At 45.6% G+C, this 288,358-nt stretch overlaps 1 protein-coding gene across 1 annotated transcript; it reads left to right on the top strand.

Moving 5' to 3' along the window:
• Positions 1–18,295: 18,295 nt before the first annotated feature.
• JAKMIP2 (janus kinase and microtubule interacting protein 2) lies at positions 18,296–242,457 on the top strand. Its single transcript, XM_073575246.1, has 23 exons — positions 18,296–18,462; positions 121,518–121,567; positions 124,037–124,287; positions 138,431–138,928; positions 145,863–146,072; positions 175,723–175,821; positions 177,013–177,159; positions 177,404–177,544; positions 181,956–182,012; positions 183,245–183,364; positions 190,814–190,942; positions 195,504–195,587; positions 195,700–195,762; positions 198,241–198,339; positions 205,234–205,332; positions 205,447–205,500; positions 205,579–205,644; positions 217,391–217,459; positions 217,950–218,027; positions 220,544–220,747; positions 237,241–237,306; positions 238,942–239,015; positions 242,026–242,457. Exons 3-22 carry the CDS (start codon positions 124,159–124,161, stop codon positions 238,990–238,992), a joined length of 2,463 nt encoding a protein of 820 aa, XP_073431347.1. The 5' UTR covers positions 18,296–18,462; positions 121,518–121,567; positions 124,037–124,158; the 3' UTR covers positions 238,993–239,015; positions 242,026–242,457.
• Positions 242,458–288,358: the final 45,901 nt, after the last annotated feature.

Genomic DNA, 288,358 nt, shown 5'->3' on the forward strand with positions numbered 1-288,358 from the left:
TGCTGGTGACCTCTCTGAGGGATTCTAGGAGACCAGTCTGATTCCTGCTCCTCAAAAGCTAAGTTTTCTGCTCTACTTTTTGCATTTGAGTTTTGGTTTTGTTTTGAATTGTTTTCCTTGATTTCTGCCATTCCCTGCTGGGGTGAGCTGAATTCCTTTTTGCTCTGTCTTCAGAAAATACCTGAGTACTGATATAGTCTTTTTGAAGCCTAGCGTCTTCAGGGCTTTTTTCCCTATCAGCTGATGGCTCTTGTTTTGATAGGGTTTTGGCGGATTACAGACAGCAGCTTTTCTATCCTGTCCTATCTAGCTAGCTTGGGCCCTATCATTTGCTCAGCCTCTCTTTATATCTGTGTGAGTGTTTTTCATCTTGCTTCACCGTCATTATATGTTGGGGGCTGCCTATTGCTTTGGGGTCTGCTCTGGGGCAGTTTAGATTTCCCTTTCTGTCTTTAGGCTATGTAGTTCTCCGGCTGTGATCGAGGGGTCTAGGGCTCCCTAGGAACCCCCCACGGCTACTGCTAGTTGTTGTTGATAGGTTCAGGGGTCTGCAATCCGATAGCTGCCAACTTCTCTGGTTTTCTGGACTTAGCTAGTATTTCAGTTTTTGCCTCCTACGGTGACTCATTCATAACAGGCCCTGACCTGAAGAACACAGTGCAGAGGCAGGCCATTGTGTGAACTGCAAACAGTGAGTAAAGCTTTGGAACCACATACTCTGGTGGCCTCCAGTTATTCCAGCACCGCTACATTTGGGTAACAACATCTATACCATTCTGTGCCTCTCCTCATCCATTGCACCTACACTGCCCTGGGGAGCTACACCATCTTTGCTGCACCACACCATCAGTCCCAGTGGATCTGCATGCAGCGTTGGCTCAACATCTTACTTGCCAAACACCATGGGTGGCGTCATGAACTATTCCAATAAACTTTAACACCATTAACATCACCGCCATTGATATTGGGCACCCAGGGCCACGGGCCGGGTCACCGCTGCTGTGACACATTCCCCCTTGATGCCGGCCCGGTACCGAGTACCCCACAGCCCTGGGTGTGAGGGGCAACCCAATTTTGGCATCACGAACAGGATGACGAGACCCGATGCCATCAGGTTCTGTGTGCCTTGGATTTACAACTTTTGAAAATGTGCAAAAGACCAAATTTAATATACTGTGACATGAATCTCAAAGATGGCCGCTGGTGCGGGGAAGAAGGGCGTGAAGAGATGGGAGGTCCTAAGAAAAGACCGCGAAGAGTATTGGGCCTTTCCAGCCTGAATTACTATGTGACAGATGCATGGCCCAACCCCCGAGGGGTTCGTATACTGGCTTGGTATGGAGGCGCTGGAAGAAGACGCCGCCCCCGGAAGGAGGGGCAGAGGAAGCCAGTGGTGAGCAGAAGGGCGGAGCAGGAAGAAGAACGCCAGAACGCCATTTTGGAGAGTGAGGGAAGGAGGCCTGCAGAGCACGGGGAAACGGATCTCCCTGGCGCCATGGCTGAAGACTCCGACCTCGTCTCTGCGGGGAACCGCCAGCAGCTGGAGGATGGAATTGCCCAGCTGACATGCCGCCTGCGACTGAGGCAGAAGGCCTTATGGAGACTGAGCAGGCCGCACGCCCAGGTGGGGCCTACATCTGCGGTGACTGCTGCCGCTGCACCGGAGCAGAGAACACACCGCCGTCCCGACACCTGGGAAGGCCCTGGGGTGCACCACGGTCGTAGCGGCTGGCCAGGTCGTGCTAGATCTGGTCTGGGACTGAGACACCAACCCCAGGAGGGGACCAGCACTAGAAAATTTACAGTAACTCTCGTTACCCAGGAGGGTTTGTTTGCACCAGTTGTGCCTTGTTTTTGCTATCATGTTTTTTCAGTAGCACTTTTGTTGCCCTGCTTTTGATTGGCAGCGTTTTTCTACATTTGGAACTGAGGAGATCATGAACGCTGTATGATCCAAAACTTTTATTGTAAATAGTTTGCACCTTTTTAGGTGCCCTTTCTTGGTTTTACATATAGGACTCTTTTGTGAAGATAATGTTACACAAAGACACTTTGCGAAGATGATGTTTTTGAATGGACACTTTTCGAAGAATGATGTCTACCTCAAGGGACACTGCAAGAAATCCCAGCTGGGAGCAGTGTTCAGCACTTTGCAAGAATCTTTCAATGTTTTATGATGACGTATTTGATAATGTTGTGTCTTATGAAAAGTAAATGTCTTTTATAGCATGTTTGATACAGAAAATTAGAAAAGTTTTGAGATAGAATGTGAGAATTGAATAAAGAACAAAGAATTGAAAGTAGACAGGTGACAGACCAGGTATTTGCGGTCAGTGTCTTGCGTCTAGAAGAGACAGTGAAAGTAGAAAAAAATAAATATGTACTAGAGAGAGAGAAAAATGAAAGAATAATTGCACTTTGAACTAGGAATTGCACTTAAGGAAAATTTTTGATGCTAAGATAGGAAGTTAGCCTGTTTGTAACGTTTAAGAAATGTGCCTCCTACATTAGGAAGATTAGATAAGTATTGTTAAACAGCATTTAAAATTTTTGTGTGTTCCTGCATTGTACTTTTGCTGTCTTTCAGCCCGCAGATGTGCTGTGTTTAACGGGGGGTATGTGGCGCCCCTGAGGCTTCAGTCGCCACAGAGGTACTGCACCTTCTCCTAAGGTGTGGTACCCCACCATCCATGTAGGGCGGGAACTCCCTTTCACATTCCAACACCTGCACCCTACACACAGGATAGTTCAGCAGTGACCCATCCATGCTTTATGCTGGAAAGGTCATAGGGTGCCTTTTGTGGTCCCTGGCTTCGTAACACAAGAGGTGCTGGGGAGGTGGGTGGAGTTAGCTATAAAAGAGAGGGAAGGTGTAGGATTTGAGGTCAGTCTGACAGAAGGTCAATGGAGTAGGAAGTCAATCAGAAAGGAGTGAGGATCCCTGGAAGAGGGATGGAGGAAGGAGTGCTGCAGCTGCCTCAGTGACCTGAGCCAGCTAGCACGGGAAGGAAGAGAAGGAGAAAGAGACGTAGACGGGAGACTACAGATTCCATAAGAGAGATAGAACAGATCGGAACGAAGGAGAATAGAAGGACGGTGGGAAGCAGGTTGAGAAAGAGAGAGAACCCTTCCAGTCCAGAGCGCAAAGGCCGGGGCCTGGTCACCGAGGTTGATTGGATCTTTATGTCCGGCAACAGACACCGGAGGAGTAGTGAGCTGTGGTACTAGCAGGTATGGAGGATGCAGCGTCGAGTCACGAGGCAACTACGGTGCTTTTTAAAGATTCATTTATGGGACTTGAGGGGACTTCCCTCAGTCACGGCCTGATCACCAAAACAGGGGTAACTCAGGTTGCCCACGTAGGTGCTCTAAACAAGCAAACACGGTAATGTAGAACATGACTACTCCCGGCAACAGCCGGTCACTATAGGGCCGCGGTGTGGCCGACTACGGGTCCTTAAGTCTAAAGTCTACTTAGCTGTCCCGACGTCCCTCGCCGTTCTGCTGACCTTTTGACGGAAGAGTTGCTGGGCCCAGTTGTTGAGGTGTTGATGAAAGCTTCGCGCATTCTGGCGAGTTGATAACACGGGGGCCCCGCGGGCCTTGGCGGAGTCCTTGGCTGGATAGGCCGCAGTCCCCGGACTGGGGCAAGCGGCGGCGGTGAGGGGTGGCAAATGGCAGGCCACCTGCGCAGCTAACGGCTGCGACAGGGAGTTCGCGACCAGCAGAGGACCGACCCCTGGTGTGGATCGGGGTGGGGCAGTGGCCGCCAACAGCACTGTACCAGCTGCGGCCACTTGTGGGAGCGGGGCGGCTGCGGCGGGCTAGAGCGTGGAGGCAGTGGCCGCGGGTGACCGCGGGTAGGCTGCAGCCACTGGCTGAAGTGGGGAGGCGGCAGCGGCCATGGGCTGGAGCGTGGAGGCAGGTCTCGGCTGCTTGTCTTGGTGCCGCCCCCCTGAAGTCCTCGGTAAGCGTCTCATCTCACCCTGGTAATCTACACTTGCTGACAGTCGCTCCCACCGTCTCCAGCTGCCTCTGTGTCTGTCTGCTGACTCATTGTCCCGGGAATTCCCCTACTGGGTTCCTATCTCTAAGTTGCTGTTGAGTCCTGAACTACTCCCCCTGCCATCTTGTGGTTATTTCTAGGTACTGCATCCTCTTGTCTATCTTTCCCAGCTATTACCCTTCTGTCCCTGACAATCTCCATCCCTAGTGCACCAACCGCCGACCCGGACACTCGACGGGGACCCTCTCTCCCACACTCCCCCACCCTGTATGCTCGCCAGTCCTCGGGCGAGGGCTTTCGTAGACCCGAGTTAGTCTTTGGAGATGACAGTTCTTGTCGCCATATGAACTGGTCCTGTTGGTAATGTTCAGGGGTTTTGCCAGCTGTTGACCGCTCGGAGCGTCTAAGTTCGGCCGGGGTGGAGCTTTCTGGGGTGGTGGAGGGTGGTGGATGGGTCGATTCTGGCAGGGTGACTGGGTCTGCTATAATGTCACTACTTGGAGGGCCTGCGGATGTGGCTGGGAAGTCTTCTTTGTCGTCCAGGTCCCAGACCGTTGGCGGGGGGTCGGGGGCCTGAGTGATCGGCTCGGGTTGCATGGGATCAGTGGATGCACAGGGCCGCAACATATTTCGGTGCACAGTACGAGTTCGAGGTGTACCGTCTCTTTCCGATTGTATTTCGTACACAGGCCCGTCGGGGCTTATCCGGCGCAACACCTTGTATGGGGTCTAATCCCACCGTGATTCTAATTTGTTTTGGGGGCGCTGATCTAGTACGAGTACCCGATCTCCAGCACGAAAGTCAATCGGTGGGGGCAGTGCTGCCCCCGGGTGTTCTAGATCCTGGAGCTTTGTATGAACGATTCGGTGGAGGGTCTGCAGCCGGTGCCGGTGGTTTCGGACCCACGAGGATACTCCGGTCCAGGGTAGAGGTTCCTCCGGGTTTAACTCCACTTCTGTGATTCCTTTGCCTTCCCGTCCTAACAGCAATGAGTAGGGGGTGTAACCAGTCACTCGGTGCACCCGGTTATTATATACCCACACCAGCTCAGGGACATATTCAGACCAGCGGGCCTTCCGGTCGCTCTCCATGGTGCAAAGCATTTGGATTAGTGTTCGATTGAATCGTTTGCAGGCTCCGTTTCCATGCGGGTGGTATGGCGTAGTCCGTGATTTATCAATACCGTAAAGATGATGTAGTTCTTCCATGACTCTCCCTAGGAAGCACGCCCCTTGGTCCGAATGTATTCGTTGTGGACAACCATACACTTGAATAAAGTTCTTGCAAATCGCATAGGCGGCTGACTCTGCTGTTTGGTCTCGAGTGGGGGTCACTACGGCAAACTTGGTGAAGTGGTCCACCATAACAAGGCAATGTTCATACCCCTGAGAGGCAGGACCTATGGTCAGATAGTCCACCGTAAGAAGCTCCAGAGGGGCTGATGTTACAATAGTTTGCACCGGGGCCTGCTGTGCGGGGGGTTTAGAGAGCTCGCACGGGCGGGCGGTTCGACAAACTTCCTCTACCGCAGCGTGTAAGCGTGGGTGGTACACCATCTGCTGCAGCCATTGTTAAGTCTTTTGTGCACCAAAATGAGCCCCCTTCTCATGGGCTTCCCGGGCCAGTTGGTCGAGATGGGCCCCGGGGACGATCACCTGCCATATTGTAGCTGACGTGGTTCGCGACAAGGCTTTTCGATATAAGAGTCCCTTTTTGATGGTTAGCTTTTCCCACTGGCGTAACATTAGCAACATATCTTGGGTTAAAGTCTGCCTTTGTGAGCCCGTGGGCAATTTGCCGGTGGCCACCCATCGGCGCAGGAGTCCAATTTCCGTATCCTCCTGTTGCTGCTGGATCCAGTTGTCACAGGGCTGTTCCAGCATCCCTCTTAGGGGTCCTGGATGAGGCGCTTCTTGCGTGCGGACTGCCGGTGCGGTAGTGGGGAGGGCGAATGGCGTCTCATCTGCTTCCAACTCGTCGTCTCGACTTCTCCCTGGGATAGCGTGTCAGATTCTGGAGAGCGCGTCGGCGTGTACGTTTTCAGCTCCCCATTTGTAAATGATCTTATAATTGTATTTGGCAATCCGAGCTACCCACCGTTGCTCGAGGGCCCCCAGTTTGGCATTTTCCAGATGAGCTAGCGGGTTGTTATCGGTCCGCACTACCACCTCGGAGCCCGCCAGGTACTCTGCGAACCGCTCTGGCATTGCCCACACCACCTCGAGGAGCTCGAGCTTAAAGGAGCTGTAATTGTCCGGGTTGCGTTCTGAGTCGTGTAGCGACCGGCTACCGTAGGCGATCACTTTCTCGCGGCTGTTCTGCACGTGTGACAACACAGCTCCTAGTCCCTGGAGGCTCCCGTCGGTATGTAGGATGAACGGCAGCGATAAATCCACATATGCCAATACTGGGTGTCCGAGAGAGCAGCCTTGAGATCTTGAAATGCTTCCTCTTGCGGTTGCTGCCACTGGATTTTCCGTCCATTCGCCCCAGCGGGAGCCCCCTTCAACAGGTCTTGCAGGGCTCGAGCTCGGAGTGTAAAGTTCTTCATGAACCGACGGTAGTAGCCGGCCAACCCCAAGAAGGCCCGCACGTCCTTCACCGTCTCGGGGGTGGGCCACCCCTGGATGGCAGCAACCTTTCCCAGAGAGGGTCGGACGCCCTCCGCCGAGACGGTGTGCCCCAGGTATTCGATCTGGGTGCGGAACAGGTGGCACTTCTGGGGCTTCACCTTTAACCCATACTTTTGCAGCCGGCCGAGCACCTGTCCCAACCGCTTCAGGTGGTCCTCAAACGTGGCGGAATAGATGATAATATCGTCTAGGTAGATCAACGTGGCTTCAAAGTTGAGGTCTCCTAGACACCGCTCCATCAGCCGCTGGAAAGTTCCGGGGGCGTTGGCCAGCCCAAACGGCATTCGATTGAACTCGAACAGTCCCATGGGAAGGATGAATGCCGTCTTGGCCCAATCTTCTTCCGACATCGGCACCTGCCAGTACCCACTGGCCAGGTCAAAGGTTGAAAAGTACGCTGCATTCCCCAGAGCGGATAGAGACTCTTCGATGCGGGGCAGTGGATACGAATCCTTGATGGTGCAGGCGTTTAACTTCCGGTCGTCCACGCAAAAACACAGCGTGCCATCTTTCTTCCGAACCAAGACTATAGGAGCCGCCCAGGGGCTTTGGCTCTCCCGTATGACCCCCTTCCGGAGCATTTGGGCTAATAGAGTCTTTACTTCCTGATATAGCTGTGGTGGTATTTGCCGATACTGCTCCCGGATGGGGGCTGCTCCTGCCGTGGGGATCCCGTGCATGATGGCTGTGGTACATCCGAAGTCGTCCTCGTGGCTGGCGAAGACGCTGTGAAATTGCCCAATAAGCGTCTCTACTTGGAGAAGCTGGGCCGGCGCTAGGCCGGAGAGTTCGGCCCGCATTCTTTCCAGGATGACCCAACCTTTTTCTTGGGCCAAGGGTGTGGCAGCTTGTTGGATCCACACCGCTACTGTCCAGGGGTCTTCGGGTTGCGCCCTCAGCTGGACAGCAGGGTCCGGCAGCATCTCCTCCAATGGCCTCACCAGCTTGGCCATTTTGGCCCGGGGCTTCAGGGTGACATCTTGATCTTACAGGTTGACACAACGTACCAAGACAGTCCCTTCCTGCATGGTGGCCAGGGAGCGAGCCACCAGGATGCCAGGGTGTAGGCGCTCCGAGTAACATGGCTCCACCTGCACCTCCACGCCCTCCAGTGGTATCGGGGCACGGATCGGCAGAGCCACCACTGCCTGCCCCGGAGGGAGCAGAAGCGGAGGGGCCGCCGGTGCGATGACCTTGCCCTGCGCCTCACCCTCCTGACACTCCTGGAGCACTCGCGCCTCCCGCACCAACCGCTGGAAGACCTGCCCCTGGGCTGTGCGAGAACCCCACTGACTTAGGGTCTCCTGCGTGGAATCATTGAGGAGCAGATTGCCGAACTCCCGCAGTACGTTCATGCCCAAGATGACCGGATGACGGTCATTAGTCTCTCCTTGGGTCAGGACCACTCCCCGGTGGCCGAGGGGTTTACCGCATAAGGTAATTTGCAGCCACACCACTCCAACGACAGGTACCGGCAGTTGGTTTGCGGCCACTAGTCGTATCATGGGCCCCCACTGGGGCCTGGCCACTTCCGGGAAATGCTGCCGAAAGTACGCTGCCGGCATGGTCGTCACCTGCGACCCCGTGTCCACCAGGCATCGCACCGCACGACCCTCAACTTCGGCCCATACTATTGGGCACGTAGCGACAAGTTCTTTGGGACTTCCACCACCCCTTGTTGCGGCTTCTGGCTCCGAACAGCATCCCCCGTGCCCGAAGCCCTCTAGTTTAATGCCCGCCGAGGTGGGTATTTCCCTCGCTGCGGACACTCCCGGGCAAAGTGACCCAATTCCCCGCACTCATAGCACCGGGGCGGGGAGGCTCGGTCACCCCGGGTATTACGAGGCCCCCCGGGCCTGGGATTGTAGCTGGGCCGACCGGGTGCGGGCTCCGTTCTCTTCTTTACTTCGGCCAGCTCGCCCCGGATGCTTTTCAGCTCTTGTCTCATTTCCGCAATCCATTGGGGTTCTTCGACAACACTTACAGAAGACTCCATGCTCCGGACCTTTCCCACAGGTGCCGTCATCCCCTGCTCTTGTTCTCGCACCCGGGCCTGACTCCCCACCTCTGATTAGGCTAAACGTGGGTTCACTTGGATCTGCTCCCGCAATGCCTGCTTGATTAGAGGGTCCCAGAGTCCAGTCACTAGCAGGTCACGCAGGGTAATGTCGATGGGCCCCACCCCCATTCTGTCCTTCCTTTCTATGGCGGTGTGTAACTCCTGGAGGGCGTTCATATACTGGGTGATGGTCTCCCCCTCCCCCTGCATCCGACTAAACAACCGGGTCCTCAACTCCCCCACGTCTGTTGGGTCCCCGTGGGTCTCTTCCAGAATCTGCAAGACCCTGGCGAAGGTATTACGATGCCCCGGGGGTCTCAACATTACTGACTTCCGGGCTTCTCCATCCAGCATCATAAGGGCTACCTCAGCCTCTAAATCGGGGGTCATGGGGTGCATGCGGAAAAGGCCCCGCATCCGTTCTGTCCAGCTCCGCAACAGTGCATCGGTGCCAGAAAACCGGGGCAGGTTACTTAGCATGGCCCCCAGAGAGATACTGGAGCGGGGTCCCCAGCCATCGGCAGCGGCCGCAACCCCACTCTGATCAGGCGCACCGCCGTCTGCGCTCGGAGACTGCATCCTGCCGACTACGGTGCTTTTTAAAGATTCGTTTATGGGACTTGAGGGGACTTCCCTCAGTCACGGCCTGATCACCAAAACAGGGGTAACACAGGTTGCCCACGTAGGGGTGTTATGGAAATATATATGTATTTCATATAGATCTCACTTGCCTGCTATAGGCTATATACTCATGTACTCTTATATAGGCTATATACTGCTATATACTCATATATACTACACACAGGTACATATTCACAGTTTGAACCTTGTAACTAGTTGGTGGAAATGACCTACTGCCCCCCCATGAGAGAGTCTGGGGAGCAGATGGTATCTTATGATAGCATTGTCTTGTGATATTTGTCCCAGACATAGAAAGAGGAAGTTTAGGCCAGATGTGCCAGCCGATATCAGAACATTGCTGACATTGTAAGACAAAGAGCAGTATATCATCTGATGCTTAAGTCACCTTAGGTCGACGCCCATATATGTTTATGCATTAAAACTGACCAATTAGCTAAGAAGTAAAGCCTTTATGTTAATGAGTAACCACTCCTTTCTGTACAACTGATAAAACCAAGTATATTCAATAAACTTCCAGAGTTTTGCTGGGAGGTATTGCTGCCAACCAAGTCTGGCGTCTTTCCTTCCTTGAGCGCTCAATAAGACTCTGTCTAATTAGGACAGGCCACAGTATGCACAGGGGTAAATCTGCCCAAATCAAAAGTAAATCCATCCACAACAAGTGGCGCCCAACGTGGGGCCGTGGACGAAAACACACGGGGATCCTGCTGACCGGAGAGGACAGAGGTGCCGGCCAAGGTCTTGGCTCATGGGAACGGAGATTTGCGCAACTCCATAAGTAAGGTAAGAAAATCTCGTTATCTTACCTGAATGTTCCCTGTGCCCAGTCCGGGTCAGCAACTCTAGCCGGTCAGTGTGGTCACCAAACCCAGGTAGTGTTGAAAAGTCCACGAGGAAATCCAAACCCTGGGATAAGCTAAGTGTCTACTGTGGTCCTGAGTATCTAAGATCCGGGTGGGAGAGTTGGTGGGAAATTGTGACAGATTTGTGTTTATGGTTGATGGTAGACCGATAACGGGGGAGTTTGACCCACTCAGATAGGTCCTCACAAATACACCTGGACACAGGGGGAGGACAGGTGAAGCCTTGCCCAGGGACAGGTGGTGGGGGCCTTACGGAGATATCACAAGGCAAATCTCACATCAAGCTATCACAACAAACACCCGTGCACAGGAAGGGACAACAGCGCCCACGCCAGGCCACGTGCGAGCAGAGGCAGGCCATAATGCATTTGTGGGAGGATACACAGCCAGGCACTTTGAGAGCAGACATGGAGTTGACAGGTGTGCAGTGGTCGAAGCTGAAAGACCTTTGTAAAGTCCTTCAGTGTTTTGAGGAATGCACACGGCTGGTAAGCGCAGACGACGCCATCCTAAGCATGAGCATCCCACTTATGCGTCTGCTCATGCAAACTTTGACGCACCTTAAGGAGCAGGCGTCTGCAGCCAATGTTGATGAGGAGGAAGAGGAGGAGGGAATCCTTGATGACATTCAGCCATTGTCTGCTCAGGGACCTCTCCTGGACGAGGTGGAGGAAGAAGAGGAGGAGGAGGATGATGATGGGGATGATTACTTAGGGGAGGAGGATGCATCTCGTGGGGCAAGTGAAAATGTTGGCGTGGCAAGGTCTGGTACAGGGTTTGTGCGTGACTGGAGGGATGTGGATTTGCCAGAAAGTGCTCCTCCACCCAGCACTCGCAGTGCATCATTGACACCGGGAACATTGGCCCACATGTCAGATTATGCCTTGCGGATCCTAAAAAGGGACCCCCGCATTGCCAAAATGATGAACGATGACGACTACTGGTTGGCCAGCATCCTGGATCCACGCTATAAAGGCAAATTACAAAACATCATGCCACAGGAGAACCTTGACCTAATATTGGCTAATAAACAAGCAACTCTGGTAAATCGGTTGCTTGAGGCATTCCCAGCACACAGCAGCGGTGATGGTTCTCACACGAGCCGTACGGGCCGGGGGCAGCTTGGCAGAGGTGTTCGTGGTGCACACAGCAGAAGTGGCGTTGGAGACAGGGGTTTCATGACAATGTTGTGGACTGATTTTTCAAATACCGCTCACACAACTGGTAATACTGCATCGATGGAAAGTGACAGGAGACAGCAGTTGTCAACTATGGTAACAAACTACTTTTCCTCCCATATCGATGTTCTCCCACACAGGTCATTCCCCTTTGACTATTGGGCCGCTAAACTGGACACCTGGCCTGAATTGGCCCAATATGCCTTACAGGAGCTCGCTTGCCCAGCTGCGAGTGTGCTATCGGAAAGAGTCTTCAGTGCAGCTGGATCAATCCTGACAGAAAAAAGGACCCGTCTGTCAACCCAAAATGTGGATGATCTAACCTTCATTAAAATGAACCACGCATGGGTTTCCAAGGATTTTGTCCCACCTTCCCCTGATGACACATAGGGTGACAGAAAAATGGCTTGCTTTGGTCCACCTCTTCCTGGTACTTCACCTATTTCGCCTTTTGCATCAGCTGAATGTCCAACATCAACATATGCCACTTTCTAAAACTCCCTAACTGTGCTGCCTCCCCCCCCATGGCCGGGGTCACCACCTACCGCACGACACCGTGCGAGTGCCGTTGCCCTGGACAGGTGGGTAGGCCGACTCTTGGGCGCGGGCACTGGCACAGGGTCCCTCATAGTGCAATCAAGTGTCTCTGACGGTGGTGGTGCACACCCGCCGTCAGACACACCGCTGTACTATGAGGGGCCCAGTGCCAGTACCGACGCCCACGAGTGGGCCCCCCTTGCTTGGGCAGGGCCCCAGCATTTGCAATCTTTACCTCTCCCTGCTCCTCCGCTGTGTAATCTGGGCCGTCAAATCCATACTGTGCCTGACACCGTCTGAGCCTGCCTCCTGAGACATATATTTTGAATGTGTACTCTATCCATACATGTTATCCAGGGATACGGTACCCTTTCTAACCTTTGTGCAATCACGTGCAATCCATACTGGGCCTAACACCGTCTGAGCCTGCCTCATGCTGTATAGACATATATTTTGAATGTGTACGCTATCCATACATGTTATCCAGGGATACGGTACCCTTTCTAACCTTTGTGCAATCACGTGCAATCCATACTGGGCCTAACACCGTCTGAGCCTGCCTCATGCTGTATAGACATATATTTTGAATGTGTACGCTATCCATACATGTTATCCGGGGATACGGTACCCTTTCTAACCTTTGTGCAATCACGTGCAATCCATACTGGGCCTAACACCGTCTGAGCCTGCCTCCTGAGACATATATTTTGAATGTGTACGCTATCCATACATGTTATCTGGGGATACGGTACCCTTTCTCACCTTTGTGCAATCACGTGTAATCCATACTGGGCGTGAGAACGGCTGGCGAGCTGTTAAGCAAGCTACAGCACCTGTCCAGACAAGTACAGGGATTCCCTAGCGAGGAGACTTATTTGATTGTTTTCAATGTTGGGACAGCAATTTTTGGGGAGCACTATACTCTGGAGAATGATAGATGGGGCCCACCATACACTGGAACATTCCAAAGGTGGACATCAGACACTGGAGCAGCATTTACAGGGCCCATTATACACTAGAGCATTAGAAATGGGGCCCATTATGTTTGGAGCATTATTTGGGCCCATAAGACAGTGGAGCTTCATCCATGGGGACCAACATATACTGTAGCATTATGTGGAGCTCATCATATACTGTTTCAAACATTATATGGGACCAATGATTCTGTATGGAGAAATAGATGGGCCTCGTCATGAGATGTAAAAAGTGAGGTATTTTTCATTGTACTATACCGCTATTTCTCTGCCGTATCGGAGCATGATGAGTTGTGGTATGTGTTAAAGGGGCGCTCTTTCGCCCAGGGCACATGAAAGTTTGTAGCCAAATAACCCCCATTTTTCAGTGCGTAACTTGTATTATGAAGTTAATTAAGGTTGACAAGCTTAAGAAAGAAGAATTGATGCTTTTGGCATTCAAATGGGCACTGCAATAATAATAATAATAATCTTTATTTTTATATAGCGCTAACATATTCCGCAGCGCTTTACAGTTTGCACACATTATCATCACTGTCCCCGAAGAGGCTCACAATCTAAATTCCCTATCAGTATGTCTTTAGAGTGTGGGAGGAAACCGGAGCACCCGGAGGAAACCCACGCAAACACGGTGAGAACATACAAACTCTTTGCAGATGTTGTCCTTGGTGGGATTCGAACCCAGGACCCCAGCGCTGCAAGGCTGCAGCGCTAACCACTGAGCAACCGTGCTGCCCTGTAGGTGTGTTTCCTGTCCTCCTCTCACTGCCGACTTTTATTCCCCATTGACTTACATTGGGTTTCGTGTTTCGGGACGACCCCGACTTTTCCCTATAATCGGACGATCTTGCTCGACCCGACTTTTGGAAAAGTTGGGTTTCACGAAACGAAACGCGACCCTAAAAAACCAAAAGTCGCTCAACTCTACTGTTAACCTCTTAGAGAAAGATGACTGCTGAATAATACAGTGATCATGTGCTTGGAAATGGGGCAAGTTCATCTCCTGAACGTGCTCCATAAACCAACATATATCATTAAAGGGTTAAGCACAGTGGATAATGCAATAAAGCGAAAAAAAATCAAGTTAATTTTATATTTTGATGGATTGGTAACCTACAGAACTTGACAGCGTAATTTAACAGATTAACAGGATTGGGTGGAGCTCAGCTCCACTCAAGGCTATTAGAGGCAGATGATGGCTCAATAATACAGCCATCATCTGAACAGAAATGGGGCAGGTCCTGAACCCACTCCACCAACTCCCAACATGTACCATTAAAGGGTTAAGTGCAGCGGAGAACTCAATAAAGCTAAAAGAAATGTCACTTGGTATAACAATGATGCTGCAATTTGGCAGGACGAGGTATTCAGCAATGATGTCAAAGGTAACTGCATCAGTTACAGCCCTAAGACTATGAAACAGGCCAAAGTTATGATTTCCTTCAGGTACTTCAGTCATTTTACATTTTTTTTCTCCATCTAGTCCAGACCACCATAACGACTTCCTCCAAACATGTCTAATCTCTGCAGAATATTTTTCATAGACCTCTTTGGTTCATTGCTTTTCTAGCACATTGCACATTTTCCCCCAATTCTAAATAAACCACATAGTGATCTGACCATCCGAAGTGCTCCAGGCAGTAATAAAGCCTCTCCCTGGTTTCTTACAAGGTAATTGCTGCCTCCTTTTCTGCCCTGCAAAGTTATCATGCTCCCTACTGTAACAGTGCCCCTTTTGTGCCTTCACACAGTAATCTGTGCCCTATATGTTAATAATGCCTACTATGTGCCTCCACACGGTAATAGTGCTGTCTTTCTACCTCCACGCAGTAACTGTGCCCCTCTCATACTTTCACATAGTAATAGTGCACCTTTTGTGCCTCCAATCATGCCCCATACAGTAATAATCACTACAGTAGGGAAAAATAGTATTTAGTCAGCCACCAATTGTGCAAGTTCTCCCAATTAAAAAGATGAGAGAGGCCTGTAATTGACATCATAGGTAGACCACACCTATGAGAGCCAAAATGAGAAAACAAATCCAGAAAATCACCTTGTCTGATTTGGAAAGATTTATCTTGCAAAGTATGGTGGAAATAAGTATTTGGTCACCTAAAACATGCAAGACTCTGGGTCTCACAGACCTGTAACTTCATTGTTAAGAGGCTCCTCTGTCCTCTACACATTACATGTAGTAATGGCACCTGTTTTAACTTGTCAGTATAAAAGACACCTTTAGTGTCTCAAGCACAACCTCAAACAGTCACACTCTAAACTCCACTATGGTGAAGACCAAAGAGCTGTCGAAGGACACCAGAATGAAAATTATAGCCCTTCACCAGGCTGGGAAGACTGAATCTGCAATAGGCAAGCAGCTTGGTGTGATGAAATCAACTATGGGAGCAGTAATAAAAAAATGGAAGACATACCAGACCACTGATAATCTCCCTCGATCCAGGGCTCCACACAAGATCTCATCCTGTGGGGTCAAAATGATCACAAGAACGGTGATCAAAAGTCCCAGAACCACACGGGGGGACCTAGTGAATGACCTGCATAGAGCTAGGACCACCGTAACAAAGGCTACCATCAGTAACGCACTACGCCGCCAGGGACTCAGATCCTGCAGTGCCAGACATGTCCCCCTGCTTAAGCCAGTACATGTGCGGGCCTGTCTGCAGTTTGCTATGGAGCATTTGGATAATCCAGAAGAGTATTGGTAGAATGTCATATGGTTTGATGAAACCAAAGTAGAACTGTTTGGTAGAAACAAAACTTGTCATGTTTGGAGGAGACAGAATGCCGAGTTGCATCCAAAGAACACCATTCCTACTGTGAAGCATGGGGGTGCAACATCATGCTTTGGGGCTGTTTTTCTGCAAAAGGACCAGGACGACTGATCCGTTTACATGCAAGAATGAATGGAGCCATGTATCGTGAGATTTTGAGTGCAATCCTCCTTCCATTAACAAGGCATTGAAGATGAAACATGGATGGGTCTTTCATCATGATAATAATCCCAAGTACACCACCAGGGCAACAAAGTAGTTTCTTTGTAAGAAGCATATGAAGGTTCTGGAGAGGCCTAGCCAGTCTCCAGATCTCAACCCCGTAGAAAACCTTTTGAGGGATTTGAAAGTCCGTGTTGCCCAGCAACAGGCCCAAAACATCACTGCTCTAGAGGAGATTTGCATGGAGGAATGGGCCAACATACCACCAACAATGTGTGCAAACCTTGTGAAGACTTACAGAAAACGTTTGACCTCTGTCATTGCCAACAAAGGATATATAACAAAATATTGAGATGAACTTTTGTACTTTTATTAATGACCAAATACTTATTTTCCATTTTTGTCTCTTGTTTTTAAGTGGGAGAACTTGCACAATTGGTGGATGTCTAAATACTTTTTTGCCCCACTGTATGTGTGCCCTGTACTGTAATGCCCCCCAATTTTGCCTAAATGCAACAATAATGTCCCTCATTTGAGCCCCCCAAACAGTAACATGCCCTGCAAGTAAAAATGTCTCTATTTGTGCCCCTAGACACTATTGTCCCTTATTTTTGTCTCCTCATAGAACTGTCCCTGTTTCTGCCCCCCAAACAGTATTGTTTTCTATTCATGTACCTGAACAGTAATGCAGCCTCTGCCTTACCAGAGAGATGCCATGACTATCATTTTTAACTGCATCCCAGCCCATGAACACAGATAAAGTAAACTATGCTGAGATTTGTCAACTTCCCTACTTCTTCCCACAAATTACATAATGCTATAACCATCCGAATTCCTCTCTGGACATTTTCCAGCTACTTTGAGATTTGCCACTTCCCCACTTCATTACAATCAATCAATTAGTGCTAAAATCATCCAGGCATTTATTACAATGCCTCTCCCTGGTGCCCTACAAAATTATATCCTCATTGTACCCTCCTTTTGGGTTTTCCTACAGAAATAGCACCCTTTCTATGCCCCTATATAGTAATAGTGTCCCTTTTGTGCCTCCCCACTCTAGTAATGCTCTTTGTTCAGTAATAGTGTCCCCATACAGTAATGTTTCTCATTTATTCCCCACCCAGTAATGTCCCCTATACGTGTTCATATAGAACTGTGATGCCCCTATTTGTACCCTTGCAGAACAGTAGTGTCCCCCATTTGTGCACATAAACAGTAATGTCCACCTTATGTTTCCAAGAGAACAATAATGATCCCTATTTGTGCCCCCCCGCATTAACTCCATGTGTGTCCCCATATAACACTTATCTTTATGAAGCCATAAAACACTGTTTCCCAATGAACCCCAAATAGTAATGTGCCCCAATTACACCCCCCAACATAATGTCCCCTAATTTTGCCCTCACATAGGAATGTCCTTACTTGCCTCCATAAACAGTAGTGATGTCCCCATTCATGCCGCCCAACAGTGATGTCGCACATTTGTGCTCCCGGTTAATAATGCCCCCCATTTGTTCCATCACACAGTAATGTTCCCCAATTGAACCCCACAACAGTAATATCCCCCACTTGAACCCCCCATATAGTAAAATCCTTCATTTATCATGGTGTTTGTGTCAATAGAAAAAACTCATCTCACGCTGAACTTGTATCAGTGGCAGTATTTAGTGGCAGAGGGTTCACTGCTCCACCATAGTTTTCTACTATGGAAATTATCCAACTCCTTCAGTAGTCCAGGAGGCCTCCCTTTTTTCTAAGAGCCTTCTAGATGTACCGGGAGGGCTGACCATGTATATTTTTATCCTGATTTTAGGGGTAGTCTAGCATCACATACTACCTTATACTAAACATCTCTTAATTGAAAGTAATATCTCCTGGCAATGTCAGGATATATTATTTCTAATGCAATGGACACCTAGCTCTGTTCATTCTGGGTTATAAATTGAATATCAAAGATTTACACTGAAAATGTAGTAGGAGAGCGTGACGGGAAAGGGGCCAAGCAGAAGAGTGTAGGTCTAGAGGCCATGCAGGGTCTGCAGAAAGCTGGGTCACATTGATCTATTCCAAATGGAACACTATTTTCCCTTTGATGCCACCTTGGTTGACCTGATCATTTTTGATCCTTCTGTCTGCTGATAACATATCATTGAGAGCTTAGAATAGTCACCTGTGCGTTATACAGCGGTCACCTGAAGGTCAAGTAATTCTGTATTTTGTAGACCATCGTTTTGGGGATATTTTTCCGTCCTAGATGATGTGTGACCAATGACAATATACCAATCGCATGTGCGGTTATTTGAGCCACAATCACAACATGCAGCTTGAGCTGTGAATGAGACTGAGCGCCTACACAGCAGCAATCCTCCATTGTGATGGCAGCCTAGTTTCCATAGGAACTGAGGGAGGGAGATTGCAGTTCCAGGCTCCATGAGCTCATTCTCTGTCTGCCTCCCTAGAAGAAGGAGGGAGGGGCGGCTGCTTGCCTACCCATCCAGCCATCCTCAGCATCATCACAGCCCCAGCTGCTGATGTGTGGCTTATACTGTCAGCCGCAGGAGCAAAATGGATTCAGGACTGAGACAGCTCAGCTTTCCTCTCTGCCAGACCTCAACATGGTGAGTCCTGATATAGCTCATCATTCCATGTTTTCTTTTGGCTACGTTGTCATTGTCATCTCTGGGCATCGGTGTAGGTGCCATGTACAAGAATGACTGATCGAGGATGCTAGGCTAAAATGACAGCTTGCTGCAATCGGAGCATTTCTATAGAAGAATGACCCCCCCGTCATATATTATTTAGCACTGCAATGGTCACTTGAAGGGTAATGATGGCAATGATTGTTGTAGTCGGGCTGGGCCTCACCTTCATTTCCACCTGGAAGACGCAACATCCCAAGGGAGTTGCAATAAATTCATAATTCCGGCATGTGCCACAATTTTTCTCTATTTTCTCTCTTCTCCTCTGCTGTTGTAACAATACGACAAGCCCGATCCAACGTCACTGCTTAGATGGGTGTATAGGCTGGACTGTACAGTAATGTAATGCACAGAAATCCTATAGTAAGGTTAGTTGTTGAGGTTGTTCAATGGAATCGCTTGCGACAATGTCAATCATTTATTGTGACGAGAACCCAGTAGGCCATCAACGGACCTTCTGACATTTCACGTGATATTTTTATGTGTGAGATGCCATCAATTTACATGTTATCATTGGCCGTGATATCCTTGCATGGTGTCGCCCATAGCTTCCAATCAGATTTCCTTTTTGCATTTTGGGCAATCCTCTTCCCATTTGGCATGTGCCCCTATCTGTATCAGAGATGTTTGGTGGTATCCTGGTATTAATGTAGGCTATATTCCGATATACAGCGTAGATACAGTAGATCCAGATTTGCCGCACTAGTAAAAATATTAATGGTATGGTTTGTGATTGTAGGTTTATGCATCACGTGCCTCTTTTTTACTGTGGCCTATTGATTTTTGCTAATAATATTTTGTTGGCACTGTGCAGAGAATGTCGCGGAGAGCACACAAAGCCTCAGCAAATACCTCCTACATATTGAGTTGAGTTCAGTTTTTTCAGGCCTTGGTGCTTACTACTTGGCCTATTGAGTCGCAAGGGGAATAAATCTTACAATGGTTATCTTTATTATTCAAATTTCCTGGCCAGGATGTTCATTTTTTTTATTATGTTCACTTAATAGCATAAAATCCTGGATTTCTTCATTTTATCCTGTCCATAGACTGAAGGTCTATACAATTGAAGGATTGTTCACAGCTATACTTGTAATCTTATTGTTAGGGAATTTGCCCGTGCTTACTAAATATCTTTCAATGTGCACGGTTTTCCTATACATTTTGGTATTGGATCACTTGTATATTATGACTGACCTGTACAGGAATCCCCTTGGCTGAAGTACATATAATATGCTGTATAAAGTGTGTATTTTTGGTAGGTCAATTGTCTAACATACCATACGTCTGTTTTTCAGGGAATATTCATAAGTTACAAATTTATTTCATATCACTTGGTTGTCAGAACTGCCATCCCCAACAACAAGCATTTTTATAAATGGCAAATATACATAATATTTCAGTGAGATATAGAGAAAACACATCTACTGCCTTTTATCACAAGTGAAAATATCTCCACAATCTACTTAAAATCAGTCCACAATTGGCCCCACTGTGAGGTTAATGAGGTTATGCTTCATAAACTGGGCAAGGGTGTTTACACCATGCATTTATTTTGCATTTTTTGCCACAATTTTGGAAAATTGCTGCATTAACAAGAAGTTACAGGTTAACTTCCTTCCTGTGACAAAAAGGCAAAAGCAGGTTAAAAAATATTGTACTGCTTGTCCCTTTTTGGCCTGGATACTTGTATGAAGATGGCTAGTAAGGCACAGGTTTCACCGTAATTTGCTTGGTAAGACAGTAGGTAAAGGTTTTAAAAATCCAAAGCCAATCAAGACCCTAGTAATTGGCCAGATCAGTGTGCTACTATAAAGAGCCGTATTTGTCAAGGATAAGATAAATGTTTGAGGCGCAATACATGGTAATTCCCAACATAACCAGCAACAATCTCCTATTACAATCCACAGTGTAACTTACAAAAGGGGGTTGCAGAACTTATCAGTTAGTTTGGTCACTGTCTCAGGTCAGTCTTTTAAACTAGGTGCCCCCAATACAGACTGGGCACTAGAAATAGTGTGCAACTGCTTACATAATCAAGTGCCACGTCTATTCAGTGTTTGATCAAGTAAGACCCATCATAACAACAGCATTTCAGAGCAGGTCCATGGTGTAGGCTGTGGTCCAAAACCATCTATTCAAATGTCACAGTCACTGCTCCTCTGAAAGGTCAACTCCAACCACGCATCCTCTTCGCTACTAATGATCTAGGAGAGGTTTGCCTTGGCTCTGCGTCAATGTGCGTATACCAATGTCTTGTCTCTGAACAGTAGTACACCTTTCTTTATCCTCTAGTAAAGCGTAACTGTAAAAGTTGGTGCAGTAGACTCAAGTACTCATAAACATGTGATGTGGCTCTAAGCTGTGTGAATTGACAGAATATGAGTTGTTGTGCACTAGTATCTTGGGAAAAAAAAGGTCTTCTTTACTAGAGCAACTGCAACTTTGGAGCTTTCAGAGCAAACTACCCATGCCAGTGGCACCCCACTTTTGGTAAGCACCCACAAAGAGGAGGTAGCGACAAGCTTAGGAAGCTGACAGTCTATTGAGGTATGTGGCTAGGTGACTTGACTGTCCAAATGTGTCTTCTCCAAACATTTCCATGGGGCCAGGTGACCACATGGTCCCAACTTGGCTTCTCCAAACATCTCCATGGAGCGAGCGATGGTTAATGGATCAGATCTGTATTCCTTCAGCTGGTGCCATGGTTCCTTAAGCTGACTTCCTGTAGTGTCTCATATATGTATCCCTTCGGTTGAATTTATGGTGTACTGGCTGCTGTTCTGTAGAGTCATTCTTGGAACAGAGGCAGATCACCCTTTTATAGTTCACAACTGTCCTTCTGGCCAACATCCACAAGTCAGGGGTAAGAAGGGATGAGGTTAACTCTCATTTTTCAAGTATTCAATTTCCATAGTTTATCCTCTAATGTTTGCAGGTCAATAAACTGCATGGCCTGTTGCAATGGGTAATCAACATATTAGCAAACATCAATTGTTCAATTACGCATCATCCCTGTCCTCTATGTATAGCAACACAATAATCAAGTCAACGTTTAGGCTTATATGATCCATGGCTTATGTCTCTTGACCCACTAAAGAAAAACACATAAATTCAAGAGTCAACGTTCAGGCTCATATGAACAATGGCCTATATCTCTTGACCTACAGAAGAAAAATATGTCTGGCCTTAGTAAGAATGAATGCTGTGTTGCCACAGTGACACACATGAGCTCTGTAGATAGTGTAAGTGTACAGGTAATATAGTGGTCACTGTTGACATTATACGCAGGAGCTTTGTAGGTACTATATAGTTCAGTGTACAGGTAATACAGGGACTCAATGGCGAAATTATACACAGGAGCTCTGAAGATAGTATGTAGTGTATAGCTTAATTCGTATGTACACTATATAGACAAAAGACTGAATTATTGGGACACCTTCACATTTCACCTTATAGGAGCTTTTATGACATCAAATTCTAAATCTATAGGCATTAATATGGAGTTGATCCAATCATTTCAGTTATGATAGCTTTACTTGTTCTGGGAAAGTTTCCTACAAGATTTTGGAGTGTAGGAAACCTGGAGATACACCATGATATAATTAATGTAATAAATTAAGGTAAGTATTCACATGAATTACACAGGAAACTACATAAAAGAAAGGAGTGAATAACCACATGGAAAAATAAATACACCATAAAATATACAATTTTATTTGATACAAAAAGATATAAACATATATTAAAATTGTGGGGAGTAAAACAACAAAGAAGGTTCAAATGTGTCAGAAAAAGGGTGGAAAAGAACACAACACCATTATCAGAAAAATAATGGTGTTGTGTTCTCGATATAAATATTGTAAGGCATGGCAGACGCATGTATGATATATTAATAAGAACAAGTAGTGTAAAAAATACAAATTCTCTGCATACATTTAAAAGAGGAAAGTGCCATGAAAGAGAGGACAACAAGTAAATAAGGAGCCCAAGGCTCTGACGCAAATTTTGCCCTTGGCTTTTCCAAGTAGTGTTTTAGGTATGTCTGTGGGAATTGTTGCCCATATATGCAGAAGAGCATTTGTGAGGTCAGACACTGACATTGGATGAGAAAGTAGGACTCAAAAATACCATCCTTGTACATCCCAAAGGTGTTAAATGGAATTGATGTCAGGGCTTTGGGCAGGCCCATCAAGTTCCTTCACAGCAAACTCACCCAACCATGCCTTTGTGAACCTTGTTTTGTAAACTAAACTGGTGCCCAGGCATACTGGAAAATAAAAAGGACCATCCCCACAATGTTCCAGATGACATGAATTTTGCTTCTCAATATAACACTTTGCATTGTACTGACTTATGTAAGGATTGCATGAACCTGCTGAGCCCCATGTCATGAAGTTCTTGTTGCTCTAATTTGTGCTGATTTTAATACCAGAGGAGGTTTGGAGTTATTGAGACAACAGAGCTTGGAGACTTTTATGCACTATGCTCCTCCACTCTCAGTGACCTTTCTGTAGATTTGCACGATCTACCCAACTCATGGCCAAGTGTCATGCGTTTGGGTTTAAACCCTTGAGCCTGTGCTTTGTGGTCGGCTTCGCTGTCCACTGAGCCACAGGAGATACACATTTTTGTCTGGGTGTTTATTTTCTGTTATTCTTGCTTCAGTCTTTTTAGGGTAACAGGTGTTTCATTTACTCACTTGTCTGTTATAGCGGGCGATATACTTTCCTCCTGCTGGTATTTCCTGCTGGTGATGTCCAGCCATACTGCTGTAGCTTAAGCCAATCAGTGAAAGACCAGCTAGGGTTTATCTCACTGTTGTTTATGCTCTTTACCTTGCACCTATCTTCTGTTTCTTTATAGGAAGATCCTATACTCTGTATTTCAGCATACTTTCCTTTCTGTAGGAAATTTGCACTCTCAGCTGCCCTCTGTTTCTTTAGGAGGAATTTGAATCGCTTGACGGCCTTTCAGGCAGCATAGGTCCGAGTTGCCATTGTCTAGTCTGTGGTTAGGGCTACCTCAGCTCACGCATGAACCACTAGAGATTGTGAAGTCAGGATCTCTAGTCAGTACAGGAACCGGTAGGGTTAGTTGCAGTTTTTAGTGTTTTACCTATTTTTCCCCAGTGAATTGCTACACTATCATAACATTATCACCAGCCCACTTCATTTTTTTAGTGCTGAGAAGCCATCATGGACATGTTCACACCTTGATCATGCAATTGCCATGCTTGTCTTTTGAGATGCCAGACATAAAGCAGCAACAACAGCGTGCGTTATCCGCCACTATGCAGGCACCCAAAACAGTCTTCTGAGCCTAAGGTAACATTACCAGATTGTTTCAACAGGTACCGAAGTAAGTTTTCCATCGTTCTTGCTTTATGTAGGTTGTATTTTCGTCTCCGCCCTGTCTGATCCAGAGGAGAGAGTCAAAGCGTGGGTATTGTTTTGTCGTTGATTCATGGAGATCCTCAGGCTTGGGCATTTTCTCTGCCTGAGGATTGTCATGTGTTGTCCTCAGTTGATGCTTCTTTCTCTGCTCTGTGGCTCATTTATGACGACTCCAATAAAGTTGCTGTTGCTGAATCAATGATCTGAACATTGGTTCAGGGAAATCGTAAAGTGATGGACTACTGCTCTCAGTTAAGATGTTGGGCAGGGGAAACGTCCTGGAATGAACCAGCTCCCCACAGTCAATTCTGCCAGGGCATTTCTTGCTAGTTACAAGATATGATGGTTTATATTCCCTCACCGTTGTCCCTAGTAGAGGCCATGTCACTGGCAGTGCATTTGGACAGATATCTTAGGGATAAGAACACATTTGAGGGTTTTTCAGTGACTTCTCCCTCTCATCCTATTGAGGCAGGAGAACCTATGCAAATTGAGGCCTGCAGAGAGTCCAAAGAGGAAATTGAACTTGGAACACCTGCTCATTTCTGTCTAAACTGTCATTAAATGGGTCATGTAATGATTCAGAGTTAAACATAGAAAAGCACAGTAAAACAAATGTATAAAAATACTCTGTTGTAAAGAAGTAACAGTAAACAGCAAGTGCTAGTAAAAAGATGATAAAAAAACAGGGTATATGGTTGATACTTTTTTGCAAAAAATGTATACTAAGCCGCTCTACCAAATGTCAAGGTAACCCATATCAGAGCAGTCCCTAACTGATGTATTTAAAAACCTGGTCATGTGTATAGTACCTATATGAGCAGGATTCAGACAGGTAATGTCCGATATGGACACTCTGCAGAGGACGGCATTTAAGTGAATGGCCCACAAGGGAGAGGGTGGAAAACCTCCCTAACCTTGCAAAAACAAGAAACCAATTAAATACAAACACATGGGCAATGCACAAAGTGAACAAGTCTGTAGGACAGTGTTCACATCACCAAAAAACTGAAACATAGAAAAGCACAGTAAAACAAACGTATAAAAATACTCTGTTGTAAAGAAGTAACAGTAAACAGCAAGTACTAGTAAAAAGATGATGCAAAACAGGGTATTTGGTTGATACATTTTTTGCAAAAAATGTATACTAAGCCGCTCTACCAAATGTCAATGTAAGCCCATATCAGAGCAGTCAATATCTGATGTATTTAAAAACCTGGTCATGTGTACAGTCATGGCCAAAAGTATTGACACCCCTGCAATTCTGTCAGATAATATTCAGTTTCTTCCTGAAAATGATTGCAAACACAAATTCTTTGGTATTATTATCTTCATTTAATTTGTCTTAAATGAAAAAACACAAAAGAGAATGAAGCAAAAAGCAAAACATTGATCATTTCACACAAAACTCCAAAAATGGGCCGGACAAAAGTATTGGCACCCTCAGCCTAATACTTGGTTGCACAACCTTTAGCCAAAATAACTGCGACCAACCACTTCCGGTAACCATCAATGAGATTCTTACAATGCTCTGCTGGAATTTTAGTCCATTCTTCTTTGGCAAACTGCTCCAGGTCCCTGATATTTGAAGGGTGCCTTCTCCAAACTGCCATTTTTAGATCTCTCCACAGGTGTTCTATGGGATTCAGGTCTGGACTCATTGCTGGCCACCTTAGATGTCTCCAGTGCTTTCTCTCAAACCATTTTCTAGTGCTTTTTGAAGTGTGTTTTGGGTCATTGTCCTGCTGGAAGACCCATGACCTCTGAGGGAGACCCAGCTTTCTCACACTGGGCCCTACATTATGCTGCAAAATTTGTTGGTAGTCTTCAGACTTCATAATGCCATGCACACGGTCAAGCAGTCCAGTGCCAGAGGCAGCAAAGCAACCCCAAAACATCAGGGAACCTCCGCCATGTTTGACTGTAGGGACGTGTACTTTTCCTTGAATGTCTATTTTTTCTCCTGTAAACTCTATGTTGATGCTTTTGCCCTAAAAGCTCTACTTTTGTCTCATCTGACCAGAGAACATTCTTCCAAAATGTTTTAGGCTTTTTCAGGTAAGTTTTGGCAAACTCCAGCCTGGCTTTTTTATGTCTCGGGGTAAGAAGTGGAGTCTTCCTGGGTCTCCTACCATACAGTCCCTTTTCATTCAGACGCCGATGGATTGTACGGGTTGACACCGTTGTACCCTCGGACTGCAGGGCAGCTTGAACTTGTTTGGATGTTAGTGGAGGTTCTTTATCCAACATCCGCACAATCTTGCGTTGAAATCTCTTGTCAATTTTTCTTTTCTGGCCACATCTAGGGAGGTTAGCCACAGTGCCATGGGCTTTAAACTTCTTGATGACACTGTGCACGGTAGACACAGGAACATTCAGGTCTTTGGAGATGGACTTGTAGCCTTGAAATTGCTCATGCTTCCTCACAATTTGGTTTCTCAAGTCCACAGACAGTTCTTTGGTCTTCTTTCTTTTCTCCATGCTCAATGTGGTACACACAAGGACACAGGACAGAGGTTGAGTCAACTTTAATCCATGTTAACTGGCTGCAAGTGTGATTTAGTTATTGCCAACACCTGTTAGGTGCCACAGGTAAGTTACAGGTGCTGTTAATTACATAAATTAGAGAAGCATCACATGATTTTTCAAACAGTGCCAATACTTTTGTCCACCCTCTTTGTTATGTTTGGTGTGGAATTATATCCAATTTGGCTTTAGGACAATTCTTTTTGTGTTTTTTCATTTAAGACAAATTAAATGAAGATAATAATACCAAAGAATTTGTGTTTGCAATCATTTTCAGGAAGAAACTGAGTATTATCTGACAGAATTGCAGGGGTGTCAATACTTTTGGCCATGACTGTATAGTACCTATATGAGCAGGATTCAGGCAGGTAATGTCCGATATGGACACGCTGCAGAGGACAGCCTTTTAGTGATTTAGAGTTACAGATACAATAATTCATTTCTTAAAAGTAAAGAGAAAAAAATCATTAATACGGTTGTAAAAGTTTGAAGCTATCTCTTATGCATACTACTGGTTGTTTTTACAAGTGTATTTGGTTACCAAATCTGGAGTTATAGCTACCTCTACATTTATTGACTCAGGTTTCACCTTAGATCTCATTGACAGTGATTTTGCTATCGAGTGTGAATACACAGTTTCAACTTTTGGTCATCCTATTCAAGTGTATTAACAATTGATAATTCTCCTATTAACCAAAGTCATGCTACTTCTAAGATTGAGAATGTGTGCATGAGAATGTTAGTATTACACACAGAATCTATTTCATTCATGGTGTTTCCTTCCTTACCAGCTAAAGTTGTGTTGGGCATGCCGCCTGATAGGTGAAAAACAATCCTACTATCAGTAGGGAGACTCGCGATGATAAGTCTTGGGGGAATGTTTATTTCCAGTTGTTTAACTACGGTAAATACCTGACATCTATGAGATCTTTTCCTCCAGATTTTATTCAGGACTTTGAGGATTTTTTTTTTTTTAAAGTGAATGTAAAATTCTTCCCTGGCATAGCTCACATGATTGTGCTATCAAAATTATCCCAGGGGCCAAATTGCATAAATCTCATCTGTTTAACTTCTCTCTTCCTGACAGAAATGTCTTGAAAGAATACCCTCTCCAAGGGTCACATAACGCCTTGTACTTCAAGAGTCGGGAATTTTCTTTGAGATAGAGGTTTGCGTCCTTGCTTGGATTTTAGAGAGAATAATAAGATTTCTGTACATAATCCATGCCCATTAACTCTTATTCCTCATCTGTTTAATCATCTTGCAGGGGCCAAGTGGTTTTCTATACTAGATCTGATAGGTGCATATAGCAATATACGTGTTCGCCTATGATGAATGGATAAATACGCCCAATGGTCACTTTGAAAGTTTGTGATGCCGTTCGGTTTGACCAGTTCTCCAGTAGTGTTTCAAAACTTCATAAATTATATTTTTTCTTCTTTGATGGGTAGATTTGTGGTAATATACTTGGATGATGACTTGATTTACTCAGGTTCTCGTGAAGAGCATCAGGAGCATGTTCGACAGGTGCTTAAGGTTTTTTGCGACAGTTATTTGATTGTCAAGCCAGAGAAGTGCTAATTTGATTTGCAGAAGATTCAGTTTCTGAGTCATTTGGTTTCTGCTAAAGGTTTTCTGATGGATCCTGTTATAGGCAGTCCTTGATTGGGTATAACTTACTAATCTTAACCCCTTCTTGACATCCGACGTACTATCCCGTCCACGGTACCCGGGCCCGTATGACCGTGGACGGGATAGTACGTCTACCGCGATCAGCGGCGCCCACGTGGTGAGCGCCGCTGATCGCGGCCGGGTGACAGCTGATTATCACAGCTGACACCCGGCACAATGTGTCAGGGGCGGTCACGGACCGCCCCCGACACGTTAACCCCTTGCACACCGCGATCAAACATGATCGCGGTGTACCGGGAGTTAAAGAGAAGCATCGGCAGGGAGGGGGCTCCCTCCGTGCTTCCCTGAGCCCCCCACGGCAGCGCAATGTGCAGCCCTGCTGCGGGGGGCTCCTTTCCTCCAGGCCCCCGAATCCAAGATGGCGACGGGGGCCTTCGGGGGCCTGAGGAAGCTGGCTTCCTCAGTGCCTGCAAAGCGCAGGCATGAGGAAGCCTTCGGAACTGCCTGTGACAGATCGCTGATCTGTCACAGTGATCTGTGATGTGACAGATCAGCGATCTGTCACAGGACAGTGATGTCCCACCTGGGACTATGCAATAAAGTAAAAAAAAAATTAAAAAAAATGTAAAAATAAATAAAAAAAAAAAATCGCCAAATAAATTAGTAAAAAAAAAAAAAAAATATTCCCCAATAAATTCATTTTTTGAAAATAATAAAAAAAAAAAAACAATAAAAGTACACATATTAGGTATCGCCGCGTCCGTAACGACCTGCCCTATAAAACTGTCCCATTAGTTAACCCCTTTAGCGAACCACTTAAAAAATAAAATTAAAAAACAAAGCAGAAAATAATGATTTATTATCATACCGCCAAACAAAAAGTGTAATAACGCGCGATCAAAAAGACGCATATAAATATCCATGGTACCGCTGAAAACGTCATCTTGTCCCACAAAAAACGAGCCACCATACAGCATCATCAGCGAAAAAATAAAAAAGTTATAGCTCGCAGAATAAAGCGCTGCAAAAATAATTATTTTTTATATAAAATAGTTTTCATTGCATAAAACCGACAAAACATAAAAAAAGACCTAAATGAGGTATCGCTGTAACCGTACTGACCCAAAGAATAAAACCGCTTTATCAATTTTACCGCACGCGGAACGGTGTAAACGCACCCCCCCAAAAGAAATTCATGAAACGCTGGTTTTTGTTCATTCTGCGTCCCAAAAATCGGAATAAAAAGCGATCAAAAAATGTCACGTGCCCGAAAATGGTACCGATAAAAACGTCAACTCGTCTCGCAAAAAATAAGACCTCACATGACTCGGTGGGTCAAAATACGGAAAAATTATAGCTCTCAATATGTGGTGATGCAAAAACTATTTTTACAATAAAAAGCGTCTTTTAGCGTGCGACAGCTGCCAAACATAAAAACTGCCATAAATAGTAAATCAAATCCCCCGTTATCACCCCCTTAGTTAGGGAAAAATAATAAAATAAAAAAAAATGTATTTATTTCCATTTTTCCATTAGGGCTAGGGTTAGGGTTAGGGCTAGGGTTAGAACTAGGTTTAGGGTTAGGGTTAGGGCTAGGGTTAGGGCTTGGGTTAGGGCTAGGGTTAGGGTTAGGGCTGAGATTAGGGTTAGGGGTGTGTTGGGGTTCGGGTTGGAGTTAGAATTGGGGGTTTCCACTGTTTGGGCACATCAGGGGCTCTCCAAATGCAACATTGCGTCTGATCTCAATTTCAGCCAATTCTGAGTTGAAAAAGTCATATGGTGCTCCTTCCCTTCCAAGCTCTGCCATGCGCCCAAACAGTGTTTTACCCCCACATGTAGGGTATCAGCCTACTCAGGACAAATTGCAAAACAATTTTTGGGGTCCAATTTCTCCTGTTACCCTTAGGAAAATAAAAAATTGGGGGCAAAAATATCATTTTTGTGGAAAAAAATGATTTTTTTATTTTCACGTCCGAGCGTTATAAACTTCTGTGAAGCACTTGGGGGTTCAAAGTGCTCACCACACATCTAGATAAGTTCCGTGGGGGTCTAGTGTCCAAAATGGGGTCACTTGTGGGGAGTTTCAATAGTTTAGGTACATCAGGGGCTCCCCAAACGCACATGACACCCGCAGACTATTCCATCAAAGTCTGCATTCCAAAACGTCACTGCTTCCCTTCTGAGCCCCGACGTGTGTCCATACAGTAGTTTTCTCCCACATATGGGGTGTCAGCGTACTCATGACAAATTGGACAACAACTTTTGGGGTCCAATTTCTCCTGTTACCCTTGGGAAAATGAAAAAATTGGGGACTAATTGATCATGTTTGTGGAAAAAATACGATTTTTTTATTTTCATGCCCTGGCATTATAAACTTCTGTGAAGCCCTTGGGGGTTCAAAGTGCTCACCACAGATCTAGATAAGTTCCTTAGGGGTTCTCGTTTCCAAAATGGGGTCATTTGTGGGTGTTTCCACTGTTTAGGTACATTAGGGGCTCTCCAAAGGCAACATGACACCCGCAGACCATTCCATCAAAGTCTGCATTCCAAAACGTCACTACTTCCCTTCCGAGCCCTGACGTGTGTCCATACAGTAGTTTTCTCCCACATATGGGGTGTCAGCGTACTCAGGACAAATTGGACAACAACTTTTGGGGTTCAATTTCTCCTGTTACCCTTGGAAAAATAAAAAAATTGGGGACTAATTGATCATGTTTGTGGAAAAAATACGATTTTTTTATTTTCATGCCCTGGCATTATAAACTTCTGTGAAGCCCTTGGGGGTTCAAAGTGCTCACCTCACATCTAGATAAGTTCCTTAGGGGGTCTAGTTTCCAAAATGGGGTCATTTGTAGGGGGTTTCCACTGTTTAGGTACATTAGGGGCCCTCCAAAGGCAACATGACACCCGTAGACCATTCCATCAATGTCTGCATTCCAAAACGTCACTACTTCCCTTCCGAGCCCTGACGTGTGTCCATACAGTAGTTTTCTCCCACATATGGGGTGTCAGCGTACTCAGGACAAATTGGACAACAACTTTTGGGGTTCAATTTCTCCTGTTACCCTTGGGGAAATAAAAAAATTGGGGACTAATTGATCATGTTTGTGGAAAAAATACGATTTTTTTATTTTCACGCCCGGGCGTTATAAACTTCTGTGAAGCACTGGGGGGTTCAAAGTGCTCACCACACATCTAGATAAGTTCCTTGGGGGGTCTAGTTTACAAAATGGTGTCATTTGTGGGGGGTTTCCACTGTTTAGGTACATCAGGGGTTTTCCAATCGCGACATGGTGTCCGATCTCAATTCCAGCCAAAAACGTCAAATGGCGCTGCTTCCCTTCCGAGCTCTGCCATGCGCCCAAATAGTGGTTTACCCCCACATGTGGGGTATCAGCATACTCAGGACAAATTGCACAATAACTTTTAGGGTGCTGTTACCCTTGCAAAAATAAGAATTGAGGGTGAAAAGATCATTTTTGTGGAAAAAATATGATTTTTTAATTGTACGGCTTTATGTTATAAACTTCTGTGAAGCCCTTGGGGGGTTCAAAGTTCTCACCACACATCTAGATAAGTTCCTTAGGGGGTCTAGTTTCCAAAATGGTGTCATTTGTGGGGGGTTTCCACTGTTTTGGTACATCAGGGGTTTTCCAATCGCGACATGATGTCCGATCTCAATTCCAGCCAAAAACGTTAAATGGCGCTGCTTCCCTTCCGAGCTCTGCCATGCGCCCAAATAGTGGTTTACCCCCACATGTGGGGTATCAGCATACTCAGGACAAATTGCACAATAACTTTTAGGGTCCTGTTACCCTTGGGAAAATAAAAATTGGGGTGAAAAGATCATTTTTGTGGAAAAAATATGATTTTTTAATTGTACCGCTGTACGTTATAAACTTCTGTAAAGCCCTTTTCTTAAGCTCCTGTCAACCTGATGTTGATTTGCCTTTTGTGGTTGAGGTAGACCATTCTTCTGTGGAGATGGGTGCTGTTCTTTCACAGAAGAACGGTTACTTTCACCCTTGTGCTTTTTTTTCTTAGAAATTCTCACAAGCAGAGTCCAACTATGACATAGGCGATTGGTAATTATTGGCTGTTAAGAGAGGTTTCAAGTAATGGAGGCATTGGTTAGAAGAGGCAAGGCATAGAATAACTGTCTTTACTGATTTACTGGGTTAGGGGAAAATGTATGTAGATGGGTAGGTAGCTGGCTTAGTGATAGAAAACAAAGAGTGGTTATTAATGGTGCATACTCAGATTGGGCCAGGGTTACTAGTGGGGTACCACAGGGTTCTGTATTGGGCCCCCTACTATTTAATATATTTATTAATGATCTAGTGGATGGCTTACACAGTAAAATATCAGTATTTGCCGATGTTACAAAACTATGTAAGGTAATTAACACAAAGGAGGACAGTTTGCAACTACAGACAGATTTGAGTAAATTGGAGAATTGGGCTGAAAAATGGCAAATGAGGTTTAACACAGATAAGTGTAAGGTTATGCACATGGGAAGGAGAAACAGATGCTACAATTACTTACTAAATGGGAAACTGCTTGGGAAATCAGACATGGAAAAAGACTTAGGCATCTTAGTCAATAAGAAGCTAAATTGGAGTGCCCAGTGTCAGGCAGCTGCCACCAAAGCAAATAGGGTCATGGGATGCATTAGAAGAGGTCTGGGGACACGAGATGAAAACATAATTCTCCCTCTGTACAAATCACTCGTCAGACCACACTTGACTTAATATATATGTGCAAGTATATCAGAGGGCAATACAGAGATATCTCCAATGAACTGTTTGTACCAAGGACTGTGACAAGAACAAGGGGGCATTCTCTTCGTTTGGAGGAAAGACAATTTCTGCACCAGCATAGAAGAGGGTTCTTCATGGTAAGAGCAGTGAGGCTCTGGAATTCTCTTCCTGAGGAAGTAGTGATGGCCAACTCACTGAATGAATTTAAGAAAGGAATGGATGCTTTTCTTGTGACTAACAGTATAGAAGGTTACAAATAACAGAATATTATAGGTAGATGGTTGACCCAGCTTAGGGGAAGGAATTTTTTTCCCTATGGAGAAAATTGGCTTCTACTCTGTGGGTTTTTTGCCTTCCCCAGGATCAACAATGCAGAACAGCTGCACTAAAAATAGGCTGAACTAGATGGACATAAGGTCTTCCTTCAGCCTTCAAAACTATATTACTATGTTACAAAAATGTACTATATGTTGATGCCGCTAAGTGAATACTAGACAGGCCAGTAGGAACCTAATTTTTGTTCAGTTTGATTTCTCTGTGACATATCTCCATGTACTAAAAATGTTAAGGCTGATACGTTATCACATAGTTTTCTTCCAGAGTTGAGGAATGAAAATTCAGTCAAAATTCTTAGTGAAGTTGTGGTGATGGGTGCTCTGGGCATTGATCTCAGATAGCGCATTGTCTGAGAAGCACAGGTTGGTGCTCCGGAAGGCTTACCACTCGGAAAGCTTTTGTGACACTCTCGCTTCGCACTGATTTTGTTAAGGGAAGTGCATGACTCAGTATTGGCCGGACATCCTGGTTCCACTGCCACCTGAAGAGCTGTCCTTTTGGTGTCAGAGTGCTCAAAAGGATGTTCATGAGTATGCCTGTAAGTGCAGAGTTTACGCCAGGCCTAAAGCCTCTCGACAGGCTCTGGCAGGATTTCTTTGCCTAATAAGGTTCTGTCTCAACCTTGGACTCATTTGTTCATGGATTTCATCACAGACTTCCTATTTCTGTTAGTAAGACTATACAGTATGTGGCGTGGCTAAGGGTTGTATAGTGGATGGGAGATATGTGTCTCAGAGATGGCTTGTCTCCGTAATGTAAGGCATAATGATATTACTATACCTCTAATGTTCTGCAAGGACCTGTGGTGAGGTCACAATCATGTGACCAGTCAGCTGCTGGGTTCGTGGGTGGGGCTATACCCTTATAACGTGAAAAAAACCCGAAAAAATGGACAAAGGAGCGTAGGTGAAAACTATAACGAATTTTATTGTAGTCAAAATAGAATAATAAAATTGACAAAAAAGACTAAAATACACAAGGGAATCAGCAACACCCAGTACCACACTAGAATAGGTTGGTATAGTGATGGAGACGATGATAGAAATATAAGTCAATACCCGAGGAAGCAAGAACGCGAAACGCGCGTTGGGGTCTCCTAGCCCACACTTTCTGATAAGGTTGGTTCCTGGCACCGCCCGACTTTGACTATTTTTGGCCAATTATTATTTGCTTTATTTTTCTATTTGCCTTATTTGGCTGCTATCCTGCATCCCTCCATGTATATATAGGTTCTTTGGTCTCCTTCTGCTGATATAACCTTTTTAATATAGATTGATTGCACTACTTAAGGGATAATATTGAACACTGTTTCCTATGGCCCTGATATTTTGCAGTGTGACTTCTATGGGTATTTAATCTTATAGATTAGTATTTTTTGCACTTATGCTATAAAAAATCTTCTTGTGACCATGAATCATTGTCTATGACTGTTTTGGATACTTGATGCATATTTCTATCATCATCTCCATCACTATACCAACATATTCTAATGTGGTACTGTTGCTGATTCCCTTGTGTATTTTAGTATTTTTTGTTAATTTTATTATTCTATTTTGACTACAATAAAATTCGTTATAATTTTCACCTATGCTCCTTTGTCCATTTTTTCTTTTTTGTGTTTTTGTGCATATCATGGATGAGCTTTTTTTTGTATTTGATCCTTTTTTGGGAGTACCCTTATAACGTGGACTGCTCCTGAAACACAGGGCTGTATGTGGGGAGGACTAAGCCTCCCGTGTGTGCTGAGGCTCCAGGACTGAGTCTGAAGTAACAGACTTTTGTGTTCTCTTTTTGCCTAAGCTAGAGGCTATCTCTTTTGTTATGTGCTGCTTTATGGGTTTATGATGCAATAAACCCCATGACCTTTAAAGAAACCTGCCTCCTGATTGTCTCCAGTTGCACCTGAGCGAGTAGAATCCCTACAAGTAGTATGGATGGTGGTGGACTGTTTCAGCAAGATCGTTCACTTGCTTCTTCTACTAAAATTGCCTACAGCTAAGAGTTTAGCTACATTGTTTATCTCTCAGATCGTTAAGTTACATGGTGTTCCTAAAAACATTATTTCTGATAGAAGGGTTCAGTTTATGGCTAGCTTTTGGCATAGCTTTTGCTCTAGATTAGGAATTAAGGTTTCATTCTTTTCTGGTTATCATCCTAAGACTAATGGTTTGAAGGAGAGACTGAAACAAGAATGAGAACAATATTTAAGATGATTTGTTTAATTTAATAAGGATTAGGTGGATTTTCTTCCTCTGGCTGTGTTCGCTCTCAATAATCACACTTCTACTACTTAGCAGTACCCCACTTTTTTGTTGTTGTGAGGTTTTATATCCAGTTTTTGGAATTTTTTCCGGCTTGCAGTCTATGGTCCCAAAGGAGGAAGTATATTCTCATTTTATTAAGGTCTGGAGAGAACTTGAAAAAGGTCTTTTGATAACTTGTGATCGGACCAAGAGAACTGTGAACTGCAGACATAGGATGGCCCTTGTGTTTCAGGTGTGGGATTTTGTTTGGCTATCATCAAAAACTATTTGTCTTAAAGTTCCATCAAGGAAATTTGCTCTTAAATTTGTTGGTCCGTTTTAGGTAATTAAGATAATTATCACTGTTATAGTCAAGCTCCAACTCCTGGTTGCATGAAGGATTAATAATTTCTTCCATTCCTCTCTACTTAAAAAATTTGATGGGATGACTGGTCCTCAAGACATCATTGAGGTTAACTTGAAGGAGGACAAGGAGCATGAGGCGGAATGTGTCCAGACGTGTCAGACATCAATATCTCGTTAAATGGAGGAGTTTCGGTATGAAGTATAAATCTTAAGTTGATGCATAAGACTTGCATGCAGATCACCTAGTGAGGTAGTTCTGTCAGTAGCTGGGGATCTCAATGGGTCCAATGGCCCACTATAGAATGGATCTAGGTTTGAACCCTTGAGCCTGTGCTTTGTGGGGTCGGCTCCCCTGTACCCACCGAGCCACAGCAGATACACCTTTTTTACAGGTGTTTAATTTGTTAACCTTGCTTTAGTATTTTTATGGTAGCAGAGGTTTTTATTTACTAATTTCACTGCCTTATCATCTGTTGGGTACGGCTTTATATACTCCCTGCCAGGGCCGGACGGGGACTAAAATTCAGCCCTGGCATTTGAAGTTACACAGGCCACTAGTCACATGGTGACTATATAATATCTTTGTACACTTGTAGGTTACAAGAAGCGAGAGGAGATTAACACGACTATATAACATGTAGTCACAGCTGTGCCCAGTAGTATTTCAACTCAGTCCTATTTATTGCTTTTAGTTGCAGTACTCCTCCCAAAGCTCTGTCCCCTTTTGTACGCACGGTGACAGAATTCCTGGCAGAACTGCTATCCATTGGGCAACCAGACCCCCCTGGTCATAGCTGCCCCTATCATACCTCCCAACTTTTGAAGAAGGGAAAGAAGGACAAAGACTGCAGTGCGCGCAGCGCGTCGCTGCAAATTTTAGGCCACGCCCCGGCCACATCCATTTCGCAACTAGTCACACCCATTTCCATGCCCAACCGCACCCATTTAGCACTGCTGATCACACTGACTTGTACTGAGGGCACAGTGGCTGGCATTATGGGCACATTTGCTGGTACTGTGGGCACACTGACTGGTACTAAGGAAGAGAGAAAACAGAGAGAGAGAGAAAAGAAAACAGAGAGAGAGAGAAATAAAGAAAGGAGAGCGAGAGAGAAAGAAAGAACAGAGAGAGAAAGAAGAAAGAATAGAGAGAAAGAAAGAGGAAAGAAAAAGAACGAAAGAGGGGGAAAGACAGAACAGAGAGAGAGAAAGAAAATGAGGGACAGAACAGAGAATGAGAAAGAAAGATTCTATAAAGATACTATAGCAGCCCAGCTCCCATTGTAGTGCCCACCTGAGCCTCCCGATGCAGGACATATCATGATCCGCTCACATGGCCGGCATCCCCGATTCCAAGGTGATCCTGCTGTCTGTGCTGACGGAGGAGGACATGGTGATGGATCTGAAGCATTCCTAGTTCCATCACAATTTCCTCATGAAATTATCTCCTTTCCGATCAGCTTCCAGCACATCACTTCCGGTGGAACGTCATGTGTGAGTTTTAAAATGCTCCCTGGGGCTCCGCTCCGTACATCCCGTACACATGTGGCTCCACTCTGTACACACGGCTCCTCTCGGTACACCTCGTACACACACAGCTCCGCTCCGTACACCTCGTACACACACGGCTCCTCTCCGTACACCTCGTACACACACCGCTCCGCACACCTCGTACACGCGGCTCCGTTCCGCACACCTCGTACACACACGACTCCTCTCCGTACACCTCATACACATCCGGCTCCGCTCCGTACACCTCGTACACGCACCTCCGCTCCGTACACCTCATACACACACGGCTCCTCTCTGTACACCTCGTACACATCCGGCTCCGCTCCATACACCTCGTACACACACGGCTCTGCTCCGTACACCTCGTACACACATGGCTCTGCTCCGTACACCTCGTACACACATGGCTCCTCTCTGTACACCTCGTACACATCTGGCTCCTCTCCGTACACCTCGTACACATCCGACTCCGCTCCGTATACCTCGTCCACACACGGCTCCGCTCCGTACACCCCGTACATTCGCGGCACCGCTCCGTACACCTCGTACACACGGCTCCGCTCCGTACACCTCATACACACGCGGCTCCTCTCCGTACATCTCGTACACATCCGGCTCCGCTCCGTACACCTCGTACACACACGTCTCCGCTCTGTACACCTCGTACACACACAGCTCTACTACATATACTCTGTAAACCCCTCCTGACCCCAAACATACTTCCCTCATCCAGCACCATGACAACCAGCACAGCAGAGTCCTGCAGACACCAAGAGGCAGTGCTGTGCGCACAGGACCTGTGATGAGGTCACAGGAGGGGTGGAGTTAGGGGTCTGGACAAAGACTCCTGATCATGTGACCCCCTGACTCCTCCCCTCCTGTGACCTCATCACAGGTCCTGTGTACAGAGAAGAGAGCAGGCAAGCGATGCTGTGAGTGGCTGCGGGCTGGGGGTCTCATGCTAGGGCGAGGATGGGGTGCGTTGGGGGGGAGTGGCGGCTTATCTCCCTGCAGTGAGGGATAGAAAAATCCCAGGAGGGTTGGAAACTATAACTGCCGTGCCCGCAGAGAGGGCCGGCGGCAGGAACAACAGCCAGGCCAGTGGCCGCATCAGCTGGCAAGCGGCCAGATGAGCGGGCGCTGCCGCCCGCGGCCCACATGACAGCGGCCCAGCGGGAAAATGCCCGATTGGGCATATTAACAATCCGGGCCTGCTCCCTGCTTGTATAAGGGCAATAAGCTTAGTAGATACTGTTATGAGAGAGTAACTATAGGGTAAGCATTATAGGTGTAATATATTTAGTGTATAACATTTGGGGAAGTTCTGCCAGCTACATACTGTAGGGACAAACATGGTTAACCCTGAGGGTGGTTTGCACGTTAATGACCGGGACAATTTTTACAATTCTGACCACTGTCCATTTATGAGGTAATAACTCTGGAATGCTTCCATGGATCCCGGTGATTCTGAGTCTGTTTTCTCATGACATATTGTACTTCATGGTAGTGGTAAAATTTATTTGATATGACTTGTGTTTATTTGTGAAAAAAACGGATATTTGGCAAAAATGTTGAAAATTTCACAATTTTCCAACAGTGAATTTTCATGCCCTTAAATCACAGAGATATGTCACACAAAATACTTAATAAGAACATTTCCCACATGTCTCCTTTACATCAGCACAATTTTGGAACCAAAATTTTTTTTTTGTTAGGAAGTTATAAGGGTTAAAAGTTGAACAGCGATTTCTCATTTTTACAACGCCATTTATTTTTAGGGACCACATCACATTTGAAGTCGCTTTGAGGGGTCTATATGATAGAAGATACCTAAAAGTCACACCATTCTAAAAACTGCACCCCTGAAGGTGCTCAAAACCACATTCAAGAAGCTTATTAACCTTTCAGGTGCTTCACAGGAATTTTTGGAATGTTTAAAAAAAAAATGAACATTTAACGTTTTTTCACAAAAAATTTACTTCAGATTCATTTTTTTAAATTTTCCCATGGGTAACAGTAGAAATTGGACCCCAATAGTTGTTGTGAAATTTGTCCTGAGTACGATAATACCCCATATGTGGGGGTAAACCACTGTTTGGGCGCAAGGCAGAGCTCAGAAGGGAAGGAGCGCCGTTTGACTTTTTCAACGCAAAATTAGCTGGAATTGAGATTGGACACCATGTCATGCTTGGAGAGTCCCTGATGTGCCTAAACAGTGGAATGTTGTGAGTTCATTTTCCCCTTCACCATTGAGGTCTGATGAACTCCCTCTTCTGGTGAAGGAAGGTAGTGAGGCTGATTACCAAGCACCTGAGCAGAATGATGATGACTGGGTGACTGGAATTGCTGACTGGATATAAGGCAGCCGACGCCCTTCTGCCCTGCGGGTGATTTCTCTGAGGGATTCTAGGAGACCAGTCTGATTCCTGCTCCTCAAAAGCTAAGTTTTCCGCTCTGCTTTTTGCATCTGTGTTTTGGTTTTGTTTTTCCTTGTTTTTCTGGATTTCTGCCATTCCCTGCTGGGGTGAGCTGAATTCCTTTTTTTGCTCTGTCTTCAGAAAATACCTGAGTACTGATATAGTCTTTTTGAAGCCTAGCGTCTTCAAGGCTTTTTTCCCTATCAGTCTGTTGGCTCTTGTTTTGTTTTGGTTTTTGGCGGATTGCTGACAGCAGCTTTTCTATCCTGTCCTATTTAGTTAGCTTGGGCCCCATCATTTGCTCAGCCTCTCTTTCTATCTGTGTGAGTGTTTTTTCATCTTGCTTCACTGTCATTATATGTTGGGGGCTGTCTATTGCTTTGGGGTCTGCTCTAGGGCAGTTTAGATTTCCCTTTCTGTCTTTAGGCTATTTAGTTCTCCAGCTGTGATCGAGGGGTCTAGGGCACCGTAGGAACCCCCCACGGCTACTGCTAGTTGTTGTTGATAGGTTCAGGGGTCTGCAATCCGATAGATACCAACTTCTCTGGTTTTCTGGACTTGGTTAGTATTTATGTTTTTGCCTCCTACGGTGACTCATTCATAACAATGGAAGCCCCCATACGTAACCCCATTTTGGAAACTAGACCCCCCAAGGAACTTATCTAGATGTGTGGTGAGCACTTTGAACCCCCAAGTGCTTCACAGAAGTTTATAACGTAGACTCATGAAAATTAAAAATCATATTTTTTTAAAAGCAAATGATCTTTTCACCCTCAATTTTTTATTTTCCCAAGGGTAACAGGAGAAATTGGACCCCAAGAGTTGTTGTGTAATTTGTCCTGAGTATGCTAGTACCCCATATGTGTGGGTAAACCACTGTTTGGGCGCATGGCACAGCTCGTAAGGGAAGGAGCGCCGCTTGACTTTTTCAACATAGAATTGGCTGGAATTGGGATCGGACGCCATGTCGTGTTTGGAGAGCCCTAGATGTGCCTAAACAGTGGAAACCCCCATAAATGACCCCATTTTGACATCTAGACCCCCCAAGGAACTTATCTATATGTGTGGTGAGCACTTTGAAACCCCAAGTGCTTCACAGAAGTTTATAATGTAGAGTTGCGAAAATAAAAAATCATATTTTTTACACAAAAATGATCTTTTCGCCCCAAAGTTTTTATTTTACATTTGAAATTGGACCCCAAAAGTTGTTGTGCCATTTTTCCTGAGTATGCTGATACCCCATATGTTTGGGTAAACCACTGTTTGGGAGCATGGCAGAGCTCAGAAGGGAAGGAGCGCCATTAGACTTTTTCAATGCAAAATTGGCTGGAATTGAGATGGGACGCCATGTTGCGCTTGAAGAGCCCCTGAGGTGCCTAGACAGTGGAAACCCCTATAAGTAACCCCATTTTGGAAACTAGACCCCCCAATGAACTTATCTAGATGTGTGATGAGCACTTTGAACCCCCCAAGTGCTTCACAGAAGTTTATAACGTAGGCCCTTGAAAATAAAAAATCATTTTTTTCACAAAAATTATCTTTTCGTCCCCAATTTTTTGTTTTCCCAAGGGTAACAGGGAAAAAGCACCCCAAATGTTGTTGTGCAATATGTCCTCAGTACGCAGATACCCCATATGTGGGGGTAAACCACTGTTTAGGTGCATGGCAGAGCTCGGAAGGGAAGGAGTGCCAGATTTTACTGACATGGTTTACAGGTGCCATGACCCACTGGGAGAGCCCATGAGGTGCCAGAACATAAAAAAACATAAGTGAACCCATTTTATGAACTACACCTCTCAATGAATTCATCATACCAAAGAGACAGTAGGCGGTGGCTGATGGGACTATTACTCCCATCAGCCTACCCCTGCTGCCATTAATAAAAGTGACAGCAGTAGCCACTGATGGGGGTATTCATCAGCCACTGCCTGTGCTATAAATAAATAAATGAAAAAAAACGGCCTGTGTTCCCCTGTATTTTCTATGACCAGCCAGGCAAAACTCACAGCTGGGGGCTGAAACCCTCACCTGTCAGTTTCAGAAAGGTTGGCTATAAAAAATAGAGGGGTCCCCATGCCGTTTTCTTTTTAAAAAAATAATTAAATAATTAATTTAAAAAACGGCATGTGGTCCCCGCATTTTTGACAGACAGCCTTGCTAAAGCTCACAGCTGGGGACTCGTATTCTCAGGCGTCATGGATACTGACCTCCCAGCTCATAAATAGCAGCCAGCAGCCGCCCACATCTATTAGATGTGCCAATTCTGTCGCTTTTCCCGTTCCAGTTCAAACTACTAACACTGACCTACAAAGCCATCCACAACTTTTCCCCTCCCTATATCTCTGAACTAATCTCCCAATATCTTCCCTCACGTTATCTTCAATCCTCCCAAGACCTCCTTCTCTCCTCCACACTTATTCGTTCCTCACACAACCGCCTCCAAGATTTCTCCCGAATATCCCCTATCCTCTGGAATTCCATGCCTCAACACGTCTGATTATCCACCACCCTCGGATCCTTCAAACGGAACCTGAAAACCCATCTTTTTAGGAAAGCTTACAGCCTGCAATGACCATTCTGCCACCTCACCACCGCCTGAGCTGCCGCCTCATCACCACCAGAGCTGCTGCACCCCCGACCTTCTGTCTCTTCCCCACTATCCCGTAGAATGTAACTCCGCAAGGACAGGGTCCCCTCCCCTCTGTACCAGTCTGTCATTGTAAATTTGTTTACTGTTAACGATATCTATAACTTTTTATGTAACCCCCTTCTCATGTACAGCACCATGGAATTAATGGTGCTATATAAATAAATAAATATAATAATAATAATAATAATAATAATAATAATAATAATAATAAAGTCTTTTATTATAAAAAAATAAAAACACACTTTGCCATTTTTATTTAAAAATAACAAACACAGTTATACTCACCTAACACCTATTCCACTGAAGCCCTCATTCTCCTGTAATTAAACAAAAATAAAAAACAACCATATCGCTCACCTATCGTTTGTTCTGTCCCATGCCGTAATCCATGTCTGGGAGGGGGGGGGGGTACAGTTTCCAACCTGGACGGTGCCAAGATACGACCATCCAGGTTGAGAACCAATGGTGAATGAGCTTCTGCTGCATCAGTGACCGGCGGTGACGTCATACAGGTTACCCTCGGTCACTGAGGCTCCTTTCCCAGCTGGGCTGAGCTGTGGAGAAATTCAGTAAGATCCCCGCTAGCTCACGGTGCTCTGTAAGCTGGTGTACTGGGGACGATGTACATGGAACCACGAGAAGGGAAGGTAAGGGATCCCAGGTGGACTGTGGCACTGGGCCGGAAATTCCAGGGGCTGAGAAAGCCAGCGAATGTGGTGATAGTCCAGGAGGAATGGAGAGCGATGCAGAGGGCGTGCTGTGTTAAGGAAACAAGGAACAGGAAGAGTAGTGTGCAATACTGTGTTTTGCAATCTGATAAACTTGAACTGTCCAGTAAACTTTTGGTTGTTGAAACAAACCTGACATCCCTTGATCTACATGTGGCAGCTCATGAAGAAGGATGCCTGAAGACTGTGAATGTTTTCAGGATACAAGAGAGCGTTTTCCACCCCACACATGACAGCACATTGGGACTGGGACACGATTTTTCTTTAAAGTGCCATGGCTAACACCTGGGGTCACTTTACATAGGTCCAAACCCTCATTCAGTGTACAGACCATGAGATTTGTATCAGTATATCTGCCACACGAGCACTGTGAGATCTTTACCATATGAACATATAACAAAGGGACATTTATTACAGATTCTTCTTTGTTAGCTATTGTAATTAATGTCTTATTATTTTCACTTTGATAAATTCTATTTGCTTTTGGATACAGACCTAAAATAATCTGCATGTTTCCTATGAACTTTCCTAGTTGAATACTTATTAAATCATTATGACCTTCAAGGTGCATTGATCTTTTACAAGGTCTTGCTTTACAGACAAAAATTATCTGTCTAAATAATTGCCATATATACTATGTAAAAATGAATTCTCCCTCTTTTCCTGGCAATCATGAAAACAGATATGTCTTTCTTCTATTTCACATATCACTTCTTAAAGATAATCTCAGACACCCTACAGATACCCTAAGCTTTTTTATTGTCTAGCCGAGGCTAATAAGCCATTACATGATAAATGCTGCTGTTTCGCAGCCTGTGGTATAAGTAGCCCCTGGTAGGTAGAAGGCTCTTTGAGATCTTAAACCAAATTAACTACTGAATAATGCAAGATGATAAGTTAAATCTATCCCCACTGAGTTTTTCTTCATGATTGTAAATATCAGGGCAGCACGGTGGCTCAGTGGTTAGCGCTGCAGCCTTGCAGCGCTGGAGTCCTGGGTTCGAATCCCACCAAGGACAACATCTGCAAGGAGTTTGTATGTTCTCCCCATGTTTGCATGGGTTTCCTCCGGGCACTCCAGTTTCCTCCCACACTCCAAAGACATACTGATAGGGAATTTAGATTGTGAGCCCCATCAGGGACAGTGATGATAATATGTTCAAACTGTAAAGCGCTGCGGAATATGTTAGCGCTATATAAAAATAAAGATTATTAAATATTAGCAGATACGCTCTTCTATTGCCCTAAATACAAGTGAGTTTTCCTGTCTGATTTTAAATGAGCCTAAGGGGCGACAATTAATCGCCTATATTTTCCCCACAGCGACATTGATACTTATGGTATTCATAATACAGATGCATAGTTACAGTAGGATGCTACACGATGCCTCGGTGGTGGTTTACACTGTTGCTTTGCATCTCTGGGGTCCTGTGCTGAATCTCACCAAGAACAACATCTGCCAAGAGTTTGTATGTTCTCTCCGTGTTTGCCTGGATTTCCTCCGCGTTCTCCAGTTTCCTCCCACATTCCAAAGACATACTGATAGGGACATTGTGAGCTCCAATGGGGACAGCAATAGCACTAACTGTAAAGTACTGCGGAACACGATGGCGGTATATAAGTAAGCATAATAAATAGGGGGGAAGTTACAACTGATATGTATATAGGGTCATTTATAGTTTTATATGTAAGTGACAAGGCGACCATAGTGCTAACTTTAAGTCAAGCCTTGATCATTTGTAATATTTGTCACATTCTAGGACCACTTACCCAGTTCTCTCCATGAGGCTCACTCTCACACTGCTATTTGAATTTCTCTTCACGAGTCTTAGTATCAAATCGTTTTTTGTGACTGCTCTTTGCTTCTGTCGCTTTTTGCTCTCCAGGTTTTTATCCTCACAGTGTCCACTTGCACAACTGAATAGTCTTCTCATAAATGTGCACTCCAATCAATCTCACAACACCATTAGCACAATTGGATGGTCTTCCTGAAGGTGCACTCCAGACCCTAATACTCACAACAGCTCTTGCACAAGTGGATGGCGCTCCTGAATGTGCACTTCAGACCCTCATACTACTCACAACACCACTTGCACAAGTGGATGGTGCTCCTGAATGTGCACTCTAGACCCTCATACTCACAACACCACTTGCACAAGTGGCTGGTGCTCCTGAATGTGCACTCTAGACCCTCATACTACTCACAACACCACTTGCACAAGTGGATGGTGCTCCTGAATGTGCACTCTAGATCCTCATACTCACAACACCACTTGCACAAGTGGATGGTGCTCCTGAATGTGCACTCTAGACCCTCATACTCACAACACCACTTGCACAAGTGGCTGGTGCTCTTGAATGTGCACTCTAGACCCTCATACTACTCACAACACCACTTGCACAAGTGGATGGTGCTCCTGAATGTGCACTCTAGACCCTCATACTCACAACACCACTTGCACAAGTGGATGGTGCTCCTGAATGTGCACTCTAGACCCTCATACTACTCACAACACCACTTGCACAAGTGGATGGTGCTCCTGAATGTGCACTCTAGACCCTCATACTCACAACACCACTTGCACAACTGGGCAGTAGTCTCCTGGATCACTAGGCTCTTACACCTGGCTACTTCGAGTAAAACTATCTGTTCCTCTTTTGCTTTCTGGATGTGCTCACATGGCTTTGGCTATTATAGCTAGTTCAGGTGGCACATAGAATCATACAGTGAAAAAGAAAAATGCAAAGTCATAGGGACAACGTGTCTGACATAGCAATAGCAGTCTACCTGGTTAGAGGTGGCTATAGTCCACCTTCATTTTCTTACACCAGAACCCGCCCAGGATGAATTTATATAAAATAATGCTGACTACTTATGATTCAGACATAGTGCTCCTACCATTAGGGTATTATAAATGAAAGATCACTACAGTCACATGAAAAGAATACATTGTACCAGGATTTATAAATTATTTCCGCTGTTCCAACTTCCGATTTTCCTTTCTGTGTAACATCCCTCCTTCTTCACCACCTGCTGGCTTAGTTAAACCATATTCGCAGAATAAGGTCACTGTTAAGCGATCTTTTTGAACTTCAAGGCACAGCTTATGTCGAAGATGAATAGAGCACACCGCTCCAGGAAGATTTCTAATTGTTAATATGGTAATTGAAACTGTAAAGTGGAAAGCTGATATCTCTAGAGAGTTTCATGAACAGGGGTAGCTTTGTTTTCATAATGCTGACAACCATCTTGTAAGAAGTACTGGAGACTGCAATGTCACGGATTTCTACCCTCCTTGTTTATTGTTTGCTGACTGTAAATAATTTACATTTCTGGAGGACCTAAAATGTGACATGGTGGCTAGGGTCTACACAGTCTGACATTTCTAGGCCTATGTAAATTGTCCATACGTAGAGGTGAACAATTTATCCTTGACTTGCAGTATACTGTTACTAATACTGGTTTTCTTGCATTATAATTGGGTTGTTTTGTGTATGTCGGTTGTCCAGACCTTTGTAACTTGAAGGCCACATTCACATGTTCGGTATTTGGTGAGTTTTTTACCTCAGTATTTGTAAACCAAAACCAGGAGTGGGTGATAAATAGAGAAGTGGTGACGTGTTTCTATTACACTTTTCCTCTGATAGTTACCACGCCTGGTTTGGCTTACGCATACTGAGGTAAAATACTGACCAAATGCTGAACGATCTTATACTCAGCAGCCACCATCTTCTATCGGACCTGCTCCGGTCATCTTCTGCAGGTTTTGACCTGCTGGATCGCTCCAGTGATTGATAGGCGATTCGGAAACCACTGCTCAATGTAAGTCTATAAGAGCCAGAACCAGGCCAGAAAGAGGCTCCCATACACTTACATTGAGATCTTGTAACCGCTACCTTTAACTTCCAGTCTGTTAGAAGTTGCGATCACAAGATGGCGGATTGGGACCTGAGCAGCGCCAGGAAGAACTGAAGACAGCGGGTTGTGAGAATAATATTAGGGGCATGGAACATGGATTAGTGACACCACTCTAGCAGTGAAATAAAAAAAAAAACACTGGAGTGGTGCTTTAAAAAAAAAAAGAAGCAGAATACTCACCTACTGGACCTTTGCTCTTCTTCAGTACTGCTGCCTGTATGCCCCACTGGTCTCATGCTTTTTCTTCTGGTAGGGATGTGTAACTTGACCGCTGCAGCCTTTTAGCACTACCTTCCTCTGGGGTTGCCCCAATTATGCTTTGGGAATGAGGCGTAGCTAGGGGTTCAGCTTGGGGGGGGGGGGGGCAAAAAATTTGAGAGGGCCCCTAGCCGGTAACCCTGATTACAACTCAGGTTGGCACACTCTAGTACAGGCAGATGACCGCTCTATACAAGAGTTTACTATACAGTTACAGATGATAACTTACAGGTAACGTTCTTTCTGATAATCGTTCACTTTTACATCTTACTCAGACCGACATGACGACTTCTTCCAGCCAGGACTCATCTGCAGAGATTACAACAAAGACATATCTGACTTCTCACTTTTTCAGCCCAGTACCCTTCCATTCCCAACCTGCACAAACTTCTCACCCCAATACTGAGCTGCTGCCATATGTGTCCCTACTATTGTACCTGCTGTGTGGTACAAAAGCAGAGATCCTCTAACTGCCTCACATAATAATGCCACCATTGTGCCCTTTACATAGCAGAATGTCTCTTTTGTGCCCACACAATAGCTCCCACACTGTATATAACCCCCAGTTTATGACACCCCACAGTAGCTCTCACACTGTATATAGGCCCCCATACTGTATGATGGGCCCCACAGTAGACTTTAAACTGTACTGTATAATGGCCCCCACATTAGCTCCTATACTGTATAATGAACCCTACATTTGCTCCCATGCTGTACAACGACTCCCACATTAGCTCATCCGCTGTATAATTGTAATAAACATTCAGGTGCTGGTATGTCACCACGGAACCGAGACAGATCAAAAGTTAAAGGGTTTTATTTACAGGGATATGATACTCTTCGCAGGGAGAAAGCAGTGGGAGTTAAACTGGTTTTAAAGCAGTATATCAAACAGTCAAAAAGAATAACAGTTAGAAACAGGTGTTCTTGGAACTTATCAGTCTGCTGAGTACTTGCTTGTAGGGCAAAGCTCCCAACCGTCCCGAATTTGGCGGGACAGTCCCGTTTTTGTCCCTCCCTCCCGCTGTCCCGCCTGGGACTCTATATGTCCCGCACTGCAGGGAGATAAGCCGCATGCTCCCCCATGCACGCCATCCTCGCCCTCCCCCACCGCAGCCTCACAGCCTTGCAGTGACGTCGCTACACGGTTCTTCTCTTCTGTGCACGCAGGACCTGTGATGAGGTCACAGGAGGGGAAGAGTCAGGAGTCACATGATCATCATGTGACTCTTGTTTCCTTCCCTCCTGTGACCTCATCACAGGTCCTGTGTGTACAGAAGAGATGAACAGTGTAGCGAGTAACGACTGCAAGGCTGCGGTGATCAGGAGCCTCAGTGTCTGCAGGACTCTGCCGTGCTGGTTGGCATGGTGCTAGAGAGGGGAAGTTTATGTGTGGGGTCAGGAGGGGTTTACAGGATGGATGTAGCAGAGCCGTGTGTATCGAGCGGAGTGTGTGTGTGCAGAGCTGAGCCGTGTATGAACGGTGTGTGCTGAGCGCAGCCGTGTGTGTATGGTGTGTGCTGAGCTGAGCCATGTGTTTACGGAGCAGAGCAGAGCCGCGTGTGTACGGGGTGTACGGAGTGGAGCTGCGTGTGTATGGAGCGGAGCCGCATGTGTACGAGTTGTACGGAGTGGAACCGCGTGTGTATGAGGTGTATGGAGCAAAGCTGCATGTGTACAAGGTTTACGGAGTGGAGCCATGTGTGTGCAAGGTTTACGGAGTGGAGCCATGTGTGTACAAGGTGTACGGAGCAGAGCCTCATGTGTACAAGGTTTACAGAGCAGAGCAGTGTGTGTACGAGGCATACAAAGCGGAACCGTGTGTGTATGAGGTGTGCAGAGCCATGCGTGTACAAGGTGTATGGTGGGGAGCATTCATACCTCCCAACCGAGCCGGATCCAGCAGGACAGTCCCAATTTTGAGTCTGTCCCACTGCCTCAGCCGGGAGGTTACTTTTCCCGCAGACACAGGAGTACACGGAGGAGCACTTTAAAATTCGCCCGTGACGTTCCACCGGAAATGACGTGCTGGAAGCTGACCGGAAATGAGGTAATTTTTGGAGGAGATTGTGAGGGAACCATGGAGGCACTTCAGGGAATGCTTCAGATACATCATGTGTCCTCCTCCAACATTGGGATCGCCTTGGACTCGGGGATGTATGTCCATGTGAGTGGATCATGATATGTCCTGCATCAGGAGCCTCAGGTGGGCGCTACAATGTGAGCTGGGCTGCTATAGAATCTTTATTTCTGTCTCTCTCTTCTTTCCCCTATTCCTTTCTTGCTCTGTTCTTTCTTTCTTTCTTTCCCCTTTCTTTTACTCTCTAATCTTTCTTTCTCACTCTCTCTGTTCTTCCTTTCTCTCTCTGTTCTTTCTTTCCCCTCTTTCTTTCTCTCTCTGTTCTTTTTTCTTTCCTCTCTCTCTCTGTTCTTTCTTTCTCTCTGTTTTTTCTCTCTTTCTCTGTTCTTTCTTTCCCCTCTTTCTTTCTCTCTGTTCTTTTTTTCTTTCCCCTCTTTCTTTCTCTCTGTTCTTTATTTCTTTCCCCTCTTTCTTTCTCTCTCTGTTCTTTCCTTCTTCCCCTCGTTCTTTCTCTCTTTCTTTCTTTTTCTCTCTCTGTCCTTTCTTTCCCATCCTTCTTTCTCTAATCTTTCTCTCTTTCATTCTCTGTTCTTTTTCTCTCTCTGTTCTCTTTCTTTCTGTCAGAGACACCGCACTGCATTTGCTCATAGAGCCAGTGCATGTGTCCTGAGTACAGAAGCAGTGCTAAGAGTTACCTGGGGAGCGGGCAGCAGAGGTGACCATGCGTGCTTCAGGCTAATAGTGTCAGGGTCCAGTCAGCGCTGGAAGGTAAAGAAGCATAGGACCTGCGGACACTGAAACTGAATAGTCTGCACGGGACCTATGGTCATGTGACTGCAAGGGGGCGGGGCTTAGCGTCCTGTATTCAGATAGGACAGGACACCATACAACAACTCAGAGTCAGGCAAAACAGTGGTCACAGCAGTACGGGCAAATGAGGCACAGGAGCGACAAACAGACGGGTAGTCAGACAGAGCCAAAGGTCATACACAAGAGGGTGACGTGGTACCAAGGGGACGAGCAGAGAGGAGTCGGGTCACAAGCAGAGAGTCATACACGAGAGGTAGCGCAGTACAAGAGGGTCAGGCAGAACTCGTAACAGGAACAGAACCAGATCACAACCGAACAAGCAAGCAAGATATCAGGCACAAGGCACACGTATACAAGAGGTCACTTAACTCAGCCGAGGGCAGGAGTATAACTGACACCGGACCCAGGTCCAGTGAGCACTAAATAGCCTCCTGCTGCCAGAGAGAGGCAGCACAATTAACCCATTTTCTAACCAGGACGGGTCAAAGCGAAATCCCGTCCTGGATCATGACAGTACCCTCCTCTCAATGGGGGGCCACCGGACCCCCAGGTCTCTCAGGGTACTTGGCGTGAAAGGCTCGGGTCAACCGATCCGCATGAACTGATCGAGCAGGAACCCACGAGCGTTCCTCAGGACCATAGCCCTTCCAATGTATCAGATACTGAAGGGCGCGACGGACCAACCTGGAGTCGACAATTCGTTCCACCTCGTACTCAGCCTGCCCATCTACCAGAACCAGTGTTGGGGAAGATGATGATCCCTCCCCACTGGACCTCACAGGTTTCAAAAGGGCCTTATGGAAAACATTAGGGATCCTTAGAGATGGCGTAAGACTCAACCGAAAAGCCACTGGGTTAACTGCTTCGGTAATTACATAGGGACCTATAAACTTGGGTCCAAGCTTCGCAGAGGGGACCTTGAGCCTTATATTTTTGGTGGATAACCATACCTTATCTCCGACCTGAAACACTGGACCCACGGATCGTTTTTTGTCCGCAAAAAATTTAAATTTGTCCTGGGCCTTCGTAATATTATTCTGGACCTCCCGCCATACCTCCCCCAACCGCTGGATCGTCTCGTCCGCCCCAGGACACCCAGAATTCAAGCGGGAGAATTCTCCAAAATGAGGATGAAACCCATAATTGCAAAAAAAAGGAGATGTACCCGTAGACTGGTTAGTGCGGTTGTTAAATGCAAACTCAGCCAATGGTAACACAGAACACCAATCATCCTGTCGGGCTGAGGTCAAACAACGCAGAATTTGCTCCAGAGACTGATTGGTCCGCTCAGTCTGCCCATTAGTCTCTGGATGGTAGGCGGATGAAAAGGACAGACCAATACCCAACCTCCTACAAAAAGCTCTCCAAAATCTGGACACAAATTGCACTCCCCTATCAGACACCACATTCAGGGGTACCCCATGCAACCGCACCACATGCTCCACAAACAATCTGGACAATGTTTCCGCATTAGGTAGAGCTGCCAAAGGTACAAAATGTGCCTGCTTACTAAACCTGTCCACTACGACCCAGACCACGGTATTACCCTTGGAAGGGGGAAGGTTGGTGATGAAATCCACGGACAGATGAGTCCATGGTCTCTCAGGAATTGGCAGTGGTAACAATTCCCCGGCCGGCCGGTTATGGGGAGTTTTCACACGGGCACAAACCTCACACGCAGACACATACTCCCCAACATCAGAGGCTAAAGAAGACCACCAGAATATTCTAGCAATGGCCTTCCGGGTCGCTGAGATCCCTGGATGTCCACCCAGAACTGAGTCATGGAACTCCTGGAGGACCTTGAGACGAAACTGAGCTGGCACAAAAAGTTTATCCAATGGCTTAGCTGGAGGTGCCAGAGCCTGGGCTTCTCGAATCTCCCGTTCCAACACATTAGAAACCTCTGCCACCACCACCCCAGGCTGAAGAATGGAGGATGGAGGTTCCGGGGGGGACACCGGATCAAGACTGCGTGACAATTCATCCGCTCTGATATTCTTGGATCCTGGTCGAAAAGTGATCGAGAAGTTGAATCGGGAAAAAAAAAAAGTGACCATCTAGCCTGTCTGGGAGTCAACCTTTTAGCTGACTCAATGTAAGCTAGGTTTTTGTGGTCCGTGATTACCGTTATAGGATGAACAGCCCCCTCCAAAAAATGCCTCCATTCTGCAAAAGCCAATTTTACGGCCAGAAGTTCCCGATTCCCCACATCATAGTTTCTCTCCGCAGGGGAGAACTTCTTTGAGAAAAAGGCGCAAGGTCTTAAATTGGTCAAAGTGGCCGGTCCCTGGGACAATACCGCCCCCACCCCCACCTCTGAGGCATCTACCTCAACAATAAATGGTTCAGAGGGGTCCGGTTGGATAAGAACCGGGGCCGACATGAAACATTTTTTCAAAAACTGAAATGCCGCTACCGCTGCGGTTGACCAATTCTTGATATCGGCCCCCTTTTGAGTCATGTCTGTGAGGGGTTTAACCACCTGTGAGAACCCCCTTATAAATTTCCGATAATAATTAGCGAACCCTAGGAAACATTGCAGACCCTTCAAATCACACGGTTGAACCCACTCGAGAATGGCCTGCACCTTATTAGGATCCATGCGATACCCTTAAGCAGACACGATGAACCCCAGAAAGGACAGTTCCTGAACAAAAAATAAACATTTTTCAAGTTTAGCAAACAGACAGTTCTCCCTGAGCCTTTGGAGAACCGCCCGAACATGACCAATGTGAGTCTGTTTATCAGGCGAGTAGATTAAAATGTCATCCAAATACACCACCATAAAACGTCCAATCAAATCGGAGAACACATGATTTATGAAATTTTGGAAGACCGCTGGAGCATTGGTCAGGCTGAAGGCCATGACCAAATTTTCAAACAATCCTTCAGTAGTGAGAAAAGCGGTCTTCCATTCATCTCCGTCCCGGACTCGGATAAGGTTATACGCTCCCCGTAGATCTAATTTCGAAAACCACTTAGCTCCGGACAACTGATTGTATAAATCAGGAATAAGTGGAAGGGGATAAGTATTCCTCACAGTTATTTTATTTAACTCACGAAAATCGAGGCATGGGAGCAAACCACCGTCTTTTTTTTTTTTTACAAAAAAGAACCCTGCCGCCACAGGAGAAACAGAAGGACGAATATGTCCCTTACGGAGGCTCTCGGAAATATATTCCTTCATCGCAGCCCGTTCCGGACCCGAGAGGTTATACAGGCGGGCTTTGGGCAATTTAGCACCTGGAACCAGGTCAATGGCACAATCAAATGGGCGGTGTGGTGGTAAAACCTCAGCCTCTTTTTCGGAGAAAACGTCAGTATAATCTATCAGGCACTCCGGAATGCCTTCTAGACCCACGGACGACACAGACACAGAAACAAGACATTTCTCAGAGCAATAGGGACCCCATTTAACAATGTCCCGAGATTCCCATTTAATCACAGGATTATGCAGCTGTAACCAGGGGAACCCCAACACCAGTCCCGCAGGCAGGTTGTTCATTACAAAACATGAAATATGTTCCTGGTGTAAGGAACTCACTTTAAGGAGAAACTCTTCAGTACAAAACACAATATCATTCTTAACCAGTGGTGTTTTGTCAATAGCAACAAGGTGAATCGGAGTTTCCAACCTAACTGTCCCTAACTTACACCTGGCCACCAAGTCAGAGTCAATAAAGTTCAATGATGAACCGCAATCCACAAAGGCAGAAGTGGATGTGGAGACACCCCCACAACAAAGTTCCACTTGAAATGACATTTTAGAAAATGCAGAAAAGGGTACCTGAGAGCCTGGGTGACCTCCACGATAATCACCCGGGCTCAGTCGCTTGCTGGTTAGTGGCCGGGAGGGGCAATCCTTTTTCCAATGTCCAGACTCGCCACTGTGAACACAGCATTTTCTCACGTGCCGTTGTCTCCTTTCTTCCTCCTTAAGGTTGATGGTTCCCATCACCGTGATTTTCAGTGAAGAACTGGCTCCCCTTCCTTGGGAGAATAATGATGTCTCGGTTTGTATCACTCCCCTTGCCCGTAACCTGCGATCCATTCGGACGGCCAGTGTCATAGCTTCCTCCAGGGCATCAGGTAGGGGGTGGAGAGCCAAGGCGTCTTTCAGATGCTCAGACAAGCCTCTACGGAACAACCCCCGGAGAGCGGCGTCGTTCCAGCAGACCTCAGCAGCCCAGCGTCTGAACTCTGAGCAAAACCACTCGGCTGAGTGTTTCCCCTGACAAACATTCATCAGCCTGTCCTCAGCCATACGCACCCGATCAGGCTCATCACAAATATGCCCCAGGGCCTCAAAAAATGCATCCACAGTCAAACGCTCAGGGGCCGTGGTAGGAAGGGAGAAAGCCCAAGCTTGGGGGGCTCCCCTTAACAGAGACATAATGACCCCCACTCTCTGACTTTCATCCCCAGAAGAGTGTGGTCTTAAGGAAAAAAAAAAGCTTACAGCCCTCCTTGAAAACTCTGAAGTCATTTTTAACTCCAGAAAAGGTATCTGGTAACTTCACTGGAGACTCAGGGGAAATTAATGTAACATCCCGAGCCCCCAATGAAAGAACCCCCTGCACAGTGTCAGCGATCAGCTGCTGAGACTGAGCCAGGACTCTTTGATCTCCAAAGAGTTTCTGAGACATCTGCGTCAGATGCTTAACCTGCTCAGAAAGAGTGCGCACAGGATCCATCACACACACAGGTGAATGGGAGCAGAGAAAAAAAAATGGTATGGGTCAGTTATAATGTCATAGACACCGCACTGCACTTGCTCATAGAGACAGTGCACGTGTCCTGAGTACAGAAGCAGTGCTAAAAGATACCTGTAGAGATTGGCAGCAGAGGTGACCATGCGTGCTTCAGGCTAATAGTGTCAGGGTCCAGTCAGTGCTGAAAAGTAAAGAGGCATAGGACCTGCGGACACTGAAAATGAATACTCTGCACGGGACCTATGGTCATGTGACTGCAAGGGGGCGGGGCTTAGCGTCCTGTATTCAGATAGGACAGGACACCATACAACAACTCAGAATCAGGCAAAACAGTGGTCACAGCAGTACGGGCAAACGAGGCACAGGAGCGACAAACAGACGGGTAGTCAGACAAAGCCAAAGGTCATACACAAGAGGGCGACGTGGTACCAAGGGGACGAGCAGAAAGGAGTCGGGTCACAAGCAGAGAGTCATACACGAGAGGTAGCGCAGTACAAGAGGGTCAGGCAGAACTCATAACAGGGACAGAACCGAATCACAACCGAACAAGCAAGAAAGATATCAGGCACAAGGCACACGTATACAAGAGGTCACTTAACTCAGCCGAGGGCAGGAGTATAACTGACACCGGACCCAGGTCCAGTGAGCACTAAATAGCCTCCTGCTGCCAGAGAGAGGCAGCACAATTAACTCATAGTCTAACCAGGACGGGTCAAAGCGAAATCCCGTCCTGGATCATGACACTTTCTCTCTCTGTTCTTTCTTTTCCCTCTTTGTTTCTCTCTCCCTCTGTTCTATTTTTCTGTCCCCTCTTTCTTTCTTTCTCTCTTTCTTTCTTTCCTCTTTCTCTCTGTTCTTTCCCCTCTTTATTTCTCTCTCTGGTCTTCCTTTCTCTCTGTTTTCTCTTTCTTTCTCTCTGTTTTTTCCCATCTTTCTTTCTCTCTATCTCTCTGTTCTTTCTTCCCCTCTTTCTTTCTGTTTTTCTCTCGCTGTTTCTTTCTTTCCCCTCTTTATTTCTCTCTGTTCTTTCGCTCTGTTCCTTCTTTCTCTTTCTTTCCCTTCTTTCTCCGTCTAACATTTCTCTCTCTCTGTTCTTCATTTCTTTCTGCTCTCTTTCTTTCTCTGTTCTCTTTCTTTCTTTCTTTCTCTCTGTTCGTTTTCTCTCTCTGTTCTTTCTTTCCCATCTTTCTATCTCTCTGTTCTTTTTTTCCTCTCTTTTTTTTCTCTCTCTGTTCTTTTTTTGTTCTTTCTGTTTCTTTCTTTCCCCTCTTTCTTGATTTATCTCAGTTCTTTCTTCCCCTCTTTCTTTCTCTCTCCCTCTCCTTTCTTTCTTTTTTTTCTCTCACTCTCTGTTCTTCTTTTCTATCCCCTCTTTCTTTCTCTCTGTTCTTTCTTTCTTTCTCTTTCTGTTTTCTTTTTTCTCTCTGTTCTTTCTTTTCCTCAGTACCAGTCAGTGTGCCAACAGTACCAGCCACTGTGCCCATAATGCTAGCCACTGTGCCCTCAGTACCATTCAGTGTGATCAGCATTGCTAAATGGGTGCGGTTGGGCGTGGACATGGGTGCGACTAGTTGTGAAATGGGTGTGGTCTAAAATTTGCTGTGACGCCCTTCGCACGCCGCAGCCTTTGTCCCTCTTTCCCTTCTTCAAAAGTTGGGAGGTATGTTGTAGGGTCGTCTTCTCCCGCTTCGGCGCCATCAGCAGCAGCACTTGTCATCTCTCTAGTCGCTGTAGGCTCTGCAGTCTCTAAGGACCCACAACAGGCAGGGCAGGGGGAACACAAGGCATTCCGGGTCCCCCTGCGCTGAGTCTATGCTTCAAAACTAGCAGTCTCTCAGCAGGTACGGTACTCTGTGTCTCTATAAGTCTCTCAACAGGAGTCAGGGGCTCTGCACCAACACTGCAGGTACTGGGGGTATGCACGGGGGTCACTGTCTCTGCCCGGGGGTCAGAGCGCACCTCTCCAATCACTGCAGGCTCTGGTCTTACATACTCACAAAATGCAGTCTCTGCACAGTCCCCCCTGGATTTGTCCTCTGAACGAGAGTTCTCTCTTCTCCCCTGCGTGCAGCTGCAACCTGCCCTGTCCCCTGCACACGCTGCTCTGAGCTTCTCGCGCTCTCAGGCTGCCCTCCTTCCTCTTCCTCTCTCATCCCAGTAGTCACATGACCCAGCATGTCCAGGTCACAAAGTCTTCCCCCTAGCAAGCCTGCTATCTGGCCAAGTGGTTCCAGATCAGGAGCGGAGAAGGTAACCCCCCTCTGAGTCTTCTTGTGCTTCTCCCCCTTACATAATGACCCCCAAATTAGCTCTAACAGTGTATAATGTCCCTGCTGTAGCTCCCATGCCTTTGATTCTGGTCTCTGTCGGTCCCTATCTGTGGGCTGTTACTTCCACAGCTCTGATATATAAGACAAAGAACGAAATAGAAGAAAATAGAAACAGCCAGTGGGTGCGTATAGAGGCCAGCGTATGGGAACAGCTCCCTTAATGTACCCAAGTGACCCTAAAAGAAACATTCTTGTCTGGACAAGACCCCAAAAAGGGAACTGGAAAGAAAGAGGGAATTAGAAGAGAGGGAAGTAAAATATGACTCATGTAAAGAAGAAACTGCGCCTCCTGCTACATGTTCTCTTTAATTCCCTTTTCTTCCTTTGGGGGGACTTGTCCAGACTGAGTATACGTTCAGGGGTCTATATGTGATCATCTATACGCACTTGCTGGCTGTTTGTATTTTCTTCTATTCGGCTCTTTATCATATCTATAATAATAAATGCCCTAAGCAGCTTCCGGTTGTAACAACTTCCGTCCAGTTGTAACCGGTGACGTCACCGCACACCTCTTTCCATGTTAACCCTCAACACACCACTCCTCCTCAACACACACACTACTCAACACACACTCCTCTCACCTTTCACCATCTCCACTCACTCTTTCACTCCACATACAACCCCTTCTCTCACTCCGTCTCTCATACTCACGCCGTCATCGCCGCTGATCCACGATCCCCGACATCTTCCGCCGGCGCCATCCTGGATCCAGACGTCCTCCACGCCGGTGACATGTTCTTGCGGCGACGCCATCTTGAGTATCGTGAAATCCCGCGATACTCAAGATGGCGTCGCCGCAAGAGCATGTCGCCAGCGTGGATGCCGTCGGGATCCAAAATGGCGTTGGGGAAATCTTGCGAGATTTCGCCGACGCCATTTTGGATCCCGATGTCGTCCACGCCGGCGACATGTTCTTCCGGCGACGCCATCTTGAGTATCGCAGGATTTCACGATGCGATAGCATCGGGCCATAATCTAGTACTGTATATTCATCCTCAACTTTGTGGGGATTATTTTTTTTAATAAAAAGTTATATACCATAATTGGGTTTTCATGCTTGCCACCCTGGATTTACAACATGAGATGATAGGACCCTCACCCCGGCTACAGGACCAAGTCACAAGGTGTGTGTATGTGTATATATATATATATATATATATATATATATATATATATATATATATATATATATATGTGTGTGTGTGTATATATATATGTAGAGAGGTATTTGAAATATACGGCTGCCAAACATTCCAGGCATTTACTGATCTTCAATATAGCAGCAAAAAAATGAAGGCGGCACACCATTGAGACAAAATGAAAAAAAAAGGGTTTTGTTTCTCCTGGAAAAAGGTTCTCAGTAGAACCGAAACGTTGCTGAGCCTCAATGGGCTATTAAAACACTTTTTTTAATTTTGTCAATGGTGCTTTGCCTTCATTTTTTTGCTACTATATATTTTTACATTTATATACGTGTATATATATATATATATATATATATATATATACACGGTGGCACATGTTAAGAAGCTGAAACTCCTACACCCTTCATCCAATTTTAATGTGGATACCCTCAAATGAAAGCTGAAAGTCTGAACTTCAACTGCATCTGAATTGTTTTGTTTAAAATTCATTGTGGTAATGTCTAGAACCAAAATTAGAAAAATGTCTCTGTCCAAATATGTATGGACCTAACTGTATATATATATTGTGAGGTAGCGCTGTAATTGAAATAGGGGATACTCGCTTGCAGCCACAAAAATCACATCCGGCACAGGTTTTCCATAAAACCAAAACAGTCCATGCGGTTTATTCACGCCTCATAAACCACAGCAGCAACAGAAAATTCATTTCACCAGCATTACCAGCATAACGTCCATTACAGAGTTTCCCTCTGTTAGCAATGTTCAACATACACAGGCTCTTCAGCCTCATCATTATCTCACCCACGTCAGGGTTTCCTCATGGCTGTTGCTCCACGCTGCAGACATCCACTCTCTCCTCTGGGACTCTCAGACGCTGGCAGCCATTGCACACAGCCACACACAGGCTGTTAGCCAGGAGACAACTTTCCTCACAGGACCTTCCGCTCTGGACCTACCAGGTCCCTGCATTCACTCCTTGTGACTCACCCTAGCCACATTATATTGTTCATAGCCACGCCCACGGGGTCACATGACTCTGACCTCATCACAGGTCCTTCAGGCATTTTCACACTCTTTTACAATAGTGCTTTAAACAGACCCCCTGGGTCGGTTTGTAGGTAACCAGGCCCTCCCAACTCTCTAGTTACCTGGAGACTTCTCCCTAACACGTAGAACCGACACCTCAGCAGTATCACAGCTGGTCAATACACGCATCAGTCTCGATCTCAAGGCCACCCACCTTGAGATACATAACGGTCCTTCATGGTTCTGCCATTCATCCGTTCTCTTTGGACATCCACACAGCGCCCCCTAGTGGACACAGTGGTTACTACACCACATACCTCCCCCTCTGTTCAAACTTGTGGGGTTGAACACACAACATTATATCAGGCTCTCGAGACCGGGCACTCATTACACCTTGCCCCACAGGTCGAGAGAACCGTCTCCATCTATAATACGGCCTTATCTCTACGTTAGGCCTCCCCCGCCCCCAGCAGTCAGAATATCGGTCATTGGCTTTGACCCTCCAGTCACGGCCTGTCTGCGTCGTCAGACACTGTCTAGTTACCACATTCCTCTCTCTCTTTGTTCCGTTCCCCGACCAGCTCCCCCGGTTGGTACGGTCATCAGTCTTACTCGGACCTACTGTCTGGCCTGAGTCTGACCCACTCAGCGTCTCACAGGAACTAATGTCTCTCAGCCTCATACGGCCCGTTGAACTGCCACTCGCTGACATTCTTTGGCCATCTGCCCTGTCACTTCTTGGCGGAACCCTTCGGGTCCTTACATCTTGTTGGGTTGGAGGCGGCCGCCACTTGGTATTCTGTACTTCTCTATTAATTCGCCGGCGGTCCAGCCTCAACTGCTCAATTTCTTGCAGGTACCCCACTCGATACTCCACGAGCATTCGAAAATCTCTCAGGCTTTCCACGGAACCAACCACCATGATGGGATTCCTACCCTCCTCACTGGATACCTGGTCTTCCTCATCAGGAGGGATCCTCACCCTCACCACACCGGAGATATTCACAAGGTCTTCTATTACCTTCACGGATCTTCCAATAAGAGCTTTGGGTACCGGAACTACCTCTTTCCACAAACCCAACCGATCCATAGCCTCTCTTGCTAACTCTAGGCGTCGAGCAGCTTTCATATTACTCCGCCTAACCAACTGTTTGACATGGAGACACTGCAGATGCATGTTTTTAAGGACAGCCACCCGCTTTGCTGTGTCTTCCCGGGCTGACATTATCACCGACTGCCGAGTCTCAGGTGCCCAGTGCACCTTATACGCTTTGACCGCATCTTTGAAAGCCTCATGCACACCTTCTTCAGCACAGGCTTCTTGCATGTCTTCTGGTACCTCAATCACAGACTGGAAGGTCGTGGTCTTGCTCTCTTCCTGACCAGGAGGCTCTGGCTTTACCACGGACACTTCCCTCACTACAGTTGCCCCTACCGGGTGACTGTCTTCTTTAGTTCTCCGTTCCCCAACTTCACGAGATCTCATCTCCTCCCGTCCGTCTGCCAAGATGGGCACCGGCAGCTCCGTTCCACCACCAGTCAGACCCGGCCGCGGTTAATCACTGTCCAAGTTCTCCCACAGAAGACCACTTACAGTTTCTTTGAGCTCTAAGACCTCTTTCTCGAGCTCCTCAACCCTGTGCTCGGCCCGTTGTCTCAGGAATCTTTCTCGTTTCACATGTTCTTCCATCTCTTCCCTGAGCATCTTGTTCACGTTTTGCCACGTTGACAGGTGACCTCTGAGCTCAGAGACTTCCTTCTCTAGCCCTTCTATTCTGTGCTCTCTTTCTCTCTCAGAGCCACAGTCACCCCCAGAGTCTGAGTCACGCCGATCATCCGAGTCAACCCTCCAGTTACCCTCTGACAGTGTGTCCACTCCAGTCACCTCATCTCCCAGCCCACCATCTGTCTTGTCATGAGACGTCAGGTCCGTGAGTTGGGCAGATGCATTTCTTCTTCTGGACAGTTCTACCTCTGACCTGTCCACGTCAGGAGCAGTCACCATCTCAATATCTGTTAACCCAAGAGTAGAAACGTCTCCAACCTCCTGCCATATGTCATCAAATGCGACAAAATCCCGGCCCCTCTCCAAGGCATAGACTAAGTCCCATGGTATCCCGCCCCCTTGGCACACACCATCCACGGGCCCCTCAAATATTACCCTGTCTACGGCATAGCTCACCATGACCCCGTGTTTACAGCAAATCCTGACGTTTTTCTCGGTCAGAGAGAAAACGAGAGGAGTTCCTGTCTGAGTCACCTGACTCTTTGAGCCCAGCCGACCCGAGACTCCTTCTCGGTGCAGCATTACAGTACACACCTGTGGCCCATCATTATCTGGAAAGAATATTCCACACTCCTCAAAACTCATGCAGACACACTGCGGTTTCCCAGACATACCCACTGAGCCAACCAGTGCTGCCATTTTTCCAAACTCGGCCCCTTTCTGGACCACCACCCCGATTTGGGTCACCACCCCCCTCTGGGACTCCACCCCTTTTTGGGCTACCACCCCAATTTGGGTCACCACCCCCTTCCAGGACTCCACCCCTTTTGGGCTACCGCCCCGATTTGGGCCACCGCCCCCTTTCGGGACTTTCCCATGTCCGTTATACTGGTCTTGTCAGACCACAGTTCATACCACACAGTTTATGTCTTTATAATGATACCACACAAGTCCTTGCTGGCACCACCACAGCTCCTGCTGTCACCGATCACCGCCACCACCGGCTGCTGTTCACACACAGCGGCTGGTGTCACTGCAGCTCCTGCTGCGCCGTCTTCGTGGACCCGCCGATCCACCGGAAGCCGCTTGTCCCCTTCGTAACCCCGCCGAGTTACCAGAAACCGCTTGTCACCTTCTTGACTCGCACTGAGCCACCGCAGGCTGAGTTGAGAAAAGAAGAAAAAAAAATACCACAAAAAAAATCTCACGTGTCCTGTCTGTGTGCTATTCAGGACTTACCGTCTCCGCCTGAGACCGTCCAACACACAGGGTGCATCGGTTGCTATTCAGGGAGCCGACCCTCCTCCCAGGGTTTCCCAACACACCGGCCTCACCAGGTGCAGGGGCTTAGCGGGTGCTATTCAGGACATCAGTCTCTGCCTGAGACTGCCCAACACTTACGCCTCACCAGGTCCAAGGTCATACCACGTGCTCCAGGGATCTTCCCAACACTGACCCTCCAGGACCTTGCTCACTGAACCCTCCAGGAACACAGTCTTTCCCACTGACCCAGGTCAGTACAACACGAACACCTGTCCATTACCTGTGTCAGCCACACAGGTCCTCGGATACTTCTTCTCCACAGAGGCACCCTATAGCAATCACCAGTCTCTTTCTCACTGACCCCGGTCAGTACAACATGGTTTTCACGACCGTCAGCTGCTGGCCGCGCAGGTTCTCGGACCCCTCTACCGTAGATGTATCCTATAAGTCTTTTCCACTGACTCCAGTCAGCATATCACACGGCTTTCCAGACCGTCAGCCCTCCTGGCTCAGCATTGCCCTTAGGAACCGACTACGCAGTCCTTTTCCGTTGCCCCTAGCAACAAGGCTACAATATTGCCCGCATTCTCCTCCAAATGTGATGTAGCGCTGTCTTTGAAGTAGGGGATACTCGCTTGCAGCCACAAAAATCACATCCGGCACAGGTTTTCCATAAAACCAAAACAGTCCATGCGGTTTATTCACCCCTCATAAACCACAGCAGCAACAGAAAGTTCACTTCACCAGCATTACCAGCATAGCGTCCATTACAGAGTTTCCCTCTGTTAGCAATGTCCAGCATACACAGGCTCTTCAGCCTCATCATTATCTCACCCATGTCAGTGTTTCCTCATGGCTGTTGCTCCATGCTGCAAACATCCACTCTCTCCTCTGGGACTCTCAGCAGCCATTACACACAGCCACACACAGGCTGTTAGCCAGGAGACAACTCTCCTCACGGGACCTTCCGCTCTGGACCAACCAGGTCCCTGCATTCACTCCTTATGACTCACCCTGGCCACATTATATCGTTCATAGCCACGCCCATGGGGTCACATGACTCTGACCTCATCACAGGTCCTTCAGGCATTTTCACACTCTTTTACAATAGTGCTTTAAACAGACCCCCTGGGTGGGTTTGTAGGCAACCAGGCCCTGCCAACTCTCTAGTTACCTGGAGACTTCTCCCTAAAACTTAGAAACGACACCTCAGCAGAATCACTGCTGGTCAATACACGCATCAGTCTCCATCTCTAGGCCACCCACCTTGAGATACATAACTGTCCTTCATGGTTCTGCCATTCATCCGTTCTCTTGGGACATCTACACAGCGCCCCCTAGTGGACACAGTGGTTACTACACCACTATATATATATATATATATATATATATATATATAAATATAAAAGAGGGAAAGACACATATCTGTGCTGTCCTGCAGCCAAGGTGACGTTTGTCAGGGCAGTGCATGATACAGGCTACTCGTGTCAGTTGCTCTATCTGTGGCACAAGGAGATTTATGACAGCTGATTTGCATTGACAGAGACACCTTCTCTAATCTGAGCTGCTGTTAACCTGCGATTTCTGAGGCTGCTGACTCGGATGAACTTATCCTCCGCAGCAGAAGTGACTCTTGGCCTTCCTTTCCTGGGGCAGTCTTCACATGAGCCAGTTTCTTTGTAGCGCTTGATGGTTTTTGCCACTGCACTTGGGGACACTTTCAAAGTTTCCCAATTTTTTGGACTGACTGACCTTCATTTCTTAAAGTAATGATGGCCACTCATTTTTCTTTACTTAGCTGTTTTTTTCTTGCCATAATACAAATTCTAACAGTCTATTCAGTAGGACTATCACCTGTGTATCCACCAGACTTCTGCACAACACAACTGATGGTCCCAACCCCATTTATAAGGCAAGAAATCCCACTTATTAAATCTGACATGGCACACCTGTGAATTGAAAACCTTTTACTGTGACTACCTCTTGAAGCTCATCAAGAGAATGTCAAGAGTGTGCAAAGCAGTAATCAAAGCAAAAGGTGGCTACTTTGAAGAACCTAGAATATAAGACATATTTTCAGTTGATTCACACTTTTTTGTTAATTATATAATTCCACATGTGTTAATTCATAGTTTTGATGCCTTCAGAGTGAATCTACAATTTTCAGAATCATGAAAATAAAGAAAACTCTTTGAATGAGAAGGAGTGTCCAAACTTTTGGTCTGTACTGTGTATATATATATATATATATATATATACTGTATACTTTGCTAAAGAATGTAGAGTGGAGATGGAGTATACATCATATATGGGGCTGTGACTGTGGTATATAAATTGTGAAGCGTAAGGCTATGTGCACACGTTGCGGATTCTGCTGCGTTTCCGCAGTGTTTTTGGCCCTGCGGAAATGCAGCAGTTCCGCAGACATGGTACAGTACCATGTTAGCCCATGGCATTTCAAATCCGCTGTGCTCACGCTGCATTTTTTTCCGCGCGGTTTTGCTGCGGTTTACAAACCGCAGCATGTCAATTGTTTGGGCGGTTTCCGCAGCGGTTTCACACCTTTAATATAGTAGAGGTGTGAAACCGCAGGGCAAAACCGCAGGCTAATCCGCAGGAAAACCGCAGGTCACTTTACCTGCGGTTTTACCTGCGGATCCGCACGGAAAAACCCGCAGGTGAATCCGCAGCGTGTGCACATAGCCTTAAGGAAAATGCGGTCAAAGAACTTGTGAGTTTAAAAATAATAAGGTTTTATTTAATGTACTAAAAGTTAATCTGAGATAGGGGATAGGAAATGGACAAGCAAAATTACCAAAAAGTGGCAGTTCGGCAGGCATGTCTTTTTCTCCACAGAAGAAGGCACGCAGACCGAAACGCGCATCGGAGTGGTGGCACAACTACAAAGCTTAAGTATTCTGACTTAAGGCGGCTGCATGCTGGGGACACTGGGGATGGAATAGAGCGCAAATTGCACCCACAGAGCAACGTCCTGATGTTGATACTGGCCAGAATCAGACTTGGTGTTAATCCTAAGTGTGTAGAGTGTGAGTATGTTGGTGTGCACGCACACTGCCTGCATGATGGGGTCTTAAAGAGCCAGCACCAAAATTTAAAGGGCCTGTGGCCGAAAAATGGGGCAGGTGGCCCACTTTGCAGTTCAATGTTGCAGTCCAGTGGGCATTTGCATGCTTTGACAGATTCCCAGTCCTAGTTTGTGTGACACATATTCTCATGTAGAACCCTCTTCTTTCTGTAGATATTGTCCAATCATCTATTGTGCTACTTATTTTAAAATATATGTAGTATATATACTAACAAAGACTTCTGAATGTAATACACATAGCTCATAATCATAACGTGTTTTGTTTAGTACAAAAAAGGAAGCCAACTCCCTTTACAAATAAATTATTGGAACATCCATTGAAGGAGAATAAATCAATGGTCTGTCTAAAGTAGTCTTCTCTTTTAGAAAGAAAACCTGTGAGCAAACTACTGTAGCGGAAAAATAGTAAAAGCAATATTGCTCAATGTTAAACTTAAGGTTTTCCTGATGTATTATATTTATTACCAATTCTAATTATAAAGTGGTTTCCAAAAGTATTCAACCCTGTGGCTTTTTACCCATTTTGTAACATTACAACCTGTTTAAATATTTTTGTAATCTGATTTGTGTGTGATGCATCAGCACTAAATAGTCTAAGTTGGTGAAGTGAAAAAATATATAGGCATAAATTAAATTTATAGGATCAAATAACTAAAAATTGTCCTGTGCATATACAGTATATTCACCCCTTTTGCTATGAAGCCCTTAAAAATTTCTGGTGCAAGCAGTTACCGTCATAAGTCACATGCTTAGTGAAAGGAAGTCCACCTGTGCCTAATCTAAGGGTCACATGGGCTGTCAGTATATACACACATTATCTGAAAGACCACAGAGGCTGCAACACCAATAATCAAGAAGCAGTACTTAGCAAACACTATGAAGACCAAGGAGATCTCCAAACACATCAGGGACAAAGTTATTTAGAAGTACAAGTCAGGGTTAGGTTATCCAAAGACTCCCAATCTCTGATGATCCCCAGAGCACCATCAAATCCATTATCATCAAATGGAAAGAACATGGCACCACAATAAACTTGCCAAGAGAGGACCACCCACCAAAACTCTCAGCCCGGGCAAGGAGGGCATTAATCAGAAAGGCAGCAGAGAGACCAAAGGTAACCTGAAAGTAGCTGGAGAGTTGAATATCGACTCGAATATCTGTCCACAAGACCACAACAAGCCATACACTCCATAGCGGAGGCCTATATGGAAGAGTGGGCAGAAAAAAGTCTTTACTTACAAAAAATGTAAGGCTTATTTTGAGTTTGCCAAAAAACATGTGAGAGACTCGCCAAATGTATGCAGGAAGGTGCTGTGGTCAGATGAGACCAAAATTGAACTTTTAGGGCACCGAGCTAAACCCTATGTCTGGCGCAAACATGCACAGCTCATCACCCCAAGAACACCACACCCACGGTGAAACATGGTGGTGACAGCATCATGCTGTGGAGATGTTTTTTCCATTAGCGACAGGTAAAATGGTCTGAGTAGAGGGGAAGATGGATGGTGCAAAATATAGAGATAGTCTTGAGCAAAACCTGCTTCAGCCTGTCAGTTATTTGAGACTGAGAAGAAGGTTCACCTTCCAACAAGACAATGACCCAAAGTATATTGCTAAAGCAACACTATAATAATATCAGGTGAAAACTGTAAATGTTTTGGCGTGGCCTAGTCAAAGACAAGCCCTTAATCCACCTAGAATCTGTGGTCAGAATTGAAGATTGCTGTTCACCAGAGGAAACCATCTAACTTGAAGGCCTTGAAAAATGGGCCAAAATCCCGGTGGCAAGATGTGGAAAGCTCATAGAGACGTATCCAAAGCGACTTGCAGCTGTAATAGCCACAAAAAGAGGCTCTACAAAGTACTGACTTTAGAGGGGTGAATAGTTATGCACACTGACGTTTTCAATTATTTTATCCTATTTGTTGCTTGCTTCACAATAAAAAGAAAACTAAATGTTCATAGTTGCAGGCATGTTCTTTACATGAACTGTTGTAAACCCTCAAAAAAAACTGTGATATTCCAGGTTGTACTGCAGCAAAACATGAAAAAATGCCAAGGGGGTGAATACTTTCACAAACCACTGTATACTGCCTATATTAGACAGTATACAAACTACATTCCATACACTTAGCCTTTCAACTGAATTAATTCTTGAAAACCATTACCGTATATGCACTCATAACGCTTTTCTGCATTAAAATTCATTACCCAAGGCAGCCTATGTAATAGCTTTACTGATAATTAATTATTTGGGAATGGGAATGGGATCTGAGTTGTATTCCAATTCTCCCAGTCATGTTCTTTGTGTTTCTCTGTCTAGTGTTGTAATTAATGCTAATAAGAATTTTCAGGTCAGCGATATGCTGAAGCACTGAACAGGCAATTTTTTTTTTCTCATTGGTTAGTTTTCCATCAGGACTGCCATTAAGTAGGTTGTCTTGTCTGGCTAAGTCTATAATAATCTTTTATTCTTATTCTAAGAGCAACATTTAAAAAGACCTAAATACAAAATGTGTGTCCTAATTGCCTATATATTGTATGTAGAGAAAAACTCCTCATGACATTCGACCGTACTAAATTTTGTCGAGTTTCTAGCAATTCCATTTTATGTGCTTATCATGCAATTTTTCATATGATATTTTAAAACCTAACCTAAAATACAGGCATGTTTTCATGAATCATATATAACCAAGCAGGATAATCATTAGCATCGTAGATTAGGGCATCCTACATATATTAGACTAAAGTGGGCTAAAACTGACCATTTTGGCAGACCCATCTGACCATGTAATATGTGTCATGTCCTCCTTACACGTCCCTGACAGAAGGATTCATACGAGATAAGATTCGGGCAATTTGAATTCAAACATCCAATCTTTTAGCTGTCCTGAGATATTAGGCACTGCCAGATCTGTCCAACATCAACTTAAAGGGGTGTTCCCATCTCCAAAATCCTATCCCAATATGTAGAAGGTGTAATAATAATATTAGCAAATACCTATGATTACAAATGTAGTATAGCTTTTTAGATTTGCTATATTTCCTCATGTGCAGGCATTGCAAGACCTTAGGTATCTGTAATGACACCAATGGTGTCACTGGCACAGCCTAGGGGCGCTATCGGGGGCACGTGAAAGAGCACAGGGAGAGCAGGAACAAGGCACACAGTGCGCAAGGACCTGAGACTAAGCAATGACCACAGGACTTGGAACTAAGCGATCAAGTGACCGGTGGGCGGAGTCAATGCGCATGAGGACAGGGAAGGCAACTTAACTGTGCGGAGTACAGGGCACAGAAAGTAAATGTAGTCACAGGAGAGCTGAGGGTCAAAAGCCAGAAGAGAGCGTGGTACCTAGAGATAAGACAGAGAGTAAACGGAAACAAGTTAAGTGGTCAGATAACCAGGAAGGACAGGGCAGAATACAGAGGCACAAGTCAGGGGATAAACCGGGTCATACACAGCAAAGCACACAAGCACAGAGGCACAAAGTTTACTGACAAGTAACCTGGGTCAGCAACCACAAACAGAGTATATGGAAGTATCAACAAATCCAGGAACTGCCAACATTAAATAGCCACCCCAGAACCAAAGAGAGGCGGACTGAATTAACCCTGACCCGACCAGGATGGAGGCGGAGCCATCCTGTCCAGAGACATGACAGTATCCATAGTTATGTCCACTGATAAAGTGACAGTTAGCTAGTGACAGTGGCTTATTTTTGGGAGAGCAAAGCAATCAGCAGACCAATATTGGACATGACCAATGGACAATTAGATTGCCGATATGTGCAGAATCGGCTGACATTAGTCTATTGTGTATGGGGGGCTTAATTCTACTCTCATGATTGAAAACACATAACCAATCTAAATGTTCATGTAGATACGGAAACTAGAGAAGATAGCTGTCGCCAGATAACTATCTGAGGTTATAAGGGCACTTTTATTAATCAGTGAATTATCACCATGAAGTACAAGAACTAGAGGAGTGAAGAGATCAACCTTACTAATTTTGTCTATTTCTTTAATATCCTTAATGCAATAATCCTTCATTTTGACACACTGCCAAATTATATATAGTCATCCAGCTTCTAGACTGCTGGAATCTCAATCATCTACAGTACTTCTATATTTTATGTAAAATCCTAGTGACAGTAGTACAACCTATTTCTAAAGTTACATTGTATCGATTGGTTTATCATATTCAGCTTGTATCGTTTTATAGAAATTGACTGATTTTCTATTTTTATATTTTAGCTGTGAAGTATATCAAAATACAGGTAAGGCTAGTTTCACATTTGCGCTTTATAGCGCAGCGACGGCCTGCGCACGGCCGCCGCTAAGCCCCGCCCCCTCCGGGCTCCCTGCCCGCCTCATCCGGTCATCGCCTCCTGCTAGCGCACATGGGCGCTTGCGATCTGCGCACCCTATCTTTAGCATAAGGTGCGCAGATCGTGTGCTGGCCGTGCGCTAGCAGGATTTTGGTGTGCGCTGCGCACTTTTGAAGGTGCGCCCATGTGCGCCGAACGCAGCATCCACGCCGAACGCAGCATCCACTCCGTACAACCCTTACACACGCAATCCCGCTCCGTACACCCGATACACACATGGCTCCGCTGCGTACACCCCGTACACATGCGGCTCCGCACACACGCGGCTCTGATCCGTACACACACGGCTCCGCTCCGTACACCCGTACACACGCTGCTTCGCTCCTTACACCTCGTACACACGCGGCTCCACTCTGTACACCTCACACACACACGGCTCCACTCAGTACACACATGGCTCCACTCCGTACACATCGTACACATGGCGGCTCTGCTCTGTACAGCTTTTAACACCAGAAGCAACAACAATCCCTAAAATATAGCTTTTAATTCAATCACTAAAAACATTAGTAGTCATTTCTACTAATGTGTTTAGTGATTGAATTAAAAGCTATATTTTAGGGATTGTTGATGCTTCTGGTGTTACAATTTATTCTATAATCCCATCTATTATTTTTGAGGTCTGTTTCTGTACAGCTTTTACACACGTGGCCACTCTCTGTACTCCTTGTACACACATGGCTCCGCTCCGTAAACCTTGTACACATGCGGCTTTGCTCCGCACACCTCGCACACACGCGGCTCGGCTCCATACACACGCGACTCCAGTCCGTACACACATGGTTCAGCTCCGTAAACTTCGTACACACAGGGCTCCATTTTGTACACCCCATACACACACACAGCTCCACTCTGTACAACCAGCACACGCTCGGCTCCGCTCCGTACACCTCGCACACGCATGGCTCCGCTCCGTACACCTCGCACACGCCCGGCTCCGCTCCGTACACCTCGCACACGCCCGGCTCCGCTCCGTACACCTCCCACACGCACGGCTCCACTCCGTACACCTCGCACATGTGCGGCTCCGCTCCGTACACCTCACACACGCGGGGCTCTGCTCCGTACACCTCATACACGTGGCTCCGCTCCGTACACCTCACACACACATGGCTCTGCTCCATACACCTCGCACATGTATGGCTCTGCTACATCCACCCTGCAAACCCCCCTGACCCCACATATAAACTTCCCTCATTCAGCACTATAACAGCCAGCACAGCAGAGTCTTGCATACACTGAGGCCCCTGATCATGTGACCTAGACTCCTCCCCTCCTGTGACCTCATCACAGGTCCTGTGGCAGAGAAGAGAAGAAGCAGAGCAGGGATGGAGATGATCGATAGACCGAGGGCTGATAAGCAGCGGACCTGTGATGAGGTCACAGGAGGGGAGGAGTCAGGGGTCACATGATCAGGGAGCCCTGACTCCTACCTTCCTGTGACCCCAATCAATTACAAGCCTCTGCACACTATCAGCAGCATCAGCATGCAGGCTAAATTGTAGATGCTGGCTGCAAGGTACGTTAGCTGACTGACTGCAGGGGGCGGCACCGCGCTGCCGCCCCCCTCTCTTCAGGGACTTGATGCCGCCTGAGTCGACGGCTCAAATTGCCTCATTATAGATGCGGCCCTGCTGGCTGCTCTTAATAGGACATTGTACAAGTCACTCCATTCAGCAAATCCCAGGGAAACCCTGACCTTCACCCTTTAACACCTATACAGAGATCTGGACTTACACAAGTCCCCCTCAGTTACATCTATGGAGTTTCTGCTGGATGGTGGAGCTGGCTGGTAGAGATAAAGGTCATCAAGTCAAGACATTATCCGAACATTAAAGTCAGAGACTGAATCAGGAAACGAGTCAAGTTTGGGAAATAAACACCATGAAAAACAGAATACAAGGGAAAGACAAAGCAACAGACCATGTCAGTAACAAATTTTAACTGGCAGGAGGGGTTTTAAACAGGCAGTGACCCGCCCAAGGTTCACAGCAGGGAGCTGATTACAGCACATAATCAGAGCCTTATAGCAAGACAAAATTACTGTGTCTGGATGGGACCACAAATCTCAGCTAGACTAATGTAAATCAGGACCGCGCCTGCATACCCCAATGTTGTTGGCAGCAAAAACATGGCTGTTCCTAGTGGAAAAGATCATAGAAGAAGGTTTAGACCAAGCCGCCCATAACACAATCAAACTTTATGGCATGTCTTGTGGAATAACAGTGTTACGTTTGTCCAAGGCCACAGGCTTACAAGGCTACCTTGGACAGACTTGGCACAAACCACTCCATATGGCAGATTCTAGAGAAACATCCTTTAAGCCCTATACAGGGATCTGGTTTTACAACAGGATCCAGTGGATAGCTACCATGGAAGGGTTGCCATCCAGAGGCCAGGATGGTCGCCAAGTAGTGTCAAAGACGCGTCAAGGACTAAAAATCAGAAAAAAAGCAAGTCGTCAAAATTCAAGCTGGAGTTAGAACATGGGAAAAATGGATCACAAGAGCAAGGTCAGAGAGCGCTTAGTGCTAGCTAAACACGCTAATAATTGGTAGCTAGTGTCAGTCTACTGGAGTTTATATTGAACATAGCCCCACCCATGGCTCTCAGCAGCTAGCTAATTACCTACTAGCTCACTGCAGCAAAACACAAGTGAATACCAAAGGGGAAACTATCCAACAGTTAGGCTGAGTTCACACGTTGCATTTTTTTTGCGTTTCCGCGGCGGTTTTAACCGCGCGATTTTGCCGCGAAAACACGAAAAATAAGCATCCCATGCATTCCTATGGGATTCCGCAATGCTGTGCTAATGCTGCGGTTTTTACCGCGGCGGAATCGCTTCGCGGTAAAAACCGCAGCATGCTCATTAATTTGCGGAATCGCGGCGATCCCGCACCCATAGGAATGCATTGTTCCGCTTACTTCCCGCATGTGGCTGTGCACACCATGCGGAAAGTAAGCAGAACATTTGTGGATGGTACCCATGGTCCGGAGGAGAGGAGACTGTCCTCCGGGCTTTGGGTACCATATCCCTGTAAAAAATAGAATTTAAAATAAAAAATATTGCTATTCTCACCCTCCGACGTCCCGCGCAGCCTTCCCGCTTCTCTTCACGCTCCGGTCCCAGTAGTCCTTTGCGAAAATGCTCGCGATGACGTCCGTTCTCGCGGGATCGCGAAGTCTTGCGGTCATTCGCGCGACGTCATCGCGAATTACCGCGAGACGTCGCGATCCCGCGAGAACTGACGTCATCGCGGGCATTTTCGCAAAGGATTACTGGGAACGGATGCGCGGGACGTCGGAAGGTAAGAATAACACCATTTTTTTTTTTTTTTTTTTTTTTTTTTTTTACATTCTATCTTTTACTACTGATGCTGCATAGGCGGCCTCAGTAGTAAAAAGTTGGTCACACTCGTCAAACACTATGTTTGACGAGTGTGACCAACCTGTCAATCAGTTCTCCAAGCAATGCTACAGATCGCTTGGAAAACGCTAGCATTTTGCAAGCTAATTACGCTTGCAAAATGCTAGTTTTTCCGCGGGAAAATCGCGGGAATTTAAAATGCGATTTTCCCGCGGACTGGAATTCCGGAATTCTCGCGGTAATTTCCGCGAGAGTTCCGGTACGTGTGCACTTAGCCTAAACATAGTGTTAATGCAGCACTACCTAGCTACCATGGCAGTAGTTACAGCAGCATGTTCAGACACGTATGTGACAAATGTCTAAAATGGGATAGCCCTGTAAGACTTCTGCCAACTTTACAAATGAACTTGAACAGTATTACACTGTCACACATAGTGTAGGACAGACTAAGTGCAACACAAAGTGATGAGGAGAAAGGGAACCAAACACTAGGGAAGGGGGAAGTGGAGACCCCTGGACACATCTAACATCACCCTGTCTGTCATACCATCTCTATATAGGTTCCGCACCTATCACCAAGCAGGATACCTAATCCCTGTGTGACCCTGGCGATAAGCCCTGCATCGGGAAGGACATGATGATGCTAGTCAATCCCACTAATACTAAAGACAGCAAGGATAAATGAAACAAGGGGGACACTTAGCTTGAGTAGACTCAGAGAGAAATGCCGACGCCCTCCAAACTCCAAGATCCTGCTAGCAGACTGCTACAGCTTCAAGCCTCAACAGAAAAGTGCAAATAGGAAATATCACCCGAAACTCCCAACAGGAAGTTATAAACACCCAGGTTCAGGTGTGGCCATTAGCATCGGGGGAGGTGGCCACTAGTCTGCAAAGCAAACAACTGAGCTTCTGCAGGCAGATGCAGTGTAATGGTCTGCACCCTCTGACACATCCGTGACATACACATTGTGCGTTGCATTATTCTGCCGAACCAGCAACATGAAAGTCCTGTACTGTTCCCCAGCCATTGAGAATATTATATTATATTATTTCAATATCCTTCTTACATGTGCCTGAAGGTGACATGGTTCTTTATATATACTGTACATAGTATATAGTGTCAATGGAAATATAAGCATGTGTCATATGGAATTTCTGTGTCCCCTTCTTAGAATATTTGAAAGTGTGACAATGAATTTACTGTATCAATCCCTAGCAATAGCAGAGCGGGAGCTGCGCACTACTAGCGCCATATCCCTAGGCAGTACATGCAGATTGTCTTTTTCAATTCCATCTCATATTAATGGACTAGGCACATTCTGGACTTATCTCATCTTCTCAGTACTTCCCTGGTGGGTCTAAACTATGGAAATCCTCAGCCACTTGATAGTAAGTAGATTTTAAGAAGTATTGTACAATAAGGAAAGCCATGGGGCCTTATCCACAGATCATATACTTCCTAGAAACACACTTAAGGTTCCAATTTATGCATTTTTGAATGTTTCTCTCTTTCTTCCTTTTCTTCTTATACTACGTAAATGTTATAGCCAAAAGATGCAGGATTTTCATTATGCAGAGTTACCATAAAGGAAATCTGTCACTGGACTTTTTCCACCTAATCTGAGAGCAGCATAATGTAGAGACAAAGACCCTGATTCCAGCAATGTGTCACTTACTGGGCTGCTTGCTGTAGTTTTGATAAAGGGTCAAAATGATGATATGGTCAAAACACTCACTTGACTAATAGTTGTGCCCGCAGTGTATGCTTGCACTTTTTATTGTATGCTGGTATGCTCCATAGTATGTGGACTGCATCATATTAATGATGAGAGGGTACAGGTATTCTTCTTACACCCACAGTCAGGGTCGGTCTGGCCTGGCGGGGTATTGGGGAAATCCCCGGTGGGCCCTTGGCTGAGGGAAGGAGAGGAGGAGAAGAAAAAAAGAATCTGCGGTTTTAAGTGGCGCGGGCCCTTTAAAATAGCAGGCTGCGTATGTGCAGGGGCGCGTGCACGCAGTGGTCATTACATGAACCGCCGCATTGCCGTTCTGATCTATACTGGCAAGAGTGCGCCCGTCACCACTGGTGTATGACGTTATTGTCATGCGCCGCCTGCGATGGGCGCACACATTCACCTCCGGCTTCCGCTATGTCGCCGGCCATTTTACCATGTGTGCGCCGGACTTGCAGAGGAGGAGGACATCGCAGAACGCTGGGAGCGCAGGAAGGTAAAAGGAATCTTTTTTTTTCTCCTCTCTCTATGTGTGTGTGTGCATAGGGCCAGGCTGGAGACACATGGGGGGGCCAGGCGGGATACACATGGGGGGGGCAGGATGGAGACACATGTGGGGGACCAGGATGGAAACACATGTGGGGGACCAGGCTGGAGACACATGGGGGGCCTGAATGGAAACACAGGGGGGGACCAGGCTGGAGACACATGGGGGGACCTGGATGGAGACATATGGGGGGACCAGGCTGGAGACACATGAGGGGGGACCAGGCTAGAGACACATGGGGGACCAGGCTGGAGACAAATGGGGGGACCAGGCTGGAGACTCATGGGGGGACCAGGCTGGAGACACATGGGGAGCCTGGATGTAGTCACATGGGGGGCCAAGGTGGAAGCACAAGGGACCAGGATGGCTATATGGAGGACAGCAACCCAAGGGACCAGAATGGATATATGGGGGGAGCAGCACAAGGGGCCAGGATGAATATCTGGGAGGAGCAGCACAAGGGGCCATGATGGATATATGGGGGGATGGTAGCATAAAGGACCAGGATGGATATATGGGGGGAGCAGCACATGGGCACATGATTGATAAATGGGGGGGGAGCAGCACAAGGGACCAGGATGGATATATGGGGGGTGGCAGCACAAAGGACTAGGATGGATATATGGGGGGAGCAGCACATGGGCTGATGATTGTTACATGGGGGAGCAGCCTATGGGCCCATGATTGTTACATGGGGGGAGCACCACAAGGGACCAGGATGGATATATAAGAGGAGCAGCACATGGGTCCATGATTGATATATGGGGGGAGCAGCACAAGGGACGAATATATACGGGCCTGTATGGGTAGCTGATGGGCAGGATGGATATCTGGGGTTCAGGCTGCAGATATTGGGGCCAGGCTAAACAAGGGACATGGGGGAACCAGGATGGGGCGAATTATAAAATAAAGGGTGCTAGGCTGGGGGCGAGATTATTAAATAAAGAGGGCCAGGGGGAGGGACTTAATTAATATTTGGGGGCCAGAATGAGGAACATGCTGTATTAGTTTGTGGTGACAAGTGGGGAACATAATTTCTTTGGGATTCAATTAAGGATATTATTGCTACTGTCATATAATTGACTTTTTGGGAAACTGTTTTCCATGGAGGGAGCAAAATGGTGGTCCTGCTACTGTACAGTGCAGCACTATGTTGTTTTTTTTTCATCTAACATAGTATTGAAGTCAGGGAAAAAAGTGGGGAAAGTGCTCTAGAAGCGATCAGCTTTTGCATAGACGAGCCCTGACTGCAAGGCGTGATGGTGTTAAGGGCTGGCGGAACACATCAAATAATAAAGGTGGTATGAGGTGCATTCGCAGCCTGGGGTCCACCGTGCTGAGATGGAAACCTGCTGCTCAGTAATGGCGGAGACTATACGACAAATAATAAAGGAACACATGTGGGTTAGCGTCACCCGGTACGTATGGGAGCGAGTTCTGTTGATTCACAGAACCGCCGTGCCGCACAATGTAAATGCCAAAGCCTGTTAAACTCACAGGGCTCGGCCAGATGAGTGCTAGTATACAGACACAGGACTCCGCCCCAAGGACACGGGGTTAGAGTCCCTCTAGTCCACTAGCGATCGGCACCGCTGCAGCGGAGCCAGCAAGAGACCAACAGAGAAATAACGCACCAGTGTTCACTGCACCGCTCTGGCGGATGCCACTAACCACCCAGAGTGGGGAGGAAAGTGCTGGAGTTGTGCATGGCGTCGCTCTGGCAGCTACTGCTACCTGGCGTGGTACGACATTGCCCTGAGCCGAGAGGCACAATCGGACGCTAGCAAGTGCAGAGGACTGGAATGCACTGTGGCATATTGCCTAGCCACTGATATGCGCTGACTCTAACCACTAGACCCTAACAATATACACAACCAAGGGTAGGGGTTTCATAATGAGTCTGTCGCAGTATCAAGCATCCGTCATCATACACACCATAAGCCACAAGAGTCTATACTAGCGCATGGCCGAGCGGCCATGCAACTCTTTTACAGCAGCGTCCTTCTGGGACCTTCCCAGTGGACCAATTCGAGCAGGAACGGGACCTGCGCATGTGACCTTTGACCTCCAATGAGAGGTCGTCCCACGGGCATGCTCAGTAGGGGAAAAACAAGACTTAGTCCCAGGAGCGTCTGCTTGCTGCTGACTCATGCATGATACAATAGCAGAGCCAGGAAGGAGCAACCAGACGCCTAGCATTAGCCTGGGCAAGGCATTGGGGTTTCATAATGAGTCAGTCGAAGTATCAAGCATCCGTCATCATACACACCATAAGCCACAATAGTCTATACTAGCGCATGGCCGAGCGGCCATGCAACTCTTTTACAGCAGCGTCCTTCTGGGACCTTCCCAGTGGACCAATTCGAGCAGGAACGGGACCTGCGCATGTGACCTTTGACCTCCAATGAGAGGTCGTCCCACGGGCATGCTCAGTAGGGGAAAAACAAGACTTAGTCCCAGGAGCGTCTGCTTGCTGCTGACTCATGCATGATACAATAGCAGAGCCAGGAGGAGCAACCAGACGCCTAGCATTATCCTGGGCAAGGCGTTGGGACTGACATTTCTGCTGAGCAGCCTCCTCTCCGGCTGGAGAGGAATGGGAGACCGCAGAAGGCAAGGCTCGAGTTCCCTCCTGTGCAGAGGCAGGAACTCGATGCCTAACAGATGGTCTGTGCTGGATGAGGAAGAAAAGTGAAGACAAAGGACTTGAACTACAGACGTCATTTTTGAGTCAGTGTATTACATGTACACACACACTATACATTATATACAGAGCTCCTGGGTACAATGTCACCTGTGATCACTGTATTACCTGTGCACTAAAACTATATACAGAGTTCCTGTGTATAATGTCATTGGTGTTAACTGTATTAACTGTACACTGACAGTATACACAGAGCTCCTGTGTATAATGTCATTGGTGATCACTGTATTACCTGAACACTGACACTATATACAGAGCTCCTGTGTGTAATGTCACCAATGATCACTGTATTACCTGTACATTATATACAGCGCTCCTGTGTATAATGTCACCTGGGATCACTGTATTAACAGTACAATATATTTTATTAAGAGCTCCTGTGTATAATGTCACTGGTGATCCCTGTATTACCTGTACACTATGCACTATATACAGAGCTCCTGTGTATAATGTCACTGGTGATCACTGTAATACCTGTACATTCACACTATATACAGAGCGCCTTTGTATAATGTCACTGGTGCTCACTGTATTACCTATACACTATATGCAGAGCTTCTGTGTATAATGGCACTGATGGTAGACAGTGTTGTTACTATTGTGGTTTGTAATCATGATCAGTATTGTAGTATTCACTGTGTGGTCTTAATTTGTGGTCTGGTCACGGTGTGGCGGTATTTATCCCCTGTATGTGGTATTATTCAGTCACTATGTGGTGGTAATTTGTGGTCTGGTCATGGTGTGGCGGTATTTGCCCCTATTATGTTTTATTATTTGGTCACTATGAGGTGGAATATGTAGTCTAGTTATGATGTGGAAGTATTTCTCCTAGTATGTGGTATTATTTGGTCATTATGTGATCTGTTCATGGTGTGGTGGTATTTCTGTATGTGGTATTATTGGTCTCGGTATAGTGAATTGTGTTGTATATGGCGGGCGTTTGTTCTCTCTGATAATAATTAGGAGATGATTCTTTATTTCCATTAGAAATTAGATACTTGGAACACAGCGGCAGAGATGCACTTACAGGGGTTCTCCTGTGGAAAAAAGTAATCACCTTTCCACAGGATAAGTGATAACGCATTGATTGGTGGGGGTCTGACTGCTGGGACCCAATGAGCAGAATGTGGAACTTTTCATCCTTAGTAGACTGGAGTGGCATGTACAACTCGACCACTGATCCATTCATTCCAAAAGTGGCTGCACTTGTTTTTTTATGGAAGCCCCTAATAGGGTGAATGCAGCTGCGGTCAGACATCGCACCTGCCACTCCATTTTAAAATGGGGCTAAGTGTCCTATCAATGATAAAACTTCCTCATTCTTCCGATCGGTGCAGTTTCTAATAGCTGGACCTAAGTGATCACCTATCCTGTGGAGCTGTCAGAGACACCGCACTGCACTTGCTCATAGAGCCAGTGCGCGTGTCCTGAGAACAGAAGCAGTGCTAAAAGTTACCTGTGGAGTGGGCAGCAGAGGTGACCATGCGTGCTTCAGGCTAATAGTGTCAGGGTCCAGTCAGCGCTGGGAAGTAAAGAGGCATAGGACCTGCGGACACTGAAAATGAATAATCTGCACGGGACCTATGGTCATGTGACTGCAAGGGGGCAGGGCTTAGCGTCCTGTATTCAGATAGGACAGGACACCATACAACAACTCAGAGTCAGGCAAAACAGAGGTCACAGCAGTACGGGCAAACGAGATACAGGAGGGACAAACAGACGGGTAGTCAGACAGAGCCAAAGGTCATACACAAGAGGACGACGTGGTACCAAGGGGACAAGCAGAGAGAAGTCGGGTCACAAGCAGAGAGTCATACACGAGAAGTAGCGCAGTACAAGAGGGTCAGGCAGAACTCGTAACAGGGACAGAACCAGATCACAACCGAACAAGCAAGCAAGATATCAGGCACAAGGCACACGTATACAAGAGGTCACTTAACTCAGCCGAGGGCAGGAGTATAACTGACACCGGACCCAGGTCCAGTGAGCACTAAATAGCCTCCTGCTGCCAGAGAGAGGCAGCACAATTAACCCATAGTCTAACCAGGACGGGTCAAAGCGAAATCCCGTCCTGGATCATGACAGTACCCTCCTCTCAATGGGGGGCCACCGGACCCCCAGGTCTCTCAGGGTACTTGGCGTGAAAGGCTCGGATCAACCGATCCGCATGAACTGATCGAGCAGGAACCCACGAGCGTTCCTCAGGACCGTAGCCCTTCCAATGTATCAGATACTGAAGGGCGCGACAGACCAACCTGGAGTCGACAATTCGTTCCACCTCGTACTCAGCCTGCCCATCTACCTGAACCGGTGTCGGGGAAGATGATGATCCCTCCCCACTGGACCTCACAGGTTTCAAAAGGGCCTTATGGAAAACATTAGGGATCCTTAGAGATGGCGGAAGACTCAACCGAAAAGCCACCAGGTTAACTGCTTCGGTAATTACATAGGACCTATAAACTTGGGTCCAAGCTTCGCAGAGGGGACCTTGAGCCTTATATTTTTGGTGGATAACCATACCTTATCTCCGACCTGAAACACTGGACCCACAGATCGTTTTTTGTCCGCAAAAAATTTAAATTTGTCCTGGGCCTTCGTAATGTTATTCTGGACCTCCCGCCATACCTCCCCCAACCGCTGGATCGTCTCGTCCGCCCCAGGACACCCAGAATTCAAGCGGGAAAATTCTCCAAAATGAGGATGAAACCCATAATTGCAAAAAAAAGGAGATGTACCCGTAGACTGGTTAGCGTGGTTGTTAAAAGCAAACTCAGCCAATGGTAACACAGAACACCAATCATCCTGTCGGGCTGAGGTCAAACAACGTAGAATTTGCTCCAGAGACTGATTGGTCCGCTCAGTCTGCCCATTAGTCTCTGGATGGTAGGCGGATGAAAAGGACAGACCAATACCCAACCTCCTACAAAAAGCTCTCCAAAATCTGGACACAAATTGCACTCCCCTATCAGACACCACATTCATGGGTACCCCATGCAACCGCACCACATGCTCCACAAACAATCTGGACAATGTTTCCGCATTAGGTAGAGCTGCCAAAGGTACAAAATGTGCCTGCTTACTAAACCTGTCCACTACTACCCAGACCACGGTATTACCCTTGGAAGGGGGAAGGTTGGTGATGAAATCCATGGACAGATGAGTCCATGGTCTCTCAGGAATTGGCAGTGGTACCAATTCACCCGGCCGGCCGGTTATGGGGAGTTTTCGCACGGGCACAAACCTCACACGCAGACACATACTCCCCAACATCAGAGGCTAAAGAAGACCACCAGAATATTCTGGCAATGGCCTTCCGGGTCGCTGAGATCCCTGGATGTCCACCCAGAACTGAGTCATGGAACTCCTGGAGGACCTTGAGACGAAACTGAGCCAGCACAAAAAGTTTATCCACCGGCTTAGCTGGAGGTGCAAGAGCCTGGGCTTCTCGAATCTCCCGTTCCAACACATTAGAAACCTCTGCCACCACCACCCCAGGCTGAAGAATGGAGGATGGAGGTTCCGGGGGGGACACCGGATCAAGACTGCGTGACAACGCATCCGCTCTGATATTCTTGGATCCTGGTCGAAAAGTGATCGAGAAGTTGAATCGGGAAAAAAAAAGAGACCATCTAGCCTGTCTGGGAGTCAACCTTTTAGCTGACTCAATGTAAGCTAGGTTTTTGTGGTCCGTGATTACCGTTATAGGATGAACAGCCCCCTCCAAAAAATGCCTCCATTCTGCAAAAGCCAATTTTACGGCCAGAAGTTCCCGATTCCCCACATCATAGTTTCTCTCCGCAGGGGAGAACTTCTTTGAGAAAAAGGCGCAAGGTCTTAAATTGGTCAAAGTGGCCGGTCCCTGGGACAATACCGCCCCCACCCCCACCTCTGAGGCGTCTACCTCAACAATAAATGGTTCAGAGGGGTCCGGTTGGATAAGAACCGGGGCCGACATGAAACATTTTTTCAAAAACTGAAATGCCGCTACCGCTGCGGTTGACCAATTCTTGATATCGGCCCCCTTTTGAGTCATGTCTGTGAGGGGTTTAACCACCTGTGAGAACCCCCTTATAAATTTCCGATAATAATTAGCGAACCCTAGGAAACGTTGCAGACCCTTCAAATCACACGGTTGAACCCACTCGAGAATGGCCTGCACCTTATTAGGATCCATGCGATACCCTTCAGCAGACACGATGAACCCCAGAAAGGACAGTTCCTGAACAAAAAATAAACATTTTTCAAGTTTAGCAAACAGACAGTTCTCCCTGAGCCTTTGGAGAACCGCCCGAACATGACCAATGTGAGTCTGTTTATCAGGCGAGTAGATTAAAATGTCATCCAAATACACCACCATAAAACGTCCAATCAAATCGGAGAACACATGATTTATGAAATTTTGGAAGACCGCTGGAGCGTTGGTCAGGCCGAAGGGCATGACCAAATTTTCAAACAACCCTTCAGTAGTGAGAAAAGCGGTCTTCCATTCATCTTCGTCCCGGACTCGGATAAGATTATACGCTCCCCGTAGATCTAATTTCGAAAACCACTTAGCTCCGGACAACTGATTGTATAAATCAGGAATAAGTGGAAGGGGATAAGTATTCCTCACAGTTATTTTATTTAACTCACGAAAATCGAGGCATGGGCGCAAACCACCGTCTTTTTTTTTTACAAAAAAGAACCCTGCCGCCACAGGAGAAACAGAAGGACGAATAAGTCCCTTACGGAGGCTCTCGGAAATATATTCCTTCATCGCAGCCCGTTCCGGACCCGAGAGGTTATACAGGCGGGCTTTGGGCAATTTAGCACCTGGAACTAGGTCAATGGCACAATCAAATGGGCGGTGTGGTGGTAAAACCTCAGCCTCTTTTTCGGAGAAAACGTCAGTATAATCTATCAGGCACTCCGGAATGCCTTCTAGACCCACGGACGACACAGACACAGAAACAAGACATTTCTCAGAGCAATAGGGACCCCATTTAACAATATCCCGAGATTCCCAATTAATCACAGGATTATGCAGCTGTAACCAGGGGAACCCCAACACCAGTCCCGCAGGCAGGTTGTTCATTACAAAACATGAAATACGTTCCTGGTGTAAGGAACTCACTTTAAGGAGAAACTCTTCAGTACAAAACACAATGTCATTCTTAACCAGTGGTGTTTTGTCAATAGCAACAAGGTGAATCGGAGTCTCCAACCTAACTGTCCCTAACTTACACCTGGCCACCAAGTCAGAGTCAATAAAGTTCAATGATGAACCACTATCCACGAAGGCGGAAGTGGATGTGGACACACCCCCACAACAAAGTTCCACTTGAAATGACATTTTAGAAAATGCAGAAAAGGGTACCTGAGAGCCTGGGTGACCTCCACGATAATCACCCGGGCTCAGTCGCTTGTTGGTTAGTGGCCGGGAGGGGCAATCCTCTTTCCAATGTCCAGACTCGCCACTGTGAACACAGCATTTTCTCACGTGCCGTTGTCTCCTTTCTTCCTCCTTAAGGTTGATGGTTCCCATCGCCGTGATTTTCAATGAAGATCTGGCTCCCCTTCCTTGGGAGAATAATGATGTCTCGGTTTGTATCACTCCCCTTGCCCGTAACCTGCGATCCATTCGGACGGCCTGTGTCATAGCTTCCTCCAGGGCATCAGGTGGGGGGTGGAGAGCCAAGGCGTCTTTCAGATGCTCAGACAAGCCTCTACGGAACAACCCCCGGAGAGCGGCGTCGTTCCAGCAGACCTCAGCAACCCAGCGTCTGAACTCTGAGCAAAACCACTCGGCTGACTGTTTTCCCTGGCAAACATTCATCAGCCTGTCCTCAGCCATACGCACCCGATCAAGCTCATCATAAATATGCCCCAGGGCCTCAAAAAATGCATCCACAGTCATACGCTCAGGGGCCGTGGTAGGAAGGGAGAAAGCCCAAGCTTGGGGGGCTCCCCTTAACAGAGACATAATGACCCCCACTCTCTGACTTTCATCCCCAGAAGAGTGTAGTCTTAAGGAAAAAAAAAGCTTACAACCCTCCTTGAAAACTCTGAAGTCATTTTTATCTCCAGAAAAGGTATCTGGCAACTTCACTGCACTGGAGACTAAGGGGAAATTAATGTAACATCCCGAGCCCCCAATGAAAGAACCCCCTGCACAGTGTCAGCGATCAGCTGCTGAGACTGAGCCAGGACTCTTTGATCTCCAAAGAGTTTCTGAGACATCTGAGTCAGCTGCTTTACCTGCTCAGAAAGAGTGTGCATAGGATCCATCACACACACAGGTGAATGGGAGCAGAGAAAAAAAAATTGTATGGGTCAGTTATAATGTCAGAGACACCGCACTGCACTTGCTCATAGAGCCAGTGCGTGTGTCCTGAGTACAGAAGCAGTGCTAAAAGTTACCTGTAGAGACGGGCAGCAGAGGTGACCATGCGTGATTCAGGCTAATAGGGTCAGGGTCCAGTCAGCGCTGGAAGGTAAAGAGGCATAGGACCTGCGGACACTGAAAATGAATACTCTGCATGGGACCTATGGTCATGTGACTGCAAGGGGGCGGGGCTTAGCATCCTGTATTCAGATAGGACAGGACACCATACAACAACTCAGAGTCAGGCAAAACAGAGGTCACAGCAGTACGGGCAAACGAGATACAGGAGGGACAAACAGACGGGTAGTCAGACAGAGCCAAAGGTCATACACAAGAGGACGACGTGGTACCAAGGGGACAAGCAGAGAGAAGTCGGGTCACAAGCAGAGAGTCATACACGAGAGGTTGTGCAGTACAAGAGGGTCAGGCAGAACTCGTAACAGGGACAGAACTGGATCAAAACCAAACAAGCAAGCAAAATATCAGGCTCAAGGCACACGTATACAAGAGGTCACTTAACTCAGCCGAAGGCAGGAGTATAACTGACACCGGACCCAGGTCCAGTGAGCACTAAATAGCCTCCTGCTGTCAGAGAGAGGCAGCACAATTAACTCATAGTCTAACCAGGACGGGTCAAAGCGAAATCCCGTCCTGGATCATGACAGGAGCCCATGAATCGGTGATAACTTGTTTTAACCAAAGAACCCCATTAATGTAAACTACTGTAATTATACATCCTAGTTATGGGGGTGCACAGTAGATGTGCAGGAGCCGCCTGTGTTTTACAGCCAATGTTCCACTATAATGGGGATAACGACTGACAAATATTTGCATATAGCTGTAGGGTGGGCCCCTAGAGGCCATTCCCCTGGTGGGCCCCAGACACCCTAGTCCGACCCTACCCGCAGTTCTGTGTAAAGTACAACATATGCCTAATGCAGATCAATCTGAGTATCCATCAGATGCTTATGTCAGCAGTTAGCTCCAATCAAACAAAGTGGCGTCATTTCTGGCATTCCTGTTCTGAGTCTTCTGAGATGCCATGTAAATGTTTGCTTCTCATTCTGTATATGGCTTTTCCTTGCAGAATTGCTTATCCTTCCTGACTGATGATTTGCACTTGCAGTGGTGCCACATTTATTGACTTACCATTATCATTGTGTCCTGTGTCCTTTCATAACCCTAATGAATTATGCCATTATGTTTCAGCTAAGCTTAAAGATACCAAGCTTCTTTGTTTCTATAGTTACTATATTGTGAGTGTTTTAGTTTTTTTTGTGATTTCCAAGGATAATGTGGCGTAAAGATCCAGCATTAAGATCTTTACGCTTATAAGGCCATATTTTCGGTCCGATTGTTGTCCATGAAAAAAACTTCAGTACGGCTGTTCATATGGGCTTATTTTTCACATAAGAAAATTGTAGCATGCACTATTCTGTCCTTTATAATAGATGAGACTCGCCTATTCAATTCTATGAGTGCGCCAAGAAAATCAGATCTCATTGCTATTATTAACCCAGGAAACTGTATTTGGTTCTTAGCTTCTAATTTACAAAAACAGATATAAAAAAAAGACATATGGATATCATACGGAAAGCAAACTTATGAAAATAAAGATGACAAATCATCCATTTTATTCTGGATTAAGATAGGATGATTTCTTTTTTAATATGCTTGTGTGAAATTTGCCTAATTGTGTAGGGCAAATGAAAATGACAGTAAGACTGAGTTCACATGACTGCGTTTACCGTCCGAAACCTGAAAAAAAAAATAACAGCACTTGAACCACTGTTATTCAATAAGGCTGTACTAAAGACCATTTTTTCCACAAAATGAAAATTTGTGTAAAAAAAAAAATCGTTGCATGCTTTAGTTTTCTGTATACAGGGTGGGCCATTCATATGGATACACCTAAGTAAAATGGGAATGGTTGGTGATATCAACTTCCTGTTTGTGGCACATTAGTATATGGGAGGGAAAAACTTTTCAAGATGGGTGGTGACCATGGTGACCATTTTGAAGTCGGTCATTTTGGATCCAACTTTATTTTTTTCAATGGGAAGAGGGTCATGTGACACATCAAACCTATTGAAAATTTCACAAGAAAAACAATGGTGTGCTTGGTTTTAACGTAACTTTATTCTTACATGAGTCATTTACAAGTTTATGACCACTTACAAAATGTGTTCAAAGTGCTGCCCATTGTGTTGGATTGTCATTGCAACCCTCTTCTCCCACTCTTGACACACTGATAGCAACACAGCAGAAGAAATGCTATCACAGGCTTCAAGTATCCGTTGTTTCAGATGCTGCACATCTCATATCTTCACAGCATAGACAATTGCCTTCAGATGACCCCAAAGATAAAAGTCTAAGGGGGTCAGATCGGGAGACCTTGGTGGCCATTCAACTGGCCCACGACGACCAATCCACTTTCCAGGAAACTGTTCATGTAGGAATGCTCGGCAAGATGGTGCACCACCACATTATGGGTGTCAGGTCCAAGCATTCCTACATGAACAGTTTCCTGTAAAGTGGATTTGTCATCGTGGGCCAGTTGAATGGCCACCAAGGTCTCCTGATCTGGGCACGATGGTCATCAGCAGACCCCTGGCTGTCATCACAATTCATCGGCGCATTGCAATCACGTCTTGGGCGCACCAATGGGCATGTGGAGTGACGTGCTCCCTGCCAGCGCATGTTAAGTGCTGTTGTTAGAGACTGACAGCGTCATTTAACAGGCTAACAGTCACCCGCGGCTGTTGAAATCACATGATGGCTGATTAAATCATGCTATACTAAAAGTCATATAGTATAAATGAAACCATATAACAAAAATGTATCAGTTAAGCAGGTGAATAGTGCACTCACTTGTTCTAGTTGTGCAGGAAGAATAACCTTAAAATGTAGATCCTAATGACTGGTGCTTCACATTCTAAACAAGAAACTCCCGCTCTACGGCAGGTGTGGGGAATCTTTTTCTGCCAATGGCCTTTTGAATATTTATACCATTCTTCAAGGGCGGTACAAAATTATCAACTTGAAAATGACCCTGCTAAATTTGGTCAAACATTTAATTAACTCACCCCTAACGTGGTGGATAAGCTGCTTCTCGTTGATGTGGTTGTGATGCTAGGTGGGATGGATGATGTTGCTACTCATAACTTCTTTTCCAGATTTGGGTTGGTTTGGAGCACAGGCAACTCTTTGCAATGATAAGTTTTGTAAAGAACTCGCAGCAGTAAGTTGTGTGGAACACAGATGCATATTACACTGCAGGTCTCCTCACAGTGGAAAATCTATCACTGCTAATGTTACATTGATAGAACTCAAGAAGTTGGAGGTCTGAAGTGTTCATCAGATAAGAGACACTGAGACTGATGTATATACATCATACAGGAGACACAAGACTGTTGTATACATATCACATAGGAGACATCGAGACTGCTGTATACACATCACATAGGAGAAACAGAAAGACATGTGTACAGTTGTGGCCAAAAGTATTGACACCCCTGCAATTCTGTCAGATAATACTCAGTTTCTTCCTGAAAATGATTGCAAACACAAATTCTTTGGTATTATTATCTTCATTTAATTTGTCTTAAATTAAAAAACACAAAAAGAATTGTCCTAAAGCCAAATTGGATATAATTCCACACCAAACATAAAAAAGAGGGTGGACAAAAGTATTGGCACTGTTCGAAAAATCATGTGATGCTTCTCTAATTTGTGTAACTAACAGCACCTGTAACTTACCTGTGGCACCTAACAGGTGTTGGCAATAACTAAATCACACTTGCAGCCAGTTGACATGGATTAAAGTTGACTCAACCTCTGTCCTGTGTCCTTGTGTGTACCACATTGAGCATGGAGAAAAGAAAGAAGACCAAAGAACTGTCTGAGGACTTGAGAAACCAAATTGTGAGGAAGCATGAGCAATCTCAAGACTACAAGTCCATCTCCAAAGACCTGAATGTTCCTGTGTCTACCATGCGCAGTGTCATCAAGAAGTTTAAAGCCCATGGCACTGTGGCTAACCTTCCTAGATGTGGATGGTAAAGAAAAATTGACAAGAGATTTCAACACAAGATTGTGCGGATGTTGGATAAAGAACCTCGACTAACATCCAAACAAGTTCAAGCTGCCCTGCTGTCCGAGGGTACAACAGTGTCAACCCATACTATCCGTCGGCATCTGAATGAAAAGGGACTGTATGGTAGGAGACCCAGGAAGACCCCACTTCTTACCCCGAGACATAAAAAAGCCAGGCTGGAGTTTGCCAAAACTTATCTGAAAAAGCCTAAAACGTTTTGGAAGAATGTTCTGTGGTCAGATGAGACAAAAGTAGAGCTTTTGGGCAAAGGCATCAACATAGAGTTTACAGGAGAAAAAAAGAGGCATTCAAAGAAAAGAACACGGTCCCTACAGTCACACATGGCGGAGGTTCCCTGATGTTTTGGGGTTGCTTTGCTGCCTCTGGCACTGGACTGCTTGACGGGGGGATGGCATTATGAAGTCAGAAGACTACCAACAAATTTTGCAGCATAATGTAGGGCCCAGTGTGAGAAAGATAGGTCTCCCTCAAGGGTCATGGGTCTTCCAGCAGGACAATGATCCAAAACACACTTCAAAAAGCACTTGAAAATTGAGAGAAAGCACTGGAGACTTCTAAGGTGGCCAGCAATGAGTCCAGACCTGAATCCCATAGAACACCTGTGGAGAGATCTAAAAATGGCAGTATGGAGAAGGCACCCTTCAAATATCAGGGACCTGGAGCAGTTTGCCAAAGAAGAATGGTCTAAAATTCCAGCAGAGCATTGTAAGAAACTCATTGATGGTTACCGGAAGCGGTTGGTCGCAGTTATTTTGGCTAAAGGTTGTGCAACCAAGTATTAGGCTGAGGGTGCCAATACTTTTGTCTGGCCCATTTTTGGAGTTTTGTGTGAAATGATCAATGTTTTGCTTTTTGCTTCATTCTCTTTTGTATTTTTTCATTAAAGACAAATTAAATGAAGATAATAATACCAAAGAATTTGTGCCTGCAATCATTTTCAGGAAGAAACTGAGTATTATCTGACAGAATTGCAGGGGTGTCAATACTTTTGGCCACAACTGTACATCACATAGGAGACACCGAGACTGCTGTATATACATTACATGGGAGACACAGAGACTCCTGTATATATGTAGGGAAGGTGACCTGACGGACGGACGGACTAGTCAGAGTGAAGAAAGATAGGTTTGCACAGTGTAGGTAGGAGTCAGTGATTACAGTGGGGAAACAACTAGGAAAGTGTAGTGGACGTGCAGTACCTTGGGATGACCATTAGATGGCAGGGTGGAGTGTGAGCAAAGGACTCTACAGCAGCTTAGGGCTTTAGAAACCGTTGGTCATGGGGGGCGTGGTGACAGTTAGAGTGACAGTTTCAAGGAACCGGGGGAGTTATAAATACTGAGGGAGGGTTCCAGAAAGTTCCAGTCCCCAGGGGGAGCTCAGGTGACAGGAGGACTACGACAGTCTGTGCACTCTGAGGAGAATCCAGACCAGGGGGACTGAGGAGAGAGGACGTCAGGGGGGTGGTCCTGACAGGAAAGGACCGCAGTTGAGACGAGGTAGTGGGTGTAAGACACCGTATGTGACACGACGACTGAGCAGTAGAAGCGCTGTTGGTTAATGGGCCTAAGGCGGCCACAGTGACGGAACTGTCAGGAGCGTCGACAGTAAAGGAGGGGACGGTGTGTGCAGACACGTCTCCAGTGTACGGTGTGAGAAGCGGCTCTGGAAACGGAGGGCAGCGAGGTGTGCCATCAGTCGGACGGCAAGTGAAGAAATAAACTTGGACCTGTTGCACCCAGAATCTGCCTCCATCGTGTCTCTGTTGTCATCTCTGCGCGGTATAAAAGTAGGACCACCCCCCCCAGCTCGGCACCCCACCACCGACACTACATTTGGCGTAGTCGGCAGGATCGCCGCCGCTAATACGCTATCTTCTGCGGCAGGCCTGCAACTGAAGGACTGAGGAAAACTTGGACTGCTCTATTTCGGATTATAAACACCTGTGGACTAAAAATTACTGACCTGTGGATTACAAATTGGGACGCTGTGTCGGATCTGTGTTGCTTGCAGAGGATCCAAGGCAGTAGCTGATTCTGCCCAAGATGGCGGTATTACTTCAGCGCAGAGGAGAGGTCCGGGTGTTTGCAGTTGTTCAGAATGGACTGGGACCCCCTCCAACGTACCCCAAAAGGAAGCAGTATATGCCCGGAGACCGACGTTTCCATATATTGGACCCTGGCAGATGGATGGAAAGGTCTGCCAACGCCCCACCCAGCAGGAGGAGTGGCACAGAAGAAAAACTTGGCTGCGGCTGTCTGACGCCATTCGAGTGCTGCCCAACGGACGGTATGAGATGCTGCGGGTGTCGGGGCATCGGCCGCCTAGAGTGGCAATGGCGGCGAGAGATGGAGCTGCACCAGAAGTCATCTTCAGATTTACGGGCAGGCAGCGGGATGCTGAGCCGGGGAGCGGAGCCTGAGGGGAGTCAGCGAGAACGGCTGCCACCAATACCAGCAGAGGACTTCTCAGCGGAGCCCCCGAGTCCGGAGGGAAGGCCCGCAGGACAGTGGAGCAAGGAACGGAGGCTGCGGGGGAAACTGCGTGATGATGGAACGGAGGCCGCAGCGCCAGGGAAGGTGAGAGTACCCCCGGCCCTACCAGTGCCTCCGCAAGCGGCCCCCACCATTCTGCTGCAGCACGCGGCCCCCTGCGCACCGGAAGGCCTAGTTACCACGGGCCCCGTGGTGTATGCAGAGCTGAGCGAGGTCCCCGCTCATGTCCCCGAACTACCCCGCCCGGAGTCACCAGTGCAGAGCTCACCCAAAGAAGATGCTGCTGCGCTTTCCCTGCTAATAGCAGCTGCATTGTTGAAATCGGCCGTTACTCCGACTCCGTTGGAAGTAGTGGATGCGGCCTGTCCTGAGGCCGCGGTTATGCCGCTGCTGGAGTCGGCTGCGACCGATTTAGCGGGCCCTGTGATTCCAGCCCCCGAGGACCCGGTTCTCCCCATTTGCCACCTGACCCCAGCGGCTGCTGGGCCGCAGAAATCTTCGGCCGTTTCTGTCTTGCGGTCTTTTTCAGCGGAGTCCCGCCCACCGGACTCCAGGGCCCGTGCTGTTCCCTCCGTGTGGGAAGCGGAGGTGATCAGGAAGAAAAAGGCCCGGGAGCAGGAAGTGTGGAACCTGCTCCACACTCAAGGAGAGGCCGTCATGGAAAAGAAGAGGACTTGAATGGACACCCTCAGTATCCCCGTGGAGCCCTCACCTCTGTCCATTGAGAGTGGTATAGACTGTCAGGAGTTCGATGCACCGTTGTGCAGATTATAAGGACAGTTGCATTTAGAAAAAAAGTTTTGTTGTTGTTTAACTGATGCAACTATTTTCTCTCTCTCTTTCTTTCTTCTTTCTATGTTCTTTATATACGAAAATATGTTTACCTGACAGAACGGGGATACGGAAAAGTGGAGGAGTGTCCAGGTCCAAGGAAGGGGGTGGAGGAAGAAAGAGGAAATGCAATGTTATGTTATATTTTGGTTTTAAAAGCAAGAGAAAATGAAAAAAAAAAAATTATAAAAAATGGGGTACTTGTGCTATTATAAAGTTGTATGATGTATAATATGCAAAGTAAAATGCAACAGGTCCGGGGTAAGGGAAGGTCTGCGGGACCAAAGGAAAGTGTGAGATCCGGTAGGGATCTAAGAGTTGAGGAGGTCTGGGAGACCGGGACGCCGACCATGACATGTAATTGAAAGAAGGAAAATGAGTTGGAAGACGTGAGAAAGACAGCCGTCCTAGGTCAGGTCCCCAACACCACGGACACCCCTGAAGAAGGAAAGGCGGGCGCCGGCAATGATCTGGTAGGTGAGTGGCCTCGATCATGGCGTACCGGATAGTGAAAGGTAACAGTAGGGGAGAGTAGGGGAAAGATACACGCCGTAGAGAGAATACGGGTGTACCTTGCCCAATTTGAAAGACGTTGTCATGTGGCGTGCGCGCTGGTGAGTAGCAGTAGGCTGCTCAGAGCATAGTGCTCCCAGTATGGTTCGGCCCCCGCAGATAGTGGGTTTGGCTCAACTTCTGGTCCGACAACAGAATGTAGGTGTAGATTCAGAACGACGAAGGCAGGGATGACGATTGTCGAGGACGACAATGGACAAAGGAAGGGGGAGTGTAGGGAAGGTGACCTGACGGACGGACGGACTAGTCAGAGTGAAGAAAGATAGGTTTGCACAGTGTAGGTAGGAGTCAGTGATTACAGTGGGGAAACAACTAGGAAAGTGTAGTGGACGTGCAGTACCTTGGGATGACCATTAGATGGCAGGGTGGAGTGTGAGCAAAGGACTCTACAGCAGCTTAGGGCTTTAGAAACCGTTGGTCATGGGGGGCGTGGTGACAGTTAGAGTGACAGTTTCAAGGAACCGGGGGAGTTATAAATACTGAGGGAGGGTTCCAGAAAGTTCCAGTCCCCAGGGGGAGCTCAGGTGACAGGAGGACTACGACAGTCTGTGCACTCTGAGGAGAATCCAGACCAGGGGGACTGAGGAGAGAGGACGTCAGGGGGGTGGTCCTGACAGGAAAGGACCGCAGTTGAGACGAGGTACTGGGTGTAAGACACCGTATGTGACACGACGACTGAGCAGTAGAAGCGCTGTTGGTTAATGGGCCTAAGGCGGCCACAGTGACGGAACTGTCAGGAGCGTCGACAGTAAAGGAGGGGACGGTGTGTGCAGACACGTCTCCAGTGTACGGTGTGAGAAGCGGCTCTGGAAACGGAGGGCCGCGAGGTGTGCCATCAGTCGGACGGCAAGTGAAGAAATAAACTTGGACCTGTTGCACCCAGAATCTGCCTCCATCGTGTCTCTGTTGTCATCTCTGCGCGGTATAAAAGTAGGACCACCCCCCCCAGCTCGGCACCCCACCACCGACACTACATATAGATCACATGGGACACACCAAGATTCTTGAATATATATCACATAGGAGACACCAAGGCTGGAGTGTTTACATCACATAGGATACAGTGGGGCTGGAATACATACAACACAGGAGATATGGGGTATGCGACATATATATCAAAGCAGACGTGGGTCTGCGGCATAGACATCACAGGAGATGCTGAGGCTGAAGCATAGATGTTACAGGAGACTCTGGGGCAGTGGCACAGGTGTCAAAGGAGACTCTAGGGCAGTGGCATAGAAAGAAGCATGCCAAAGAAGGGATCACCTTCAAAATTACAATTTGCTTTAGTATTGACTTAGGTTGGCATGCTTTAGGCTGCTCCCTCATATATATTTGATGATGCCCTCTGTGTTTCCCCTCATATAGACATCACAGAAGACACTGGGGTTCCGGTATACATTTCACAGGAGACATTAGGGCTGTAGCATGGACATCACAGGAGATGCTAAAACTGCGACAAGAGATTTTGGGGCTGCGGCATAGACGTCACAGGAGAAACTGGTGCTGTGGAATAGACATCACAGGAGACACTGGGGCTGCGGCATAGACGTCACAGGAGAAACTGGTGCTGTGGAATAGACATCACAGGAGACACTGGGGCTGTGGCATAGATGTCAGAGGAGACTTGGGGCTGCGACTTTCTGTCTTCAGTATGCCTCGCAAACTAACTGTGCCCACAGAGTACATCTTGAAGCTAGCACTGGCTAGTAGTGTCCAGACATAATGTTTAATTGCATGTACACATAGCGCTTAGTAGTGAATGCTGCATGCATGTGCTCCAAGAAAAAGAAGAAATTAAATGGCCGGGACTTGTCAAAAAGTGGCTGGTGGCTCAAGCACTGCAATTCCCAGGAATCTGCCCTGGGTGTGTAAAAAAAAGTTGTGCCACGGGCCTTAAATAGCACAAGGACTTGAGATTCCCCACCCTTGGTGTACAGGAATGAATATACAAATATGCAAAAATTTAAAAAAGAAAAGCGTTTTAAAGCTGTTGCATAAAAATAAAATTCCGTGGGGATAATAAAAAACTGATTGCAAATGTTTTTATACACATATTTATTTCCTTTGTGTGTATTAGAATAACACAAAAGAACAGAAGAAAAAAGGCAAATTGGACATAATTTCACACAAGACCCCAAAAATGTGCCTTGCAAAATTTTTGTCACCTTTAAAAAATTGTGGGTAAACAACTTTGTTTCAAGCATGTGATACTTGTTCAAACACACCTGTGGCAAGTAACAGGTGTGGGAAATATGAAAATCACACCTGAAACCAGATAAAAATGGGAAAAGTTGACTCAGTCTTTGACTTGTGTGTCTTTGTGTGCCACACTAAGCATGGAAAACAGAAAGAGAAGAGAACTGTCTGTGAAATTGAGAACCAAGATTTTTGAAAAATATCCACAATCTCAAGGTTACAACTCCATAACCCAAGATCTTGATGCTCCTTTGTCCAAGGTGCAGAAGATAATCAAGAAGTTTACAACTCATGGCACTGCAGTTAATCTCCCTCGACGTGTACGGCAGAGAAAAATTGATGAAAGTAGACATAAAAAAGCTAGACTGCAGTTTTCCAAAATGTACGTAAGCCAAATTCATTCTGGGAAAGCATCTTGTGGACAGAAGAGACAAGATACAGCTGTTTTGTAAAGCACTTTATTTTACTGTTTACCGGAAATGGAATGAAGCCTACAAAGAAAAGGATAAAGTACCTGCAATCAAGTATGGTGGAGGTTCAAAGATGTTTTAGGGATTTTTTTTGCCTCTGGCACTGGATGCCTTGACTGTGTGCAAGGCATCATGAAATTTGAAGATTACCAAATGGTTTTGGGTCGCAATGTAGTGACCAGTGTCAGAAAGCTGGGTTTGCTTCCTAGGTCATGAGTCTTCCAGCAGAACAATGACCCCAAACATACTTCAAGAAGCACCCAGAAATGGATGAACAAAAGTGCTGGAGAGTTCTGAAGTAGCCAGCAATGAGTCCGGATATATATTCCATTGAACACCTGTGGAGAGATCTTAAAATTGCTGTTGAGAGAAGGCACCCTTCAAATATGAGCGAACTGGAGCAGTTTGCGAAAGAAAATTGGTCCAAAATTCCAGCTGAGAGGTGAAAGAAACTTGTTGATGGTTATAGGAAGCGATTTATAGCAGTTTTGTGTGAAATTATGTCCAGTTTGCCTTTTTTATGTTCTTTTTTGGGGGTTTTCCAATACACACAAAGGAAATAAACATGTGCATAACAAAACATGTGTAATTGCAATAAATTTCTGGGAGAAAGCCAAAAGAGCGTTATAAAAAATAAAAAATTTGCAGATAATACACAAAGAGCTGGCATATAATTATACGTAAAATTATATATATGTAAAACTAGAGATGTACTATTAGGCTACGTGCCCACGTAGTGATTCTGAAGCAGAATAAACCTGAGCAGAATCGCACACCCTGCTCCCAGGAAAATGCATGCGTTTTTTGACGCGCTTTTGTAAGCGTTTGTCAAGCGTTTTTGCATGAGTTTTCCTATGCGTTTTTACCCATATAATTGATGGTATGCGGAATCGCATGCGATTCCGCAAAATTAATGAACATGCTGCGTTTTTAATCGCTAAGCATTTCCGAAGCGGTTAAAAACGCACCATTGGCACAACATGTGCGTTTTTCATTAAAAATCAATTGGATGCTTTTCTTAAGCGCTTCTGCAGCAGAATCGCTTGTCAAAAAGCGCTGCAGAAACGCTTAAAAAACGCTGCGTGGGCACACAGCCTGAATATCAAAATGTGTTCTCTGCTATCTCATTTACCCTTCCAGAACTAAGGTGCATAATTTGCATATCCAATAGGAATCTCTATTAATTAGTTTGGTTTGGACAAGATTTAAGGTTTTGTTCCAATACTTTTAGCCCAATACAACATGGATCTTTATTGTGCTCTAGAAAGAAATGTTGGAAAGACTATAATTGAGTATCCTATACATTCCTAAATTTATGCCTATGTTTATTCATTCTGTTTCTTCCTTTCGACATATTGTAATTTACACCTCCACTACACCAATAAATTACAAAAGTTTTACCCCAATAATTAATGAATTTTAGCAGTTAGCATTTTTATTAGGTACCTAATGAAGGAAAATGATTTTTCCCATGTGCAATCATAGTATAACAATGACTTTTTGTCACACCACATCTAAAACAACCTCTTAAATCAGTAGACAAGGATAGAATAACTATATTTTTCTTCTATATTTCTTTCTCAAACTTAATACATTGAGGTGCTGATTGATTTTTCAAATTCATATTTTGCCTATAAGTATGGATAAGTGGACCCCAACTTAAAAGTTTGGTGTTCTTACCGGACAGTTGCTATATGGTGCTAAATGCCAAACATGGACTTTCCCCAGAAGTTCGTTGCAGCGTTCGAGGTTCCGGGAGAAGTCCATTGCAGAGAGAGATTTTCCCATTCAGAAGATTGGGTCCTCATTGTTTTCAATGAGTACAGTTCTGGTACCCGAACTGCACTTTTGAATAAAGTTCTGGTCTGTTACCAAAATCCAAACTTCCACTGGTCTGCTCATCCCTATCTATAACTTGTATTAGGTTTATCAGTAATAATATCTGCTAAGACTGAATCATTTCAAAGTAATGGACCAATACTTGGGTAAAATGTTCCTTACAGTGCTGTGTGCCTCATTAAAAGTACTGTCCAGAACATTAGTATTGTGATTTCTTTTTTCCCTTTTCATCTTGTCTCTAGAGAATAAATCCATCTAGGATAGTAATTTGGTTCTCTTGTACGAATCGGTAAGGATGCCCCTAGGGTAATCCTTGTCTGGAAACCTTTTTCTGCAATACATGTGACTTTTGAAGGAAATTCTCATATTAGGTACAGTTCTTACGTATTCATTAATATTGACCATATGGAATATTTTTTAACCGTTTGGCAAAATGGCCATTTCCGAAGTCAAGATAGCTGTTTACATCCACATTTTAAAGTGTGTTTATGTTTCTATGTAACAATTTTCCCATTCCGACCTAGAGGTATCACCAGATCCAAATACTCAATATGTAATTAAGAGGAATTTAAAATTAAGACCATAAGTATTGGAATTCAGTGACTATACAAACGAATGTGGTTTGCTCTTAGTGTCGGACCACATAAAAAAACAAATTGTCAACGAACCGCCTATTTTATATTTTATAAATCTGTTCCTGATTTAAGAGGTTGTTTTAAATGTGATGCTGCAAAATGTCGCAGTTGTAAATTACAGTGCGTTACTAAAAGTGATTATGCAAATCCTCGAATCTTCCCAAACCATTTATGAAGATGAAATAATAGAGCAACCTTTTGTATATTGAAATAATGCACATTAGTTCCTGAGAGTTTAAATGAGATACTAAAGAACACGCTTTGATATCAATAATATATCTCTATGTATAGAGATAGTTTTACTTTTAAATATATGCCTGCTCTTTTTTAGATTTTCTCTGTAGGTTTGTATGTTTCAGTGTACTGAATTAGTGGGATTACACTTATTTTTCTTTTGCATTTTTATTTGATATATATTTAAATGTAATTATATATACACACAGTGTGGAATATAAGTATTTGATACACTGCCGATTTTGCAAGTTTTCCCACCTACAAAAAATTGAGAGGTCTATAGGTACACTTCAACTGTGAGAGACAGAATCTAAAAAGAAAATCCAGAAAATCACATTGTATGATTTTTACATAATTAATTAGCATTTTAATGCATGAAATTATTATTTGATTCAATTGAAAAAGAGCAATTTAATATTTGGTACAAAAACCTTTGTCTGCAATTAGAGAGGTCAGACGTTTCCTGTAGTTCTTGACCGACTTTGCGCACACAGCAGCAGGGATTTTGGCCCACTCCTCCGTTCAGATCTTCTTCAGATCTTTCAGGTTTTGGAGCTGTTGCCGGGCAACATTTAATTTCAGTTCCCTCCAAAGATTTTCTATTGGGTTCACGTCTTGAGACTGACTAGGCCACTCCAGGACCTTGAAATACTTTTTATGGAGCCTCTCCTTAGTTGCTGTGTGTTTCGGATCATTGTCATGGTGGAAGACCTATTTTAGTTGCTACCAAAAAGTTCCATTTTATTCTCATCTGACCACATGACCTTCTCCCATGCTTCCTCTGGATCATCCAGATGGTCACTGGTGAGCTGCAAACGGGCCTGTACATTTGTTGCCGTGAGCAGGGGGACCTTGCTTGCCCCGCAGGATTTTGATCCATGACAGCGTAGTGTGTTAGTAATGGTAATGCTTGAGACTGTAGTCCCAGCTCTCTTCAGGTCATTGACCAAGTCCTACCTTGTAGTTCTGGGCTGATTACTGACCTTTCTCAGAATCATTGAGGCGAGATCTTGCATGGAGCCCCAGACCGAGGAAGATTGACTGTCATCTTGTGTTTCTTCTATTTTCTTATAATTTTCCCAACAATTGTTGCCTTCCACTAAGCTGATTGCCTATTGTCCTGTAGCAGGTCTACAATTTTGTCCTTGGTGTCCTTAGACTGCTCTTTGGTCTTGAACATGGTGGAGAGGCTGGAGTGTGATTGATTGAGTGTGTGGACAGATGTCTTATATACAGGTAATGACTTCAAACAGGTGCAATTAATACAGGTAATGAGTACAGAGTAGGAGGGCTTCTTAAAGAAAAAGTAACAAGTCTGTGAGAGCAAGAATTCTTGCTGGTTGGTAGGTGATCAAATACTTATTTCATGCAATAAAATTCAATTTAATTACTTAAAAATCATACAATGTGATTTTCTGGATTTTTTTTAGATTCTGTCCTCTCACAGTTGAAGTGTACATACAATAACAATTACAGACCACTCCATTCTTTGTAGGTGGGAAAACTTGCAAAATCTGCAGTGTATCAATTACTTATTTTCCCCACTGTACATATGGGTGAGTGTGTTTGGTTTAATACTAATAATCGAGTATATTTACAATTAGTGTTTTATTCATTTTATATCTTTGTGTGTCTTTTTAAAAAAATCATTTGACCATTATGTCATCATTACGTGCTTTATTAGCTTGAGATTTTCTCTTTTCAACTATATCCGATGGAGTCAAATCGACTTCAAAATGCTTTCTACGGAATAAAGATGCGCCTGTTTTTTCTTATCCACACGGCATTTAATCATTTTTATGCAACATTTCCTATTTCTATGTTAATGTTATATTAGAAAGATTGGAAAGAAAGATGGCTCGGGTACTTCTTGTTCTCGGATGGGTGGTCACCTGGATCGAGACCTTGTATTGATTTCATCAATAGGTACCTTGCTTTATTTTCTGAAGGGGCTGTCCAGGATTATTTTATTCCTCTATTTCCAAATAGCATCACACCGGTGTACAGGTTGTGTGTGGTATTGTAGCTCATTTCCTATGAATGGGGCTGAGAGTCAATACATTATACAACTTCATGTTTTTCTCATCTTCGATAACCCCTTTAACGTGTAAAGATAATTTAACAGATTAGTATCACATAAAGATCTCGACCGTCAATAGCTTAAACAGGATCTGAATCCTATAAAAGAAGCTGAGGACAATGAAACCTTCTGAAACACTCAGCCTTATAAAAAAGGACCTCTAAGAAGCAGAACAATACCCTTCATATGAAAGCTTTTATATGAACCCGGGAGAGCACTGGAGCATTATCCCAATATTCTCCACCACATTCAGCCTCATGTCTAGCACTCCATGCATTATACAGCCAGCGGCAACGATAAAAATAAACCTGCCCTGGGTCGTTATGCTATGCTATATAGATTGATCCAGGGAAAGTGCTTTGCATGCTTCCTCTATCATCAGGAAACAACAATTAGCTCATAATGCTGGCAACTTATACTACCACACATTAATGGATCCAATGAAGATAACCTGTACTTCAAAGTGAATCTCCATCTTTTATCATCATGTCATTTTCAGGTCAAGCATTCTGTGCTGATTATTTTCTTAGTATATCTCCTTTCTTTCCGATCTACAACAGCTGTTCTTTACTCCATTGTCTGATGTAAATTATATAAAAGGAGATCTCACCTCCATGGTGGAATGAACGACCAAAAAAATGATCAAAAAAATTGAATTACTGTCAGAAAAATAGCATACAACTCTCCGGGGTCTACTTGCATCTAGAATCCCCAACCTACAGTGACTACTGGGCCGGAGATGCGACATGATGGAGGAGTGGAGAACCGGACAGGTGGCAGGAAGCTGAGGGAGCTTCTGGAGAGTTGAGCGGAGTGTGAGAACAAGCATCATATAGGATATTAAATTTGTTGAGAATAACTTCTCTGTGAATCGAATTTCCCAATAAATGCCAGATGAACGGGCAAATTGGAATTTTGTCTGATAATGATATACTCATCTGTAAACACTCAAACATCACATTGGTTCAAGATTGACATACATGATGTAAAAGACATGTAGTGCTGTGTTATGAAGCATGATGCAGCACTTGTTGGCATGTGCTGGATTGTACCACACTGGCTTACATCATTGTATGTGATTGCTGCATACCAGGAGGTTGTCAGTACAATTGGCAAATCTGCAAAAAGGCCAAATCCCACCATCTGTCAGAAACAAGACGCCAGATGTACAGTATGTGAGAAGTACACTAGAAAGTAGTGCATATTCTTGACGTATGTTGCATAATGGCCAAGCTGGGAATTGTAAAAAAGAAAATGTACTATTTCAAATGATTTCAAAATGGATATTATTAAAAGGAACCGGCTATGCAAAGAAACACTATGAACCTGCAGATATGGGGTTATTGTGGGAGGTTCTGAACCTGACCGGTTCCCGCACTCTGAACTCCGCTGCCGGGAGGAAATTAATTTTATTCATCTCGTCAGCATTCGGCATTCAATCACGGGGGTGTGTATAATTTAAATTTTTTTTACATCCTACATTTATTAAGTTCTGGGGCCTGCAGAGACCCCACAACCTAATAAGGAACATTCAGTTCCCTGTTAAATTTGCATGATTTGCTGAAATCAAATATTTGTAGATTTGATCATCTCTATTAGTATTTTGTTTAATTTAGGTAAGGAGCATTATAAGAAGGCTGATTATATACCTCAGTAACAATGCTCCTTAAAATGCTTTCACTTTTTATTGTTTTGAGATTTATCATTCATGTCACGAACAGTGTAGGAAAGACTAATTGCAACACGAAGGGATAAGGGGAAGGGAACCCAACACTAGGGAAGGGGGGAATGGAAACCCCTAGGTAGATCTAGCGTCACCTTGTCTGCCCTTGTGTCCCTATATAGGTTCTCACCTATCGCCGAACAGGATACCTAACCCCTGCCTGACCCTGGCAGTCAGCCCTGCATAGAGGACAGGATGAGCACTAGTCAATAACCCACTATCACTATTGACAGATGAGATACACAAACAAGAGGAACACTTATCTAGAGTAGACAGAGAAACACAGATGTCCTCCAAATACCAAGTGTAAGATAGCCAACTGCTATAGCTCCAAATCTCAACAATGGGAAATGGAAATATCACCGGCCACTCCCTGCAACAAGCTGGGAGTTGTAAACACCCAGGTCCAGGTGTGTCCACTAGAGTTGGGGGAAGGTTGCCATTTGGTCATAGAGTCAGAAGGACCAAGAAGAAGTCTGCAAAACAAACTGCTGAGACCTTCTGCAGCCAGACGCAGTGCAATAGTCTGCAGCCTTTGACACATCCGTGACAAATCACTATTGATAAATACTCATCCATTAAATTGAGGAATCCAGTAATGCAGTAAATTGAGCAAATTACAACTTCTTTAATTCATAATTAAAATATTGTTAAAACATACCTGTCAGCAGGATTTTGCTAAGTAAACTACAGGAATTGTCAGGTTGGCACTGTTACACTGATTAAAATTATATCTGGGATGAAGAAATCCATCTTGTGGTTCTTGAGTAATCAGTGTTAGACGTTTTCAGTTAATGAGATGTCCGTGCTCTAGGTGGGACTGTAGGCAGAGTCTTGTCTTGGTGCTCTAGATCAGAGAAACCAAGGAAAGACCTGATCATAGGCCTCCCCGAAGCACAAACATGTTCCTCAGCATAGAGATATATAGAGAGACAGACTGTGCTTCAGGGTGGCCTATGGGCAGGTCTTTCCTTGGTTTCACTGGCTTAAAGCAGGCAAAGAAGGCTCTGCATACAGTCCCACCCCAGAGCACGAGCAGCTCATTAACTGAAAACTTCTAACACTGATTACACAAGAACCACAAGATGGATTTCTTCACCCCAGGTATCATTTTAATCAGATTAACACTGCCAACCTGACAATGCCTGTAGATTATTTAGCAAATTCTTGCAGACAGGTTAGTTTTAAACTATATATATGTACAGCAAGAGCCTGAAATCTACATGTAAAGTAATATAAAGACTTGATTTTCATTCTGTCAAAGAGAATAAGGAACACTAAGGGTGTGTGCTCTGCTGATTTTTCCACGCGGATTTGAGAAAAACCGCAGTATCTGCAGTTTTTCTGCGGTTTTGCCTGCGGATATCCCCTGCGGTTTGACGCCTGTCATTTAGCAGGTGCCAAACCGCAGCGGAATCCGCACAAAGAATTGACATTCTGCGGTTTTGAAACCGTAGCAAATCCCCGCAGAAAAATCTGCAGCATGTGCACTGCGGTTTTCATTTTACATTGATTTTAATGGTACTGTACACCACAGCAGAAACTGCTGTGGATCCGCAGGACCAAAACGCTGCGGATCCGCAGCAGAATCCGCAGCGTCTGCACACACCCTAACTGATTTACAAGTGTAAGGCATTTTTCACAAAGCCATAGTATGGGCAGATTTTAGCTTATTTAGTTTGGCTGTACATCCATGCTGTGCAAGTGTTTCTTTCCTGGCCAAGTAAAGTCTCAGTCCCTGGTCAGCATGATAGCCCCTCATTATTTAACACTACACTGTGTTCCAAATTATTATGCAAAAAATATTTCCTCATATTTTCTCTAAATTACCTATATGAATTGCAGTCATTGTTATTTTCCAGTCATCTAATATTCTAGTATAATTGCAATGTTTTTGAACAAACTGCCTATGAAAACACTATATTTTTAAAAATAAGAAACACTCAAAATATATGTTCCAAATTATTATGCACAGCAGAGTTTTCAACCTTTTTATTTTTATTTTGAACAAAAAAATGGTCAATTGTGAAATTATAAGCATTATCAGCTTATTACAAAATGAAATCAAACAGTTTTCAAGTCAAAACTTTATTCTAGGTGATGTTACATTTGCACATAGGACCCCTTGTTCGAAAGAAGCTTCTGAACTCTCTCGTCCATTGAATTTGTCAGTTTTTGGATGGTTTGTGCTTCAATTGTTTTGCATGTGGACAGAATACCCTCCCAGAGCTGTTGCTTAGATGTGAACTGCCTCCCGCCATCATAGACACTCCTTTTGATGATGCTCCAGAGGTTCTCAATGGGGTTGAGGTCAGGGGAAGATGGTGGCCACACCATATGTTTGTCCTCTTTTATGCCCATAGCAGCCAGAGATGCAGATGTGTTATTTGCAGCATGAGACGGTGCATTGTCATGCATGAAATTCATCTTGCTGCGGTAATCACGGTTCTTCCTCTTGAACCATGGCAGGAAGTGCTGTTTTAGAAACATCACATAGATTATGGAGTTCATCTTTACCCCTTCAGGGATCCTAAAGGGGCCGACAATCTCTCTCCCCATGATTCCAGCCCAAAACATTACTCCACCTCCTCCTTGTTGGCGCCTTAGCCGTGTTTTCATGGGGTGTCCATCAACCAGCCATCCTCCACTCCATCCATCGGTGAACAAAACAGTTTGGAAGTCAGACTTCATGTATCGTTTGGCCCACTGGAGCCGTTTCTGCTTGTGTGCAGTGGATAGAGGTGGTTGACAGGATGGCTTACGCACAGCTGCAAACCTCTGAAGTACCCTGCATCTTGTTGTTCGGGGAACATTGGAGGCACCAGCAGCTTCAAAAACTTGTCTGCTGCTATGACAAGGCATTTTTGCAGCTGCTCTTTTAACCTGACGCAATTGCTTGTTGGAAAGAGTCCTCAATTTTTCCTTATCAGCACACACATGTGTGTGCTGGGAATCAGCTACATACTTCTTGATTGTGCGATGATCACGATGAAGTGTCTTGGCAATGTTGATTGTAGTCATGCCTTGACCTAAATCCTCCACAATTTGTTGCTTCTCAGCAGCCGACACATCCTTTTTCTTTCCCATTTTGGCAAAAAAATGTAGGCTGCTTAATAATGTAGAACAGCCTTCTTAAGTAGTCTTGCCTTTATTTGGACACACCTGCCAAACTAATTTGCACAGGTATCTGCAATTGCTTTCAGTGATATAAAGAGCCCTGACACACATCACTATCAATGAGTTTAAATGACAAACAAAAAAATTCTAACCTTATCACTCCTCCTAAACTCTTTTTGCATAATAATTTGGAACACAGTTTAAGCTATAGTAGTTAAATCCTTTTATTTCACCTTTTGTAGCAAAGACATTGAATAGAATGTACAGATTAGGGAGGCATGCGGGGAGAGAAAAAGTGAACAAAATAAAAGGACTTTGATATTTACTTCAACGTGGTGAGTGTCGCAATTTTTTCCTCTTCCCTTGGTTGAATATGGAATTGTTTTATTCATGCTGATCACCGAATACCCAATGAAAGCACTATTGTACATCAGAAATTGCAAGGATTGTTCATCAATAAGTGCGAGATAAATACCCCACTGGTGCAGTTCACCATTTTTCTGCTAAAAAACTGATAATGTCTTGCGGAGACTTACATACTCACAAGAAATAAACCTTATCCTACAAGGAATGACTCCCTGAATACCAATATTGGCATTCCCCACTATTCTGGCCACAATGTATTTTTGGAGATGTGGGAGCGTGACTCTAGAAATGTTACATTTGTACGAACCCTTTTTAGAGGCAGTGGTTTTAAGATGTTTATATGATCTCATGTGCAATATTTTTGTAACTATAATATAAAATGTACTGGTTCAATAAAACAATCCTCACAATGTGACCAAAAACTAGTCAAAACATAGTACAGTATACCATTATAGCACTTCATATATGCTTTATATTTTTTTTTCATACATTGTGTCTGTTATGCCACCATCAATATATATACAACTGAATGTATGTATGTATGTATCACCAACCAATCACAAAGCATCTTTCATTTCACCAGAGCTGTTCAAAAGAAGCTAAGCTGTGATTGGTTGCTGTGAGCAACAGTTTTCCTTGCAACCAATCACTAAGCATCTCTCATTTCACCAGAGCTGGTTAAAAGAAGGTGAGCTGTGATTGGTTGCTATGAGCAAGTTTTCCCATTTGACAACACCTCAGCAGACACTGACATGGTGGGAGAAATCTAGCATCCCTGGGAACATAAGCTCCCAGCCATTGTCTGCCCCCCAGATAGCAGCAGAGAGCACATGACAGAAATGAATCACCCCTCCCGTGCCCATATACACATCACATATCCTCCATCCTATAGGCACATCTTTCCCCTTAAAGGGATCATTGGTATGGAAGTCAGAGCAAATCCATCCAGCACTTTGGTTTTGACCCCAGGCCTCTCTTAAAGGGATCCCCAGTATGGAAGTTAGAACCGTTCCACTCAGCTCTGTTGTTCTGACCCCAGGGTCTCTTAAAGGGATCATTGGTACGGAAGTTAGGGCAAATCCACTCTGCGCTTTGGTACTGACCCCAGGCTCTCTTAAAGGGATCTCCTGCATGGAAGTTAGGGCAAATTCTTCAGAGCTTTGATTCTGACCCCAGGGTTCTATTAAAGGGATCATTAGTATGCAAGTCAGGGCAAATCCACTCAGTGCTCTGGCTCTGACCCAAGGCCCCTCTTAAAGGGATCATTGGTATGGAAGTGAGGGCAAATCCACTCTGCGCTTTGGTACTGACCCCAGGCTCTCTTAAAGGGATCTCCTGCATGGAAGTTAGGGTAAATCCCTCAGCACTCTCATTCTCACCCCAGGCTTCTATTAAAGGGATCATTGGTATGGAAGTCAGGGCAAATCCGCTCAGCTCTCTGGTTCTGATGCCAGGGTCTCTTAAAGGGATCATTGGTACGGAAGTTAGGGCAAATCCACTCTGCGCTTTGGTACTGACCCCAGGCTCTCTTAAAGGGATCTCCTGCATGGAAGTTAGGGCAAATTCTTCAGAGCTTTGATTCTGACCCCAGGGTTCTATTAAAGGGATCATTAGTATGCAAGTCAGGGCAAATCCACTCAGCGCTCTGGCTCTGACCCAAGGCCCCTCTTAAAGGGATCATTGGTATGGAAGTGAGGGCAAATCCACTCTGCGCTTTGGTACTGACCCCAGGCTCTCTTAAAGGGATCTCCTGCATGGAAGTTAGGGTAAATCCCTCAGCACTCTCATTCTCACCCCAGGCTTCTATTAAAGGGATCATTGGTATGGAAGTCAGGGCAAATCCGCTCAGCTCTCTGGTTCTGATGCCAGGCCTCTCTTAAAGTGATCCCCGGTATGGAAGTTAGGACCGTTCCACTCAGCACTCTGGTTCTGACCCCAGGCTGACGGGAATGATGTGTGATATTAGGGGTAGTAGTCCGGTGGCTCTGGCTGACGGAATGATGTGGGATATTAGGGGTAGTAGCCTGGCGGCTGTGACGGGATGATGTGGGATATTAGTGATAGTTGTCTGGTGGCTCTGGCTGACGGGATGATGTGGGATATTAGGGGTACTAGTTCAGTTGCTTTGACAGGCTGATGTGGGATATTAGGGGTAGTAGTCCAGTGGCTCTGGCTTATGGGACGATGTGGGATATTAGGGGTAGTAGTCCGGTAGCTCTGGCTGACGGGATGATGTGGGATATTATAGTGAATGTGGCTATGTGGAGTGGGCGGGGCTCTACACTCAGCTTTATATATCTAGATATAATTATTATAATTTGTTATAACTAACCTTAGTTAGTTACTAAGCCCGGGCAGCGCCGGGCTCTTCGGCTAGTTTCTTTTATAAATCAGAGATTTTATACGGCAATTTATCTCACTGCAATGAACTCTTTGTCTTTTTACATAAAATATGCATAAAATCTTGTACATTTTTCTAATGTCTTTAGAAGTTTTACTCAAGCTACAGTATTTATCAAAAATCTATCACAAAATCTCTATAAAGCCAAATCCACATCACATGATTGGGTTGCGGATCACCTATTCGACGTCCAGACGAGGCGGATGTCTTTTCAATGGCTGGGAATACCGTAAACCCTGTTCACAGTGCACCAATGTGTGTCATTTTTCTCAATTCAAATCAAAACAGGGCACCATTTACATGGGTTAGCCTTTATCCTTTTGTAAGTAAGGCATCTAAGGAGAAACATTTCTCCTTGTGGAGAAGGTTATTTTTGACATGCCAGTGTATGGAGACTTATAGGCCATGCAATTCTTGTTAAAGGGTCGTCATTGACTTTTAAGATTGCTCCTTTCAATAAGTGACACTAGAGTGCAAGTCCTTTTCATCTCTGAAGAGGCAATCTGCATATTTATACAGAAGAAAACTACGAGCTACACTATATACCTCTAATTCCTGTGTATTCCAGTATTCTAGACTTTTTCATTTATTGCTTTCATCGGTCCCCTCCTGGAACTTCCTAGGATAAGTGACAACAACAGGCTTACAAGGTTTAAAAAGAACATCCTAAAATGAGTTGTCTACATTTGTGCTTCTTCTTAATCTCTCTAGACATTCGTTACAGTGTCTTTTGACTTTCTCAACAAGGATGAGTGGTTCTCGGAAGCATTACTAAACCCACTTGAGATTTTTCTCTTCAAGTTGACCAATAATTCCTAAGCATTTACTTTAATTTTACTGAACAGCTATTTAAAATTCCATCTGACCTTGTGGATATATGCTTACTGGTTTATTGAGTGGGATGACAGGAATTTTTATCACATACTGTAGTACTCAAATTTCCTAAGGCAATGTATTTCAGTGTTTATACGGCAAACACCCCATATATATATATACAGTATATATATATATATATATATATATATATATATATATATAACATGTGAATACTCTTAAAGTCTATGATTATGCAACGTGTTGTTCATAAAAAGCACAAAATGAGAATGATAAAAGTATCCCTAGCGTCCTGAAGTGTAACTCTTGCTGTGCCACAGGTTGACACCCTGGGTACTAGAATATATTTGATCAGTGAATGTACTGCCTGAGTTCTTATAATAATCACTTTGATGATATATAGTGTTTGACTGGGGTGATAAGGGCCCATCATTCAGCTACTGTTGTGTGAAAATGTGTTTGCCCCCTTTCTGATTCCCTCTTCTTTTGCATGTTTGTCACAATTAAATGTTTCAGAATACAAAACAAATTTAAATATTAGACAAAGATAACACAAGTAAACACAAAATTCAGTTTTTAAATGAAGATCTTTATTGAAGGAAAAAGAAATCCAAACCTGCAGGGCCCTATGTGAAAAAGTGATTGCCATGTAAACCTAATGACTTGTTGAGCCAACCTTAGGAGCAATAACTGCAACTGCAATAAAGAGTTTGCAATAACTTGCAATGAGTCTTTTACAATTCTCTGGAGGAATTTTGACCCACTCATCTTTGCAGAATTGTTGTAATTCAGACGCATTGGAGGGTTTCCGAGCATGAACCGCATTTTAAGGCCATGACACAGCATCTCAATCGGATTAAGATCAGGACTTTGACTAGGCCATTCCAAAGTCTTAATTTTGTTCTCCTTAAGCCATTCAGAGGTGTACTTTCTGGTGTGCTTTGTATCATTGTCCTGCTACATAACCCAAGTGCGCTTCAGCTTGAGGTCACGAACAGATAGTCAGACATTCTGTTTCAGGATTTTTTTGGTAGACAGCAGAAATAATGGTTCCATGTACCACAACAAGTCTTCCATGTCCTGAAGCAGCAAAGCAACTCCAGACAATCACACTACCACCACTATATTTTACTGTTGATATGATGTTCCTTTCTGAAATGCTGTGATATTTCTTCTCCAGATGTAATGGGACATACACATTGAAAAAAGTTCCACTTTTGTCTAGTCACTCCATAGAGTATTCTCCCAGAAGTCTTTGGGATCATCAAGATGTTTTCTTGCAAAACTGAGATGAACCATTATGTTCTTATTGCTCATCAGTGGTTTCATCTTGGAACTCTGCCATGCAGGCAATTTTTGCCAGTCTCTTATGGTGAAGTCATGACCTTAACTGAGGCAAGTTGAGCCTGCAGTTCTTTGGATGTTGGACCTTTTGCGACCTCTTGGATGATTCATCGCTGCGCTGTTGGGGTAATTTTGGTCAGCTGGCCACTCCTGTGAAGGTTCACCCCTGTTCCATGTTTTCGCCATGTGTGGATAATGGCTCTTACTGTAGTTCGTTGTAGTTCCAAGGGTTTAGAGATGGCTTTATAACCTTTTCCAGACTGATAGATCTCAATTCTTTGTTTCTCATTTGTTCCAGAATTTCTTTGGATCGCATCATGATGTCTAGCTGTGAGGAACTTTTGGTCTACTTCACTTTGTCAGGCAGGTCCTATTTAAGTGACTTCTTGATTGAGAGCAGGTGTGGCAGTAATCAGGCCTGGGTGTGGCTAGGGAATTTGAACTTAGCTTCTCAAAGATGTGATAAGCCACAGTCAATTTATGTTTTAAGGGGGCAATCACTTTTTCACACAGGGCCCTGTAGGTTTGAAATTCTTATTCCCTTAATAATAAAGACGTTCATTTAAAAACTGCATTTTGTGTTTATCTTTGTCTGATATTTAAATTTGTTTGGTGATCTGAAGCATTTAAATGTGATAAACATTCAAAAGAATAGAAAATCAGGAACACTTTTATATACAACTGCATACACAAATATTATAATCCCTTCAATCACAAATTTACCTCTGCTTCTACATAATAATAAGCTAGGTAATTTATTACGTGAACAATAAGATGCCATCTTTGTACATAGTGAATCAAATGTATTTTGCTAAACACTGCTCATATATTGGGGTGGGAGAAACCCTTTCTGCACAGGGGGCGGGGAATACACCTGTTCACATTTAGGCTAATTTTGAATATATTTTATAGAGACATTTTCCATTAGCATCTCTTCACACATATAGTCAGTTGCTTACTTGTCTAGGTAGGCTCACATATCACTTTGGTCTGTTTAGTGAGACCCAGGTATTACTTTGATCTGTTTATTGAGGCCCAGTTATCACTTTGGTCTGTCTTTTGAGGCCCAGGTATCAGTTTTGTCTCTCTAGTGAGAATCAAGTATCACTTTGGTCTGTCTAGTGAGGTTCAGGTATCAATTTGGCCTGATTATTGAGGCCCATGTATCACTTTAGTCTGTCTTTTGAGGCACGGGTATCAGTTTTGTCTGCCTAGACAAAGGTGTCACTTTGGTCTGTCTAGTGTGATCCAGATATCACTTTGATCTATCTATTGAAGACAATATATCACTTTGGTCTGTCTAGTGAGGCCAAGGTATCACTTGGTCTGTTTATTGAGGCCCAATTATCACTTTGGTCTGTCTACTGTGATCCAGGAATCACTTTGGTCTGCCTAGTGAGGCCCAGGTATCACTGTGGTCTGCCTACTGAGGCTCAGGTATCACTTTGGTCTGCCTACTGACGCCCAGGTATCACTTTGGTCTGCCTACTGAGGCCCAGGTATCACTTTGGTCTGCCTACTGAGGCCCAGGTATCACTTTGGTCTGGCTAGTGAGGCCCAGGTATCACTTTGGTCTGCCTAGTGAGGTCCAGGTATCACTTTGGTCTGCCTAGTGAGGTCCAGGTATCACTTTGGTCTGCCTACTGAGGCCCAGGTATCACTTTGGTCTGGCTAGTGAGGCCCATGTAGCACTTTGGTCTGCCTAGTGAGGCCCAGGTATCACTTTGGTCTGCCTAGTGAGGTCCAGGTATCACTTAGGTCTGCCTAGTGAGGTCCAGGTATCACTTTGGTCTGCCTAGTGAGGCCCAGGTGTCACCTTGGTCTGTCTTTCGAGGCCTGAGTATCTGTTGGGTCTGTCTATTGAGGTCCAGTTATATTATTTTGACATTTCAGTGAGGTCCAGGATTAGAAAAATAGGGATACTGAACTGTATGTCTGAGGAGAAGACAGAGACTCAAATGCGTTCTGCTGAATCCTGCTTTGAGCAGGGGGTTGGACCAGATGGCCCAGGAGGTCCCTTCCAACTCTACGATTCTATGATTCTATGACTATGAGAGAAAAATGCAAATTGCTTGAATGTTGAAAAATGATCACTGACCCATTTATGCTTATGACACAACTACGACAGTGGGAGAATATCAGTCTATACATCTACATAGAATACACAGGTGCAAGGCAAAAGTTCCCTCTGCCAAATCACTCATTCATTCCACCAGTTATCTTTTGGTTAGTTTCAATCACTCACTTTGACCCAAAGAGTTTTAATTGAACTTATCTTGGGTAAAGCTTTGCATTTCATTATATCCATTATAAATTGTCCCTTTGTATAACTGTCTAAAAAAAATATTGTTTCTCACCACAATTTTGGATAGTTCTTGGATAATTCTCTAAAAGTTTTCCTATAGAATAAAAGGTACTTGAAAACGTATAAAATTTGCATAGCAAGATTTAGGATATATCTGCAACCCTATTGCTGTGCCTATGCTATGTATATAAAAATGTATACAATTCTGTTTTGATCTTTTTCCCAGCAATATCAGAGAGTTCATACTATAGCTGGTTTATGTATGTGAACCATGTAGGGATTATAGCGGCGGGTCCGTTTTATTGGGCTGATTATACACATTTGCTGCTTCATTATAACTATGATATGTACTCCTGAGGGGTTGTACTGCCTTGTTTTATATTTCCTATTGATATGTATTAGAAAATGGTTATTCATCACCTATAGATAAGGGAGTCTATCTCTGAAGTGTACCCGAAGTTGCCGTTTCTATTCTATGACTTTATTTTATCAGCAATGTGATATTTGGAAGCCCTGATTGTGGATGCAGGAGCTAGCTGTCTATGTAAATGGAGCATTAGAAATCTGTTATTATGTGGCACGCCGATACTCCTTTCCTTGGTACCCCGGATGACAGCTGTGTTAGTTTTGCGCCCAGCTATGACTACCTCATTTAAATTCTGCACTGCAGTTGTACCAAGAAGAAGCAGCACAAAGGAGAGCTGGCAGGATGCCGCAGTGTGAGCAGCCCGGCTCTCCCTCTCTGAACACGGATATTTTTCATCACCTGATCCACCCATTCAGTAGATATTTTTTTTTATTCCGATGGATGGGCTCCAAACTAATATTTTTGGGCAGCCTAAATGCAGAATAAATACCTAAATAATAATTACCACGGGAATTTTTAATTGACATGTGGTTTTCACAGAACATTTATCCAGTATTTAGTGATGAGCGAGTATACTCGTTGCTCGGGTTGTGATCTCCGAGTATTTTGGCGTGCTCGGAGATTTCGTTTCTGTCGCCGTAGCTGCATGATTTGCAGCTACATAACAGCCTGAATACATGTGGGGATTGCCTGTTTGTTAGGGAATTCCACTCATGTATTCAGGCTGTCAAGTAGCCGCAAATTATGCAGCAGCGGCGACAGAAACTAAATCTCCGAGCACGCCAAAATACTCGGAGATCACCTTAGCATGCTCGGGAAAACACGAGCAACGAGTGAATATCATGGAGAGGAGATGGAAGGGCTCAGCGTACAATCCATGTATTGTCCATGATTAACATTGTAATGGATAAGTAGGAGCTTTGGAATTTGTTTATTTTTTAATACAAGAAAATCACTGAGGACGCACTAATGGTAAAATCTGACACACTAACCACACTGACAGCCGGATCCAAACACTGATAATACTTGGGGTCGGTGTCAATCGAATGTATGAAAAATCATCCAGTTTTCATCCAGAAAGCTCAGACGATTTTCATCTGTATTGTCATCCGTATGCCATTCATGTACTGTCCGTGTGCCGTATTTTACATCCGTGTAACATCCACGTGATATCCGTATTTATACATCAACAGTTTAAAATGTACATAATCAAGTTTCCTAGGTTAATAATGGCAATGTGTCGGTAAAAAACTAATGCATTATGGATGTTCCGTACCAGAGCTGATTTTTTCTGTGCACCCATACACTTGAACAGGTGAGTTTCATCCACAATGTGGAGAAGACTAGTGCACGCTACAATTTTTTGTACATGGATACTCGGGCTAAGTGAACAAACTATCATCTGAACAGCTCTATGAGGTACATTAGTCTGTCGCAAGTGCGAGTCCTGAAGTTAGGAAGTGCCCAAGAAAAGTCCTGTGTGAGATGGTGTCATGGGCACAAGCTCGCCCAGGGTGTTTGGAGGATGAAATCAATTTCTGACGTGATACTGAAATAGGCAATGTTTGACGTACACCAAGCAATGAATGATGTACTGATCTGGAGAGTCTTATTAGTGCCTTTCTTTTGGAAGGTTCCACTGCACATGACTGCGGTGGCTCCTTCTACTATTTCTATAGAAATAAAGTTATGTCTAACTGATATAGCCTTATCATCTTATAGTATTTACCATTCTTCTAATGCAACAATGAAGCTGTAGTAGCTCTGAAAAGAAAAAATATATCTATCAAAGCAGATTCTATATACTGTAGCTGTGACGGACTCCTGCTGAGCCCATTTTTTTGAGTGGACCCTCTGGGTCGTGGCACCCACCCACCGAGGGCGAGCTGACCTTGTGAGAATCCACCCCCTATACAGGGAGTGTCAGGGGCAAGACCAAGGGGGTGAGCCACCACGACTGCTGGGACCAGACGGCCGGCTCAGGGGACACTAGACGAGTGTCTGACGACAAGGACGAGCAGGAAGCAAGACGAGGCTAGACGTAGGTGCAAGGTATCTTCATTAGAATAACACAAGATCACATACAGAGAAAACAAGCAAAACGTGCAAGGTGCGCGCGTGGGCACGCCAAGGTCCATAACATGGTACGTGCCAGATGGCACGCCTAGGCAAACCGACAGGGTCCAGGGATCAGGCTGCGGACGTCAGCTCCGGACATCAGGCCGTAGTCATCTGGTTCCGGACCTCTGGCAACAGTCGGCAGGTTCCGGGCATCCGGCAGGCAAACCAGGGTTCAGGCAAGGAGGCACGACAGATATCCAAGCAGGGTGCGTGTTTAGGGAACACGCCAAGGTCCAAGGCTAGGTGCGTGTGTAGGGGACACGCCAGGGTCCAAGGCTAGGTGCGTGTGTAGGGGACACACCAGAGTTCAAGACTAGGTGCGTGTGTAGGGGACACGCCAGGGTTCAAAGCGAGGTGCGTGTGTAGGGGACACGCCAAGGTTCGCAAACGAGACAGGGTGCGTGTGTAGCCACGCCAAAGCATAGAATAAGACAGTGCGTGTAGAGACACGCCAAGGTACAAGGTATAAGACAGAGTGCGTGTAGAGACACGCCAAGGTTCAAGGTACAAGACAGAGTGCGTGTAGAGACACGCCAAGGTACAAGACAGAGTGCGTGTAGAGACACGCCAAGGTACAAGACAGAGTGCGTGTAGAGACACGCCAAGGCACAAGACAGAGTGCGTGTAGAGACACGCCAAGGCACAAGACAGAGTGCGTGTAGAGACACGCCAAGGCACAAGACAGAGTGCGTGTAGAGACACGCCAAGGCACAAGACAGAGTGCGTGTAGAGACACGCCAGGGTTCAGAGCAGGGCTGCGTGCTAGGAGCTACGCAGGGACGCACACCTCACTGGCCAATGCATACGGCTGTAACGCCAGCACGAGGCACGACTAAGGCACAGGAGGGGGCAAAGGAACCTTCGTGCTAGGAGCCACGCCAGGTTCAGGGCAGGGTGCGTGCTAGGAGCCACGCCAGGGTTCAAGGCAGGGTGCGTGCTAGGAGCCACGCCAGGGTTCAAGGCAGGGTGCGTGCTAGGAGCCACGCCAGGGCACAAGGAAGGGCTGCGTGCTAGGAGCCACGCAGGGGGCACGCCACACTGGCCAGTACACACGGCTGTACACAAACACGTGGCACTTACCACGGCACAGGAGACGGCCAAGGGGAACCCACGCCGGGGTTCAAAGCAAGGACAAGGCAGGGAACAAGGCAAGGAACACAAGCAGAAACAGAGCCAGGTCAGAGCGAGGACAGAGTCTAGCAGCGGAGCGTAGGCAGAAGCCCAGAGCCGGGCCAAGGGAAGACCTTGGGACTAGACAAAGAAACGAGCACTAAGGAGAGGAGAAATGGTGCGTGTGCCAGGGAGCACTACAGAGCACCATAGGAGAGAGCGAGGCAGAGCAAGCAAAGACTGAGACCATAGGGAGGAACACAAAGCAAGGAAGAGCAAGGCAGAGAACACAGGGAGGACTACAAGTCAAAGCATAGCAAAAGCAAGACATGGCAAAACAGGCGAGGCAGAGAACACAGGAAGGACTACAAGTCAAGGCATAGCTAAGGCGAGACATAGCAAAACAGACTAAGACAAAGAACAGCAGAAGGACTACAAGGCAAAGACAAACATGGCACGAGAGACAACACAAGACATGGCACAAGACAAGAGGCGGAATACGAGCACGGAGCGTGTGCAGAGACGCACTACAGAGCAAAGTGCAAGGGCACAGAATAGAGGGAGCAACCCCACAGACCCAGAGCCTTGCTGGGAAGCAACACAATAATCAGGCCCTGAGCATAGGAAGAGGCGGCCTGATATAGGGCATAGCACCTCCTCCTCCAGGTCAGGACCAGGGGAGAACTTCCGGGATTCTAGACATGACGAGATGATAGCAGAACCAGACAGTGCAGGATCTTAGGAAACATCACATGATCAGGGTTTCAGACATGACGAGATGATCACCGAACCAACCAGTGCAGGATCCTAGGAAAAACACATGATCCGGGATTCTAGACATGACGAGATGATTGCAGAACCAGACAGTGCAGGATCTTAAGAAACATCACATGATCAAGGACTCCAGACATGACGAGAAGATCACAGAAGGCAGAGCAGAAACGCAGGGATCCTGCAGCTCAGACATGAGGTGAGTCTGCACACAGCTCTAGCGAACATGCAGGACAGCAGACAAAACATGAGCATGCACATCGCTCAAGGAGTTCTTGAGACAAACAGACATGGCAGACATGGCGGACGTGACAGTAGCTCTGCATAGTCATATATAATATTATAGAGACTGCTATGCCACAATCAACAACCAAAAATATAGTGTTGAAACCTGTAGGTATATATCCTGAGCATATTTTCTCATATATTCATTGATTTCCAACCTAAAGGTTTTTTTCAGGACTATTTCATTTTTTTACTATGCGCCCAAGAACTGATAGGCAGGGAGGACTGTTCTACCTGGCGTCAGCTCAGACCGGTCATGGATTGCTCCTGCCCATAATTCTGCTGCTTCAAGTCCACAGAGCAGCTCTTCTTCTTCCGGGTTGCTCTGTTGATGGGGCGTGACTGCTGATGTCATGCTGACTGACAGTGAGGCAGTGGGGAGCCAGATGTCAATCAGTTCGACATCGGTAGAAACGCCCCTGTCAACAGAGAAGAGAAGCAGATGCTCTGTCGATTTGTTGCCATCAGATGCCCAGAATTGCCAGCAAGAGTGGCTGTGAGCACTCTGAGCTGTCAGTGATCGGCGGCACACAGAACAGACAAATAGTTAGCAAATACCTGCCTGTTAGTTCTTAGACCCATAGTAAAAAAATAAATAGTCTCGGATAACCCCTTTAACTGAAAACAATTTGTTTTTATCCAAATTAAAACAAAGTGAGTTGCCAGCCCTGCCTGACTAGTTTGGTGTGGCCCCTCGCTGGTTTCTCCCCATGCCAATCCAGTTGATTGAGAGGTTTCTCTCTCTGCATACACGTGCAAGGGACCTGTCAAGGGGGCGTAGGGAAGACCGCCAGGGACTGCACCGGACTAGTCAGGTCTCGCTCTATAGTCTCCAGCCAGCTATTCAAACTGTCTCTGAAATGCCTCAGCGTTCTGCCACCCTGAATAGAGGGACAGGATAACTAACCTTTAATCATGGAAAAAATGTTAAAATATCTCCTCTCCATGAGGCATATGACTAAACAGCTACAAATAAATTCAAGCCTTTCCGGCTTGCCACTTGTCCCTGCCATTCTGTGCAATATACAGGATACCCTCACAATACACTGCAATGGTGCCCCTGCGTTGGCTGTGAAACACAGTCATGTATTCCTTAGGAGTAAGGGGGTTTAAATAAAATAATCAAAACCCAAAGAATAGATAATATTAAGTCTATATAAAAAAACCCTTTAGGCTGGTTTCACATTTGCGTTTTTTTGCGCTGTAAAAAAACGCATACGTGCGCATGCGTTTTTCCCCTATATTTAACATGGGTGCGCATACCTGCGCGCTGGTAAGCGCACGTATGCGATTTTCATGCGCTGCGTTTTTTTGGGGTGTGCGTTTGTATTTTCCAGACGCAGCATGTTGCATTTTTTGGCCCTGCAAAAAAGCGCATGCGCACGTATGCGCACGTTTTGCGCTAAAAATGGCCATTATAGCCTATGGATGCGCATACGTGCGCACTGGCATGCTCATGTATGCGTTTTTTTGCACATGCGGTTTTTTTTGTTAACCATAGAATTTAGGGGTTTGGGTAAGAGTTAGGGTTAGTTAAGGGGGTTTAGGGTTAGGGTTAGGGTCAGGGTCAGGGTTAGGGTTGGGGTTAGGGTCAGGGTTAGGGTTAAGTATGGTTTGGTTAAGGGTTAGGGTCAGGGTTAGGGTTAAGTATGGTTTGGTTAAGGGTTAGGGTCAGGGTTAGGGTTAGGGTTAGGGTTAAGGTTAGTTAGGGTTTGGGTTAGGGTTAAGTATGGTTTGGTTAAGGGTTAGGGTCAGGGTTAGGGTTAGGGTCAGGGTTAGGGTTAGGGTTAGGGTCAGGGTTAGGGTTAGTAAAGTCATGGTTTGGGTTAGTGTGAGGGGCCACCTAATGTTGGAAAAAAACGCAAACGCGGTAAAAACGAACTAAAAACGCATACAAACGCATAAAAACGCTGCGTTTTTTTCATGCATGCTCATAAAAATGCTTGAAAAAAACGCAGCAGTTGTATGCTTTTGTATGCGTTTTTTCAATGCGTTTTTTTGCGGGAAAAACGCGCTGCAAAAAAAAGCAAGTGTGAAACTAGCCTTACATCTGTAAAGCAGTGTGCTTGAATGGTTTTTCCTATTATCCAGCAGCTATCTAATGATTTTTGTAAGAAGCAATATACTATATAACACATTGATATTTCCAGGCCCAGGGATTAAGTGGAAGGAGTGTTTGTAGTGGCTAAGAATATGAGATATCATAGATTTCTGCCATATCCTTTACTCCTTTTCTAGATAACGCACATGCTCCCAGCCGGTCCTTCCGCGAGCTGTATTGCAGTGTCAGCATCTGCTCAATGGACCTATGCGCGGTACATGCATCCGCTCGCCCTCCCTCTCTCTCGTCTCTTCTGCTTCCGGACGTATTTTACCCTTTTGTTTCTGGCTGCATAAATAAACCATTTCCCAATTATAACTGACTTGCCCATGTTTTATTATAATACAATGTAATGTATGCAGTTGAAGAATGTTCTCCACCCTCCTGCTAAGGGATCAGCGACAAGCCTTTTTTTCTGTAATCCTGAAAAATTGATTGTGGGAACTTAACCTACAGTGGGGAAAAAAAGTATTTAGTCAGTCAGCAATAGTGCAAGTTCCACCACTTAAAAAGATGAGAGGCGTCTGTAATTTACATCATAGCTTGACCTCAACTATGGGAGACAAACTGAGAAAAAAAAATCCAGAAAATCACATTGTCTGTTTTTTTTCATTTTATTTGCATATTATGGTGGAAAATAAGTATTTGGTCAGAAACAAGCAATCAAGATTTCTGGCTCTCACAGACCTGTAACTTCTTCTTTAAGAGTCTCCTCTTTCCTCCACTCATTACCTGTAGTAATGGCACCTGTTTAAACTTGTTATCAGTATAAAAAGACACCTGTGCACACCCTCAAACAGTCTGACTCCAAACTTCACTATGGTGAAGACCAAAGAGCTGTCAAAGGACACCAGAAACAAAATTGTAGCCCTGCACCAGGCTGGGAAGACTGAATCTGCAATAGCCAACCAGCTTGGAGTGAAGAAATCAACTGTGGGAGCAATAATTAGAAAATGGAAGACATACAAGACCACTGATAATCTCCCTCGATCTGGTGCTCCACGCAAAATCCCACCCCGTGGGGTCAGAATGATCACAAGAACGGTGAGCAAAAATCCCAGAACCACGCGGGGGGACCTAGTGAATGAACTGCAGAGAGCTGGGACCAATGTAACAAGGCCTACCATAAGTAACACACTACGCCACCATGGACTCAGATCCTGCAGTGCCAGACGTGTCCCACTGCTTAAGCCTGTACATGTCCAGGCCCGTCTGAAGTTTGCTAGAGAGCATTTGGATGATCCAGAGGAGTTTTGGGAGAATGTCCTATGGTCTGATGAAACCAAACTGGAACTGTTTGGTAGAAACACAACTTGTCGTGTTTGGAGGAAAAAGAATACTGAGTTGCATCCATCAAACACCATACCTACTGTAAAGCATGGTGGTGGAAACATCATGCTTTGGGGCTGTTTCTCTGCAAAGGGGCCAGGACGACTGATCCGGGTACATGAAAGAATGAATGGGGCCATGTATCGTGAGATTTTGAGTGCAAACCTCCTTCCATCAGCAAGGGCATTGAAGATGAAACGTGGCTGGGTCTTTCAACATGACAATGATCCAAAGCACACCGCCAGGGCAATGAAGGAGTGGCTTCGTAAGAAGCATTTCAAGGTCCTGGAGTGGCCTAGCCAGTCTCCAGATCTCAACCCTATAGAAAACCTTTGGAGGGAGTTGAAAGTCCGTGTTGCCAAGCGAAAAGCCAAAAACATCACTGCTCTAGAGGAGATCTGCATGGAGGAATGGGCCAACATACCAACAACAGTGTGTGGCAACCTTGTGAAGACGTACAGAAAACGTTTGATTTCTGTCATTGCCAACAAAGGATATATCACAAAGTATTGAGATGAAATTTTGTTTCTGACCAAATACTTATTTTCCACCATAATATGCAAATAAAATGAAAAAAAAAACAGACAATGTGATTTTCTGGATTTTTTTTTCTCAGTTTGTCTCCCATAGTTGAGGTCTACCTATGATGTAAATTACAGACGCCTCTCATCTTTTTAAGTGGTGGAACTTGCACTATTGCTGACTGACTAAATACTTTTTTCCCCACTGTAAATCATAGTAACATAGTAACATAGTTAGTAAGGCCGAAAAAAGACAATAGTCCATCCAGTTCAGCCTATAAAATTCTGTCAGAATAAATCCCCAGATCCTTCTAAAGAACCTAACAATAACTGTAAGATACAATATTGTTACGCTCCAGGAAGACATCCAGGCCTCTCTTGAACCCTTCGACTGAGTTCACTATCACCACCTCCTCAGGCAGGGAATTCCAGATTCTCACTGCCCTAACTGTAAAGAATCCTCTTCTATGTTGGTGGAAAAACCTTTTCTCCTCCAGACACAGAGAATGCCCCCTTGTGACCGTCACTTTCCTTGGTATAAACAGATCCTCGGAGGGATATTTGTATTGTCCCCTTATATACTTATACATGGTTATTAGATCGCCCCTCAGTCGTCTTTTTTCTGTATCTGTGTATGATTACTAAAGAGTCAGATCATGCTAATTATTCTTCATGTTGTTATTATTCTACATTGTGATATAAATGTTTCCTTCATGGGACTTATTTACCAGACATGTTATCTTTCTCTTCTAAACAGATATGGACCGGAGAGCTGGAGACAATGGATGTAGATGGTTGAAGTCAAAGGTGAGATTTTCATACTTTTGCACATTCACTTGTAGATCGGTTTATCAATACACAAACTTGTCATATTGGGGCATAATAATCAATGCTAACTCTTGGATAAAGCAAACTTAGATTAGACAGACTTAAAATACGTTAAATTTATCAAAGTGGTTCATGCTGTTTGATAATTGGCATATTTTAAGTTTATTACATCTATAAGTTGGCTGCCTATGTGCCAAAAAGGTGCGGCAAAATGTTGGCACATGTTTTGGTGCAAGGTGGTGTCTTAAGGGCATGTCACACTAAGAGATATCGCTAGCAATATCGCTATAACTAGTGACGTTATAGCGATATTGCTAGCGATATCTCTGTGTCTGATACTTACCAGCGACCCGCTCCCCCGCTGGTTATCGCTGATCGCGTGAGAACGTCCTGGACTGTTTCTCGTCGTCAGCTTCCTGTGGCGCTTCCTTCTGTGAAGACGAGCGACTCGTGGAGCCGGGTGGGAGGACGCAGGATCGCCTGGTGTGACAGGTAAGTAGCGACCCCCGTCCCCAGCGATGTCGCTGGTGAGATCTGCCTGTGTGGCAACTCACTAGCGACCACTTAGCGATGTACCAGCGATCCTGACTGCGTCATATCGCTGGTCGGGATCGCTGGTACATCGCTAAGTGTGACAGTACCTTTACAATACACCGCACTCAATTTCTGAGAAATCAGTGTCCTTTCTTAGCATGGTTACACCCACTTATTGAGCAAGAAAAGTATCTAAAAGACATAATAAATATAATGCAAGTCATGAAGGACAATTTTCAGAGAATACATACTTTGAAAAGCTGACTGAGGACGTTGCGTCTCGATTGAATTTGTCTGAGTCTTTTCCATGCCTCACTTACGTAGACTGATGTCTCCTCCTATGTGTCTGATTCATGCCGTCCGTGATTCAGAATCTCCTGTCAGGTTCTCTATAAGTATAGACCCTGCTTCAGCATGTGTTGTGTCACTTATCTTCTTGAAATCATTTCTACTGTATTATCCAGACTTTTCTCTCTTTGTCTCCTCAGACAATGACAGGAATCACAATTTAGCTTTCTTCATATTTCAAAACTGATAAACTCATAGCAATAAATAAGTTTCCATTTTCATTGAAGGGGTTGACCCCTGCTTTATTTGATCAGCACCATCACAAATCAGTTGTTACCGGGGCCGGCGGTGGCTGGAAGTTCTCGGAAGCTCCATCAAAATTTTAGTAGCCACAGCTGAGTACTACAGATCCACCCCATATTCATTTGAATAAGTAGTGATCTGCAATACTTGGCCTCGGCCACTATAGATATGACAGAGGTTATGTGTTCTTTCGTCATCCGAAAACTTGCGCCCACCGCCGGTAACAGCTGGTCAACCGAGGTGCTGGGTTTCTTAATTCCACTGATCATATATTCATCCTAAGGCCAGAACAATCCCTGGAGAAGGAAGAATAGAAGGGACAAGACGAAGAGGAGGACCGATGTCTTGATACTATAAAGATAACGGCGGAGAAGACCAGGGGATCTATCTAGGCTTGCACAACATCGATCTTCCAACTGATCATTCATCCATCGAGTCGTCATGGCTCAAGATCAAGCTTAAGGCCTTAAAAAAAATTCCTAAGACCAGTAAAAAAAGTAGTTGCCAACTCCTTTAAATACATAATAGATATGGATTACATAACCTGTTTACTATGCTGTTTTATGAAATATAATGTAAAGTGTCTAAAAAATTCATGTTTTGTTAATAGGGGAGAAAGTCACAGATATATATCTCCAGTGGTGGCTTATCTCCAGTGGAAAAAAAAGATTAAGGCTAGTTTCACACTAGCATTCGTGGGTGCAGTGCAGGGCCGCCACTAAGCCCGGCCCCAGCCACGCCCCCTCCGGTCAGTTCCTCCTCTGATCGCACGAGGCTGCATGCGATCAGCGTATCCTATATTTAGCGTTGGATACGCTGTTCATGTGCTGACCATGCGCTGGTCTGATTTTGCTGGCACTGCGCCCTTTTGGCGCTACGCCCAGAGAACAAAAATGCAACACAGCGCATTTTTGTGCACTGGGCGCAGCGCCAAAAGGGCGCAGCACCAGCAAAATCAGAACAGCACATGGTCAGTGCACGATCAGCGTATCTAACGCTAAATATAGGATACACTGATTGCATGCAGCCTCATGCGATCAGAGGAGGAACTGACCGGAGGGGGCGTGGCTGGGGTGGGGCATAGCGGCGGCCCTGCGCTGCGCCCACGAACGCTAGTGTGAAACTAGCCTTTGAGCTACACACTGCCCCACTCTTATCTCCTAAGACAACATCTGTCAAGGGAGAGTCGGTCACCCTCAAACACATTAGTTGGATGACTTACGGTAAATGTGATGTGTACGGGGGCTTTTACTCTTTGATGCACTCATGGTGATATCTTAATTTTCATGAATGATTTAATTAAAATGTATTTTCTTTCTAAAGGGCTTCCATAAAAGAAGAATTATTTTACTTCCTGGATTCCTAACAAACCAGGAGCTCCAGCATCCACTGGGGATGGCTTGCTGAGGGAAGTGAAGTCATAGCCACTTACAGCAAGACACAACATGTCGAAAAAGGGGCGTAACAAGGGCGAGAAGCCCGAAGCTCTTATACTTGCTTTACAAGCTGCAAATGAAGACCTCAGGACTAAATTAACAGACATTCAAATTGAGCTTCACCAGGAAAAGTCAAAGGTATGATAACATAGCAACCAGGAGGGGGACCTAACTTCTATGATCAAAATGTCCATGATTAAAGGGGTTGTCCACCTCTGTGGACATTTTTTTTTTTAATTTAAATATATGTATCTTGGGCTAAATATAATTTTTCCAATCCACTTTCATGATTGAAAAATGTTGCACAAAAATAAAACAAAACAGATACACAGAGTTAGAAACTCTTCCATTGAACCATCAGAATTAGCTCAGTGATGGATTCTCAGTTAACCCATTTTGAAGCCAGCAATGGACTGTGCAGCACAAAGTCTATAAAAGGCAAACAATTCATAATTTTTAAAGAAACTGATTTAGACAATTTATTTTTTGCTCAAAATACACACATTTAAGTAAGAAAAAAATCTTGACTGTAGCATCCTAATTAATATAATTGTGACATCCGTCCGCGAATCTGGGCTGCAATAGGGACAGCACCCCGAGAAACCCCGATACCCTTAACCTCTATACAGGGATCTGGAATTGTAGCAAGGCCCAGGGGGTGGCTGTCTAGAGGAGCAGTTGGCCAGAGCAGGACGGTCACCAAGGGAAAAAGGCAGGGAATAAAAAACGTAGACAGAAATCGGGAGAACAGCGGAGGTACCGAATCGGCAGGCAGTGGCAGAGTAAGCAGTCCAGGCCAAGGTCACAAAAACGGGAGAGTGGCAACAGTACAAAAATGGCAGGCAGTAGCAGAGTCGAATATCCAGGCCAAGGTCACAAATCAGGAGAGCAGCAGAGGTACAAAATCGTCAGGCAGTAGAAGGATCAGAAATCCAGGCTGAGGTCAGAGTCAAACAATAGCAAATTACACCGTAGCACACAGGGGAACCAAGAATATATCCGGCAGCTTGCAAGACCAGTCCCAAGGTATTTGAGGGATCAGGTCATCCCTCACAGGTTCCCGGACTGATGATGTCATCAGGACCACCCCCAGGACCAGGCCAGATGGTGATGCACCAACCCCTTCATGACTGACAGAGGAGCGGAGCCTACGTCCACCAGATGCTTGCGCAGGAGCCCCTTCTCTGTCGCCGCCATCACTCGGGGGCGAACCACGGCGCCTCCCAGTGGCCGAGGTAGGAACAGCAGGCCCCGAGTCAGACGGCGACGTGACAGTCCGGCGCCTCCTGGTGGCCGAGGTCGGGACAGCAGGCCCCAAGTCCGACGGCGAAATGACTGTCCGGCGCCTCCTAGTGGCCGAGGCCGGGACAGCAGGCCCCGAGTCTGACGGCGACGTGACAATAATGTTGCTAATATTAACTATCAATTGTTAGGCAATCTTAACTTTGGTTGACTAAGGTTACATTTTTTTTCACATAATATGGAATTAACAGGGACATATTTTCCATTAGGCGCTGGAGTGGCCATGCCTAGGTTGCCCAATTGTGATGGGTGGCACCCAGCTTGAACATTTTTTTTTTAAAATAATATATAGGAGAACAAAAAGGAAATCCAGCAAGAACTCAGCAAACCAGGATTGGAGTAAAATGGTGCTTTTCTTTATTTCTTCAATAAGGTTAAAAAACGACCCACAAGGATCAGGAACCAGAGTACATGGCAGAAATAAACGCAAATGGGACAACGCGTTTTGGCGACCTAACCGCCTTCTTCACGGTCCAAACCTAATCTGCTCCTTGTATGTGGAGCCATATAAAAGGCAATCCTGAATAAAATTAGTACAAATGATTACAAACATATTTGCAGAAAAAGGGTTTAACCAATGCGCTACTGAGGAATGACTAACAGCCTTGCTACAAAATAGACAACTTTTTCTTATATAATAAAACATACAAATAAACGTCCTAAATAATGACATAATAATATATAATAGGATGATAAAGAGAATGAACAATGCGGAGAAGTTGTCCAAAAAAAAAAAAAAAAAATTTAAAAAAAAATAAAAAAAATAATTATGCTCCACTGAAACCTCAATAATGTAGAATAATATCTGTATGGCTATTAATCCTAAAGGAGTTCTTGTACCCATTTCAAAAATCCATTTGCTTTCTCTAGCTAGAACCTTCCTGCGTAAGTCCCCCCCTCTAAGAGGTTTTTTACTTGTTCAATTCCCATGAAGGAAAAACTAGATAAATTACCACTATGCACTTTGGAGAAATGGCGTAAAACAACTGAAGCTCCAACCAAAGGTAAATTTTTAGCATCGGATATGTGTTTTCTCATCCTGGTTTTCAATGAATTCATAGTACAACCAATATACTGAAGTCTACACGAGCTGCAGCTGATCAAATAGATCACATTTTCAGTGTTGCAGTTTATGAAAGATGTAACACTAAACTCCTTATTATTAGAAAATGAAGAAAAAACTTTTGATTTATTAGCAAAGCCACAGCAGATGCAGACATTAGCTCCACATTTAAAGAAACCCACAGTTTGTATAGTTTTTAACCAATTATTGGACTACTTGTTCTGATCAATAAACATGCTAGGAGACAATAAAGAGGCTAAGGTAGGTGCCCGTCTAGCTACAAACGCCACATTGTGATTGTTTACAATATTTTTTAAAACATCATCCTGCGTTAAGAGTGGCAAGTACCGTTTTATAATGCTAACTATGGTATTATATTGTGGGCTGTAATTAGTACTAAATACCACCTTCGAATCAAATGAGTTCATTCAACGCAGGATGATGTTTTAAAAAATATTGTAAACAATCACAATGTGGCGTTTGTAGCTAGACGGGCACCTACCTTAGCGTCTTTATTGTCTCTCACTGGGAGAGCAACGACCAGTGATCAGCGCACTGGTAACCACGGTAAACGTCGGGTTTCTAAGCAGCGTGTGGTGCTTAGATACCCGATGTGTACCTTAGTTACCAGCGCGCTGATGCAGGGAGCTGGTAACCAAGGTACACATCTGGTTTCTAAGTGACACGCGCCGCTTAGAAACCCGATGTGTAACTTAGCTACCAGCTCCCTGCATCAGCGCGCTGGTAACTAACGTACACAGCGACACCGGGCGCTCGGCTTCTCTGGTGCTGATCTCTGGTGAAGCTGCCTATTTGACAGCTCACCAACTATCATGTAGCGACACACCAGCGATCCTGACAAGTTGATATCGTTGTCGGGATCACTGGTGAGTCGCTATGTGTGACGGGCCCTAAGAGTTCACTACTCAACAATGAGGGAGAAGGAAACCTTGCTTAGGTGTAGTCTCTAAGCGATAGGTCAAGATGAGCAGCCCACAAATGATGCAGCGGAGCATGTCTTGCTACATGGAATATACAGTAGATCAACAAGGACCAGGCAGTGGGGTTTGCAGAATGGCAAACAGACAAGTGAAGCAGGAAGCAACACATAAAGCAGGCCCTTGTGTGCAGATGCACAGAAGATGTTAAGTTAATCTGATAACTTGCTTGCATAGTTGCTGTTACATCCAGTAATAATAGATCTATAGGCACTTTGATAACTTGCTTGCAGAGATGTGCTTACACACAGGAATAAATGTGCTGCAAGGATAGGCAACATAGGAAAGGCGAAAACAAATAATAATCACGTAGCTTCCTTGCAGAGACCAAGGTGTGAACAGCACCAATACTAGCAGAGATGAGTTCGATATAAGGAAGCTTGTACCAGCAGAGTTGAAAGTGTGTAAGGGTCGGCCAGGACCGTAATCATAGCCGAGAACACCTGAGCTTTAGTGTCCTGGCCTCCCCTCACAGAAAAATAATGTCCACTGGTCAGCAGACCTGTGACTCCAGGTCTGGCTCCTTCAGGATCTTCCCTACGTCACGGGGGACCCTCTCCAGGCGTATTTACATTAACTGAGACACAGTCCATTTCAACTTTAACAAGAACATCTTTACTGGGTTCGTTACACAGCACATCCAAAGTCTTCACAGCTTTTAGAACAAGTTTCGTAAAACAATATTCCTTTTCTTTCCCTGCACTAGTCTCGTGGTCACAAGGCGCGGGCCCAGATTGCACCGTCCCTGACGATTCCTCAGTATCCTCTCTACACAGCTCTGCTACAGATATGTATCCCTTTGTCTGTTTTGCCCCTGATGCAAGATCATTATTTCCTGGAGTCAGTAGTCACTGGGAGAGCGACCTGCCCTTCTGTGCTGTTCCCTGCACTTGCACCACGTCCTTTCTGTTCAGACTCACTGCACCTGTAGGTTCCTCTTGCTGTTTTGCTCCAGCCCTCAGAGTATCTGCCCATGCGATGAGTTGCCACATAATGGAACCACTATTGGCTCTCCAACTGTATCTGCCCGTTGCTGAGATGTCTTGATACTGTGGATGACTGGGCTTTACTCTTTCAACTTTGCGTAGCTGCTGTGGTGTCCGGGGCCTATAGCCCATGTGGACAGTTCTGGCGTCCCTCGCCCTCTTCTGTACTGCTGTGACTTCCACTGTAGCTCCAGCTTCTACTACCACTGTCACCGCTTGTCACTGCATCGCCCCAGGGCACTAGGCCCTTCAGGCTCTAAGGCCTCCCTGGCCCTAACTGACCAGAATCTAGGAAATGTTCCTCTTACCTCACAGCAAGCTCCTCCTAAATTAACTATTTCCTATACTATATTGCTAAATCTCTATCTTACACTACACATCTAACTGGGAACTACATATCCTATAATGCCCCCATCTAGTGGCCAATAATAGTAACTACACTTACCCTATTGTAACGGGGTCTACCCAAGCTGGGGTACCTCTTTCAGTACCACCCCGTGTTTTCGGAGGTCCGCTCTGCGTTGGCTGGAGTCTGAGTGAATGACGCTGGCTGGAATTCCTTGGTTACATGGGCGCATATAAAAGATCACTGCTTCTCCACGTATTTCCAGTCTGACAACACTTTACTCACAGGACACAGAATATATCACACAGATACAGAGGGCAGGCCAAAAGAAAAGCGGCAGGCCAGACATGCATTACAAAAGCCGCAGGTGGCCGGAGCCTGCCGATGTTTACTGTGGGAATTACAAGGGTGGGGGGAGGGCGGACAAAAGGAGAATATCGTGTCCCCTCTGCCCAGGGGCGCAGCCTGTGGGCTGATGCATTAGGGACATGCATCTCACATCGAACCTATTATACATACATATAACTGCACAACATATTCTGGGTGCTGAGTGGTTCTGTAACACGTAACATGGCTCCCCTTTTCAGCGACGCGATCGGCATACACAGTCTGATCCTCAACGGATCGGTTTGGGGATGACCGAAGTTTATGGGGTTGGTACAAGTTCCATTTGTCGACTTAGTCCATCGGCGTTACCATTTTGTTTGCCGGTTCTGTGGTGGATGGTGAAGTCCAGAGGTTGTAGGGCTAAACTCCACCGCAGCAATCTGGTGTTGTCTCCGGAGACCCGATTAAGCCAGACTAGGGGATTATGGTCCGTTAGGAGGGAAAACTGTCGTCCATACAAATATGGTTGCAACTTCTTGAGTGCCCATACTACCGCCAGGCACTCCTTCTCGATGGCCGCATAGCTTACTTCACGGGGCAGTAGTTTCCGACTCGGGTAAGCTACCCGGTGTTCTTGGCCGTCCGGCCCGACTTGGCTCAGTACTGCCCCCAATCCAAACATAGAAGCGTCTGTGTGAACAAGGAAACGTTTAGTTGGATCGGGTGCGGCCAATACAGGGGTATTGGTGAGGGCGTCCTTTAGTTGGCGGAAGGCTTCCTCACACCCTGAGGTCCAGGTTACCTGGCGGGGTTGGTTTTTATGGGTCAAATCAGTGAGGGGCTTGGCTATGCTGCTGTAATTGGGAACAAATTTTCTGTAATACCCCGCTGTCCCTAGAAACGCCATGACCTGGGTTTTAGTGCGTGGGAAGGGCCATTTGGCTATGGCCTCAATCTTGGCTGGTTCTGGTCGCTGTTTCCCACTTCCCACCCAATGCCCTAAATACTGCCCAGGTGACACTTGTTTGGGTTCAGGGTGATTCCGGCCTGGTGGATCCTGTCCAATACTGTCTTTAGGTGATTTAGATGCTCTTCCCTTGTCGCACTGTAGATGGCGATGTCGTCCAGGTAGGCACAACCATAGTCCTGGACACCATCCAGAAGCTGGTCAGCCAGCCTTTGGAAGGTCGCCGGGGCATTCTTCATCCCGAATGGCATAACTCGAAACTGGAATAAGCCGAACAGGTTGACAAATGCCAACTTGGGAATAGCGTCAGGACTAAGGGGAATCTGCCAGTAGCCTTTGCATAGATCGATGGTGGTCAAATACTTTGCCCCCGCCAGCCAGTCTAACAACTCATCCACACGCGGCATGGGGTATGCATCCGTCACTGTTTTCTCATTGAGCTTACGATAGTCTACACAAAACAGTGTAGTCCCATCCTTCTTGGGCACTAACACTACGGGGGATGCCCAGGGACTATCTGACTCTTCAATGACCCCTAAACGCAATATCTCTTGTATCTCTTGTCGCATCTCATCTCGTACAGACTCAGGGACGCGGAAGGGGTTTTGTCGCAGGTGGGTATGATTCGGGGTCTCAACCTTGTGTTGTGCCAGGCGAGTGTACCCCGGTCTCTGAAAACATCCTCTGTTGCAGCCTCAACAACGCCTCCGCCTGCTGTCTCTCCCGGGGGCCTAGGTCTTCACCCAAGTGTACCTGGTCCCATGTTTTAGACTGAGTCCTTTACCCTAAGACATCCGGCAAGGGAAGTCCGGCTAAATCCTCTGCTTCAGGTGCACAGATGGCCACTACCTCTTCAGGGCGCTCCCGGTAGGGCTTCAGCATATTCACGTGGAACATGCGGATAACCCTGGGGTCGTCACAATCGGCGACATTATAGGTTGTGTCGGCTATTTTCCCCACTACCTGGTGGGGCCCCTGCCATGCAGCTTGAAACTTATTCTGCTTAGTGGGCTCTAACACCAGGACCTTCTGTCCTATTTCCAAAGTGCGCTCTCTGGCCCTCCGATCGTTCCATACGCGCTGGCGCCGCTGTGTCGCCTGCAGGTTCTCACGTACAACCTGGGTCAGCTCCTGTAGGTGGTGCCAGAATTCCAGCACATAGGGTACAATAGGTACCCCTTCTATGAGGCCCTCCCCTTCTCAGTGTTCCAGCACTAAGTCTAGGGGTCCCCTTACCCGTCTCCCGTATACCAGCTCGAACGGGGAGAACCCCGTGGATTCTTGGGGCACCTCCCGATAGGCAAACAGGAGGTGTGGCAAGAATTTCTCCCAGTCCCTGTAGGTCCTGGTAAAAGTCCCAATGAGCTGTTTTAATGTTCCGTTAAAGCGTTCACACAACCCATTGGTTTGCAGGTGGTATGGGGCGCTTCTAATCGACTTTACGCCGCACAGCTTCCACGGTTGGTCACCTCTGCTGTAAACTGGGTACCCTAGTCCGAGATAATCTCCCTGGGAAATCCAACCCTTGAGAAAACCTGGATCAGGGCGGCTGCCACCGTCTCTGCCAGTATGTTAGTAACGCAACCGCCTCTGGATACCGTGTGGCATAATCTACCACTGTCAATATATACTTTTTCCAGGACGGACTGGGTTTGGCTAATGGCCCTATCAGATCGACCGCTACTCGGCTAAATGGTTCCTCCACAAAGGGGAGGGGACGTAATTTGGCCTTGCATCGATCCCCCCCTCTTGCCAATGCGCTGACAACTGTCACAGGTCTGGCAGTACTGACGAACATCATAGGTTACCCCCGGCCAAAAGAAGTTTTGTGTCAGACGATGCCTGGTGCGACTGACGCCGAAGTGCCCGGCCAAGGGTATATCATGAGAGATTTGCAGTAACTCCTGCCTATACTTCTTGGGAACTACCAGCTGTTGTTTTATAGTGGGGTTCGTCCCTGATTGGTGCTGCTCTGTGATCCGGTAGAGGAGTCCCTGCTTCCATACAAACTGTTCCCCTTCCAGTACTCCTCTCTCCTCCTGTGCCTTCCCACGATATCCCTCTAATGAAGGATCCTTAAGTAACTCCCTCTTAAATTCAACTGGGGTGGCCCAAGAAATGTGTCTGGCTATGGGAATACGTGCAGAGCTGGGATGTCTTACCTGGGCCTCCTCTGAGTGTGATTCCGCCTCCGCAGCTCGAGCTTGTCTCCGGGTGGTCACAGGATAGGTCTCAGCCAGAGGGGCTACCGAGAATGCAGACAACATGGGCCCCAAGTCATTTCCCAGCAAGACGTCTGCAGGCAAATCCTCCATCAAGCCGACCTCCACAAGGCCATCCCCGACTCCCCAGTTCAGGTGAATCCTGACAGTGGGTAGTCGATGTATAGCTCCCCCTGCTACACGGACTGCCACTGTCCGGTCCGTCTTCTCTTGGTCCCGGACGAGATGAGGCTTCACAAGGGTCAAAGTTGCCCCGGAATCTCTTAGTCCCTGCATACGTTTCCCATTAACCCACACGACCTGTCGATGCTGTTGTCGATTATCTGCCCGGGCTGCCTGCACGGGGTCTACTTCATGCAGCACTTCCTCCATCTCTTCCACCCCTTGGTTAATCGTAGCCCCCAATGCCGGGTCAGCTTCGCCTTGGTAGCAGTGTACAGCAGCCCGGCTGAAGGTAGCTGTTCCCGCCTTTGGCCACTGGGTATGCTGAGTCCGGTTGGGGCATTGTCTTTGCAGGTGGCCCAGCTGACGACAGGTGTGGCATCGCACCCCAGGGGGACTGTGGTAGGCCGGGTTTCTAGCTGGTCCCCCTACACTCTTCGGTGGTTTGGGGACCTCCAGGTCCATGGGCGGGCCCCTAGTGACCACCTTTGATCCGGACAACTGCAGCCTCCTGGCATCATGATGTTCATCGGCCAGACGAGCGGCTTCCTCAAGAGTCATTGGCCGCCTGTCCCGAAGGCATACTGTGTCTCGGAGTTTAGTCCATTAAAGAATCGTTCTAACAGTAAGAGCTGGAGGACGTCCTCCTTAGTGGTTGCTTGGCTCCCTTGTACCCACTGTAGCAGTGACCGTCGTAATTTACAGGCCCATTCAGCGTGGGTATCGGTTACGCATTTTATAAGTCCGCGGAACTTTTGGCGTTAGGTCTCTGGTGTCACCGCATACCGGGCCAAGATCACTTCTTTGATCCGCTCATAGTCCATACAGTCCTCATCAGGTACTGTGCGATAGGCGTCTGCTGCCCGGCCTGTCAGCTTGCTGGCCAGAATCTGAACCCGTTCCTCCGGCTTCACTTGATGAAGGGCACACTGCCGCTCAAAGTCCTGCAGAAAGCCATCAATGTCTTCCTCTGCCTCCCCCAACTGTCAGAAGGCATTATACTGGATCTTTTTGTGGCTTACTGTTGAAGGTACCTGGTCGAAGGCCAGAGCTCCCCCTGCTCACTGACTCTCCTCTCCGCTCTGCCATCTCCATCTTGGCCAGCTCCACTTTGGTCTGCTCTGCCATCTCCATCTTGGCTAGCTCTATCCTGTTCCGCTCGGCCATCTTTTCCTTCAGATCAGTACGCACATCAGCCATCACCTCTCGTATGATCTCTACTGCAGGGTTTAGGCCATAGAACGCCAGTCTGTTCTTTACCTCCCTCTGGAATTCGGTCTCCTCCATATTCACATTGGGGTGCGCTGCACTGTTGTGTTCCATGATGGCTGCTATCAAATCCGCTTTTGTTTAGTTGCTGGTGATCAACCCTAGGGCTTCCACCAGATCTTTTAATGTAGTCCTCTTTAACTTCTGGTAGTTATTTTCCATTCATTCCTTTCCTCCTGTAGAAGGGGTATCAAATCCCGCTGTCTGCCATCAGTGTAACGGGGTCTACCCAAGCTGGGGTACCTCTTTCAGTACCACCCCGTGTTTTCGGAGGTCCGCTCTGCGTTGGCTGGAGTCTGAATGAATTACGCTGGCTGGAATTCCTTGGTTACATGGGCGCATATAAAAGATCACTGCTTCTCCACGTATTTCCAGTCTGACAACACTTTACTCACAGGACACAGAATATATCACACAGATACAGGGGGCAGGCCAATAGAAAAGCGGCAGGCCAGACATGCATTACAAAAGCCGCAGGTGGCCGGAGCCTGCCGATGTTTACTATGGGAATTACAAGGGTGGGGGGAGGGCGAACAAAAGGAGAATATCGTGTCCCCTCTGCCCAGGGGCGCAGCCTGTGGGCTGATGCATTAGGGACATGCATCTCACATAGATCCTATTATACATACATATAACTGCACAACATATTCTGGGTGCTGAGTGGTTCTGTAACACGTAACACCTATCATATGAATACAACAGCACACAAATGTACATTATATACAGTTAGTAATATGGTAATAAACTTGACTGTATAGCAGTACCAATAAAGCAACTAATGGTAATACACCTAATGGTGTAGCAATACCAATACATATTTTAATAACGTATTTTTCATCCCCATACATTTGTAATAGCCCCAAGATTCACAGGGCAGAAAGAAGTTGCAGATTGCTGTATGACATAAAGTATAGGAGTTTGTTGCTGAGATCATAAGACACATGGCTGGAGTTGAGAGAAGTAGATGATAAAACAAACTCCTGCAAAATACTCAGGCCACATGGGTGCCTCACCTGGCCTTAAAAGACCTTGGATGATTACCTCAGAGATACTTGCCAGGTTACCAGAGGAAACCGGTAAAGACAGTACAGAGGGAGCTGGCCATAAGAGAAGTGAGTAAGGTTTTACACTTGAGCTGGATAAATAAGTAACAATAGCATTGCCATCTTCTACAAATGGAGCTTACAATTACATATAGGGAGAGGGCTGACTAGACTGCAAGACCAATTATTTTAGGGATCTCAGTAAGTTTTAGATTTATGTTTGCAGTGTGAATGAGAGGTATGTTCACTGTATGCAACGTGTGTCTGGTGTGTTAGTGAGGTATGCATCATGGGTTCTGTGTGTTATTGATGTGTGCAACTTGTGTCTGGTGTTTTTGTGAGCTATGCATCATGTGTCCTGTGTGTTATTGATGTGTTCATCATGTGTCTGGTATATCAGTGAGGTATGCATCATGTGTCCTGTGTGTTATTGATGTGTGCAATGTGTGTCTAATGTGTTTAAAAAGGTTTACATCATGTGTCCAGTGTGTTATTGAAGTGTACAGAGTGTGTCTGGTGAGTCCAGTGTGTTATTGATGTGTGCAATGTGTGTCTGGTATGCTAGTAAGGTATGCATCATGTGTCCGGTGCAGTAGTGATGTGTGCATCATGTGTCTGGTGAGTTAGTGAGGTATGTGGGTCACCCCCCAGGGCTGTGGGGTACTCGGTACCGGGCCGGTATCGGTGGGTTGTGTCACAGCGGCGGTGACCCGGACCGTGGCCCTGGGCGCCCAAGTAATAGGAAGATGTATTGTTGAATGTAGTTAAATGAATAGTTCGTGACGCCACCTGTGGTGTTCGGCAAGGGAGGTGTTAAGCCGACGCTGCAGACAGATCCTCTGGGACAGATGGTGTGGTACAGCAAGGATGGTATAGCCCTCCACAGGCAGGGCTGTTGTCCCAGGGCAGTGTAGATGTGGAGACACTTAGATGGTGTAGTGTCCGGCGCAGGGGATGTAGCAGTGCCAGGCGGACGGACGCAGGAAGGAATGGAGGACGCCAGGGCATGTAGTTCCAAAGCTTTACTCACAGTCTGTAGTGCCCGCTTCTGTGCCGTGTCCTCCGGGTCAGGGACTCAGTCAACCTCCAGGCAAGATGGAATGCTCCCTTCCACACTCCGTCAACTTATGTGCCTTTCCTGAACGTCTCCTCTATAGCTCCTTAAGTGTGAAGATCTCCTAGTACTGTGTTACACTGGAGTTCCTCCTGACAGATGTTCCCAAGAACTCTACTGGACCGGCAGACAGCTGTAGCCTGCTTCGGGGACTCTCTACTCCTAAGTCCCGGCTCTCTATCCGTCTTGCTGTTGTGCCCTCAAGTCTTAGATGGGAGTAATGCATTTACAGCCCACTACTCCACTGGTGTCTGCTGCAGAACCATTAGTGTCCATACAACCTCGGGGACCGGGCCCCGGCCTTGCGCTTAGAACTTCTAGGCAGGGTTCTTCCTCTAACCCACGTCCTCTGTGTTCCCTTTTACTCCTACGTTCCGTACTTGTCTTTTCCCTTCTATGGAAGCTCAGGCTTCAGCGCAATGTCCTTCTCCTTCTTTCCTTTCCCGTGCCAGCTGGCTCAGGTCACTGAGGCAGCTGCAGCACTCCTTCTTCCATCCCTCTTCCAGGGATCCCCACTCCTCCCGAGTGGCTTCCTCTCCTACTCCACCTCTGGACTCAACTGAACTTCAATCCTGGAACTGTCCCACTCTTTTATATGTATCCTAAACTCCACCCACCTCCCAGCACGTCTAGTGTTCCAAGCAGGGAACCCCCACAGGTGCTCTGCTTCTCTCTAAGCAAGGAGACGCAATGTGGCTTTGCTGAACTACTCTATTGTGTGGGGTGCGAGTATTAGAGCATGGTCAGGAGCCTCCAACTTACCTGGATGGTGGGGCACCACACCTTGGGAGAAGGTGCAGTACCTCTGTGGCGACTGAGCCTCAGGGGCGCAACATATGCATCATGTGTCCTGTGCATTAGTGATGTGAGCAATATGTATCTGGTGTGGTGTGCTAGCGATGTGTGCATGGTGTGTCTATTGTGTGAGTGAAATGTGCAGCATGAGTGTAAAGTGTTAGTGGCATAAGTGTAGTGTGTTAGTGGAAGGTGTGGCATGTGTCCAATGATAGTTTTGTGTGCTGTTTTTGATGTGAAGGACAGGGAATCAGTAGAATCTCCTTCCTGTCACGAGTATGTCACATTCTCCTGGGAGATTCCAGTTTAGGCGATCAATATGTATTGTGAATCGCAGACCTTCCATTTAGCATTTGTGTTTTGTTCCTCATATAAAATGGACTTTGTTTCCTTTGGCGCTGAAGAGAGTAACAACTCTTTGAATGTCGGTTAGTGACATGCCGCTCCATCTCACAGCTGCTCCTGACCTGCTCATTTTCTCTCTCTTAAAACCTGGCCAGACCTTTTCATCCCTGCCTGTGAAAGCTTTACTTCCTGGCTTGCTGGAGTTGGTGTGCTGAAGCTGTAGTTTGTAGTTGCTGCTGGAGATTGTTGCTTGCTTTTTTGGGTGTATACTGTCTCCATTATCCTATTCCCATTTGGTTTGAACCTTCCTATCCTTCTCTTTAATCCTCTCTACCCTTGGTGAATGGTTTTGCATGTAAGTTGATATCCCTGTTTGTCTTACATGTATATACACTAACTTATCTGTACAAGGCCTCCTGGGGGAGGTGACAACTTAGGATATTAACAGGAGCATAGTAAGCTCAGAGACTCGGGCCACTCTACTTTAAAAAGTACTCCCTGGGACAGTGATAGTTAGGGTCCCCGTTCCAGGGTTAGTTTGAGGCCCCCCTTTCTTACCGAAGACCGTCACAACATGACACTTCCCCTAGAAACCCTTTAGTGTCAGCATCTGTCCATGGTTTCAGAGTTCTGTGTCAAATCTGTTCAGTCTGTGAATGGTTAAATAAAATAATTACATGGTTACGGTTTAAAGGGTATCTATCATTTAAAATTAAAAAACACTTCTGACATTTCATAGAGAGCTCAGAAGTTTTGATCAGTGAGAGTCTGGGTTAAAAGCCCCCACTAATTACTAAGAAAGATAAAGATTAGATCAGTGCTGCTTGACACCCCTTTCAGATTGGTGCAAGTAGTTAAAGGGAATCTGTCAGCAGGTTGTCGCTATGTAATCTAACAGCAGAATGATTTAGAGGCTGAGCTATGTGTCTGTCGCTTGCTGATCTGCATGCTGTCATTTTCATGCAATCACAGTTTTCTCTACTACAAATCTAGCAATGCTCAGAATGTTGAGCCATGTATAACCACTGATTGGCGGCTCTCTGTGTATACTGCTCGTGTACAGAAAGCTGCTAATCAGTGGTGGGGGTGGGATTACACAGAGCAGGAGGACTACATGGCAGCAGGAGATGTAATCAGAATAATAATTGGGAATCTTGAAATCAGAATAATTGTTTAAGTTTATTGCCTGAGTGTTCACTTGAATGCATGAATGAATGAATGAATGAATGAATGAATGAATGAAAGTGCTTAATAGATGATAGAACTGTTTTTTTGGATAAGTGGCTTGGTGTCACCACTATTTCATTCTAAAACATTGTTGTTTGCTTTCTGTAATATTCAGGTGACAAGGCTTGAGAGGGAGAAGAACCAGGACAGCAAGAGAATAAAGGAACAAGAGCAGCACAGACACACGGCTGCTGTTTCGGAGCTCAAGGCCAAGCTGCACGAGGACAAGATGAAGGAGCTTCAGGCAGTAAGGGAGAACCTTATTAAACAGCACGAGCAGGAGATGTCTCGAATGGTTAAACTAAAGGAGGCTGAGATCCTGCGACTTAAGTCTGCTGTGAATGCTCTACGAGATGGCAGCAGCGACAAAGTAAGGACAGCCCTGACCACAGAGGCGCGTGAAGAGGCCAGGAAAGTGTTTGACTCAGAGCGCCTTAAGCTCCTACAGGAGATCACAGAGCTGAAGTCAGCTAAGAAACAGGTGGATGAGGCCCTCAACAATATGATTCAAGCTGACAAAATCAAAGCTGGAGATCTGAGAAGTGAACACCACTCCCACCAGGAGGCCATTGCAAAATTTAAGTGGGAAAGTGAGAGAGACATCCGTAGACTGGTAAGAATCACAGAACGTGACAACATCATTGCAAATAAAAATAGTCAAGTTCTCTAAGTGGGTCAATCAGATTACAGATCCAAGTTTTCTAAATCATTGAAAAAATGATTGACCAATTGTGGCAACTCGTTAACCTATTCCTTACTCCAATTCTCCCTCAATAAGTATCATAACTACATATAATTTAATATGTAATCAAGGATTTTACTATTTAGCACTGAAACAGCAAGTCAGTAGGGAAGAAAAATGCTTATTGCAACCTATTAGAGGTGGCAATATTATAGGTGAACTTTGGAACTCTAAACCAAAGTATTTGCCTAAATTGAAGTCTCCTCCAAAAGTGGAAGACTATTATATTGCTCCTCATCAATACAAAGCACGGTACTGATTGGCTGGGTTAATGACTTTTTACATAGCTCTCAGGAGGTATTGTCTCATCTTACATAGTACTAAAGATGGATGTTTGTAAGAGAACGGGACTTTTAACAAACATTGCATAAATCAATAGCACAGGCAAAATAAAAGAAACTTTGCAAAGTATTTTATCAAAGAAATTTATTTCCTTCTCCACCTATCAGCCACTTCTTCCACTCCCTCCGATTCATAAACTTATCATCCATTCTGGAAAAACAGCTCAACTCTATTTTGCTAAGAGAATCCATACTACCATCTCACTGTGATTTCATGTGATACAGTCAATCATTACACTGTAAAATGAAGTAGATGGGGACGGGAGAAGTTAGGACCAGAAAAAGGAAATAAGCAGAGGGAGACACAGTAAGATTGTGCTGAGGTCCTAATAAGTTTTTTACCTCACTCCAGAGCTAGCTTGATTCACATGCAGACAGCTCAGGATTGCTGAATAAACTCCAATATGCTTCTGTTTTTCTCTGTGTGTTTAAAACTGAATCAAGAGTAGGAATCTATCTCTGTGTGTTTTCTGTGGAGGCGATCATAGCAACTAGTCTCCTTCCAACAGCTAAGAGTTAAGTGTAAGTTGAAGGGGTGGTCCAAAGTCAAACTAAATTTCATTCTAAATTGCTTTGTCACGGGTTTACCGAGACAGACATGAGCCATAAGACTGTAGCATCTGATTAAACGTACTCCTGCACTGATTACAAACACATCTCATTCTGATTTAATGGTGCAGGTTTCTGATAGCAGTGCAGGGGTTAAACTGTTCCACTTAGAGTCTCTCAAGCCTCCCTGCTTGATCTCAGCTGTGCAGTATTGGTCACTCCCCTCTGCTATATATACATGCCTCTGACAATCTGGGTTGCTGGTGTTAAGTCCTCCTGATGAGGAGTGGAGAAGTCAGTAGTTGGTAGAGGCGTTTGGAGTTTTGTTCTGTGTGCAAATGCTCTTCCTCTCCTATTTTGGTTTTCATTCCTTTTCTCGCCGGTGTTCCCCTCTATTGTCTGTGATTGCATATTTGTATGATTGGTATTGTTCCTTTATCCTTATATGAACTTCCTTGTTTGTCTGGTTTGCGTATATACATTCAATTTTACTTCCCACTTCCCAGGGTGGGCGAGGGGGACAGATATAGGGCTGATTTAAGAGTTCAGGAAAGTATGTGGCCCCGGTGTCTCCACAATAAGAAGTAATTCAGGGAGCAGGGATAGCTAGGTTGCCCCTTGTGTTAGGGACAGTAAAGGAGCCCAGGGTAATCCAACAACAAAGTTGTGACAGCCTATCTACAGTATTTAGTGCCATAATATAGACTATTTTCTAACATACTTGTATTAAAAATTTCCTATCCTTCCCTAACTATACTATCTAACAGCTGTTCTATTTTTTCGTTATTTCCTGTGTGATGACGATTCGTTTGAATATCCCAGGGCATGCCAGGATACTCAAACAAAGCGTAATCAAAGCAGGGGGCAGATGCTGCAGTCACTGTCACAGCACCTTCCTCCTCTTCGAAGCAAAGCGTCATCAGCATGAGGAGAACAAGGGCTTAGTTCCATTCTTAATAGCATTATAACCCACAGGGTAGACATTACTTAACTCTGTGAGTTCAAATTATCACCTGTGCACTACTGTTCCAGCAAAAATTGTTAGGCACTTGCACTTTTCGTATGTGTATATCAACTGCACATAAACAATTGTTATTGCTGGTCACATCGACTCCCGCATCATCATGAGAACAATCTAGGTGACACTATTGTCATGAGGCAGGCAATTGGTCCCAACGTCAACTCTGGACTGTTTATTTTTTTTTATTTTTTTTTTTAAATCAGATTCTTTTTAATAAACATTTTTCAAATGATTACAACCACATGAAACATCTCCCTGAATATATCACAAATAAAAACGGAAAAGATGATAACCCCCTCCCTTCCGAAACACAAGTCCTGGAACTATTTTTATATAGGAAGATTAAAGAGTATCTTCCGTAAACCATATTTTGCCATTTCCATATATGCAAATAAGACTAAGCGCAATTCCTGATTCAACGGGTAAACAAAAGTTATCTGTCCAGCCAGTGTCCATTTACACTGTTTATTACCAGCCTAGAAAGGGAAAGTTAGTTTAGTTAAGAGAGTCAAAAATATTTTTTCACATTAGGATTCTCGATGATAAGCCAGCGGTGTTATCCAAGGACCCCAAACTTTATCACATTTTTTAATTACATTTATTTTTTTTTATAAATTCCTTTTTCTAAACCTATAAACCCAGTTATTCTATTAATAAATTAACAAGTGGATGGTAGAGTAGGTTGTATACCGTGAGAAACAATAGTTTTTCTTGAAATATTCTGTATTCTGGCCATAATAATTGCCACCGGATCCTCCTCAGGGAGATCAGGTATGACTACCAATATACATATTCTGGGTTCATTACTTTACCATAAATCTAGAACATCATTCCAGAATGATCCAATATTATTGCATTCCCACATCATATGCTTGAGGTTGGCATTAGGCAAAGAACATCTCTGGCACTTAAAATTTTGCCTCATGCCAAACCGATGTAGAAATTTTGGAGTTCTACATTTTCTGTCGATTAAATAGAATTGTGACAACCTTTGAACCTCATAAAGGAAAAGGTGTTAAGCCTAATATGGTGTCCCACTGATTCTCCAGTATCACTGCCGTATCGGCTTCTCTTTGAGTGTTAATAGTAAGACGGAACTTATTTAGGTCTGCAGTAAGCAGAAGTTTATACAGGTTAGGAATAAGGCTTCTTGTTGTTCCTTACTCCCGACACCCAGTGGCAGAAATCTATAGAACTGACAATAAAGTATATTAAACTCACTCTGCAACTGCTCAAAATTCTTAAAAATTGTTGGCAGCGGGTTGCTCACGATACTCTCCAAGCCTGTGAATGGAGAGTAGTTTCCATAACCAGAGACCCTTATCCATGACAGGTAACACTTGGCTTTCTCTATATTTCTGGTGCCGACTCTCTGGACACACTTCATTTATACTCCTTATCTGATCCCCCTCATGGGTCCAATGCTATCTGATTTTCACTGCTAATGCTTACGCATCTGCACTGTTGTATTTTATAACCGTGTCACTGATGTTACTGTTATTATTATTATTACTATTATTTCTATTATTTGGACTGTTGGTGACGTCTATACTCCTGTTCATTATTTTCAGCATTATCTTTTGTTGACTATGACTTTTTTTTGTTGCCAATATGTATAACTTGTTGTGTACCAACTCAGATCTTAATTTTATTTGTATATATTTCCATACAGATTTGGCTTGAAAAAGGCATGTTTATGCCGAAACGTTGCAGAAGTACATCTGTTTTTCACTAGGGTCATTTTTTGATTTTTTTGTATGGTGGTGGTTCTTGCCTTATTTTTCATATTGGATAATAAACCTATCATTTGAGTGCCAAAGTTTTTGTTATTTTGTTACTACTTGGTTCTTCAGAGCACCCCTTATATTCCATATAACAGAACTTGTTTATTCAGGAACAATCAAGAACAATATATGATAACCTTAATAGATCAGGAATAAATCATTTGTGTGTCTCTATCTGTACAGCATCTACAGCAGGCTGCTTCTCTCATACACAGACACAGGAAAATAGGAAATACAGCCACATGCTCTCCCTGTGTGAGCCTCTGGGAGTTTTTGTTTAACTTTATAAACAATATACAAATCTAGCAACTTAACACTCATAGACAGGAATGGAGTTGTTGCACCAAATATATTCCAACAAAAATATTCCCGGTTTGGATTAGAGCCAGAGTATGAATACCACTCTTTTCCCGTTCGGAACAACCCCCCAGATTCATGAACTCTGTGCTACACTTTATAGATCATCGACAATGTTGGTAAATGGTATGTTGTTTTCCAGCTTCTACTCGCCTCTAAATAGGTATATGCCAAGAAGTTATCTGTTTGCTTAAATGACAACTTTGTCTGGTAATTTCCCTCATCTCATAATTTCAAGTGTTGGATTTGTGCAGCTAAATAATAAATCCAAGCATTCGTAATAGCTACCCCCCATCTGTTTTGTCCCTTTGAAAACAAACTCTGGACTGATAAACCCTCCAGATACTATTAATCACTTCATGAGTTTCACCTAGAAAATAAAAGTCCCCTATTCAATAGGTGTACAAATTTGCTGTCCAATATGTCTCCCTTTATCTTATTGTAATTGCACAGACCCCCTAATTAGTATTTTATTTCTCTTCCAATGGACCTAAATATATTTAATAATATTCTTCTTCATTTCAAATTCAATGAGTCACTGTGCTTACACCTCGTGGAGACACGGGGGGTCAGCGGCCGCCCCGGTCCGCTAGCTGAAACCACATGGAACAGGGATCGTCCCACCGAACACCCTCTCTCTTTTTACAGTGGAGGTAACACAATTCAGACATCACAGGGTGAAGGTAAAACAGCGTGGCCATACTTGATTGAACCACAAAACAGGCAGATAGTACATAGAACAGTCCCAGCACATTAGAGTCTCACCCATCCACTGACTCACCGGTATAACAGCAGCTGTGACTTCAGGGCTTTCAGGGTCGACTACCCCACCTGTGGCATGCACGCAGAGAAGAGGTAACGATAAGCTTAGGAAGCTGACAGGTCAGGTGACCTGAGGGTTACAAGCTAGCTGCTCCAAATATCTCCATGGAGCAAGGCGACAGGTAGGTCTCATTCCTGGCTTTCTCCAAACGAATCCATGGATTCACAATGGTAAATGGAGCAGATCTGTATTCTTCTAGCCAGGACCTTGGTCCCCTAAGATGGCATTCTGTAGTATGACAAATCTGTGTTCCTCGTGATGGAGCCATCATGTCTTGGCTGCTGTCCTTTAGAGAGTCTCTGGACATTTGTATGTTTGGATGTCTGGATGTCTTGGCTGAATGTCTGGCTGTTTCTTACAGAGGCATATAACCTCTTTTCGTAGTTACAAAGTGGCCTTCATTCAATATTCACAGATAAGAGGATGAATGGTGACAAGGCCAAGTCGTATTATTTGATTATATAGTCTTTTTACATAGATTTTCTGCCTCTGTTTTAAAAGTCAACAAACTAGCTGACCTGGACAATCTGTAATCAGCATATCAGCAAACATCACTAGTCATCCAGGATAACAGCACAGTATGTTACAGCAAATGTCAACTTACAAGACAGTATTACAGGCTTGTAGGAATAAAAGTCTGTGTTTTCTTGGCCAAGATATAGATAGCAGTCTATTCTTACTGGCTTGCTAAAAATAAACATTTGGTTAATTAAGATACAATGCTGAGTCTCCACACACCTCAACACCAATTTTATTAATAGGGAATTCAGGATCCCTGGCCATTCATTTCTATCATGCTCAAATATTGTTGACAGTGGTTTTGCGTGCAAATGTACCATAATGGTATGTTAAGATGTCAGCTTACTCTGTTCTTGCAAAATTAAAAAATACATTGATCTATGAGGCTTATACAGATACTATGGCAATATGGTAGTGTAGTTCAAATGTTAAAAGGAGAGCTAATTTTCCCAATCTACAGTGGTGCTTGAAAGTTTGTAAACACTTCTGAATTTTCCATATTTCTGCATACCAGTAGATAAGGAGAACCAAATCAAACAAATGAGTGAAAAATAATAGACCTTGCCATTTTCAAATGAGGAAAATATCAATATCACATCCCTGTGAGTGGCAAAAGTATGTGAATCTTTGCTTTTAGTATTTGGTGTGACCCCCTTGGGCAGCAATAATTATATTTAAATGTTTCCAGCACTTGTTGAGAAGTTCTGATATGGGCTCAGAGGAATTTTATCCTATTCGTTCCTACAAACCTGTTTCATCTCTGTTAAATTGGTTGATTTTCTCCAATAAACTGATCACTTTGGCTGCCTCCACAACAATTAACAGTTGAACCATTCTTTTGTAGAGCAACTTATGTGCCTTGAGTTGTTGTCTTGCTGCATGACACCCATTCTCCTGAGATTGACTGTGGATTGGTGGAGTCAAAACTATTTAGAGATAGTTTTGAAACCTTTTCCAGCGTAATAAGCAATAACAACTCATCTTCTGGGGTCCTCAGAAATTATACAGTCTCACAAAGCTCATATATTAATAGATTTGTGCTCTTTAAATAAAGCAGGTTGTCCACTTGCACATGATTTTCATGCCATTGATTGAAAATGCAATTCTCTATATGTGGCAAAAGTATGATAACCATTAGGATTACCAGATAACATGAAGGATAAATTAGACATGTAGCGTTGGATAATTTTCCTCTTTTAAAAATGACAAAGTGTAATACTCAAGCATCACTGTAGCTTGTATATTTGATATTGCAAGTATTGGCTAAATTCCACATACATTCTATTGTGAGATATTGAATACTACAATATGTTGTATAAGTCACTAAAACAACAAGTGGTACAATTATAATAATAGTAGGTAAGTTATTACTGAAGACCACATCAATTATTTTCTTCATATTATTCTTCAGATGGACGAAATCAAAGCGAAAGACAGGATTATATTTTCCTTAGAAAAAGAACTGGAGACACAAACCTTTTTTCTTCAGAAACTCCAGTTACAGAAAGAAGCTTTGGATGAGCAATTATTTCTGGTGAAAGAAGCGGAGTGTAACATAGGAAGTCCCAAGCGAGAAATCCCAGGGAGGGCAGGAGATGGATCAGAGCACTGTGGAAGTCCGGTAAGATTGACAACTGATTTTCTCTATCCACATTTAAGCCTAATGCAAGATATCTCAATTTTTTAACTGAGATAGTCAAAGAAGGCAATAGTTCTAATTATTTACAATCATCTTTTCAAGTATTTAAAAAAATGTTATTGTTTGTGTATTGTTCTATGATGTCCTATGGAATCCTACTTGGGTCCTCAACAGTACTTAGGCTGGGTTCACACTTGTGTTTGGCTGGTCTGCGTATGGCTGCGTACTTCCTCCCTTAAGCTCCGCCTACTTCCGCATGCATCCTGCTTCGTCCTGTGTACCTATGTTTAACATTGGATATGCAGGGACATGCGTTGTATGCGGATGCGTCCACATGCGCATATCTGCAAAAGATAACGAAAGGGATAGGATTGTGTTTGATGATAGGGCTAAGGCAGAGGTAAATGTCTGTTTTACCAGTTTTCATCTTGTGGTGGGGGGATCACATGGACCGGCCTGCTGCTTTAAGAAAGGAAAAAATAGGAATGGAGGGATATTACAAAAGGGGGAGAGTCCAGTGAGACTTCTTGAAATGGCCCCTTATCTAAGGTAAGTAGAGGAACGTTTACGTTACGGGTTCAAGATTCTGACATCAGCACACAAGGTCCCATTTACTTTAAAAGGAACCTTTCAGGTCATCCATGCCCTCCAACCCAGCAGCATTTACCTATGTATGATTAAACTCCCTGCCTAACCTGCCCTGTATAACATAATTCAGTTAAATAAATGCTTTAAAAAAGCATTTATAATGTCCCCGTTTAGTATGCTAATGAGGGCTTTGACAAGTCGATGGGGCATTAGTTGCCCCAGTCTAATCAGCCCTGGCTCCTAATTATCACGCCCCTGTTGGCGTGATAACATAATGTCATGATCTCAGTGCGGGTTTGACTCGCACACGTGGGGTTAATGTCTGGAACCAGTGCTGATGACTGGCATTTCTGGGGTTAAAGGTTGTGATCCCAGTGAAGGCTTACCTGCACACCTGGGGCTATGATTGTGGCCACTCCCTGGTTCTGGGAGAGGCTTCTTATAGCCTCAGGACGCTCCCATCCCCATCAGTTATACTTTTGCCCTTGGCATAGTGTGGTGACTAGAGTTGAGCGACTTTTGGTTTTTTAGGGTCGCGTTTCGTTTCGTGAAACCCAACTTTTCCAAAAGTCGGGTCGAGCAAGATCGTCCGATTATAGGGAAAAGTTGGGGTCGTCCCGAAACACGAAACCCAATGTAAGTCAATGGGGAATAAAAGTCGGCAGTGAGAGGAGGACAGGAAACACACCTACAGTGCCCATTTGAATGCCAAAAGCATCAATTCTTCTTACTTAAGCTTGTCAACCTTAATTAACTTCATAATACAAGTGTGACATCGGCGGCTGTGTCCGCCGATGCCCCTCCTGTAGCAGCGCGCGCCGCAGCGTTTCCTCACCTGCGCGCTCCCGTCCGGGCGCGCGCCCGTCGTCCACTCTCCCTCACGGCGGCTCCTGTCTCCCGTCCCCTGTCTCGTGCACGCCTCCTCCCGCTCTCTCTCTCCAGCGGTGGGCGGCGCTGAGGGGCTGGACTGGGGGACGCACTTCCGGGGGTTGGTCTATTTCAGGCGTCCTCGCTGTTAGGAGGACGCCTGATGATTGTGTAGTTCTCTGCACCCTCTGGCCGCCACTGCTCTCCTGTACCTTACCTTTCTCTGCCTTATCTCCCTGCCATCCTCAGTGTCATTCCCTTGCTCTCCTCAGTCTGCCCAGGCGCTGCTTCCTTTCCATTCCTTTGGCCGTCCTCTGTCTCCAGTTCGCCCTGGTCCTTTCCCTTGCCATTTCCATATTGTGTCTTTCCTGTACTCCCCGTCCCTGCTTGTATATCAGTCCGCTGCCTCTCCAGGCCTTTTGTCCGTGGAGCCGTCCCTCTTGGTTCCGGCTGTCGCGCCTCCGTCCTCTGTGGTCCTGCCCCAAACGGTCCCTGTATAGGGGTCGGTCTTCACCTGGCGTGCTCGGCCCAGGGGCTCCGGATCCGCGATCCAGAGGGTCCACTCTCTGACTTAGTTTCTCGTCAGCATTACAGTATCATCAGGCCATGGACCCCGCCGGTGCCGCGGCTGCCACTCAAAAGGAACTGCTTTTCCTAAGAGAGAATCAGACCCGTATCATGTCATTCATGAAGTCCATGGACACCCGGCTCTCCGCCCTGCAAACCGCTGACCCAGCGCATGCACCTCTCTTAGTCAGTCTCCAGCAGGAGCTTGCGCAGCAGCGCGATGCTCAATCTCACATTTTGGGGTATATGGCGTCCGTGGATGATCGGCTGCTGTCTTTGCAGTCCTCTGCGGCCGCTTCTACCCAAGCCCGGGACGCTGTCTCTTTTCCTCCTCCCCGTCTTGGTAAGCCGCCTAGGTACTCTGGGGACCCAAAATTGTGTAGGGGATTTTTAAACCAGTGCAGGTTGCACTTTGATCTTCTGCCACAACAATACCCCACGGATCGTGCTAAGGTGGCCTTTATAATCTCCCATCTAGAGGGGGAGGCGTTGGCTTGGGTGAATCCGTTGTGGGAGAGGGATGACCCGGTGGTGACTAACATCCAGAGTTTTTTGGAAACATTCCGTAAGGTTTTTGATGAACCCGGATGCCTTGCTTCCTCTACTGAGGCCCTTTTTAACCTCTGCCAGGGGTCTCTAACTGTAGGGCAATACGCCATCCGTTTCCGGACCTTGTCCTCGGAGCTGGGCTGGAATAACGAAGCCCTGGTTGGTGCCTTTTGGAGAGGTCTTTCTAGTAAAATCAAAGACGAGTTGGCCGGGCGTGACCTTCCTACCACCCTGGAGGATCTCATCTCCCTGGCTGCTCGTATTGACCTGCGTTTTCAGGAACGCGCTAGGGAATCGGCCAGGGAGAGGAGGTCCTTTAGGTTATACCAAGCCCCCATTCCGCGCACTGTTGCTCTCCCTAGTAACACTGCACCCGAGCCTATGCAGGTGGATCGCATCAAGCTGTCCGAACAACGGCGTAAGGAGAGGATGACTAAGGGACTCTGTCTATATTGTGGAGGGGCCAATCACTTCGTACGCACTTGTCCTGAGAGACCGGGAAACGCATCCGCCTAGGCCAGGTAGGTGAGGGCCCCCTAGGTGATCAGACCCCCTCTCTCCCACTTACTCTTTCAGCTCTGCTTATTACAGGTCGGGGGCGTAGCTCTGTGGAGGCGTATGTGGACTCGGGCGCTGCAGGCAACTTCATCCGCCAGGAGGAGGCTGACAAACTCCAGATTCCCGTGATCGTCTTAAGTAACCCTCGAGCAATCACCTCCGTGGATGGCAAACCTCTTCCTGGGCTCATCACCACGGTTACCATTGAAGTAAAGCTACAAATTGGCGCACTTCATTCTGAGAAGATTGCCTTCTATGTCCTGCCTCAATTATCCCATGCCATTCTCTTGGGACTACCTTGGCTTAGGCGGCATGAGCCAGTCATCAACTGGCGCTCCGGAGAGATCCTGCGCTGGGGGCATACCTGCCATGCAACCTGTTTACGTACCCTGGTTCATTCCCATCCTCAGCTTAGACCAACGGACCTCCCCGGCCTTCCTGTTCCATACCACGCCTACGCTGATGTTTTCTGCAAGAAGGAGGCGGACTCCCTGCCCCCACACCGGTCCTATGACTGCCCCATCGACCTGATTCCTGGAGCGGTTCCTCCCAGAGGTAGAACTTACCCTCTTTCTCCTGCCGAGACCTCTGCCATGACGGAATATATCCATGAAAATCTGTCCAAGGGGTTTATCCGGAAGTCCTCCTCTCCTGCGGGCGCGGGCTTCTTCTTCGTCCGGAAGAAAGACGGATCACTGCGGCCTTGCATTGATTACCGGGGTCTAAACAAAATCACCGTTAAAAATCGTTACCCCCTTCCATTGATTCCGGAGCTCTTCGACCGGCTGAGAGGAGCCCGGATCTTCACGAAGTTAGATCTGCGGGGAGCCTACAATTTGGTCTGGATCCGTGCTGGGGATGAGTGGAAAACGGCCTTCAATACCCGTGACGGGCATTATGAATACCTAGTCATGCCATTCGGTCTTTGCAATGCCCCCGCTGTGTTTCAAGAATTTATCAACGAGGTATTCCGGGATCTACTCTATTCCTGTGTGGTCATCTATCTAGACGACATTCTCGTTTTCTCGCCCGACTTGTCCTCCCATCGCAAGAGCGTACGCTTGGTCTTGCACCGCCTTCGAGAGAACCAACTCTACGCCAAGATTGAGAAATGCCTTTTTGAGCAGTCGTCTCTGCCCTTCTTGGGATATGTCGTCACCGATTCCGGTCTAAAGATGGATCCCGAAAAACTCAGTGCTGTACTCAAGTGGCCCCGTCCAGTGGGGATTAAGGCCATCCAGCGGTTTCTTGGGTTCGCAAATTATTACCGTCAGTTTGTGCCTCATTTTTCTACGGTTACCAAACCCATCACGGTCTTGACCCGCAAGGGAACGAAGCCCAACAGCTGGTCCCCTGAAGCTGAAGACGCTTTCCAAGCTCTGAAACGTTCTTTTGCGTCAGCACCCATTTTGCATCGGCCTGTGACCAGCAGGCCCTTCGTCCTGGAAGTGGATGCCTCCTCCACTGGAGCTGGAGCGGTCCTGTCCCAGCAGGCTTCATCCGGACGGCTGGTTCCTTGCGGCTTCTTTTCTAAAGTCTTTTCACCTGCGGAGTGCAACTACTCCATTGGAGACCGAGAATTACTGGCCATTAAGATGGCCTTGGCTGAATGGCGGTATTTACTTGAGGGGGCTGTACATCCCTTTACCATCCTCACGGACCATAAGAACCTGGCTTACCTGCAGTCTGCCCAAAGACTCAATGCCCGGCAAGCCAGGTGGGCCCTGTATTTCTCCCGCTTTGACTTCCAACTTCACTTTCGACCTGGTAATAGGAACATCAAGGCCGATGCCCTTTCCAGGTCGTTACAGTCATCGGAGAGGGATGAAGCTCCATCCTATATTATTGAGCCTACTAAAATGATCACTGTGGCCCCTGTGAATTTTGCTACTCCTCCGCCCGGCAAGACTTTCGTCCCTCAAGGCAGACGTACTGAGGTGTTGGACTGGGGGCATTCCTCCAAAATTGCTGGACACGTTGGGACTAAAAAGACTCTCTTGCTGCTGTCCCGGTATTACTGGTGGCCCACGCTTCGCCAGGATGTGATGGACTATGTTGCCTCGTGCACAATCTGTGCCCAGAACAAGGTGGCTAGGACTTTGCCCGCCGGTATTCTTCACCCATTGCCAGTTCCTGAGGTTCCCTGGCAGCAGATCGCCATGGATTTCGTAACTGATTTACCCCGCTCAGCCGGATGTACCACCATCTTAGTCGTAGCAGATCGTTTTTCAAAAATGGCCCACTTCATTCCCTTACCGGGACTACCGTCCGCTCCGAAGTTGGCCGAGATCTTCATCCACCAGGTCTTCAGGCTGCATGGTCTTCCTCAGCGGATTCTGTCGGATCGGGGGGTCCAGTTCACCTCCCGCTTCTGGAGGGCTCTCTGCCGGCTTATGGGTACATCTCTCGACTTCTCTTCCGCATACCATCCTCAGACCAACGGGCAAGTAGAGCGAATTAATCAAGTGTTAACCACCTACCTACGTCACTTCACCAACGCCCATCAGGACAATTGGGTCGCGCTCTTACCTTGGGCTGAATTCTCGCACAATAATCATCCCAGCGAATCTACCACCAAGTCACCTTTTTTTGTGGTAACCGGTCAAAACCCAGGTATTCCATTACCTTTCTCTACGGCTACAGGAGTACCCGCAGCTGATTCTCTTGCTAAAGAATTCTCGCAGATTTGGAGAGAGACCAGGGATGCGCTCAAGGGTGCCAACAACCGAATCAAAAAACATGCAGACAAAAGACGGAAGGACGTGCCTCCGTACCATCCAGGTGACAAAGTCTGGCTTTCAACTCGACATATCCGTCTGAGAGTTCCCTCTTATAAGCTGAGTCCTCGGTACATTGGGCCGTTTGAAGTGATTGGACGTATTAATGAAGTGGCTTACAAATTGAGGTTGCCTGCTTCGCTCCGGGTTCCCAACGCTTTCCATGTCTCGCTCTTGAAACCCGTAGTCCTGAATCGGTTCCAACCAGCTTCCATCGTCCCTCCTTCACCTGTTATCTCGGATAACGTCTTCGAGGTCAAGGACATCTTGGCTATAAAAAGAGTCCGGGGTAAGACCTTTTTTCTTATCGATTGGGTGGGTTTTGGTCCCGAGGAAAGGTCCTGGGAGCCGCGGGAGAATATCAACGCTCCCCGGATTCTGAAAAAGTTTTTGGCCAATCTCAGTAAGGGAGGACTTAAGGAGAGGGGTACTGTGACATCGGCGGCTATGTCCGCCGATGCCCCTCCTGTAGCAGCGCGCGCCGCAGCGTTTCCTCACCTGCGTGCTCCCGTCCGGGCGCGCGCCCGTCGTCCACTCTCCCTCACGGCGGCTCCTGTCTCCCGTCCCCTGTCTCGTGCACGCCTCCTCCCGCTCTCTCTCTCCAGCGGTGGGCGGCGCTGAGGGGCTGGACTGGGGGACGCACTTCCGGGGGTTGGTCTATTTCAGGCGTCCTCGCTGTTAGGAGGACGCCTGATGATTGTGTAGTTCTCTGCACCCTCTGGCCGCCACTGCTCTCCTGTACCTTACCTTTCTCTGCCTTATCTCCCTGCCGTCCTCAGTGTCGTTCCCTTGCTCTCCTCAGTCTGCCCAGGCGCTGCTTCCTTTCCATTTCTTTGCCCGTCCTCTGTCTCCAGTTCGCCCTGGTCCTTTCCCTTGCCATTTCCATATTGTGTCTTTCCTGTACTCCCCGTCCCTGCTTGTATATCAGTCCGCTGCCTCTCCAGGCCTTTTGTCCGTGGAGCCGTCCCTCTTGGTTCCGGCTGTCGCGCCTCCGTCCTCTGTGGTCCTGCCCCAAACAGTCCCTGTATAGGGGTCGGTCTTCACCTGGCGTGCTCGGCCCAGGGGCTCCGGATCCGCGATCCAGAGGGTCCACTCTCTGACTTAGTTTCTCGTCAGCATTACAACAAGTTACGCACTGAAAAATGGGGGTTATTTGGCTAAAGTTGTGGGTGGGGAGGGCTGGCTGCAGGTTTTCATGTGCCCTGGGCGAAAGAGCGCCCCTTTAACACATACCACAACTCATCATGCTCCGATACGGCAGAGAAATAGCGGTATAGTACAATGAAAAATACCTCACTTTTTACATCTCATGACGAGGCCCATCTATTTCTCCATACAGAATCATTGGTCCCATATAATGTTTGAAACAGTATATGATGAGCTCCACATAATGCTACAGTATATGTTGGTCCCCATGGATGAAGCTCCACTGTCTTATGGGCCCAAATAATGCTCCAAACATAATGGGCCCCATTTCTAATGCTCTAGTGTATAATGGGCCCTGTAAATGCTGCTCCAGTGTCTGATGTCCACCTTTGGAATGTTCCAGTGTATGGTGGGCCCCATCTATCATTCTCCAGAGTATAGTGCTCCCCAAAAATTGCTGTCCCAACATTGAAAACAATCAAATAAGTCTCCTCGCTAGGGAATCCCTGTACTTGTCTGGATTCCTCGTCGTCCCCATCTTCCATCTCACTGCACAGTATTTCAACTTTGCAAGTGCTGTGATCCTGGGCAAGCAGGGGGGGCCCACTCGTTGGCGATGGCACTGGCACAGGGCCCCTGATAGTACGGTGGTGTGTCTGATGGCGGGTGGGCCGAACCTGCACTTTCATCTGCAGCTTCCTCTTTGTCACCGTGTAAGATGGAACTGTATATGGGAAGGGTAACCTGAGTTTCATCAGGGTCAGATTCAGGTCGTGTAGCGTGCGAGGGGAATGTAGTGGTCTGGGTCAATGTACCAGCAGATTAATCGAGCAGTGGCTGGGCATCAGTGCACTTGTGTCGCCCCCAGGAGTACGGTCGCCACAGTGGCATTACCTTCTTCCTAGGGAGTGTGATGTCATGCTTGGGAGCAACGAAGGATCTCTCTAGCAGGTTAACTGATTGGGCGGCGTTATTCCCACGAATCATGACCCTCCAAACAGCGTTCATGAAGGCAAAGTGTTTGTTTTACGTGGGCAGTATGGTTGCAAAGCTGAACCTTAAAGGAATGTCCAGAAGGGCACCACCAGGAGTGGAGCCTACGGTTAAATTCGACTCCACCTGGGAAACCTCAACCATGCCAGCTACAGAACAGATGCACACATTGCAAGCTTAATTCCGTTAACGAACGAGACTCCGTCATGCCCCGCGGTCCGAGTCCGGCTTACTAGAGGGACACGTGAGGCTCTGGCACATGAGATTGGCCAATAACTGGTGTGTCATGCCCTTACATGTCCGTGGCTGCATGTGCGCTACACTGAAAAGGCCAGCGTTTGTCGCTTACAGGTGCAGATAACCCGCTGAACAACGTTAGTAATGGGGATCACTGATTACAATTATTACTCGCGAACAATGATTTCCCAGTAAGTGCAGGTCAACCGCAGTTCCGGAATTAGGCCTAACCGTCATTCCTGAAAAAATGAAAAACTTACGTGTGCAAACCACAGGTGCTGTAGCTTGCTTAACAGCTCGCCAGCCGTTCTCACGCCCAGTATGGATTACACGTGATTGCACAAAGGTGAGAAAGGGTACCGTATCCCCAGATAACATGTATGGATAGCGTACACATTCAAAATATATGTCTATACATCAGGAGGCAGGCTCAGACGGTGTTAGGCCCAGTATGGATTGCACGTGATTGCACAAAGGTTAGAAAGGGTACCGTATCCCCGGATAACATGTATGGATAGCGTACACATTCAAAATATATGTCTCAGGAGGCAGGCTCAGACGGTGTTAGGCCCAGTATGGATTGCACGTGATTGCACAAAGGTTAGAAAGGGTACCGTTTCCCCGGATAACATGTATGGATAGCGTACACATTCAAAATATATGTCTCAGGAGGCAGGCTCAGACGGTGTTAGGCCCAGTATGGATTGCACGTGATTGCACAAAGGTTAGAAAGGGTACCGTTTCCCCAGATAACATGTATGGATAGCGTACACATTCAAAATATATGTCTCAGGAGGCAGGCTCAGACGGTGTTAGGCCCAGTATGGATTGCACGTGATTGCACAAAGGTTAGAAAGGGTACCGTATCCCCAGATAACATGTATGGATAGCGTACACATTCAAAATATATGTCTCAGGAGGCAGGCTCAGACGGTGTTAGGCCCAGTATGGATTGCACGTGATTGCACAAAGGTTAGAAAGGGTACCGTATCCCCGGATAACATGTATGGATAGCGTACACATTCAAAATATATGTCTCAGGAGGCAGGCTCAGACGGTGTTAGGCCCAGTATGGATTGCACGTGATTGCACAAAGGTTAGAAAGGGTACCGTTTCCCTGGATAACATGTATGGATAGCGTACACATTCAAAATATATGTCTCAGGAGGCAGGCTCAGACGGTGTTAGGCAGTGGCGGATTAAGTGGACTATGGGCCCGGGGCTGTTCATAAAACCTGGGCCCCTGTACCCCCCTTCCCACCTGAGCGCTGCGGTCCCCGTGCGGGAATTGACAGCCGTACGGACCGCAGCACTTGGTTTGCTGCGGGTCCATACGGAAAACCCGCCACCATTCCACCACGTGTGGACATGGCCTAAAAAGACGTTGCACATAAGCTGTAGGCCTACGGCCAATACGCACAAAATCACGCTCCATCACCCCATCATTGCCTGCTCCATCACCCCATCACTGCCTGCTCCATCACCCCCATCATTGTCTGCTCCATCACCCCATAATTGCCTGCTCCATCACCCCCATCACTCCCATCATTGCCTGCTCCATCACCCCATCACTGCCTGCTCCATCACCCCCATCATTGCCTGCTCCATCACCCCATCACTCCCATCATTGTCTGCTCCATCACCCCATCACTGCCTGCTCCATCACCCCCATCATTGCCTGCTCCATCACCCCATCATTGCCTGCTCCATCACCCCATCACTGCCTGCTCCATCACCCCCATCATTGCCTGCTCCATCACCCCATCATTGTCTGCTCCTTCACCCCATCACTGCCTTCTAGACCATCACTCCCATCATTGCCTGCTCCATCATACACACAGACACACACACACACACACACACACAGACATACATACATACACACAAGACACCACCTCTCTCCTCTCACCTGTCCGCAGCATCGCCCGAGCTTCCTCCCTCACACAGCAGCGGCCGCTGAATGATGACGTCATTCAGCGGCGCTCCTCTTTGTGAAACAGGAAGCGCGGCCTCCGGGCAGGAAGCAGGACGGACCCTTGCCGCTCCGCTCCTGCTATTCACTCTTGCAGGCAGCGGAGCTGCCGTGATCGCATCGCTCCCTGACCGCCGCTGCACTGCACTGCAGGGTGGAATTGCTGCTGCCGCGCCGCCCCCACACACATGCCGCCTGGGGCGGACCGCCCCCCCCACCACGCTACGCCAGTGCCCTGGGCCCCCAAAAAACCTTGGGCCCGGGGCGACCGCCCCATCCGCCCCTATTAAGATCCGCCATTGGTGTTAGGCCCAGTATGGATTGCACGTGATTGCACAAAGGTTAGAAAGGGTACCGTATCCCCAGATAACATGTATGGATAGCGTACACATTCAAAATATATGTCTCAGGAGGCAGGCTCAGACGGTGTTAGGCCCAGTATGGATTGCACGTGATTGCACAAAGGTTAGAAAGGGTACCGTATCCCCAGATAACATGTATGGATAGCGTACACATTCAAAATATATGTCTCAGGAGGCAGGCTCAGACGGTGTTAGGCCCAGTATGGATTGCACGTGATTGCACAAAGGTTAGAAAGGGTACCGTATCCCCAGATAACATGTATGGATAGCGTACACATTCAAAATATATGTCTATACATCAGGAGACAGGCTCAGACGGTGTTAGGCCCAGTATGGATTGCACGTGATTGCACAAAGGTTAGAAAGGGTACCGTATCCCCGGATAACATGTATGGATAGCGTACACATTCAAAATATATGTCTATACATCAGGAGGCAGGCTCAGACAGTGTTAGGCCCAGTATGGATTGCACGTGATTGCACAAAGGTTAGAAAGGGTACCGTATCCCCGGATAACATGTATGGATAGCGTACACATTCAAAATATATGTCACAGGAGGCAGGCTCAGACGGTGTTAGGCCCAGTATGGATTGCACGTGATTGCACAAAGGTTAGAAAGGGTACCGTTTCCCCGGATAACATGTATGGATAGCGTACACATTCAAAATATATGTCTCAGGAGGCAGGCTCAGACGGTGTTAGGCCCAGTATGGATTGCACGTGATTGCACAAAGGTTAGAAAGGGTACCGTATCCCCAGATAACATGTATGGATAGCGTACACATTCAAAATATATGTCTCAGGAGGCAGACTCAGACGGTGTTAGGCCCAGTATGGATTGCACGTGATTGCACAAAGGTTAGAAAGGGTACCGTATCCCCAGAAAACATGTATGGATAGCGTACACATTCAAAATATATGTCTATACATCAGGAGGCAGGCTCAGACGGTGTTAGGCCCTGTATGGATTGCACGTGATTGCACAAAGGTTAGAAAGGGTACCGTATCCCCGGATTACATGTATGGATAGCGTACACATTCAAAATATATGTCTCAGGAGGCAGGCTCAGACAGTGTTAGGCCCAGTATGGATTGCACGTGAATGCACAAAGGTTAGAAAGGGTACCGTATCCCCAGATAACATGTATGGATAGCGTACACATTCAAAATATATGTCTATACATCAGGAGGCAGGCTCAGACGGTGTCAGGCACAGTATGGATTTGACGGCCCAGATTACACAGCGGAGGAGCAGGGAGAGGTAAAGATTGCAAATGCTGGGGCCCTGACCAAGCAAGGGGGGCCCACTCGTGGGCGTCGGTACTGGCACTGGGCCCCTCATAGTACAGCGGTGTGTCTGACGGCGGGTGTGCACCACCACCGTCAGAGACACTTGATTGCACTATGAGGGACCCTGTGCCAGTGCCCGCGCCCAAGAGTCGGCCTACCCACCTGTCCAGGGCAACGGCACTCGCACGGTGTCATGCGCTAGGTGGTGACCCCGGCCATGGGGGGGGAGGCAGCACAGTTAGGGAGTTTTAGAAAGTGGCATATGTTGATGTTGGACATTCAGCTGATGCAAAAGGCGAAATAGGTGAAGTCCCAGGAAAAGGTGGACCAAAGCAAGCCATTTTTCTGTCACCCTATGTGTCATCAGGGGAAGGTGGGACAAAATCCTTGGAAACCCATGCATGGTTCATTTTAATGAAGGTTAGATCATCCACATTTTGGGTTGACAGACGGGTCCTTTTTTCTGTCAGGATTGATCCAGCTGCACTGAAGACTCTTTCCGATAGCACACTTGCAGCTGGGCAAGCGAGCTCCTGTAAGGCATATTGGGCCAATTCAGGGCAGGTGTCCAGTTTAGCGGCCCAATAGTCAAAGGGGAATGACCTGTGTGGGAGAACATCGATATGGGAGGAAAAGTAGTTTGTAACCATAGTTGACAACTGCTGTCTCCTGTCACTTTCCATCGATGCAGTATTACTAGTTGTGTGAGCGGTATTTGAAAAATCAGTCCACAACATTGTCATGAAACCCCTGTCTCCAACGCCACTTCTGCTGTGTGCACCACGAACACCTCTGCCAAGCTGCCCCCGGCCCGTACGGCTCGTGTGAGAACCATCACAGCTGCTGTGTGCTGGGAATGCCTCAAGCAACCGATTTACCAGAGTTGCTTGTTTATTAGCCAATATTAGGTCAAGGTTCTCCTGTGGCATGATGTTTTGTAATTTGCCTTTATAGCGTGGATCCAGGATGCTGGCCAACCAGTAGTCGTCATCGTTCATCATTTTGGCAATGCGGGGGTCCCTTTTTAGGATCCGCAAAGCATAATCTGACATGTGGGCCAATGTTCCCGGTGTCAATGATGCACTGCGAGTGCTGGTTGGAGGAGCACTTTCTGGCAAATCCACATCCCTCCAGTCACGCACAAACCCTGTACCAGACCTTGCCACGCCAACATTTTCACTTGCCCCACGAGATGCATCCTCCTCCCCTAAGTAATCATCCCCATCATCATCCTCCTCCTCCTCTTCTTCCTCCACCTCGTCCAGGAGAGGTCCCTGAGCAGACAATGGCTGAATGTCATCAAGGATTCCCTCCTCCTCTTCCTCCTCATCAACATTGGCTGCAGACGCCTGCTCCTTAAGGTGCGTCAAAGTTTGCATGAGCAGGCGCATAAGTGGGATGCTCATGCTTAGGATGGCGTCATCTGCACTTACCAGCTGTGTGCATTCCTCAAAACACTGAAGGACTTTACAGAGGTCTTTCAGCTTCGACCACTGCACACCTGTCAACTCCATGTCTGCTCTCAAAGTGCCTGGCCGTGTATCCTCCCACAAATGCATTATGGCCTGCCTCTGCTCGCACAGCCGCTCCACCATGTGCAGGGTGGAGTTCCACCTTGTTGCAATGTCGATAATGAGGCGGTGGTTGGGAAGGTGGAGCAATCGCTGCAGCTTCTGCATACGAACGGAGTGTACAGGCGACCGGCGGATGTGCGCGCACAGTCTTCTCACCTTCTGGAGCAGGGCTGTTAACTCCGGATAATTTTTGAGGAAGCACTGCACCACCAGGTTCAAGGTGTGAGCTAAGCAAGGTATGTGGCTGAGTTTTGAAAGGGCTATGGCTGCCACAAAATTACGGCCGTTATCACTAACTACCTTGCCTGCCTCAAGATGTACACTGCCCAGCCATGACACAGTTTGTCGCTTCAAGTACTCGGCCAGTACCTCGGCAGTGTGTCTGTCGCCCAAACACATCATCTGCAACACAGCCTGCTGACGCTTTCCACTAGCTGCTCGATAGGGGGACACCTCGTGTGCAACAGTGGCAGCTGCAGATGGAGTGCTCGTACGACTGCGCTCTGTGGACGAGCTTTCGCTTCTGGAGGAGGAGGGTCGAACGCCTACAGCCAACTGTTTCCTATACCGTGGGCTAGGCAGCACTGTCCCACCACCGCTGTCCCCTGTGGACCCTGCATCCACCACATTAACCCAGTGTGCAGTGATGGACACGTAACGGCCCTGGCCATGCCGACTGGACCATGCATCAGTTGTGAGGTGCACCTTTCCGCTCACTGACTGCTTGAGTGCATGGACAATGCGGTCTTTCACATGATGGTGGAGGGCTGGGATGGCTTTGCGAGAGAAGAAGTGGCGACTGGGTAGGTCATAGCGTGGTACTGCATAGGCCATGAGTTCGCGGAAAGCTGTGCTTTCCACCAACCGAAAGGGCATCATCTCAAACGAGATTAGTTTGACAATGTGGGCGTTCAAACCCAGTGTACGCGGATGAGAGACTGAGTACTTTCTTGACCTACTCATAGTGTCTGGGAGGGTGAGCTGGACTTGAGAGCTGCATATGGTGGAAGTAGCGGTGGACAGGGCGGACTGAGAGAGGGTTGATGATGGTGATGGAGTTGTTGTTCTTTCTGATGGCCTAGAATCAGTCTTTCGTTGATATAACAGTGGGATTCCCTGACTGCTGTGGCATTGCAACGACACCTCAACATTTGCTGCTGTGCTAACCGGTGGGCTTACAGTGGGGGAAACAATGTAGCGTTGCTGACTACCTTCGTTGTGATCAGTTGCACATGTGGCACTTGAGGTTTGGTGTTGTGTCCACGCTTGCAAGTGCATGCTGGTTAAATGTCTAAGCATGCAACTGGTATTCAAATTTTTCAGATTTTTCCCTCGGCTAAAGGTCTTTCCGCACTTCTTACAGATAACCTTGGCCTGATCATGAGGATTTTGTTCAAAAAAGTGCCACACTGCACTCTTCCTACTTTGGCAGACATTTTGCGGCCTAGCACGCTGTGATCATTTGACCCTCTGGACAAGCTGTCCAGCAACTCTTTTGATGTTTGGAACCTGTCTTTGGAGTGCTCTGGGCCTGCCAGATAACAGCTGTTGCGATGTCGATGTCTGCTGTGGATGCTCCTCATCTGAGCTATTGGAAGCAGCACCCTCTTCCCCCAACGGATGCCAATCTGGGTCAACAACTGGGTCATCCATCACCTCCTCTTCTATGTCATGTGCACCTTCCTCTGTGTATGGTGGTATATGTGCGGGAAGGGGCACTTGAGTCTCATCAGGGTCAGAATCTGGCTCTGTACACTGCGAGGACAATGTAGTGCTCTGAGTGAATGTACCAGCAGAATCATCCATCAGCGGCTGTGCATCAGTGCACTCCATGTCAGATTCATCTTGGCCTGGGTAATTCACCATTTCACTTGATAATCCAGGCATGGTATGTGAAAACAGCTCCATGGAGTAATCAGTAGTATGGCCTGCGTCATCCTTCAATCTTGGTTGGGGTGAAGGACACAAGGAAAGGTGTGGTTCATGAACATGAGCCTCCAATGACAACTCAGTGCTTTTACTTTTTACAACTGAAGAAGAGGAGGCGATAGAGCTGGAGGCTGAGTCAGCAATGTAAGACAAAACTTTTTCCTGATGCTCTGGCTTTAAAAGCGGTTTGCCAACTCCTAGAAAACTAAGCGTTCGAGGCCTTATGTAGCCAGACGATGACGCAGGCTCAACACCTCCTGCATTCGGTCCTATTTTGCTCTTGCCACTACCATCAGATCCACCACCAACACCATCATTACCAGCTGCCAACCCCCGCCCAATTCCACGGCCTCTTCCACCAGCCTTCCTCATTTTTGGTAGAAATGTAGACAAAATCCAACAAACTATATAGTAATGTAAAACAAGGTACAAGGTGTCTATAGGACAGGGGAGATTTTGAATTTCTGCAGACACTTGTGGACACTGGACACTTTTGGATTGTGTGAGGCCCAATGAATATCTGAGCGCTATGTGACGGGCTCGATGGCACAGCTGTGACCAAAGTGACTAGAGGATAAGGGAGATTTTGAATCTCTGCACACACTTTTGGACACTGGACACTTTTGGATTGTGTGAGGCCCAATGAATATCTGAGCGCTATGTGACAGGCTCGATGGCACAGCTGTGACCAAAGTGACTAGAGGATAAGGGAGATTTTGAATTTCTGCAGACACTTGTGGACACTGGACACTTTTGGATTGTGTGAGGCCCAATGAATATCTGAGCGCTATGTGACAGGCTCGATGGCACAGCTGTGACCAAAGTGACTAGAGGATAAGGGAGATTTTGAATCTCTGCACACACTTTTGGACACTGGACACTTTTGGATTGTGTGAGGCCCAATGAATATCTGAGCGCTATGTGACAGGCTCGATGGCACAGCTGTGACCAAAGTGACTAGAGGATAAGGGAGATTTTGAATCTCTGCACACACTTTTGGACACTGGACACTTTTGGATTGTGTGAGGCCCAATGAATATCTGAGCGCTATGTGACAGGCTCGATGGCACAGCTGTGACCAAAGTGACTAGAGGATAAGGGAGATTTTGAATCTCTGCACACACTTTTGGACACTGGACACTTTTAGATTGTGTGAGGCCCAATGAATATCTGAGCGCTATGTGACAGGCTCGATGGCACAGCTGTGACCAAAGTGACTAGAGGATAAGGGAGATTTTGAATCTCTGCACACACTTTTGGACACTGGACACTTTTGGATTGTGTGAGGCCCAATGAATATCTGAGCGCTATGTGACAGGCTCGATGGCACAGCTGTGACCAAAGTGACTAGAGGATAAGGGAGATTTTGAATCTCTGCACACACTTTTGGACACTGGACACTTTTGGATTGTGTGAGGCCCAATGAATATCTGAGCGCTATGTGTCAGGCTCGATGGCACAGCTGTGACCAAAGTGACTAGAGGATAAGGGAGATTTTGAATCTCTGCACACACTTTTGGACACTGGACACTTTTGGATTGTGTGAGGCCCAATGAATATCTGAGCGCTATGTGACAGGCTCGATGGCACAGCTGTGACCAAAGTGACTAGAGGATAAGGGAGATTTTGAATCTCTGCACACACTTTTGGACACTGGACACTTTTGGATTGTGTGAGGCCCAATGAATATCTGAGCGCTATGTGACAGGCTCGATGGCACAGCTGTGACCAAAGTGACTAGAGGATAAGGGAGATTTTGAATCTCTGCACACACTTTTGGACACTGGACACTTTTGGATTGTGTGAGGCCCAATGAATATCTGAGCGCTATGTGACAGGCTCGATGGCACAGCTGTGACCAAAGTGACTAGAGGATAAGGGAGATTTTGAATTTCTGCAGACACTTGTGGACACTGGACACTTTTGGATTGTGTGAGGCCCAATGAATATCTGAGCGCTATGTGACAGGCTCGATGGCACAGCTGTGACCAAAGTGACTAGAGGATAAGGGAGATTTTGAATCTCTGCACACACTTTTGGACACTGGACACTTTTGGATTGTGTGAGGCCCAATGAATATCTGAGCGCTATGTGACAGGCTCGATGGCACAGCTGTGACCAAAGTGACTAGAGGATAAGGGAGATTTTGAATCTCTGCACACACTTTTGGACACTGGACACTTTTGGATTGTGTGAGGCCCAATGAATATCTGAGCGCTATGTGACAGGCTCGATGGCACAGCTGTGACCAAAGTGACTAGAGGATAAGGGAGATTTTGAATTTCTGCAGACACTTGTGGACACTTTACACTTTTGGATTGTGTGAGGCCCAATGAATATCTGAGCGCTATGTGACAGGCTCGATGGCACAGCTGTGACCAAAGTGACTAGAGGATAAGGGAGATTTTGAATCTCTGCACACACTTTTGGACACTGGACACTTTTGGATTGTGTGAGGCCCAATGAATATCTGAGCGCTATGTGACAGGCTCGATGGCACAGCTGTGACCAAAGTGACTAGAGGATAAGGGAGATTGGATTGCTTTTAAAAAAAGCAGTTTGCAGAGCAGTGGGTAAACAGCAATGCCAGCCTGTCAGGATGCCTTAAAAGGCAGCCCAACAACCAACACCACTGATACACCACAATATAGCCTCCCCTTGCACTGCACACACAGTGACTGGTGTGTTGTGCAGGCCAAATTGCTAGCAGCAGAAGCAGTTTTTTTTTCTTCTCAGCAGGACAAAGAAAAAAAAATTGGGATTGCTTTTAAAAAAGCAGTTTGCGGAGCAGTGGGTAAACAGCAATGCAGGAATGTCAGGAAGCCTTAGAAGGCAGCCCAACAACCAACACCACTGATACACCACTATATAGCCTCCCCTTGCACTGCACACACAGTGACTGGTGTGTTGTGCAGGCCAAATCGCTAGCAGCAGAAGCAGTTTTTTTGTCTTCTTCCCTGCCTAACGCTCTCCCTACAGAATCAGCAGCAACCTCTCCCTATACTGAGATCGGCAGAAGTAAGATGGCGGTCGGCGTGCACGCCCTTTTATACCCCCTGTGACGCCCACCAAAGCAAGCCAATCACTTGCATGCCCTTCTGAAAGATGGTGGTGACCCCTGCCTATGTCATCACGTTGCCCACAGTGTCTGTGGATCCTGATTGGCTGAAAAAGAGCGCAAAACAAACTTTTGAAACGCGACTTTGGCGCGTAAGTCGCCGACCTCGTGGCCGACCTCATCCTAGGGTCGGGTTTCGTTTCATGAAACCTGACTTTGCCAAAAGTCGGCGACTTTTGAAATTTTTCGACCCGTTTCGCTCAACTCTAGTGGTGACCCCTGAGTGTATTTGTGCTGTGTTCTTGGTTATCTGATATTCTGTGTATGACTCGGTCTGTTCTCTGGATACTGCTTGTTGGATTCTGCTTGTTACCTTCTATAAAGAAAGGGGGGAGTGGAAAACCACTCAGAAACGACCACAGATCCGATATAAGAAAATTTATATATCTTTATTGGGACATACAAACAGATCCTAGACAAAACAGTGCTAGAGTGCACAGAATAATCCACGCACCATGGAAAACACGGCAGACCTCCCTAGAGCATGAAGATGATGTAGTCCAACAAGGACATAAAACTCTCCTCACCAAGATAAATGTACCATAGGGTCCTTCGAATGACGAGCTTCCGAAACGCGCGTCGGGGTACACGCGCGGTCTCCCCTGAGACTCCTCACCTACCATCGTTCATTCTGGTAATAATTACCGATTTCTTTGCTGCCTTTCATTTTGAGTATAAGGAGGATGTTACACCACCATTTGGTGCTATATGTTGATAGTGATATCCTTTAGCCACTATTATAGCGGCCTTCTTGATAACATGTTCATGTTACACCATTGCCTTATTCAGCGTTTATGTATATACACATATATATTTGTTTACATCTATTTATTGACTTTATATAGATATGTGTATATATTATGTTATTAGGACTGGCTGATTAATGAATCAGTTATAGGGAGTATAGTGTCCCTATGGTACATTTATCTTGGTGAGGAGAGTTTTATGTCCTTGTTGGACTACATCATCTTCATGCTCTAGGGAGGTCTGCCGTGTTTTCCATGGTGCGTGGATTATTCTGTGCACTCTAGCACTGTTTTGTCTAGGATCTGTTTGTATGTCCCAATAAAGATATATAAATTTTCTTATATCGGATCTGTGGTCGTTTCTGAGTGGTTTTCCACTCCCCCCTTTCTTTATAGTTGCTGTTAGCGACTGATCTATATTTAGGTCCAACACTTCAGTGGAGGCATCTAGGTGTAATTTATTATGCCAGGAATATGTTCTCCTGTCTGAGTGTGTTTATGAGTACTTTATTTTTTGTTACCTTCTATGTCTGTTTGGTTTTGATCTTTGCTTGGCCCCGACTCTCCGTTCTGTCTCATCCCTGGTACTTTACTGTTATCTTTGTGTATGACCCAGTTTGTCTGACTTTGAGAATTCCTGTATTAGTGTTCTGCCTATCTCTGACAGCAGGATGCTAAGCCCCGCCCCCTGGTGGTCACATGACCGTAGGTCCTTCACTGCTCACTGACTTTAGCTTCTCCAGGTCCTGTTTGCTTGAACTATCCGGCCGTGTCTGACTCCGGGCCCCTCTTCAGTGTGGGTGAGTCCTTGCTCAGCGGTGGCTGCACGCCGACCTTAACAGGACCGTGACATTATAACTGACCATTAAGTTGTTTGGGGTTTTTTTTTTTTCTCTCTCTCTGCTGAGAAATATGGATCCCATACAATCTCTGGCTGAACAAATGAAAAATCTTAGTCAGATGTTTCAGGGTTTATCTCTGGAGCAGCAAGCTCTGGCTCGTTCTCAGCAGCAGATTTCTGAGAAAGTGCGAGGGGCTTTAGCTGCTGGGTCTCTGGGGACTGGGGCAAGTGATGTTGTTTTGGTGTCCCCAGAACCACCTGCTAAACTGCCTGATTTCGTTTCTGGGAACAAAAAGGAGTTCAGGGTCTTCATGGAGGGTTGCAAACTCTTCTTTAGCTTGAGGCAACGTTCCTCTGGGGATGAAAGTCAGAAGGTTGGGGTCATTATGTCTTTATTAAGAGGGTCCCCACAAGCTTGGGCTTTCTCCTTTCTTCCCACTGCCCCTGAGAGAGTGTCTGTGAATGCGTTTTTGGAGGCCCTCGAGCACATATATGATGAGCCGGACCGAGTGCGATTGGCAGAGGACATGGTGATGAGTGTCTGTCAGGGGAAACACTCGGCTGAGTGGTTTTGTACAGAATTCCGCCACTGGGCCGCAGAGGTCTCTTGGGACGACACCGCACTTCGAGGACTCTTTCGCAGAGGCTTGTCCGAGCGATTACAGGATGCCTTGGCATTACATCCCCACCTAACTCACTCGAGGACGCCATGACCCAGGCCGTCCAGATGGACTGCAGGCTGCGGGCCAGGGGAGTGATGCAGGCGGAGTCTCCATTGTTCCCTAGTGGAAAAGAGACTGTTTCTGTGCCCATGGACGTAGGGGCTCTCTCCCTGAAGGAAAAGGAGAGACAACGCCGGAGAGAAAAGCAGTTATGCTTCTACTGTGGTAAAGCGGAACATTGGAAAAGGGAGTGTCCTGTCCATCCTCAACCCGGTCGACGGGAAACGACTAGGTCTGGGAAGTCAGCGGGGAGACTACTCAGACCCTCAGGTACCCTTTTCCTCGTTTTCTAAGGTGTTGCTTCATGTGGAACTGTTAGTGGACGGTTGTTGTTTTCCCTCTACAGCTTTCGTGGACTGCGGATCATCCATCAATCTGATTGACTCCCAACTGGTCACACGCTGTAAGATAGGGACAGTTAGACTTAAGGTTCCGATCAAAGTGGTGGCCATTGACTCCTCCCCCCTCACTAAAGAGGGAATTCTCTTTATGTCTGACTTGTTTTCGCTCAAAGTGGGCGCTACCCATGTGGAAAACTTAAGTTGTTTGGTTCTGGACAATCTACCTGCAGGATTGGTGTTGGGCATGCCCTGGTTACAACGCCATAACCAAGTCATTAACTGGAAAACGGGGGAGATTGTTCAGTGGGGGTTTAATGATTCGATGTTATGTGATAAGTCTGCACTATTGGTTGAACCTGTTAAATCTGTATCTGTGTCATCTGTCGAGCTGGAAGGTATTCCGGAGTACCTGAAAGAATTCGAAGATGTCTTCTCTGAAAGCGAGGCCGAGACGTTGCCGCCACGTAGACCCTTTGACTGCACTATCGAGTTAGTCTCGGGGGCTAAATTACCTAAAGCCCGTCTGTTTAATTTGTCTGGCCCTGAGCGCTTGGCCATGAAAGATTACATTGCTGAGAGTCTTTGCAAAGGACACATACGTCCCTCAGTCTCACCTGTGGCGGCAGGGGTTTTTTTTGTAAAGAAAAAAGATGGTGGTTTATGTCCCTGCCTCGATTTTCGTGAGCTCAACAAGATTACTGTACGAAATAAGTACCCCCTTCCGTTGATTCCCGATTTGTGTAACCAACTTTCAGGGGCAAAATGGTTCTCCAAACTGGATCTTCGGGGGGCATATAATTTGATAAGGGTCCGGGAGGGGGATGAATGGAAAACCGCGTTCCTCACGACCGAGGGACTGTTTGAAAATTTAGTCATGCTGTTTGGTCTTATCAATGCCCCAGCCATATTTCAGAATTTCATCAACGTCGTATTCTCGGATCTCATTGGTCGTTTTGTTGTCATTTACTTAGACGATATTCTGATATACTCTCTCGACAGTCAATCTCATCTGAATCATGTACGAACTGTTCTCCAAAGACTGAGGGAAAATCATCTGTATGCCAAATTGGAGAAATGTGTGTTTTTTGTTCAAGAATTGTCTTTTTTGGGATTAATTGTGTCCTGTGAGGGTTTTCGCATGGACCCCAAGAAGGTGCAACCCCAAGACCTTAAGGGGCTTCAGCGCTTCTTGGGGTTCACCAATTATTACCGCAAATATATTCGGGGGTTTTCACAGGTGGTCAAACCACTCACAGATCTTACATGTAAAGGTGCGGATGTGAGAACCTGGTCCTCGCTCGCAAAAGAGGCCTTTGCGACCCTGAAAAGAAGCTTTATGTCTGCTCCCGTGTTAGTACAGCCAGATCCGTCCAAACCATTCGTCGTGGAAGTGAACGCCTCTGAGGTGGGGGTGGGGGCGGTGTTGTCCCAAGGGCCAGCCACTGTAACCAACCTCAGGCCATGTGCTTTCTTTTCCAAGAAGTTCTCTGCTGCAGAAAGAAATTACAACGTAGGCAATAGAGAGCTTCTTGTGGTCAAATTGGCGTTTGAAGAATGGAGGCACTTTTTGGAGGGGGCCAGTCACCCGGTTACGGTGATCACGGATCACAAAAATTTGTCATACATTGAGTCTGCTGTTGTGAGTTCATTTTTCCCTTCACCATTGAGGTCTGATGAACTCCCTCCTCTAGTGAAAGAAGGTAGTGAGACTGATTACCAAACACCTGGGCAGCTGGATGATGACTGGGTGGCTGGAATTGAGGACTGGATATAAGGCTGCCGACGCCCTTCTTCCTGGCTGGTGATTTTCCTGCTGGATTCTTGGAGACCAGTCTGATTCCTGCATCTCAAAGCTAAGTTTTTCTGCTCTGCTTTGTACTCTTCAGTTTTGTTTCTGTTTTGCCTTGTTTTTTGGGAGTTCTGCCATCCCCGGCCGGGGGTGAGCTGGATTCCATTTTTGTCTCTGATCTGTTGATATTTTGCTCTGTCTTCAGAATATACCTGAGTGCTGATATAGTCTTTTGAAGCCTAGCGACTTCAGGGCCTGGTTTTCCTATCAGTCGGTTGGCTCATTTTGATAGGGTTTTTGCGGATGGCAGACAGCAGCTTTCCTATCCTGTCCTATGTAGTTAGCTTGGGCCCCATCATTTGCTCAACCTATCTTTCTATCTGTGTTAGTGTTTTCATCATGCTTCACCGTCATTATATGTTGGGGGCTGCCTATTGCTTTGGGGTCTGCTCTGGGGCAGTTTAGTTTTTCCCCTTTCTGTCTTTAGGCTATATAGTTCTCCGGCTGTGATCAAGGGGTCTAGAGCACCGTAGGAACCCCCCACGGCTACTGCTAGTTGTTGTGGGTAGGTTCAGGGGTCTGCAATCCGTTAGCTGCCAACCTCTTTGGTTTTTCTGGACTTAGCTGGTATTTTGTTTTTTCCTCCTTCGGTGACTCATCATAACAGTCTGCTAAAAGACTAACGCCCAGACAGGCCCATTGGTCACTTTTTTTTCCCGTCTTCAGTTTACGATTACATTTCGTCCAGGGTCTAAGAATGTCAAGGCTGACGCCTTATCGCACAGTTTTCAGCCGGTGTCGCCCCCTGAGCCACTGTCCTCCATTCTTCACCCTGGGGTTGTGATAGCAGAGGTCTCGTCTGAATTGGAACGGGAGATTCAGGGGGCCCAGTCACGGGCCCCGGCAGCCAAGCCGGAGGGGAAGTTGTTTGTCCCAGAGCAACTTCGCCTGAAACTCTTGCAGGAGTTCCATGAATCCAAGCTGAGTGCTCACCCTGGTATTTCAGCCACGCGTCTGGCAGTGGCTAGGATCTTTTGGTGGCCTACCCTTGGTTCGGACATAAAAAAATTCATTGCTGGTTGTGGGGTCTGCGCTCGTTCTAAAAGCTCTCATAGCCGGCCGGCAGGAGAGCTGATGCCCTTGGCAGTGCCCGAAAGACCATGGACTCACTTAGCCATGGATTTTGTTACCAATCTCCCTCCATCTAAGGGTAATACAGTGGTATGGGTAGTGGTGGACAGGTTTTCTAAGCAGGCTCATTTTGTACCCCTGTCCGCACTACCGTCAGCTGAGACGTTGTCCAGGTTGTTTGTGCAGCATGTGAGCATGTGATCCGGTTGCATGGGGTACCCCTGAATGTGGTGTCTGATCATGGTGTGCAGTTTGTGGCCAAATTTTGGCGTGCTTTCTGCAAAAAATTAGGGATGTCTCTGTCCTTTTCGTCTGCATACCATCCTGAGAGCAATGATCAGACGAAGCGCACTAACCAGTCCTTGGACCAGATCCTCAGTTGTCTAACCTCTGCTAGACAGAATGACTGGTGCGATGCAATGCCGTTGGCTGAATTTGCCTTCAATAGTCGGGTGAGTCAATCCACGGGTATGACTCCTTTTTTGATCAATTACGGGTTCAGTCCTCATTTTGATGAGTTTTCTCGTCTGGACTCGCGGTGTCCCGGGGCTGAGGGCTCTGTTCAGTGATTACAGAATATGTGGGCAGAAGTTCAGCGGAGTTTATCTAGGTCTCAGGGCAGGTATAAGTTTTTCGTGGACAGGAAACTAACACCAGGGCCCACGTTTCAGGTTGGAGACAAGGTTTGGCTCTCCACGCGAAACATTAAGTTGAAGGTTCCTTCAGCCAAGTTGGGGCCCAAATTCATTGGCCCATTCAAGATTGTGGAAAAAAACAATCCAGTGGCGTATAGGCTGTGCCTTCCACCCTCTTTCAAGATCCCTAATGTCTTCCACAAATCTCTACTCAAACCTTTTGAAGCAGTCCGGGGAGACTCCGAGTCCGCTGCTCCTCCTGTTTTGGTTGAGGGGCAGGTGGAGTACGAGGTTGGTCATATCGTAGACTCCAGGTTGGTACGGCGGTCGGTACAGTACCTGGTTCATTGGAAGGGGTATGGACCGGAAGACAGGTCCTGGGTACCGGCCCGGTTGATGCATGCTGATCGCCTGGTGCGGGCTTTCCATGCTAAGTACCCGGGCAAGCCTGGGGGTCCAGAGGCCCCCTGTTGAGAGGGGGGACTGTCATGATCTCAGTGCTGGTTTGACTCGCACACGTGGGGTTAATGTCTGGAACCAGTGCTGATGACTGGCATTTCTGGGGTTAAAGGTTGTGATCCCAGTGAAGGCTTACCTGCACACCTGGGGCTATGATTGTGGCCTCTCCCTGGTTCTGGGAGAGGCTTCTTATAGCCTCAGGATGCTCCCATCCCCATCAGTTATACTTTCGCCCTTGGCATAGTGTGGTGACCCCTGAGTTTATTTGTGCTGTGTTCTTGGTTTTATGATATTGGTATGACTCGGTCTGTTCTCTGGATACTGCTTGTTGGATTCTGCTTGTTACCTTCTATGTCTGTTTGGTTCTGATCTCTGCTTGGCCCCGACTCTCCGTTCTCTCTCATCCCTGGTACTTTACTGTTATCTCTGTGTATGACCCGGTTTGTCTGACTTTGAGAATTCCTGTATTATTGTTCTGCCTATCTCTGACAGCAGGACGCCAAACCCCGCCCCCTGGTGGTCAAATGACCGTAGGTCCTTCTCTGCTCACTGACTTTAGCTTCTCCAGGTCCTGTTTGATTGAACTATCCGGCCGTGTCTGACTCCGGGCCCCTCTTCAGTGTGGGTGAGTCCTTGCTCAGCGGTGGCTGCACGCCGACCTTAACAGGACCGTGACACATAATTTGCACAAGCCGGCATCATTTCCAGCTCATCCAAATCTAGCGCATGTGCATCACTCATTTCAGCAGCTTCAATGTATCTCTGAAGCCAGGTGTATGCTTCCCAGCTTCAGATACGCATTGCGCATGAAAGGAAGTCCAGAAGATGGTCGAATCAACAGATAGGGGTTTCTGGGTCAGATGAGAATTACATAGGCGCTTTGCTGAGTTGAATGGGAAAAGTGACAAACAAGGGGTGGTCTGCGTCAAGAGTTTCAGGTTTTGCTTATGTTATTGATTGAATTGGGAAGGAAGCTGGGTCAAGTTTGTAGTTAGCCTTTTGAAGAGGCATTGTTTAAACTGGTTTTCTTGTGGGCTTTCTTTGGGGCCAAGAAAATAGGAAAATTCGTTCAGGGAGGGGGCATATTGAATCAAGATCCCGCAGCAGCAGGGGCGGCAATGGAATTTTGGGTCCGCTGCTCAAAAAAACGAACAGATGGGTAAAGGAAGAAGAGTCGTTTTAAGGGCATTATAAGGATCCAGTAAATGCCCAGTAATGTAATTATCGTTTTTCAGGCAGGAGCAAGGCAGGCCCATTATTAAGACATAAGGATCGGTCTTTCTTATCGTGATATCAGTTTGGGGCTCTGTCTAAAAAGTGTTTGACAGTTTTGGCTTTAGAGGCCAATAGGTTGTCACCGCAGTCATTTAAGAAATGATGCTACAACATAGGCAGAGTTGGGGCCCTACCTTCATGATCAGTTCAGAAGATTGGCAGGTGGGAATCTTGTGAATATCCACTCTATGTGCGCCCACGTTTGATGTAAAAAAAAAGAGGGTTAGTAGTTGTTCTTATGCGCTGCTCTTCTTTTTTTCCCTTTCTTTTTTCACCATGGGTGTTGCATGGCTAGTGTGGTTATTAAGCCACTCGTTCGTTTATTGGAGAGCGTTGAGGGACGACGTCCAAAAAAACAGGCATTAGTTGGGGTTTTCCAAGAATAACCTAATTATGTGGATAGGAATTCGTGGTATGAGTTGGCATCAGGTACTGCTGGATTTTCACCGTTTCAGAAGTACTGGTGTTACTTGTCGGCAGGAACAATTTGGGAGTTCGCCACTGCAGAGAATTAATAAGGGATATCTGCCATGATTTGTTGCATTTGTGGGTGTCATTTCTGACCATGAAGATAGCTTGGTCTGGTATTGTGCCCAAAAGAGTATGGGGTGCCGCTCGATCAGTGGAAAAAAATAACAAAGCTAGGATAAAAGTGAACAGAGGTATGTGGAGTTTTGTAGTCAGGAATGGGAGTGTCATAGTTAGGCATGAAGGCTTGGAGTCCAGGGAAGGGAATTTGTGATGGATCCATGGGGTTCATTTGAACTCAATAGGTATTGTGACAACGACGGCCGTGGCCGCCGCCGTCCCACGGGCACCGACTCCCTCCGCAGCTCTCACTCACCCGGCGGCGTGCGCGCTCCCTCCTTTCTCCTGCTCACATGCTTCCCCTCTTCCTGGTCGCCGGGCAGCTCCCCGCCCTCACATGCACACTAGGGCGCGGGCGCGCGCCCGTTCTGATTGTTAACCCTGCGGTGGGTGGCGGCCGATTAGCAGTTAGCCAATCACCTGCCAGCAGGGGATATATCAGATGTCTCCCATAAGGGGATGACGCCTGGTTATTGTGTGAAGTCATACTTTGATTTGGCCGCCTATAGGGTCCCTATAGGTTTTCCTCCTGTCCTATACTCTTCCTAGTCCTTTCCTCTGTGCCTCTCCTGGTTACCCTGTCCGCCCTTCGCCCTGCTGGTCCTTGTCTCCTAGTCTTCCGTTCTGTCCCACTCCCTGTGTCTGGTTCCGTTCCTGTCCAGTCTCCTAGCCTGTGGTTCCCCTGTCTTCTCTATCGCGGTTACTGTTGCTTTGTCCATCTCCTCGTCTCACACCTTGGTCACGGTGCGGTCTCCCAGTCCTGCCTGTGGTCACTCCGGTCCCTTGAGCCGCCCCTCTTGGTTTCAGCTGTCGCGGTGTCTGATCCCCCACGGGCCTGCCCCAAACGGTCCCTGTATAGGGGTCGGTTCCACCTGGTGCGCTCGCCCCGAGGACCTCAGTTCCGCGACCCAGAGGGTCCACTCTCGGACGCTGCCAAAACTCCCGAAGCGTCACAGGTATTGATCCATGAGTGCTCAAGTTTCAAGAAGGGATGGAAAATGCACATTTCTTGTTGGAGGGACTCGCATTACTAGATGTTCAGGTAATGTTCGTTGTGTCAAGGAAGTGGGTTCTTGGAGTTGGTGTCAAAGTATTGGTGGGGGTTTTACATATTGGAGATGGGAACCTCCTATTGGTTTTGAAATTATGGTAATTGTATGGAGGATTTTTGGGCTCTCAGGGTGGGGTCCTTTGGAGTCGGTGGATGAAAAATGTTTTTCGGCCATGAGGTGCCCCCAAGCCTGTGGTTGCAGCTGGGGATAAGGTTGGATGGTTATATATATATATATTTTGGTTTCCACCTGGTTTTGGAGATCTAAGAACCTCCTCACCCCAAGTAAAGAAGGGGAACTTCTAAGGAAGGGGAGCCTCTGCAATACTGCAGTCATTCAAAATGCATTGGAACGGTGAGTGCTTGCATAGAAAGGGTGGACATTTTCAACACCTGCCTTTAAACATTACTTTTTCAAGAACCAATGTAATTACAGTCCAAATTTCATTATAGTCAACTGTCTCTTAGAAGTTACAGCAATTTTTCCGGATAAAGTAGAGAGTGATTCACCCTGTATTTTTCCTTTGATTGTAACACTCCTGATTTTTGCTTATAAATACTGATGTAAAATACGGACCAAATACTGAACATGTGAACATGTCATTAAACGAGGTTTGAACGTTGACTTAGGTCTAATTCTGACATCACGGACTGAGTTTCATTAGTGATTTTTCATCAAAATGTCATCAGAATGTCATCAGAATTTAGATAAAGTTTCATCAGCTTTTTTACTGTTGAAAGAAAAAGTTTATCCACTTTCTCCTATCAGTCAATGAAAAACATACAGCACACGGATGGCATTCGAGTGATGTGCAATATTTTTTCACTGACTCGCAGACTTCCGTTGCCGAGTTTGATTCAACACTCATAACAATATCGGACATGTCTCCGCGATTTTGCATTGACCACTCGGTTTGCAAAAAATCACGGACATGTGAACAGCCCATATACTTGGGTACGAGTGCTAGCCATGAAAATAATGGCTAGCACTCATAGGTGAAAAACTGTCATGTGAATAAGACCTGACTGCCAATTTCTACAGGTCTGCTTACATGGCGAAACCCAAGTTATTGCATTTTAGGGCATTTCCAACTATTTCCTCAAATTAATGCCGGTTCCTAGGAAAGAGGAGATCTGCAGATGACAAGTGTTTATGACACCCTTTGATCACCTTATGTTTTCTGTACCCATGATCTGTTTATCTTCTGACCAAATCAAGTATCAAAATGAAGAGTGAATTACGGGGAAAGAATAACATATTCAATCACAAACCTTCCATTTATGATGAGCGAGCCATTATCATTGCAGTGCAATCTAGGATAATGCAGGAAAAAAGTGGCCTCCAGCGCTCAGGAGTAGCCCAAAGATTGTCACTGGCAGCTGAAATTCTGACAATGGCAATGCAGACTGATTTTTTTTTTTCAGTACAGCATTATTTACTGAATTGCTCCTTTCAATTAAGTCCACCCATATCCTTGTAAAATAGATAAAAATGAGTAATTCACAATGGAACGTTTGGTTTGCAGGACTTGCGAAGGAATCAAAAAAGAATGGCTGAGTTAAATGCCACAATTCGAAAACTGGAGGACAGAAATACATTGCTTGTGGATGAGAGAAATGAACTGGTAATGTATCTCTTCGTACATTATTGTTTAACTATTGATGAAACTACTACTAGATTGTAAGACCCTTTTAATATTGCCGATGTATCCTTAGAGGTTTTTTACATACATTCTGCTTGATGTAGCAAGTTGGTTCGGCACGGTGGCACGGCGGCACGGTGGACAACATCTGCAAGGAGTTTGTCTGTTCTCCCCATGTTTGCGTGGGTTTCCTTCGGGTACTCCGGTTTCCTCCCACATTCAAAAGACATACTAATAGGGAATTTAGATTGTGAGCCCCATCGGGGACAGTGATGATAATGTGTGCAAACTGTAAAGCGCTGCGGAATATGTTAGCGCTATATAAAAATAAAGATTATTATTATTATTGGTTGGCAAACTGGGGAGACTAGAATGTCCAGATAGTGATACTTTACATTTGTCCTCCTGTTCCTAAACTGAAAATTCTGTAAATATATTATGTGGTTTCTAAGCCAGTGACAGAATAAAGAACAAAACAGTTTATCACGTGGTATCATTAAACATTTAGGATGCAACTGTAGAAGAATACCACCTCCCATAGACCAAAGGGGCGAAAAAGGAACACATAGGGAATCCTTCACCTAATTTTTGTTATGTAGTCTGAGAGCAACATGGGAGCATGTAGGGAGAAAGACCCTGATTCCAGCCATGTAACATTTATTTTACTGGTTACCCCGCCCATTCTTCTGATTGGCAGCTTTCTGTGTACACTATACATAAGTAGAAAGCTGTGGTTGGTTCAGGGTTACACAGAGCAGGAGGACTACATGGCAGAAGACAACTAGGCCTCTAGTGATAATCTCCTGCTGATAAAACACTGATTTTGTTGAAACAACAACACAGCCCAGTAAGTGTCAGATCACTGGAATAAAAGTTGGTTTATAATGACAGTCACAAAGTACAAGCTGAAAAATAGCAGTAAGAAATAAGGTGATGTACAGGTGTAACAAGAGGACCTGAAATGATTACACCTGGTGCCTGAGTGACCTATCAGCAACATAAGAAGATGGCATATTATGATTTAGGGTCCGTTTTTAGATTCTTTTTAGGGGCCAGAAACTGTAACTTATTGTTATGATAAATATTTTATAAGGAGTCATTTTTATGAGCAATCTAGATCTGATACAATGCAGTGGGATTGCAACATAATTTACGGTATTTGCTATCTTTTAGCTACGGAGAGTCCGAGAATCAGAAAAACAATGCAAACCTCTCCTGGAAAAGAACAAGTGCCTCACTAAAAGAAATGATGAATTAATGCAATCGCTGCAACGCATGGAAGAGAAGCTGAAAACCCTTTCTAAGGAGAATGCAGAGATGGTATGTATTGCGTAACGGATTACAAGTAGAGCATGTTCACACACAGTGAAGAGTTTACACTGTGGAAACAGCCCTTTAAATCCATGGATTTTGTGGCAGATTTTACCATTTGCATTTCAGACCCTCTTTAATAGGGGACTGTCCCATCTGGAACTCATCTCCAGATGTCTCCAAAGCCTACCCATATACCCCATGAAAGTGTTCTTCTAACCTGTCTCTGATAATCCATCACTTTTATCCACAGAAAGAGAAAATCGTATCTCACCCACCATTGAAGAAGTTGAGATCCCTAAATGATCTTGATCAAGCCGGAGAGGAGCAAGAGATTGAGTTCCTGAAGTTACAAGTGGTAGAACAACAGAACATCATTGATGATTTAACAAGAGTGAGTAGAATGTAATTGTAAAGCTCTAGAGATAAGAAATGACACTGAGAGATTTCTTTCCCCATTGGTGCAAATATATTTCAGAAATCTATGTTCAAAATGTAATCACCTTATGTTAGGCCCACTTTGTAATATCACAGGAAGAATTAAACTTCAAAGGCATAGTGAAAGTGGACCTGGACAGATTAGTCTATCTATAGGCATCCTGTCATTTGTGAGGGGCCAATAGGCTATAGAATATATGTGGACAACATGACAAATACATATACAAATGTTAGTGCACTGACTAGTGATGAGCGACTATACTCGTTGCTCAGGTTTTCCCGAGCATGCTCGGGTGTCCTCCGAATATTTAGGCGTCCTTGGAGATTTAGTTTGTGTTGACGCAGCTGCATAATTTGCGACTGCTAGACAGGCTGAATACACGTGAGGGTTGCCTGTTTGTTAGGGATCAACGAGTATACTCGCTCATCACTAGCACTGACCACATAAGACAATTTTCAAATATTCATTTTGTCTGATTTTTCTCTTTATAGGTATATTTTTGAGTAAAATTTAAATTGTTCTTTTACTCTATAAACTTCTGACAACATGTCTCCGAATTTCCAAGCAATAAATTTTGTATTTTTTTTCTGACAAAGAAAAATGGTCAAAATTAAAGAAAAACAAAACAGTGCTTTCAGACCTTAAATAATGCAAAGAAAATAAGTTCATAATCATTTAGAAACAACAATATTATTATTATTATTGTGCATTTGTATAGCGCCATTTATTCCATGGCGCTTTACATGTGAAAAAGGGAAATATAGACAAGTATAATAAACAAGTGTAAGACAAGGGACACACAAGTACATAAGGAGAGGGGACCCTGCCCGCGAGGGCTCACAGTCTACAGGGATGGGTGAGGATACAGTAGGAGAGGGTAGAGCTGGTCATGCGGTGGTTCAGTAGACTGAGGATCATTGCAGGCTGTACTAATGTTTTAACTCAGGAAGAGTTCAGAAATCAATATGTCGTGGAATAACCATGTTTTTTAAAAACAGCTTTCATGCGCCTTGGAATGTTTACCACTAGATTTTCACATTGCTTCTGGAGCAAAAATTTATGCAGTTCTTCTTTGTTTGATGGCTTGTGACTATCCATCATCCTCTTGATTACATTCCAGAGGTTTTCAATGGGGTTCAGATCTGGAGATTGGGCTGGCCATGACAGGGATTTGATGTGGTGGTCTCTTAATTTTTTCCATATATTATATATATATATATATATATATATATATATATATATATATATATAATATTATAATATATTAGATATTATTTATATATTTACTTATCCACACAGATATGTTGAAAATATAAATCCTCTACAGCTCTGGCAAAAATTAAGAGACCACTGCAAAATTTTCAGTTTGTCTGATTTTTCTCTTTATAGGTATATTTTTTGAGTAAATTGTAAATTGCTCTTTTATTCTATAAACTACTGACAACATGTCCTCAAATTTCCAAGCACTAAATTTTGTATTGATTTTCAGAAAATGAGAAATGGTCAAAATAACAAAAAAATGCAGCGCTTGCAGACCTCAAATAATGCTAAGAAAACAAGTTCATAATCATTTAGAAACAACAATACTAATGTTTTAACTCAGGAAGAGTTCAGAAATCAATATTTTGTGGAATAACCATGATTTTTAATCACAGCTTTCATGCGTCTTGGCATGCTTTCCACCAGTCTTTCACACTGCTTTTGGGTGACTTTATGCCACTCCTGGTACAAAAATGTAAGCAGTTCTTCTTTGTTTGATGGCTTGTGACTATCCATCTTCCTCTTTATTATATTACAGAGGTTTTCAATGGGGTTCAGGTCTGGAGATTGGGCTGGCCATGACAGGGATTTGATGTGGTGGTCCTTCATCCACACATTGATTGACCGAGCTATGTGGTATAGCGCATTGTCCTGCTTGATAAACCAGTCCTCAGAGTTGGGGAACATTGCCTGAGCAGGAAGAATCAACTGTTTCTCAAGGATAACCTTGTACGCGGCTTGATTCATACATCCTTCGCAAAGATTAACCTGCCCAATTCCATCCTTGCTGAAGCATCCCCAGATCATCATCGATCCTCCACCAAATTTCACAGTGGGTGTAAGACACTGTGGCTTGTACGTCTCTCAAGGTCTCCGTTTAACCATTCGACGACCAGATGTTGGGCAAAGCTGAAAATTAGACTCATCAGAGAAGATTACCTTACTCCAGTCCTCTATGGTCCAATCCTTATGGTCCTTGGCAAACTTCAGCCTGGCTCTCCTTTGCTTCTCATTGATGAAAGGCTTTTTTCTACCTTTACATGGCATGAACCCTGCCTCTAGGAGCCTGTTACGAACTGTTCTTGCCGTGCACTTCACCCCAGCTGCCATTTGCCATTCCTTTTGTTGGTCACTTGATGTCATCCTGTGTAAGACGACCAGTGTGGTAGTCGTGGTGATGGTTAGAACTGTTCCCACACCCTGATGTATCATAGGAATAACGATAAGTCTTTTTAATGCAGTATGCAATAATGTACTCACTTCAGTCACTGGAATTTCCACTATCACTGCTGTTTCAGTCTCTGACAATTGACAGTGTTGCTCCTGTCCCAGTCCTAGACCCCGGATCCTTAATAAGAGGTTCCTAACAAGCTGATCCCCTCTTCACTATTTCTCCACACATCTTTCTCTTCCCAGCTTGAGGCTGTTCCATAAGCAATATGCTTCTTGCCCTTTGGGCAGGATGCCCCAGGTCGCAACTGGTTCTAACCAGGAAGTCCCTTTCCTGTATCCCCTGCTTTGTGCTGCTCTGCTCTGCCGCCCCTCCCATCTACTTAACTCCTTTGCTGCCTGAATCTTCTTCCTACTCTTACATCTATCCTATATTCTAACTCTAATGTGCCACCTTTATTCTAGGCCCCCTACAGTCCTGCACTACTTCCTAACCTATCCCTTTCTCTTATGCAGAACACATTACATAACAAATATGTCACATTACAATATACACCATAGTAAAACATTAACAAATCATCAGGATACCGCAGGTGTCTCATATGCACAGCAATCAAAGGAGGAGCGCCTTACACCTGCGTATGCTGAGTGACATTCAAATAAGATCATGGTCATCCCGGTCATTGGAGAGTCTTTTTCTCCCTCTGCCAGTCTGTAGCTTTGTTGTCCCTAATGTCTGCTGCTTGAACTTGTTGTAAAGAACTTCAGTCTTAGAAACTTTAAAGATGGAGGCAACATGCCGCTCACTGTATCCCTCTGCTAGTGAAGCCAGAATTGAGCCCTACTTTTCCTCACTCAAGACTTTTCTCTTCAACGCCTTTGGCATGGCTAAAAGTTATTTTTTCATTCCTATTACTTTTGGGATATTACTAACACTTGTTTTGCCATGCAGCTTGTCCTATTGCAAGAGGATTGTGAACACCACAGCAGGGTTTTTTATACTTTCCTTCGTTAAATAAGATTTGGTTCAGGTGATCACCTAATCAGAAGCACATTAAGTAGAATGAGGTGTACTCTGGTTGGAATTCAACTGACACTGGAGTGGAATGGCTGTCAGACATGGAGAGAAGCTGATTTTTATAACATTGTGCAGTGGTCTCTTAATTTTTGCGATATATGTGTATACAGTACTGTGCAACAGTTTTAGGCAGGTATGAAAATAATGCTGCAAGGTAAGAATGACTTGAGAAATAGAAGTGTAAGGTCAAATCAGTATTTGATGTGATCACCCGTTGCCTTCAAAATGGCATCAATTTTTCTAGGTACACTTGCTCATAGATTTTAAAAGAACTCAGCAGGGAGGTTGTTGTTCATATGGGTCAAGAGTCCAAATAAGGTTTCTTACTTGCTTTAAATAGGACCTTTCTCACCAGGACAAAAGTAGGCAGTTTTCGCTCTTATATTATTTCCGCTGCTCAGTTTATTTATTTATTTTTCATTCTGCTCTTCAGTTCCAGAGATACGGGCTTTTCAATGTTATGGTCATTACAAGGGGGTGTTGCTCACAGGATTCTCTGGGGTTGTCTTTAGGCTGCACTGCATAATTACCCTGTGAGCCATGCCCCGTGATAAAGGTCATAAAGGATCCTCTTTAAGGAAAATGTATTTTGTAGTATATTGTAGAAAGACATTCACAACGTTAAATGTATACAGCATTCACATTTTTGTTGAGATGTCAGTTGACCACTTGCATATTGCACCCACTGGTCATCTTACCCACAGACATCCAGTACCTTTTATTTGACAATATTACTGGTTAGTCACTATGCACCATAAAAATGTTGAACATGAAGGATATTTAAAAAAAAATATTGTTTTTTTCTATGTGTGCTTATATTAATTTAGTGTTTCCACATAAATGTGCACTTTTTTACAGGATAGAGAAAAACTTATTAGGCGAAAAAAGCATAAAAGAAGTTCGAAGCCTATAAAGGTAAACACTATGACAGTCTCTAATTAAATATATATGGAATTCTAACAAACATAACTACTAGAATGGGCAGGTCGTCTTTAAAATATATGTGCCCCATACACTCAAATAGTGGGAGACTCTTGACTATCATCATTCCTCTCTCATCATCCATCATGTGCTTCACAGTGTACGTTTGAAGAATTTAAAAGGGTATTCTCAAGTCCTTAAATCTTAAATTGCTTTTATTAGTTAGACAGCATGAAAACAAGCAAGTTTGCTAATTATTTGCTTTTTTATATTTGCTTTCATTCTCCTGATCTTATATGGTGTACAGTTTGTTTCCATGGAGCTGGGTCTCCAGATCCTGACTGAGAGTGAGCAGTAGTTACATTCCAGGATAGGAGTTAACTCTTAACATCCCAGTCAGCTCTCTCCAGTCCATTGATTTCTGAACAGCTGTTAGCTGCTCACATCCCTCAGATCTTCTGAAGAGATGCAGTTATAAAGCCCACAGCTTTCACCGCTGGTCTCCTAATTTCTGCTCTTACCTCTTGATGAAAGGGACTTGTGTGCTTTTTCAATTAACTGATAACACTGTGTGTAACTATAGTAATGGTAGTATAGATTCTAGAACAAACCACTGATATCTGAATATGTTCTAGCAGAACTTATGCTGGGCTTTATAGTTCTACTAATATAACAGTTTTATTCACCAAGGCTCTCACTCGAGGAGAACCCATCCTGCCAGAAACCAGGATGGGAGGAAACTAAGGCAAGTGCATTCCTTTGAGCTGCTCAAGAGACAACATGAGAATACCCTTTCAGAGGTTGTGATATAACCTTTGTATACAAGTAGGGTCCTCTTAAACAGGACAGTGAATAGTGAGAGATGGTTGGCCTTATCCCATGGCAACTATACCACCCATGGTGCCCTGCTAGTGAATCCAAGTGTGGGAATAACTGTGGAAATTAAGGAGGTTGTTCTGTTAGGACTAGTAGAGAGGGAGTCTCCTGAATATGAATATCATAAAGAGGATTTCAGCAAAATGAACCTCCTCTATCTGCTGGAGGATAGAGCTATGCAAAGAGAGGCTCCTGCTCTGGAGGACTCAGCACCATGTGTATCATGGTCTCCCACTGATTTGTGGCCACCCACATTTTTTCCATATATGTACTGATCACGATGAGTATTCTTCCTTACAATGAATAGTACTTTCCAATGTGATAAACTGAATATATTTCCATACTTACAGAGACACCTTGTAGATACTGTATTTGGATATGATGATGACTCCATGGATTCTGAAACATCATCAGTAGCTTCCTATCGAACTGACAGGACGCCAGCCACGCCAGATGATGATTTAGATGAAGTAAGTCATACTGCATACTAAAGTTCTTTACAATGTCCCCAGGTAAGCTTACTATAACCCATTTAGTATTTGCTGTGGATTCGCTTTGTGTGTTCTTCCACCCAAATCTGCAGTGCAAATTTACATTGCAATACAAGTGAATATGGTTTTGAAAATTTCATTCATAAAAATCTGCACATAAATGAGAGCATACTGCTGATTTTCAGATCTTCTTATGTAGATTTTCACTGTGGATTTTATTACAGTCATGGCCAAAAGTATTGACACCCCTGCAATTCTGTCAGATAATACTCAGTTTCTTCCTGAAAATGATTGCAAACACAAATTCTTTGGTATTATTATCTTCATTTAATTTGTCTTAAATGAAAAAACACAAAAAGAATTGTCCTAAAGCCAAATTGGATATAATTCCACACCAAACATAACAAAGAGGGTGGACAAAAGTATTGGCACTGTTTGAAAAATCATGTGATGCTTCTCTAATTTGTGTAATTAACAGCACCTGTAACTTACCTGTGGCACCTAGCAGGTGTCGGCAATAACTAAATCACACTTGCAGCCAGTTGACATGGATTAAAGTTGACTCAAGTCTGTCCTGTGTCCTTGTGTGTACCACATTGAGCATGGAGAAAAGAAAGAAGACCAAAGAACTGTCTGAGGACTTGAGAAACCAAATTGTGAGGAAGCATGAGCAATTTCAAGGCTACAAGTCCATCTCCAAAGACCTGAATGTTCCTGTGTCTACCGTGCACAGTGTCATCAAGAAGTTTAAAGCCCATGGCACTGTGGCTAACCTCCCTAGATGTGGCCGGAAAAGAAAAATTGACAAGAGATTTCAACGCAAGATTGTGCGGATGTTGGATAAAGAACCTCGACTAACATCCAAACAAGTTCAAGCTGCCCTGCAGTCCGAGGGTACAACGGTGTCAACCCGTACAATCCATCGGCGTCTGAATGAAAAGGGACTGTATGGTAGGAGACCCAGGAAGACTCCACTTCTTACCCCGAGACATAAAAAAGCCAGGCTGGAGTTTGCCAAAACTTACCTGAAAAAGCCTAAAACATTTTGGAAGAATGTTCTCTGGTCAGATGAGACAAAAGTAGAGCTTTTAGGGCAAAAGCATCAACATAGAGTTTACAGGAGAAAAAATAGGCATTCAAAGAAAAGTACACGGTCCCTACAGTCAAACATGGCGGAGGTTCCCTGATGTTTTGGGGTTGCTTTGCTGCCTCTGGCACTGGACTGCTTGACCGTGTGCATGGCATTATGAAGTCTGAAGACTACCAACAAATTTTGCATCATAATGTAGGGCCCAGTGTGAGAAAGCTGGGTCTCCCTCAGAGGTCATGGGTCTTCCAGCAGGACAATGACCCAAAACACACTTCAAAAAGCACTAGAAAATGGTTTGAGAGAAAGCACTGGAGACATCTAAAGTGGCCAGCAATGAGTCCAGACCTGAATCCCATAGAACACCTGTGAAGTTATCTAAAAATGGCAGTTTGGAGAAGGCACCCTTCAAATATCAGGGACCTGGAGTAGTTTGCCAAAGAAGAATGGACTAAAATTCCAGCAGAGCATTGTAAGAATCTCATTGATGGTTACCGGAAGCGGTTGGTCGCAGTTATTTTGGCTAAAGGTTGTGCAACCAAGTATTAGGCTGAGGGTGCCAATACTTTTGTCCGGCCCATTTTTGGAGTTTTGTGTGAAATGATCAATGTTTTGCTTTTTGCTTCATTCTCTTTTGTGTTTTTTCATTTAAGACAAATTAAATGAAGATAATAATACCAAAGAATTTGTGTTTGCAATCATTTTCAGGAAGAAACTGAATATTATCTGACAGAATTGTCAATACTTTTGGCCATGACTGTATATAAAATGATTTGTAGCAAAATACAATTTCACAGCAAAATACAAAAATAACAGATGGAGATTTGTTGTGAAATCGACACAGATTTGGGAATATATTTGCAGCTGAAACTTGGAGCAATTAGTTTCTTTCCTGCGTACGATTTGCAAAATATATATAATTGGTGTTATAGAGCTCATATAGGCAGTTATATCCAAATACTGTAACTACATATATACAATAGCACATGCAATAAAAGCTCTCCAAAAGACCATCTCTGTGAGAAGATCACCCCAGACCAGATCAAATTACTGGTGACAGATTTTCAGTTTCACCATGTATTATAGATACTAGCCTTTCGGAAGACAACCCAGCTAGGTGATCACTTTTAAATGCACAGAGATTACACTGAATATAAACAGAGCTGCCAACAGGAATTTCAGGGCCCCATACTGGAAACATTTTTCAGACCCCTTTGAGAAACTGCCCAGGCTTTACCCCAGCTCTGCCTCCACTCCACGAACCTTCCACAGTCCCACCGCCCACTCGGAATAACTCCACTTCTGCACCACGTTCTCACCAATCACACATTAACAGTTTTCATTGAACACCAGGTCCCAAATATAGTCATCAGCTTTTGTTTTGACCAAAAGATTTTTTAAGCCTGCCATCACGACAAGGTAGACTCTTTTGGCCAAGCTCTACTCTACTCTAAGCTATTATACATTTGTTAAAATACCCAATACTCTTTTTAGGTATATTTTTATTTGGTATTCTTTAACCCCTTTCTGCCATTAGACGTACTATCCCGTCCATGTGCCCTGGGACTTAATTCCCAAGGATGGGATACTACGTCTAATGCGATCAGCGGCGCCCACGTGGTGAGCGCCGCTGATCGCGGCCGGGTGTCAGCTGATTATCACAGCTGACACCTGGCACAATGTGTCAGGGGCAGTCACGGACCACCCCCGACACGTTAACCCCTTGTACACCGCGATCAAACACGATCGCGGTGTACCGGGGGTTAAAGGGAAGCATCGGCAGGGAGGGGGCTCCCTCCGTGCTTCCCTGAGCCCCCTACGGCAGCGCAATGTGCAGCGCTGCTGCGGGGGACTCCTTCCCTGCAGGCCCCCGGATCAAAGATGGCGACGGGGGCCTTCGGGGGCCTGTAGGGAGCTGACTTCCTCACTGCCTGCAAAGCGCAGGCATGAGGAAGTCTGCAGAACTGCCTGTGACAGATTGCTGATCTGTCACAGTGATCTGTGATGTGACAGATCAGCAATCTGTCACAGGACAGTTATGTCCCACCTGGGACTATGTAATAAAGTAAAAAGAAAAAAAAAAAAGTGTAAAAATAATTTTTAAAAAATCGCTAAATAAATTAGTAAAAAAAAAAAATATTCCCCAATAAATTCATTTTTTGAAAATAAAGAAAAACAAAACAATAAAAGTACACATATTTGGTATCACCGCGTCCGTAGCGACCCGCCCTTTAAAACTGTCCCTAAACCTGTCCCATTAGTTAACCCCTTTAGCGAACCCCTTAAAAAATAAAAATAAAAAACGAAGCAAAAAATAATGGTTTATTATCATACCGCCGAACAAAAAGTGCAATAACGCGCGATCAAAAAGACGCATATAAATAAGCATGGTACCGCTGAAAACGTCATCTTGTCCCGCAAAAACGAGCCGCCATACAGCATCATCCGCAAAAAAATAAAAAAGTTATAGCTCGCAGAATAAAGCGATGCAAAAATAATTATTTTTTTATATAAAATTGTTTTCATTGCAAAAAAACGAGAAAACATAAAAAAACAACCTAAATGAGGTATCGCTGTAACCGTACTGACCCGAATAATAAAACCGCTTTATCAATTTTACCGCACGCGGAACGGTGTTAACGCACCCCCCCAAAAGAAATTCATGAAACGCTGGGTTTTGTTCATTCTGCGTCCCAAAAATCGGAATAAAAAGCGATCAAAAAATGTCATGTGCCCGAAAATGGTATCAATAAAAACGTCAACTCATCCCACAAAGAATAAGACCTCACATGACTCGGTGGGTCAAAATACAGAAAAATTATAGCTCTCAATATGTGGTGATGCAAAAACTATTTTTACAATAAAAAGCGTCTTTTAGCGTGCGACAACCGCCAAACATAAAAACCGCCATAAATAGTAAATCAAACCCCCGTTATCACCCCCTTAGTTAGGGAAAAATAATAAAACTAAAAGAAAATGTATTTATTTCCATTTTCCCATTAGGGTTAGGGCTAGGGTTAGGGCTAGGGCTAGGGTTAGGGCTAGGGTTAGGGCTAGGGGTGTGTTGGGGTTAGGGTTGGAGTTATAATTGGGGGGTTTCCACTGTTTGGGCACATCAGGGGCTCTCCAAATGCAACATGGCGTCTGATCTCAATTCCAGCCAATTCTGCGTTGAAAAAGTCAAATGGTGCTCCTTCCCTTCCAAGCTCTGCCATGCGCCCAAACAGTGTTTTATCCCCACATATAGGGTATCAGCATACTCAGGACAAATTGCAAAACAACTTTTGGGGTCCAATTTCTCCTGTTACCCTTAGGAAAATAAAAAATTGGGGGCAAAAATATCATTTTTGTGGAAAAAAATGATTTTTTTATTTTCACGCCCAGGCGTTATAAACTTCTGTGAAGCACTTGGGAGTTCAAAGTGCTCACCACACATCTAGATAAGTTCCGTGGGGGGTCTAGTTTCCAAAATGGGTTCACTTGTGGGGAGTTTCAATAGTTTAGGTACATCAGGGGCTCTCCAAACGCACATGACACCCGCAGACCAATCCATCAAAGTCTGCATTCCAAAACGTCACTACTTCCCTTCCGAGCCCCGACGTGTGCCCATACAGTAGTTTTCTCCCACATATGAGGTATCAGCATACTCAGGACAAATTGGACAACTTTTGGGGTCCAATTTCTCCTTGTACCCTTGGGAAAATGAAAAAATTGGTGACTAAAAGATCATGTTTGTGGAAAAAATACAATTTTTTTATTTTCACGCCCGGGCATTAGAATCTTCTGTGAAGCACTGGGGGGTTCAAAGTGCTCACCACACTAGATAAGTTCCTTGGGGGGTCAAGTTTCCAAAATGGTGTCATTTGTGGGGGGTATCTACTGTTTTGGTACATCAGGGGCTTTCCAAACGTGACATGGTGTCCGATCTCAATTCCAGCCCAAAACGTCAAATGGCGCTGCTTCCCTTCCGAGCTTTGCAATGCGCCCAAATAGTCATTTACACCCACATATGGGGTATCCGCGTACTCAGGACAAATTGCTCAATAACTTTTAGGGTCCTGTTACCCTTGGAAAAATAAAAATTGGGGGTGAAAAGATCATTTTTGTGGAAAAAATATGATTTTTTAATTGTACCGCTGTACGTTATAAACTTCTGTGAAGCCCTTGTGGGTTCAAAGTTCTCACCACATATCTAGATAAGTTCCTTGGGGGGTCTAGTTTCCAAAATGGGGTCACTTGGGGGGGTTTCCACTGTTTAGGTACATCAGGGGCTCTCCAAACGCGACATGGCGTCCGATCTGAATTCCAGCCAATTTTGCATTGAAAAAGTCTAACGGCGCTCCTTCCCTGCTGAGCTCAGCCATGCGCCGAAAAAGTGGTTCCCCCCACATATCAGGTATCAGCATACTCAGGACAGATTGCACAATAACTTTTGCAGTCCAATTTCTCCTGTTACCCTTGGTAAAATAAAAAAAATTGAACCTGAAGTATTTTTTTAGTGAAAAAAAGTTAAATGTTCATTTTTTTTTAAATATTCAAAAAATTCCTGTGACGCACCTAAAGGGTAAATAAACTTCTTGAATGTGGTTTTGAGCACCTTAAGGGGTGCAGTTTTAAGAATGGTGTCACTTTTGGGTATTTTCTATCATATAGACCCCTCAAAGTGGCTTCAAATGTGATGTGGTCCGTAAAAATAAAATGGTGTTGCAAAAATGAGAAATCGCTGGTCAATTTTTAACCCTTATAACTTCCTAACAAAAAAAAATTTTGGTTCCAAAATTGTGCTGATGTAAAGTAAACATGTGGAAAATGTTACTTATCAAGTTTTTTGTGTGCCGTATCTCTGTGATTTAAGGGCATAAAAATTCAAAGTTGGAAAATTGCGAAATTTTCAAAATTTTTGACAAATTTCTGTTTTTTTCACAAATAAACGCAAGTTATTTGAATGAAATTTTACCACTAACATGAAGTACAATATGTCACGAGAAAACAATGTCAGAATCACCGGGATCCATGAAAGCGTTTCAGAGTTATTACCTCATAAAGGGACAGTGGTCAGAATTGTAAAAATTGGTCTGGTCATTAACGTGCAAACCACCCTTGGGGCTTAAGGGGTTAAGGGAATGTGTCACATACATTTATTAAAACAACCAATAATACCACATACAAGGGACAAATACTGTCACAGAATAGCAGGACCACATATTACCATCGCATAGTAACCGAATAATACCACATACAAGGAACAAATACTACTAAATCTGAGATGCGCTCACCAGAATTATCAAAGAATGTTCAACAATGTAGGATAGGATAGGATAGCCTAAGAGGCTTTCCATCCTGTTTCCGTTTTGCTTATTTACATTTTTTCATTGGCCATTCTACCGTGTGCACCAGGGCAGCTATAAAAGAAGCGGGTATATATTAGTGCTAGTGCTCTTTTTTTTTCTTCATTTTTTATGATATAAGAAACAAATACTGTCACACCATGACCATATCACACATTACCACCACATAGTGATGAAATAATACCACATACAGGGACAAATACCTCAACACCTTGGCCATACTACATATTACCACCACATAGTGTCCGAATAATGTCTCATGCAGGGACAAATACCACCACACTGCAACCAGACTACATATTGAAACCACATAGTGACCAAACAATACCACATACAAGGAACAAATACTGTCACATCATGACCAGACCACATATTACCACCACATAGTAACTGAATAATATCATGTACAAGGGACAAATACCACCACACCATGACCACACCACATATTACCACCACAAAGTGACCAAATAATAGCATATGCAAGGAACAAATACTGCCACATGATGACCAGACCATATATTATCACCACATAGTGACCGAATATACCACATACAAGGGACAAATACCGCCACACCATGACCACACCACATATTACCACCACATAGTGAGTGAATACTACTGGTTGAAGATATTTATCTTCGCTTGTCTTCTTCATCCAGTGCAGATGCCATCAGTTCTTTCAGCCAGGTCTCATCTCTGCAGAAACTTCTGCACTATTTACCATGCTGTGTCAGAACCATCAGTTGCTACTGCTCCTGTCTATGGAGTTGCGTTATTAATCTGACTATTATTCTCCTCATATTCCAGCAAGGGCAATAATACCCTGATGGCTGCCCTGAATATAAATATTTAATATATTTATAATATATCCTGTCTTAATTATCTTATACCATCTTCTAGTTTGTTTGTTTTTTTTTAGATATTTTACCACATACCAAAATTCCCCTATATGTAGAAATTTCATTAAAATATATAAATTGTGTCTCTTTATAGAGTTTAGCAGCGGAAGAGTCTGAGCTAAGGTTTCGCCAGTTGACAAAGGAGTATCAGGCATTACAAAGGGCCTATGCTTTGCTCCAAGAACATACAGGCAGTATTATTGATGCAGAGAAAGAAGCACAGGTGAGTAAACATGGAGTATAATAATATAATACTTGCTTCAATATTTAATAATTTTAAAGAACTCTGATGCCAACAAGTTAGAGTTTGCTAAAATTGAATCCAATAAAGGCAATATTTAAAAGTAATTTGTTAGTTGGTTCAATCCTATATGGGCATGTAGGTCACAAGAAGCTGAATAAAATAGTAGCATTCAAAATGTGATTAACAAATAAAAAATCAGGGGCTCTGTAAAAACAAAACCCCAGTCAGGTAGACCAACAATAATGTCGTCCACAACTGCCAGGAAAATTGTTCGGGATGCAAAGAAAAACCCACAAATAACATCAGCTAAAATAAAGGACTCTCTGAAAACTAGCGAGGTGGCTGTTTCAAAATGCACATTAAGGAGGTACTTGAAGCAAAATGGGCTGCATGGTCGAGTCGCCAGAAGAAAGAAATTATTGCGCAAATGCCACCAAGTATATCGCCTACAATATACAAAGCAGCGAAGAAGCAAACAAGCCTCAAAACTTTTGGAACAAGGTAATTTGGAGTGATGAGACCAAAATTGAACTTTTTGACCACAACCATAAACGTTACATTTGAAGAGAGGTCAACAAGGCCTATGATGTAAGGAACACCATTCCTACTGTAAAGCACGGAGGTGGATCACTGATGTTTTGTGGATGGGTGAGCTACAAAAGCACAGGAAACTTGGTCAAAGTTGAAGGAAAGATGAATGCAGCACATTATCAGGAAATACTTGAGGCAAATTTGTAATCATCAGCCTGGAAGCTGCTCATGGGACGTGCTTGGACATTCCAACAAGACAACGATCCAAAACACGAGGCCAAATCGACCTATCATTGGCTATAGCAGAACAAAGTGAAGGTTCTGGAGTGGACATCTCAATCTTCTGACCTCAATATTATTGAGCCACTCTGGGAAGATCTCAAGGGCACACTTCATGCTAGACAGCCCATGAATTTACAGGAACTGGAGGGTTTTTGCCAAGAAGCAGCTTTACCATCTGAGAAAATAAAAAACCTCATCCACAACTATCACAAAAGACTTCAAGCTCTCATTGATGTTAGAGGTATCAATACACGGTATTAAGAAATGGGGTATGTAAACTTTTGATCAGGGTCATTTGGATGTTTTGGGTTATCATTATGATTTAAAAAGAGAAAACACAGTAGTTTAACAATAAATGGCTTCATCCAACCACTAACCATGAGTGGAGAAAAAGTTATGATATTATCATTCATATTCTCTGAAAAAAGGCAAAGAAAGCAAAAATTCTGCAGAGGTATGTAAACTTTTGAGCACAACTGTAAGGGTTTGCTCATATCTGCATATGTAAAATTGCTCAGATTCTCAGCCACAGAAGTTGGCGAGTGTCAGGGATGTGTCATGCATATGTCATTCCGTATGTCATGCGAGTGCTGTGCAAGTGTGTAATTTTTTTTCTTCACCTAGCATCCGTATGACGTGTGTATGCAATATTTAACATCAGTTTTTATATACAGTAATTCTCTATGTAATTTAAAGCTAGTTAACAAGCTAACAAAGTAATATTATATACAGAGATAAATAGATAGTTAGATAGATAGTTAGATAGGATAGATGTTCTGTAGATATTTAATGTCACAAGCCGCCTACATATAATAAACTAGCACCCTTTACTGCCATTCATGTGGCGCTAAAGTGTGTTTAGCATTGTTTAACCTATTAAATAAATTAAATTTAAAAAATTGACGTGGGGTCCCCCCTATTTTTGATAACCAGCCAAGGGAAAGCAGACCGCTGAGAGCTGCTGTTTTATGCTGGGAAGGGGTCAATAACCATGGAGCTTCACAGTCTAATAGTAACAGCCCCCAGCTGTCTGCTTAGCCTTTGCTGGTTATTAAAAAGGAGAATCCCCAAAAAATGATGTGGGGTCCCATATGTTTAATAACTAGCAAATGCTAAGCAGACAGCTGCTGGCTGATATTAATAGGCTGGGAAGGTCCATGGATATAGGCCCCTTACCAGCCTAATAAGATCAGTCGTCAGCCACCCCAGAAACAGGAGACTGAAACAGCAGCCAGTTCCGGCTCTCACGCTGTGACAAATGGTGATGTCATAAGGCTATTTTTTGGTGGTAATATATGGGTAAAAAGGGTAATTGTCTGGGAGTGCATTTTACAATTAAAGGACTTTTCTGTGTGTGTGTTTGGTGTGTTTGCTTACAGACTTAGTAATGGTGGTGTCTGATAGACACTTCTCCATTTCTAACCAATGGGCTTGATGTCAGCGCACATTACACACCTGACATCAACCCCAAAACCATTACCATGATTACCAACGCGCCAAGGCAAGAGCCGAGGCTAAGCACCAGAATTGGCACATCTAATGGATGCATCATTTCTGGGGCGGCTGAGACCTGCTCATATTAGGCTGGGAATGGGTCTATGTCCATGGACCTTCCCATCGTATTAATATCAGTCAACAGATGTTTGCTTAGCCTTTGCCGGATATTAAAAATAGGGGGGACCCCACATAATTTTTTTTGGGATGGGGGATCTCATTTTTATTTATTCATTATTTACAGTATTTAACTTCTTAATAACCAGTAATGGCTAAGCAGACAGCTGTGAGCTGATATTGATAGGCTGGAAAACTCCATGTTTATTGGCCCATTCCCAGACTAATAAAACCAGCTCACAGCTGGCTGCAGTCTCTTAGGCCTGTTTCACACTTCAGTTGTTTGACGTCAGTTGCAAACCATCAAAGTATGAAATAACGAATCCATTTCCACTTTGCAATAAATGGATACACCAGATCCGCTTTCTGGACGGATCCACTGCAGACACTAAGTGCATGAAATTTAAAGGACCAGAGGTCTGGAAAAGGAGAGAGAGGGAGAGAGAGAGACAGAGAGAGAGACAGACAGACAGATTTTTCACATCTGCCAGAACGCCATTTAGCAAAAAAAGGCGGATCCACTTTTTTATAAAAACGGCGGATTTTTACTGACATCAAACAACTGAAGTGTAAAAGAGGCCTTAACTGACTGTAAAAAATAAAGAGGACTATCTATCTATCTATCCATCCATCCAATCTATTCTGATGTTTCTGGCTGTGAATTTACTGTTCTTGGCTGATGAAATGTTGGGTTTCCTTTTAGATGTGTGCAAAAATCGGACGGCACATGTGTGGTCCGTGTGCCATATGAGTTTTTTTTTTCTCGCACCCATTGATTTGCATTGATGAGTCTCGGCTGTTCTATTCGGCCATACACAGCATGTTGCAATTTTTTTCTCCCCAGCCCAATTCCAGTTAAGGAAAAACGCGAAGATGAATACTGCCTCACTGAATAACATTGGTACAAGTGCGATGCAATTTTTTTCTTCCATTGCATTTACTGGATTTATACGCAGATGTGAGGAAGATCAGCAGGTTCCTCTCCGAGCTTCAGCTTCCAGATTGCAGGCAGCCAGTGCTGCAATATTGTTACAAAACAGCAGAGCTGTGAGAGCTGCAGCAAATATCAAATGTGTTTGTAAGAAGACAGCATTCAGTTCTGCAGTCTTGTGTTAGTTACATGTCTCACACTGGTAACTCCACCCTTTCTTAAAACCAAGCTCTGAAGGCAGATTCTCACGCAGATCAGTATGCTGAAAAAAAGAGAGTGGACAGCACCTCCAAAAATCATACGATGATCTAATGCCGCTAGGCAAAAATAAATATAGCTGAACATGAGGATCTTAGTTTAACATTCTGATCAGACTGTATGAAGCCCACTTCCACGTCATGGCAAACCTCGTAGTGGGTCCCTATCGCTCTAATGGAGCAGAGCTGCGCGCCGACCACTGCCACAGCAGCAATGGACAGGCAGGTCAGACAGCCTGGTGTTCCCAGACCACACCGCCCCACCAGCACAAAACCACAGCAACCTCATGCAGATCAGTGTCCGGCCCATAGCCTGGGACTACTTACTTAGCAATTTAGCTTGTACAGATCATCTACCACCATGTGAAAAGTGTAGCCTTGGTGTCAGGGGTGCACTTTGGAAGAAGCATTCCTGGTATTCGGTATCTATCATAGAAGCTGTTCATGAGAAGCAAAGTTGAATTACAAAAATATATATGCCACCAGTAGAGGGAGCTGAATGCATACCGCTTTATTATAGGACTCAATCAAGGGTTATGATTCCTAAAGCAGTGATTTCCCCCTGGTGGTGTCTGCGGGTAAACACAATAACATGCTGTTATCTACAAGTACAATTATATAGCATAGGCGCTTACCGCATACAGGGTTATTATTGAGGTTGATGCATGTCTCTCCTAGTACAGGATATTGTAAAATGCAAAGATGGACACATGGCGCTCACTTTAGTTCATTTCAATGTACACATGTCATCCACTTTAGAACACAGGGCCTCCACTTTTTTTGTTGGACACATTTAGCATTTTTATTATTTAACCACCTAGTTAAAAATATCTAAAGTCTTTACCATCTCAGCATCTTCTACTGCTCTTTTTTTCATGGGCTAATATGATTGCACATAAATTGACACAATTTTCGTAACCTTTGTCAGATTCAGGAACAGATGCAAACCGAGGCCCTGCGCTATAAGGCCAAAATCGAAGATCTCGAGAAGGCATTGTCAGAAAGGGGACAGGTCAGTGAATGACATAGAAATAAATGACTTTACTTCGCGAACGGTATTGTCGAAATACTAAGATACAAATGAATGAAAAAATAAATCTAATGACAGCACTTTTTGTTTTTAGGATTCCCTCTGGGTGGAGGAAAAACAACTTTTCATAAAACGAAATCAGGAATTAATAGAAAAGGTAATATAGTGTTATGCACTGTACATGTGACACGCCGTAAGATTATGTCATTATGGGCTCGCCGACACCGCCACATACATTATCGGATCGCACTCGGACCAATGTTATTCTATGGGGCAGTGCAGATGCCTAATTTTTTTTCAGGAACAGAATCTGTCCACGAAAAAGAAAAAATAGCGCCATGCTGCAATTTCACTTTGAAATCAGATGCCAATCACCCATCATTCAAGTCTGAGGGTGCATAGAAATCATTGGACTGCACTCAGTCCGATTTTCGCCGACTCACGGAGTGGAGAAGATGGAGAAGTTTTGTTCTCCATCTTCTCCACGGTGTGCTCCGATTCAGTCATCAGAGTGAATCAGAATACACTATGCTGACACTCTGATCACAGTATCATTAGCATAACCAGCCCAATTCTCTCAGATATGACTGTACCCTACTATCAGATTAGGAATAATGAAGCCAAAGAAAAGGTGTAAACCCCATTCCAAAATCAGGAAATCTATAAAAATAAAATAGAAAAATACTGTAATAAAACATTTTCTCTGTCTTGTTAAATATACTGTATAGTGCCTTGAAAAAGTATTCATACCCTGTGAACTTTTCCACATTTTTTCACGTTTCACCCATAAACTTAAATGTCTTTACTGTAGCAAGTATTTGTGAAATGTAAATGAAATGATATATGGTTTTCTAAATATTTAAAATAAAAAATATAAATCTGAACATTGTGATGTGCATCTGTAGACAGCCCATCTGAGTCAATGCTTTGTAGGACCATCTTTCAGTGCAGTTACTGCTGCAAGTCTTTTGGGCTAAGTCTCTACCTGCTTTGCACATCTAGAGGCTGACACTTTTGCCCAGTCTTCATAGACTAGCTCTAGCTCAGTGAGATTGGATGGAAGTGTCTGTGAGCAGAAATGTTGCCACAGATTCTCAATGGAATTGAGGTCTGGACTTTGGCTGATCCATTCAAACACATGGATATGCTTTGATCTAAACTGTTCCACTGTAGCTCTGGCAATATTTTTAGGGTCCTTGTCCTGCTGGAATGTGAGCCTATGCCCTAGTCTCAGGTCTTTTGTAGCCTCTAAAAGGTTTTCCTTCAGGATTGTCCTGTATTTAGCTCCATCCATCAACTATGACCAGCTTCCCTGTCCCTGCTGAAGAAAATCATCCCCACAGCATTTTTCTGCCAACACCATGTTTGTCTGTGGGGATGGTGTTTTCATGATAATGTGCAGTATTAGTTTTCCGCGACACATGCCATTTTGCATTTAGCCCAAAAAGTTCAACTTTGGTCTCATCTGACCAGAGCACCTTCTTCCACATGCTAGCTGTGTTCCCTACATGTCTTTTGGAAACTGCAAATTAGACTTTTTATGGCTTGCTCTTCTTCTTGCCACTCTTCCATAAAGGCCAGATTTGTGGAGTACATAACTAATAGTTGTCCGTGGACAGACTCTCCAACCTAAACGGTGGATTTCAGCTCCTCTAGAGTATCAATGGGCCTCTTGGCTAATTCTGTAATTAGTTTCAAGTTGCACAATAACATTTATTAGCCATACTATATCATAAGAACTATGAGATGATCACATTCAATGTTCTAACTGCTGTTTAGAGTGCAAGACATGTATCAATCATATATAATGTGCCATAAAGTGAGGGAGTTTTAGAGGACACATTTACATCTTTAGCATGTATTTATATATTCCTGTATGGTTTGCAATTTATGATAACATACTACTCGGATATGCCATCAATATGTTATTGGACTGACTGCTGTAATATAACAATTATTTTTCTCTAGCGTCTAGATATATATGCCGTAACCGTTACCTCCTTGTTATGGTGCCCCATGATGTTCTTTTGATTCCCTTTCAGAAAGGCCACCTAATGTGCCCACTGCTAAGGAAAAGAACCTACTATTAGAGCACTGATTCTTACTGATTGGTCTCCACCAGTGATGAGTGACCGTGCTGGGATAAGGTGTTATCCGAGCATGCTTGGGTGATAACCGAATGTCTTCAGCTTGCTCAAAAAATATGCTAGAGTTACCGCACATGCATGTCTCGTGGCTGTTCGACAGCCGCAACACATGCAAGTCATATTTTAAAGCATGCCGAATTCACACGGTTAGCACATGAGCATGTTCAGATAACGCCTTATCCCAGCACATTAAATGATCACTAGTCACCACACTACCAATCACTCTGATGCCAGTTTAGAGGAGGAGTGGGACAGGGTTACTGAGCATGTGTGCGCTCCGGCATGAGTGGTCATGACATTAGGTCGAATCAATAAAACGCCAGGAGGCACCAAATCTAGACGATTCAGCAATATTTAGGCAGGGACATTTTACTTAGTTAGTCCAATTGAAAAATTGATAGATTTTTAATGACTTAACAATAGAACGTAATATCAGTTTGTTGAACTACTTAATCTTACTTTGCGTTTGGAATTCTAAACTCTTTCAGATTGACAAACTGGAATCTGAAAACAATCGTGTACAACAAGAACTGCAAGACGCTAGAGACCAGAATGAATTGCTGGAGTTCCGAAATCTGGAGTTAGAAGTAAGACTGATTCATCAGACACTAGGGAGTCTGTCACCCCCAAAATCAATATTAAACATTCTAAACAGTGACATTTCCTCTAAAGGAATCATCTTAGGCTAGTTTCACACTTGCTTTTTTTTGCAGCGCGTTTTTCCCGCAAAAAAACGCATTGAAAAAACGCATACAAAAGCATACAACTGCTGCGTTTTTTTCAAGCATTTTTATGAGCATGCATGAAAAAAACGCAGCGTTTTTAAGCGTTTGTATGCGTTTTTAGTGCGTTTTTACCGCGTTTGCGTTTTTTTACAACATTTTTAGGTGGCCCCTCACACTACCCAAACCATGACTTTACTAACCCTAACCCTGACCCTAACCCTAACCCTAACCCTGACCCTAACCCTAACCCTGACCCTAACCCTTAACCAAATCATACTTAACCCTAACCCAAACCCTAAACCCTAACTAACCCTAACCCTAACCCTAACCCTGACCCTAACCCTAACCCTAACCCTAACCCTGACCCTAACCCTAACCCTAACCCTGACCCTAACCCTAACCCTAACCCTAACCCTGACCCTAACCCTAACCCTAACCCTGACCCTAACCCTTAACCAAACCATACTTAACCCTAATCCTGACCCTAACCCTGACCCTAACCCTAACCCTAACCCTGACCCTAACCCTAACCCTAACCCTAACCCTGACCATAACCCTTAACAAAACCATACTTAACCCTAATCCTGACCCTAACCCTGACCCTAACCCTTAACAAAACCATACTTAACCCTAACCCTGACCCTAACCCTAACCCTGACCCTAACCCTAACCCTAACCCTGACCCTAACCCTAACCCTAACCCTAACCCTGACCATAACCCTTAACCAAACCATACTTAACCCTAATCCTGACCCTAACCCTGACCCTAATCCTTAACAAAACCATACTTAACCCTAACCCTGACCCTAACCCTAACCCTAACCCTAACCCTGACCCTAACCCTAACCCTAACCCTGACCCTAACCCTTAACAAAACCATACTTAACCCTAATCCTGACCCTAACCCTGACCCTAACCCTTAACCAAACCATACTTAACCCTAACCCTGACCCAAAACCCAACCCTGACCCTGACCCTAACCCTAACCCTAAACCCCCTTAACTAACCCTAACTCTAACCCAAACCCCTAAATTCCATGGTTAAAAAAAAAAACGCATATGCAAAAAAACGCATACATGAGCATGCCAGTGCGCACATATGCGCATCCATAGGCTATAATGGCCATTTTTAGAGCAAAACGTGCGCATATGTGCGCATGCGCTTTTTTGCAGGGCCAAAAAATGCAACATGCTGCGTCTGGAAAATCCAATCGCACACCCCAAAAAAACGCAGCGCATGAAAATCGCATACATGCGCTTACAAGCGCGCAGGTATGCGCACCCATGTTAAATATAGGGGAAAAAACGCATGCGCACATGTGCGTTTTTTTCCAGCGCTAAAAAACGCAAATGTGAAACCAGCCTTAGCACTGTACATTATAGAGTGTATAGAGTGACTGGGAAAAATAAATCTTCATGCTTTTGTTTTTTCCTCCCCTTCTTCCAAGAGCCATACCTTTTTTCTTTTTCAGTCGACATAGCCATACGAGGGTTTGATTTTCGGGATGAGTTGTATTTTGAATGATGCAATTCTTTTTATCATATAATAAAACATCCAAGTGTTTGTTCTTTGCATAGTACATTATATGCTAAAAATTACTCTGACCAATTATTTTTGAGGTCAGTGTTATTATGGCAATACCAAACTTGAATAGATTTTTTTATTAGAAATTTGTAGGAAAAAAAACATATTTGCTTGTGTCGCCATTCTCTGTGACCCGTAACTTTTTTATTTTTCTGTCAATTGATCTTGTTTTTTTTGCGTGACAGGCTGACTGTTTTATTGGGGTAGATAAAATGTTTTGATTAGCTTTTAACTGCATTATTTTTTAGAGAGGAGTGATTAAATAAGTACAATTTGGGCATTTTGATTTTTTTTTCTCATTGTGTCATTAATTTTGTATCTTGATAGCTCGCGGCTCGCATTCCATTCAAACATTGCTGTACAAGATTGACATTAGAGTTGGAATGGTTACAGACACAAGTATTAGGCCGGGGTCACACTTGCAACTGCAATGCGAGTCTCTCGCTTCAATACCTGGCATTGCCGCCGTCACTCAGGTCCGGAGCACTCTGGTCCCAAGTGCTGGTGGCAGTGCCAGGTATTGATGCGTGAGTTTCTCACATTGCGGTTGCAAGTGTGTCTTAGACACAGATCCCAACAATATAGTCTAGCCATCATTGACTGCATGTGGAGAACATTCAGCTCCTGGTTAACTCACATGCAATTTTGGTAGCTTTGGTGCACCCCTGGCACGGCCCAGAGTTCGGTGAAACTTTATGCCCCCCTCATTTGCATGTCGAGAGCCGTTCCCCACTTCTGATTGAGAGTTCACTTCCCAGAGTGATCACTGCCTGAACTCGACCTGCATGTCTATGCATGCGCACTGACACTGGCTGGGTCCAGGTGCACACACAGTATGGGTAGGTGCGTTCTTTAGCCTGGACCCTCTTTGCAGATGCCACTCACTATGCTAAGGGGGCAGCTTGGATAAATAAGAGAAAAAATTGCCACTTTAGACCTTGTGATAGGTTCTATTTAAGTAGAACTACAATGTGTATGGCTGTCACCGCCATATCACTGAAGCCAAAATGCCTAGTTAGTGTCATGCTACTGCAGTGCAGTATAGCGCAACCTCCACCAGGGGGTGCTGGTGAGGGGAAAGAGGTTGAACACACAGCGTAGCAACACTGAGCAGCAGTACAAGCGCCACTAGGTGGCGAAAGAGTGGTCAGACGAGCCAAGTCAGTAATAGTCAGGAGCAGAAGTATCAGAGGTCACAGCAGTACATGTGGTCAGAAACAAGCCAGAAGATCAGCAACGGTCGGAATCGGATAAGACAAAGACAAAAGATAGAAGCAGGTCCAAATGCAAGCCAAGTCAAAACCAGGGAGTCAACAATCTTACAGGAAATCACTGAGTCAGGACAGACAGAGGGAATAAACAGACACGGGGCTAGTCAGGGATAACAGCAGGGCCAATTAGGATATACCGGAGTCAGATACACACACCGAAGGCAGAACTATAGCTGACACCGCCTGTAGGATGCAGCGGAGCTAAATAGCAAACCTCAAACCAGACTGAGGCTGAGAAAAGTTAACCCCTGAAATGACAAGACCGGGAACATGGAAAGACAGGACTCAAAACCAGGTCTGGATCATAACAGTACCCTCCTCTCAAGGGGGGGCCACTGGACACCCAGGCTTCCCAGGATAACATGTAACAAACCAATTGATCAGCATGGACAGATCGCGCCGGGACCCAAGATCGATCCTCAGGACTGTAACCCCTCCAATGGATCAAATACTGAAGTGAACTACAGACCATGCGAGATTCCACAATCCGTTACACTTCATACTCAGTCTGACCATCCACAGAGACAGGAAGTGGAGATGACTTAAGAAGGGACTTATGGAACACATTGGGGATCCAAAGCGATGGAGAAAGGCGTAAGCGAAAGGCAACTGAATTGATAACCTCAATGATCTCATAAGAACCAATAAACCCGGGACCTAACTTAGCAGAAGGAACTTTTAGACGAATGTTCTTGGTAGACAATCACACTTTATCTGCCACCCGGAACATAGGTCCTAGAGATCGTCTCTCATCAGCAAAATGTTTTCCCTGAGCCTCCCCAATGTTCTTCTGGAACTCCCTCCTTACCTCCCCCAACCGTTGAACTGCCATATTAGCCCCTGGACATCTTTTATCCAGCCTGTAAGATTCACCAAAATGGGGGTGAAAACCATAGTTACAAAAGAATGGAGAGGTGCCAGGGAACTGGTTATTCCGATTGTAAAATGCAAACTCAGCCACGGGCAACGAGGAACACTAATCATCCTGCTGAGAAATAGCAAGACACCGCAAAATCTGTTCAAGTGACTAATTGGTCCTCTACGTCTGACCGTTGGTCTCGTGATGGTAGGCAGAGGAGAAGGTCAAGCAAATACCCAATCTTTGACAAAATGCCCTCCAAAATTTGGACACAAATTTTACCCCTCTATCAGAAACCACACACATAACAGTTAGGTAGACTTATTTGCATGGGTGTAAATGTTAATTCCTCTAATTTGTGTAGGGTAGCGCCTCTTAAATGTCTTCTACTGCAGCCTCACAAGACAGACCAAGATTAGGTTTATGCATTATTAACAGTAGTGGAAGTCCATGTTATTTTCCTTTTCTTGCCTCCTGAACACAGAACAATATTAAAATGGGACAATATTAAAAAGGGACAGAATGAGTTAATTATGTTGCTAAACTATAGATTGCTGCAGACATTGAAAGCATTGTGTCTACTGTATCACTCTACAGTGTGGGACACTTGCATACACAGCTACACCTCTGCAAAAAATAGGGGGAGCCTCAATGATGAGCCCAGCTTCGCACTTTAAAGGGAACCTATCAGTAGGATTGTGCTTAGTACACACTGTCAGGTTAGGGGCCGTTATACTGATTATGATACCTTGGGCGATGAAATCCGCCTTGTGGTTGTTGTTAAATCTTTATTTCCAGTTCTGTGTTAATGATATGCTCCTGCTCCGGGGTGGCCTGTGGGGGGGAGTCTTCATGTGGTGCTCTGCTTACATATTCATCTGTATGGGTTTATGACAGGTCACTGATCCATCAGTGACCTGCCCCCTATTTTACATACTGTATATCTCATTATTTGGAAAAAAAATGACATTCATCATGCAGGCGTTGTAGCAAGATCGGATGTATAATATCCATATATTAATTTTAGTTAGTGCTATAAATTTGTTGAGTAAAAAAAATTTCTTCCTCAAAATGGCACAATCCGCACTTGCATAGTAGCAATATTCGGAATGTGATAGGTGCTATGGCACAAGCCCCACCGTCGTTTTGCTAGAGGAAAAAAACATTTGTCTCTACCAAGATGGAGCCAGCCACGCCTGTGCAGTAGCATTTATCGACAATCCGATAAATGCTACTGCGCCGGCGCCATCTTGGTGGCAACACACTTTTTTCCTCTAGCAAAATGGCTCCGGCAGTGGCGCCTGTGCTGTAGCATCTATCACGTTCTGAATTATGCTACTGTGCAAACGCGGAAGACATTTTTTCTCAACAAATGTATTCAGCACCACCTGAAAATAAAGATTAAACCATAAGATGGATTTCATTAACCAATGTATTGTTTTAATCAGTATAACGGCACCAACCTGACAGTGTCTGTAGTTTACTGAGCAAAATACTGCCGATAGGTTCCCTTTAAGAAGCATCGCTGTAGGATACTAATATTGATTTGTTCCACTTCCTAGTAATCTAGAATCACAAAAAAACGCTGTTTTGTGATAATCAAATCTTAGAAAACCTCCTTTATGCAGATATCACATGGCGGAAGCCAGTTAGAAAAGTGAAATGTATGGAAATACAGAACATGAATGGCTCAAGTTTTCCAACTCTATTTTCTGGCTTATTGAGGGGTCTCAGGTTGTAGATCACAATCACATCCAGCATATTGCATTCAAATATCCTAAAAGGGCATATAGCGGTTGTATTCATTAACTAACTCCTTTAATGGAGTATGCATATTACATAGTTATAACTAATATATATTTTTACTTATTTTGCTGCATTACAACCTGTGTTTAAATATTTTTTAATCCGAAGTGTGTCATGCATCAGCACTAAAAGTTGGTGAAGTGAGAAAAATATAGGCATAAATTTCATTTATCGGATCCAATAACTAAAAATTGGCATATGTATTCTTCCCCTTTTGCTATGAAGCCCTTGTGGTGCAAGCAATTACCTTCGAAAGTGACACATGCATATACATACATTACAAAACCTGGCCCAGATGCACAAAACAAGCCTCTTAGTACTATGTGCACTAGAGCAGCATTACAGGTTTACATCACAGAGGACAACCATCCCTGTGATACATACCTCTCATCAACTATGTGTCCTATAGCCACCCTGCAATGTATAAATACAGTATGTGTGGTCAGTACAAGGGACTGACATGACTTATTCCTTCCAAAGACCATACTAAGGACTAAGGGGCACTCATTACAGGAGGAAAAAAGGCGATTCTGGCAGCTAAACAGGAAAGGGTTCTTTACAGTTAGAGCAATCAAAATGTGGAATGCTCTACCACAAGAGGTAGTAATGGCAGACACAATAACAGCTTTTATAAAAGGGAACTTGATGAACCTAGGTCTTTTTTCAACCTATGTAACATGCTAAGTGAAATTAGGTCCCAAATCATGCTGTTAATCATTTAAGGGGAAATGTGTAAATGTCTTGGAGTGGCCTAGTCAAAGTCCAGACCTTAATCCAAATAGAATCTGTGGTTAGACTTGAAGATTGCTGTTCACCAAAGGAAAACATCTAACTTGAAGGAGCTGGAACAGTTTTGCCTTGAGGAATGGGTAATAATCCTAGTGGCAAGATGTGGAAAGCTCAGAGAGACTTATCCAAAGCAACCTGAAGCTGTAATTGTCGCAAAAGGAGGCTCTACAAAGTACTGACTTTGGGGGGGGGGGAATATTTATGCACACTGAAATTTTCAGTTATTTTGTCCTGTTTGTTGTTTGCTTCACAATAAAAAGAAAACTAAATGTTTACAGTTGTAGGCATGTTCCTTACATGAACTGATGCAAGCTCTCAAAAAAATGCTGAATTCTTGGTTGTGAGGTAGCAAAAAACAAAAATGCTAAGGGGTTGAACACTTTTGCACTGTATATAATTAATGAAATGACCTATATTCCATGATTATTTTTGCTTTTTTTTTTATAGGAGCGAGAGCGAAGGTCCCCTCCATTCAATTTACAGATTCATCCTTTCTCTGATGGAGTCAGCGCCCTGCAGATTTACTGCATGAAGGAAGGTGTTAAGGTATGGGATGTGTATTATGCACTTCATATTTAGGAACAGTCACATGACTGAGAGGCCAATGCAGCCACCTAAAGGTGAATAGATGTTTATCAAATTAAACATTTTTTTTTAAAGGATGTCAACATACCGGATCTGATCAAACAGCTAGATATTCTGGGAGACAATGGGGTAAGTAGTTGCCCGAAGTTGATACCCACAAACAACTAAGCAATACTCCACACTAACATCACATTATTCTTCCATCAGAATCTAAGGAATGAGGAACAAGTTGCCATCATCCAGGCGAGCACAGTGCTATCGTTGGCCGAGAAGGTAATGTTAAAATATTAATAATTTCTGTTGGTCTTTTATGTCTTGCATCAATTAGGGTTTAGCAATGCCTATCAGGTCTATTGTCTTAATGAGCTCTCATATATAATTCACATCAGCCTACGGTACTTACACTATAGAGCATTGGATGATGTCTCATCTACGACAGGAGAAAATGTTAAGGGTCTCCTTGAAGCAAAGCATTTACTGTAAATGAGGACTTATCTCTCTCTCTCGTGGATTTTGACTGACGTCGAATAACTGAAGTGTGAAACAGGCTTAAAGAGAACTTTTCACAAAATGTTACATTATGAGTAGTGATTGGCGAACTCTTGGATGTTCAGTTCATTTAAAAAAGTTTGGTTCGGGTACCAGAACAGTATCCAAACCCGAACCTGAACCCGAACTCCATTCAGATGAATGGGGCCCGCACATCCGCTGTTGACCACAATGTCATCTTCAAGTCAGCGTGGCAAACATTGCCTCTGATCATGAGTAAGATTATTACCGGCAGTCAGAAAGCTGCGGTTCCCACGCTGTCAGATGACAGCGTGAGCCAGCAGCTGTGACCGGACTGTAACAATTATATGGGTACTACGGAATCTGATTGTGTGGGATAATATGAAACTGAGATCAAAGTAGATGCAAATAAGTATATTTAACAAGTGTGACAAAACTAACAGAGCACTTCCTGTAATAGTAACGAAAACACAGCACAATATAGAATGATGCAAGTAAAGTAAAACAAACAGCACTTCCTACAATAGTAACAAATGCATAGCTCAATATAGAAATGTCCAGAGTAACTGAAGAGTGAGGCGCGACCACTAATATAACCAGTCCAACAGTAATATAATGCAGGTGTGTACAAGGCACTAAACGTAGAAGTAAAGCAGAAAGAATGTGAGTAAGCACATTGCTTTTAATGAGGCAGTCCAGCAATATTTAAGAATGAGCAGGCACACAGCACTAAAGTGTAGAAGTCCAGCAATCATAAGGGTGTAAATGCACACTTAAACGTAGAAGTCCAGCATTATATTGAAGTGGCATTAACCAGAGAAGGTCACTATGGGTACCGTTACACTTAGCGATGCACCAGCGATCCCGACAACGATATGGATCGCTGGCGCATCGCTAAGTGGTCGCTAGTGGGCTGCCACACAGGCAGATCTCACCAGCGACATAGCAGGAGTCGGGGGTCGTTATTTACCTGTCAGACGCGGCGATCCTGACGTCTTCCCGCCCGCGTCCACGCGTCGCTCGTCGGCGCCACAAGAAGCCCAGCAGGAAGCGCCCGACGAGAAATGATCCAGGACGTTCTCGCGCGACCAGCGATGAGCAGCGGGGGAGCCGGTCGGAGGTAAGTATCAGACATAGCGATATCGCTAGCAATATCGCTGCTACGTCACAAAATCGGTGACGTTACAGCGATATTGCTAGTGATATCGCTATGTGTAACGGGGCTTATGTGTACCTTTTGGGCTGAAAGTCCTGCACAAGTCCAGCACCACAGCCCAGACAAACACAGACCTAGAGGATATGATGATGTCAGGATTCCGTACTGGCCACAGCAGTTCCAGGGACGAATAGCTCCAACTAGCAGTCCAGACAGTAGTTAAGCACAGACGGCATCAGGGAGATGCACAGGGGACTGTAGGCAGCAGAACATAGAGAGGCAGAGCACCGAGTAATGAGCAGCAGCAGAGAGTCCACCAGAAGAACAGCAGGAGCTCAGGAGCCCACAGCAGCAAAATACTCAGGCAAAGAGGAGCACACGACCCAGACTTAAATAATCAGGACAGACAGGAAGTTTCATGGCAGGGTGAGATACAAGACTTGGGGCCCCGTCACACATAGTGACGCACCAGCGATCCCGACAATGATATGACCTTGTCAGGATCGCTGTTGTGTCGCTACATGATCGCTGGTGAGCTGCCGAACAGGCAGCTTCACTAGCGATCAGCACCAGTGACACGCGGGTAACAAGCGACGCACGTCGCTTAGTTACCCACTGTGTACTTTAGTTACCAGCACGCTGGTGCAGGGAGCTGGTAACCAAGGTACACATCGGGTTTCTAAGCGGCGCGCTGCACTTAGAAATCCGATGTGTACCTTGGTTACCAGCTCCCTGCACCAGCGCGCTGGTAACTAAGGTACACATCGGGTTTCTAAGCGCTGCGCGCCGCTTAGAAACCCGATGTGTACCTTAGTTACCAGCGCCAGCTCGCTGATCGCTGATCTCCCGCCTGCCACACGCAGCGATGTGTGTTGGCCAGCGGGAGACCAGTGATCAAAAAAATGTCCTAGCCATTCCAGGACGATCAGCGATACCCGGCAGGGGGGCCGGTCGCAGGTAAGTGTCACACACAGCGATCTCGCTGGTGAGATCGCTGTTGCGTCTCAAAACTTGTGACTCAGCAGCGATCTCGCTAGCGAGATCGCTGTGTGGGACGGGGGCTTTACTTCCAGTCACAGAGGCATCGGCTGTTGAGAGAGTACTACTCCGATTAGCCTATGCCTGCTGCCGCTAATAACAGCTAGAGCAGGTGCGGTTGATGAGAGTATTCAGCCGACGCCTGTGCTATAAATGAATAAAAAAAAGAAAATGATGCGGGGTATTTCTATTTTTGATAACCAGAATGGCAAAACTGACAGCTGTTGGCTGCAACCCTCAGCTCTCAGCTTTAGCAAGGCTGTTTATCAAGAGTAGAGGGGTCCTCATGCCAGTTTTTTAAACTATTTAAAAAAATAATTTTAAAAAATGGAGTTGTTTCTTTTAAGTCTGGTCCTGCCTGCATTCTTCTTTTTCTCCATGGGTGTTGTTGACTCTGTTATCTCCCCAAGAGGAGACATAGTAGGGCAGCAATCCTGGAGAAGTTCCGGGTATAAGTACGATAGTAGGAGAGGAATCCCATGATCTGCCTCACCTCCCCGACAGTAGAAGGCCACTTGTCTTTTAAGGCCAGTACCAGAGCGATTTCTGCCGGGTCCATGGTATATTCTCAGGACACAATTTTCCCTAGAAATCGAACTTGCCTTTTGAACAGTTCACACATATTTGAGGTCAACTTAACTCTGTGTTGTTGATACCGCTGAAGTACGGTTCTCACGTGTTCAACATGCTCTTGGAAGGTTTTGCTGTGTACCACATTGTCATCCAAACGCGGCAGACAGATATCATCCCTCAAACCTTCTAAACATGTCTCCATGCTCCTCTGGAATTCTGCTGGAGCTAAACTGAGCCCAAACGGTATGCTGATCCACTCACATAATCCCCATGATATGATGAATGCTGTCAAGAGTCTACTGGACTCCTCGACAAACCCTTGGTGGTATGCCTTACCCTGATTCGAGGACAGAGAACCAGGTACTTCCTGATAGGCTATCCAGCATATCTTGGATCTTTGGTATCAGGTGTCAATCAGGTACTGATTTTCGGTTTAGTTCCCTGTAATCACAGCAGAGTCTCAACATACCGTCCTTCTTCCTAATACAGACAATAGGAGATGAATAAGATGACTTCGACTTTTGGACCCATCCTCTGATGATTAGATCTTGTAAATGCTCTTTCACTTCACGGTGTAATGGTTTTGGCACCGACATGTAACTATTGGTTACTGGGGTCTTGTCTTTCAAATTAATTTTCAACTGCAGCGATGGAATACAGCCTATATCAGAGTCATCTTTAGAGAATGCATGACGCTCTTCTCTCAGCATCTGTTTTTTTACCGCTAGATCTTCAGCACACAAGTATTCCAGGGGTACTGGGGGATCCCAGGATCCCAAGGTGGGTCATGCAAGTTCCTCCCCTGGGCAACTCCTGTTCTTTGTGGGGGGGACTGAATTCACGGTAGACCACTGGTTGGGTCTCACACTGGCTGGATATACTGCTTTGCCAGTTTTAATGTGACCTAACACAGTGTTTGGATCTAGTCTAACTTCGTGTTTTGTGGTATTCATCACCGGCACTGTCATTTGGGCAAACCCACCAGTAGGAATCGTAAGCACAGTCTCACCTTGAACTAGGCCTTCTGGAAGTTCAGAGGAGTCTTTTTGCATGAACAGTCTCTTCTGGACTTTTCTTCCCCTTTCCACCCGGACTCCACACCTCACTCCCACCACTTGGTTTGCAGGGATGATGGTTGGGCACAGGCCTACCTTGACTTCTTTCAGGTCCATTTTATTCGGTGCTTTCTTTACTCTATGAATCACATTTTCTGCCACAGCGTTGGGTATGGTGAATGATGTGGCAATTGCATCCACCATCAGTGTCCAAACTTGTGTTTCGTGATGACCTCACTAATTACATTATAACCCAGGATATGATCCTCTGCCACGTTCTGGTCACTGGTCACAAGAAAAGGTACCAAAAACTCGATGGTGTTGCTGTTTTTCGTGGCCCTGAGTTGTAAAGTCACTTCTACCCAGCCTATGAAAGGAATTTTGGCCTGGTTGATGGCTTTGCCGTGGAGTTCCACTGGTCCTAAGAGTTCCTTTAGCAACCAAAAGCAGGTATGTGGCAGGTGGCACCTTCTCCATTCTTCATTTAAAAGACTTGCTTGTGCTCCTGTGTCCCACAGTGCTTTTACCAGAAGTCCATCAAGCTGGCACTGTATATAGCACCTTTCACCGTTTAGGCTAAAGAGGCTATCTTTACTGACCGAGGAATCCTCCTCCCAGGAGTATGATGTTAGACCTCCGCACTGGGCATTCAGTAACTGATGCCCCTTGTCGATTACAGCTGTTGTAGATGGGAACACACTTGGTGATAGTGCTGAGGCAGCAGTTTTACCTCATGCGCCATTCTGGGGGTTGGTGGGATTTGGATTTGCTACTGGGGTCTCCTCCGTGTTGCGGTTACCAGTCACCCCGCACTGGCAAGCTCTTGTCATCTAACCCGAAAGACTGTCACCATTGGCATTCCTTGGCATAATGTCCTTCCTCACCACATTTTAAACAGTGCACACATACTGCACTCTGATTTGATGAACAGCGTGCCTTACAAGCCGGGTATCTTCTGTTCTGGAACCCACTCCTGGGTCTGAGAGATACAGATTCTGGCCTGGAACTAATCAACTCTTTCACCTCCATCAGCTCGCAGTTCTCCTATTACTTATTCCTAGTCAGCTCTGGCTGTCCTCCCTTTTGTTCATGGTTTAAGGTTCACTCTCGGCGGTGGTACTGGAGGGTCTTCATCATGATCTTCAGACTGGCAACCAGGGGTCTCCAACTTTAGGTGACTCAATTTGGTGGTTTTAGGAGCAGAGCCCTTCTTTAATTTCTGTTCGCTCTCTGACTCCAAACTAGCTGCCTCATTCATTTTTTCAATTAGGACTTCATCCAGAATGCCAGGATCTTCTAGGTACTGTTTTAGCTGTAACTTAATATATTTGCTGATTAAGCCCATTCCCAACTATCTCATGAACTTCTTCTTGACTAGCCCAGCATCAAACTTGTCCTCTGCCCCTACATCTCTGCATGCGAATAACAGTCTATCCTTATGTTCAATCGCTCTGAACAAGAAACTTTGGGGTGATTCATTATTGTTCTGTGAGACGTTAAGGAGTTGGTGGAACAATTCTGAAGTACTCTCTTCTTTATAGTGCTCTTTTAAAATCATCTTCAACTGTGGTAGGGTCAATTGACTTTTCATCTCTAGCATACTGCAGAGGTTCAGTCCTGGGCTGATTGCTTTCACCAGCCCCTTAATGATCTCACTTGGCTGGTAGCCTTTCAGTAATCCTGCATCGATCTGGTGCAACAAGTTCATATAAGACAGTTTCTTTTTCTGCTCACACTCTTCAATCTGTCCCAGGATCTTGAACTCTTTCCTTATGGTGATATATGGTGTTGAAGAGTACTTTTTCTGATTTATCAAACCCAAGCAGGTTAAAGGTTCTGTCAGAGTCTGTCACACGTTCAGATGGTTGGAGAGATTTTTGCAGGGCTGTTGTTAAGGCTTTGAATTGTTCTTTCAGTTCCTGTAGTTCTGTCTCGGAAGGAGATTCCCGCTCATGGTAATTGGCACTGCCCCTCCATCTTCCAACTTCAACCCGGTTAGAAGCTGTGATAGCTCCTGGAGGAACTTCCCCATGACATATTCAGCTTCTTTCTCCCCCAGCTCATCCGTGTATTAATGGTGGCTACAAGTTGTTTACGGGAGCGCACTTTAGAGATCTATTCTTCTGACCTTTTTTATATGTTCTGCCACTGCTCTCAATTCTTCACACGTTAACTAAAGAAGCAATTCGCTAATCCTGTCCATTTGTATTTCCACATCCATTGCTGCTAGTGAGTTTCCTTTAGGGCTGGTCCCCTTTAACTGGTATGGCAGAGTTGAGTTGAGGTGCTGTGGTGCTTTAGGGCTGGTCTCCTTTAACTGGTGTAGCAGAGGTGAGTTGAGGTGCTGGGCTGCTGTATTTTCCAGTCACTTCGCCTCTTTTCCCTCTACACGCTAATTCCCCGTATGGGCCACCAATGTTACGTGTACGCTGCTAGGTTCAGAAAGGGGTGTGACAGGTCTGATAAATTCTTTGGAACTCGGGGGGAACCGTTACGCAGGGCGACCATGGACTGAAGCTTCCTCAAGAACAAGATGGATCCACTTGATCACACAGATTCAATTGATAGACTCCGATGAACAGTGTAGCTTAATGTCGTAGCACATTCAGTACAATTCAAGTCTCTTAAGTACAGGCTTCATAAACAGTACAGCTGCTTCTTAGAGGCACATTGACTAACTGTCTCTTGATAGCACAGTTGAGCACAGATCAAGACTCTTTACAAAAGCACAGTAGTACACAGCATTCCTTCTAGCACAGTGTAATGGAGGAGGGGGTGAGGGTTTTCTGAGGGAGATTTATCCCAGTGACGCAACTTCTTCCAGTCCTTCTCTTCCTGCTCCTGATAGACTCTCTAAACTAGTAGTACAGGGGTTAGCCCAGCTCCACTCTGTAATGGAACCCTGTGTCCCCATCGTTCACTTCCTGAACGTTTGTGAGACAGATCACAGACACACACCACTTAATCCCTTCTGGCTGCTGCCAGAACAGTAAAAAATTTCCCAGAATCCCCCTGGAGCTCTGCTAACCACTCCCTGTCTCCTGTGACTGTGTTAACCCCTCTAGTTGCTGGATGCTTTTGAAGCAACAGCAGCTAGCACTACTTCTGCATGTCAAATGCGGACCCCGAAGTTTACTGTTCAGGTTCGCCCATCTCTATTTATGAACAAATCACTTTCCTCACTTTGCAGCCTACTCTAAAACTCTGATGTTGCTATACACTCACCAACTTTGCCCATCTTTTTGTCCTGTTTATTTCTGTTTATTTCTTAACTGGTGGCTTGAATTCATTTATTTTAGCTAAGTGTTTCCTCACTATCTTTATGTTTATAGATATCCTGGATTCTTCTATTCCTTTAATAGGACAGTAAAGATCAGTTGATGTTAAATTTCCTTTCTGAGATAAAACAGATGCAAAATAGGAATTTAAAAGTTTGGCCTTCTCAACATCCTTTCTTACCATTTCATCATTTTCATCCTGCAAAAATCCTATAGCATCTTTGACTTTTCTTTTACTTTTGACACATCCCCAAAATCCTTTTTTATTGCTTTTGACATCTCTTGTAAGCCTTAATTCATTGTCAGCTTTAGATAATCTCATTTGTGCCCTGCAGGTTCTGCAGACACCATTATATTCTTCTTTAGATATGTCTCCCTCTTTCCATTTTATAAACATTTCTTTCTTCCTTTTTAGCATGTGTTTAAGTTCTGTATTCATCCCTCCTGGTTTCCTTAAATGCTTCGTATTCTTCCCTCTTTTCAGAATTGTTAATGATTGTGCTTTGAGAATATCATTTTTCAAGATTTCCCATCCTTCCTGGATATTTTTGTCCTTAAGGATATTCAACCATTGGATCCCTCTGATTCTCTTTCTGAGTCCCTTAAAATCTGGCTTTTTGAAATCTAACCTTGAAGTCTGAGTCTTCACGTGTCTTCCTTCTCTAGTTAGCCAAAATTCTAAAATAGCATGGTCACTACCTCCTCCTCATGATCTACATTTCTGCAGCTACTGTATATGCAGCAATGTTCATAGTGTAACATTTTGTGAAAAGTTCTCTTTAAATTAATGTTGAGCAAAGCAGTGGACATATCATTGTTGCAACCTGTGCAGCCTCACAGGATCCTAAGAGGTAAAAGAGCCATTTTCACCTTCAAAGCACCAAGCAGTTTATGTCACAGAAATATTATTGGACTATGGGCTCATATATTGTTCTTGCACAGGGGCCTTCTTCTGTCTGTATCTGTTTTTAGTTTAACATTTTGGTAAAATTGTGACCATATTTTTATTCCATACTGGGGCTGTTCATTTCTTAAAAAAAAAACAGTGGCATATGATATCCCATCCAAGAAAAATTAAACACACTCTCACTATATTCCACCACTATATTCCACAGCATTTTGTTTTTTTATGAGACGTTGCAAAAAGGAATCATGACATCTTGTGGTCAACATATGTGGCACTTCCGAGAACAACTGATTGAAAAAAGTATTTCCTCTTCAGAAGGGAAGAGGACTTGGACTCTAGTGCCATCTATTCACCAACTGGATGCAGCAATCCTAAAAGTCAATATTGACCCTGTAGGGCAGCGCTTACTGAGTGCGTTGGGGGACACTCACTTTGGTGGTCGCTGAGGCATACGCTGGGACACTCAGGGTTAAACAAAGTCCATTTGGTTTATTATTAAACAGAATAAACCGCACCTCAGGAACCAAGTAGTATACAGCCACCAGTACAATGTCCGTTCCATTCAGCTCTATAGGAAGACACAGTCTTTCAATGACCCCGGTCAGCATAACATGGACTCCAGTCCATTACCTCTTGGTGTCAGCTACACAGGTCCCCAGATGCCTCTTATCTTCAGAGGTATCCCATAACCACAGCATAAATACAGTCTCTCACTGACGCCGGTCAGTATCACTCACAGTTCCAGGACCGTTCACTTTGGAGGTATCTCACAGACCTTCCTCTTCTGGCGCAGACTAGCCAGCACTTCTCAGGCTGTGCGATGTCCAGCAAGCAGGTTTGGCCTGGAGCCACACATGCAGGAAGACTTCTCCTTCACTGCACACAGACCACTCTGTAGTGTCCAGCTTGGACACATGGAAATCTGTCCACACTGACAGACTCCCAAACACTCTCTTCACATGTGCCAAACACATCCATTACATAGTTGTAACCAGACCCAGGTACCTATCACCTGGCTAGTCAGGTGATCGTGACTTCACTGCAGGTCCTCAAACACACAACCACACACAGGCTTCATCTTGGGTGTTCAGACACCCCCCCTTGGATGGGTATGTAGGTGACTGGACCTGCCCATCTCTTCAAGTCCCCTGGAAGCCTCCCAATGTAAAGCAAAATCCCTCTGCAGTACATCTGCTGAGCAAAACTCGCCCAAGCTTCCATCACAGGGCCACCCACCTCTGTGATACTTACCGACCATTCATCTCGACACCAGTTCGTGTCTCATCATCATAGTTACGCCTCCAAGCGTATCCTGAGGATCCCATACAGCGCCCCCTAGCTGTAACAGGGGTCACTGCCTCACAACCCTTTACCAAGCATTCACTCACCACAAGAAGAAATGTTACCCCTTAGACCACATGGAAACCCACTTAGAAAAAAATACATATAGATGTATGTAAAAAACATCAAATAATATTATCATTGGCAGAAGTTTGGAAGACATTTATGATGCTTTATAGTTAAGCAGAGATCATCAAAGAGTTGAGTCCACAAATTAAATTTATAGAATTACAGTAAGATATACACTTTTCAGTATAAATATTGTCAACTGATAAGAAATTATAGCTGATAATAGTGTAAACTCAGTTTATAATTACTCAGTTATAACCAGTTATAATTTCCCATGTGTGTCAGTATGTCATCAGTTGTAATTTCCTTGTGTGTCTGTATATATCATCAGTTGTAATTCCTCTTGTGTGTCTGTATATGCCACCAGTTGTAATTCCTCTTGTGTGTCTGTATATATCATCAGTTGTAATTCCTCTTGTGTGTCTGTATACTGTATATCCCCAGTTGCAATTTCTCTTGTGTGTCTGTATATGCCACCAGTTGTAATTCCTCTTGTGTGTCTGTATATATCATCAGTTGTAATTCCTCTTGTGTGTCTGTATATATCATCAGTTGTAATTCCTCTTGTGTGTCTGTATATATCCCCAGTTGCAATTTCTCTTGTGTGTCTGTATATGTCACCAGTTGTAATTCATCTTGTGTGTCTGTATATGTCACCAGTTGTAATTCCTGTTGTGTGTCTGTATATGTCACCAGTTGTAATTTCTCTTGTGTGTCTGTATACGTCACCAGTTGTAATTCATCTTGTGTGTCTGTATATGTCACCAGTTGTAATTCCTGTTGTGTGTCTGTATATGTCACCAGTTGTAATTCCTGTTGTGTGTCTGTATATGTCACCAGTTGTAATTCCTCTTGTGTGTCTGTATATGTCACCAGTTGTAATTCCTCTTGTGTGTCTGTATATGTCACCAGTTGTAATTCCTCTTGTGTGTCTGTATATGTCACCAGTTGTAATTCCTGTTGTGTGTCTGTAAATGTCACCAGTTGTAATTCCTGTTGTGTGTCTGTATATGTCACCAGTTGTAATTCCTGTTGTGTGTCTGTATATGTCACCAGTTGTAATTCCTGTTGTGTGTCTGTATATGTCACCAGTTGTAATTCCTGTTGTGTGTCTGTATATGTCACCAGTTGTAATTCCTCTTGTGTGTCTGTATATGGCACCAGTTGTAATTCCTCTTGTGTGTTTGTATATGTCACCAGTTGTAATTCCTCTTGTGTGTCTGTAAATATCATCAGTTGTAATTCCTCTTGTGTGTCTGTATATATCCCCAGTTGCAATTTCTCTTGTGTGTCTGTATATGTCACCAGTTGTAATTCCTCTTGTGTGTCTGTATATGTCACCAGTTGTAATTCCTCTTGTGTGTCTGTATATGTCACCAGTTGTAATTCCTGTTGTGTGTCTGTATATGTCACCAGTTGCAATTCCTCTTGTGTGTCTGTATATGTCACCAGTTGTAATTCCTCTTGTGTGTCTGTATATGTCACCAGTAGTAATTCCTCTTGTGTGTCTGTATATGTCACCAGTTGTAATTCCTCTTGTGTGTCTGTATATGTCACCAGTTGTAATTCCTGTTGTGTGTCTGTATATGTCACCAGTTGTAATTCCTGTTGTGTGTCTGTATATGTCACCAGTTGTAATTCCTGTTGTGTGTCTGTATATGTCACCAGTTGTAATTCCTGTTGTGTGTCTGTATATGTCACCAGTTGTAATTCCTGTTGTGTGTCTGTATATGTCACCAGTTGTAATTCCTGTTGTGTGTCTGTATATGTCACCAGTTGTAATTCCTGTTGTGTGTCTGTATATGTCACCAGTTGTAATTCCTGTTGTGTGTCTGTATATGTCACCAGTTGTAATTCATCTTGTGTGTCTGTATATGTCACCAGTTGTAATTCCTCTTGTGTGTCTGTATATGTCACCAGTTGTAATTCCTCTTGTGTGTCTGTATATGTCACCAGTTGTAATTCCTCTTGTGTGTCTGTATATGTCACCAGTTGTAATTCATCTTGTGTGTCTGTATATGTCACCAGTTGTAATTCCTCTTGTGTGTCTGTATGTGTCACCAGTTGTAATTCCTCTCTTGTGTCTTGACAGTGGATACAACAGATTGAAGGAGCTGAAGCTGCACTTCATCGGAAGATGATGGAGCTGGAAAGTGACATGGTGAGTATCCAAGTGCAGTCAGTAAATTTTGATTTCAACCTTAACCTTATAAACTTTTCTTGCATGCCCGGCCAGAAACTGCACATAAAGGTATAAAACTTGTGGGCAACGGTGACCATAATGTAGAAAAGAAACAGTGCTGTTACTCTGGATGATGTTAGACGGTAAAGGTGAATACACTAACCAGACTGCAAGGTGTATGAACTAGGCACAAGACGGTGCCCCCTTTTCTATGACCAAAACAGGAAAGGAGCGTCAACTCTACCCCGTATGACCATCATGGAAGAGTGAGAGCACGAAATGTACACATAGGTTTAAACAGGAGCTGTTTCACCTCTTAATGCTTTTTTGGTAGATACTTATATTCACCATGAAATTGTATAAAGTAAATAAGTGTAATAAATAATGTAAGATATAATGATGGTTGTGATATCTGTGCATCAGAGCTGTCAACGTACCAAGAATCAAGTTCAATATTTCACTCCCTTAGGAGCAGTTCTGTAAACTGAAGGGATATTTGGAAGAAGAACTGGATTACAGGAAGCAGGCCCTGGACCAAGCGTACATGGTTTGTATTTAGTGACCATATACATATAGTATATCACTTTGGTCATCAAAGCTGTGGATTCTATAGACTATGTCACAGAGGCTATAAACGCGTTTGAGAGAGTGATTTTGCTGCTCTTCCAGATGGGAGACAACCCTATCGATGTCTTCTATGACCCCGTCCTGTAATTGACAATGCAGCACAGCGTAAATGACGCAGTACTTTGTTTAAATACAGTCAAAGATTTTAATCATTTTTAGTCAATTTATTAATCCCTCAAGAATAAGGCAATTTTTCATTTTTGCTCTCGTGCTTTTTTCCTCTCTCTCTTCCAAGTTTTAAATTTTTTGTTGACATAGCCATATGAGGGCTTGAAGTTTTGATTCACACCATTTTATTAACTGTATAATGTACTGAAAAACAGAAAAAAAAATAATTTTGGAGAGTGGCAAAATGGTGAAAAATAGCAAATCTGACATTTTTAGGTTGCACTTTTACAGTGTTGATAATGCAGTTAATGACTTGGTAATATGATTCTATTTTTTTAAAAAATCGCTCTTTTATCTTTTCCATCGATAGACCTATCTAAGGGCTTCTTTTTCACTAGGCAAGATACATTTTTATTGATTCTATTTTGGAGTTCATTGCCAAATTTGGCATAAATATTTTTGTATTTTTAATATTTTGAGTTAATTTTTTAATTTATACATTCGCTATTTACGATTGGGGAAAGGTAGTGTTGATTATTAGATATACTTTTTTATATTTTTATATTTTTCAAACAATTATGTTTTTTAGTCCCCTTAGGAGGCTTAAAACTGCAGGTGATTGAACCTTATTTACAGTAATACTTTGCAGTACTGACAATCTCCTATGTTGAGAAATGACTCCCCTTGTTGAGAAATGATGCCCCCTTGTTGAGAACCCTTTTAATTCTGCTGTCACACTTTACAGAAGTATTTATTGGGAATCTGTAAGCAGGTTTTTGCTATGTATCCTGAGGACAGAATGAGGTAGGGGTTAAAACACAGTTAACACACAGATTTCAATTACTGTATGTATCACATCAGGCTGTGTGGTGTTGTTTACTTACAAGAAAAGTTTTAGCACCTGATCACCTGGTGATTATCATTGCCCGGACTACATCAGCTACAGCAGCACACGCATGCTAGTCCGACTCTGCCCCTCCTGTGATAAGCAGCTCACTGTCTACAGACAATGTACAAACAGAGCTTGTTATGGGTAGAGGCTGCTTTCTCATCTCTGCTGCATTGCTAAATCTAAAAACGTTGATTGTGTCAGAACCACTGTACCCAGTAAACTAAGTGTTACATCATTAAATCCAGGGTTTCTTTGTCTACATCATGCTGCACTCAGATGAGGTAACAAAAACTTGGTGATAGATTTCTTAAAGGGGAGCTTTAATAATCAAATTACCTATTCCATAAATCAGATGTTTGTATTACATGTATTTTTTAAAAAAATGTTGGCAGTGACTTTTTTTTGTATATCATGGTCTTTATAAAAAAAAATAGTAATTTTGGAGTTTTCACAGTTGGCTAATGGGGATTTTTTTACATTCATACTACCTAACAATTCAGAAAGAGTTTTCAACAGCTTCCCTGTCAGCAGAGGCAGTATTACAAAGACAGGTATCACCTCTGTACACAGCTGACAAAGACAAATTCACAGCTAACCCTGCTCCCTCTTCCTTCACAATGACCTTTGCACAAGCTCATTAGTTGGTTAATACAAAAGACAGGGTCTGAGTCTGTTCAAAATGTCTACATACATGTGTTGTTTCCTGAAACAATAGGAAGTTAGAGTTTAAGAAAGCCCCAATTGCCAGTGTGAAAATGACAACATTTCTATTTTTTATCATCAATACATTAAAAAAATTGCCAAAAATGTAAAAACAAATATATTTAACACAAGAACCTGATTTAAACAATAAGTCATTTTGTGATGATAGCTTCCCCAAGAGGTTATATTGTTAGGTGTATCAGGTACTATTAGGTCCAGCTATGTTACAGAGTCGGCACAGGTGCTGCGTGGAGAGCAGGCTCAGCTACTACGCCTGCTGCATATAGTAATACGGCACAGCCATCATATATATATGTGGCAACCGTTAATATTTTATTGGTTTTGTACTGATATTTTGTTCATTTATGTGTTTTCCTTTCATTCAACTATACAGCTACTTACTGTTTGTTGCCCATTGAAAACAGTAGTTTAGTTCCATTTTGTTGTCAGCCATACGACAACAGTTTGATACAAACTATATAAAAATTACAAAATTACAAAATTAGTGCTAGATGGCAATTTTGGCTGCAACACACATTACTTGACCAAGGATTGCTGTATGACGATACTACTGTGTTACATAGTGAAAGGAAATGTGGTTGTGCTGCGGGTTAAAACATAACCACATTGATTTTCATATAGACCCAGTCCTGTGCTGCTGGTGAAACATCTGTCTCCCTGCATGATTGATTGATTGTCATGTCTTCTTATCTGATTGACTATTGACTGAACAGCGAATACAAGAACTGGAAGCCACTCTGTACAACGCATTGCAGCAGGAATCAGTCATCAAATTTGGAGAGTTACTCAATGACAAGCAACAAGATGAGCTCAGAATGGCTGTGGAAAAGCTGAGGCGGCAAATGTTACGCAAAAGCCGAGAATTCGACTGTCAGATCCTACAGGAGAGAATGGAGCTTCTCCAACAAGCTCACCAGGTACTAAGGGCACAAAATGGGATAACTTATAAAGAAAACATTCTGAGGTGGACCTGATTGTCCTTCTCTGACTAGTTCAACCCCAATATTACCAGAGAATATAGTCATCACCCCAGTCTTAAACATCCTAAGTGCTGAATGTGTACTACCACAGTTAGCTTTTGGTGAGTTTTTGATGTTATTTGATATCTTGTGTATCTATTTAGGGCATTGTGACTTTATTACTAGTACCAGGCATCATAGGGCCCACCATATGTACACCCACAAGAATCTAAAGCTTATATCTATTTGAAGATTATGACTGAAATGGACGCATTCAAGAATTATACAAATGACTTGTTAATTCATAGGCAATATGGCAAATTTTACTAAATCAATGGAAAATGTCTCACCATAGTAACACAATGTACAGATAACCTCAGCCTTTCCCGTTTCAGATGTCTTCACAAACTTCTGCCACAAATACATTGATCAGTTCCAATTTTTAAATTGTAATTATACTGATTTGCCATCAGTGTTAAAGGGAACCTGTCACCCTCCAGGGCGTTTTTCAGTTAAAGAGCCACCTTCAGCAGCACTAAGGCTGCATTCTGTGAAGGTGGCTCTTCTTTTTCTGACCCCTAGTAACGCTGAAATATCGACTTTTATAACTAGCTCCTCTTACCTGTCCCATAGGTATGTTGTGTCCCCCTGTATCAGTCGCCTACCATTTGTCCATCATGCCTGTCCTGTGTCTGGGCACCGCCCACCATCCGTCAATCATGAAGCCCCTTTGCGTCGCTGCATCCTCTTGTTTTGAATGCCGGCACCTGCTCTGTGACAAGAGTTCTTGGGCATGCGCATTGCGCGCTGCCCGAGAACCGACATCAGGCTATTGCGCCTGCGTGTTGTGGAGGCCCCAGATCCCGCCCCGCAGTGTGTTATGATGTATTCACACTGCGGGGCTGGGGCCTCCGCAACATGCAGGAGCAATAGCCTGATGTCGGTTCTCGGGCAGCACGCACTGCGCATGCCCAAGAACTCTTGTCACAGCGCGGGCGCCGGCATTCAAAACAGGAGGATGCAGCGATGCACAGGGGCATCATGATGGGCGGATGGTAGGCGGCTGATACAGGGGGACACACCATACCTATGGGACACATTACAGGTATGAGGAGCTATTTATAAAAGTCGATATTTCAGCGTTACTAGGGGTCAGAAAAAGAAGAGCCACCTTCACAGAATGCAGCCTTAGTGCTGCTGAAGGTGGCTCTTAACTGAAAAACGCCCTGGGGGGGTGACAGATTCCCTTTAAATTGGGAGGGGGGATCTGTGTCTCTGCACCCTCAATGATCAGTTATTCAGAGGGGCCTTGGTGCATGACATCTCCTTCATAGTTTACACTGCTTCAGTAACTTAAAGGAATTGTCCCACAAGTTAATTTTAATCAAAAGATCATGGAATAATAATAACTTCCTCAATTCGATGTGTTTAAATAAAATGTTCCTGTGCTGAGATAATCTTATAGATGTGCCCCTGCTGTGTACTGTGTAATGGCTGTGTCTCACCGTACAGGAACATGGTCTGATTATACCACAGCTCCTAAGCAAGGGAGAGCACAAAAGAGTATAAGAGCCTCGTTCTGGCTCTCGTAGGTTTGCATTGAGAGTTTGTGACGTAGATTCTGACTTTGTCACAAAGTGACTTGCCCTGTGTGACGTGACCAGCCAGTCGGTAACTAAAACAACAAGACAAACAAAGGGACACCGGGGGACACAATTACAACGGTGGGCCCTACAATAGGGAACGGGGACATGGACACCTCCTGCACTCTCCTGAGGCTGTGTCCCTGAACACTCCTCACGTTCCCTATACAGGTTCTTTCAACCTGTCGCTGACCAGGATACCTCAGTCCCTCACTAGCCCTGCACCTATCCCTTACTAGGGTACTGGCTAGTGCGGACACTGGTCCCACCGCTGTACTAATATAATACCAGGGAAAATAACGAACAGGGAAAAAACAAACAGTTTAGCTTTCTCTGTTGCCAATGCTCCTGAGGCAACAGAGTAAGGATCCGATCAGCATTCAGCAGCAACTCCACTGCTCCAGACAAGCTGAACCCCCTCTCCACCAGGTAGATCCAGTCCTCACCAAGGTTGGTTAGCAAATGAACAATATCACCAACCGTGATCCAGAGCACCTGACAACCTTTTATAGGAAGGAGGGGGAGGTAACACCTGCTGGCTAATTTAAACGTGTAGTAACCCCAGCGGCCACGGGGCAAAAACCCAATAGCAGAGCAACTAAGGTTGTAATAACACATGCGGCCTCCGGGGGCAAAAACTAACATTAAGCCAGAGGCTTGAAAGAGAAAAAAAGGTTATAGATGAGCCCGGATCTGCCACAGATCCAAACATAGATCGTGACAGACTTCTGTCCAGTCAAAAGCTACTGTCACAAGATGGCACCAAGGGACCGGAGCGATGCTGAAAAATGGTGAAGATGCCAGAGGATGACTAAAAGACTAGGGACAAGTGTATATATATATACATATATATATATATATATATATATATATATATATATACAGTGAAGGAAATAATTATTTGAACCCTTGCTGATTTTGTAAGTTTGCCCACTGACAAAGATGTCTATAATCTTAACGGTAGGTTACTTTTAACATTGAGAGACAGAATTTCAAAAATATAATCAAGAAAATCAAATTCTATACATGATATAAGTTTATTTGCGTTTTGCAGTGAGAAATAACTATTTGATCCCTCTGGCAAGCAAGACTTAATACTTGGTGGCAAAACTCTTGTTGGCAATCACAGCAGTCAGACATTTTTTGTAGTTGATGATGAGGTTTGCACACATGTCAGTAGGATTTTTGGTCCACTCCTCTTTGTAGATCATCTCTAAATAGTCAAGATTTTGAGGCTGTCGCTTGGCAACTCAGAGCTTCAACTCCCTCCATAAGTTTTCTATAGGATAAAGATCTGGAGACTGGATAGGCCACTACATGACCTTAAATTGTTTCTTTTTGAGCCACTCCTTTGTTGCCTTTGGCTGAAAATTTTGGGTCATTATCTTGCTGGAAGACCCAGCCACAACCTGGAGGAGGGAAGGAGGTTGTCACTCAGGATTTTACGGTACATGGCTCCATCCATTCACCCATTGATGCAGTGAAGTAGTCCTGTGCCGTTAGCAGAGAAACACCCTCAAAACATAATGTTTCCATCTCCATGCTTGACAGTGGGGACGATATTATTCGGGTCTATCAGCATTTCTCTTTCTCCAAACAATGCGAGTTGAGTTACTGCCAAAGAGCTCAATTTTTGTCTCATCTGGCCACAGCACCTTCTACCAGTCACTCACAGAATCATCCAGGTGTTCATTGGCAACTTAAGAAGGGCCTGCACATGTGCCTTCTTGAGCAGGGGGACCTTGTGGGCACTGCAGTATTTTAAATCTTTACGGCGTAATATGTTACCAATGGTTTTCTTAGTGACTGTGGTCCCAGTTGTCTTGAGATCATTAACAAGTTCCCCCCATGTAGTTTTATCCTGATCTCTCACCTTCCTCATGATCAAGGATACCCCATGAGGTAAGATTTTGGATGGTGCCCCAGATCAATGTCGATTGACAGTCATTTTGTATTTATTCCATTTTCTTACTATTGCACCAACAGTTGTCTCTTTCTCACCCAACGTCTTACTTATGGTTTTGTAGCCCATTCCAGCTTTGTGCAGGTCTATGATCTTGTCCCTGACATCCTTATAAATCTTTGGTCTTGCCCATGTTGTAGAGGTTAAAGTGTGACTGATTAATTGAGTCTGTGGAGAGGAGTCTTTTATAAAGGTGACTATTTAAGACAGCTGTCTTTAATGCAGGTAACGAGTTGATTAGGAGCGTCTAACTGGTCTGTAGGAGCCAGAACTCTTAATGGTTGGTAGGGGATCAAATACATATTTCTCACAGCAAAATGCAAATAAATTTATATAATTTATACAATGTGATTTTCTGGACTTTATTTTTCATATTCTATCTCTCAATGTTAAAATGAACCTACCCTTAAAATTATAGACTGTTCATGTCTTTGTCAGTGCGCAAACTTACAAAATCAGAATGGGATTAAATAATTATTTCCTTCACTGTGTATATATACAGTATCTATAATATAACGGGCTAAGCGTCACTCTGTCCGAAGCCTTTATAGACTGCGCAAGCGCGACGCGCCTGCGCAGTCTGGCTCCAGACAGAATGAGGCAGCCAGCGGTGAGGAGTGTGTATGGCGCCCAGAGATGGCGGTATGCTTACATACCGCAATCTCGGGCGCGATACTTACATACTTACCTGACCGGGAGGGGCGTTGCCGTGGTGCTTCTCTTCGGCCGGAGAACGGGGCACGAGTGCGGCCGGAATCGCGCATGCGCATATCACGATCCGGCGCCATTTTACTGAAGACACATTTGCAGTGTGTCTTCAGCAATATGGCGCCGGACAGCGCTATGGGCATGCGCGTACTCCGGCGCCAGACTCCTCCCCCGGCCTCCAGTAGAACTTGACAACGCTGGAGCACAGGAAAGAAGGGTGAGTATAAATTTTTTTTTGTATGTGTGCAGTTTAATAGGGGAGAGGGGGACCATGCATACCAGGATAGGGGGTGATTGGACCATGCATACCATGAAAGGAGGGGGAGGGGGACCATGCATACCACAAAAGGGGAGTGAGGGGACCATGCATACCATAAAAGGGGGGTGAGGGGACCATGCATACCACAAAAGGGGGGTGAGGGGACCATGCATACCATTAAAGGGGGGTGAGGGGACCATGTATACCAGGATTGGGGGGGTGAGGGGACCATGCATACCAAGAAAGGGGGGTGAGGGGACCAATGCATACCACAAAAGGGGGGGGTGAGAGGACCATGCATACCACAAAAGGGGACCATGCATACCACGGAAGGGGGTGAGGGGACCATGCATACCATGAAAGGAGGGTGAGGGGACCATGCATACCACGAAAGGGGGATGAGGGGACCATGCATACCAGGAAAGGAGGGTGAGGGGACCATGCATACCACGAAAGGAGGGTGAGGGGACCATGCATACCACGAAAGGGGGGTGAGGGGACCATGCATACCAGGAAAGGGGGGTGAGGGGACCATGCATACCACGAATGGAGGGTGAGGGGACCATGCATACTATGAAAGGAGGGTGAGGGGACTATGCATACCACGAAAGGGGGGTGAGGGGACCATGCATACCATGAAAGGGGGGTGAGGGGACCATGCATACCACGAAAGGGGGGTGAGAGGACCATGCATACCACAAAAGAGGAGTGAGGGGACTATGCATACCACAAAAGGGGGGAGTGAGGGGACCATGTATACCACGAAAGGCGAGTGAGGGGACCATGCATACCACGAAAGCGGAGTGAGGGGACCATGCATACCACGAAATGGGGGTGAGGGGACCATGCATACCATGAAAGGGGGATGAGGGGACCATGTATACCAGGATTGGGGGATGAGAGGACCATGCATACCAGGATAGGGGGATGAGAGGACCATGCATACCAGGATAGCGGGGTGAGAGGACCATGCATACCAGGATACGGGAGTGAGAGGACCATTCATACCAGGATAGGTGGGTGAGAGGACCATGCATACCAGGATTGGGGGGTGAGAGGACCATACATACCAGGATTGGGAGGTGTGGGGGCCATGCGTACCAGGATAGGAGGTGAGAGGACCATGCATACCACGAAAGGGCAGTGAGGGGACCATGCATACCATAAAAGGGGAGTGAGGGGACCATGCATACCACGAAAGGCGAGTGAGGGGACCATGCATACCACGAAAGGGGAGTGAGGGGACCATGCATACCACGAAAGCGGAGTGAGGGGACCATGCATACCACGAAATGGGGGTGAGGGGACCATGCATACCATGAAAGGGGGATGAGGGGACCATGTATACCAGGATTGGAGGATGAGAGGACCATGCATACCAGGATAGGGGGGTGAGAGGACCATGCATACCAGGATAGCGGGGTGAGAGGACCATGCATACCAGAATACGGGAGTGAGAGGACCATGCATACCAGGATAGGTGGGTGAGGGGACCATGCATACCAGGATTGGGGGGTGAGAGGACCATACATACCAGGATTGGGAGGTGTGGGGGCCATGCGTACCAGGATAGGAGGTGAGAGGACCATGCATACCACGAAAGGGGAGTGAGGGGACCATGCATACCATAAAAGGGGAGTGAGGGGACCATGCATACCACGAAAGGCGAGTGAGCGGACCATGCATACCACGAAAGGGGAGTGAGGGGACCATGCATACCACGAAAGGGGGGGTGAGGGGACCATGCATACCACAAAAGGGGGTGAGGGGACCATGCATACCATGAAAGGGGGGTGAGGGGACCATGTATACAAGGATTGGGGGGTGAGGGGACCATGCATACCAAGAAAGGGGGGTGAGGGGACCATGCATACCACAAAAGGGGGGTGAGAGGACCATGCATACCACGAAAGGGGACCATGCATACCACGAAAGGGGGGTGAGGGGACAATGCATACCAGGAAAGGAGGGTGAGGGGACCATGCATACCACGAAAGGAGGGTGAGGGGACCATGCATACTACGAAAGGAGGGTGAGGGGACTATGCATACCACGAAAGGGGGGTGAGGGGACCATGCATACCATGAAAGGGGGTGAGGGGACAATGCATACCAGGAAAGGAGGGTGAGGGGACCAATGCATACCACAAGGTTGCAGGATTTGGGAATGTTTAGTTTGCAAAAGAGAAGACTGAGAGGAGACTTAATAGTTGTCTACAAATATCTAAAGGGCTGTCACATTGTAGAAGGATCAACTTTATTCTCATTTGCACAAGGAAAGACTAGAAGCAATGGGATGAAACTGAATGGGAAGAGACACAGATTAGATATTAGAAAAAACTTTTTGACAGTTAGAGTGATCAATGAGTGGAACAGGCTGCCACGAGAAGTGGTGAGTTCTCCTTCAATGGAAGTCTTCAAACAGAGGCTGGACAGACATCTGACTGGGATGATTTAGCGAATCCTGCTTTGAGCAGGGGGTTGGACCAGATGGCCCAGGAGGTCCCTTCCAACTCTACGATTCTATGATTCTATGATTCTATGATTCACAAAAGGGGGGTGAGGGGACCATGCATACCACAAAAGGGGGTGAGGGGACCATGCATACCATGAAAGGGGGGTGAGGGGACCATGTATACCAGGATTGGGGGGGTAAGGGGACCATGCATACCAAGAAAGGGGGGTGAGGGGACCAATGCATACCACAAAAGGGGGGTGAGAGGACCATGCATACCACAAAAGGGGACCATGCATACCACGAAAGGGGGTGAGCGGACCATGCATACCACGAAAGGAGGGTGAGGGGACCATGCATACCACGAAAGGGGGATGAGGGGACCATGCATACCAGGAAAGGAGGGTGAGGGGACCATGCATACCACGAAAGGGGGGTGAGGGGACCATGCATACCATGAAAGGGGGTAAGGGGACCATGCATACCATGGAAGGAGGGTGAGGGGACCATGCAAACCACGAAATTGGGATGAGGGGACCATGCATAACAGGAAAGGAGGGTGAGGGGACCATGCATACCACGAAAGGAGGGTGAGGGGACCCTGCATACCACGAAAGGAGGGTAAGGGGACCATGCATACCACGAAAGGGGGGTGAGGGGACCATGCATACCAGGAAAGGGGGGTGAAGGGACCATGCATACCACGAAAGGAGGGTGAGGGGACCATGCATTCTATGAAAGGAGGGTGAGGGGACTATGCATACCACGAAAGGGGGGTGAGGGGACCATGCATACCATGAAAGGGGGGTGAGGGGACCATGCATACCACGAAAGGGGGGTGAGGGGACCATGCATACCACAAAAGAGGAGTGAGGGGACTATGCATACCACAAAAGGGGGGAGTGAGGGGACCATGTATACCACGGAAGGCGAGTGAGGGGACCATGCATACCACGAAAGCGGAGTGAGGGGACCATGCATACCACGAAATGGGGGTGAGGGGACCATGCATACCATGAAAGGGGGATGAGGGGACCATGTATACCAGGATTGGGGGATGAGAGGACCATGCATACCAGGATTGGGGGGTGAGAGGACCATACATACCAGGATTGGGAGGTGTGGGGGCCATGCGTACCAGGATAGGAGGTGAGAGGACCATGCATACCACGAAAGGGGAGTGAGGGGACCATGCATACCATAAAAGGGGAGTGAGGGGACCATGCATACCACGAAAGGCGAGTGAGGGGACCATGCATACCACAAAAGGGGAGTGAGGGGACCATGCATACCACGAAAGCGGAGTGAGGGGACCATGCATACCACGAAATGGGGGTGAGGGGACCATGCATACCATGAAAGGGGGATGAGGGGACCATGTATACCAGGATTGGGGGATGAGAGGACCATGCATACCAGGATAGGGGGGTGAGAGGACCATGCATACCAGGATAGCGGGGTGAGAGGACCATGCATACCAGAATACGGGAGTGAGAGGACCATGCATACCAGGATAGGTGGGTGAGGGGACCATGCATACCAGGATTGGGGGGTGAGAGGACCATACATACCAGGATTGGGAGGTGTGGGGGCCATGCGTACCAGGATAGGAGGTGAGAGGACCATGCATACCACGAAAGGGGAGTGAGGGGACCATGCATACCATAAAAGGGGAGTGAGGGGACCATGCATACCACGAAAGGCGAGTGAGGGGACCATGCATACCACGAAAGGGGAGTGAGGGGACCATGCATACCACGAAAGGGGGGTGAGGGGACCATGCATACCACAAAAGGGGGTGAGGGGACCATGCATACCATGAAAGGGGGGTGAGGGGACCATGTATACAAGGATTGGGGGGTGAGGGGACCATGCATACCAAGAAAGGGGGGTGAGGGGACCATGCATACCACAAAAGGGGGGTGAGAGGACCATGCATACCACAAAAGGGGACCATGCATACCACGAAAGGGGGGTGAGGGGACAATGCATACCAGGAAAGGAGGGTGAGGGGACCATGCATACCACGAAAGGAGGGTGAGGGGACCATGCATACTACGAAAGGAGGGTGAGGGGACTATGCATACCACGAAAGGGGGGTGATGGGACCATGCATACCATGAAAGGGGGTGAGGGGACCATGCATACCATGAAAGGGGGGTGAGGGGACCATGCATACCAGGATAGGGGGTGATTGGACCATGCATACCATGAAAGGAGGGGGAGGGGACCATGCATACCAAGAAAGGGGGGTGAGGGGACCAATGCATACCACAAAAGGGGGGTGAGGGGACCATGCATACCACAAAAGGGGGTGAGGGGACCATGCATACCATGAAAGGGGGGTGAGGGGACCATGTATACCAGGATTGGGGGGGTAAGGGGACCATGCATACCAAGAAAGGGGGGTGAGGGGACCAATGCATACCACAAAAGGGGGGTGAGAGGACCATGCATACCACAAAAGGGGACCATGCATACCACGAAAGGGGGTGAGGGGACCATGCATACCACGAAAGGAGGGTGAGGGGACCATGCATACCACGAAAGGGGGATGAGGGGACCATGCATACCAGGAAAGGAGGGTGAGGGGACCATGCATACCACGAAAGGGGGGTGAGGTGACCATGCATACCACAAAAGGGGGTAAGGGGACCATGCATACCATGGAAGGAGGGTGAGGGGACCATGCATACCACGAAATTGGGATGAGGGGACCATGCATAACAGGAAAGGAGGGTGAGGGGACCATGCATACCACGAAAGGAGGGTGAGGGGACCCTGCATACCACGAAAGGAGGGTGAGGGGACCATGCATACCACGAAAGGGGGGTGAGGGGACCATGCATACCAGGAAAGGGGGGTGAAGGGACCATGCATACCACGAAAGGAGGGTGAGGGGACCATGCATTCTATGAAAGGAGGGTGAGGGGACTATGCATACCACGAATGGGAAGTGAGGGGACCATGCATACCATGAAAGGGGGGTGAGGGGACCATGCATACCACGAAAGGGGGGTGAGGGGGCCATGCATACCACAAAAGAGGAGTGAGGGGACTATGCATACCATAAAAGGGGGGAGTGAGGGGACCATGTATACCACGGAAGGCGAGTGAGGGGACCATGCATACCACGAAAGCGGAGTGAGGGGACCATGCATACCACGAAATGGGGGTGAGGGGACCATGCATACCATGAAAGGGGGATGAGGGGACCATGTATACCAGGATTGGGGGATGAGAGGACCATGCATACCAGGATAGGGGGGTGAGAGGACCATGCATACCAGGATAGCGGGGTGAGAGGACCATGCATACCAGGTTACGGGAGTGAGAGGACCATGCATACCAGGATAGGTGGGTGAGGGGACCATGCATACCAGGATTGGGGGGTGAGAGGACCATACATGCCAGGATTGGGAGGTGTGGGGGCCATGCGTACCAGGATAGGAGGTGAGAGGACCATGCATACCACGAAAGGGGAGTGAGGGGACCATGCATACCATGAAAGGAGAGTGAGGGGACCATGCATACCATGAAAGGCGAGTGAGGGGACCATGCATACCACGAAAGGGGAGTGAGGGGACCATGCATACCACGAAAGGGGGGTGAGGGGACCATGCATACCACAAAAGGGGGTGAGGGGACCATGTATACCAGGATTGGGGGGGTGAGGGGACCATGTATACCAGGATTGGGGGGGTGAGGGGACCATGCATACCAAGAAAGGGGGGTGAGGGGACCAATGCATACCACAAAAGGGGGGTGAGAGGACCATGCAAACCACGAAAGGGGACCATGCATACCACGAAAGGGGAGTGAGGGAACCATGCATACCAGGAAAGGAGGGTGAGGGGACCATGCATACCACAAAAGGAGGGTGAGGGGACCATGCATACTACGAAAGGAGGGTGAGGGGACTATGCATACCATGAAAGGGGGGTGAGGGGACCATGCATACCATGAAAGGGGGTGAGGGGACCATGCATACCATGAAAGGGGGGTGAGGGGACCATGCATACCAGGATAGGGGGTGATTGGACCATGCATACCATGAAAGGAGGGGGAGGGGACCATGCATACCAAGAAAGGGGGGTGAGGGGACCAATGCATACAACAAAAGGGGGGTGAGGGGACCATGCATACCACAAAAGGGGGGTGAGGGGACCAATGCATACCACAAAAGGGGGGGTGAGAGGACCATGCATACCACAAAAGGGGACCATGCATACCACGAAAGGGGGTGAGGGGACCATGCATACCACGAAAGGAGGGTGAGGGGACCAATGCATACCACAAAAGGGGGTGAGTGGACCATGTATACCAGGATTGGGGGGGTAAGGGGACCATGCATACCAAGAAAGGGGGGTGAGGGGACCAATGCATACCACAAAAGGGGGGTGAGAGGACCATGCATACCACAAAAGGGGACCATGCATACCACGAAAGGGGGTGAGGGGACCATGCATACCACGAAAGGAGGGTGAGGGGACCATGCATACCACGAAAGGGGGATGATTGTACCATGCATACCAGGAAAGGAGGGTGAGGGGACCATGCATACCATGAAAGGGGGGTGAGGGGACCATGCATACCAGGAAAGGGGGGTGAGGGGACCATGCATACCACGAAAGGGGGGGTGAGGGGACCATGCATACCAGGAAAGGGGGGTGAGGGGACCATGCATACCACGAAAGGAGGGTGAGGGGACCATGCATACTATGAAAGGAGGATGAGGGGACCATGTATACCACGAAAGAGGAGTGAGGGGACTATGCATACCACAAAAGGGGGGAGTGAGGGGACCATGTATACCACGAAAGGCGAGTGAGGGGACCATGCATACCACAAAAGCAGAGTGAGGGGACCATGCATACCACGAAATGGGGGTGAGGAGACCATGCATACCATGAAAGGGGGATGAGGGGACCATGTATACCAGGATTGGGGGATGAGAGGACCATGCATACCAGGATAGGGGGGTGAGAGGACCATGCATACCAGGATAGCGGGGTGAGAGGACCATGCATACCAGGATACGGGAGTGAGAGGACCATGCATACCAGGATAGGTGGGTGAGGGGACCATGCATACCAGGATTGGGGGGTGAGAGGACCATACATACCAGGATTGGGAGGTGTGGGGGCCATGCGTACCAGGATAGGAGGTGAGAGGACCATGCATACCACGAAAGGGGAGTGAGGGGACCACGCATACCATAAAAGGGGAGTGAGGGGACCATGCATACCACGAAAGGGGGGTGATGGGACCATGCATACCACAAAAGGGGGTGAGGGGACCATGCATACCATGAAAGGGGGGTGAGGGGACCATGTATACCAGGATTGGGGGTGAGCGGACCATGCATACCAAGAAAGGGGGGTGATGGGACCATGCATACCACAAAAGGGGGTGAGGGGACCATGCATACCATGAAAGGGGGGTGAGGGGACCATGTATACCAGGATTGGGGGGTGAGCGGACCATGCATACCAAGAAAGGGGGGTGAGGGGACCAATGCATACCACAAAAGGGGGGTGAGAGGACCATGCATACCACGAAAGGGGACCATGCATACTACGAAAGGGGGGTGAGGGGACCATGCATACCAGGAAAGGAGGGTGAGGGGACCATGCATACCACGAAAGGAGGGTGAGGGGACCATGCATACTACGAAAGGAGGGTGAGGGGACTATGCATACCACGAAAGGGGGGTGAGGGGACCATGCATACCATGAAAGGGGGTGAGGGGACCATGCATACCATGAAAGGGGGGTGAGGGGACCATGCATACCAGGATAGGGGGTGATTGGACCATGCATACCATGAAAGGAGGGGGAGGGGACCATGCATACCATGAAAGGGGGGTGAGGGGACCATGCATACCACAAAAGGGGGGTGAGGGAACCATGCATACCATGAAAGGGGGGTGAGAGGACCATGCATACCACAAAAGGGGACCATGCATACCACGAAAGGGGGGTGAGGGGACCATGCATACCAGGAACGGAGGGTAAGGGGACCATGCCTACCACGAAAGGAGGGTGAGGGGACCCTGCATACCACGAAAGGAGGGTGAGGGGTTCATGCATACCACGAAAGGGGGGTGAGGGGACCAATGCATACCACAAAAGGGGGGTGAGAGGACCATGCATACCACGAAAGGGGACCATGCATACCACGAAATGGGGGTGAGGGGACCATGCATACCAGGAAAGGAGGGTAAGGGGACCATGCCTACCACGAAAGGAGGGTGAGGGGATCCTGCATACCACGAAAGGAGGGTGAGGGGTCCATTCATACCACGAAAGGGGGGTGAGGGGACCATGCATACCAGAAAAGGGGGGTGAGGGGACCATGCTTACCATGAAAGGAGGGTGAGGGGACCATGCATACTACGAAAGGAGGGTGAGGGGACTATGCATACCACGAAAGGGGGGTGAGGGGACCATGCATACCATGAAAGGGGGGTGAGGGGACCATGCATACCACGAAAGAGGAGTGAGGGGACCATGCATACCACAAAAGGGAGGAGTGAGGGGACCATGCATACCACAAAAGGCGAGTGAGGGCACCATGCATACCATGAAAGGGGAGTGAAGGGACCATGCATACCATGAAATGGGGATGATGGGACCATGCATACCACGAAAGGGGGGTGAGGGGACCATGCATACCAGGAAAGGGGGGTGAGGGGACCATGCATACCATGAAAGGAGGGTGAGGGGACCATGCATACTACAAAAGGAGGGTGAGGGGACTATGCATACCACGAAAGGGGGGGTGAGGGGACCATGCATACCATGAAAGGCGAGGGAGGGGACCATTCATGCCATGAAAGGGGAGTGAGGGGACCATGCATACCACGAAATGGGGGTGAGGGGACCATGTATACCGGGATTGGGGGGTGAGAGGACCATGCATACCAGGATAGCGGGGTGAGAGAACCATGCATACCAGGATACGGGAGTGAGAGGACCATGCATACCAGGATAGGTGGGTGAGGGGACCATGCATATCAGGATTGTGGGGGTGAGAGGACCATGCATACCAGGATTGGGGGGTGTGGGGGCCAAGCGTACCAGGATAGGGGGGGGACCATACATACCAGGATAGGGATAAGGGGGTACCATGCTTTCCAGGATTGGGGGGGTCTATGCCTACCAGGATGAAGAATAGGGTACCATGCATGCCAGGATAGGGATGAGGGATGCCATGCACACCAGGATAGGAGGGGGGCAGCACATACCAGGATGGGAGACCATATACCAATAAAAATGCTCGCCACCCGGGCGTAGAACGGGTTCATAGCTAGTATAGATATATTTATAGATTTTAAGCCTGCGAGCAGGGCCCTCACTCCTTTTGGTATCTGTTTTGATCTATGTATTTATTAGTATGCTGTAATGTCTATTGTCTGTAGAAGTCCCCTCTATAATGTAAAGTGCTGCGGAATATGTTGGCGCTATATAAATAAAGTTATTTTCATTATTATATGTATATACTGCTCAAAAAAATAAAGGGAACACTTAAACAACAGAATATAACTCCAAGTGAATCAAACTTCTGTGAAATCAAACTGTCCACAATCAATTTCACATGCTGTTGTGCAAATCGAACAGACAAAAGATGGAAATTATTGGCAATTATCAAGACACTCAATAAAGCAGTGGTTCTGCAGGTGGGGACTACAGACCACATGGCAGTACCAGTGCTTTCTGGCTGATGTTTTGGACACTTTTGAATGTTGGTTGTGCTTTCACTCTACAACCCACACAAGTGGCTCAGGTAGTGCAGCTCATCCAGGATAGCACATCAATGGGAGCTGTGGCAAAAAGGTTTGCTGTGTCTGTCAGCGTAGTGTCCAGAGGCTGGAGGCGCTACCAGGAGACAGGCCAGTACACCAGGAGACGTGGAGGGGGCCGTAGGAGGGCAACAACCCAGCAGCATCATCACTACCTTCGCCTTTGTGCAAGGAGGAACAGGAGGAGCACTGCCAGAGCCCTGCAAAATGACCTCCAGCAGGCCACAAATGTACATGTGTCTGCACAAATGGTTAGAAACCAACTCCATGAGGATGGTCTGAGGGCCCGACGTCCACGGATGGGGGTTGTGCTCACAGCCCAACACCGTGCAGGACGCTTGGCATTTGCCACAGACCACCAGGATTGGCAAATTCGCCACTGGCGCCCTGTGCTCTTCACAGATGACAGCAGGTTCACACTGAGCACATGTAACAGATGTGACAGAGTCTGGAGACGCCGTGGAGAGCGATCTGTTACCTACAACATCCTTCAGCATGACCGGTTTGGCAGTGGGTCAGTAATGGTGTGTGGTGGCATTGTGGCATTTCTTTGGAGGGCCGCACAGCCCTCCATGTGCTTGACAGAGGTAGCCTGACTGCCACTAGGTACCGAGATGAGATCCTCAGACCCCTTGTGACACCATATGCTGGTGCGGTTGGTCCTGGGTTCCACCTAATGCAGGACAATTCCAGGCCTCATGTGGCTAGAGTGTGTCAGCAGTTCCTGCAAGTTGAAGGCATTGAAGCTATGGACTGGCCCGCCCATTCCCCAGACCTGAATCTGATTGAGCACATCTGGGACATCATGTCTCGCTACATCCACCAAAGTCACGTTGCATCACAGACTGTCCAGGAGTTGGCAGATGCTTTAGTCCAGGTCTGGGAGGAGATTCCTCAGGAGACCATCCGCCGCCTCATCAGGAGCATGCCGTTGTACAGTAGAGAGGTCATACATGCACGTGGAGGCCACACAATACTGAGCTTTATTTTGACTTGTTTTAAGGACATTACATTCCACTTTAATTTTGTGTGTGATTCCAAATCCAGGCCTCCACTGGTTAACAAATTTGATTTTCAGTGATGAGTTTTGTGTGTTTTTGTTCTCAGAACATTCAACTTTGTACAGAACAAAGTATTCAATGAGAATATTTCATTCATTCAGATCTAGGATGTGTTATTTGAGAGTTCCCTTTATTTTTTTGAGCAGTGTGTATATATATATATATATATATATATATATATATATTATTGATATATATATTATGTGTGGAATACCTCTGTGCCCTGTAATGCTGAGGCTACTATCACTTTTGCCATCACTTGAAGCCTTATCAATGCATCTCTGTAACTGAACTATGAAAATGACCATATGGCAGATACACCACATAGGTCTGCACAACTTATATGCAGAGTATTAATAGCTTAAAAGGGAAATTTTGTATCTTTGAACTAAAACAGTTTTATATAAAAAGATAAATAATAAAGACAAAAACACAAACACATGATTTCCCTTCACATTTGGTCAATATAAAACCAGTAAGAGGATTTAAGGTCAAGTCTTCAAAGCGTTTGTCTACTATTTATAGTTTCACTGAATTCCAATTTTCTCTTTGATTTCAGAGAATCCGAGACCTGGAGGATAAAACAGATATTCAGAAGAGACAGATTAAAGACTTAGAGGAAAAGGTTGGTTGTAAAAAATAATATATTTGATCCCTACTTTTTATTTTTGTGCTTCATGAAAACTTGTGGTTACAACTAAGGAGCTTATAGAGTCAGTGTGCTGAACATAAACGTACAGAGTATTTTTCATGTGAGCGGCTACAATTTATGACTTTCTACCAGTCATCAACATAGCATGATAACTATGGTAAAGGCCTCCATACTTGTTAAATTAACATTGGCTGATATCAAAGGGATCGATTGACATTCTAATTTGTATGGGGGCCTCCCAACTTTTCCTAGACAGATGATGTCGGGAAAGATAAGGATCCGGCTAGTCCAAGTTCAGATAGCTGATCCTTTTGTTCTTGGTGAGATGTCACTATCAGGAGAGACTCAAATAGAGATCACAGGAAATCTCGACAGAGCCACCTCTCTTGGGAGAGTTGGGAGCAGTGACAGATTGGGGCACCAAGGGCCCACCAGTAACGAACTCCAGGGCCCCAATTTTCAGCTATGTGCACATGTGACATTATCCTCAGTCAAAAATTTCTGTAACAATGATCTGGATAGATTGTTAAATGAATAAGATGCCACCATTGTCTGAACATAGTAATACAAGTATATAGTGCCAAGTACTGCTTATATAAGAGGGTGCTAGCCTACTGTTGCACAGGGGCCCACCGGAGGATTCTTCTGTTTGCCAGTCCATGCCTGGTTGGGAGTGATAGAACTAGGCTGAAAAATCAAGTTATCAACTGTCTGTGAGGCCCCCTAAGACCTATCCTAACGCTACTCTATTGACAAATATTTGCTACAGTGCCATCATAGGATAAAATAAAGAGCTTTACACAGATCGCATTGATATCAACCTGCTGTCCATGTAATCCATGGACATGTTGAGTCCTCCAGAGTGAAAGATGCTTTTGTAGCTGCTCTTTGCTTTGGGTAGTAGGGAAGCACCTTGAATATGATGAACGGTCCCTCTCTATTAACTCAGAGATCCCTACCAGAATAAGTGAAAATGGGTTTCCCATTACTTTAATTGCAGTTTAGCTACTAATATAATAAATATTCAAGCCAATCTGAATGTTAGCCAGTCAAATATTCAAGCCAGTCTTAAAAAAGACTTACCCCATGTATTGTATCGTGACTATTGTTGCCAAAGTTGTGGAACTTGTCCTTTTTCTAACAAACAAAGGGTAGAACTTGCCGAAAACTAAAAAGATAAAAGTATTTTATCCCTCATGAACATGATATCCTGCACTCCAAAGACATGGGATGTAGAGGTTCTGGCCTGCCCCGATCAGATCATGAATAGCAGATCATGATATCACTTGATCCGGAAGACAGAATACAGTATTTATTTGTGTAAGGCAGCTCAGTCATAGTGTGATGTTCCTGGACCCAAAAGCAAAATCAGGAATTGGGTCGAGCCGAGGAGGATCATGAGACCTTTGTCCTAATAATAATCTCATTATTAGCAACATATTGTGTATTATGTTAAGATGTCTTTTAATTATCACGACTGAAACTTACCAACACTTTGAAACAGATCAGTCAGCAAGCAGTTTGTGATATCACTCATATGTGTTAAAATTGTTCTTTTTTTATGCCACTTTTTCCATTTTGCTAAAAACGTACCTTTTTCCTCTGCAGTTCCTTTTTCTATTCTTGTTCTTTTCTCTCGCCTTCATTCTTTGGCCTTGACATTAATGTTACCTCTTGATCAGGTAAGATCTCTTCTTTGACTTTCCTAACATTCATTCACTTTACAAGGCTAACATTGTTGTAAATGATCTAGAACTAAACAATGCTATTAATGATCCTTTGTCTGAAGAGCGATGGAGGTATGCCCTACAATCGATCCCCAGGACAACAAAAAAATAACATTTTACATATTATATCCAGAAGATATTATATAAATTCACTCCCAAGTTGGAAACGAGTTTTCCGAAGACGTAAAGGGCCAAATGCAGACCTAGTGCAAATGATATGGAATTACCTTAAGAGTCACATCTATTGGGTAAAAATAGTAGAAAAAAATAACAATACTTTCCAGAACTTCATTCCAATTGACCAAATTCATACAATTTGAGGTTGTAGTATGGGAATCGGTGGTGTGCTAGAAAATGTTCTTCAGGTTTGACGGCTGTAAAGGTTGTAAGAAGGTTAATTTGAAAGAGCTGAAAAATGGACAAAACGCGCAGATTTATAGGTTGCGTCTTGGCAATGAAAGTATTAACACAGAGAACAAAAATTTGGAAAATAATTATGTTTTTTTAATTGACTTATTTATTTTACTTACTGTCTGTTTTGGTCATTAGGGGCGAGTAAAGGATTTATAATGATTTCAAAATAAAATTTGTTTTAATTTGATAATTGAAGTGAATAATAGAATTAACTAGAGATGAGCAATTATATTCAAGTGGACTCCTTTCACTCATCTTACCACTCAGCTAATTATAAAAAAATATTTTTTTTGCAATAAGAAGAGTATTAAGATTTGTTTTTATTTTTTTATATCTTTTTGTGAACTGGGGTCTAGAAAGATCTGAAAGCATAATAATGAGCATTACATTCACAGAGAATAACTTGCTGCGAATCAAGTTTCCTGGGAAAATCCACACGAACAGGAGAAATAAAATTTTGCCTGATCCACTCATCTCTAGTATTAACTCCTTCCCAATGTGGCCAATTTTCGTTTTTGCACTTTCCCTTTTCCTCCCCTTCTTCCAAGAGAAATAACTTTTATAGGTTTCTGTTGACATATCTGTATGAGGGCTTGCCTTTTGTAGAACTAGTTGTAGTTTGAATAACACCTTTCATTTTCCCACTTAATGTACTGAAAAACGTGGAAAAAAAATCCAAGTGCAGTCAAGTGGTGAAAACAACTGAATTCCCCTATTGGTTTTTAGGGTGCTCAGTGTACAGTAAAAACAAATTGGCAATATGATTCTCCATGTAAATATGATTACGGAGATACCAAACTTCCATTGTTTTTTTATAATTTAACACTAAAGAGAACCTAACAACTTATACATGTTGCCTGAACCACTGGCACCATGTATCAGACACTGGCTGTATCATTCCAACCATGTCTGACTCTGAAACACTGCGCCGTTACACAGACTTACTCAGTAGACTAGTAGAAAAGCTGGGTCCCCATCAGCTTCTTCCCACCCACTCCTCTTGAATGACAAGTCTCTCCCTCTTCTTGCGTACATTTTTTTATTTTTAAATATGTTTTAAAGCTTTGTTATAAGTTTTTTTTCAGGCTTTTAGGAACTTCACCCTGTGATCGTATCGATGTTATGTAGACTAAATGATGATCTCCGTGTGGATCTACAGCAGGACCCAGCTGCCAAGACAAACACCATGATCTGATCTGTACAGTGTCCATTTTAGGACATGATCACATATCAAAGTCAAACATCAGAAATACTCTGTCTGATACCTGACTTTGACACCTGACTCTGATACTTGAGTGTGATACCTGACTCTGATACCTGAGTCTGATACTTGACTCTGATACATTAGTCTACTTCAAATGCATAATTTAAAGGAGGATGGTATAGAGACTGTGGGGAGCTTGGTCTGCAGTCTGTATAAAGGGCAAGAGATTCTGAAAGTATGCATTTATTTATGGATCTGGCATCTCCCGTTTGTTAGGGGGTCTACGTTGAGATTTGTATTTGTTTAGGGGTCTGTTTTGAGGGTTTGTATCAGTTTAAAGAATCTGTATTCATTTTTGAGTGTGGTGAAGTGGGCTATGCAGTAGTCAAATGTTGGTGGCTTGTCTTATACAAAAAGGTAGACGTCACATCAAACATTTAAAATTATCCCGACATCCTGTTTAAAATATATAGTATGATTTCAATTCTAGAAATATCGCAAAAATTATTTGGGTTGATATTAATTAATAACCAATTAAGAAGTCAAGGGAAATTCAATCCATCTATACCAGATTTTTTGGAATTTCCCTGGTCAGCCTTAACATGAATAAATCATTTTTTTAAAGGTGAGAGAGAGGTTTACTGTAGTGATGAGCGAGTATACTCGTTGCTCGGGTTTTCTCGAGCATGCTCCGGTGGTCTCCCAGTATTTTGGCGTACACGCAAATTTCGTCTTCATCGTCTCAGCTGCATGATTTGCGACTTGTAGACAGGCTGAATACATGTGGAAATTCCCTAGCAAACAGGCAATCCACACATGTATTCAAGCTGTCCAGCAGTCGCAAATCATGCAGCTGAGACGACGAAAACTAAATCTCCGAGCACGCCAAAATACTCGGAGGACACCTGAGCATGCTCGGGAAAACCTGAGCAACGAGTATACTCGCTCATCACTAATTTACTGCCGACTTCTGTTGTGAGAAGGTAGGCACTCTTGAGAACTTCTAATGTATACCCACACTTTAGGGCTTATTTTATTTTTATTATTCCGGATTGAAAGGTTGCTAATTTCTACCATAAAAATAATCATAATAACTTGTCTTGTGCTTTCTCTGTCCTTTTGCTATTTTTCCGCTTACACATGTACATGAAGGAGTTCAGAGCAATCTGCTTTTCGGTTCAGACAGATGTCCTTAAGCCGATTGTGTAGAATCCACGTATTCTGATACCATTAGTTTATTGTATGGGATCTCTGCTAGAATGTAATACATACAATTTTATTTTTTTTATTGAAATTCCGTCTTTCTGCATCCTATAAAACAAATTTCTTTCTCTGTCTTGTTTTCAGAATTTTAGGAAATATGGATGAGCCCTTGCAAAAAGATCAACGCTTCCATATTTGCAGAGAGAACGCCTGTACTGCAGTGACAGACACAAGGCCTTGGAATCCAAGCCATTGTTCCTTACCTGCTTATGTTGCGGTGTGACCGGGCTGAAGTCACACTATGTATGCTGCACTCAGTGGAAATGTCAGCGCCTATTCTAACAGAGAACATACGTCCTGAAGAGGAACAACAGGTCAATAGAAGAACACGTCTTGGGCGTAGAACCAAAGCTAACGAGAAACAATCTACTCCCTGCTGTGCAGGGGAACTCTATTAATGTAACACCATATATCCAATGAAAGAATTCGGAACAAAAATAAGCTGCAAATGGACAAAGCTGGAGACCTATCCCCATCCCGCCCAGGTTATTTACAATAAAATATTCATTGATTACAGTCTGGTTTACTTAATACAGGGATGCTATTCGTCTCAACTCAGGAACAGTAACAATTAAAATGTCATTGGGTGAATGGGAGGATTAACCCCCCCAAACACTGAAGATTTGCTGGCCATCCATTTTACTCCAGCATGTTAAGCATAAGGAACTAAGGCGTCTACCTGTCTGCTTTGTACAGGCAATCTATTTTAGGTTGTATTGAATTACTGTAGTTACCAGGCATAGTGATATATCTACGTATTGATGTGGCAAAGGCAGTCATTCTGTGTAATGATCTTTAAAGGGAATCCCTTAGAAGGTGTTTGCTATGTTATCTGAGAGTAGTATAATGTAGGGGCTGAAAGCCTGACTCCAACAATGTATCACTTACCAGACTGCTTTGTGCAGTTTTCATCAAATCCCTGTTTTCCCTGTCGTAGATGTAGCAGTGCTATAAATGCTGAGCTGTTTATAACCCCACCCACACCCCTGATTGGCAGCAAGCTTCTAATCAGTGGTGGGGGCGGGGTTACACAGATTAGCTGGACTATCGGGCACACTACAACTAGACCTACAGTGATAATCTCCTGCTGATAAAGTGATGATTGTATTTAAACTACAACAAGCTGTCAAGCAAGTGACACATCTTATGCTGCTCTCAGATTAAATAGCAAAAACTTGCTCATAGATTCCCATTAACAGCTATGCATCTGTATTATCATGCAGTAGATACTAAAATAGTGTGATAGGAATCAATATGTACATACTTGACATATAGAAAATTGACATGTTTAGTAAAGCTGGTCATAAACAACAGATAATTTTGGTTAATCACATTGACAATTGAAAGGGAATCTATCACATTGTACATGCTGTCCTCTCTGCAGGTGGCACATCATGGAGCAGAAGGACCTGAGCCGATTAATTTACAGTTTTCTGGGTAAAATAAAATTAGGATAATTTGTATTTTGTTAGTTTCAATCCTTTCTATGCTCAGGAGTCCAGTGAGCTGTTCTACTTACTGATCGACAACTATCACTGTATACCCAGTTGTGCAGGGAAGATGGTCAAGCCACGGACTCTCGAAATCCAAAGTATAGAAAGAGCATGGCTTAAAATTAGTAAAAATTCAGTATAATTTGTCATTTTACTACAGAACTAAGAATTATTCTGCTCAACTCTTTCTGCTGCTGCTGCCTGTAGATCGGACACCATCTTTCACATGATAGTGTCCCTTTAAGGCGTATAAGGACACCCGCTGAAAAGGCAATCAAGAATGAGACGTGCTAAGTTCCAACTCTTTGTTCTGCATGAGGTAAGCAGCACCGGAGGTATTTGGCAGCCACTTACCCACCCTATGGCAATAGATATGCACACTTAGCTTATATGAGAGTGCATCATTATGTGGAAATTAGGGGAGATGCCTGTCAGCTACTTTGACCAACACTTATTTAAAGTATATGACCAGCTTAAGTTCAAAATGGCAGTTTGCAGTGCCTTATGCCTGAAATCTCAGAGCCTACTGTATACTTCATATACTGTGCTGGAGACACGCAATGTATACCCATGAATGCAAACATAATTCTGATAGCAGGGAGGGCTACCCGAAGAGCCTGCTCCTTTTGGCATTGTACATACTCAATTCTGAAAGCCAATGTTTCCTACATATAGCAATACATGTTATTAATTGTAAATTGCCATTGGTTTAAACTGTGCTGAAAAATGTTCCTAGAGTCAACTTACACACTGTAAATAGACAAAATCCTGAAAGACATCACTATCCTTCAAGAAATACCATCACCTTCACATTTAAGTTCACTAACTTATGGGCTAAATATTTTACACTTTACTAGAAGAAAAAAATGAACTCAAAACTACAAAGTTGGTAAAAGCTTCACCTGAAGGACACCTACATTTCAACCATTTAGGGTAGTCAATCCCTGGATCGATTTTTTTTTTTTAGATTGTATAAAATAAAAAGTGTACAGACAACCACCATTTTTACTAATAACTACGTAAACCAAATTCTACCAGAAAAAGAAGACCAGAAAACTCAGACAGGCCAGTATTAGGGGCGACAGCCCCCAAAAGACTGATTCTGTTCATGTTCTGTGCAATACAAGCCCATCTAGTGAGCCTCACAATTACACCTTTAGAATGATGTTGTTGTGTCCTCCATGATTTCGGGAACTCCATTGTAGATGGAACTGCTGACTGTGGAAGTCTGTTCTTCCTTGTATATAAAGTATTCATACTCTTATATTGTTGCACTTGTGCCTCTTCCAATGAAAGTGAAGTCCACTTAAGAATCAAGGTGAAGTTAGCATGCCGGTGTACTCACAGAGGAAGAGGTCTAGAAGAAACAAAGCATGGAGTGAAGGATGCGAATGAATAGTTAATGGAGCACCATGTCCATATTGCAAGCTTGTGAAATGATATGCTACAGGAAAACTTCATTGATGCTGGACATTTCATTTGTAAAGCCCCGAATGATTTGAGGGACATTGACCAATCCATGGTAATCATTGGCTTTTCCAATAATTTGACATCTTTATCACCTTTCCAGTACCTGTAAGCATCCAGTGTTCACCAAACTGGTACCACATATTGTATTTGTGAAAATCAGGCTGTACAGAATTCTCAGACTCTGTATATATTAGGATACGTTACAGGAGCTTATACAAGTGTACTTCCTCTTATTAAGGAGATGACTGAAATGCTTTGTTCTGCATATTATTAAACTGTACAGTTTTGTTTTATACCATACAACTCTGACAGCATTTCTATATTCTGTTTTTTATGATTTATGTGACTATTTGTACACTAAACCCTTTTGTCAGCACACTTTTATATTGTATCAGAGGGTTTATGTTACCAGATGTGAGGCTAAAGCATTATCTAAATCTTTTACTTGACCAGATAGGGAACCGTGATCGGTATAAACACAGACACTAAGGTCCTGTCATGGTCACGTGTGTCAGGACGCAGCGAGTACCGCTAGGCGAACCCATATGACACACGTGACCCTGGATACACCGCCTCCAGTGGGGCGAATTTAAATAATAAACACGTGTAGCTGGATACACCGCCTCCAACTGGCGAATTTAGACATTACACGTATATACAAGTCTGGAAACCCCGCCTCCAGTAAGGCGAATTTAAACAATAAGGGAAACCTGGGAAACATTAACAATGGTGGGCCCTGCGATATGGAATAGGAGAGTGGAGACCTCCTGAGCTCCCCTGAGCCAGTGTCCCTGCACTCCTAACATTCCCTATGCCGGTTCCGCACTGGGCGCACAACAGGAACCTAAAAACCCTAGCTCGCCCTGACCTAAACCCTCACTAGGGAATAGGTCGGTGCAGAAACTAATCCCACCACTGCACTAAAACACACATGAGGAAAGATGACAAAACAGGGGAAACACCACTTAGCTTTGCTCTGTTGCGTACGCTCCTAGCGACAGAGCCCACCACCTGCGTGCATCTTCTCCTCCACCCGGATCCATCACCATAACTGGATCCTTCACCATAGTGCAGCCTTGGAGCAGAGTCCACCACCAATTGCAGAAGTCCAATAACAGAGTCCCAAAGATGAGTTCAGCTCCTGCCCAAAAAGTCAAGCATGCTTGAGTCCAGCTCTCAGCAACCAAGTCCCGCATGCTGAGTGCAACTCTCTCCATAGTCGCCACTCCACCAAGCCATGCAAGCACTTCCTGCCGACACCATAAAGTGTACTCCACCACGCCATGCCAGCACTTCTTGCAGACCACATAGCTGCCACTCGTCCCCTCTGGCTGGGCTGCGCAGGACTCATGTTCAGCTCCTTCCTCACCCAAGCTTACTTGCCAAATGAACACACAATATCCCCAACCGTGATCGAAAACCTCTGACTCTCTTTTATAGAGCCTAACACCTGCTTTGTAATTAAGTGCACATTAAACCAAAGAAACTAAAGTGCACTACCGCTCACCACCACCAGGGCAACTCAGAATGAACAACACCACGTGTGATAATTCTAATGGCCACCGGGGGCAATCACATCACTTTGGCACCTAGCCAAAGGAAAAAAAAAGTTCACTTTGTCCATTTAAACTGTCAGATCCAAACTGGATCATGACAGAACCCCCTCCTTAATGAGGGGCCTCTGGACCCTCAAGACCACTCCTCATTAGGGAAACACCTACAGTGGGGACGCCCAGATCCTGAGTTCACCCCACCACTACCTGACACTTCAGGTTAATGACAAATGCACCGCTGGTATTGGCAATGTATGTTCTGGAGGCACCACTCATCTCCACAGCGCCGACCTGGGGAACGAGTGTATGTAAGTGTATGTTGCTTGTTCACATACAGGTCCGGACCTGAACGTTTATTGCCACACATTCGTTTGTCCTATTTTGGTGAACTCATTCTGGACTCGACAACAGAGGCGTCCCCCTGCTGTCACCACACTCACACCCCCGCTATTCAACAAGGGACACCACCCTCCAACTCTTTCACCATGAGGTCTACGCCTCCCAGGGTTGGTTAATGGCGAGGGTTGAGATTTGTCCACACTTCCCCGCTGCTCAAACCTGGAGGAGAAAGGGACAGGAAAATGGAGGAAATATTCACTCGCTGGTCGCCTCCACACGACCAGAAGGCGGTGACTTCTTCGGTGGTATAGAAGATTTGTTGTGAGCCCCGCCGACTATACACCAGTCTGCTCACTACAGGGACGTACCCCTTCACCTCGAGGAACCCTAGACGGCACCATGGGGATCACCAACTCCACCCACCTGTCTGGTTACGTCCGCCTGTATGAACAAGTCCCACTCCCCAGCAGCGACTCTAGGGAGCACCTTGCCAGAGCCGCAGGAATATGGAGGAGAAATACACTCGCTGGTCACCTCCACACGACCAGGAGGGGCGGCATTGAAGATTTGGCGTGAGCCCCGTGGACTATACACCAGTCTGCTCACTACAAGGATGTACCCCTTCACCTCGGGGAACCCCAGACAGCACCATGGGGATCACCAACTCCACCCACCTGTCTGGTTACGTCCGCCTATATGAACAAGTCCCGCTCCCCAGCAGCAACTCTAGGGGCTTTTTGCCAGACCGCAGCCGCCATTTTGATTTCCTGGTTATCTGAGCAGAGGCCCCAGACCCTGATAACTGCTCCTGCAGCGGCTCTAACACACCATGCCGCTCCTCACTCACCTCAGTGAGGCCCGGCAGCTATTACTCACAGGTCTCCACATGTCCAAGACTCACCAGATTAAAAAAAAAAGTAGGGTTGGTGATAATGTCACGGTCACGTGTGTCTGGGCGCAACGAGTACCGCAAGGCGAACCCATATTACACACGTGACACTGGATACACCGCCTCCAGTGGGGCAAATTTAAATAATAAACACGTGTAGCTGGATACACTGCCTCCAACTGGTGAATTTAGACATTACACGTATATACAAGTCTGGAAACCCCGCCTCCAGTAAGGCGAATTTAAACAATAAGGGAAACCTGGGAAACATTAACAATGGTGGGCCCTGCGATAGGGAATAGGGAAGTGGAGACCTCCTGAGCTCCCCTGAGCCATTGTCCCTGCACTCCTAATGTTCCCTATGCCAGTTCCGCATCGGGCACGCAACAGGAACCTAAAAACCCTAGCTCGCCCTGACCTAAACCCTCACTAGGGAATTGGTCGGTGCGGAAACTAATCCCACCACTGCACTAAAACACACATGAGGAAAGATGACAAAACAGGGGAAACACCACTTAGCTTTGCTCTGTTGCGTACGCTCCTAGCGACAGAGCCCACCACCTGCGTGCATCTTCTCCTCCACCCGGATCCATCACCATAACTGGATCCTTCACCATAGTGCAGCCTTGGAGCAGAGTCCACCACCAATTGCAGATGTCCAATAACAGAGTCCCAAAGATTAGTTCAGCTCCTGCCCAAAAAGTCAAGCATTCTTGAGTCCAGCTCTCAGCAACGAAGTCCCGCATGCTGAGTGCAACTTTCTCCATAGTCGCCACTCCACCAAGCCATGCAAGCACTTCCTGCCGACACCATAAACTGTGACTCCACCACACCATGCCAGCCCTTCTTGCAGACCACATAGCTGCCACTCGTCCCCTCTGGCTGGGCTGCGCAGGACTCATGTTCAGCTCCTTCCTCACCCAAGCTTACTTGCCAAATGAACACACAATATCCCCAACCGTGATTGAAAACCTCTGACTCTCTTTTATAGAGCCTAACACCTGCTTTGTAATTAAGTGCACATTAAACCAAAGAAACTAAAGTGCAATACCGCTCACCACCACCAGGGCAACTCAGAATGAACAACACCACGTGTGATAATTCTAATGGCCACCGGGGGCAATCACATCACTTTGGCACCTAGCCAAAGGAAAAAAAAAGTTCACTTTGTCCATTTAAACTGTCAGATCCAAACTGGATCATGACAGGTCCTATAGGAATGCATCGGATGCTCCTAGTGCTAGGGTGCCACTGAACACCTGGCCCCTGACTCGTGCAACCACAATTAATCATATTATTGATTGTACATCAGATTTACTTAGAAACTACATTGTTGCTATATTACTACATATTTAGGACTGTTTTGGTCTTCGTATGTTGGTATTATGGTTATTTGTGCACTATGTGATAATTAGTGATGAGTGAGTTGCTGGGATAAGGTGTTATCTGAACATGCTCTGGTGCTAACCAAGTGTTTATGGCGTGCTCAAATAATATGACTCACCTGCAGGTCTCGTGGCTGTTAGACAGCCGCAAAACATGTAGACATTGCCTAAAAAATAGGCAGTACCTGTCACGCAGCCCTGAGACATGCAGCCGCGGGGACTTGAACATATTTTTCGAACACGCCAAAGACACTCGGGTAGCACACAAGCATGCTCGAATAACACATTATCCGAGCATGTCCACTCATCACTAGTGATAATACATCATATGAACAGTGCCAGCTTAAGGTACCAGAGAACCAAGCAAACATAAGGTCAGCTATACAGATAACTATACAAAGTATCCCTCTACAAGGTTATGTATTTCAATCTCAAAGGTACTATGTATGCATAATATTAATTCAGATTCATACTATAGCCATATGCTAGGTAATAATTTGCTACTCTAAAATTGCCATCCTCTTTAAAGAAGAACTGTCAGCAGGTCAAAAATGGCTAGTTTTTTTGACTCATTTTTGTTATTTCCGCTTCTCCCCTGAATATTCCATTTTTTTTTTTTTCTTAAATCCACCATATGGTTTTAAAGACATATCCCTTTTATTGAGTGCTAATTTATGGACTTTCCAAGGAGGAATGCCTCACAGGATTCTCTGAGGTGTGTCTTTAGGTTTCTCTGCATTATTAACCTGTGATCCATGACCCCTTGGTAAAGTCCATAAAAATTAACACCAAGTAAAAAGGCCCATAAATCTGAAACCATATGACAGATTTAATAAAACAAAAAGCAAAAAACAATGGGCATACTCAGGCGAGCAGCAGGAATAAAATAATAGCAAACACCAGCCACTTTTAACCTGGTATCAGGTCCTCTTTAAGCATGATTTTTGTAGAACAAGTACTAGATCTGGTGAAATCACCAGTATCAGGAACAAGTTTTAAAGTTGAAGTCTGTCTAGGGTTTGGGAAGATAAAAGTGATAGTTGCAGCAAAATACTTTGTACTTTTGGGCATTTTTCCTATATAAAAATTAGGTTAGACAGATCAGAGTCCTACATACAGGGAAAGTCAATGGGCCAATATGTATAGAACATGTATCTCAGGATCATTGTATCTGCTTTATGGTATAGCATTAGTTTTTACTAAGTACCGTAAGGAAAGATATTGATGCTAGATGAAAACCACATAATTTCTGGTTTCTGGTTTGAAGCAACTATTTGGTGCAAGGATTTTAGACATATAAAAGTTGCAATGTTTATGCTGACATATCTTACTCTCGATCTGTATTTTAACCCCTTCACCCCCAAGGGTGGTTTGCACGTTCATGACCGGGCCAATTTTTACAATTCTGACCACTGTACCTTTATGAGGTCATAACTCTGGAACGCTTCCATGGATCCCGGTGATTCTAACATTGTTTTCTCATGACATATTGTACTTCATGTTAGTGGTAAAATTTCATTCAAATAACTTGCGTTTATTTGTGAAAAAAATGGAAATTTGGCAAAAATTTTGAAAATTTCGCAATTTTCCAACTTTGAATTTTTATGCCCTTAAATCACAGAGATATGGCACACAAAAAACTTGATAAGTAACATTTCCCACATGTTTACTTTACATCAGCACAATTTTGGAACCAAAATTTTTTTTTGTTAGGAAGTGATAAGGGTTAAAAGTTGACCAGCGATTTCTCATTTTTACAACACCATTTTATTTTTAGGACCACATCACATTAGAAGCCACTTTGAGGGGTCTATATGATAGAAAATACCCAAAAGTGACACCATTCTAAAAACTGAACCCCTTAAGGTGCTCAAAACCACATTCAAGAAGTTTATTAACCCATTAGGTGCGTCACAGGAATTTTTTTGAATATTTAAAAAGAAATGAACATCTAACTTTTTTTCACAAAAAAAATACTTCAGGTTCAATTTTTTTTATTTTACCAAGGGTAACAGGAGAAATTGGACTGCAAAAGTTATTGTGCAATTTGTCCTGAGTACGCTGATACCTGATTTGTGGGGGGGGAACGACTGTTTCGGCGCATGGCAGAGCTCAGAATGGAAGGAGCACCGTTTGACTTTTTCAATGCAAAAATTGGCTGGAATTCAGATCGGACGCCATGTCACGTTTGGAGAGTCCCTGATGTACCTAAACAGTGGAAACCCCCTACAAGTGACCCCATTTTGGAAACTAGACCCCCCAAGGAACTTATCTAGATATGTGGTGAGAACTTTGAACCCACAAGGGCTTTACAGAAGTTTATAACGTACAGCGGTACAATTAAAAAATCATATTTTTTCCACAAAAATGATCTTTTCACCCCAATTTTTATTTTCCCAAGGGTAACAGGACCCTAAAAGTTATTGTGCAATTTGTCCTGAGTACGCTGATACCCCACATGTGGGGGTAAACCACTATTTGGGCGCATGGCAGAGCTCGGAAGGGAAGCAGTGCCATTTGACGTTTTTGGCTGGAATTGAGATCGGACACCATGTCGCGTTTGGAAAACCCCTGATGTACCAAAACAGTGGAAACCCCCCACAAATGACACCATTTTGGAAACTAGACCCCCTAAGGAACTTATCTAGATGTGTGGTGAGAACTTTGAACCCCCATGGGCTTCACAGAAGTTTATAACATAAAGCCATACAATTAAAAAATCATATTTTTTCCACAAAAATGATCTTTTCACCCTCAATTCTTATTTTTCCAAGGGTAACAGGACCCTAAAAGTTATTGTGCAATTTGTCCTGAGTACGCTGATACCCCACATGTGGGGGTAAACCACTATTTGGGCGCATGGCAGAGCTCGGAAGGGAAGCAGCGCCATTTGACGTTTTGGGCTGGAATTGAGATTGGACACCATGTCGCGTTTGGAAAACCCCTGATGTACCAAAACAGTGGAAACCCCCCACAAATGACACCATTTTGGAAACTAGACCCCCTAAGGAACTTATCTAGATGTGTGGTGAGAACTTTGAACCCTCATGGGCTTCACAGAAGTTTATAACATAAAGCCATACAATTAAAAAATCATATTTTTTCCACAAAAATGATCTTTTCACCCTCAATTCTTATTTTTCCAAGGGTAACAGGACCCTAAAAGTTATTGTGCAATTTGTCCTGAGTACGCTGATACCCTACATGTGGGGGTAAACCACTATTTGGGCGCATGGCAGAGCTCGGAAGGGAAGCAGCGCCATTTGACGTTTTTGGCTGGAATTGAGATCGGACACCATGTCGCGTTTGGAAAACCCCTGATGTACCAAAACAGTGGAAACCCCCCACAAATGACACCATTTTGGAAACTAGACCCCCCAAGGAACTTATCTAGATGTGTGGTGAGCACTTTGAACCCCCCAGTGCTTCACAGAAGTTTATAACGCCCGGGCGTGAAAATAAAAAATTCGTATTTTTTCCACAAACATGATCTTTTAGTCACCATTTTTTTATTTTCCCAAGGGTACCAGGAGAAATTGGACCTTAAAAGTTGTTGTCCAATTTGTCCTGAGTATGCTGATACCCCATATGTGGGAGAAAACTACTGTATGGGCACACGTTGGGGCTCGGAAGGGAAGTAGTGACGTTTTGGTATGCAGACTTTGATGGAATGGTCTGCGGGTGTCATGTTGCCTTTGGAGAGCCCCTAATGTACCTAAACAGTGGAAACCCCCCACAAATGATACCATTTTGTAAACTAGACCCCCCAAGGAACTTATCTAGATGTGTGGTGAGCACTTTGAACCCCCCAGTGCTTCACAGAAGTTTATAACGCCCGGGCGTGAAAATAAAGAATTCGTAATTTTTCCACAAACATGATCTTTTAGTCACCATTTTTTTATTTTCCCAAGGGTACCAGGAGAAATTGGACCCCAAAAGTTGTTGTCCAATTTGTCCTGAGTATGCTGATACCCCATATGTGGGAGAAAACTACTGTATGGGCACACGTCGGGGCTCGGAAGGGAAGTAGTGACGTTTTGGAATGCAGACTTTGATGGAATGGTCTGCGGGTGTCATGTTGCCTTTGGAGAGCCCCTAATGTACCTAAACAGTGGAAACCCCCCACAAATGACCCCATTTTGAAAACTAGACCCACTAAGGAACTTATCTAGATGTGAGGTGAGCACTTTGAACCCCCAAGGGCTTCACTGAAGTTTATAATGCCAGGGCATGAAAATAAAAAAATCGTATTTTTTCCAGAAACATGATCAATTAGTCCCCAATTTTTTCATTTTCCCAAGGGTAACAGGAGAAATTGGACCCCCAAAAGTTGTTGTCCAATTTGGCCTGAGTACGCTGACACCCCATATGTGGGAGAAAACTACTGTATGGACACACGTCGGGGCTCTGAAGGGAAGCAGTGACGTTTTGGAATGCAGACTTTGATGGAATGGTCTGCGGGTGTCATGTGCGTTTGGAGAGCCCCTGATGTACCTAAACTATTGAAACTCCCCACAAGTGACCCCATTTTGGACACTAGACCCCCCACGGAACTTATCTAGATGTGTGGTGAGCACTTTGAACCCCCAAGTGTTTCACAGAAGTTTATAACACTCGGACGTGAAAATAAAAAAATCATTTTTTTCCACAAAAATGATATTTTTGCCCCCAATTTTTTATTTTCCTAAGGGTAACAGGAGAAATTGGACCCCAAAAATTGTTTTGCAATTTGTCCTGAGTAGGCTGATACCCTACATGTGGGGGTAAAACACTGTTTGGGCGCATGGCAGAGCTTGGAAGGGAAGGAGCACCATTTGACTTTTTCAACTCAGAATTGGCTGGAATTGAGATCAGACGCCATGTTGCATTTGGAGAGCCCCTGATGTGCCCAAACAGTGGAAACCCCCAATTATAACTCCAACCCTAACCCCAACACACCCCTAACCCTAATCTGAGCCCTAACCCTAGCCCTAACCCTAGCCCTAACCCTAGCCCTAACCCTAACCCTAACCCTAGCCCTAACCCTAGCCCTAACCCTAGCCCTAGCCCTAACCCTAGCCCTAACCCTAAGGCTGTGTGCACACGCTGCGGATTTTGCTGCGGTTCCGCAGCAGTTTTGGCCGCTGCGGACCAGCAGCAGTTTTTGCTGCGGTGTACAGTACCATGATTCCCTATGGGAATCAAAAACCGCAGTGCAGACGGTGCGGAATTTTCCGCGCGGATTATCTGTGGTTTTCAATCCGCAGAAAGAATTGACATGTCAATTCTTTCTGCGGATTCTCCTGCGGTTTGCCATCTCCTCTATTGAGGAGATGAAAAACCGCAGGACAAAACCGCAGAGCAATCCGCAGGTAAAACCGCAGGTCTTTTGACCTGCGGTTTCACCTGCGGATTTTACAAAATCCGCGCGGATGAATCCGCACCTAATCCGCAGCGTGTGCACACAGCCTTACCCTAACGGGAAAATGGAGATAAATACTTTTTTTTTAGTTTTATTATTTTTCCCTAACTAAGGGGGTGATAACGGGGGGGTTTGACTTACTATTTATGGCGGTTTTTATGTTTGGCGGCTGTCACACGCTAAAAGACGCTTTTTATTGTAAAATAGTTTTTGCATCACCACATATTGAGAGCTATAATTTTTCCGTATTTTGACCCACTGAGTCATGTGAGGTCTTATTTTTTGCGGGACGAGTTGATGTTTTTATTGGTACCATTTTCGGGCACGTGACATTTTTTGATCGCTTTTTATTCCTATTTTTGGGACGCAGAATGAACAAAAACCAGCGTTTCATGAATTTCTTTTGGGGGGGTGCGTTTACACCGTTCCGCGTGCGGTAAAATTGATAAAGCGGTTTTATTCTTCGGGTCAGTATGGTTACAGCGATACCTCATTTAGGTCGTTTTTTTATGTTTTTGTTGGTTTTATGCAATGAAAACTATTTTATATAAAAAATAATTATTTTTGCATCGCTTTATTCTGCGAGCTATAACTTTTTTATTTTTTCGCTGATGATGCTGTGTGGCAGCTCGTTTTTTGCGGGACAAGATGACGTTTTCAGCGGTACCATGGATATTTAAATGTGTCTTTTTGATCGCGCGTTATTACACTTTTTGTTTGGCGGTATGATAATAAATCATTATTTTTTGCTTCGTTTTTTATTTTTATTTTTTAAGGGGTTCGCTAAAGGGGTTAACTAATGGGACAGTTTTATAGGGCGGGTCATTACGGACGCGGCGATACCTAATATGTGTACTTTTATTGTTTTTTTTTTATTATTTCCAAAAAATGGATTTATTGAGGGAATATTTTTTTTTTTTTTTTTTAATTTATTTGGCGATTTTTTAAAATTTATTTTTACATTTTTTTTAAATTTTTTTTTACTTTATTACATAGTCCCAGGTGGGACATCACTGTCCTGTGACAGATCACTGATCTGTCACATCACAGATCACTGTGACAGATCAGCAATCTGTCACAGGCATTGAAGAAGACTTCCTCTTGCCTGCGCTTTGCAGGCACTGAGGAAGCCAGCTTCCTCAGGTCCCCGAAGGCCCCCGTCGCCATCTTGGATTCGGGGGCCTGGAGGATAGGAGCCCCCCGCAGCAGCGCTGCACATTGCGCTGCCGTGGGGGGCTCAGGGAAGCACGGAGGGAGCCCCCTCCCTCCCGATGCTTCCCTTTAACTCCCGGTACACCGCGATCATGTTTGATCGCGGTGTGCAAGGGGTTAACGTGTCGGGGGCGGTCCGTGACCGCCCCTGACACATAGTGCCGGGTGTCAGCTGTGATAATCAGCTGACACCCGGCCGCGATCAGCGGCGCTCACCACGTGGGCGCCACTGATCGCGGTAGACGTACTATCCCGTCCACGGTCATACAGGCCCGGGTACCGTGGACGGGATAGTACGTCGGATGTCAGGAAGGGGTTAAAGTTGTTCATATTCATAAAAAAGTAACAATATTTTTAGCATTTACAGAGGGTAAAGATACATACCACCTGTGCAAGAGTGACAGAGCATGTGCCCCCATAATAGCAATTACTATTTTATATACCGGCAGCTTAGGACTGGAGCACCTTGGGCCCACCAGAGAAAATCATTCTTGGGGTCCACTATGTAGCTACATAGAAATAAATACAAGACCACCAATTGTGTGGTAAAACGCGCTAATATCAGGATATAATATAAGGTAGTACACGTCTTTATTATGCAGCAGGGGTTGGGGTAGCCCCCCTCAGAATATAAAGTAGCCCCCTTATAGAATATAAAGTAGTCCCCCTCATAGAATATAATGTAGCCTCCCTCATGGAATATAATGCAGCCCCCCTCATAGAATATAATGCAGCCCCCTCATAGGACATAATGCAGCCCCCATCATATAGTATGATGTAGCCCCCAGAATATAATGTAGATCCCTGAGAGAATAATGCAGTGCCCCACAGAATATAATGTAGCCCCCTCATAAAGTATAATGCAGCCCCCCTCAAAGGGTATAATGCAGCCCCCTCCACCTCCATCATTGTTCTCCCCCTCCACCCCCATCATTGTCCTCATCACCACCTCCATCATTGCCTCTCACCCACCACCCCTATTATTGCCCTTTCCACCACCTCCATCATTGCCCATTCTACCACCTCCATCATTGCCTCCTCCCCCACCACCACCATTGTCCTTTCCACCATTACCATCATTGTCCTTTCCACTGTAATGGGAGGCCAGGACTGTAGTCATGGCCAAAGTCACTGAAGCATCTGTTTCCCAATCTTCTCTCGCAGAAAACACTATTTCACTTCTTAGCATACCTGCGTCTCCTGTTTCAGGTCCCCCCAGGCATCTCCCAGGCGGCGATGGCACTTCTTCCAGGCGACCCCTAGTAATGGAGACACAGTCCAGGACAGCTTTAACATTTTCTTTACTTAATACTTCACAAGTTACATCCACAGTTGGCACATCAAGGAATTCACTTGTTTCCTCATCCTTCCCTACTTCGCTGACGCTTCTGTGTGGCACACATCTGGACCGGACCGTCTTAGATTGCTTCCCAGATCCTTGCTGACCTAACCTCACCCTGATAACAATTCATTCTGCCTGTTTCTCCCCAGACTCGAAATCATCAGCTACCTGGTTTGGTTGACTCTGGAAAAGCATCCAGCCTGTCTGTATCATTCCGATCAAAGCTCCAACTTCCTTCAACTCATTCCAACCGACTCCTGGCTTAAAGGCGTCTGCCCAGGCGATGAGTCGCCACATCTTTCTCCTCCTGTACTGGCCCACTTCAATGATGCCCAGTGGCTGTGGATAACGTGGGCTGCAGCTATTTAATAATGCGTGGCTGCCGAGCTGTCCGGGCCTATAGCCTATGTGGACACTTCGGGCACCCTGGTCCCATCTGACTAAACTTTCCTAAGACTTGCAGCTTACCGCCGGCAGCCCCTCCTACATTAACCCCCTACAACCTAACTATAAACTACACCAACAGTCTACACTAGTATGCCCCCATCTTGTGGTTCCCGCAAGTACTACAGTTACCCTAAGTTATAAAGAACTGCAAATACTATAATGCCTCCCTCTATTGTCCGAAGAGTGCAATAGACTTTCCCTACCTAATGAACATAAATACAATACTCAATATTACATAACAGGACATACAATGATAACACGTACAGGAATGCTACATGATTTACAAAGGTATGCAAGGAATGGTATCGCATATACGAATGTGGCAGTACCATAAATGTGGGCGGTAATGTTAGGGCTGACGGAACGCACCAAATAATAAAATAATAGTAAGGCGCGTTCGCAGCCTGGGGTCCACCGTGCAGAGGTGGAAAACTGCTGCTTAGCAATGGCGGATGTATATAGCGGTATACAATAGGTCACACGCAGGTTAACGTCACCCGGTGTGAACAGGAACGAACTCTGTTACGTAACAGAGCAGCAGTACCGCGGAACATAAATGCCGGAGCCTGTTAAAACACAGCACTCGGCAAGAGAGCACTCAGTAAATGGTCACAGAACTCAGCCCCAAGGACACGAGGTCTGAGTCCCTCTAGACCTACTGAGCATGTGGCGTCTCACCTGCGGATGCCTCTAATGGACGCTGACCACCGAGGAGTGCAGACTATGGGCATCTTGGCGTACAGACAAACCCACCAGTGAATGCTGATGGCAGTCTCTGACTCGGCCTCTACCTGGACCTCAACCTGGGCGCTAGCAGGCTAGGCTACACAACACATGCATACCAAGAGTAGGGGTTTCATAATGAGTCATTCACCAGAGACATTCATACATGCAACAACACTCACTCCACATGGTCTAATCTTTTTCTATATTAGCGAATGGCCGAGAGGCCATGCAAACCTTTTATAGCAGAGTCCTTCCGGGACCTTCCCGATGGTCCAATCTGAGCTGGAGAAGGACCTGAGCATGTGACCTCCGCTCTTCAATGAGAGATCGCCCCGCGGGCATGCTCAGTGGACCGAAAGGAGGACTTAAGGCCCCGTCACATTTAGCAATGCACCAGCGATCCCGACCACGATATGACCCGGTCAGGATCGCTGGTGCATCGCTAAATGGTCGCTAGTGAGCTGCCACACAGGCAGATCTCACTAGCGATGTAGCGACGTAGCAGCAGTTGTTACTTACCTTTCAGACGCGGTGATGAAGACGTCCTCCCACCCGCGTCCACGCGTCGCTCGTCGGCGCCAGCAGGAAGCCCAGCAGGAAGCAGCTGACGAGAAACGGCCCAGGACACTCTCGCGCGATCAGCGATAACCAGCGGGGGAGCCAGTTGGAGGTAAGTATCACACATAGCGATATCACTAGCAATATCGCTGCTGCGTCACAAAATCGGTGACGCTTTAGCGATATCGCTAGCAATATTGCTTAGTGTGACGGGGCCTTAAGTCCCTGGAGTAGCTCGCTGCTGACCAGCATGCGTTGCTATAGCTGGACCAGAGGGGGCAGCAGCAACCAAACCCACAGAGCTGGTCTGAGCAGAGCGCTGGGATCGACTAGTCTGCTGAGCAGCCTCCTCTGCGGCTGGAAAGGAATGGGAGACTTCTGAATGCAAGGCTCAGGATTCCTGCTGTGCAGCAACAGGAACCTGGTGCCTAACAGGTAATACTTATTGCAACATAGCAGTACCACCTGTTATCAATAAAGTACATAACTAATAACACATTTAAGAACAATGGGAGGGAGGGGAGCAAGGTGGTAATCCTATCTCACCCCCTTACACTCCTGCTTTACTTGAATTTTATCATCCTCGACCAAGACACGATTTACTCTTTGTTACTTTTAAAACGCAAGTCACTTGGCTTAATTTAAGCCGTATCCAGTATGCACCGCAGTTCATGTCGCACAGGTAGCATTCCTGGTTCCCAGTCCTCCAGGGGTTAAAAATCTTCATCATAAGCAGTGAGTAAAACATATTTACACTTCCCAGGACTGGGACAGCAGTCCTAGGAGAGGAGCTCCCCTTTTCCTTGAGGGGAGTATGGTTCTTCCCCTTGCGGCGTTTAGCCCAAATGGCAGTCTCTGCTTTTCCAACAGAAAGGGCGCAACGGGCGCAACAAAAACAGAAAGAGTCCATGTCCAGATAATCCGCCTAGCTCGCCGTCCTCTAGGCCGAAATGAATAAATATGCACACTCTTAAGAAGAATCACACAAAAATAAAAGAAACAGACAACGCTTCGCCTTCAGCGTGTTATAAGCCGTATTTCGCCCGCATACCGTGGGTGGTGGTTTTTTTCCTTTTTTTTTTATTTTTAAGGGCTAGAATGGTCACAGGGACATGGAATAGTCCCAGTTCCAGTAGGGGTGCAACTTGCACAACATTGTTTCTGATTTACAAAGTTCAACAGCATGTATCGAGTGTTGCTCCTTTCTTTTCCGTTGCCATCTCTGTGGCCGCAAAGGATGCAGACTGCTGCACAATAGTAGTGTCATCAGGCTCCCGGGTGCCAGCTGATTTTTGGGCCTGCACCGACTCCGGGAAGAGCTCCATGTTGTCTTCATCGTAGTGGGTAACCGCAACCGCGTAGTACCCGCGAGAACGGTCCTTGAAGAGGAGACACGATCTCCCTTCTTCAGCAACTGCCCAAATTTGACAGATGAAGCCGTAGCCCTGGTCTGTGTCGGTGTACACTAACCATCCGCAGGTACGCCGCCCAGCCAGAGTGCCCCCGCAGCTCCATCCAGACCACCCTCTCCAGCTGCTTCATTTTGTGGATTACTCCTTCTACCCAGGCAGCCTGCCTAGGAGTGGGAAAGGGACCCTCTGTTGCCAGGTGGGAGTGTGTGGTCCCCAAGGCTGTAGCAGAATGGGAGATAGACCGAACCTCTGAAGGCTGGGACGGGAAGACTGGCTCCCCCATGGGAACACGGGGGTGGACGACGGCCTCCGGGACAGAACTTTGCGGGGAGGACCTTACCTCAGGGGTCAGTGCGAGGGCACACTCACCCGCTCCGATGAGAATGAGGTGGTTAAAGTCTTCCTCGGAACTTTGGTGTGGCGCCCCCAGGAGTATGGCCGCCAAAGTGGCTTTGCCTTCCTCCAGGGAGGGTAATGCCAGGCTTGGAAGCAGTGAAGGGTCTCTCTCGCAGTTAACCTATACATGCAACACAGTTCCACTTCAGGCCGGCAGGGGGGACTCTGAACCGGAATTGAAGGGAGGAGTGCTCACTGAGAGCCAAGAGGAAGGAGTGGTCAGTTAGCGGGAGGAGGGTGAAGTGTGCAGACGTGAGGGAGAAGCGCGGAGATCGAGCGGAGAGGAAGGGCTCATCTCCAGTGAGAGCGCATGAACTGGAGCCTGGTCTCCACGGTTGTACGGATAAAAACGGTCCTGCAACAGACACCAGAGGAGTAAGAGGCTGTAAATGCCCTACCCCCACCTAAGACTCGGAGGCACAACAGCACGGAGTGAGCCAAGAGAGGAATAGCGGCTACAGCTGTCTGCCTTACGAGGAGTGCTAGTAGAAGAGAATTAGGAGGAACTTCAGTGTAACTCAGTACTAGGAGTACTTCACTCAAATAAGCGCTAGGGAAGGAGACTGCACAGCCCATCTGCTGAGAGAGAATCCAGAGCTGCTTCCAGGCTAGCCTGCTCCGGTACCATCTGTAATCAGGACCCTGGACTGCATTTATCAAGTAAAGGTACAGAAATTGCACCCTGCTGTGTCTTTGTCTGCTTCCTACCCTTCCGGCACTGCTACATCCCCGTGCCAACCACATCTACACTGCCCTGGGACTACAGCTTCACCTGTGGGGAGCTTTTACATCTTTGCTGCACCATACCATCAGTCCCAGTGGATCTGCAAGCAGTGTCGGTTTAACATCTCACTTGCCGAATACCACAGGTGGCGTCATGAACTATTCATTTAGTCAACTACATTCCACCATTTCAATTCCCCCATTACTTGGGCGCCCAGGGCCACGGACCGGGTCACCGCTGCTGTGACAAATCCCGCTGACACCGGCCCGGTACCGAGTACCCCTGGGAGGGCAACTCAACTTGGCGTCACGAACAGGATTACGGAGCCCGGTACCCCCGGGTCCTATGTGCCAGAGACTGTTGTGTGCTATAGATTGTGTGCAAAATTGGCGCCATTGCCGCCATTATCCCGCTGATTGGCGCGCGCGCGAAGAAATGGGGCAGGCCTTCGTGGGCGGAGCCTGCCACAGAGCGTGAAGAAGTGAAGTGCCGCGCGGGAAGAGAGGACAGCGCGCGAGACGTGGGAGGAGCTGAGGCCTAGAGCCCGGAGCATCGGGCCTGCGAAGCGGCCGCCGGTAAGCTCACTCGACCCCCGGACCTGGCTAATGTTAACTATGGGGGGAAGAGAATGTTTGTGCCACGCAGCAATACAGTGGCGGACGCCGCTGCCAACCCCTCAGCACCGCAGGGAGTAGCACCCGCCGCAGCGGTCCCCATAATGCCGCTGTCTATGCTCTACATTCCGGGAGCGGCCTGGCTACCGCAGTACTCGGGTGAGTCACATACCCTGAGTGAATTTAAAGAGAGATATTGTTTTTTTGTTGCAGTTTGTTTGAAGTATACCCTCTGTCTGAAAGCCAGAAAGTGAACATCCTTATTGGACAGCTAACGGGTGCAGCACAGAGAGAGGTGAAAGCCTGGCAGGACACTGACAAAGAGACTGTTAAAAAAATTCTAGCCAAGCTGAGAAGCACCTTTGACACTCGCCCTGCAGCTGAAATCAAGATGCGATTCTTTGGATGTAAGCAGAGAATGCAGGACAGTATAAGGGACTATGCTCTTAACCTGCAGGAGGCGCTGCAAGCAGTTAAGCAAGTTGATCCTGACAGTGTGAAAGAGGAAGATAAACTGTTAAAGGAGCAGTTCATTGAAGGACTCCTATCCAGTACCCACAGAGGGCAGTTGCGCATCATAACCCTGCAAAACCCTGATCTGGACTTTGCTGATTTTAAAGACAGGGCTATTCGGGTCCTGCAGGAATCAACTGACAGCCGTCCAGCGCCCCCTAGGCGCCCAGCGATCACCTACCATCAAGAAGCAACATCTTTTCCTTCCATCCCTGTGGAGGCTGATGCACAGACTCTGGATAAAGATCCAACTGAGGAGCTGCGCCTTCAAGTCCAGGAGTTGACCAAAGGTATGGCTGCACTTACTAAAACCGTGCAGTCCCTTCAGGTGTCCTCCAAGGAGAAGATCCAGCTTGCTTCCAGTCCAGAGGATGTCCCGTGGCTCCGGAAGAGGAGAACCCCGCCACTCTGAGGGAGGAACAACGACCGCTATGACCAGGACGGACGTCCCATCTGTCGTCGCTGCTACAAGGCAGGTCATCTTGCAAGATTTTATCCTTTAAACGAGCAACCCCTGGGGCAGATGGCCAGCCCCCAGCAGTAGGACCACAAGGCCTAAGGAACTGGCCAGCCAAGTATGTTGAAGGGAGACCGGTCCTTCCTGTGGTGAATGACGGCATCCCAATGAACGCTCTGCTGGACACTGGCTCCCAGGTGACAACTATGCCCTATATCCTCTACAAGCGTTATTGGGCTGACTCTGAACTCACCCGTGGCCCAACTGATGAACTAACAGTAGTTGCCAGTAATGGTCAGTCTTTACCACAAGTGGGATGCAAAGAAATTACTGTTAAAGTGGGGAGAGTGGAGTTAAATTCTCAAGGTCTGATAGTTGTGGATATTGATCGACGTGAATGTAATCCCATGATGACTCTTGGTACAAATGTAATTGAAAATTGTCTTTCCGAGGTTACTGTCTTGTTGCAACAGGTGGCTGAGACTGCTGGTTCCAGTGAACAACGAGTCCTGCAGAAGGAGATCAAGGCCCTGATGCAAAGACAGCAGGTAGAACTCTCTGGTGGAGAAATTGGCAGCGCCAGAGTGAGTGATGCTTTCCCCATTGCAATACCCCCAGATGTGAAATGTTGATTTGGTGTCGGGCAGCCATAGGCCTCAGAGGGAAGGATTACCAGGCATTGGTAGAACCAGTATATTCTGATAACAGGCCCACTGTACTGACAGCCAGAGGGGTGGTTGATGTACGTAAAGGAAGAGTACCTGTACGCCTTTTGAATTGTGGGGAGGAGGAGGCCACAATACCTCGGCACGCCACAGTTGCTAAGCTGTTCACTGTTAATAACAACTGTTTGCAGGCAGCAGAGCCCTTGGTCTCATCCGATCAGGTGGAGGACAATGGCTCTGTGAAGCAGATGGAGGAGTGGTGCCAGCATCTGCAGGTGAGGACTAACTCTATACCTTCATACCCGAAAAATGGGGTTTACAGAGTGACACCTGAATATGAGCGGCTATTCAGTAAACACCCACTAGATTTTATGCAGGCAAAAGGGGTTCAACATCATATCCCCACTGGAGATCATCCACCCATTAAAGAAAGGTACCGGCCTATACCTCCAACACAATACCAATGTGCAAAACGAATGTTGAGAGAGATGAAGGAAGCAGGGGTTATCAGAGACAGTTGTAGCCCCTGGGCAGCTCCAATAGTTTTTGTAAAGAAAAAGGATGGTAGCATGAGAATGTGTGTTGATTACAGGAAAATTAACAGCATTACACATAAAGATGACTACCCATTACCCAGAATTGAAGAGTCATTAGCTGCACTTAAAACTGCTAACTACTTTTCCACCTTAGATCTCACTAGTGGGTATTGGCAGGTTCCCGTGGCAGAGGCAGACAAGGAGAAAACAGCATTTACCACTCCAATGGGTCTCTGTGAGTTCAACTATATGCCATTCGGGCTCTGCACTTCCCCAGGGACATTTTAACGGCTGATGGAGTGCTGCCTGGGACACATGAACTTTGAGACAGTCCTGTTGTACCTTGATGATGTCATTGTTTTCTCCAAGACTTATGAAGACCATCTGGAGCACCTGGCTGAGGTGTTTGAAGCCTTGTCCAATTTTGGCCCAAAGGTGAAGCCTTCCAAATGCCACCTCCTGAAGCCCAAGGTACAGTACCTCGGTCATGTAGTGAGTGCAGAAGGTGTGGCACCAGACCCTAACAAAGTCACAGTCATCCGTGACTTGCCGAAGCCCAGCAACCTCCATGAAGTACGCCAATTCCTCGGGTTGGTAGGCTACTACCGAAAGGTTCATCAAAGACTTCACTGAAATAGCCACTCCTATGCAAAATCTGCTGGTGGGGCAGTCCAAGAAGGCCAAACAGAAAAGTTCCACCTTTGAATGGACTGAGGAGTTGGAGAGATCCTTAACCAGACTGAAGATGGCTCTCACAGGAGATGAAGTTCTGGCCTATCCAGATTATGACAAACCCTTTGTGTTGTATACTGATGCCAGCAACGTGGGACTGGCATCAGTACTGTCACAGATACAGAATGGCAAAGAAAGGGTGATCTCCTACGCCAGCAGGAAGCTTCGCCCCACTGAAAGGAACCCTGACAACTACAGTTCCTTCAAGCTGGAGTTCCTCGCCATAGTCTGGGCTGTGACTGAAAGATTCAAGCATTACCTAGCTTCAGCCAAGTTTACCATTTTCACAGACAAGAACCCGTTGACTCACTTGGACACTGCAAAACTAGGTGCACTGGAGCAGCGATGGATGGCTCAGCTATGAGTTTACCATCAAGTACCGAGCAGGGCACAAGAATGCCAATGCTGATGCGCTGTCCAGAATGCCTAATCTGCCAGATGCAGGTGAAGACCCTGAGGCTCTTGAAGAAATAGAGTTACCTCCCTTCCACCGGCCACTTGCGGCCCAACGTGCCCAAGGAGTGAGAAACAGAAGGTCTGGCTTGAAAGAGGTTACCCTAAATCCGTTGCCCTATCATGACTGGGCAGAAACTCAGGATAATGACCCCGCAGTCCGCCTGGTGAAGGAGCTACTGTCACAAGCTGACTCATACCCAGAGTCGAATGCTCCTGAAGAAACCCAGCAGTTGTGGAAGGAGAGAGGCCGGCTGTTCATTTATGAAGGAAAGCTGTGTTGGAGGAGTATCAATGCCCACACTCATGAGCTGGTTTGGCAGGTGGTAGTCCCAAAGAGAGAGGAATCAATGGTCCTGGAAGCATACCACAATGGAGCTGGCCACTTCGGATGGAAGAAGTTGGAAGCATTGCTCCGGGAGAGATTCCAGTGGGCTGGTATGAGGAAAGCCATTGAAAAGTGGTGCCGGGAGTGTGGACAATGTAACCTGCGCAGAAAGGATCGAGACAGCCAGAGAGCTCCTCTGCAGCCAATAGTGACCAAGCAGCCACTTGAGTTGGTTGCCCTGGACCATGTGAAGTTGGTCCCAAGCCGGTCGGGCTACATTTATGACCTTACCATTGTGGACCGCTACTCAAGATTCCTGGTAGTTGTGCCTGTCAAAGATCAAACAGCCAGGACAGCAACCAGAGCCTTTCAACAGCACTTCTGTAGACCACATGGATATCTTGAGCAAGTGCTTACAGATCAAGGTCCTGCCTTTGAGGCAGAAGTGTTCCAGGAATTCTGTAACTTGCATGGTTGTATGAAGATCCGGACAACCCCGTACCATCCACAGACCAATGGCATGTGTGAGAAGATGAACCAGGTGGTGATCGACCTGCTGAAGACCTTGCCTTTGGAGGAGAGGAATCTGTGGCCAGAAAAGTTGCCAGATCTGGTGGACCTCTACAACCACATTCCTGTGAATTCCACCAACTGCACTCCAGCCTACCTAATGAGAGCAAGGCCTGGTAAGCTGCCTATTGATTTGGATTTATTCCATTTTCTACCCAGATAAGACCCTATTGCGCTTTTCCTTTTTCCTTAGTTTTTATATTGATTTGGATATGGGAGTCCTGACACCTGAAGTGACATCACCAGATGCTGACTGGGACACAAAGAGGCATCACCAGTACAGAAGAGTCCAAGAATGTGTGGAAAAGAGTCTAACTCATGCAAGACAAAAACAAGAGAGGAGCTACAATCAGCATGCACCTGCGGTTCCCTTGTCACCAGGAGAACAAGTCCTCAAGAGGAAAAGAAGACTGCATAAGCTGGATGATCAATGGGAAGCTGAACCCTACACCATTTTACCCTTAAACTTTGACAATACCAAAGTGTGCCTTATTAGTAAAGATGGAGGAGAAACCTCAGCAGCAGTATCAAGGGATCATGTGAAATTATGCCCTGATCAGTTAAAAGAAAGAATGGAGGAACAAGATAACATCCAACTCATAGAAGAAGAAAAGGTCAGCACCATACTTGGAGAATTCCCTGCAAATTGGACTAAAGTAAATGATGCAATAGTGGTGCCAGTGTTGACTTTTCCCCAGCTTGTAGCACAGGAAGAAGTGACTCAAGAAAATCCTGAAGATCAGGAAAATCAGGCAGCAGAAGCCACACCAGCAGTGGAGCCGGAGAGTCCTCGCCCTGCCAGTGGTGAATCTGTTATACCCATGGCGAGTCTAAGAGTTTGCAGACAATCTAGTATCCCTGTGCCATGCAGAACCACCAGTAGTGTATCCAGTACATTACACACTACACCAGTAGATAGTCCCAGACAACCAGTGTTACGCAGGTCAACCCATACTACACAAGGTATACCACCCATCAGATATCGTATATAGCTAAGTTTATGTGAATGTTGAAATTGTGTATATATGTAACTGTTTTCAAGTTTTTGCCTACAGGTAATCTGAAAGAGTTTCCTTTGAATTTTCCAGTTTTTACCTTGTTTTATGGACACTGAACCACAGGACTGTGTGTGGTCAAAAACTTTCTTTGTGATTAGTTCACCATTTGCCAGGAATGGAACATGGACATTGATACTTGGACTTGTCATCATAGGACTGTTTTTTGGAGCTTTTGGTTTTCGTACATTTTTCATTTTTCCAAAATCTTGCAACCTTCATATTGTTTACATGCTTTATATGTTATTCATGTTTTCTTTTATCAGCCCAGGAGTGCTGACTTGCACTAGGGGGGAATGTGGCGCCCCCAGCAGTATGGCCGCCACAGTGGCTTTGCCTTCCTCCAGGGAGGGTAATGCAGTTAACCTATACATGCAACACAGTTCCACTCCAGGCCAGCAGGGGGGACTCTGAACCGGAATTGAAGGGAGGAGTGCTCTCTGATGGCCAAGAGGAAGGAGTGGTCAGTTAGCCGGAGGAGGGTGAAGTGTGCAGACGTGAGGGAGAAGCACGGAGATCGAGCGGAGAGGAAAGGCTCATCTCCAGTGAGAGCGCATGAACTGGAGCCTGGTCTCCACGGTTGTACGGATAAAAACGGTCCTGCAACAGACACCAGAGGAGTAGGAGGCTGCAAATGCCCTACCCCCACCTAAGACTCGGAGGCACAACAGCACGGAGTGAGCCAAGAGAGGAATAGCGGCTACAGCTGTCTGCCATACGAGGAGTGCTAGTAGAAGAGAATTAGGAGGAACTTCAGTGTAACTCAGTACTAGGAGTACTTCACTCAAATAAGCGCTAGGGAAGGAGACTGCACAGCCCATCTGCTGAGAGAGAATCCAGAGCTGCTTCCAGGCTAGCCTGCTCCGGTACCATCTGTAATCAGGACCCTGGACTGCATTTATCAAGTAAAGGTACAGAAATTGCACCCTGCTGTGTCTTTGTCTGCTTCCTACCCTTCCGGCACTGCTACATCCCCGTGCCAACCACATCTACACTGCCCTGGGACTACAGCTTCACCTGTGGGGAGCTTTTACATCTTTGCTGCACCATACCATCAGTCCCAGTGGATCTGCATGCAGTGTTGGCTTATCATCTCACTTGCCGAATACCACAGGTGGCGTCACGAACTATTCATTTAATCTACTACATTCCACCATTTCAATTCCCCCATTACTTGGGCGCCCAGGGCCACGGACCGGGTCACCGCTGCTGTGACAAATCCCGCTGACACCGGCCCGGTACCGAGTACCCCACAGCTCTGGGAGGGCAACCCATTGGCTCTCTTCGCATGGACGCGTTTGGTGGACGAATGAAGTGCCGGCTCGCTCTTGACTTCCAGCCGCGGTTCCTCCCGGGCAGTCGTCAGTTCCAGTTCCCGCAGAACAAACAGTAGGGTCTCCTATCTCCTTACACCCACATCTTAACAATCTAGAGGGTAACAAATCTGGATTCTGCAACATAATTTTAAACTATAGGGCACATTGTTCACAAACCCCCAGAGTAGGTATACCTAATTAACTGTGAAAGGATCCCTGAGGAAGGTGCCAGGAAGGGCGCCGAAACGCGTAGGAGGAAATAAAGGAGTACACTGCTACAACATCTTGTATCCCAGGTGATTTGTGAATCTCGGCAGCGCGGACTGCAACACACCCTGCTTCCCACAACTTTCTGAAGGTTTTTCCACGTGCGAGTGGTTGGTGGAGGTCCTGCAGCAGCTGATTCTGTGATATGCTCTCAAGCCAGTTGTGGGTTACACAACTGGAATAGGTGAGTGGAACTGTATTATACCGCTCATACTTCAAGTGTCACTAGTGATAGGGCACTATTGCGCCTCTTGTTCCCCCCACCATTTTTTGTATTGATACAGTTAGTCAGGTTGGCAGTTGTCATTTGTGCGGCACTCAGGTGAAAGCTCACCAGCCTGGCTGATGATAAACCGAGCCTGGAATCCCGGTGGGTAAGGAAATCAGCACCGCCCCTGTCACGGCCTAGATCATGGGCTGTAGTTACGTGAAGTGATCTGCTCATCTCTATACAAGTACTGCAGATCAGCACATCTGAAAAAAGATAAGGATCAATACCTTTGTAGCGGACCATCCCTCGAAGCATGGAAAGCTAGCTTCAAAGAGCTTTGAATTGCACCTCTGTCTTCTATTGGTACAATAGAAATTCTAAAAATGCATGGCTATAAATATACCTCCAGACATGATTTCATATTTTTTTATTCTTGTTTTGCAAAACACAGTCACTAATTTTGGTCTCTTTACATCCACAAAATACGCATATTAATATTCTTCCTTTGTATCACAACAGCATATTAAAAAACTGTAACTGCTTGCAAACTCCCGTATCGAATTATGTACTTGTTATTCCTAGCATCACTTCCAGAGCCTTAGCTGGCAGTTCCCATGGAAATCCTGCACAATTCCCGGTGGGACTGATTGGACATGGCAGCTACAAAAGCACTGCTGGCTTCTCACAGATCATTGAATATTTTGCCTTTGTATAAAGAACTGTGTTTTCAATTTCCACAAACTGCCACCAGGAGACGCTACTTCTCCTAACATCTACTCCTAGGGTTGGGTCCACAGAAAAAGAAATGACGCTTGTGCAGTGTAATTTTGCAGTATTCGCTAAAAATGTGTACTACTCTTAAGATACTCTTGTCTGTTACTTATGATACCCCATCAGACCCTTTCTCTTCTTTGATAATGATTCTGATGAACAGTGTACATTCCAGAAAAACATAATTCACATCATAGTAAGAGTTGATACTTAAAAAGTACTAATCAACCTAATATATCTTTCACAATTTCCATGAATTTGCAGATTAAAAAAATAAAAATAAATAAACTTCCCAGGCGGGTCAGAAGGATAGATAGATAGATAGATAGATACTGTATAAACAGGTGCTTCTCACAAAATTAGAATATCATCAAAAAGTTAATTAATTTAAGTTCTTCAATACAAAAAGTGAAACTCATGTATTATAGAGTCATTACAAACAGAGTGATCTATTTCAAGTGTTTATTTCTGTTAATGTTGATGATGATGGCTTACAGCCAATGAAAAGCCAAATGTCATTATCTCAGTAAATTAGAATACTTTATAACACCAGCTTGAAAAATTATTTTAAAATCCGAAATGCTGCATCAATTACTGCATCAATGAGGCGTGGCATGGAGGCGATCAGCCTGTGGCACTGCTGAGGTGTTATGGAAGCCCAGGTTACTTTGATAGCAGCCTTCAGCTCGTCTGCATTGTTGGGTCTGGTGTCTCTCATCTTCCTCTTGACAATACCCCATATATTCTCTATGAGGTTACAGTCAGGTGAGTTTGCTGGCCAATCAAACACAGCTATATTGTTGTTTTTAAACCAGGTATTGGTACTTTTGGCAGTGGGGACAGGTGCCAAGTCCTGCTGGAGAATTCTACTCTACCCACTTTAACAGTAATCTCTTTACATCCAATCTGCGGCAAAGACTGACCATTACTGGCAACTACTGTCAGTTCATCAGTTGGGCCATGGGTAAGTTCAGAATCAGCCCAATACCTCTTGTAAAGAATGTACGGCATAGTGGTCACCTAGGAGCCAGTGTCCAGCAGAGCGTTCATGGGAATGCCGTCAATCACCACAGGGAGGATTGGTCTCCCTCCAACATACTTGGCTCTCCAGTTCTTTGGGCCTGGGGATCCTATTCCTGGGGGTTGGCCCTCTGCCCCAGGGGTTGCTCGTTTAAAGGACAGAATCTTGCAAGATGACCTGCCTTATAACAGCGATGACAGATGGGACATCCGTCCTGGTCATAGCGATCTTTGTTCCTCCCTCGGAGTGGCGGAGTTCTCCTCTTCCGGAGCCACGGGACATCCTCTGGACTGGAAGCCAGCTGGATCTTTTCCTTGAAGGACACCTGCAGTGACTGCACAGTTTTAGTAAGTGCGCCATTCCTTTGGTCAACTCCTGGACCTGAAGAAGCAGCTCTTCAGTTGGATCTTTATCCAGAGTCTGTGCATCAGCCTCCACAGGGATGGAAGGGAAAGACGTTGCTTCCTGGTGGTAGGTGATCGCTGGGCGTCTCAGGGGCGATGGACGGCTGTCAGTTGGCTCCTGCAGTACCCGAATAGCCCTGTCCTTGAAATCAGCAAAGTGCAGATCAGGGTTTTGCAGGGTTATGATGCGCAACTGTCCTCTGTGGGTACTGGATAGGAGTCCTTCAATGAACTGCTCCTTTAACAGCTTATCTTCCTCCTTCACACTGTCAGGATCAACTTGCTTAACTGCTCGCAGTGCTTCCTGCAGGTTAAGAGCATAGTCCCTTAAACTGTCCTGCATTCTCTGCTTGCATCCAAAGAACTGCATCTTGATTTCAGCTGCAGTGCGGGTGTCAAAGGTGCTTCTCAGCTTGGCTAGAATCTTTTTAACAGTCTCTTTGTCAGTGTCCTGCCAGGCTTTCACCTCTCTCTGTGCTGCACCTGTTAGCTGTATTATATAGTCATTACAAACAGAATGATCTATTTCAAGTGTTTATTTCTGTTAATGTTGATGATTATGGCTTACAGCCAATGAAAAGCCAGAAGTCATTATCTCAGTAAATTAGAATACTTTATAACACCAGCTTGAAAAAATATTTTAAAATCCGAAATGCTGCATCAATTACTGCATCAATGAGGCATGGCATGGAGGCGATCAGCCTGTGGCACTGCTGAGGTGTTATGGAAGCCCAGGTTACTTTGATAGCAGCCTTCAGCTCGTCTGCATTATTGGGTCTGGTGTCTCTCATCTTCCTCTTGACAATACCCCATACATTCTCTATGAGGTTACAGTCAGGTGAGTTTGCTGGCCAATCAAACCCAGCTATATTGTTGTTTTTAAACCAGGTATTGGTACTTTTGGCAGTGGGAACAGGTGCCAAGTCCTGCTGGAGAATGAAATTTCCATCTTCAAAAAGCTTGTCGGCAGAGGGAAGCATGAAGTGCTCTAAAATTTCCTGGTAGATGGCTGCACTGCTTGACAGGTCTGTACATGTCATCCCCTGAGGAAGAAGTGTAAACTTCGAAACGCGTTGGAAAATAAAAGTACAATTAACATAATCTGGAAGGAGTGATCTGTCAAGCAGCGCACGTTTAATCCATAAACCTTCTCCTTTGTAATCTGATGATTCGTGGTCATGGAGTGGCCCTTTGGATGTGCAGCAGCTTGACTTTCTGTTCCTATATGTCTGAATCTCCCCTGCATAAGGTGAGTATAATGATTTGATTTATATCAATCTCTACTCGGGTAAGACCCTATTGCGCTTTCTCTCTTTTAGCTGTCTGACAATGACTGCCTTCTGGACATCTGTCAATTCAGCAGTCTTCCCCATGATTGTGGAGCATACTGAAACAGACGAAGGGACCTTTTTAAACCCTTAGAAAGCCTTTGCAGGTTTTTTTGTTAATTATTCTAATTTACTGAGATAATGACTTTGGGTTTTCATTGACTGTAAGCCATAATCATCAACTATTAAGGTTAGCGGATCGCTCTAAATGTAAATTATGAGAAGGTGCGATCGCAACCCGGGGTCCATCATGCGGTGAAGGAAAAACCGCAGCTTGAGAACAAGTAAGCCACGAGTAAGCACCTTAAACACACCGAGCTAAATGTCAATCGGTGTGAACAGAGTACAAAGCACCAGTCATGATCCCAGTGCGGGTTTTGACCTGCATGTCAGGGGTTAATGTCTTGAGCTCAGTGCAGGCTTGACCTGCACGCCGGGGGTTAATTATTGTAGCCTCTCTTTGGCTCAAGGAGAGCTTCTTATGGCCCTGGGAAACTCCTATGCCCATCAGTTATACTTTTGCCTTTGGCCGAGTGTGGTGACCCCTGTGTGGCTGTGCCTTCTGATTGTCTTCTAGCTTGCTTATATGGTTCTTACCCGGTTCTGTCCCCTGTTGTGAGTTTGTCTCTTGATTCTGTACTGTTTATCTGCTTCTCTGGTTTCTGACTCATTGCCTATGTCCTGACTAGTCTCTGATTGCCCCTCTTGTAGTTTGGGTCGCCCTCCCATGGCTGTGGGGTACTCGGTACCGGCCCGGTATCGGCGAAATGTGTCACAGCAACGGTGACCCGGTCCATGGCCCTGGGTGCGCAAGAAAAAGGGGAATTGCAATGGTGGAAATGTGGTTAATTGAATGAATATTTCGTGATGCCACCTGTGGTGATCGGCAAGTGAGGTGTTATGCCGACGCTGCATGCAGATCCTCTGGGACTGATGGTGTGTTGCAGCCAAGATGGTGAAGCTCGCCACAGGTGGAGCTGTAGTCCCACAGCAGTGTAGATGTAGGGGTAGAGGAGAGACACAGGCAGTGCAGAAGCTGGTACCCAGATGTAGCGGTACCCAGTGTGTTGGCGCAGGAATGAATGGAGGACACCAGGGCTTGTAGTTCCAAAGCTTTACTCACAGTCTGTAGTACACACATGTGCCTGCCTACGTGCTGTGTCCTCCGGGTCAGGGACCCAGTCAACCTCCAGGCAAGATAGGATGCTCCCTTCCAACACTCCGTCAACATGTGCCTTTCTGAACGTCTCCTCTATAGCGCCTTTAAGTGAAGTACTCCTAGTACTGAGTTACACTGGAGTTCCTCCTGACAGATGTTCCCAAGAACTCTTCTTGTACGGCAGACAGCTGTAACCTGCTTCGGGGAATCCTTGTTCCTGAGTCCCGACTCACTATCCAAGTTGCTGTTGTGCTCCCAAGTCTTAGATGGGAGTAGTGCATTTACAGCCTCCTACTCCTCTGGTGTCTGTTGCAGGACCATTAGTATCCATACAACCATGGAGACCAGGCGCCAGTTCATGCGCTCTCACTGGAGATGAGCCTTTCCTCTCTGTTCGATCTCCGCGCTTCTTCACCACGTCTGCACACTTCACCCTCCGCAGACTAACTGACCACTCCTTCCACTTGGCCCTCAGAGAGCACTCCTCCCCTTAATTCCGGTTCAGAGTCCCCCCTGCTGGCCTGGAGTGGAATTGTGTTGCATGTATAGGTTAACTGCAAGAGAGACCCATCATTGCTCCCAAGCCTGGCATTACCCTCCCTGGAGGAAGGCAAAGCCACTGTGGTGGCCATACTCCTGTGGGCGCCACATTCCCCCCTAGTGCAAGACAGCACTCCTGGGCTGAACAAAACATGAAAAACATATAAACAGTTAAACAAGGTGAACAATTGCAACTGTACAAAATTTGAAAAAAAGGAAAAATGTACAAAAACCAAGAGCTCCAAAAATAGTCCTATGATGATAAGTTCATGCATCAATGTCCATGGTCCATTCTTGGGCAAATGGTAAACTATTTACAAAGAAAGTTTTTGACCACACACAGTCCTTTGGTTCAGTGTCCATGAAACAAGGTAAAAACTGGAAAATTCAAAAGGGAAATTCTTATAGATTACCTGTAGGCACAAAACTTGTAAACAGTTACATATACTGTATATACATACAATTTCAACATTTACATGCACTTATCTATACACGATATCTGATGGGCGGTACACCTTGTGTAGTACGGGTAGATCTGCGTAATACTGGTGCTGTAATGGACTGAACTGTTTGGTTCTAACTACTGGTATTGTGTGTGAACTGGGTAGCATACGTCTACTAGATCTTAGAGTCACTGTGGGCATGTCAGATTCACTACTGGCAGGGCGAGGGTTCTCTGACTCCACTGCTGGTGTAGCATCTACTGCCTGATTTTCCTGATCTTCAGGATTTTCTGGAATCACATCTTCCTGTGCTACCAATTGGGGAAATGTCAACACTGGCACCACTATAGCATCATTTACTTTAGTCCAATTTGCAGGGAATTCTCCAAGTATTGTGGTGACCTTCTCTTCTTCCTCTATGGGTTGGATGCTATCTGGTTCTTCCATTCTTTCTTTTAACAGGTCAGGACATAGCTTCAGATGATCTCTTGATATGGCTGCTGAGGTTTCTCCTCCATCTTTGCTAATAAGGCACACCTTGGTATTGTCGAAATTTGAGGGTAGAATGGTGTAGGGTTCAGCTTCCCATTGATCATCCAATTTATGCAGTCTTCTTTTTCTGTTGAGGTCTTGTTCTCCTGGTGACAAGGGAACTGCAGGCGCATTTTGATTGTAAAGCTTCTCCTGCTTTTGTCTTGCCTGAGCTAGACTCTTTTCCACGCATTCTTGAACTCTTCTGTTCTGTTGTTGTCTTTCTGTATCCCATTCAGCATCTGGTGACGTTACTTCAGGTGTCAGGACTCCCATGTCCAAATCAATAGGCAGCTTACCAGGTCTTGCTCTCATTAGGTAGGCTGGGGTACAGTTGGTGGAATTCACTGAAATATGGTTGTAGAGGTCTACCAGATCTGGAAGCTTTTCTGGCCACAGATTTCTCTCCTCCAAAGGCAATGTCTTCAGTAGGTCAATCACTACCTGGTTCATCCTCTCACACATGCCATTGGTCTGTGGATGATAAGGGGTTGTCCTGATCTTCTTACAACCATACAAGTTACAGAATTCCTGGAACACTTCTGCCTCGAAAGCCGGACCTTGATCAGTAAGCACTCTCTCAGGGTAACCATGTGGTCTGCAAAAGTGCTGTTGGAATGCTCTGGCTGCCATCCTGGCTGTTTGATCTTTGACAGGCACAGCTACCAGGAATCTTGAGTAGTGGTCCACGATAGTAAGAGCATAGATGTAGCCTGACTGGCTTGGAACCAGCTTCACATGGTCCAGGGCTACCAACTCGAGTGGCTGCTTGGTCGCTATTGGCTGCAGAGGAGCTCTCTGGCTGTTTCGATCCTTTCTGTGCAGGTTACATTGTCCACATTCTCGGCACCACTTTTCAATGGCTTTCCTCATACCAGCCCAGTAGAATCTCTCCCGGAGCAATGCTTCCAACTTCTTCCCTCCGAAGTGTCCAGCTCCATTGTGGTATGCTTCCAAGACCATTGATGCCTCTCTCTTTAGGACTACCACCTGCCAGACCAGTTCATGAGTGCCGGCATTGATACTCCTCCAACAACGCTTTCCTTCATAGATAAACAGCCGACCTCTTTCCTTCCACAACTGCTGGGTTTCTTCAGGAGCATCCGACTCTGGGCCTGAGTCAGCTTGTGACAGTAGCTCCTTCACCAGGCAGACTGCGGGGTCATCATCCTGAGTTTCTGCCCAGTCATGATGGGGCAAGGGATTTAGGGAGACCTCCTTCAAGCCAGACCGTCTGTTTCTCACTCCTTGAGCCCGTTGGGCTGCAAGTGGCCGGTGGAAGGGAGGTAACTCTATTTCTTCAAGAGCCTCAGGGTCTTCTCCTGCATCTGGCAGATTAGGCATTCTGGACAGCGCATCAGCATTGGCATTCTTGTGCCCTGCTCGGTACTTGATGGTAAATTCATAATTAGACAGGCGAGCCATCCATCGCTGCTCCAGTGCACCTAGTTTTGCAGTTTCCAAGTGAGTAAACGGGTTGTTGTCTGTGAAGATGGTAAACTTGGCTGAAGCTAGTTAATGTTTGAATCTTTCAGCGACAGCCCAGACTATGGCAAGGAACTCAAGCTTGAAGGAACTATAGTTGTTCGGGTTCCTTTAAGTGGCACGCAGCTTCCTGCTGGTGTAGGAGAACACTCTTTCTTTTCCATTCTGTACCTGCGACAGTACTGCTCCTAGTCCCACGTTGCTGGCATCAGTGTACAGCACCAAGGGTTTGTCGTAATCTGGATAGGCCAGAACTTCATCACCTGTGAGAGCCATCTTCAGCCGAGTGAAGGATCTCTCCAACTCCTCAGTCCATTCAAAGGTGGAATTTTTCTGTTTGGCCTTCTTGGACTGCCCCACCAGAAGATTTTGCATAGGGGTGGCTATTTCAGTAAAGCCTTTGATGAATCTTCGGTAGTAGCCTATCACACCAAGGAATTGGCGTACTTCATGGAGGTTGCTGGGCTTCGGCCAGTCCCGGATGACTGTGACCTTGTCAGGATCTGGTGCCACACCTTCTGCACTCACCACATGATCGAGGTACTGTACCTTGGGCTTCAGGAGGTGACATTTGGAAGGCTTCACCTTTAGGCCAAAATTGGACAAAGCATCAAACACTTCAGCCAGGTGTTCCAGATGGTCCTCATACGTCTTGGAGAAAACAATGACATCATCAAGGTACAACAGGACTGTCTCAAAGTTCATGTGTCCCAGGCAGCACTCCATCAGCCATTGAAATGTCCTTGGAGCGGTGCAGAGCCCGAATGACATATAGTTGAACTCACTGAGACCCATTGGAGTGGTAAATGCTGCTTTATCCTTGTCTGCCTCTGCCACGGGAACCTGCCAATACCCACTAGTGAGATCCAAGGTGGAAAGGTAGTTAGCAGTTTTAAGTGCAGCTAATGATTCTTCAATTCTAGGTAATGGGTAGGCGTCTTTATGTGTAATGCTGTTAATTTTCCTGTAATCAACCCACATTCTCATGGTACCATCCTTTTTCTTTACAAAAACTATTGGAGCTGCCCAGGGCTACAACTGTCTCTGATAACCCCTGCTTCCTTCATCTCTCTCAACATTCGTTTTGCACATTGGTACTGTGTTGGGGGTATAGGCCGGTACCTTTCTTTAATGGGTGGATGATCTCCAGTGGGGATATGATGTTGAACCCCTTTTGTGTGGCTCCCCCAGGGGTATGGTCGCCACACTGGCTTTGCCTTCCTCCAGGGGAGGGCAAATGCCAGGCTTGGAAGCAGTGATGGGTCTCTCCAGCAGTTAACCTAATGCATGCAACACAGTTCCACTCCGGGCCAGCAAGGGGAACTCTGAACCAGGATTCTGGAGAGGAGTGTCCTCTGAGGGCCAGGAAGAAGAAGGGTCAGATAGTCTGCGGAGGGTGAAGTGTGCAGACGGGACGAACGAAGCTGAGAGGTCGAGCTGCAGAAGGCGAGCTCCCTCAGCTTGAGAGCGCACAGAACTGGAGCCTGGTCTCCACGGTGGTACGGATACTGACGGTCCTGCCACAGATACCAGAGGAGTAGGAGGCTGTAAATGCCCTGCTCCCAGCAAAAGACTGGGGACACAACAGCAATTGAATAGAGAGCCAGGACTCAGGAGAGGAGTCCCCGAGAGAGGCTACAGCTGTCTGTCATACAAGTAAAGTTCTAGGAACATCTGAAGAGAGGCATTTCAGAGTAACTAAGTACTGGAGTGCTTCACACTACAAGCGCTAGGAAGGAGACTGCACAGCCCTTCTGCTGAGAGAGAATCCTGATCTGCTTCCAGGCTAACCTGCCCCAATACCATCTGTGACCAGGACCCTGGACTGCATATACTCAGTAAAGGTACAGAAACTACAACCACTGTGTCTTGTCTGTTCCCTACTCTTTCGGCACTGCTACATCCCCGTGCCAGCTACATCTCCACTGCCCTGGGACTACAGCTCCACCTTTGGGGAGCTTTACCATCTAAGCTGCACATACCATCAGTCTCAGCGGATCTGTATGCAGCGTTGGCCTAACACCACATTTGCCAAACACCACGGGTGGCGTCACGAACTATTCTACCAATAACTACATCTCCCCATTGCTTGGGCGCCCAGGGCCACGGACCGGGTCACCGCTACTGTGACACATCCCCCTGACACCGAGTACCCCACAGCCCTGGGAGGGCGACCCATTTGCCTGCCCAAAATCTAGTGGGTGTGTGCTGAATACCCCCTCATACTTTTGTGTCACTCTGTAAACCCCATTTTTCTGGTATGAAGGTGTAGAGTCAGTCCCCACCTGCAGTTGCTGGCACCACTCCTCTGGCTGCTTCACAGAGCCATTGTCCTCCACTCGATCGGATGAGACCAAGGGCTCTGCTGCCTGCAATGAGTTGTTATTAACGGTGAGCATGTTAAGAGTCAGATTTCGGCCATTACTAGGCAGGAATCTAGACCCTCACATGCTGCAGTCTCCTGCTCTTTGCCTTATGCAAAGGAGATTGCAGAGGAGATTGCTTTACAGCAACTCTCTCCGGAGGCTAAGTCCTTCATCCCTTCTTCTGAGCATGCTCATGGGACAATCGCCCATTGGAGTTGAGGAGTCAGGTGCTCAGGTGCTGCTCCAGATTCCATTGGCTCAGCTCAGAGATCTGGAAGCCTTTGGAAGGTCCCGTTTGCTATAAAAAGCGCGCATGGCTGTTCCGCCATGCGCTAGTATAGCCATACTTGCTGCAGTGTGTATGTTGATGGATGCATGATCTAGTGAATGACTCATTTGAAACCCCATTCCTTTGATACTACGAATGTGTGAGGGATTGAGTTAGAACCACTACCAGTGCCAGCGCCATTGCTCCAGGCACACTTGCTAGCGCCTGACATCGCGCCTGCGTTTTCCAGCGGTGTCGCCTTGCAGCATTAGCCATGCCGTGCTGCAGTAGCAGCTTCTTTGTTGCGTTTGCGGTTGCAATGCTTGAAACACTACTAACTACGGTAAGTCTAGACGGACGTAGTCCCGTCATTCGGGGGCTACTCCTGTGACTGCAATACCGTGTTAGTCACTCTGAGCACCTGTGACGCTAACAGGCTCAGAGTTATTGTGTTTATGTTTGGTGTCTTTGCTCTGTGATTTAACAGAGCTTTCCTTGTGCACCTGGGTGACGTTAAACCCCATGCACACTACCGTCATTGTGCTCTGTCCTCATCTAGCTGCGGTTTCTCCATCTACTGCACGGTGGACCCCGAGTGGCGAAGGCACTTTATTTATATTTTTTATTTAGTGCCTTCCGCCACTCCTAACAGAGCAGCTTAGCAACTGTGGCGTACCGAGGTATTGTGGCCTCCTCCTCCCCACAATTCAAGAAGCGTACAGGTACTCTCCCTTTTCGTACTTCAACCTCCCCTCTGGCTGTCAGGACAGTGGGCCTGCTATCAGAATCAGAGTATACTGGCTCTACCAATGCCTGGTAATCTTTCCCTATGAGACCTATGGCTGCCCGACACCAAATCAACATTTCACATCTGGGGGGTATTGCAATGGGGAAAGCATCACTCACTCTGACGCTGCCAATTTCTCTGCCAGAGAGTTCTACTTGCTGCCTTTGCATCAGGGTTCTGATCTCCTTCTGCAGAACTCTTTGTTCACTGGAACCAGCAGTCTCAGCCACCGGTTGCAACAAGACAATAACCTCGGAAAGACAGTTTTCAATTACATTTGTACCAAGAGTCATCATGGGATTACATTCACTTCGATCAATATACACAGCTATCAGACCTTGAGATTTTAATTCTACTCTACCCACTTTAACAGTAATCTCTTTACATCCAATCTGCGGCAAAGACTGACCATTACTGGCAACTACTGTCAGTTCATCAGTTGGGCCATGGGTAAGTTCAGAATCAGCCCAATACCTCTTGTAAAGAATGTACGGCATAGTGGTCACCTGGGAGCCAGTGTCCAGCAGAGCGTTCATGGGAATGCCGTCAATCACCACAGGGAGGATTGGTCTCCCTCCAACATACTTGGCTCTCCAGTTCTTTGGCCTGGGGATCCTATTCCTGGGGGTTGGCCCTCTGCCCCAGGGGTTGCTTGTTTAAAGGACAGAATCTTGCAAGATGACCTGCCTTATAACAGCGACGACAGATGGGACGTCCGTCCTGGTCATAGCGATCGTTGTTCCTCCCTCGGAGTGGCGGAGTTCTCCTCTTCCGGAGCCACGGGACATCCTCTGGACTGGAAGCCAGCTGGATCTTTTCCTTGAAAGACACCTGCAGGGACTGCACAGTTTTAGTAAGTGCAGCCATTCCTTTGGTCAACTCCTGGACCTGAAGACGCAGCTCTTCAGTTGGATCTTTATCCAGAGTCTGTGCATCAGCCTCCACAGGGATGGAAGGGAAAGACGTTGCTTCCTGGTGGTAGGTGATCGCTGGGCACCTCAGGGGCGATGGACGGCTGTCAGTTGGCTCCTGCAGTACCCGAATAGCCCTGTCCTTGAAATCAGCAAAGTCCAGATCAGGGTTTTGCAGGATTATGATGCGCAACTATCCTCTGTGGGTACTGGATAGGAGTCCTTCAATGAACTGCTCCTTTAACAGCTTATCTTCCTCCTTCACACTGTCAGGATCAACTTGCTTAACTGCTCGCAGTGCTTCCTGCAGGTTAAGAGCATAGTCCCTTATACTGTCCTGCATTCTCTGCTTGCATCCAAAAAATGATACACAGCAAAGGAACAACAAGGTTTACCCGTACAGGCCTCCAGACAATGCACTACCAGGGTGCAGTGGACCCATATAATTAGGATAGCAACACAGGTGCAAAAATACCAACAAAATAACCTGCTCACATCCTACCAATATATGGAGGGGGCGGTTATCTGGTATATAGATGCACAAGAAACTTGTGTTTGAAACCAAATGGGCCCAGCTGCACCCTGAAAAAAAGTGCAAAGAAAACACATTTAAAAAAATGTGGAGTATTAGCTGATATTTTGGCCAAAATACGTGAGCCCGTAACCTGCGTCAAAGATCTCCATGTTTACGGGTACCTAACACTAATATATACTAATACAGCAAAGCACAGAAAGAGGAAAAAATCCTCCAATAATGATACACAGCAAAGGAACAACAAGGTTTACCCGTACATGCCTCCAGACAATGCACTACCAGGGTGCAGTGGACCCATATAATTAGGATAGCAACACAGGTGCAAAAATACCAACAAAGAACCAAATCTTGATTTCAGCTGCAGTGCGGGTGTCAAAGGTGCTTCTCAGCTTGGCTAGAATCTTTTTAACAGTCTCTTTGTCAATGTCCTGCCAGGTTTTCACCTCTCTCTGTGCTGCACCTGTTAGCTGTATTATATAGTCATTACAAACAGAGAGATCTATTTCAAGTGTTTATTTCTGTTAATGTTGATAATTATGGCTTACAGCCAATGAAAAGCCAAAAGTCATTATCTCAGTAAATTAGAATACTTTATAACACCAGCTTGAAAAATTATTTTAAAATCCGAAATGCTGCATCAATTACTGCATCAATGAGGCATGGCATGGAGGCGATCAGCCTGTGGCACTGCTGAGGTGTTATGGAAGCCCAGGTTACTTTGATAGCAGCCTTCAGCTCGTCTGCATTATTGGGTCTGGTGTCTCTCATCTTCCTCTTGACAATACCCCACACATTCTCTATGAGGTTACAGTCAGGTGAGTTTGCTGGCCAATCAAACCCAGCTATATTGGTGTTTTTAAACCAGGTATTGGTACTTTTGGCAGTGGGGACAGGTGCCAAGTCCTGCTGGAGAATGAAATTTCCATCTTCAAAAAGCTTGTCGGCAGAGGGAAGCATGAAGTGCTCTAAAACTTCCTGGTAGATGGCTGCACTGACTTTGGTCTTTATAAAACACAGTGAACCTACACCAGCAGATTACATGGCTACCCAAACCATCACTGATTGTGGAAACTTCACACTAGACCTCAAGCAGCTTGGATTCCTCCAGACTTTGGGACCTTGGTTCTTTAGCAATGACCTTTTGAGGCTTACAATCCTTGTGGAGTGTGTCAATGACTGCCTTCTGGACATCTGTCAATTCAGCAGTCTTCCCCATGATTGTGGAGCATACTGAAACAGACTAAGGGACCTTTTTGAACCCTTAGAAAGCCTTTGCAGGTTTTTTTGTTAATTATTCTAATTTACTGAGATAATGACTTTGGGTTTTCATTGACTGTAAGCCATAATCATCAACTATTAAGGTTAGCGGATCGCACTAAATGCAAATTATGAGAAGGTGCGATCGCAACCCGGGGTCCATCATGCGGTGAAGGAAAAACCGCAGCTTGAGAACAAGTAAGCCACGAGTAAGCACCTTAAACACACCGAGTTAAATGTCAATCAGTGTGAACAGAGTACAAAGCACCAGTGTCATGATCCCAGTGCAGGTTTTGACCTGCATGTCAGGGGTTAATGTCTTGAGCTCAGTGCAGGCTTGACCTGCACGCCGGGAGTTAATTATTGTAGCCTCTCTTTGGCTCAAGGAGAGCTTCTTATGGCCCTGGGAAACTCCTATCCCCGTCAGTTATACTTTTGCCTTTGGCCGAGTGTGGTGACCCCTGTGTGGCTGTGCCTTCTGATTGTCTTCTAGCTTGCTTATATGGTTCTTACCCGGTTCTGTCCCCTGTTGTGAGTTTGTCTCTTGATTCTGTAGGTAGTAGTAGGTAGCAAGTAGGTAGTGATGAGGCATTAAATAAATACAGAAGATTAAATAAATTCTGTAAAAAGCAAATCAAGACAGCAAAGATTGAGACAGAGAGACTCATTGCCAGAGAAAGTAAAAATAATCCCAAAATATTCTTTAACTACATAAATAGTAAGAAGCTAAAAAATGATAGTGTTGGTCCCCTTAAAAATAGTCTGGGTGAAATGGTGGATGAGGATGAGGAAAAAGCCAATATGCTAAATGACTTTTTTTCAACAGTATTTACACAAGAAAATCCCATGACGGATAACATGATCAGGGATAAAAATTCTCCATTAAATGTCACCTGCTTAACCCAGCAGGAAGTACGGCGGCGTCTACAAATCACTAAACTTGACAAATCCCCGGGCCCGGATGGGATACACCCCCGAGTACTGCAGGAATTAAGCACAGTCATAGATAGACCACTATTTTTAATCTTTAAAGATTCCATAATAACAGGGTCTGTACCACAGGACTGGCGTATAGCAAATGTGGTGCCAATATTCAAAAAGGGGACAAAAACTGAACTTGGAAATTATAGGCCAGTAAGTTTAACCTCAACTGTGGGTAAAATCCTGGAGGGTTTTCTAAGAGATACTATACTGGAGTATCTGGAGAAGAATAACCTTATGACCCAATATCAACATGGGTTTACAAGAGACCGTTCCTGTCAGACTAATCTGATAAGCTTTTATGAAGAGGTAAGTTCCGGACTGGACCAAGGGAATGCAGTGGACGTGGTGTACATGGACTTTTCAAAAGCTTTTGATACGGTGCCACACAAAAGGTTGATACATAAAATGAGAACAATGGGGATAGGGGAAAATATGTGTAGGTGGGTTAAGAGCTGGCTCAGGGATAGGAAACAAAGGGTGGTTATTAATGGAGCACACTCGGACTGGGTCACGGTTAGCAGTGGGGTACCACAGGGGTCAGTTTTGGGCCCGCTTCTTTTTAACATATTTATTAATGACCTTGTAGGGGGCATAGAGAGTAGAATTTCAATATTTGCAGATGACACTAAACTCTGCAGGGTAATTAATACAGAGGAGGACAATTTTATATTACAGGAGGATTTATGTAAACTAGAAGCTTGGGCTGATAAACGCCAAATGAGCTTTAATGGGGATAAATGTAAGGTCATGCACTTGGGTAGAATGAACAAGTTGTATAATTATGTGCTTAATTGTAAAACACTGGGCAAAACAGTCACTGAAAAAGACCTGGGTGTATGGGTGGACGACAAACTCACATTTAGTGGCCAGTGTCAGGCAGCTGCTGCAAAGGCAAATAAAATAATGGGATGCATTAAAAGAGGCATAGATGCTCATGAGGAGAACATAATTTTACCTCTATATAAGTCACTAGTGCGACCACACTTAGAATACTGTGTACAGTTCTGGTCTCCGGTGTATAAGAAAGACATAGCTGAACTGGAGCGGGTGCAGAGAAGAGCGACCAAGGTTATTAGGGAACTGGGGGTCTGCAATACCAAGACAGGTTATTACACTTGGGGTTATTTAGTTTGGAGAATCGAAGGCTTAGGGGTGATCTTATTACAATGTATAAATATATGTGGGGACAATACAAAGACCTTTCTAATGATCTTTTTACTCTTAGACCTGTGACGGGGACAAGGGGGCATCCTCTACGTCTGGAGGAAAGAAGGTTTAAGCATACTCACAGACGCGGATTCTTTACTGTAAGAGCAGTGAGACTATGGAACTCTCTGCCATATGATGTTGTAATGAGTGATTCACTACTAAAATTTAAGAAGGGACTGGATGCCTTTCTTGAAAAGTATAATATTACAGGGTATATACACTAGTCTCCTTAATATTGCGTTGATCCAGGGAGCTAGTCTGATTGCCGTATGTGGAGTCGGGAAGGAATTTTTTTCCCCAATGTGAAGCTTACTGTTGCCACATGGGTTTTTTTTGCCTTCCTCTGGATCAACATGTTAGGGCAAATTAGGATAGGATATGGGTTGAACTAGATGGACTTAAAGTCTCCCTTCAACCTTAATTACTATGTTACTATGTTACTATGTTTATCTGCTTCTCTGGTTTCTGACTCATTGCCTATGTCCTGACTAGTCTCTGATTGCCCCTCTTGTAGTTTGGGTCGCCCTCCCAGGGCCGTGGGGTACTCGGTACCGGCCCGGTATCGGCGAGATGTGTCACAGCAGCGGTGACCCGGTCCGTGGCCCTGGGCACCCAAGAAAAAGGGGAATTGCAATGGTGGAAATGTGGTTAATTGAATGAATAGTTTGTGACGCCACCTGTGGTGTTCGGCAAGTGAGGTGTTAGGCCAACGCTGCATGCAGATCCTCTGTGACTGATGGTGTGTTGCAGCCAAGATGGTGAAGCTCGCCACAGGTGGAGCTGTAGTCCCACGGCAGTGTAGATGTAGGGGTAGAGGAGAGACGCAGGCAGTGCAGAAGCTGGTACCCAGATGTAGCGGTACCCAGTGTGTTGGCGCAGGAATGAATGGAGGACACCAGGGCTTGTAGTTCCAAAGCTTTACTCACAGTCTGTAGTACACACATGTGCCTGCCTCCGTGCTGTGTCCTCCGGGTCAGGGACCCAGTCAACCTCCAGGCAAGATAGGATGCTCCCTTCCAACACTCCGCCAACATGTGCCTTTCCCAACGTCTCCTCTATAGCGCCTTTAAGTGAAGTACTCCTAGTACTGAGTTACACTGGAGTTCCTCCTGACAGATGTTCCCAAGAACTCTACTTGTACGGCCGACAGCTGTAGCCTGCTTCGGGGACTCCTTGCTCCTGAGTCCCGGCTCACTATCCAAGTTGCTGTTGTGCCCTCAAGTCTTAGATGGGAGTAGTGCATTTACAGCCTCCTACTCCTCTGGTGTCTGTTGCAGGACCATTAGTATCCATACAACCGTGGAGACCAGGCTCCAGTTCATGCGCTCTCACTGGAGATGAGCCTTTCCTCTCTGCTCGATCTCCGCACTTCTTCTGCACACTTCACCCTCCGCAGACTAACTGACCACTCCTTCCACTTGGCCATCAGAGAGCACTCCTCCCCTTAATTCCGGTTCAGAGTCCCCCCTGCTGGCCAGGAGTGGAACTGTGTTGCATGTATAGGTTAACTGTGAGAGAGACCCGTCATTGCTCCCAAGCCTGGCATTACCCTCCCTGGAGGAAGGCAAAGCCACTGTGGCGGCCATACTCCTGGGGGTGCCACAACTGTGCTGCTATCTCCGTGTATGACTCATTGCTTACGTTCTGACTACTCTCTGCTTGTCTCTCTGGCACCGCGCTGCCCTCTCTGTGTATGATCCCCATTTGTCTGATTTGAGGATTCCTGTAGTAGAATCTTGCACTTAACTCCAGCAGCAAGACGCTAAGCCCCACCCCCTGCATTCACATGATCGGAGGTCCTTCACTGCTTCAGTGACACAGTGACACAGGTCCTGTGAGCCTGGAGCACGCATCGTCACCACAGCTGCCCCGCTCCACAGGTATCTTTGGGAACAGGTTTGCACTCAGGACATGCGCACTGGCTCGGTGAGCAAGTGCAGTGCGATGTTCCTGACATTATAACTGACCGTGAACTTTTTTTTCTCTCACTTCTGCAGCATGGACCCAATGCATGCTTTATCTGAGCAGGTGAAATGCTTGATTCAGTCACTGCGGAAGCTAAGTTTAGAACACCAAACTCTGACCCAGTCCCAACGGCAGGTTGCGGACTCGGTTCAGGGGGTGCTTTCCGCAGGCTTTCAGCAGGTGTGGAATAGAGATGTCATGTTAGTCCCACCCGAATCTCCGGTTAAGTTGCCAGATATGTTTGCTGGTAACAAGAATGAATTTAGAGAGTTTAAGGAGGGCTGTAAACTCTTTTTCTCCTTGAGACCCCGCTCCTCTGGGGATGAGAAACAGAGGGTGGGGGTGATTATTTCCCTGCTTAGAGGGGCCCCGCAGGCCTGGGAATTTTCTCTTTCCTCTTCTGCCCCAGAGAGAATGACTGTGGATGCGTTTTTTGAAGCATTAGGGCTTATTTACGATGAGCCCGATAGAGTGCGTTTGGCTGAGGACAAGGTGATGAGTGTCTGTCAGGGGAAGCACTCGGCCAAGTGGTTCTGTTCTGAATTTAGACGTTGGGCAGCTGAGATTTCTTGGAGTGATTCCGCCCTTCGGGGGTTGTTCCGTAGAGGCCTGTGTGAACATCTGAAGGATGCCCTGGCACTTCATCCTCCACCTGAATCTCTGGAGTATGCCATGACCCAAGCAGTTCATGTGGATCGCAGACTGCGGGCAAGAGGGGTGATGCAACTCGAAACCTCTTTATTCCGCAGTGGAGGTGAGACCCGAATTCCTCCTGAGGCTATGGAGGTGAGCGCTGTCACCTGTGAGGAAAAGGAAAGAAGACGCCACCGGGAGAAGCAGTTGTGCTTTTATTGTGGGGAATCTGGACATTGGAAGAAGGACTGCCCCTCCTGTCCGTCATCCTCCAAGGTGGCAGGATAACAACTAGGTCTGGGTAGTAATCGAGGAGGCTACCCAGACCTTCAGGTACCTTTTTCCTCACTTGCAAAAATTGTGCTTCGGGTGCATATGGATCTTGCTGATGGTCCTGTTCAGACTACCGCCTTTGTTGACTGTGGCTCTGTTGTTAACCTGATTGATGCCCAGATTATAGCTCTTAATAAGATAGGGACAGTCAGGCTTCAGGACCCTGTTAAATATGTGGCAATTAACTCGTCCTCTCTTACCCGAGATGGTATCTGTTTCAGGTCTGAACTTTTTTCTCTGAAAGTGGATCCCACTCATGTGGAAAAATTAACTTGTCTTGTGCTAGATAACTTGCCTGCAGGACTTGTACTGGGGATGCCTTGGCTACAATGCCATATTCCTACCATTGATTGGGTGAGGGGGGAGATCACTCAATGGGGATGCAAAGATAAATGTTGTAACCTGGGGCCTCTTGTTAACTCT

The sequence above is a fragment of the Dendrobates tinctorius genome, unplaced genomic scaffold, assembly GCF_039654945.1.
Source record: "Dendrobates tinctorius isolate UK_male_01 unplaced genomic scaffold, ASM3965494v1 ptg000043l, whole genome shotgun sequence".
Taxonomy (NCBI): domain Eukaryota; kingdom Metazoa; phylum Chordata; class Amphibia; order Anura; family Dendrobatidae; genus Dendrobates; species Dendrobates tinctorius.

Bases quoted from the DNA above. Each gene is read 5' to 3' on its own strand.
- JAKMIP2 (XM_073575246.1), top strand. From the start codon at position 124,159: ATGTCGAAAAAGGGGCGTAACAAGGGCGAGAAGCCCGAAGCTCTTATA. The intron at 175,822-177,012 runs GTAATGTATCTC...GCTATCTTTTAG, and splicing joins TGGATGAGAGAAATGAACTG to CTACGGAGAGTCCGAGAATC. The intron at 190,943-195,503 runs GTGAGTAAACAT...AACCTTTGTCAG, and splicing joins ATGCAGAGAAAGAAGCACAG to ATTCAGGAACAGATGCAAAC.